The 219173-nt window shown below is 61.9% G+C and overlaps 23 protein-coding genes, 2 long non-coding RNA genes, 1 other non-coding gene and 1 pseudogene across 44 annotated transcripts; 11 read left to right on the forward strand and 16 right to left on the reverse strand.

The window, feature by feature from the left end:
- Positions 1-7513: 7513 nt before the first annotated feature.
- Positions 7514-13293, forward strand: RAD9A (RAD9 checkpoint clamp component A). Of its 3 annotated transcripts, XM_028515541.2 has the most exons (11): positions 7517-7707; positions 7798-7868; positions 8334-8462; positions 8856-8970; positions 9058-9157; positions 10623-10732; positions 10828-10937; positions 11027-11091; positions 11184-11321; positions 12091-12299; positions 12380-13293. In XM_028515541.2, the coding sequence occupies exons 1-11, from the start codon at positions 7674-7676 to the stop codon at positions 12451-12453; spliced, it is 1155 nt and encodes a 384-aa protein (XP_028371342.1). In that variant the 5' UTR covers positions 7517-7673; the 3' UTR covers positions 12454-13293. The 3 variants fall into 3 exon arrangements, with proteins under 3 accessions (XP_035885656.1, XP_035885657.1, XP_028371342.1); XM_036029763.1 differs by lacking the exon at positions 11184-11321 and having other exon boundaries at positions 7514-7707; positions 12380-13287; XM_036029764.1 differs by lacking the exon at positions 7798-7868 and having other exon boundaries at positions 7516-7707; positions 12380-13287.
- Positions 13281-16323, reverse strand: PPP1CA (protein phosphatase 1 catalytic subunit alpha). The gene is made up of 7 exons (XM_028515544.2): positions 16167-16323; positions 15497-15628; positions 15122-15352; positions 14480-14584; positions 13827-14050; positions 13610-13744; positions 13281-13537 (listed from the first exon to the last, which is right to left on the reverse strand). Exons 1-7 carry the CDS (start codon positions 16219-16221, stop codon positions 13427-13429), a joined length of 993 nt encoding a protein of 330 aa, XP_028371345.1. The 5' UTR covers positions 16222-16323; the 3' UTR covers positions 13281-13426.
- Positions 16324-17376: 1053 nt separating this feature from the next.
- TBC1D10C (TBC1 domain family member 10C) lies at positions 17377-22963 on the forward strand. 3 transcript variants are annotated; one of them, XM_036029765.1, is made up of 10 exons: positions 17377-17426; positions 17506-17845; positions 18563-18662; positions 18872-18979; positions 19062-19168; positions 19376-19490; positions 20173-20238; positions 20364-20553; positions 22145-22299; positions 22569-22963. In XM_036029765.1, the coding sequence occupies exons 2-10, from the start codon at positions 17694-17696 to the stop codon at positions 22914-22916; spliced, it is 1341 nt and encodes a 446-aa protein (XP_035885658.1). In that variant the 5' UTR covers positions 17377-17426; positions 17506-17693; the 3' UTR covers positions 22917-22963. The 3 variants fall into 3 exon arrangements, with proteins under 3 accessions (XP_035885658.1, XP_028372464.1, XP_035885659.1); XM_028516663.2 differs by having other exon boundaries at positions 17408-17426; positions 17667-17845; XM_036029766.1 differs by lacking the exon at positions 17377-17426 and having other exon boundaries at positions 17794-17845; positions 18186-18662.
- Positions 22964-29230: 6267 nt separating this feature from the next.
- CARNS1 (carnosine synthase 1) lies at positions 29231-38218 on the forward strand. 2 transcript variants are annotated; one of them, XM_028517656.2, is made up of 10 exons: positions 29231-29336; positions 29839-29859; positions 31167-31440; positions 32124-32213; positions 32474-32961; positions 33128-33302; positions 33393-33478; positions 34135-34366; positions 34479-34762; positions 35987-38218. In XM_028517656.2, the coding sequence occupies exons 2-10, from the start codon at positions 29857-29859 to the stop codon at positions 37220-37222; spliced, it is 2868 nt and encodes a 955-aa protein (XP_028373457.2). In that variant the 5' UTR covers positions 29231-29336; positions 29839-29856; the 3' UTR covers positions 37223-38218. The 2 variants fall into 2 exon arrangements, with proteins under 2 accessions (XP_028373457.2, XP_035885660.1); XM_036029767.1 differs by lacking the exons at positions 34135-34366; positions 34479-34762.
- Positions 38219-38795: 577 nt separating this feature from the next.
- RPS6KB2 (ribosomal protein S6 kinase B2) lies at positions 38796-50204 on the forward strand. Its single transcript, XM_028515591.2, has 15 exons — positions 38796-39508; positions 39862-39902; positions 39997-40117; positions 40382-40450; positions 46304-46451; positions 47502-47559; positions 47636-47736; positions 47842-47932; positions 48034-48124; positions 48264-48371; positions 48944-49006; positions 49107-49184; positions 49275-49382; positions 49500-49612; positions 49844-50204. Exons 1-15 carry the CDS (start codon positions 39428-39430, stop codon positions 50025-50027), a joined length of 1455 nt encoding a protein of 484 aa, XP_028371392.1. The 5' UTR covers positions 38796-39427; the 3' UTR covers positions 50028-50204.
- On the reverse strand, positions 42604-42739 carry LOC114501177. The gene has a single exon (XR_003684937.1). It is a non-coding gene; the product is annotated as a small nucleolar RNA SNORA21 (small nucleolar RNA).
- A 101-nt stretch (positions 50205-50305) lies between the features above and the next one.
- Positions 50306-52674, reverse strand: LOC114499160 (protein tyrosine phosphatase receptor type C associated protein). The gene is made up of 2 exons (XM_036029769.1): positions 52300-52674; positions 50306-51116 (listed from the first exon to the last, which is right to left on the reverse strand). The coding sequence occupies exons 1-2, from the start codon at positions 52300-52302 to the stop codon at positions 50520-50522; spliced, it is 600 nt and encodes a 199-aa protein (XP_035885662.1). The 5' UTR covers positions 52303-52674; the 3' UTR covers positions 50306-50519.
- A 60-nt stretch (positions 52675-52734) lies between these two features.
- Positions 52735-58119, reverse strand: CORO1B (coronin 1B). 2 transcript variants are annotated; one of them, XM_028516780.2, is made up of 11 exons: positions 57957-58084; positions 56982-57184; positions 56477-56599; positions 56246-56375; positions 55891-56072; positions 55684-55803; positions 54950-55054; positions 54724-54869; positions 54456-54513; positions 53358-53636; positions 52735-53200 (listed from the first exon to the last, which is right to left on the reverse strand). In XM_028516780.2, exons 2-11 carry the CDS (start codon positions 57180-57182, stop codon positions 53075-53077), a joined length of 1470 nt encoding a protein of 489 aa, XP_028372581.1. In that variant the 5' UTR covers positions 57183-57184; positions 57957-58084; the 3' UTR covers positions 52735-53074. The 2 variants fall into 2 exon arrangements, with proteins under 2 accessions (XP_028372581.1, XP_035885661.1); XM_036029768.1 differs by lacking the exon at positions 56982-57184 and having other exon boundaries at positions 57957-58119.
- A 3607-nt stretch (positions 58120-61726) lies between these two features.
- GPR152 (G protein-coupled receptor 152) lies at positions 61727-65740 on the reverse strand. The gene is made up of 3 exons (XM_036029770.1): positions 65681-65740; positions 65059-65193; positions 61727-64019 (listed from the first exon to the last, which is right to left on the reverse strand). Exons 1-3 carry the CDS (start codon positions 65708-65710, stop codon positions 62424-62426), a joined length of 1761 nt encoding a protein of 586 aa, XP_035885663.1. The 5' UTR covers positions 65711-65740; the 3' UTR covers positions 61727-62423.
- Positions 65192-69266, forward strand: CABP4 (calcium binding protein 4). Of its 2 annotated transcripts, none has more exons than XM_028516765.2 (6): positions 65192-66337; positions 66712-66742; positions 66839-66982; positions 68196-68305; positions 68612-68759; positions 68862-69266. In XM_028516765.2, exons 1-6 carry the CDS (start codon positions 65951-65953, stop codon positions 68888-68890), a joined length of 849 nt encoding a protein of 282 aa, XP_028372566.1. In that variant the 5' UTR covers positions 65192-65950; the 3' UTR covers positions 68891-69266. The 2 variants fall into 2 exon arrangements, with proteins under 2 accessions (XP_028372566.1, XP_035885667.1); XM_036029774.1 differs by having other exon boundaries at positions 66224-66337; positions 66633-66742.
- A 5528-nt stretch (positions 69267-74794) lies between these two features.
- On the reverse strand, positions 74795-79506 carry TMEM134 (transmembrane protein 134). 4 transcript variants are annotated; one of them, XM_028516249.2, is made up of 7 exons: positions 79247-79503; positions 78281-78345; positions 77724-77813; positions 77496-77572; positions 75499-75543; positions 75272-75325; positions 74798-75194 (listed from the first exon to the last, which is right to left on the reverse strand). In XM_028516249.2, exons 1-7 carry the CDS (start codon positions 79418-79420, stop codon positions 75112-75114), a joined length of 588 nt encoding a protein of 195 aa, XP_028372050.1. In that variant the 5' UTR covers positions 79421-79503; the 3' UTR covers positions 74798-75111. The 4 variants fall into 4 exon arrangements, with proteins under 4 accessions (XP_035885664.1, XP_035885666.1, XP_028372050.1 ...); XM_036029771.1 differs by lacking the exon at positions 77496-77572 and having other exon boundaries at positions 74795-75194; positions 79247-79505; XM_036029772.1 differs by lacking the exon at positions 77496-77572 and having other exon boundaries at positions 74980-75194; positions 78270-78345; positions 79247-79506.
- A 7382-nt stretch (positions 79507-86888) lies between these two features.
- Positions 86889-92971, forward strand: LOC114499225 (aryl hydrocarbon receptor interacting protein). 2 transcript variants are annotated; one of them, XM_028515201.2, is made up of 6 exons: positions 86889-87110; positions 89234-89413; positions 90551-90739; positions 91138-91314; positions 91414-91547; positions 91876-91948. In XM_028515201.2, the coding sequence occupies exons 1-6, from the start codon at positions 87012-87014 to the stop codon at positions 91946-91948; spliced, it is 852 nt and encodes a 283-aa protein (XP_028371002.1). In that variant the 5' UTR covers positions 86889-87011. The 2 variants fall into 2 exon arrangements, with proteins under 2 accessions (XP_028371002.1, XP_028371001.1); XM_028515200.2 differs by having other exon boundaries at positions 86896-87110; positions 91414-91555; positions 91876-92971.
- On the reverse strand, positions 92709-105810 carry PITPNM1 (phosphatidylinositol transfer protein membrane associated 1). 3 transcript variants are annotated; one of them, XM_028515198.2, is made up of 24 exons: positions 105619-105810; positions 104602-104718; positions 103018-103232; positions 102814-102935; positions 102387-102611; positions 100460-100786; positions 100276-100371; positions 100088-100195; positions 99402-99463; positions 99052-99302; positions 98550-98739; positions 98356-98463; positions 97957-98114; positions 97664-97872; positions 97051-97218; positions 96254-96415; positions 95870-96018; positions 95630-95740; positions 95290-95406; positions 94910-95058; positions 94656-94805; positions 94389-94572; positions 93961-94089; positions 92709-93223 (listed from the first exon to the last, which is right to left on the reverse strand). In XM_028515198.2, the coding sequence occupies exons 2-24, from the start codon at positions 104677-104679 to the stop codon at positions 92960-92962; spliced, it is 3732 nt and encodes a 1243-aa protein (XP_028370999.1). In that variant the 5' UTR covers positions 104680-104718; positions 105619-105810; the 3' UTR covers positions 92709-92959. The 3 variants fall into 3 exon arrangements, with proteins under 3 accessions (XP_028370999.1, XP_035885668.1, XP_035885669.1); XM_036029775.1 differs by having other exon boundaries at positions 97051-97221; XM_036029776.1 differs by having other exon boundaries at positions 97051-97221; positions 104602-104775.
- Positions 105811-106896: 1086 nt separating this feature from the next.
- On the reverse strand, positions 106897-109041 carry CDK2AP2 (cyclin dependent kinase 2 associated protein 2). 3 transcript variants are annotated; one of them, XM_028517141.2, is made up of 4 exons: positions 108371-109040; positions 107986-108086; positions 107768-107900; positions 106897-107408 (listed from the first exon to the last, which is right to left on the reverse strand). In XM_028517141.2, the coding sequence occupies exons 1-4, from the start codon at positions 108450-108452 to the stop codon at positions 107341-107343; spliced, it is 384 nt and encodes a 127-aa protein (XP_028372942.1). In that variant the 5' UTR covers positions 108453-109040; the 3' UTR covers positions 106897-107340. The 3 variants fall into 3 exon arrangements, with proteins under 3 accessions (XP_028372942.1, XP_028372943.1, XP_028372941.1); XM_028517142.2 differs by lacking the exon at positions 108371-109040 and adding an exon at positions 108250-108365; XM_028517140.2 differs by lacking the exon at positions 107986-108086 and having other exon boundaries at positions 108371-109041.
- Positions 109042-117724: 8683 nt separating this feature from the next.
- Positions 117725-121468, reverse strand: CABP2 (calcium binding protein 2). 2 transcript variants are annotated; one of them, XM_028517323.2, is made up of 7 exons: positions 121335-121468; positions 120715-120891; positions 120170-120200; positions 119237-119371; positions 118690-118799; positions 118409-118556; positions 117725-117838 (listed from the first exon to the last, which is right to left on the reverse strand). In XM_028517323.2, exons 1-7 carry the CDS (start codon positions 121389-121391, stop codon positions 117813-117815), a joined length of 684 nt encoding a protein of 227 aa, XP_028373124.2. In that variant the 5' UTR covers positions 121392-121468; the 3' UTR covers positions 117725-117812. The 2 variants fall into 2 exon arrangements, with proteins under 2 accessions (XP_028373124.2, XP_035885670.1); XM_036029777.1 differs by lacking the exon at positions 120715-120891 and having other exon boundaries at positions 117727-117838.
- On the forward strand, positions 118939-130202 carry LOC118501396. Its single transcript, XR_004904049.1, has 3 exons — positions 118939-118949; positions 120665-120672; positions 130035-130202. It is a non-coding gene; the product is annotated as an uncharacterized LOC118501396 (long non-coding RNA).
- A 2075-nt stretch (positions 130203-132277) lies between these two features.
- On the forward strand, positions 132278-134090 carry LOC114499161 (glutathione S-transferase P 1). Its single transcript, XM_036029780.1, has 7 exons — positions 132278-132358; positions 132495-132530; positions 132849-132955; positions 133063-133150; positions 133375-133478; positions 133576-133683; positions 133839-134090. Coding segments are annotated over exons 1-7 (633 nt in total). The 5' UTR covers positions 132278-132357; the 3' UTR covers positions 134028-134090.
- LOC114499463 (glutathione S-transferase P) lies at positions 132350-147448 on the forward strand. Of its 2 annotated transcripts, XM_028515664.2 has the most exons (9): positions 132481-132493; positions 142290-142292; positions 144696-144710; positions 145060-145095; positions 145391-145497; positions 145606-145693; positions 146067-146170; positions 146904-147011; positions 147175-147448. In XM_028515664.2, coding segments are annotated over exons 3-9 (633 nt in total). In that variant the 5' UTR covers positions 132481-132493; positions 142290-142292; positions 144696-144709; the 3' UTR covers positions 147364-147448. The 2 variants fall into 2 exon arrangements, with proteins under 2 accessions (XP_035885672.1, XP_028371465.1); XM_036029779.1 differs by lacking the exons at positions 132481-132493; positions 142290-142292; positions 144696-144710 and adding an exon at positions 132350-132358.
- Positions 133071-146164, reverse strand: LOC118501397. The gene is made up of 3 exons (XR_004904050.1): positions 146070-146164; positions 143803-143809; positions 133071-133146 (listed from the first exon to the last, which is right to left on the reverse strand). It is a non-coding gene; the product is annotated as an uncharacterized LOC118501397 (long non-coding RNA).
- On the forward strand, positions 140176-141235 carry LOC114499162 (annotated as a pseudogene).
- A 9842-nt stretch (positions 147449-157290) lies between the features above and the next one.
- NDUFV1 (NADH:ubiquinone oxidoreductase core subunit V1) lies at positions 157291-162739 on the forward strand. Its single transcript, XM_028516891.2, has 10 exons — positions 157291-157466; positions 158492-158574; positions 158648-158818; positions 159498-159681; positions 160726-160915; positions 161312-161524; positions 161655-161821; positions 162095-162176; positions 162311-162456; positions 162578-162739. The coding sequence occupies exons 1-10, from the start codon at positions 157395-157397 to the stop codon at positions 162662-162664; spliced, it is 1395 nt and encodes a 464-aa protein (XP_028372692.1). The 5' UTR covers positions 157291-157394; the 3' UTR covers positions 162665-162739.
- Positions 162740-163010: 271 nt separating this feature from the next.
- Positions 163011-168788, reverse strand: LOC114500392 (double C2-like domain-containing protein gamma). Its single transcript, XM_028517070.2, has 10 exons — positions 166600-168788; positions 166360-166439; positions 166215-166286; positions 165886-165995; positions 165662-165797; positions 165479-165529; positions 163945-164108; positions 163756-163837; positions 163462-163558; positions 163011-163384 (listed from the first exon to the last, which is right to left on the reverse strand). The coding sequence occupies exons 1-10, from the start codon at positions 166847-166849 to the stop codon at positions 163254-163256; spliced, it is 1173 nt and encodes a 390-aa protein (XP_028372871.1). The 5' UTR covers positions 166850-168788; the 3' UTR covers positions 163011-163253.
- Positions 168789-168906: 118 nt separating this feature from the next.
- Positions 168907-171019, reverse strand: NUDT8 (nudix hydrolase 8). The gene is made up of 4 exons (XM_028515099.2): positions 170703-171019; positions 169953-170085; positions 169310-169387; positions 168907-169220 (listed from the first exon to the last, which is right to left on the reverse strand). Exons 1-4 carry the CDS (start codon positions 170894-170896, stop codon positions 168990-168992), a joined length of 636 nt encoding a protein of 211 aa, XP_028370900.1. The 5' UTR covers positions 170897-171019; the 3' UTR covers positions 168907-168989.
- A 1149-nt stretch (positions 171020-172168) lies between these two features.
- On the reverse strand, positions 172169-178389 carry TBX10 (T-box transcription factor 10). Its single transcript, XM_036030026.1, has 8 exons — positions 178383-178389; positions 175710-175977; positions 175516-175617; positions 174915-175086; positions 173661-173816; positions 173296-173363; positions 172985-173079; positions 172169-172532 (listed from the first exon to the last, which is right to left on the reverse strand). The coding sequence occupies exons 1-8, from the start codon at positions 178387-178389 to the stop codon at positions 172255-172257; spliced, it is 1146 nt and encodes a 381-aa protein (XP_035885919.1). The 3' UTR covers positions 172169-172254.
- A 2860-nt stretch (positions 178390-181249) lies between these two features.
- Positions 181250-185560, reverse strand: ACY3 (aminoacylase 3). Its single transcript, XM_028514486.2, has 6 exons — positions 185217-185560; positions 184132-184327; positions 183785-183878; positions 183537-183644; positions 183248-183357; positions 181250-181614 (listed from the first exon to the last, which is right to left on the reverse strand). Exons 1-6 carry the CDS (start codon positions 185450-185452, stop codon positions 181405-181407), a joined length of 954 nt encoding a protein of 317 aa, XP_028370287.1. The 5' UTR covers positions 185453-185560; the 3' UTR covers positions 181250-181404.
- Positions 185561-189342: 3782 nt separating this feature from the next.
- On the reverse strand, positions 189343-196457 carry LOC114499950 (aldehyde dehydrogenase family 3 member B2-like). Its single transcript, XM_028516496.2, has 10 exons — positions 196338-196457; positions 193361-193523; positions 192828-192938; positions 192605-192725; positions 192304-192389; positions 192104-192185; positions 191485-191871; positions 190683-190849; positions 190085-190184; positions 189343-189816 (listed from the first exon to the last, which is right to left on the reverse strand). The coding sequence occupies exons 1-10, from the start codon at positions 196394-196396 to the stop codon at positions 189632-189634; spliced, it is 1461 nt and encodes a 486-aa protein (XP_028372297.2). The 5' UTR covers positions 196397-196457; the 3' UTR covers positions 189343-189631.
- Positions 196458-203123: 6666 nt separating this feature from the next.
- On the reverse strand, positions 203124-213733 carry UNC93B1 (unc-93 homolog B1, TLR signaling regulator). 2 transcript variants are annotated; one of them, XM_028517675.2, is made up of 11 exons: positions 213557-213733; positions 213235-213376; positions 212481-212634; positions 209882-210043; positions 209567-209699; positions 209125-209218; positions 208398-208522; positions 207682-207864; positions 206908-207181; positions 204615-204733; positions 203124-203920 (listed from the first exon to the last, which is right to left on the reverse strand). In XM_028517675.2, exons 1-11 carry the CDS (start codon positions 213647-213649, stop codon positions 203576-203578), a joined length of 1824 nt encoding a protein of 607 aa, XP_028373476.1. In that variant the 5' UTR covers positions 213650-213733; the 3' UTR covers positions 203124-203575. The 2 variants fall into 2 exon arrangements, with proteins under 2 accessions (XP_028373476.1, XP_035885674.1); XM_036029781.1 differs by lacking the exon at positions 213235-213376 and having other exon boundaries at positions 213557-213685.
- Positions 213734-219173: the final 5440 nt, after the last annotated feature.

Below are 219173 nucleotides of genomic sequence, written 5' to 3' on the forward strand. Positions count from 1 at the left end.
GAGAACCAGGACCGGAGCCCAGGACTGTCCGCCTTCAGCGCCATGCCCTGTCGTTACACCCGCAGGTGCGGGCTGGGAGGGGCTCCAGGGCAGGGGGACTCTGGAGAGGACAGGAGGCCGGGTGCTGAGAGCGGCTCCAGAAACAGGGGGCCTTGCCCGGCGCCCAGCTGCGCGGTCGGTCTCTAACCGGGCCCTGCCTGGTGTCCTCGGGACGCTGAGGTGTTTTGCCTGAAGCACAGACCTGGGCCCTCCTGACCAGCACCCCCACCAGTGACGCTGGGCTGCCGCCCCACATCACCCTCCTGGGTCAGCGCGAGGCACCCCCCCAGGACAGCGTTGGCCCCTCCCGCTGCAGGAACTGTAGGTTCCAGGAGCATCGAGATGAAGCTGGGAGGTAGAGGACCACCTGCCTGCAGAGCCAGGACCACAGGGCGCCCTGTGCATGTCCTGAGGGCTGCAGAGGGGCGGGGCGGGAGGCAGGGGGTCTCGGAGGCCCTGCCCCGGCTGCCAGGGCAGACAAGGCCGCCCTCCCCTCCGCACCCGTCCTGGGAAGAGCACCCCCCCGCCGCCACCATGTGCAAACACTCCCGTGTGTGTGTGCATGTGCAGGCCTGGGGGCCGCCGAGGGCGGGGGGAGGAGAGGCAGCGGGGCGTGCGTTTTCCCTCTCCCTCCAGTGGGCAGGAGCCCAGAGGGCCCTGCCTCACCCTGAGCTGGCCATGATGTCAGCGGAAGCCCCCGGGCCTCCTCCTGCCTCAGCAAGGCCCTACCCTACCCTGTGTCCCTCACCCACACCTGGACCGGCTTAGGCCTCCCGGAGGACACCGCCCCCACCTGCCTCCCCTGGACACACTGAGAGGAGCTGGGCCCTGCTGCCGGCCACTCCCTGCCCTACCTGGGCTCTAGCCTCCCATCTGTACGGATGTCTGGGGGACTGGGTGGCGGGCGTGTGAGACGGGCAGGGGCGGAAGGGGTACCCCCGGGTCCCAGCTCCTCCCTCGCCTGCCAGAAGCCTTCCCTGCTGCCACTCTCCCAGGATGTTCCATTGCCCTGGCCAACCCATGCCCGGGGCTCCGTGACTCCGTCTCCCCTGGCAGAGGAGTGGGGTTACCTCTCCCTGGGCTGGAAGATCCTTATCCTGCCCTGCTGAGTCACTACCGGCTCCTCCCGCTCCTCCGTCCCCTCCCTCCCCACCAGCCACCCTCCCTTGGGCTTCCCAGGGCTTTCTCCAGAATGCCTGGGCTTCTCGGGGGCCCTGGGGGTGCAGGACAGGGGCACCTCCCCGGGGCCACCCCTGTGGGGTAGCGATGGGAGTCCCATCGCCCCCAGGGCCCATCGTCCCAAGTGCCTGCCCTGCTGGGGAGAGTGGCGTGGGTGAGGGTGACCGCTCCGCCTCTCCTAGCTGTGTGGCCTTGGGCAGGTCACTTGGCCCGTGTACACCGAGGTTTTCCCTGCATAAGATGGGGGTGAGGACCACGTTACCCACCTCAGAATAAGGGGCGACTGAGCTAATACAAGTCAAGCCTCTGGCCCTTCTCACTCAGTAATGGGAAACATTACTATCACCTGCCCCTCGTGCCCTGTCCTCCTGCTCCTGCTGATGAGGCCCCTGCATCCCCTTGTCTGCAGGTCGGCGCCTCCTCTGTGCCTTTGACTCTGCCCTCCTGAACCCTGTGCCCATCACCCCACTCCGCCTCCCCGCACAGGGCACGGCCGCAGAGCCCTGGAGAGCGCTGCAGCTGGGCTGTCGCTCAGCTCTCCCCCCGCAAGAAGTGGCTCCTGATCGCTTGACCTGGCACCCCAGACCGCTTTGGACAGACGGAGGGCCCGGGAGAGACGAGGGGAGCCGACCAGAGCCAGCTGTGCTGGGCGCCAGCCCCGCTGGGGGCTTCCAGGCCGCCCGCCTGCGGGCCCCAAGGGCACCTCTGTGAGGTCGCCTTTTCCTAACGGGGTGCTCTGAGCCAACAGGGCAGTTTCAGCCACCGACTGCTACGACCTGTGTTCAGTGACACAGGGACTGAGCACTGTTTTGTTTTTAAGATTTTATTTATTTATTTTAGAGAGGGAAGGGAGGGAAAAAGAGAGAGAGAAACATCAATGTGCGGTTGCTGGGGGTCATGGCCTGCAACCCAGGCATGTGCCCTGACTGGGAATCGAACCTGCAACACTTTGGTTTGCAGCCCACGCTCAGTCCACTGAGCTACGCCAGCCAGGGCCTAAGACTGAAGCACTCAAGGAGGTTGGTGAGGGGCTGTGCTTCAGGGCCAGGCCAGGCCAGCGGGCGGCGGTGCCAGGGCGGCTGCAGAGGGGCTGGGAGAAGCTTGAGTGGCGAAAGGGGGAAAGCCACACCTGGCCTGCACCCATACCGGGGCTGGGGGGCGGGGGGCTGGCACACAGGCCTGCGAGGTCCAGTCGCCCCCCAAAGCTCTCAGAAGCCCCTCCTATATGCGCCCCACAGGACAGCTGGGACCTGTAGAGACCCATGCCTGCCAGCCCGAGGTTTGGGGTCCTGGGACAGAGAGCAAGATGGCCCCAGAGCCACTCGGCTCTTAACGACTGGACTCCCTTCTGCCACCCTGCCCCCAGTTCCCCGAGAAGTCTCTCCCCCACCCCCTGCCCCCACTGTGGTAAGCCCACTCGAGCCCTCCGTCCTCAGGTGCCTAGCTGGCGTCCGCTGGAGCTGGGCCCCAGGGGGGTCGGGCTTGTTCTACCTGGCAGAGTAGCCTGGCCCTGTTCTGGGAGCTGGACTGGACACGGTGTCTGTCTCCCTCTGCTGGTCCCTCAGGGGACAGCCCAGCCAGGGCTCGCTCCCCGAGAGAGCCGGTGGTGCCGAGTCTCCCCGGACAGTGGATGGCGAGTGGCGGGGGTCGAGGGAAGAGCCCAAGAACTCAGGCGGGCTCCAGCTTGCAGGAGCGCTGGAGCTGCCCCCTGGGGTCCCTGGGGCCCGCAGCCCGCGGGGCGCGCTGAGGGAGGCCAGGTCGCCACGCCGAGGCTTCCCCCACCAACCGGCAGGCCCGGAACAGCTTCCTTCCCCTCCTAAGCCATGAATGGAGCTGTCATCCCCGGATTTATCTAAACCTTTTGTGAAGCTATTTATATTCCCAGCCGAGACCGCAGTCTGGAGTAATGCGTTCCATCGGGGTCCTCCCCTGCTGGGCGAAGCACGCCGACTTTGATTTGTCCTAAACGCACGGCACTTGCGCGCTCCAAGGGGGCCCTGGAGCTCCCGCGTGCCAGGTTCCGGCGATCAAGCCCGAGCTTTCCCCGTGCCATCCCCGCTGTGTGTGGGTTTAAAAACTCCCCTCCCCTCCCGTGTCCCCCCCGCCGCCGGCCCTGCAGACTGGAGAGACCGGTCCTGTCTGTGCGCCGTGCCTGGCGGCGTGGGCACAGTCCCTGCCTCCTGCCAGCCTCCAGCGGCTTCCGAGGATGGAAGAACTCACGTTGTCCTCACAAGACCCAGGGCACCTCTGGGTGCGTGGAATTGGGGACCTGGCCAGTGGCCTTGGCCACAGCCTCCCCCACAGCTCGTCTCTGGGGCCGACTTCTGTCCCCACCGGAGGCCTGCGAGGACTTTCTGGTCCCTGGCCTTCCGGCCTTTTCTCCATAATATTTCTCCGGCGGGGGCCGGGGGAGGGGGGCTTTCCTCCCCGTCTTCTGGTGTGGATTTGCCCTGGCTTCATCCACAGCGATGACTTCTTTTGTTCTCGGTTCTGACCCTAGAACCCTGCGCGGGCACACCCATGATGGAGGCGGCAGGACACAGCAATGGTCGCCCCAGCAACCCTGACGGCGTGTGCTAAGAGCTTTGTAAACATTGACTAAGTTAATCCTGGCAACAGCCTTTCCTTCCCCAATTTACAGATGAGTAACCCGAGGCTCAGAGACTGGCGGCCACGTGACCGTGTGCGCACAGCCCGAAAGTCGTGAAGCCAGGGCTCAGGCCAAGGCAGGCCGGCGCCCAGAACCCCGTCGTCCCCCTCAGCGGACAGCCCGGCTCAGGTCCTGTGAACTCTCCGGGTCCTGTGCTCTTCAGTCACTCAGTACGTGCTCACTAAACCACTGCTGTGTGCCGAGCTTGTGCTGGTCGCTGGGAGACACGCCGGGGGATGAGGCGGGCCCCGGGTGGAGCTCGGCTCTGGGCGTGCCGGCACCTGGTGAACCGGCAGCAGTCACGGGGGGCAGGTAGTGCCCGGCCAGCTCAGCACCCCCAGAGGCTCAGCACTGCCCGGCTCTCTTGGTTACACCATCTTCTGCGTGTGCACTGCCCAGCAGACTCCATCACAGCCCCCCAGGCTGTCCTCCAGCGCAGGGGGAGCCCAGGACAGCAGGGGCCTGTGTCCCGTGCCCTCCCTCCTGGACTTAGAGAAGCGTGTCTAGTGTGTGTTGAATGAATGGATTACCGGGCTCTGGGGGTTCCTAACCAACTGGGTGAAAAGTGGTGGCTGAACCAGAGAGATTTCCCAACAGAGAGGTAGTTTTACAGCGTGAAACAGTAAGCACCTTCCTCAGTTCATACCTGCCCCCCCCACCCCCCTCCCCACACACTTCAGTGCTGGCGGGGGCCGCCTCTGCTGCGGGGTATGGCGGGGACTAAGGCACTAGCTGTTGAAAGGGTCCTGGGAGAGCCTGTCGTCCAATGCCTTCCTTTTATCCAGGGGAAACTGAGGCCCAGAGAAGGGCCCCCACCTGCTGCCGGCTGTCTGCCAGTAGGACCGGGGCTGCCCCGGGCCTCCTGACTTCTGGCCCAGATCCCAAATTGTCTTTGGGTCCCATACTCCCCCCTCCCCTCCGCCCAACACAGAGTGCTGCCGACTGCTCAGAAGCCCTTGCTCCCCACCGAGAATCCCCCCTCCCGGAGCGAGAGGCGTTACTGGCCGTGCCAACTGCAAGCCCGGAGAAGCTGCTCGCCCCCGGATTGTTGAGCTCCCTTCCAGCCCCAGAGCCTGGGGGGGAGCAAGACAGCCCAGTGCAGCTCCCCTCCAGAGCCGTGGCCCAGTGAGGGGCACCCCAGTGAGCACCTCTGGCCACCAACAGCCGCACGGACAGGGAGGGACCTGGGCAAAGTCACACAGCGAGTCCACGTCACGTCGAAGCACAGACAGACGAGAGACCCACGGCCCCGGCTCCCCGCGCTAGGCTCCGTTCTGATGCCGGAGCCCCCTTCAGAAGGGCCAGCTCCTGGCAGGCATCCCGAGGCTGGAGAAAGGCCTAAGGAGCTTGTCTTCCTCTCCCCAGGGACTTTCTCCAAAGACCTCCAAGCCACAGGACGCTACAGCCCTAGGGGTCACAGGCAGACACGACTGTGTGAACGTTCACAGCTTTTGCCCTTGGCCTTCCAGGGAGCTTCAGCTCCTGTCTCCTCTTCCAGTCGGGCTGCTCAGGGAATGGCGTGGGGCAGACGTGGGGTGGAGACTCAGGAGGCTGCTCTGACGCACACTGGGGGAAAAGGGGGGGACGGATCCAGCGAGGAGGGGGACAGGCAAGGAAGAGAACAGCTGTGCTGGGTTCTTCTGTCCTGACGGAATGTGCCGGGCAGCTCCTGTCCCCGGAAGGGCGGGGCTGTGGGCAGGGGGTATGCTAAGCGTGACTCGGAGGCAGCCCAGCTTCATGTGGGGCGCACATTTATCCACTGAACACGTGTGTGATCAGTCGTGAGAGGCACGGGGGCATAGCAACAAACAAAACGGCCAAGGTCCCTGTGCTCAAGAGCTGACATACCAGGGGGGACGACAGCCTGTAAATAAACGCGCACACGTGTGACATAATGTTGCTAAGCGCTGCGACTAACCCAGAGCAAGGGCCGGACGAGAGGAGGGTGCAGCGGAGGCCCACTGATGGGCAGCTGAAGCCGAGCCCTAGGCTCTCATTCGTGTCCCTTGCAGTTGGCAGTGGGCAGCTGAAGCTGAGCCCTAGGGACAGGAGGAGCCAGCCTGTGAGAAGGGGGAGGAGCATTCCAAAGGGAGGGGGCGGGGGGGGGACTAGCCTATGAAGACATCCCAAGATGGAAAGGGTGGGTTCAGAGAACCCACCGGCTCTGAAGGGGAGGAAAGCCAGACAGGCGAAGAGATGACCGGTGGTTCCTGCAGGTGAGGGGTAAAGCATTCAGATCTTATGGCCTGTGTAGCAGCTGGAAACCACCGGAAGTCTAAATAAGGGAGAAGTGTAACGAGACTGACACTTTAGGAAGGTCACATTGGTGCTGTATGGAGAGGGGACTGGAGGAGGAGACAGGCCGGAGGCAGGAGGCCACTCCGAGATCTCCTACAGTGGGCCGTCCAGGTGGGAGACGGTGGTGTCCTGAGCCTGGATGATGGCTCTGGAGACTCTGAGGAAGGTTGAAGTTGCCATCTGTTTGGGAGGTAGAGGAATCAGGGCTTGCTAAAGAATTGCAGCGCGTGGGGTGAGGGAGGGTGAGGTCATGGGTGACTCCCGGTTTACTGAACTAAAGGGCGGCTGCGGGGAGGCGGTACCATCCACACTGATCCCCAGTAACCTCTCCCAGTGCTCTGAGGAAGCCTGGTGAGGGGGAGGAGCTGAGGGCAAGGACAGGAAGAAAGAAGGTGGGGTTCACCATCCCAGCTTAGGAGATGGAGGGCAACGGGTCCGCATAAAAATATATCCTCTTCACTGCAGACTGTACCAGAGGGGCAAGGCCAGGCCTGCCCTAAAGTGATGCAGGATGCCCCCACCCTTCGCAGCACCGGAACCTTCCTGTTGCGGGAAACCAGCGAGTCCCGCAGGGGCCTTTCCTTCCACATTACACAGGGGGACTCAGGCCCAGGCCCGGGCCCAGGGCAGATATTCCTGGCTGGCGAAAACCTTTCTTCTCTCAGTCCGGGTCTTTTTCTAAATGGCCACACAAGTACGATTCTGCCCTTGTAAAACCTTTCCAGTGCTTCTCACTCGTGTCCTTTGCAGTTGGCAGCCTCACCCCTCTGCGAGGCTCACACACCCACTTCGCTCCCCACGGAGTAAAGCCGCACGCCCCACTGAGCCTTTCTTCTCGCCTTCCCCTGCGACGCACACCCATCCACCCCTCCATGCCCAAGAATCTTCCCCTCTTCAACGATAAATGAAGAGTCCTCGAAGCCAGAATGAACAGAATGGCTTTTGTCTCTTTTCAGCGTTGGTGGTTGCTGCGTGCATCCGAGTTCCGGGCCCGGCCGGCCCGGGCTGGGTGCGGACGGTCTTGGTTCGACCTCGTATCCCCGACAGACACCCAGGAAATCCGTACTAAACTGGTGACTCAAGCGGGCTGCTCCGCACGCAGCACCCGGGGCCGCGTCCTCTGTGCTCCTCGCGCTCGTGTGCGCCGCCACCCCGGGGCCCGCTGCGGAGGGGCGCGGAAGGGCTCGGGCGGGCCGGGCAGGCGAGAGAAAGCGGACCAGGTCTGCGCCAGGTGCTCCCAGCTCACATGACCACGCCCCCTCCGGCCTCCGTCACGTGACCGCGAACCGAAGGACGTCTTCCTCACGTGACGGAGGCCCGCCCTGTGGACCAATGAGGAGGCTGGGGCGGGGCTGTCAGGGGCGGTGCGCGCGAAGAGAACCGGGGCGGTCCACGGTTGGGAGCCCCGGAGGGAAGTCACTACGAGGCCCGTTTGGGCCCCGCCGCCGGCCAGCCGCCAGTCTCAGCTCGGTCGCCGGCCAGGCCAGGCCTCGGGGCTGGGGGCGGCATGAAGTGTTTGGTCGCGGGCGGCAACGTGAAGGGTGAGTTGGCGCTTGCCGGGGCGGGGGGCTGGGGCACGTGGGACCACCCGAGGCGCCAGCCTAACCCCCGGTTCTTCTCCGCCCTCGCAGTGCTCGGCAAGGCCGTCCACTCTCTATCCCGTATCGGTGACGAGCTCTACCTGGAGCCCCTGGAAGACGGGGTGAGGGTCTGGGGCGTGGGAGTGGGTGGGATTCCAACAGGGAGCCTGAGCTGGGCCTGAGTCTCGCCTGCACCGGTAGGAAGCCCGTGGACGAATTTGTCAGCCGGGTTTCAGTCTCCAACCCCCGGTGCTGGGGCATCGGTTTGGGCCCTGTCATCTTCCTGGGCCTGTGTGTGAATTGAGAGCAGCTGGCCTCCCTGAAGGGCCGGGTGGCGGGTGGGGACAACGGGGCAGTGTCCTGACAGCCGTGCAAGGCCCTTGGCGGTGGGAGCAGCCAAGCCCTCCCTTAACTCAGGGAGGGCTTCATGGAGAAGGTGTCCGATGCCTGGAAGGGGACAGAGGATTTCAACAGGTGATGGTGGAGATGCAGGGCTTTAGGGCAAGTGCGTGAGCAAGAGTAGGCCAGAGGGCTGGGCCTGTCGCTGCCCCTGACTGCATCCCTCTCTCCGATTTTTCCCGGCCCAGCTCTCTCTCCGGACGGTGAACTCCTCCCGCTCTGCCTATGCCTGCTTCCTCTTTTCCCCGCTCTTCTTCCAGCTGTACCAGGCGGCCACCCCTGGTCAGGACCCACCTCGCTGTAAGATCTTGATGAAGGTGAGGCCCTGCCCCCGGTGGTCACACGGCAGCCCTGCTCCAGGGCACCCCACAGATGCTAACTGGGGAGAGGGGTGTGTGCAGGGGCAGTCTGGTACTCCGTGCGGTAAGGGGCATAGTGAAGGCGTCCCCAGCAGGGAATGGCAGATGTGGAGAGGGTGATGGATCCTACCACGGACCTGGAGAGGGTGGTGACATTCAAATAGGTCTTTCAAGGCGTTCCGGACGGGGAGCAGCATGAACAAAGACCCGGGAGCGTGTAAATGTCCGACATGCTGAGGGAACTCTTCCTGATCCAACAGTGCTGAGCCCCTGGTGGGGCGGGGCCTACAGGGGACACGAGAGCTGGTGGGTGGAGGGGCAGTGCTGCCCTGATGTGTTTCCCCTACTTAGTCGTTCCTGTCCGTCTTCCGCTCGCCGGTGATGCTGGAGAAGACCGTGGAGAAATGCTGCATCTCCATAAACGAGAGGAGCAGCCGCCTGGTGGTCCAGCTGCACTGCAAATACGGTGAGTGGGCAGCGGGCCAGCCGGGGGGCCCTGGGGTGTGAGGGCGGAGGTTGGCGAGGCCCTCTGAGACCCTGTCTGCCTGTCCAGGGGTGAGGAAGACACACAACCTGTCCTTCCAGGACTGTGAGTCCCTGCAGGCTGTCTTCGATCCAGCCTCGTGCCCCCACGTGCTCCGGGCCCCGGCAAAGTAAGTACGCCCCCTGTCCGAAAGCCGAGCCCCGGGTCTCCGTCTTCTTTCTTTGGGGCCCTCAAGGGTCAGCTTAAGAAAGCACCTGTACCGTTTCCCCTGCAGGGCTTGCGTGAGCCTCCACGTTCACCAGCCCTCGCCTGGCCCTTCACGGGAAGAGGCTGAGCGGAGGAGGGGAGGGGCTCCCTGGCTGTAGGCTCCTCACTGTCTTTGGGAGCCCGTGTGCTCCACGCCATGTGTCCGGCTTGGCGTCCTGGCCAGTCAGATCCATCCCGACTTCTCTTCTAGAGAGCAGGTGTTTGGCCTGAGCAGCCGTGAAGGTCTGTCTGGAAGCTGTGTGGCTCGGGGGCTCAAAACCTCTTTGGCTTGGTTATCCTTTGGGGCATGTTCCTCATTCCAGGGTGGCCCTCTTCCTACCTACCCTGTCTCTAGCCGTGAGGAGCCCTCAGGACAAGGCAGGAGGCTGGGGGAAGAGGTCGTGGCCTGGGACGACGGCCGAAACAGGCCACTCTGGGGCTGGAACTGTTCTGGGCAATCCAACCACCCGGGGCTGTGCCTGGCCTGGGAGACGGGGACTCCAGTGCAGGCACGGGCCCCCGGCAAAGACCAGGGCAGAGGAGTGGCCCCCTTCCCGCCTGTGCTGCATGCCCTTGGCATCCAAGTAGCGCAAGGTCTGGTTCATTTCTTTGGATAGCCATAGGTTATGGTAATGTGAAGTTCCCTTTGGGTGTCTACAGACTGATTTTCTAAGTTCTCTCGATAGTGCTGCTTAGGGCTCCTTTGAGTAAAGAGGAAAGGCTGTCGTTTCTGGTCTGGATTTTGAAGCTATTTCTCTTTTAATGAGTACTCCTCTTTTTCTCGTGGATAGTGTTAAGTACCTATAAAAGCAGATCCCAGCCTGGGAACCAAAGGGTTGCTGGTTCAATTCCCAGTCAGGGCACCTGCGCGTGTTGCAGGCCAGGTTCCCAGTAGGAGGTGCACAAGAGGCAACCACACCTTGATGTTTTTCTCCCTGTCTCTGAAAATAAGTAAAATCTTTAAAAAACATAAAAGCAGATGCCAGCTCCTGTCCCAACTGTCTTGAGGCTAATTCTAGATTGTTATGTCATTTGTAACTGTCACCCATGTGTGCCTAAAAAACAAGAACGGAAGAGCTCTTCCTGAAGGTCAAGTGTATAAGGACGGCATGGATGTGGCTTCCCGTTCCCGGGTGGGCAGGTGCTGCCTGCCTGGCGCAGCCCGTCCTTCCCGCTGCCTTCTCCGGGCTTGTCTGCCTGTCCTCTGCGGTGGCCCTCACTCCCGCACCAGCCTGGGGGTTTCTGGTGGGGCGTGTCCTCCTCCCTGGGGCGCGCTGGGCCTGGCCTGTGACTGTCCCCCCGCAATGCTGGCCTTGCCTCAGGTCCTCTGAGAGCAGAGCCGCCGGGCAGGGCCGGGCCTTGGGTGTGACGCCGTGCCCTCTCCACAGGGTTCTGGGGGAGGCTGTTCTGCCCTTCCCCCCTGCACTGGCCGAAGTGACGCTGGGCATCGGCCGTGGCCGCAGGGTCATCCTGCGCAGCTACCAGGATGAGGAGGCAGGTGAGGGGGCAGGACGAGGCCTGGGGTGGGCAGCAGGGCCGGGGTGGGAGGGGCCGGAACCCACGGGCCCGGGTTCTTCCTGTTCTCGCCCCCAGACAGCACTGTCAAAGCCATGGTGACGGAGATGAGCATTGGGGAGGAGGATTTCCAGCAGCTGCAGGCCCAGGAAGGGGTGGCCATCACTTTCTGCCTCAAAGAGTTCCGGGTGAGGCTCCCCCCGTCCTTCCCACCCTGTCTGCCCAGCCCAGCCCAGCCCTGCCCAGGGCCTCAACTGCCCTGCCTCTCCCCTCCCAGGGGCTCCTGAGCTTCGCAGAGTCAGCAAACTTGTCTCTTAGCATTCACTTCGATACCCCGGGCAGGTAATTCCCAGCCTCAGGGCAGGGAGGGGAGGGCTCTGGGGTGCCAGGAGCCACGGGGCCCTGACCTTGTCCGGGGCCCATCACCTGCCCAGGCCAGCCATCTTTGCCATCAGTGACTGTCTGCTGGATGGCCACTTTGTCCTGGCCACGCTCTCGGATCCACCCCCAAACTCCCAGGACCTACTCTCCCTAGAGGCCCGCCGGCCAGCGCCTCAGCTCCAGGCTCACAGGTGAGGGTCCCCCCTCCCCGGGCCACTCCCATCCTCACCTCTGCACATCCTGGCCTGTGCCTGCTGCTCCCAGCCTCGGTGCCTCCCCCTGCGCGCGCACACACACACTTCTGTAAGGCCCCGGCCCCTGCAGCGCTCACGGCGCCCAGCCTTCCTGGTCAGCTGCACTCAGAGATCCCTCCCACCCAGGGAAGTATCCCCAAGGTCAGGCTAGCTTTCTCTGGCTGAGGCCTCCCCTCTGAGCCGCCTCCCAGGCAAGGAGGCAAAGGGGGCTGCTGGAGGGAGGCAAGGGGATGCTCGGGGTGGGAAGCAAGTGGCTGGAAGGGCAGGTGGGTCGGGGAGGATGGGCCCAGCATAGTTAAGCAGAGGAAGTTGGGTCTGGCCCCTTGCCCAGCAGGTCCCTGGGCCCTAGCGCTCTCCAGCTCCGGTGCCCTGGGGAAGGCAGGGGCTTGGGCTCCAAGTGGCCCAGCTCACCAGACTTGCTGCACCCCTCCCCCAGCTGAGCTAAACTGGCCCCCAGGATGCCTCCCTCAGGCCCCTACCCACCCTGTGACCGAATGATTCCAGGCCCGCCCCCTCCAGGACACTGCCACTTGATCCCTGTATCCTCTGTCCTCCAACCAGATCAGGAAGGAAATAATAAAACTAAGACATCACCAGTGGTCACAAGGCCCCCACAGCAACCACCCCCCCCACCCCGGGCCTCCAAGGTGGGCTCTGCCCCCTGCCTCCTTGCCCTGTGCTCCACTGACCTCATCTCCACCTGCAGCACCCCGCACCTGGATGACTTCGCCAGTGACGACATTGACTCGTACATGATCGCCATGGAAACCACCGTGGGCAGTGAGAGCTCCCGGACACTCCCCTCCACTTCCCTCTCACCTGGCCTCCAGCCCCTCTGCCACTCGGAGGAGGAGGAGGAAGATGAAGCTGAAGCTGAGCTCAGTACAGTGCCCGGGACCCCCCCCGCCCAAGAAGGTAGGTGCCCGGGGTAGAGACGGGGGCTGGGAGGCCGGAGGGAACAGTCTCCACAGCTCACTGGCGTCCTTGTCTTCCAGTTCCGCTCCCTGTTCTTTGGCTCCATCCTGGCCCCCGAACACTCCCCGCTGCACCCCAGCCCCGTGCTGGCTGAAGACAGTGAGGGCGAAGGCTGAACCGAGAACCTCTTCTGTGTCTGGGGGCCGTGGGCTACGTGAAGCCACAGCCTCCCGCGTCTCGGGGGCCAGCCGGGGCGGAGCTGGGTCTCTGCCCTGGTGGGTGGGACAGGTGGGCTGGGCTGCAGCTGAGCTGGCTGGTCCTGCTGTGTCCCCACGCTCTGAGTGGCTATTGGAAACTGGCCTAGGCCTTGTCGATGTCCTCCCAACTGCCAACCAATCATGTCTGCTTCCAGGCTTGGCCCTGAAGGGAGGTCCACCTTCCAACCTTGCGGCCCAAGCTGGACACACCTGTCTCCCCTAAGAAAAGGAATCACAGCGAGCCTGCTGGCCCGTGCCAACCCACCTTGTCTGCCAATCATGACCTGCCCCTCCCCCAACCCTGGGCTTACCTCTGGGATCTGCTATGGCCGGCAGACTGCTGTTCTTGCCTTTTTTCAAGATTCTTTGGCCCTGGCTGGGAATTCTAGGATGCCCCATGGGCCTTACCGTATGGTTGGGGTTGCCCTGGCTGGGGCCCCATGTCCAGCAAGCCTGCCCTCCCAAGTGGCTCTGGGCAGAAGGATGCCAGGCCCAGCGTTCGGGACAAGGGAGACAAGCCAGGGCAAGAATCCAGCTTTGACCTTTATTAAAGAGACCAGATGGGTTGCCCAGGATGCAGCTGCCAGCCCTGAGGCCAAGCAAGGCTGGAGACCCACAACCTGGCCCTGCTTTGCCCTGAGCTGCAGCCTCAGCCCCAGGATCCTGCTTGTAGCCACCAAGGCACAGGCAGAGGGAGCCCTGGGGGACTGGATGCTGCTATTGATTTGTTTTTTTTTTTAAAAAAAAAGCAGAATACACCAAGGCTCCATGTTCCCTGTGATGAGCAGGGCCAGGAGGCCAGCGTGACTCCCACAACTGTGTGGTTTCTGTACAAGCCACCATCCGGGGCAGAGGGCAGGCGCGAGGACGCTATTTCTTGGCTTTGGCGGAGTTACGGGGTGGGGTGATGGGCCGGCCGCCAGGGTTCAGGCCACTGAACTGCCCGTATTTCCCCTTGTTCTTGTCAGCGGGCTTGAGGATCTGAAAGAGAGCACTGGTCAGGCTCGTGGGGCCAAGCCGAGAGACCAAGCCACCCCTTCCGCGGGTCCCCACCTGGAAAGAGCACATGAGCGTCTCGTCCACGCTCATCATGGCGCCTGCGTTGTCGAACTCGCCACAGTAGTTAGGAGCTGAGAAGAGTGTCACCAGCTGTCGCTTGGCAAAGAACTCATAGCCATCTTCCACCACCTGGACGAGGGCGGGGCAGGTCACTGAGCAGGTGCTGGCTGCCCAGGCCCCAATCCCACCCGGGGCCAGAGCCCCAGCCCACCTGGTGTGCCCGGCAGATGAGGTCCAGGTCGTGCTTGTGCAGGAACTTGGCCACCACCTCGGCCCCGAAGGTGAAGGAGACGCCACGGTCGTTCTCGCCCCAGCCCTGCACGTCCTTGTCGGGGTCAGACCACAGCAGGTCACACAGCAGCCCCTGGTCAGGCACGTCTGTGGGCCGCATGATGCGGCGGATCTGCTCCATGGACTGCAGGTCTGGGGACAGGCCTGGGGCACACATGTGGCACATGACTTCCTCAAGCCTCACAAAGGGGGACTCCTCCTCTCAGAAAGCCCCGGCCAGTCAGCCTCTGTCCCCACCCCCCAGGCCCTCTGGGAGCCCAGGCAGGTGGAATTCTGCGCCTCCTGCCTCTCCCAGTCCCTGCCCCCAGGAGCGCAGAGCTCCCTAGAGAAAGAGAACAAGCAAATTCCACGCACAGTGCTGAGGCCACGGCAGCGGACAGTGCAACCCAACACTGGGGAGCAGGGGAACATCCTGCAGTAAGTGACATCCAAGCCCGGACCCCAGGCAGGCAGGGCCGTCCCAGGTGACCGAGAACAGGCCTCCAGCTGCCAGCTTCTTCCCTCGGCCTCAGGATGTGGCCCAGCCCCTCTCCCCATGAACCCCCTGAGCAGGTGCCCCAGAGCTGCCCTCACCTCCATGGCAGCAGAAGATCTTCTCGTCCACAATGGCGGCGATGGGCAGGCAGTTGAAGCAGTCGGTGAAGGTTTTCCACAATTTAATGTTGTAGCGTCTCTTGCCTGCACAGAGGAAGGGGATAGTTTGTGACGAGGCTTCTGGGGCCTCCCAGACACAGCTGGGAGGAGAGCGTGGAAGGCAAGGAGTGAATCCCCACCCCCCACTGCCTCCCAGCCTTCAGGAGGAATTCCACAGCAGTTGCATCCACGGAAGCCCCGAGTTCCGATCCAGAATGATATCAGGGCTGACATCCACCCCTACCCTATGAACAGGACCGGGCTGAGACCAGGTCCGGTATATCTCAGCTTCTGGCCACAGCGGCCCGTCCAGCTAGGCATCCTAAGTGTTTAGGTAACAGATGCACTAGAGGGAGTGTCACCAGACAGGGCCCTGCATTAGAATGTGAACAGCCCTTCAGCATAACCCTGCTGGGGGCCAGACCCCATGGCAGGCAGGCAGGACCCTGCCTCCACACTGTTCAGTCTAGCAGGTATCCATCACACACGGATGCTCCCCAACCACCGGCCACCGTGAGAGTGCCACTAAATAGCAGGCAGAGCTCTTCAGGCCTGGGGCAGCCCGGGCACGAAGCCACTCACACTCATCATAGAAGCCGTAGATGCGGTTGATGCTGGCACACTCGTGGTTCCCACGGAGCAGGAAGAAGTTCTCCGGGTACTTGATCTTATAGGCCAGGAGCAGGCAGATGGTCTCCAGCGACTGCTTGCCCCGGTCTACATAGTCCCCCAGGAAGAGGTAGTTGCTCTCCGGAGGGAAGCCCCCGTACTCGAACAGCCGCAGAAGGTCGTAGTACTGGCCATGGATATCACCTGTGACCCAGGGAACCAGGTCAGCACCGGGTGCAGGGGCTAGACTTGAACCCAGGGCCAGGGTTGGGTTCAAGGTAAGGATCCAAGGATTTGGGAGGCCACTGCCACCTTCGGGAAGCAAAGGGGCCCGGGCAGGGGTCTCACCACAGATCTTGAGGGGCGCCTCCAGCTCCAGCAGGATAGGCTGGCTCAGGAAAATCTCCCGGGATTTGAGGCACAGACCACGGATCTCGTTCTCTGTCAGCTGTACATTCTTTCCAGGCCGCGAGCCCTGCACTGGAGGCAGAATGGGCGTCAGGACCCTGGTCCCTCCAGCAGGAGGAGGGTGGGCGACACAGGTGCCCCAGGGGCACTTCTGGGAGTGCCAGGGCCTCGTGAGCCCCTCATTGCTGGGGTAGATGGTGCTGTTGAGCCTCCCAGGACAGGAGGTAACCTCCCCAACTACCCTCAAGGCGCTCTAAGGGACTTGAGGCAGGGGCTGCCACCCCGAACCCCACAGCGCTGGGCCCTTTCCCGGGGTGTGGCGGGGGGGGGGGGGGTTGGTTTCTCATGTTTCTTCCTCACTCCAAGAAACCAGGCCAACCCGTGCGACCCCAGCCCAGGAGACGGGGGCTACCCCCGTTCCCCAGCAGCCCCAGACTCCCAGGCGCGTCGCGAGTGGGGGGCGGCTGCGGCCGTGGGACCTCGCGGGCCCGTCCCCGCCCCATCTAAGCTGGCCCTGGGAGGGGCAGACGCGCCCGCGCGCCACTTCCGGGCCGGGCTGGGCCGGGGGTCAGGGCGCGGCGGGCGCCGACCTCCCCCGCCCCCAGCCAACCTTCCAGCAGGCGCCCGATGATAGAGTCCAGGTTGAGCTTCTCGCTGTCGGACATGGCGGCTCTGCCGCTCCGGCCCAGCAGCTCCGGACCCGCTCTTGCCTCCCGCCCTCCGCCGCCTCCTTCCGGCCTGGCGCTCCTTCCGCCCTCCCCGGTCCGCCCCGCCCCGTTCGCTCCCGGCCCGCTGCCCCGGCTCCATAGCGCCTCCGCTGGACCCCGGGCGCAGCGGCCGTGGCGCCCCGGGAGGCGGGGCTTCGGTGGCGGGGCGGGGCTGTGTGTGCCTGGGGCGGGGCCTGGCCGGTGGGCGTGACTTTGTGGAAGCTGGCAGAGTCCGGTTCAGCCGCTGTGGGATTACCCAGCCTCTTTCGGAAGACACGGGACCGGAAGCACTGAGGAAGTTGTTTTTCTTTTTCAGTGGCTGAGCAGCCCCTCCCACCCGGTGTGAGCACCTTGATAATCGCTTCCCCAAACGCTGGGTTCAGTCCTTCAAGTGCAGAAAAGGAGACCTAGGGTTAGCAAGGGGCTGGTCTGACATCCTCTGAGGACCTCTACCTCCTGCATCCCTCCGCCCCCCCTGGGCGCCGACCAGACCCAGACGGCAGAACCCGGGGACCGCTTTGGCTCAGGCTGCCTGTGGTGCAGTCTGAATGAATGTTTATAGCCCCACCGTTGCCTTCTGAGTTGCATAAAAATGCTGCATTTTGTTTATGTTGAAAGTATTTGTAAAGAGCAAATATTAAATACTCGCAATTCCACCCTGGCTGGTGTGGCTCAGTGGGTTGAGTGCCAGTCTGTGAACCAAAACGTCGCCGGTTCAATTCCCAGTCAGAGCACATGCCTGGGTTGTGGGCCAGGTCCTCTGTTGGGGACATGCAAAAGGCAACTGACTGATGTATCTCTCTCACATTGATGTTTCTCTCTCTCTCTTTTTCCCTCCCTTCCTCTCTCTCTCAAGATAAAATCTTTACAAAATAAATGTATCTTCCCTGAGTGTTTTACATGCCAGTATCCTCAAAACTGGAGGCAGCCTGTCCCCTCTTCCTCTGGCAGGCCCCAGCCCCATCACACCCAGTGCAGGAGCACAAGCCTCCCAGTCTTGGGGTGGGTGGGAGGAGCCCAGGGCCCAGGGGCACTGGGGTAGGCCGGAAGAGCCTCCGAGAGGAAGGGGTGACCCCCCCAAACACACCGGGGAGGGGCCCCCGGGCGGGTGGCTGAAGCTGTGGCTGAGGAGGAAGTGAGAGGAGGTGAGGTGCGGCAGGGAGGTAAGCCGGGCTAACGGGGCCGGGGGGCCGGGCCTGGGGCTGGGTCTCTGTACAGAACGTGGCCTCTTCGCCACTTCAGGGCCTAACCCCCTCCAGAAGAGGGCACAGAAGGGTCCTGGTGAAATGCCCTGAGACCTCCTCCCTCTGGGTTCTGGGGCTGGGGACTGGCACGCGGGAGCCCAGGCCCCGGGCTGGCCGGGAGCAGCTGCCTCTCACACTGGCTCTCCCCACACCTTGTAGCCCGTGGCATCGGGGGTCTGGGGCACCATGGCCCAGGCCCTGGGCGAGGACCTGGTACAGCCCGGTGAGCTGCAGGATGACTCCAGCTCTCTGGGGTCTGACTCAGAGCTGAACGGACCGGGCCCGTATCGCCAGGCCGACCGCTATGGCTTCATTGGGGGCAGCTCAGCAGAGCCAGGGTAAGTGGGGAAGGGTGCCCCGACTGGGTGCAGGGTGCTGGGACTTGCAGAGGGGCTGAAGGCTGAATTCTAGAGTGAGGCCCAACCTCCAGGGTCCTGGGAGGGCCTGGGAACTCAGCCCGTGTTACCCCTCCTCGGGCTCCAGGTAGAACCCTAAGGAGGGCAGGGCTGGGGTAAGGTGCCCAAGTGTCTTTCTTTTACCCCTAACCTCCGAGGGTTCGTTTGCACCTACCCTTGCAGCCAAACATCCTTCCCCTTTTCATCTCTGGCCCAAGAACCCCACATATAAATCATAGAACACACATTCTTTCCCCCTAACCCCCACTTTCCCGAGACGCAGGTGGTATAACAAGTCCAGAGACACAAAGGAACTTGCCTGAGGTCACGCAGCAGCTCAGTGACAGAATCAGACTCAAACTCAGCCCGGCTTCTAGCGCAGGGCTCTGTCCACCCAGCGTCCTCCAGGAGTTGTCTGCGACCCGGTCCCCGGGGACTGCCAACCAGCCCCTCCCCCAACTCACACCTACACACCCCCATCAGTCTTTCCTGCTTCTGCCCACATCAGAGCCACATCCTTTCCTGTCCCCATGACAACCACTGGCAACTCCTGGGTGACAGGTCACCCCCCCAGGGGCTACCCAGGTTGCATGAGAGTGGCAGACGTGGGCTCTAGGTCACAGCTGCCCTGCACTGCATGTCGGTGCCATGTGCTCCCAGGCCCGGGTGCCCTTCCGTGGACCTCATCCGCCAGCGGGAGATGAAGTGGGTGGAGATGACCTCGCACTGGGAGAAGACCATGTCTCGGAGGTACAAGAAGGTGAGCGGGACCCGGGCTCATCCTCCTTTGCCTTGGTCCAGGCCCAGGCCCAGGCCACATGGACCACTCCTGGGTCCCAGCACTTCCTGCCTTTTCTCCCTACCGCCCGAAGTGGCCCTTGCCTGATGAAAAGTTGGGCTTGGTGCCTGCCCAGAGGAGCAGGGGAGGCCGGCCCGGTTGGCCTAACGGGACCCCGGCCTCGCCTGCAGGTAAAGATGCAGTGCCGGAAGGGCATCCCTTCAGCCCTGCGTGCCCGGTGCTGGCCCCTGCTGTGCGGGGCCCACGTGTGTCAGAAGAACAGCCCAGGCACTTACCAGGTAAAGGAGTTGGTCCCACCTCCCCTGCCTAGAGCCCCTTGCCCCTCGGAGCCCTAACCCCTAGCTTCCTACACACCCACAGGAACTGGCTGAGGCCCCAGGAGACCCACAGTGGATGGAGACCATCGGCAGGGACCTGCACCGCCAGTTCCCTCTGCACGAGATGTTTGTGTCACCCCAGGGTCACGGGTACGAGGCCAGTGATGTCCAGGGACCCCCAGCCTTACAACCCCAGTTGTTGGTCCAGCCACCCCTCCCCACCCCGGCTTTAGGTTTTTGCATTTCAGGGGACCCAGAAAGGCTGGGGTGGGGAGCTGTGAGACCTGGGCAGAGGCTGCCAGCGGGTGGGGACGGGGTGGCCGAGGGCCTGTCCCCTAATGGGGTCTTCCGGCACAGGCAGCAGGGTCTCCTGCAGGTACTCAAGGCCTACACCCTGTATCGGCCGGAACAGGGTTACTGCCAGGCCCAGGGCCCCGTGGCTGCTGTGCTGCTCATGCACCTGCCCCCAGAGGTGAGTGCCCTCCACCCTGCTCTAGGGACCCAAGACCCTGACCCCCAACCCCCATGACCTGTGACCCCAAGCCCCAGCAACTCTGAATTCAGGTATCTGGGATCCTTGAGCCCCAACCCTAGAGATCTTGGGACCTAGTAATCCTGTGACCTGGACCCATGACCCCCTAACCCCAGGAAGTCTGACCTCAGGGACTTGGGATCCTTGATTCCCAGCTCCTGTCCTGGTGACCCAGGCCTCATTACTGCCAGCCTCAGCCACCTCCAAACCCTACAACCTTGACTCCAGGGACCTGGGACCCTTTACCTTTGCCCCTTGCCCAGTGATCTCAGAGTCTGGATGTTATCACTTGACCTCATGACTCCTGGTTCTGAACCCTGTGATCATGATCCTAGACCCGATGACCCTAAGAACCCAGAACTTGAACTTTGAACTTGAACTTTGGGATCCCCCCCAACCCTTGCCCGATGAGCCCAACCCTGTGACCCTCAAATTCAATCCCCTGAGCCTTGTGACTTCCAACCGCCTAAACCCACTGGTAGGTCCCTGTCAGGGCGTGGGGCGGCTTTGGGTCAGAGCCCTCCGGCTCCAGAGTCACTGCAGACGGTGTCCAGAGCCGCCACTTTGCCCGCCCTGCGGGCCCCTCCGTGGCGGGCGCTCACGGCCTGTGCTCTGCCCCCAGGAGGCCTTCTGGTGCCTGGTGCAGATCTGCGAGCTCTACTTGCCCGGCTACTACGGGCCCCACATGGTGAGAGGTGGGGCGGGGCGGGGGCACGGGGGCGGGGCTGGGCAGGCGGACGGGGGGCGGGGGCGGGGCCAGAGGGGGCCAGAGCCCGGGCTTTAGAAGGGCAGTGCTGACCGACCCGGCTGCAGGAGGCCGTGCGGCTGGACGCCGAGGTGTTCATGGCCCTGCTGCGGCGGCTGCTCCCTCGGGTGCACAAACACCTGCAGCAGGTGGGCGTCGGGCCCCTGCTCTACCTGCCCGAGTGGTTCCTGTGCCTCTTCGCCCGCTCCCTGCCTTTCCCCACCGTGCTGCGCGTCTGGGACGCCTTCCTCAGTGAGGGTGAGTGGGGGCCCCGGGGGGGTGGGGAGTCTTTCTTGGGTAGTCCGTGTGCTCAGGGAGCGGCCTTCCAGCCCCACCTGCCACCACCAGCCCTGGCCCCGGGTCTGGGGGCCAGGTGTGCTGAGGGCGATGGCGCCCCGCCCACTCTGGGGAAACAGCCCAGCCCCCAGGCCACGCCCCCCCCGGGGGGTAAGGAATGGCAGCCCCCGCCCCCAGCGGTGGGACCCCCACAGAGAGGGCAGCCTCTGCCCCGGGGCAGGCTGGAGCCACGGAGGCTCCCTCCAGGGAGATGGGGCAGGAGCTGGGGAGATCACGGCAGTGCGGGGGCACAGGCCCTGGCACCGCAGGGGCACGGCCAGCGGCCAAGGCCATCCTCCTGGAGCCTGAGCGCCTACTTGGGGCTCGTCCCCTGGTGCCAGGGGCTGCCCTGGACCCTGGGGCCACCTGAGCAAACAGACCGACATTCTGGGGGGCGGGGTAGAAGGCAACTGCAACAAAGTTAACAAGATATGTATAGATTATCACCAGTAGCACAAAGAAAACAAAGCAAGGACGTGAGCGAGAGTCAGGGGAATGGCAGGAAGGGGCTGCTGCTTTCAAAGATGCTTGCGGTGCCCCTCGGAAGGGGGGATGCGCAGGGGTGGGTGCATGCTGGGAGCCCGGGCAGGAGCCTGCTGCGGGGTCCAGACCACAGATGACTTGGGGGCGTGGAGAGAGGTGGGTGCCTGGGCCAGGCCAGGGCTGGGGAAGTTCCTCCGTCGGTGACCCACCTGCACTCCGTTCCCTAGTGGCTGTCCAGCAGTGGCACCTACAAAAAGTGGGAGGGGTCAATCAGTCCGGCTCTTGAGCACCTGCTGCGTGCCGAGTCGGCTGCAGGCTGGCTTAGCGCTCTGGCCATGTGGGTGTGTCCAAGTGACCATCCGTGGGTCATGGGTCACCTCCCCTCCAGCCTCCGGCCTCCAGGGCCGGGCGGGGTGGGGCCCGATGGGGCGGCTGAGCCATCCCTGCCCACTCCGCAGACACAAGCACTGCCCTGGGCTCCCTTTCAGAAAGACGATGCCAGCGGTCACTGTCATCCCTTTACAAGTAACAGTTGTTGCCAGCCCTCTGGCCCCCTGGCTGCTCTGCTCAGCAGACCTCAGGCTGCCTGGCAGGGGTGCTGAGGGTGGCCCAAGGTTGCACCCATGTGTACCCTGCTCTTGGCTTAGGGGTGCGGGGCTCGGGCCAGAAATCTCTGGAACCAGAAGGTCACAGATCCGAGCTGGAAGGGCCTTCATGGGCAGCCCCCCGCCCCCAGCCCTTCCTCACAGGGACAAGGAGCTGAGGCCCAGAGAGAGGAGGCGTGGCGTGCAGTTGCCAGTCGCCCTCGGCTCCTGGCAGGCCGCTCTGCCCGGGAGCGTCTGCGGCTGCTGAGACATGCTCGCCGGGGGGCCCCAAACGGCACCCCTCCTGTCAGGCCTTGCTGCCGGCTGGGCTGTGGCTGCAGAGCCACCGGAGGGCGGGTGGGAGGAATCCGGCAGGGAGGGCGCGTTCAGGCGCGGAGCCGGGGAAGGGCGGGGCGGGTCCCGCTGAGTGAGCGCCCACTCCACAGGTGTCAAGGTGCTGTTCCGCGTGGGGCTGACGCTGGTGCGCCTGGCGCTGGGCACCACGGAGCAGCGCCTGGCCTGCCCGGGGCTCCTGGAGACGCTCGGCGCCCTTCGAGCCGTCCCCTCTGCCCAGCTGCAGGAGGAGGTCTTCATGTCCCAGGTGGGTGCCCTGCCTACACCGCCCCCCATGGCTGCACGGTTGGGGAAACCGAGTCTCAGAGCTGGAAGTTGGGGTGAGGACCAGCGCTCAGGTCCTGTCCTCCCAGCAGCAGCGAATGTGAAAGCCCCAGGCCTCGCGGGGCTCGCTGCGCTACGGCTTCCCTTAGCCACTTCCTGGGGCTGTGCGCTGCTGCCCCCCCCGTGGAGGGGGCCTCGTGGCTTCCTGCCGTCCCGCAGCCCGGGCGAACTCGGCACCCCTGCTCCCCGCAGGTACACGGCGTGGCCCTGTCGGAGCAGGACCTGCAGCGGGAGATCAAGACCCAGCTGGCCCAGCTGCCGGAGTCCACATCCGGGCCGCCCCCACGGCCGAAGGCCCGCCTGGCCGGGGCCCAGGCCATCTTCGAGGCCCAGCAGCTGGCCGGGGCGCGGGGCAGCGCCAGGCCCGAGGTGCCCCGCATCGTGGTGCAGCCCCCAGAGGAACCCAGGCCGCCCCGGCGCAAGCCCCAGACCCGAGGCAAGACTTTCCATGGGCTCCTGACTCGGTCCAAGGGCCCCCCGATCGAGGGCCCCCCCAGGTCCCATCGAGGCTCCACCTCCTTCTTGGACACCCGGTTCTGAGGGTCCCACCACCACGGACCACGGACCCCACTCGCCTGCCCAGCTGACGCCGCGCTTGGTCGCCGGGGTTTAGTGGCCCAGCCGCCCTGTGCATCGCCTGGGGCGCACGAACCAGGAGGCGCTGGCTACAAACGTGAGGACGATTTACTCAAAATGCTTGGGGGTCTGCACACCAAGAGCCCGACCAGGCAGTGCCCGGAGAGTCCCGAAGAGGAAAGGCGGCAGAGAGTCCTGGAGTGAGGAGTCCGGCCTCGGGAGGAGTCGCCCCGCGCGTCCGGGCTCTGGGCCGGCAGCGGGCGGCCGCCGCCGCGTTCCAGATGTCGGGCGGTCCGGGCACGCGAGCATTCTTTCCTACGTTCTTCACTTTTTCCTAAGTCCCGCGCGGAGGGATTTATAAATCTCCAGGCGTTGACGCGCAAATGAAAAGTTCAAAAGTTGAACTCCTCGGGCTAAAGTAAATAGTTTCCTCGCGAACCCGCCGTGCCAGCCAGGCGACGCCGGCGCCATTCCGAGTCGGCTTAGCTAGACCGACTCCATCTTGTTTTCTTCCTTCACTCCTCACTGCAGACCAGGCCGGCCCCGGGGTGGGGGAAGGTCACAGACAGGGCTGGGTGCGGGGGCCCGGGCCCACTGGCAGCCCACAGAGCTGTCCCACTGCAAGCCCAGAGGCAGCCCGCTGGAGCAGCATGGGGGTCTGGGCAGCTGGCTGGGCTAGGGGACCCCAGAGGACGCCTGGGAGGCCGGGAATAAAGTCTGATGGAGCAGAACCCTGGCTGGAGTCGGGTCAAAGGCCCTCCCTCTCCATCCCTAACCCGAGACCAGCGGCCCCACCCTCCCCTCTCCCTGCAGCCCACCTCCCCTCATAGCCCGGCCTCTCCTTAGCCAGCCCTGGGTCCACCAGACACACCAGGGCTGCCCATTGGCTGCTGGAAGGTGTTTACCAGCAACAGGACCCAGTGGTAGGCCGTCTTGCTCAGCCTCTCAGGGGCGGGTGGCACCTGTGGGAAGAGGGATCCCCAAGTGGATGCCGGGCCCAGAAGTGGGGCTTATCCCCTGTTCTGCCTCTTCCCAAGGCCAGTTCAGGAGCTGCCCCCGGGGGACAGTGGCTCTGACCCAAGCCCACACCCCACCCGTGAGCCTGGTCCTGTTTGCACAGAGCGCTCCGCGGGCCAGGCGGGGGACAAAGGCCCAGTGTGTCCGGGACAAAGAAGAAAGGTCCCGCCGGCCCTTGTCCCCTCCCGAAGCCTTGCTGTAACCCCTCGGGGCTGCCGCCATGGAAACCCCCGCCCACACGCACTAATTGCCCCCGTGGGTGCCCGGGACACGAGCCATCGCCAGGACAACAGGCCTGGTTCCGGCACACGCTCGCTTCGCTGGGTGTCATGCCTGCCCTGGGCGCCCTCCCCGAAGGTGGAAGGTGGAGGGTGGGGGGTGGGGCATGGCAGGACTCGGGAGAGCAAGCGTCCGCAGTCCAGGTGGTTGAGGAGTTTGCCAGCCCGTCCTGGTGGCTGTGCGGGGATATCAGCATGGCCACCGGCCACCCGTCAGAATGTTCTAAGGACGGGGCCGCAGGCGACGGGAATGAGCTCCCCACACCCGGGTTTGCGTGCTACTGACTCTGTGCCTGGCAGGGCCCTGGGTCCAGAGCCGAGCATCTCCCTCCCATGGAGCCTGGCGGAGGCCTCGCAGAGGTCCAAACCCAGATCCGCGGATTCCTGGGGGTGCTGAGGCCCCAGGGGAGGGAACGTGGCCAAGGCTGCACGGCCCACGGCAGGCCCCAGGTTTACCCCGGCCCCCACACTGGCAGCCATGAACCTGCCCCCTGCCACTGGGCACCCACCTCAGTCCGCCCTTCTGGGGGTGCCCCCTCTCCTGCTCCCGCCCCTCCCGCAGTGGCCCCAGCCTGGGCCCCAGCCCCTCTGAGCGCGGAGCAGCAGCTGGGCCGCCTGAGTTACAAGAATGTGGAGAGCCCGCCCCACGAGGGGAGCTGCATGAATAACATCCCCCTCACCTGCAGGTCACAGCCCCTTTCCCCAGACCCCTCCCCACGCCCTCGCTCTGCAGGCGGGACCGACGGCTTCAGCAGACAGAGGCCGACACGGAGAGTCCGGCAGGCTGAGCACCCCGCCCAGAGCCACAGGGAGGCCAGTGCTGGCCGGAGCGCGGGGCCTGGTGCCCTCTGGCCCATGCCTCAGCCGTAGAGCCGAGTGGCTAACGGGCTCTCGGGCACGGTAGCGGGTGGGGTTGGCGGGTTTGCCTCTGGGATCCCCCCAAACTCCTGGCTTTCCATGGGCTCAGCTCTTCTTCTTAGAGTGTCGGAGACCAGGACAGGCACAGCCTCGGCCCGGCCCAGGCACCCATCAGGAGGCTGGCGGGGGCAGGGGGGGGGGGTGGTGCCCACAGTGGCAGTGGGTCCCCTGGGATAGAGACCCTAGGGGCAGGTGGTCTCCAGCAGGACCCCTCCAGGTGGGGCTGAGTCACTGCCCTTCCTACTCAGGAAGGATTTTCCGGACAGGTGCTCTCAGCAACCCGTCCGCACGGGGAGATGGAGCCAAGGCCTGAGGCCAGAAGGTCGGCTCCCTCCTCGTGAGCGCGTGCGTGTGCACTTGGAGGGACTCGGAGGGGAGAAGCGACTCATGCAGGGTCCCCCAGCCCCACCCGCATACCCCGCGCAGCTTTCCAGGGCTGGCTGCGGGGGATCTGCCCGCCCCAGGCTCTGGGCTGCTGGGATGACAGGCAGCCACCCTAGCAGGTCCTTTCTGTCGCAGCACGGGAGTGGGAGTGGGGCACGAAGCCATCAAAGAGCATGAGCTTTGACACTTAGCACGCGCTGAAAAACAGAATTCAGCTGAGTAGATCTCAAAGGTCTTTTTAAAAAGATTTTATTTATTTATTTTTAGAGAGGGAAGGGAGGGAGAGAGAGAGAGAGAGAAACATCAATGGGCCGTTGCTGGGGGCCGTGGCCTGCAACCCAGGTATGTGCCCTGACTGGGAATCGAACCTGCGACAATTTGGTTTGCAGCCCAAGCTCAGTCCACTGAGCTACGCCAGCCAGGGCAGATCTTAAAGATCTTACTGGCTCCATTCCGCGATTCGTGCATCGAGCAGCATCCAATCCCGCACAGAGGAAGGGGCTCCGAGGCGCTGTGAGTGATGAAGGACTTTATGGGTAGAGGGGCGGGAACAAGGAAGTAGCTATGCCAAAAAAAAAAAAAAAAAGGCAGCTTGCTTAGTGCAAGGTTGGTTATTGCATATCTTTTTTTTAAGATTATATTATTTTTAGACAGAAGGAAAGGGAGGGAGGGAAACATCTATGTGTGGTTACCTCTCACGCGCCCCCTACTGGGGACCTGGCCCACAACCAGGCATGTGCCCTGAGGAGGAATCGAACCCCCAACCCTCCGGTTCATAGGCCAGCACACAACCCACTGAGCCACACCAGCCAGGGCAGTTACTACACATCTTTAATGGATGGCAGGAGTCTAACGAATGCTGACCCGGTGATTCCTGTTTAATGGGTTTACGATCCCATTTCTGGAGGAGCTGCAGCTGTCAGTAAGTCGTGGTTTCTGTTGTCTTGGGGTTTTTTTTAAGATTTTATTTATTTATTTTTTGGAGAGAGAAGGGAGGGAGAAAGAGAGAGAGAGAAACATCAATGTGTGGTTGCTGGGGGCCGTGGCCTGCAACCCAGCCATGTGCCCTGACTGGGAATTGAACCTGTGATGCTTTGGTTCACACCCCGAGCTCAATCCACTGAGCTACGCCAGCCAGGCTGAGCGAGGAGTGTCAGAGGTGAGCGCTCAGTAGCAGTGACAGCAAGCGTTTTTTTAAAAATGTTTTATTATATTTTTATGCTCCCTTGAGGACATTTTACTCAAGGACATTTTTCTCCTTGCTTTTAGAGAGAGGAAGGAGAAAGAGAAATATCGATATGAGAGAGAAGCATCAGTTGGTTGCCTTGCACACACCCCTGGACCAGGGATCCTATGCACCCAGACGGGGGATCGAACTCACAACCTAGGTAAGTGCCCCGACCAGGAGTGGAACCCGTAACCCTTCAGCTACAGGATGACGCTCCAGCTGACAGAGCCACATCGTGCTGGGCAGCAAGCGGTTCTGGACCTTGTCCCAGGCGCCTCGGGGAGGGTCTTATGTGCCACGTCTCCCTTAGCCTAGAGAGGTGGGCATCACGAGTCTCTGCCTCTCACGGATGAAGACAGTGAAGCTCAGAGAGGTGGTATCACTTGCCCAAGGTCACACAGCCGGTGAGCGGCAGAGCTGGGCCCCTCCCTCTGCCACCGTGCACGCACATGTGCCTGGAGAGCAGCGTGGTTCTCAGCCCACCCCCAGACCCAGGCCACCCTGGCTAGGCGCTGGCCGCGGTGGTGTTTGCCTTACGGGTGCCATGAGGAAATCAGGGTGGAGCAACGGCAGCTCGGGCCCGAGGCTCTGGGGTTCAGGGCGAGCAGGCTGGCAGGGCAGGGTAGTCCTGCTCCGGCCTGGCCAGGCGCTCCTGCAGGGCACCGGAGGCGGGGCTGAGTCGGGTGGGGTGGGGCGAGGAGACTCACCCCATGCCTGGGCTGCCGCCCAGCTCCACTGGGCGCTCATCACAGCAATGAGGGTGAGAGCACTCTCCGGGCCGGAGTGACTTCTTATCCCATCATCTGGGGGAGGAACCGGAGGCTCAGAGAGGCTGAGAGGGCCTTTCCCACGCAGGCTTTGCAAGGAGTCCACAGCTCGTTTCTAAGTGCCTGGGACACTGTGGGGATGGGCAGAACCTCTGCGGAGGGTGGCAGATGGAGACCATGGGCCCTCCCCGGCCTCCTGTCTCCTGACCTGGGCCGACGCACACAGCTGGCTGCCATCCGAGCTTCGGTCCCCCGAGGCTGAGTGCTCCAGGGCGCACAGCTTGCCTTCTCTGAGCCCCTTCCCCGAAAGCTTTGCGGGAGCTGGGCTGCCAGGCTCACCGAGGGTGCCTGCCTGCACAGGTTGCTCGCTGCACAGAGGTACCCCGCCGAGCGGTCGCTTCCCTCTGCCCGGCAGGGCTGCACGCGCCCAGAGGAAAGGACCCCAAACTGCCCCGTCTGTCCCTACAAGTGCCATGAGCCCCTCAGCACCCCCCCACCCCCGCCCAGGAGGCTTTCTGGGACAGCCAGGGGGTCTCTAGGGAGATGGGGTCAGTTTGGGGGTGTGAGGGGATGGAACTGGAACTGGAACAGCAGCCCACCTGTGCTGGGTGCCGGCAGGCGGCAGTCCTCACAGCCCTGGGGGGGGGGGATCAGCCCCATTCCAGGCAGTGGGAAAGTGAGGTTCAAACCGGAAAGTGGGGGTTCCCTGGTCCCATGCTGGAACTAGGGGTGGAACCCACCAGTAGGACACACTCGGGCTTGAGCAGGGGGTACCCATCTCTGGGTGTGTTTCTCGGGGTGAATGAGTGGCTGTGAGTCGAATCTCCTGGGGTGAGCTTCTGCGGGTGCACTTGGGTGTGAGGGGGTGTGTCCGGGGAGACCACGGGCACCCCGCTGACCTGGGTGTTGGGGGGCAGGGCGGTGCCTGTAGACGGCCCCCTCCCGGCACTGGGGCCGGCTGGCACGCCCCCAGCCTGGCCACCCGTTCCCTCTCCGCCCCTGTAGGCCAGAGGTGTCCCCAGAGAACCGGGACCGCCCTCGTTGGGGTGTCTTACTCAGTGCTCACTACTGTGGTAGGGGCTGGGACAAGCGAGGCAAGGACCCACGGGGACACCTGGCCAAGAGGCTCTTTCCAGAGAGTGTGCCCGTGTCTGGGACACGGGCCAAGAGTGTACCCATGGCTGGGACAGACGGTGGCGGGCTGGGTGTGCTCGGGGGCTCAGGACACCAGCCAGGGTCAGAGCTCTGGACAGCGTGCCCCAGGGCTCCCCTGGCCTCCCCACCCCCAAGGGCCAGCCCTGGTACCAGCCCCTGTGGGCTCGCTCGCCCTTCCCCTCACCCCCTGGCCCTTTTCCATCTCTTCCGTCGGGGGACGTTGTCTCTCTGTCTCTGTCCTCACTCCTGTTCTGTGCCACAGCCCTGTGTCTGTGACCCTTTCTGGGCCTCGCGTCCAAGGGCACTTGGCTCTCCGTTCGACAGTCTGTGTCTCCGAGGATCTCATGTATCCCTCCGCCTCTCCCTGGCCCTCCTGGTCCGCCCTGCCTCCGCGGGGACCCCAGATTTCCCGACGTGGGTGGAGGGTTTGGGCGGGAAGGGCGGGGCGCGTCCTCTGGCAGCCCGTGTGGCCCCAGGGCCCCCGCGCCGCCCCTGCCGGGCACTGGGCATGTCCCAGGCGCTTCTATATAAAGCGGCGCTGCCTCAGCCTGGCATTGTGTCGCCTCCGTGCTGTCGCCAAGCCCCCGCCCGGTCCTTGCCACCCACTGAGCCCCGCCGAGCCTCTGTCACCCGCCAGGTACCCCGGCTCCTGCCCACGCCCCGGGAAAAGCCAGGGAGGGGAGCTACCCGGGCAGGGGCTGCGAGCACGGGGACCTTTGAGCGCCCGAGACCCCGGCGGGACCCGCGACACTACTCGCCCGCGCGTACCCATGCGGGGTCCCTCCCCTCAAACCCTCCTCTCCTTGGATGGGCTGAGTTCCTAGAGCCCCGGCGGCGGCGGCGCCGCAGGGCTGGGGCACGCTCGCGGGGGCGGGGGTAGAGGGGCGGGACCACCACGGCTGCAAGGCTCACGAGTCCGGGCGGCAGAAATCTCTCCGCCTCCTGGGGTGGGGGTGGGGGTGGGGCTGGGGCTGGGGCAGCCTCGGGCACTTCCTTGCACGGACGGCGGAGACTCGCCGCGGCGTCCACCTCCCCACCCCGAAGTCTGAGGGGCAGGCCGGGGCGGTGGGGTGGAGACCGGGCTGCCCTGACGCCCTCTTTCTGTCTCTCTCCCTCCGCCTCTGCCGCCGGGCACTCAGCCTCTCTCCACCTGTGAGATGGTGAGTTTCCTCCGGCCTCTCTCCCAAAGTGTCCAAGTCCCCACCAGAGACGGGGGGACATGCCCGGACGGCCGCCTCTGGCACGCAGAAGCCTCGCCTAACCTCGGCTGCCCTGCGTGCAGGGAGCCAGCTGCAGGCGCCCTCCCCCGGCCCCGGCTCCTCCCCGCTCTGTGTCCTGCGGAACCGGAGCGGCCGCCTGCGCTGGGAGGTGGGCCCTGTTGGTCTCCTCCGGCACTCCCTTAGTCCTCAGCATTTATGGAGCACGTACTAGGTATCTGGTACCATTCTAGGTTTGGGGACTTGGCAATGAACCCAGTCTGGGTTCTCAGGGCACTCGCTTTCTAGGGGAGGGCCTCAAGGCACCGAGTTTGGCCCGGGTGAGCTGGGATTCCCGCCCAGGTCTGGGCCCTCTGCCCTCCCGGCTGCCTGCGGTATGCCGTCCCTCCAGCACCGAGGCGATGCTTTTGGTCCAAGGTTCATCAGCACCCAAGGGTGGGACACGCAGCACCCGGCATCCACAAGGCCCACAGAAACCTCACGACCCGTCTGCCATGGCCCAGCTGGTCCCCTGCCAGAGGGAGGGGCCCGCCTGTCTTCACACTAAACCTCCGCGCAGCCCCACCCGGGCGAGGCCAGATGCAGAGCGGGTCGGGAATATGAAAGGGCACCCAAAGAAAGCATTTCCGTGACTCAGAACATCCGAAAAAGGGGGTTTCAGCTTCTCCCCTGCCAATGCCTAGCACGGAGCTGGGGGCGCAGCAGGCCTCTGGGGCCAACCTGCCGATGACGAGGAGCAGACTGGCCGACACATTCAGGCCTCGGCAGAAGCCCCTGACGGCAGATGCTCACGGAGCACAGAGAGAGGACCGGCAGTCCCAGAGTGACTGCCCGCTCATCCTGTCCGTCTCTGATCCTCTCCTCTCAGGGCACAGTCCCCCCGAGCAGCCACAGGGCGCCAGGCCCCGTTGTGGGTGCCAGGGCTGCCTTGAAGCACGAAACACACAGAAACCTCTGCCCCCGGGAACCGCGCTAGGGCAGACCCTGGCACAGGCAGGGGGCGGGGGGGTCCTGCAGCACCCCCCTCCGGGGGCACTGCACGCACACCCTGGGAAGCACCGCCACCTCCACCCACGTTCCCCGTCTCCACTCCCCAGCCCAACCTCACCCTCTCCTGGTTCCCGGGACAGGGTCCGCCCGCACACAGCCCTGGGCTAGGGGAGTGGGTACTTATTCTCTCAGGCGACCTAACGTGCCCCCTCACCACCCTGCCCAACACCTACCGCTTCCGTCCCACCCGGTCCCCCCAGCTCTCCTTGGATCCGCTGGGTCCCAAGTGGGACTGCCCCCTGGGCTCCAAGGTCCTGGAGGACGAGGAGGGCCCGTGGGGAGGAGACTCCGGCCTGCCACCTCCAGACGACTTCCCCGGCTCCTGGCGCCTCGACGTGGGCCTGGACTGCAAGGGCTCCCCGGAAGGGGCGGAGGCCCGGGCCTGGACGACCTACTACTACAGCCTCCTGCAGAGCTGTCTGCAGCAAGCCGGCCTTCCGGAGACCCAGGACCGCAGCCAGGTGCCCCGAACAGGTGCCCAGGGACTCCACGGAGGGGGGGACCCCTGGGCTGAGGGAGGTGCCCACAGCCCTTCCCCCAGACTCGGGTGAGGCCTGGAGCCAGGTGAGCCAGTCACCTGCGGGCAGGCAGGCATTGCCTGTGGCTCCAGTCAAGTCAGAGGTCAAGGCCCCCCCCCCCCCCCCCAGGAGATCCAACCCTGGAATTCGCAACCCTGGTTCTGCAGAGCCAGAGCCCCTGAAGAAGTGTTTGGGCGCTGCTGTAGAGGCAGCCAGCAGTCGGGACCCAAGACTGTCCCCCGCTTTACCTATTTTACATGCCAGGCGGCCGCCAAAGATCTAGAACATACGGGGAGGCACAGCCTCGGCTGCACTGTACAGACCAGGACGCCGGGGTGCAGAGACTGGGAGGAGGGCCCCCCACGGCACAGGGGCCGGGGTCCCACAGAGAGTCAGTGAGAGCCAGGCTGGAACCCCGGGCTCCGGTCACCAGGCCTCCAGTGCCTTCCGAACCGGCTGCAGAGAGGAGGGCAGGGCAGGGCAGGGCAGGCAGCGCCTTCCTCTTCCCTCCCCGGCTTCCCCTTTGTTCCCTCCGCCCTTCTCACCCGTGCCCAGAGGGACGACGGGGGTCGGGAAGGGCGGGCAGAAAGACAACAGGGGAGCCCCCTGGTGAGCCTGGCCACGTCTCTCTCCCCGCAGGCTGCCCCGGGGCAGAGGTGACCTTGTGCATTCTGGGCTCCCCCAGCACCTTTTGGTCTGTGCTGCTGGAGGGCGGTGTCCAGAGCCCGGGTGAGTGTGTGCCCGAGGTCCCCACCCCCTCCCACGGAGACGGCAGCCCTGCCCTGGCCCAGCCTCATCCCAAAATAACCACCGCCCCTGGCAACTGCCTGCGTTCCAGGGGACCAGCTGCCCTGCTCTAAGTGGGGGTGGGTTCTGGGAGCAGCTGCCCCCCAACCCCCGCTACCCAGGGGGCCTGAGCTGGAGGTGGTGGGGGGCACGGGGGACACAAAGCCTTTCCCGGCCAGCAACCCTCCCTGCTCTCCCCACAGGAAACATGCTTCTTTGCCTGTCCCCCGCTTGGCTGACCAAGGTGCCCGCACCGGGGCGGCCAGGAGAGGCAGCCCTGCTGGTCTCCAAGGCAGTGAGCTTCCACCCAGGGGGCCTGACATTCCTGGATGACTTTGTACCCCCGCGCCGAGCCACCTACTTCCTGGCGGGGCTGGGACCCAGGCCCGGCCTGGGCCAGGAGGCGGCGGAGCTTGCGCGTGACCTCACCTGCCCCACCGGAGCGTCAGCGGAGCTGGCCAGGCTGCTGGAGGACCGGCTGCTGACAAGACAATTACTGGCCCGGCGCGGTGGCGTGGCTGTGCCAGCTACCCTGGCTTTCACCTACAAGCCACCCGCGCTGCTTCGGGGAGGGGAGGCCAGCCCGGGGCTGCGGCTGGTGGAGCTGAGCGGCAAAGAGGGCCAAGAGACCCTGGTGAAGGAGGAAGTCGGGGCCTTCCTGCGCTCTGCGGTCCTGGGTGATGCCCTGCAGGTAACCAGCTCCTGCCCCCCCGAGGTCTGTGCCCACGGAGTACCAAGTCCTGCTGGGAAGTTAACCCCAATTTGGTGCCCATCTCTCTCGGCTCCTGTGGCATGACGTCTCATCCTGCAGTGACATGGGGTGGCGAGGAAAGCCCTTCCCCTTCCTGTGGTTGCAGGTGGCCGTCAAGCTCAGCGGCTGGCGCTGGCGAGGGCAGCAGGCCCTGCGCCTGCACCCCCGGGCAGAGGTGGGCGCAGTGGCGGACACAGTGCTGGCGTCGCTGGAGAAACTGGAGGAGGAGGAGAGCGTCTCAGTGGAGGCTGTGTGCCCACCTGCCCGGCTGCCCTTCCCAGGTGAGGGCCCCTGAGTCAGCGGGGGTGGGAGCTTGGCTTGGCCTCCCGGCTGCTCTGTGCTGGGCTCAGGCCTCCCTGGCCTCCCCCCAGGCAACGCTCCCGCTGGCCCCGCGCTGGCTGTTCGGATTTGCGCCGTGGTGTGCCGGACGCAGGGCGACAGGCCCCTGTTGAGCAAGGTGAGTGCGGACAACAGCTTTGAAGGGGGATCCCGGTTGCCTCTGGGGGTACTCCCGGGTCTGACACTTTTTCCCTCCCCTCCACCCCTCCTGGACCCCTCCTGCACCTCTCCCCACATTGGGGCTGTGCACAGCTCAGGGGTGAATGCTCTTCCCAGGGAGCTCTCGCCTGCAGAAGAGGCTGACCCAGGGTCCCTGATAAACCCCCAGTGCCTCCAGCTCTTTAGGGAGGGGCCTGCAAGCTAGGGAGCTCAGGAAGGCTTGGGGACCTTCCTGGGTGTACAGCTCTGGGCCAAGCTGAGACGGAGAGGCTCAGTCCTGTCTGCAGGGTGTCCCTGGGCCGGGGCACACCAGGGTAGCACAGGCCTGCGGGGCTGCAGGAGCTAGGAGCCAGTGTGCTGGGGCCCTCAGGGAGCAGAGACTCGGGCTGGGCCTGGAAACCTGGGAGGAATACCCCGGGGGTCTAGGGACCAGATGGGCAGTGGCAGGGGAGGCGGTGTGCAGTGTAAGTCACGTTGGAGAACAGGGCTTCGTGAATGTCCAGAGGGGTCTGGCCTGGATCTTGGCACAGGGGGCAGGTGTGTGTGCACGGGTGGGGGGTGGTTCTGGGAGGAGGGCTGCTGGGCCGTCTGTCCTCTGAGCCACACCCTGCCCAGGTGGTGTGCGCCGCGGGTCGCGGGGACCGGCCTCTGCGGCACCAGAACTCTTTGCCGCGGACGTTGGAGGTGGTGCTGGCCCAGTGCGGCTTGGGCGAGGAGGCCCAGGTGGCGGTCTTCCGGCGGCGCGTCAAGGAGGCGGCTGAGGCTGCTCTGGCTGCCGTGCTGGCCTTGGAGGCCGGTCTGAGCGCCCAGCAGCGCGGCGGGCGGCTGGCCGGCACGGACTTCCTCGGTGAGTGCGGGCGGTCCGGGCTGGAGGCTGGAGTGGGGCAGGAGGGGGGCAAGGGTGGGTGGAGCGAGGCCCAAGGTGGTCCGCGCTGAACCCACGCCCCTGCCCGGCCCAGGCGTGGACTTCGCGCTGACGGTGGCGGGTGGCGCGCTGATCCCGGTGGCCCTGGAGCTGAACAGCGGCCTGTGCCTGGAAGCGTGCGGCGCGCTGGAGGGGCTCTGGGCGGCCCCGCGCTCGAGATCCGCCACCGAGGAGGCGGCGGCCGCCGCGCCGCTCGTGGAGACCATGCTGCGGCGCTCGGCGCGCTGCCTCATGGAGGGGAAGCATCTGCTGGTGGTCGGCGCGGGCGGTGTCAGCAAGAAGTTCGTGTGGGAGGCGGCGCGCGACTACGGGCTCAAGGTGGGCGGGGCGCGGGCGGAGCCAGTTGGAATGGTGGAGGCGGGGCCTAGGCAGGGGTGGGGCCGGTTTGGGGCGGGGCCATCGCCACTAGGGGCGGGGTCTGCTGGGGGGCTTGCCACCTGGCCCGGGTTAGAAGTCAAAACTGGGCCCCTAGCGCAATTCTGTCCCGGTCAGTTTTAATCAGAGCTCAGGGTAGACAGCCTGGGGGGAGCGGGGACGGCGTTCAGGGTTAGTGCCGGAACCCGGGCTCTGAATGCCAGGCTAAGGAGCCCGGCTGGCCCTGTGCTGCAGGAAGGTCGGGCGCTTCCTTTGAGGTTGAATTCCTGAGGGCACGAGGAGTATGCTGGGGAGCAGCTTACAAACCCAGAATCCCACTCCCAGCAGTGGGCTTGTTACAGAATCCGGGGCCACGCAGGCCCACTGGGCATTCTTATCCCCATTGAACAGCTAAGAAAACAGAGGCCGAAGGCCCAGGCCTTTTCTGGCCCCACCCTACCACATGGCCTCCTCTGCCCTCCCCTACAGTACAACACCCCCCGCTACCCCCCCCCACCCGGGCAACCGTCCCCTCCAGCCATCCCTATGCTTCTTCGTCTCCTGCCTTACACTGCATTCGTCTGGACTGTCTCCTCACACCGCCAAGGGTTACAGCGCTACCCTCCCCGCCTTCCTCAAGGGCTGCCTCTGCCCTCGGTACCCGCTGTTTTGTGTCTGCTCCCCCAGTGGGCAGTGAGCTTTGGAGGTGTGGGGCCCTCCTGGATTCTTCTGTGGGCACCTCCCATTTGTCAGGGCACATTGGACTAATGATGACCAAGAGCTAGTGCCCCAGACACCAGACCAGCTGTCCCAAGCCCCCAAACTGGTGGTTTCCCTACAAGCCCTGGCCAGAGTGAGGCTGTCTGTGGGGGCGGGCCCACGTGCTCTCCTCACCCTTCTACTCTGCCTTCTTCCTCCCGCTGCCAGCTTTCCTGTGGCTGCCGCTCATTCCGCTCCCAGCTCAAGCACTGGCTCCTCCGGGGTGCCTGCTCTCCCCCCCGGGCTGGGTTAAGTGTCCCACCTCCGCACCTTCCATTTACTCAATAACCAACAAATATTTTTCTGAGCACCTGATGTTGGTGACCCCGTCTCCCCTGAGGGCCAAGAGCACCTTTGAGGCCCCAACCTGTCTCCCCAGCGCCCGGCAGAGGCTCATCTGAGCGTGTTGCCCTCCTGTGGTTTCTGCAGCTGCACCTGGTGGAGTCGGACCCCAACCACTTTGCCTCCCAGCTGGTGCAGACCTTCATCCACTTCGATGTGACGGAGCACCAGAGGGACGAGGAGAACGCACAGCTGCTGGCCGAGCTGGTGCGGGCGCGCGGGCTGCAGCTGGACGGCTGCTTCTCCTACTGGGACGACTGCCTGGTGCTCACAGCCTTGCTCTGCCAGGAGCTGGGTCTGCCCTGCAGCCCCCCAGCCGCCATGCGCCTGGCAAAGCAGAAGAGCCGCACCCAACTGCATCTCTTGCGCTGCCAAGGCCCGCCCTGGCCTGCGCCCTCCCTCTATGCTGTGCCTTGCTGCCCCCTGGAGAGTGAGGCCGACGTGGAGAGGGCTGTCCACCAGGTGCCCCTGCCAGGCGTCATGAAGCTGGAGTTTGGAGCAGGCGCGGTGGGCGTGCGGCTGGTAGAGGATGCATCACAGTGCCGCCAGCACTTTTCCAAGATTGCCCACGACCTGCAGGGTGAGGCAGACCACCCTGGCATTGGGCTGGGCTGGGGCAACTCCATGCTGCTGATGGAGTTCATTGAGGGCACGGAGCACGATGTGGACCTGGTGTTGTTCGGTGGGAGACTGCTGGCTGCCTTCGTCTCCGACAATGGCCCCACGAGGCTGCCTGGCTTCACTGAGACGGCAGCCTGCATGCCCACCGGGCTGGCTCCGGAGCAGGAGGCGCAGCTGGTGCAGGCGGCCTTCCGCTGTTGCCTGGGCTGTGGGCTGCTGGATGGCGTCTTCAACGTGGAGCTCAAGCTGACCAGGACCGGGCCTCGGCTCATCGAGATCAACCCCCGCATGGGTGGCTTCTACCTGCGAGACTGGATCCTGGAGCTCTACGGTGTGGACCTGTTGCTGGCTGCTGCTATGGTGGCCTGCGGCCTGCGGCCTGCCTTGCCCACCCACCCACGGGCCAGCGGCCACCTGGTGGGTGTCACTGGCCTGGTGTCCCAGCACCTGCAGGTACTGAGTTCCACGGCCAGCCAAGAGGCCCTGCAGGCTCTTCATGAACGGGGCCTGCTGCGTTTCAATCAGTTTGCATCTTTGGAGGAGGTCCGGGGGCCTGGCGAGTATGAGGAGCCCTACTGCAGCGTGGCCTGTGCCGCGCCCAGCCTGGCCGAGGCCCGCCTGCGCCTGCTGGGCCTCTGCCAGGGCCTGGGCATCGATGGGCCCCACTACCCCGTGGCTCATTTCCTGTCCCACTTCAAATAGCACTGGGGCCAGGGCGCAGGAGCAAATGCTGGAGGTGGCGCTGTGGTGCCGTCTGCTGCCTGACACTCTCCCTGCCTCTCTTCCCACAGCCCTTCCCCAACGCGGGCCTCAGGCCGCAGGTCCCTTCAGAGTGGCAGGGCCATTTTGACACCAGGCCTCCTGGGCTTAAGGGCCACAAAAAAAAAGTAACTGGGGGTGCCGTGGGGCCCTCTTGCCCTCCCAAAAGTTCCAGTCCAGCCCTCAGCTGCCCCAGGACTCTGGCCAAGGAGAAGTGACAACAGCTGCACACACGCCCACACGCCCACACCCTGCCCCACCTGCAGGGAGGTGGGGGTGGGCCCAAACCTAGTCTGTTCTCCCCACCCCCCAAGCGTTTCTCTCTTCCTCCCATCTGCAGGAGAGAACCTGGCAGGCCCCTGGCCTTGGACAAATCCCAAGAGAGCCTGAGACTAACCCCCCACCCTCTGATCCCTACCACCTCCTCTAACAAATTCCAGGGCAGTTCTAGAGCCTGCCGACAACTCCTGGCAGTGTCGCGCCTGCCTCACGTGACCTGAGCAGCAGAGGCAGGTGGCCCGGGGTCAGCAGTTACCGTCTCCCCTCCAGGCAGACACGATTGTCTCATTCTGCAGATGAGGAAACATGCTCAAAGCAGAAAAACCACGGCCTCAGGGTCATGTCGAAGTGGATGGAATGACGAGGGGAAAGATGCAGGGCCCAGGTTCCCGCTTTTACTAAGTCTTACGTGCTCGCTCAGTCTCTAGGCCTTGCTCGCCTCCTTGCCCTCATTCATAAGTGGCCCCGACACATGCGGACAGCCCCCTCTCGTGCACCAGGCATCTTCTGCACCGAGCTTGGATGCTTGGCCTCTGTGTACACCTAACCAGCACTGGCGGGGGTGAGTCTGCGCTCCCTTCCTAACTCAGGGGAGTCTGCTTTAAGAACTCCTGCTCCACGAGCACCCCTCCCCAAATAAAGGCTTAAGGACTACTGGAACGTCCAGAATCTGGGACAGGTTCTTGCAACTTGGACAACACCTCTCAGGCTCAGCTAGATGGGGTTGGGGAAGGGAGGAGGGAGAGGTGGCCAGGGGGTACCCGTGGCACCTGGAGCTGAGGATGACTGCCACACTGGCCAGGCCTTTGGGTTGATCGATGGGAGCCTGCTGGGGGCACCCCCCACCCCCAGGCCGAAAACCTGAGGGCCTCCTGAGGGTGGAATTACAACCAGAGGGCCACATAACAGACAACCTTCCTCCAGCCTGGAGACCCCCGAGATCTGTCCGTCTGAGTTTGTATCTACTCATCCAAGGCCTCCTCTGGCCCAGGTTCAGCCCTTCAGAGCCCCATCCAACGGGAATCCATGGCCAAGTCTTCATTCATTCTTTTAACAAAGTTTTGGGTTTTGTTTTTGAAATTTATTTTTAGAGAGAATGAAAGGAGGAAGGAAGGAAGAAATATCAATGTGTGGTTGTGGTTGCCTCTCGTGCGCCCCCATCTGGGGACCTGGCCGCAACCAGGCATGTGCCCTGACTGGGAAACAAACCCGCGACCCTTTGGTTCGCAGGGCGGCTCTCAGTCCACTGAGCCACACCAGCCAGGGCTTCTCTCACACTTGTATTAAGCACCTGTTCTGTACCAGGCAGCCAGATTACTAAATGTGCTTAAATTGGCCACGGAGCAAATTCCAACATAAACCCACATGTACAGGTGGATTAATAAGACCCAAATCCTTTCTGGCAGGAACCTAACAACAAAGCCCGGAGGTAAGCTGGGCGCGGAACAGTCATCCAGCAAACGCTCTGACCGGCAGGTGCCTCGGAGGCACGACAGGGAGAGGCTGATGCAGCCGACGGTGCCCCTTTCAAACTCTAACTCTCTCCAAGAGCCAAGAGGGTAGCTTCCTAGGCTGCCGCTGTCCGGTGCCGCTCCCTGGGAGCGGTGCTATGAGGACTTGAGAGTTTCAAAGACAGACCCATAGACTTTGGCACCCGGCCACCCTGAAACTACAACTCCCGAGAAGCCTTGCGACGGACGCCATATTTCCTCGCGAGTCTATGCGGCCGGCTCCGGGGCGGGCGATGCCTCTTGCGTAATCGGCGCGCGCCGCCGCCGTCTCAGAGTGATAACGTCGAGCCCCTGCCCCAGCTGTCAGTCACAGCGCGGCCGGGCACCCGCGGAGGGGCTCGCGGGGCCTGCGCCCTCCATGGCAGCCGTGTTTGACCTGGATCTGGAGACGGAGGAAGACAGCGAGGGCGAGGGCGAGGGCGAGCCGGAGTTCCCTGCGGTGAGTGGTCCACCCGGGCGGGGCCCGATCCCGCAGCCAATCTCCTGGCGCTGGAGATAGGATCACCTTGCAGCTTCCCCCACCCAGAGCAGACCAGCTCTTGCAGACCCCCCTTCTCCCTCAGATCCCGGCCTCTAGTAAGCTCCCACCCTCCCCTCACCCGACCCGCCGTCCAGGACCCTAGCCTTCCCCCTGATTCTCCCTTTTCTGCCCTCGTCCTCTCCCTCCCCCGTCCTGGCGCATCACCTGCCAGCTCCCATTCCTGACCCTCTCTTCCCCTGAGCCAAGCAGCCCAGCTTGTGGGGGTGGGACCCTGGTACCTCCCTTGCCTCTTACCCCTCGGTTTCTCACAGGACGTGTGTCCCCTTGCCGAGTCGAGGGCGGCTGGCCTGGAGTGAGTGCGGGTCGTGCTGGGGGAGGAGCAATGGGCTGGGGAAGGGAACTGGGGCTTACGGAGCCTTGCCCGCATCGACTTCCTGTGTCCACAGGCCCGTGGGACACTACGAGGAGGTGGAGCTGACCGAGACCAGTGTGAACCCTGGCCCTGAGCGCATCGGGCCCCACTGCTTTGAGCTGCTGCGTGTGCTGGGCAAGGGGGGCTATGGCAAGGTAGGGGCCCCGCCTCCTTCCTCTCTGGCCTCCCAGCGAAGGCTTCTCCAAACAAACAGACTTGTCAATCAGGAGAGCCCCGGACCGAACTCAGGGACAGAAGCATTAAGGAGGGAAGGGCAAGTCCTCTCAGAGTCAGACTGGGGATCATTCCTGCCCCACCCTTGGGTGGATGTCAGCCTCTGGGTCCCAAGGGTCAGGGTGGGGGCCTTCCAAAGACAGGGTGTGGGGAGGGAAGTTGATCCGGTCTTCCCTGCCCCGCAGGTGTTCCAGGTGCGAAAGGTGCAGGGCACCAACTTGAGCAAAATATATGCCATGAAAGTCCTGAGGAAGGTGAGTCATCCGTTCAGCCAGCGAATGTTCACCGAGTGGCCGCCATTCCAGAGGCACTGCGCTAGGTTTTGGGAAGACGGCAGTGGGCATGATGGAGGAGACAGCCCCGGTCCTGGGCATTTGCCCGTTTGCTGTCTATGCTGATTACAGTCACGTGCTGCTTAACGAGGGCGTACATTCTGAGCAATGCGTTGTTAGGCGGTTTTGGCGTGCATGCATGCGAACTTCGCAGAGGCACCTAACCAAACCCAGGTGGTCTAAACCCAGGTGGTCTAGCCTCAGGCACGCCGACACCGTGTGGCGGCGCCTACTGCTCCTGGAGTGTAAGCCTGGACAGCACATTGCCAACAAAACAGCGCGAAATAGAATCAAGCACAAGAGAAAGAGATACGGTCCAGATATGCTGTGAACTCGAGATGCACGAGGCTGCTGCCGCTGTAATGCGGCACTGTTTTACAGCAAACTTTTTTTTTGGGGGGGTGGATTTCTTTTTATTAATTTATTTTTAAAATATAGTTTATTGATGATACTATTACAGTTGTCCCAATTTTCCCCCCTTTGCCCCCTTGCACCCTGTAACCCCATTCCTTCCAGCAGTCACCCCCTTAGTTCATGTCCGTGGGTCACACATATAAATTCTTTGGCTTCTCCATTTTTTACACTCTTCTTAACCTCCCCTGTCTATTCTGTACCTGCCGATTTGTGGTTCTCACTCCCTGCACCACCTTTCCCCACATTCTCCCTCCCGTCTCCCAGCTGACAACCCTCCGAATGGTCTCTGTATCTGTGATTCTGTTTCTGTTCTGCTTGTTTGCTTTGTTTTTTAGATTCCGTTTGTGATAGTTGTGAATTTATCACCATTTTAATGTTCTTAGTTTTGATCTTTTTCCTATGATTCCCTTTAACATTTCATATAATAAGGGCTTGATGATGATGAACTCCTTTACCTTTACCTTGTCTGGGGAGCACTTTATCTGCCCTCCCATTCTAAATGAAAGCCTTACAGTAATCTATTGTTGGTCCTTGGTTTTTATAACTTTAAAAAAATTTTAATATATTCAATTGATTATGGTATTATAGTTGTCCTATTTCCCCCCTTCACTACCCTCCTCCCTGCACACCCCCTCCCACCCACATTCCCCCCTTTAGTTCATCTCCGTGGGTTATACATATAAGTTCTTTGGCTTCTACATTTCCTATACTATTCTTACCCTCCCCCTATCTATTTTCTACCGACCACCTATGCTACTTATTCTCTGTACCTTCCCCCCTCCCCTTCCCACTCCCCCGCTGATAACCCTCCATGTGACCTCCATTTCTGTGTTTCTGTTCCTATTCTAGTTGTTTGCTTAGTTTGCTTTTGTTTTTGTTTTAGGTGTGGTTGTTAATAACTATGAGTTTGTTGTCATTTTACTGTTCATATTTTTTATCTTCTTTCTCTTAGATAAGTCCCTTTAACATTTCATAAAATAAGGGCTTCATGATGATGAACTCCTTTAATTTGACCTTATCTGGGAAGCACTTTGTCTGCCCTTCCATTCTAAATGACGGCTTTGCTGGATAGAGCAATCTGGGATGTAGGTCCTTGCCTTTCATGACTTGGAATACTCCTTTCCAGCCCCTTCTTGCCTGCAAGGTTTCTTTCGAGAAATCAGCTGACAGTCTGATGGGAACTCCTTTGTAGGTAACTGTCTCCTTTTCTCTTGCTGCTTCTAGGATTCTCTCCTTATCTTTAATCTTGGGTGGTGTAATGATGATGTGCCTTGGTGTGTTCCTCCTTGGGTCCAACTCCTTTAGGACTCTCTGAGCTTCCTGGACTTCCTGGAAGTCTGTTTCCTTTGCCAGACTGGGGAAGTTCTCCTTCATTATTTGTTCAAATAAGTTTTCAATGTCTTGCTCTTCCTCTTCTCCTTCTAACACCCCTGTGATTCTGATTTTGGAATGTTTAAAATTGTCCTGGAGGTTCCTAGGCGTCTCCTCATTTTTTTTGAGTTCTTGTTTCTTCGTTCTGTTGTAGTTGAATGTTAATTTGTTCCTTTTGTTCCAAATCGTTGATTTGAGTCCCGATTTCCTTCCCATCACTGTTGGCTCCCTGTCTTTTTTTTTTCTGTTTTCTTTTTCTTTTTCTTTCTCTTTCTCTTTTTTTCTTTTTCCCTTGTCACACCACCGATTGAAGCGAAACAACACGACACGCTGCCACTTCACCCAAAAGCGATGTTTTTACTTGGCCCTTTCCTGACGGCGCAGTGGGTCATGAGTGAAAGGCCCAATGAGTGCTTTTCAAAGGGGTTACATTTTCTTTTATTTCACTTAACATAGCCTTCATTTTTTCATCTAATTTGGGACCACATTCAACCAATTCTGTGAATGTCCTGATTACCAATATTTTGAACCGTGCATCTGATAGGTTGGCTATCTCTTTGTCATTTAGTTGTATTTTTTCTGGAGCTTTGATCTCTTCTTTTGTTTGGGTCTTTTTTTTTTTTTTTTTTTTGGTCTCCTTGGGCCTGTCATGTAATTAGGGGCGAGCCTTAGGTGGTCACCAGGGCAGAGCAACCCATGTCTCTGCATTGTGACGCTGTATGTGGGGGAGGATCCAAGAGGGAACAGCGCCGCTTGCTCCGCTCTCTGCTGGTTTTCTATCACTTCCCCCACTACCCACAAACAAATTGGGCCCTTCTGGTGCTGACTCCTGGGTGGGAAGGTTTGTGTACGTTCTAGGATCCTGTGGGTCTCTCCAGCGAACTCCTGTGAGGCTGGGAGTTTCTCCCGCTGCTGCCGCAACCCCTACAGGTGTTTTCAATAGAGATTTGAGGCTTTATTTCCCCGCACCGGGACCCTAGGTTGCGTGGTCTGTCTCTCGCCCCAGTTGTTCCTCCTGGTTTATCTGCGCGCGAATGTGGGTCCATCCAGTCTGCCAGCTGCCGTCACCTCGCCCGCTCCACCGGCCACTGCCTTGCCGTGCATCCTCTCCGCCCAGCTGCCTGTCTCCGCCCCTCCTACCGATCTGGTTGAGTGTTTCTTCTTTAACTCCTTGGCTGTCGGACTTCCATACGGTTCGATTTTCTGTCAGTTCTGGTTGCTTTTTTGTTTTTAAATTTGTTGTTGTCCTTCTTTTGGTTGTGCGAGGAGGCACAGTGTATCTACCTATGCCTCCGTCTTTGGTTTTCATAACTTTGAATACTTGTTGGCAGTCTCTTCTAGCCTGCAAAATTTCTTTTGAGAAATCACTGACAGTCTTATGGGAACTCCTTTGTAGGTAACTCTCCGCTTTTCTCTCACTGCTTTTAAGATTCTCTTTTGCCCTGGCTGGTGTGTCTCAGTGGATTGGGTGCTGGCCTGTAAATCAAAGGGTTGCTGGTTCAATTCCCAGTTTAGGGCACATGCCTGGGTTGTGGGCCGGGTCCCCAGTAGGGGGAGTGCAAGAGGCAATCACACATTAATATTTCTCTCTCTTTCTTCCTCCCTTCCTCTCTCTTAAAAAAAAAAAGGTAAAGACTGACTTAAAAAAAGATTCTCTCTTTATCTTTAACCTTTTGCATTTTATTTTTTAAAGATTTTATTTATTTTAGAGAGAGGGCAAGGGAGGGAGAAAGAGAGGCAGAGAAATATCAATGTGCGGTTGCCTCTTGCACACCCCAGGCATGTGCCCTGAATGGGAATCGAACTGGAGACCCTTTGGTTCGCAGGCTGGTGCTCAATCCACTGAGCCACACCAGGCAGGGCAACCTTTGGCATTTTAATTATGATGTGTCTTGGTGTGGTCCTCTATTTTGGGACTCTCTGTGCTTCCTGGATTTGCATATCTATTTCCTTCACCAAATTAGGGAAGTTTTCTTTCATTATTTTTTCAAACAAGTTTTCAATTTCTTGGTCATCCTCTTCTCCTTCTGGCACCCCTGTGATTTGGATGTTGGTACGTTTGAAGATGTCCTGGAGACTCCTTAGCCTATCCTCGTTTTTTTTTTTTTTTTTTTTTTTTTTTTTATTCTTCCTGCTGTTCTGATTGAATGCTTTTTACTTCCTTTTGTTCTAAATCATTGATTTGATCCTGAGCTTCACCCCCTCCTCTGCTGGTTCCCTGTAGATTTTTCTTCATGTCACTCAACGCAACCGCCGTTCCTGCCCGGGTCTGTTCGGTGCCGCTGAGGCGCCCAGGGAGCTCCCGGAGCGTCCCGGTGCCCCCAGTGTGCCGAACTGGGCACCGGGCAGGCTGCTCATCTCCGTTTCGCTTAGTTCTGTCTTAGGAGTTTGTTCTGTTCCTTCATTCTTTCTCTGTCTCCTCACCTTGGCAGCCTCCCTGTGTTTGTTTCTGTGTGTTATTCGGTGGAGCTGCTGTGACTCCCCACCTTAGCAGTGTGGCCTGTGGTGGGAAAGGCACCTGTGAGCTGTCTGGGGCGGGGCCTCAGGTAATCGGCAGGGCCCGAGTCACCGCTCTACGGCTCTGTGTGGGAAAGGGCTCGCAGAGGGGACAATGGGACTGCCTGGCCTCTGGAGTTTTGTCCAGGAGGAAGCTGTCCCCTGGCACTCAGCCGGGTGCCAGTCACTTCACTTTCTCCCTGTAATGTCCCTGGTGCCCTTCCAGCTGCTGCCCCGGGAGCTGAATCCCAGAGGGTGTGGGTCTGTGTAAGTCCTAAGTGCATTGTTGGCCCTTTAAGAGGAGTCTCCTGTGAGTCCCACAGTTCCTTCCACCACCCCAGCCCCTGCCGGGTTTCCTAGCCAGAAGGTACGGGGACTTATCTCCCCGGTGCTGGAACCCTGAGCTGGGTGGTCTGGTCTGGGGCTGGGACCCCTGCTCCTGAGGTGTCCCTCCTGATTTTTATCCACCACACGTGGATGTGGGACCGCCCGTTCCACCTCTCCCTGCCGCTGCACGTCTGCACCCCCCCGCCCCCCCGTGCCTCTGCACTGCTCCAGGCGTCGCCACGTCTCCACTCCTCCTGCCCGCATGGACGGCTGTGCCTCTTTCAGTCCATGGTTGTCGGGCTTCCACGCAGCTCTATTTTCTGAGGGTGCTGGGGGATCATTGTTTTGTCGTCTAGTTGTAATTTTGTCTGTAGTCGTGCGAGGAGGCAAGGTGTAGGTACGTGTGCCCCCATCTGGACTGGAAGTCTCGCGGGGTGACAGCGAACTTGTGTATAAGTAGAAAGAGCGCGCTCTGCAGCAGAGAACAAAGCGTGTGTAGACACACGCACGTCAGGAACGCAGTCATTGGTCATCGTGAACAGGCACCGTCTACGCTCCGTGATCGCACGTGCTCTCCGTCTGCACGGGCAGCCCGCAGCCCGGCAGGCCCGGTTACGCCGGCGCCACCAGGACCAGGCGAGGAATGCGATGAGCTAGGACTTCTCCTCGTCACTAGGAGACAGGAATGTTTACCTCCGTTGTGATCTGTGGGACCGCTGTCGTGTGCGGGGCCCACTGTCAACCGGAATGTCATTGTGCGGCACGTGACTGCACATGATTGCACGTGGTTTTTGCAGAGATCATCAGGCACGGGCCGTGTTGCCTCCCAGGGGACACTCGGCAGTGCCCGCGTCCCTTCCGGAGTCGTGCCCAGAGAGGGTGCTAGTGGCATCCAGTGGGGTGGGGGGCCAGGGATGCTGCTGAGCATCCTGTAGCGCACAAGGCGCCTCCCACACCAAGGAGTTATCTGCCGCCCAGGACGGCAGGGGCGCCGAGGCCGGGACACACGGAGCTGGCGGAGGAGCCGGTCCCTGGGAAGGGCCGCTGATAGCAGCGGTGGTGGCGTGGAGAAATACAGTGGAGTGACAGAGAGTGGTGGAAAGAGGGCGGTGGGAGGCCCCGAGGGGCCCCAGGCGCCCACCTTCTAACCAGTTCCTGCCCCTCCAGGCCAAAATTGTGCGCAACGCCAAGGACACGGCACACACTCGGGCCGAGCGGAACATTCTGGAGTCTGTGAAGCACCCCTTCATCGTGGAGCTGGCCTATGCCTTCCAGACCGGCGGCAAACTCTACCTCATCCTTGAGTGCCTCAGCGGTATGCTCGGGGACCCGGCCGGGGGCGCGGGCGGGGTGCACACAGCCCTGGGGGCTCGGGGGGAGGCCCGAGACGTGCGGTGTGTACAGTGGCTAGGGAACCCCCACACCCATCCATCCGTCTGTCTGTCCATCCCGTCATTCATTCATTTATTCAGCAAACATCTGTCCGGCCCCTCATGTGCCCCTCACCTGTGTCCGGGGCGGATGGGAATGGGGGCGGGGGTTGGTTAGAAGTCTAAGGGTTGCTTTGTCCGTTTCCACTGCCCCTCCATGTCCTGTGCCTCCCCTGTGTGCCCTGCCTGTGCCCCTCCCCTGTGTGCCCTGCATGCGGTCAGGCCCCAGAGCCAGCTGGGTTGTTCTCCACCGTGTCCTCCATCCTCACTGCTCTCCCTCAGGCGGAGGGGGAGTCACAGTTGTGTCTGAACTCTGGCTCGCCCTCTCCCAGCATCTCCTCCACCAGTCCCCGGGGCCCGTGCCAGAGCCCAGCATTGTTCCAGACACCCCTCCTCAGAACGCACGGCTCCCCGTAACTGCCTGGCCGGGACCTTCCCTGGGGCCTCTTGCTGGCCGTGGAGCGGTCCAGGCCTGCTTCTCCCGCTGGCCTGCCTGTCCCAGCAGGGCCCCGTGACCCTGTGCCCTGGGCTCCGTCTCAGCGCCGCTCCGAGTCCCACCGCTGCCACGGACCCCCTGCCCCCTCACTGGGGTTGGTTCTGTCCCCCTCCCTCCCCCCGCACCTTGTCCGGTCTGGGAGGTGTTTCGGGTGGAGCTCCTGGGGCCGTGGCCCTGGTCTGGCGCGTCTGTCTCCTCTCAGCCTGAGCGTCCGAGGGCCATGGCAGGGTCTCTTCCTCTCCATGTCCCCAGCCTCGCCCGGCACAGGGCCCGGCACCGAGTGGGCGTCGGTAGATGTTTGCTGAATTGACCCCCACGGCAGCTCTGTGAGGCAGGTAGGGCGGGCACGCGGCCCCCCCCCTCCCCACGAAGAAACCCAGACTCGGGGAGCGCAGGGGCTCGGGCCCGGCCCGCAGCCGCTGACGCGTGTGTGTCGCAGGCGGTGAGCTCTTCACGCACTTGGAGCGAGAGGGCATCTTCCTGGAGGACACGGCCTGGTGGGTGCTGCTTCCTGCCTCTCTCCGGGGGGCGCCAGGGGCCCGCCGTGGCCTTCACCCCGCCCTGTCTCCGCAGCTTCTACCTGGGGGAGATCACACTGGCCCTGGGCCACCTGCACGCCCAGGGCATCATCTACCGGGACCTCAAGCCCGAGAACATCATGCTCAGCAGCCAGGGTGCGCACACGCAGCGGTGTCTGCCGGTCGGGGCCTGCGGGGTGGGCTGCGGCGCCCCACGGGGCGGCCCGGGTCCCTGACCGCCCCGCCCACGTTCCCCCTCAGGCCACATCAAACTGACAGACTTTGGGCTCTGCAAGGAGTCGATTCACGAGGGCGCCGTCACCCACACCTTCTGTGGCACCATTGAGTACATGTAAGGGGTAGCTGGCTGGGCCCAGGAGCCGGGGGGGGGGGGGGGGGTTGCCGGGAAGGGCCTTGCCCCACTGACGGTCCGCCCCCCCCACCGGCCCTCAGGGCCCCTGAGATTCTGGTGCGCAGCGGCCACAACCGGGCGGTGGACTGGTGGAGCCTGGGGGCCCTGATGTACGACATGCTCACTGGATCGGCAAGTCCAGCCTCCTGGGAGGGTGGGTGGGAGCGGGGTGGGGTGGGCTGGGGTGGGGTAGGTGGGGGAGCAGGCCCCAGGCAGGGGCAGGGCCCGGCGGGAGGCCCACGGGGCCCCTCTCACCCTTTGCCTCCTCCAGCCACCCTTCACTGCAGAGAACCGCAAGAAAACCATGGACAAGATCATCAAAGGGAAGCTGGCGCTGCCCCCGTACCTCACCCCGGACGCCCGGGACCTCGTCAAAAAGGTGGGTGTCTCCTTGCCCTTGGGCGAGCCCCCATCTCTTCTCCCAGGCCCTGCACGGGTTCCCGGGTGCTCCTGGGCCGCAGGGAGCCACAGCCACCCCTGCCTGCACGGCGTGCCTCTGGGGTGGAGGGCGCTGGCCTCGGGCACCCAGACCTCGAGCCTGGGCCGAGCGCCCACAGGGCAGCTGCGGACCCTGCACGAGTCCTCAGCCTGCGTGCCAGTCCTTGCAGACTCTTCCTGCTGAGCTAGCCGCTCCTCCACCGAAAGGGGGGGCGGGGCTCGGGGCGGGGGTAGGCCCGAGTGCAGAAGTGGGTCCCCACGAAAGCACCAGGGGTGTTGCCAGCAACCGTGTGCCTTTGCGATGCTTTCGTGGAGAAGCAACCATTGGACCGAACCTCGGGAGCCCCGGGGACGTCGGCAGGTGTGTCGGCAGCCACACTCCGGAGGCCTCCTCTCCCTGCTCCTCCATCCCCTCTCCCTTCTTCCCCCAACCCCAGCCAGCCCCCCCGGGAGTGTGGGGACACGCAAGCAGACCTCTGTCCGTGACCCCCACTCCCTGCCCTTGTCCTGCAGTTTCTGAAGCGGAACCCCAGCCAGCGGATTGGGGGCGGCCCAGGGGACGCTGCTGACGTGCAGGTGGGTCTAGGACCGCCCCCCCCCCCCGGGGTGGGTGGGGCCGTAGGGCAGAGGGAGTTACCGAGGAACCTTGGCATGCCTGGGGGCTCTCTGTCCACAGAGGCACCCCTTTTTCCGGCACATTAACTGGGACGACCTCCTGGCCCGCCGTGTGGACCCCCCTTTCAAGCCCTGTCTGGTGAGTGGAGGTCCTGCCGGCCCAGGGGTGGGGGGCGGGCCTCTCTCTCGGACACCCCCCTGACCTCTGCCGACCTGGGTCTGCCCGCAGCAGTCGGAGGAGGACGTGAGCCAGTTCGACCCCCGCTTCACGCGGCAGACGCCAGTGGACAGTCCGGACGACGCGGCCCTCAGCGAGAGCGCCAACCAGGCCTTCCTGGTGCGGTCTGGGGGCCCGAGGGCTCGGGGACACGGGCCGGGGGCGTGGCCGGGGTCCGGGGGCGTGGCCGGGGGGCTGTGGATGCTGAGCGCCGCCCGCCCCGCCTCTGACCCCCAGGGCTTCACGTACGTGGCGCCCTCTGTCCTGGACAGCATCCGGGAGGGCTTCTCCTTCCAGCCCAAGCTGCGCTCCCCCAGGCGCCTCAACAGCAGCCCCCGGACCCCCATCAGGTACCTCAGGGCGCCCACGACCGGGGCGGGAGGCCCGTGCCCGCTCTGGCTCTGCCGCCAACCCCGGGGCCGCCCCGGCCGAGTCCCGTAGCCGGCGTTAGCCTGTTTCCCGTCCCCTACGCGGACCCCTCGTGGCAGGGGCTGCCTGGGTGGGCACCCAGGCGGGTGGGCAGGTCGGCCCTCCTGCCCCGGAGCCGGTAGGCAGCGACTGTGCCCTGGTTTCCCCTGCAGCCCCCTGAAGTTCTCGCCCTTTGAGGGGTTTCGGCCCAGCCCCGGACCACCGGAGCCCATGGAGCCCCCTCTGCCTCCTCTGGTGCCACCACCGCCACCGCCCTCGAGCACTGTCCCCCTGCCCATCCGACCCCCCTCAGGGACTAAGAAGTCCAAGAGGGGCCGTGGGCGCCCTGGGCGCTAGGGGGCGGGGGCAGTGGGACCCTGGGGGCGTCTCGGGGCACAGGAGGGAGTGTGTGGGAGCGCGTGTCTGTGTTGGGAGTGGCCGTGCCCCCGAATCATGAGTGCAGAGGGCCAGCTGCCGGCGGGGGCCTCCCGCGGCCGAGCTGCACCCTGAGGAATTAAAGTGCCTGATCACGGCGGCCCCTGGCTCTTCCTTTGGCCGTCGAGGGCAGGTGCGGGCAGGGTCGTGCCTGAGGAGCCCCTGCTTAGGGGCAGGAGGGCCACCACAGGACCAGAGGACCGCAGGGCTGGAAGGGTTTTATTTCAGGTGGGCGGCCTTCCTGGAGGAGATGGGGGTGCACAGCCTTGGGGACAAAATCAGGGGGCGGAGTGACAGTCTGAGGCTCTCCACGTGGGGTGTGGGTGACCAGGGGGCCCAGGGCAGTCAGTGTCCAGTCATAGCAGCCGGGTAGGCAGAGGGACGGTGACAAGGGAGTGACCCCGGGGCCGGCCCCTACAGCGCGGTGACGTGGAGGGCCTGGCCCCCGGCGGCCCTGGCGCTGTCGTCCCAGGCCGCGCTGCCTGCAAAGGCGTGCAGGTCGCTCAGCAGGGCCTCCGCGCTGCCCGCGGAGCCCTCCGGGCCCCCTTCCACACTGCCGCTGGGCGCCTCCTGCGCGGGCTCCGGGCCACGCTGGGAGCCGGGCTGCTCTCCGCGCCCCTGCTCCTCTCCCCGGGGTCCGGCCTCCTCCTGGCCCCCGTCAGAGCTGCCGTCCTCCACATCCTGGTCCTGCTCGTCGTCCTCCCTCTCCGGGTCCTCATCAGTCGGCTCGAACTCGGCCCGGGCCCGGAGCCAGCGGCCTGGCGGGCTGGCCCACAGCAGGCGGCGGGTGCGGCCCCACAGCGCCGCGCCCAGGCGGGCCGGGTGGTAGTAGCCTCCGGAGTCGCGGCTGAGGCGGCGCCAGGCCAGGGCCAGGCCAGTGGCCAGCAGCAGCAGAAGCAGCAGCAGCAGGACCACGGTGACGGTGCTGGAGCCCTGGCTGTCCTGGCCACTGCCGCCCAGGACCCCAGGCAGGGCCAGCAGCGTCCAGAGCCACGGGGCGCGGGGCAGGTCCTGTGGGGAGACAGGCGGGGGCTCAGCATCCTGGCTGGGCCAGGCCGTGGGCAGGCCGGTTGGTGGGGTCCTTAGTTGCTTTTTGGGCGAAATGGGGACAGTCGAGCAGAAAAACCCTTGCTTGGGCGACAAGGCCCCGGCCCTGTGGTACCTGCCACTCCCTCCCTCCCGCCGCACCCTAAAAGCCTGCTCCTGTTGGGGGGCAGTTGGAGGTCTCTGCCTGGAACGTTCCAAACCCCCTCCCTTCCCTCCCAGCCACACGACTCCCCTGCTCACCTCGGCTCGGGGTACCTCGCGCCTCAGTGAGCCTGTTCTGAGCTGGGCCACTGCCCTCGTCCCTGCGGCCTGCCCAGCCGGCTCTCCCGCCTGCCCCCGCACCCCGTCCTAACCCCGCAGCTACGTAAAGCTGCTTGCTCACTAGGGTTACTGTCTTATCACCCCCACCAGCATCGGCTGCAGGAAGACAGGTCTTTCTGGCTCAAGCCCCTACACAATTCCTGGCACACAGTAGGTGCTCCATAACCGTTGGTTGACTCCAAACTGCCCACAGGAGCAGCAGTGGGGGTGGACCTGCAAGGCCAGTGTTGGGGTGGCCCTTCCCGAGGCCCGGGGTGCCAGGACCAGTCCCAAGGCACCTGTGCGCCGTCCACTTGGCCGGGCCTGAGGAAGGGGGCCAGAGACTCCCTTCTCGCTCCCGGGCCCCCGGGACAGCCCCACCGCCGCCCCAGCTGCAGCGCTTCCGTTCAGTCCCACCCCCTGCCCCTGGGGGCCGCGGCGGCCGGGCGGGCTGTGCAGCTGCCAGAGGAAGCCTGCGGTCGGAACAAGGCAGGTGGGGTGTGAGCGGGGGAGGAGGGGTGCAGGGCGCAAGCAGGACTCCCGCCCAGGCAGGCTCCAGGGATGCTTCCCCGGTGGAGCAGGGGGGTCTGCCCCCGGGTCTGGAAGGGGGTCTGGGCCTGGAGTGGGGCGCCGGGGCTACCACCTGAGCCCTGAGGTGGGAGGAGATGGAAAGGCCCTGTTCCTGCCCCATCCATGCCTGTCCTGGCTCCCTGGCTCTCGTGCCCCCCTCCCCCCGGACTGGCTGCTGGTGGCCCCCAGCGCCGGGAATTGTTCCTCCGGGCCCGGGGCCCCTAGCCCTGACCTCCGGTCGCCCCCACCCAAGGACGCAGCGGGCTCCAGCGCTCACCATGGGTCCGTGGGCCTCTCAGCGCCGGCGGCGTGTGGAGAAGTGAACTCTCGTGCTGTGCTCCACTGCAGCTAGGGGTTGCTTGACGCTTCCGCTTCCTGCCCACCACACCCCTCCCAACCCTCCCTGCCGTGGGCCCCTCGGGCCTCTCGGGACCACTCTGACCACCACCAGATCCTCCCAGGCCTGTCACTGGGCCGGGCTCGGGCTACGGAGCCGGGGGCCAGGCTGCCAGGAGGAGGGACTGGGCCCCCAGCTCCAAACAGGACACGGCTCTAGAGGTTTCTGGGTGTCCCGCCCTGGCAGAACTCAGGGGGGCTGAGCCGACTGGGGGGGCGCTCATCGCTCGTGGCCCCAGGCCTTTCCTGCATCTAATGCACCCTGGGGGCCTCACCTGTCCCAGCCCCACCCCCGCAGCAGAACGGTGAACCTGGCTTTTAGAAAGAGAATTTTATTTGGAATGAAAATATAGAGCCCACCCCGCCCACTCCTCCAAGGAAGGAGCAGGGGGCCGGGCGGGGGCGGGGCGATGGTCCCTCAGCGTGTAAGCTTGCCTGGGCGCAGAAACCCTCCGCGCGAACACGGACAGACGCCAGGCGGAGGCTCCAGCCTGGGCCCGCAGGACGGCTCAGGGTGCGGACTGGCCCCGAACCTGCCCCGGAGGCCCTCAGCTGGGGGCGGGGCTGGCCAGCCCGTGGCGTGGCCTGCCGGCAGAGGCTGAGTGAGAGGGGGCTGGAGGCGGCGGTGGGGGGTGGCACCCGCGGGGCCTGCGGTCCTACGCGTCCCCGTTCTCCATGCGGCCCAGCTGCTCCTCCAGGCGGCCGATCCGCTCCCCCTGCTCCTTGACCAGCGCTCTCAGCGCCCGCAGCTCCTGCATCACCTCCTCTAGCTTCCCGGCCTCCTGCAGGGACATGGAGAGTTAGGGTTAGGGGTCCCGGAGCGGGAGCCCTCCCCAGATCGACTGATAGGCAGGGACCCGGGGCTCAAGCAACAGAGGGCTCAGGCACACACAGCAGACCGGGGCTCCCCAACACCACTGCGGACCGCTGGGCACGTACCCCGGCTCCAGTGAGGCTGCTGCTGGGGGTGGCCGCGCTGGCGGGGGCCGCGGGTGTGGAGGCTCCCGAGCGAGCGGCGCCGGGGCCCACGGCGGGCCGGCTGTCGGACAGCACGTTGCGCCGGCTGACCTTCAGGTCCCGCTGCTTGCTGGGCACGTAGGCCTCCCGCAGGGAGATGAGGATGGGGCCAGCGTCCCGCCCGCTCACCCACTCCTCCGCCTCCAGGGCCGCCTCGGGGCCCGCGGTGTCAGGGTACAGATCGTCCTGGAAGAGGTCCGACTGGGCGGGGTGGGGGGGGGTCCGGATCAGCTGGGGGCCCACCGCCAGGACCCTCTCGTCTGGACCCAAGGCAGCCACCTCCGCATCGCTCTCCTGGCCTGCAGGCCTGCACCTTGCCAGCCCATCCCCCGTGGCCTGGCCCCAAGTCACCCCCTCTCTGAGCTCAAATCTGTCCCTTCACTTCCTCTCTGGACACCGCCAACAGCCCACCCCCTCCCGAAGGCCCCCCAACCTTCCCCAGCAGGGCTTGCTGGAGTCTGGGAGCCGTGCTGTGCCCCCGACGCTGTGCCCCCGGACCTCGAGTGCCTGGGGCAGCCCTGTCCGCCTCATTCGCAGCTCGGCTCCCCGGGGCGCGCCTGGCACGCCGGGCGGCGCGCTCAGCAGACACTGGCTGGAGGAGGGCGAATCGCGCCCAAGGCTCTTGGCCGGGCATCTGACGCCCAGACACATGTGGCCCGATGCCCTCACTCTCGGGGGCCTCCTCTGCAGCCAGACTTCCTGTTCCTCTCGCCATTCCCCGCCCTGACCTACCGCCCACCCCTGGAGGGCCCTGCCCAGTGTGCTGTCAGCCAGCCTGCGACGGGAAGGCCTCCAGGCTCTGTCTCCCGGGCTCCTCCAGGGGAGGGTCTCAGCTCACCCGGCTTGCCCTGGGCCCGGCACAGCCCAACCCAGCCCCCAGCACAGTGGGGGACACGCTGGCGCTCATCCAGCCCACTGACTGTACCCACTGGGCCGTGACTCCTTCCCGGGCCTCGCCCCGGTCCCCCTGGGTGGCCTGACAGACAGGAGGGAGTGGGCAGGGGAACCTGGCGGCCTCACCTTCCGTGGCACAGTCATGACAATGGGCTCGCACTTGCGCTCATGCAGTTTGTAGAACCTGGAAACGTGAGGGGAAGGAGGAGCTGTGGGTGCAGCTCCCCCCACACCAGCTCTCCTGGTTTCCTCTGCTCTCAGCTTCCTCACCCCAGCCCCTCCTAGACTGCCCCCAGCCCCTGGGGCCTCCCGAGCAGCCTCCCATCACCTGACCTCTGCCCCCTGCCCCCGGGGCGCCTCCCCCAAAGCCAGCCTCCTTGGTGGCCCCTCTTACCGGGCGATCTCACACTTGCTGACCTCCAGGCCCCTCTTGGGCATGCTGCCCATGCCCCGTTGGGGCTCTTTGCTGGTGAACGTGTTCAGGAAGTGGATGTAGGGGGGCTCGCTGGTAATCTCGAAGTACCGGATGCTGGAGTCGCCCTGCAGGGTGGCAGGGAACAGGTGTCAGCGCCGGGCACCCCTCGGCCCCGCCCCTCCAGGCCCGCCCAGCCCGGCCCCACCTTGCCACAGACGTAGACCACGTTGGTGTCGGGGTCATAGAAGGGCAGCAAGGCCCCATTGCTTGAGTCCAGCTCCTGCAGGGCCATGGGCTCTTCCAAGTTCTCCTGGCGAGGGGGCAGGGTCCCGTCAGGCCTGGCCAGGCCAGAACCTCGCCCCTCCCCTCAGCGCCCCACCCCTCCATCAGGACTTCCCGGCCCAGCCAGCGCGGGCCCCTGCCACGCCGGTGGGCTCCCTCTTACCTCTGAGCCTTTGCCTGCACAGTGTGTCCCGCCCCCCTGCCTCCCCTCCGGTCCCAGGGCCCCCGTTGCTGGCCTGCTCCAGGCCTGCAGACTAACTCTCAGGCCACCGAGCAAGCGCTGAGAGGCCCCGCCGCTCGGGAGCATCCGCTGGTCTCAGGGGCCCCCAGAGGTCAGGGCATGGAAGCAGAGCCCTGGGCGGGGGCTGGGAGGCCTCCTGCAGGAGGGGTCTCCGCCCTGGGCCTCACAGGACAGCCAGGTGGGAACAGGCCAGCCAGGAAAGAAAGACTTTGCAGTTGGCAGGAACAGTGCACACAAAGACTGGGAGGTAACTGGGGGCAGTGGGGGAGGCCGACGGGGTTTCTGGTCCCGAGAGCCTTGATTGCCAGGCCGAGAACCTGGGAACCACAGGCACCTCCAGGGTGACCCCCGCCCTTCTCGCCCGGGTTGAGCCCTAAGTCCCCAGCCTGCCACCTCAGGCCAGCCACAGCACTCACCGGGTCCCAGAGGGCCAGCTGCCGCTCGCTCATGCGGCTGAAGCCTGTGGTGAACACCTTGCCGTCCGCCAGGAAGATGGCCCGCATGGGCCGGGCCCCCTCGTGAGCCTTCTCCCGCTCCTGTCGGGGGGACGGAGCGGTCGGTGCAGTGGCCCGATGGAGCCCCTGGCCCGTCCACCGCCACCCTCGCCCTCCAGGGCCACATACCGCCACCAGGGTGCCCCGGCGGGGGTCTATGATGCGCACGCTCTTGTCCTTGCAGGCGGAGCAGAAGAGGCTGCCGTTGTGGTTCCAGCTGACGTTGTAGATGAGGTCGGGGTGCAGCGTGTCCAGGCGGTACAGCTCCTCCGCCGTGCCCACGTTCCAGATGAGCACCACGTTGTCGCAGCCTGCCGGGTCGGGGGGCATCAGCCCACCAGGCTCCCTGCGACCACCCTCCTGGGACCCGACCCGACCTCTCAACCCCCAGGGACCTGGGCTCTCCCATCTTCCACAGGGGCCTGGGAGGAGGTGCGGGAAGTTCCAGGGCTGTGCACGGAGGGGGCGGGGGCATGGTGCCGACCTGCGCTGAGCAGCACGTTGCGGGCCGTCGGGTGCCAGGTGACGATGCCCACTCGCTTGGTGTGCCCCTCCAGCACCACCACTGGCTCCGTCAGCGGGGACGCCAGCCCGTTCTCCGGGATCTGCCACACCTGAGGGAGGGGGAGGTTGCAGGTGGGGCTGTGCTCGGCCTGGCTTCTGACAGCCTCAAACCACATGTGTGACCCTGGACCCGCCACAGCGCAAACCTCACCATGACTGTGCAGTCCTCTGAGCCGCTGGCAATGACTTCATCGTTGTGGGGACACCAGTCGATGTCCAGGACGGGTCCTGTGTGTCCACACACCGTTGGGTAGGCCTTGTCAATGCGGCCCGTCTGCGGGCGTGAGGTGGGCAGTCAGTGGGGACTCAGGGCCCCCAGCCTCTGTCCCTCCCAGAGCCTCGGTCTTCCCCTCTGTGTCGCCGGGATGACGCGCCGGGCCTGGCCCGCAGGTGGCCCCCATGTGACTGCCTCTCCTGGCCCACCTCTGCCTCCAAGGCATCGCCCGGTGGGCAGGGAACGCTCGTTGCCTCTGAGCCTGACCCTGTGCAGTAAGACTTTCTCCTCCTGGGCTGACACATCTCAGGCAGTAAGAGTGGACGTGACCCCTGCCCAGCAGTGCAGGGGCAGGCAAGGTACGGGGTGTGGGGTAAGCGGGCAGGTCTGGCAGCAGTGGCCACGCCCCCTCCAGTCCTTCCCCAGCCCGCACGGGCCCCACCTTGCTCAGGGGGAGCACCAGGAAGGCGCCCCCGCCGCTGGCCTCCACAATCACCGCCAGGAACTTGGGGTTGACTGCGCAGAAGGTGCTGTCCCAGGTGACCCGGGACACTCGAATGTCCTCGTAGCACTGGTCATTCTTGACCGGCTGTCCGAACACATGCCGGAATTTGCTCTGCCGAACCACCTTTCGGAAGGACATGTCTGCAGCGTGCAGAGGCCTGTTAGCACCCGCCGACCCCAGCACCCCCCAGCCTCCCAGGGCTGCCTGGTCACTGTGACCCACCTAGCCCTCAGTTTCCCCTTACAGAATGGGGTCACCGGCACAAACCCCGGCTGCCGGCCCCCAGGGCCAAGAGGGAAACGCCCCCACGGCAGGCCTTGAGAGGCTCTGCAGGGCCCTTCCCGGGGGCCCTGGCTCGGTGCTGTGAGCGCCTGTGGGGCGGGGAGGGGCCGAAGCCAGCGCAAGCTCAGCTCTCCTGCGGGTCCCAGCCAGGTCTCACCAGACCCCTCCCGGCCCAGGATTTGAAAACTGGATGATGCCAACGGACAGAGGAGGCAGGGGCGATTTCTGCTGTCCGGGCCGCACTAGGCCCCAGTTACGCGTCCCACGGAATGTGCAATGTCCGCAGGAACGTGCAGGGAGCCCCCCCATCCCCTCCCCGCACCCCCCCCACGGCCGGCCCCAGGGGTCCTGGCAAGAATGAGCGGGCGTCGGGACGCTGCTCCCAGCCGCAGAGCATCCCAGAGCCGCCTTGCAGCGGGGTCCAAGGTGAACCAGAAGCCCCACTACCAGGGACCCCGGCCCAGGAGGGGAGAGGCTGGGTGGCCACCAGGAGTTGGGACTGAGGGCTAGGCGCCGCGGAAAGGAGGGGCTCCTGGGATTCGCGACCTCCCTCCTCCAACCCCGCGGCTCAGCCCCCGCAGCCCGGCCCGCCCCCTGCCTGCGCCCCGAGGCTCGGCCGGTCGCGCTCACCGGGGGCGCCGGGGACTGCGGCACCGGCCTCGGGCGGCTCCGGATCCCGGCCTCTGGGAAGCAGGAAGCGGGAATCAGGAAGTGACAGAGGAGAGGGGCGCGAGGGGCGGGGGCGGGGCTGGGGCTTGCGGGGGTGGGGCCGAGGTCACGCGCGGAGGGGCGGGGCGGGGCGGGAGGCTGCGAGTGGAGCCTGGAGGCCGGGAGCGCAGGGGCGCTGAGGGCGCGGGGGCGGGGCGGGGGCGGGGCCTTGAGCGCCCCGCCCCGCAGACTTTCGGGTCGCTCTGGGGCGCCGGGCTAGAGGCTGCGACAGCAGTGGGGATGAGGCCTGAGGGGCTGCAGCCGCGGTCCGCGTCCCTGTGGCAGACCTTGCTCTTCCCAGGAGTGGATGGAGCCCAGCCTTACGTGGATCCCCCACGCCAGTGCATGCTTTAGGGTCCCCCAGTCCACCCCAAAATATGTTGCCTACTGGGACGGTCGACATGTGAGCGTGCCCCCTTTTTAAGGTGCAGAAGTATATAGCTCTTGTTTAATGATGTAAATAAAACGTGTTTTAAGGGAAGAGTGGAAGGCCCAGCCAACTCATTCTTCCTGATGAATGCCCCTGGGTCTCGCTGCCTCCTTATCACAAACAGAACCAGGGCCATGCTCCCCAGGTCCCTCACACCTTCCTGCCTGTCCTCCGCCACCTCCCGTGGAGACCCGGAGGTCAGTCCGCAGACCTCCCTCCCCCGGCAGCTCCTGCGAGGAGGCGGCTGAGTCGTGCCTGTGGGTTTCGCAGGCAGAGTCTGCCGGCTCCCCCTGAGGCTTTTGTCCCTGGGGCACTGGCCGCCTCCCCTCATTCCTTCTCTGAGCCTCCACTGCCCCGGATGACCAAGGGGTGATGGTCAAGGCCCCTTTCCTGAAACAGTGGGGTGCAGGGGGAGAAGGGCAGAAGTCACAAGGAGCTCTTCTCCCGCTCCCTGAAGCCCCCTGTGTGTCCACCCCGGCCGCCTCACCGCACCCTGCCGAGGACACAGCTCAGAGAGGAGAGGCACGTGCCCCAGGTCCCTCTTCCGGGACTCAGGCCCCACGGGTTTGGCTCCGAAGCCCTTACTTTTCCCACTGCCCCGTAAATCGTGAGCAGGCCATCCCTCCAGCCCCGGACGGGGATGTGGGTGGTTGGGGACAGGGCAGGCAGCACAGAGCCCCCCCACTGCTCCCTGCATCCAGAGCCCAAACTGGATGGCAGCCACCGTTGAGGCCCACTGTGCCCAGCACCCCCCATCACCTACTACTGTCCTTTCTCTCCATGTGGCCTAGTGACGCTGACCCTCCTGTGCCTGGAACACACCACCTGCCTTCCCACCTGCGTCTGGAAGCCTGCTGCTTCCCCCGGGTCTTGAGAAGCCTCCATCCCTCTCTTCCTCCAGGCCTCTGCTCAGACGTCACCTCCTCCCAGGGCCTTCCCTGACCACCTCCGGCCCACCGCTCTCTGGCCCTCACTTGTCCCCCCTGCGTTGTGCTCGATCGCCATCTGACGTCATATTACGAACTGTTGTGTGTCTGCCTCACCCGCTGGGACATCCGCAAGCTGCGGGCAGCGCCTCGTCTCATTTCCCGCCGTACTCCAGCACCTCGAGCAGGAAGACCTAGCCCGCAGTATGTGTTCCATGAACACACGTTGAATGAATGAACGAACAGCAGCCCTGAGTGCAGAACTGAAAAGTATTCATGTTCACAGCTCTCGGAATCCGGGTCTGGCCCCCATGACGGGGAGGGTGTGTGTCTCTTATCTGGAGAAGGGATGAGTTCCCCGGGGGACAACAGGAACCCAGCGCCGCAGGGTGTGCTGGGGGAAGTGGAGGGGCTGTGGAACGTCGGAGGTGACACTGGCCCTCCTGTCCCTGAAGCACACACCTTCCCTCCTACCTCAGGGCCTTGCCACACCCTGCTGCCCGCGTCCGAAGACTCTTCGGCCAGAGCCCTCCCTCCGTCTCCCAAGGCCGCGGGTGGGCACGTGTCATCCCACGCACAGCCTGCCTCCCGGGCCACCAAGAAGATTCCTCTCTAGTCCTCAGAGCCCTTCCTGTCCCTGCTCTTCCTCCTGGAGAGCAGTCGTCCATCGTGGGTGGGGTTCCCCTCGGGGACCTTGGAGATGGGACTGGCCCAGCCTCCAGGAGGTGGGGTTCGGAGCCCGGACCAGAGCCGAAGGCAGGTGGCGGCGGGCACTGAGGTTTCGGTCTGTGATCTGCCTGCCTTGCTGAAAAGACGTCGGGACCTGCATCTGGGGGAAGGGGGAAGGGCCCTGCCGAGCGCCCCAAAGGGACACAAGCCCACTTCTTGTCCTCGGGGGGGTGTGCTGTTTGGGGAGGAGGACGGGTGTGACATTGTGGAGGAGGGGATGCAGGATGCTGCCACACGGGCTCTGGCCCGCGGGTCGGCACTGGTCCCAGGCCAGCGTGAGGCCTGGGGCTACACACAGGTATAATCACACTAATGGCTGACAGTTATTCTGCACCAGGCAAAGATCCCAGCATTCACAGGGATGAACACTCCCAGGAAATCGGAACCATGACTATGCTCCCCAATTTACAGATGAGGAAACTGAGTCCCGCAGAGACCAAGAGGCTTCCTAAAACATCACGCAGCTGCTGAGCGGCGGAGCCGGGATTCAAACAAGACCCGAGGGCCGCCAGAGGCCTTGCCCCTATGCCTCCCCGTGTGTCTCCAAAACGGAAGTCTGGCTGGCAAGGCACCTAGAAAGCGCTCAGTAACTACTTGCTAAGTGAACGAATTCGACAAGTTTGTGCCCGTCCAGAAATCTCTCTCCCCCACAGGCCTCAGTGCCCCTCGGTCCCTTCTCTAGGAGACGCTATGGCTATGCTGCTCTTGTCACCACCGCCCAGTGTGCTGCTGTCCCGGCACAGGAAACAACCATGACAGCCAACCTTGCCAGGACGACATTGTCACCCCATTTTGCAGAGGGGAGCCCTGAGCTGGAGAGAGAGCCAGGAACGGGCCCAGATCGGCTGCCTGCACAGCCTGCTGCCTTTTGGAAATGCAGGCACCCCGGGAAGGGTGGCGAGTTGAATGTCATTGTCACTTACATCTATGGGTAAGGGTATTGCCCGATGGCTGAAGGTCACAGTGCTGAGCTAATGGGAAAAGATGGGGGTGGGGGGGAAGGGAGCATGGTTTGGAAACGGAAGGGGCTGAGAGGAAGCTGGGTGGTGCGGTGGGCGCCAGAGGAGCATGAGGGAAGTGAAAGGGAAGGGGGCCAGGGTCAGCCTTCCAGCACTTCCTAGTTTTGGGTTTGTTTTGGTTTGGTTTGGGTTTTGTTTTGCAGTATCTGCAGCCTGAGAGGGAAGAGGTTGGCTGGCTGCACCCCGGAGATGTTGTGTGGCCTCTGGGGACCTCTGCCCTTTCTGGGGCCACCGGTCCCCAGAGCTCTCTGCTCAGGCCCCTGAGCTGGGTGCACGGGAGGGGCCCAGAGGGAGGCAGGCCCGGCGCGCTCCAAACCCGCAGCTCCCACGGCGTTGTGCGGCTGGAAACCAGCTGCGCCCTCAAATGGAGCGAACTTGGGAATCCCCGGAGCTGCCCGAGGCGCAGAGGCTACCTGGGTGTCCGCAGCCCAGTACTGGTCACAGGCACAGCTGATGGGCCACCCCCCCCACCCCGCCCAGCTCACAGGATCCAGGTGCTTAGGCCAGATGGTGCCTCCTCCCATCCGCCCCCAGCCCCTGCAGGGACATCTCTGGACGCCAAGAAAGGAAGGACATCTGTTCACCGAGTCCCTACTGTGTGCCGCAGGCTCTTGCTAGGCGCCTTACACACTTTCTCATTTAATGCTCACGGTGGCGGATGGAATGGGGCCTTGGAGAGGGAAACAGCTTGTCCAGAGCCCCGGGAGCGGGATGGGACCCCGGGGTTCTGCTCCTGCCATCCCGCCCCCGCCCCACAGCTGGCGGGCTCCTGCTGGCTCCGGAGGGACCCCCTCCTCCACAGGGACTTTCTCCTTTGGCACCCTCGTGCCCGGGTCACTGGGTGGTGTGGGGAGAAGGGGAGGGGGGAGAGGATGGAAGGGAGTCAGATCGAGCCCAAGGAAGTCCCCCTGCTGTCTGTTCCCGCACCAGCAAGGCTGAACCGTCACGGGGCCTGAGGGTATCGGAAGGCAGAGCCCAGCGGACACCATCCGCTGGGACCGTCCGGGGCTGTTGGGCCGCCGTGTGTGTGTGGGGGGGGGGGTGGACGGGGGCAAGCATGACAGCGATGGAGGAGCTTGGTGGGACCCGGACAGGGACACGACGCTCACGACGAACTGTCTGGGACTTCTGGCCGCTCCGTTCTCACTTCCCCCGAGTCCTCCCGCAGGCCCCAGGGCCCGGCGGGGTTTTCCGTGATGACTTCCTCCACGGCGCCCCCCTCTCTGACGGGCCGGTTCCTCCACCTCCCTCCGGCCGCCTGGCAGGCCTGGGCTCTCCCGGGCCCTCACGTGGGGTCTGCTCCAGGAGCCTCCTCCGGGGGGCCACTGCTGGGCCTTCCCCCCTCAGAGGCCGCTGGCGCGGCTGGGTTCCCGGGGGCCTCTGGGCTGGGATCCTGGGATGGGGCGGAGGAAGCTTCATCGCAGGGGCTGGGGGCCGGGCTGGCGGCAGGTCCGGGGGTCTGAGCCACCGGGCTGGCCTGGGGCTGGGCCACAGGGTCCAAAGCAGGCTGGGTCTCACAGTCTGCCCGTGGCTGGGCGGGCGAGTTCAGCTGGGGCTGGGCCACAGAATCTGACTGTGGCTGGGCCGTGGGGTTTGCCTGTGGCTGGGCCGTGGGGTTCTCCTGTGGCTGGGCTGTGGAGTTCAGCTGAGGCTGGGCCATAGAATCTAATCGTGGCCGGGCCGTGGGGTTGTCCTGTGGCTGGGCCGTGGGGTTCTCCTGTGGCTGCGTGGCGGGGTTTGCCTGGGGCTGGGCCACCGAATCCATCCGTGGCGGGGCGGTGGGGTTCGCCTGGGGCCTGGCCTCGGCACCCGGCTCTGGCACCACCGTCTGCCCAGCGGAGTCCGCCGGGGTCTGCGGCTCGGCCGGCGTGAAGCTGCCCGGCCGCTCCTCGCAGAGGGCTGCCGCGAAGGAGGACAGCACCGTGCGCAGCAGGGCCCGCAGGTCGGCGCTGGCCAGGAGGCAGAGAAAGGGGCTGAGGCAGCTGTCGAGGAGGATCAGGTAGTCGGAGTAGACCAGCGCCTCCCAGAGCAGGTAGCCGGGGTAGACGTCCCACAGGAAGGCCAGGTACAGCAGCTGCGCCAGCTGGTAGGGCAGCCGCAGGACCACGTAGGCCGACAAAATGGTCTTGGCCACCCGGGCGAAGCCGCGGCAGGCGGGGCTCGGCTGGCGGCGGCAGCAGGTCTTGCAGGAGGCGGCCTGGGTGAGCACGTGGCAGATGAGCAGCAGGAGGAACGGCAGGAAGCCCCCCAGGATCTCCAGCATGCGCAGCGGCAGCTCCTCGCTGTCCCAGAAATCCAGGCAGATGACCAGGTCGTACCACCACACGACGGCCTCGGGGAAGACCAGCCAGGGCACGCTGAAGAGCGTGGCCAGCACCCAGACCCCGGCGCAGACCCAGAGCGGCAGGCGGACCGGGCGGCGCCCGGGGTACCAGCGCGGGCACAGGGCCAGCAGGCACCGGTCCAGGCTGAGGGCCGCCAGCAGGAAAAGGCCCGAGGAGTAGGACACGCCCCACAGGAAGTAGTAGAAGCGGCAGGCCGCCGTCCCCAGCGGCCAGTGCCCTCCGTGCTGGATCTCCAGGATCTGGAAGACCGCCGCCGCCAGGAACAAGAAGTCGGAGAGAGCCAGGCTGAGCAGGAGCAGGGCCAGCCTCGTGCCCGCTCCCTGTCGGGCCTGCGAGCCCGCCAGCCACGCCATGAGAGCGTTGGCCGGCAGCCCCAGGAGCAGCAGGGCCACCAGGAAGACCATGTCCCAGCTACCCTGCGGGTAGTAGTCCTCGTCCTCCAGTTCCGTGCGGGGCCGGCGGCCAAAGACACCCAGGCGGGCTTCCATACTGTCCATCTGAGGTCCCCCGGGTGGCGCTGGACGCAGAGGGGGTGCCTGGCAAATCAACGAGGGCATGGGTGATGGGTCACGAGAAATGCTCTGTGTCTCTAGGCAAGTCACTCTCCCTCTCTGGGCATCGCCATCCCCTTTCGAGTAGGTGCCCTCTACCAGGGCCTTTAATGGACCGCCTCCCTCAGTCCTCACGCAGTCCGTTTTGTAGGGGACGAGAGGAAGAGTCGGAGGGTCAGTGACTTGGCCAAGGTCAGAGATAGGAAGGGAGACACCAGGACTTGAACTCAGACCTGACCGTTCTGCCCCTCGGAATCCCAGTGTGTGCAAGTAGGCCAAACTGGGGGCTTTCTAACATACGTTTCAGGCTGGTGAATCTTTTCTTTAAATAAGATATTACGGTTCCCATGAACTAAAAAGGAGTGGTAAGATTAAAGGAAGGGAGGGTACCGGTAGGGCCTCGGGGAACACGGTTTGCAAACCACTTGGTCAGATCTTTGCAGATGCCTTTTGTCCGGTATTCTGGGGTTTGAGTGTTTAAAGGTCCAGAAAGGGAGGACTCCGGTCTCATAGGTTCCACAGGAATCCAAGGGTGCCTGGGAATTTGGGGCCGAGGAGGCCCCTCCCCCCGCCCCTGCAGCTCCTGGCCTCGGGTAAGGTAGGCGGCTCATGGCCGCGCGGCCTGGGGCCAGGAGGGCCGGCCGGTCCCGGGAGCAGCTTGCACCTCTGCTTCCTTCTCCAGCCTCACCGCGGCCCTCTCCCCTCCTCCTGGTTCAGGCGGAGGAGGCCCGATTTGTCCCGTGGGGCTAATAAGTAGAGAAGGGGGTGCAGCAGTGTGGTGAGAAGGAGGGTAGCTGCTGCCCTCCACTCTCCTCCATGGTGGGGGACTCTCCCTCTCAGGACAGAAAGCCCCGATGGTGGCGGAGAGTCAGGGGACGCTCCAGAAAGGCCGGCTCCAGCCACTTGGCCTTCAGCCCAGGGGCCTCTCCCCAGCCCCCCACCCCCCCACCCAGGGCTCTTCCTCAGGCAGACCCCACTCCGCAAGCTCCAGCCCCTGCTGGATCACAGCCCTGGCTCGGCTTACCTGGGAGGTGAGGCTGCTGGCCGGAAGGAGCAGGGCGTGCCTGCCTGCCCCGCGGTCCCGCCGTCTGCGGGGCCTCACACCGCGGCCTGCTGCATGGCGCCGGGCGGCGCTAAGGCGGCCCGCCTGAAACCCAAGCTGAGGACATTAATCATTCATGGGGCTGCTCACCGGGAAACCCTAACCCCTGCCCAGTGGGGCCAAGTGGCCAGCCAGGCCCCACATCCTTGACAATGCCAGATGGCCGAAACCCCCTCACCCTGACCCCTCCAGCACAGCGCAAGCAACGGGCCCCCCCAGGACCCACCTCCTTTGGCCTCACCTCCGTGCCGCTAAATCCAGAGTTCAAGGCCTCTCTTCCCCAATTTCACACACCCTCTGCTCCAGCCAGGGTGGCACCCACAAGGGGGCCGCCGTGGGCAATTCATCCCATCGTTGCCCCCCTCCCAGCCTTCGCCCAGAGTCTCCCTCCTGTCTGAGAGCCCTTCTCCTGTCCTCTCTTTGCTCAGCGCTGCCCTCATCACACAGCGGGGCTGAGCCCTCCACCCTGCAGCAGTGTCGCTCCCATTTTACAGGCGAGGCAACTGAGGCTTGGAAAGGTGACTTGCTGGGTCTCCCAGCTCACCGGTGGACCGAGCTGTAGCCTGAAGCTCATTGCAGCCACCACGCCCTGGCACCCACTGTTGCTGAGAACCGTCCTCTTGGCCCATCTGCCCTGGCCACACAGGGCAGAGGGCCCCGGGTAGCGCCTGAGCTGCCTCTGTCACTTAGCCTAATCCGCCTCAGGGCCCCGTCCCAGGCCGTGCGCTCTCTGGGTGCATAAGCAGCTTTACGGGCCCAGAGAGCCAAGGGTGCTTCTCGCGCGGTGTCTCTGAGCCCCGTTGCCTGTCTTCACATGGCCACAGAGAAGGCCAGGGGGCAGCGTGGCCCAGACCTTGCTCCCAGCCCCCAGAAGCCCCCCGTGGGGGCCCAAGTTCCCAGGAGTGGTGCTGAGGGGCAACCCTTGACCAGGAGGAGCAGCAAAAGGGAGAGGGGGCCCCGAGGGTCCCAGAAAGGCACCGACGGCTCTGGGAGGCAGACCCCCGTCCAGCGCCCCGAGGCCCCCGGGAGCAGCAAGCACGCCTCTGGGACAGGCGGAGGGCCAGAGGAGGAGCCAGCCCCTGCAGCCCCTGCAGCCCCGGGGGCGGCCTCCCGGCACCAGTCCCACCGGCACCGTCCTGCCCCGCACCACGATGCAGCCCAGAAGACATACGGGCCTCTGCTCAACCGTGTCTTCGGGAAGGTCAGGAGGGGCCTGGTGGGGGTGGGGAGGGGACCTGTGCCCTCAGGCTCAGCCCACCCCGCCCCTAGAACTCAGGCCTCCTGTCTCTCCTGCTCTACGCTCTGGAGCCTGGCTGGGAGCTTGAGGAAGGGAAGGTCTTGGGTGGGCCTGGGCAGTAGGTGGGCCTAGACCTCAAACCCAGGGTTCCGTGAGAGCTCAGGCCCCAGGGGCAGGGAGAGGAGGGGTCGTCTCTTGTCCTAGGGCCCACGGGACTTCAGCTGCCTTCTCCTGCCCTTGTGAGACTGGCCCAGTCCAGGCCAGCGCGGGCAGGGGCTGGAGGAGGCCGGCCAGAGTCCTGGCTGGCCCTGCGGACACGCTGGCCTGTGCCCCCGCAGGACCGCGAGCTGGGCCCCGAGGAGCTGGACGGTGAGTGAACCTTGCTGGCAGCGGGGCCGGGGGGGGGGGGGGGGGGGGGGGGTGTCCCCGAGCTGGGCTCCTGGGCCTGACCTCCCTCCCCCGCAGAGCTTCAGGCGGCCTTCGAGGAGTTTGACACGGACCGTGACGGCTACATCGGCTACCGGGAGCTGGGCGCCTGCATGCGGACGCTGGGCTACATGCCCACGGAGATGGAGCTGCTCGAGGTCTCGCAGCACGTCAAGATGCGGAGTCAGTGCCTCGCGCCGCTGTCCGGGGGTGGGGGAGGGGCTCTGGGCGCCCCGCAGGCGTGGTGGGAGTAGGGCGAGGGGGCGGCAGTTTCCAGGGCAGTCTGGCAGTTTGGCATCGGCCCCGTCGGATGCAGGGACACCGGGGTGCGAGGAAGGCACTGGGGACCCAAGACACACCGGCCCTTGGGGCTCTGCAGGGCCGCCGGCTGCAGAAGCCCTCCTCGGCCCTCGTGACGCAGCGCCTCCTGCTGGCACCGCCCCGCGCTCGCGGTCTCTGTCTCCCACAGAGAGCCCCCTGGGGTGCGCTGAGGCCCAGCGTGACACAGTCCTGGCCCGCGCCTGTGATTAAGTGAGGGATGGGCGGGCGCCGTGTGCTTCTCATTGGCTGGTTTGTCCAACAGCAGGTTCCCTCCGTTCCGTGACACCCGCCCTCGTGTTACCTTTGCGTTCCACGGTGGGATGAGATGCACCGTGAATGTGCACATTTCGGTTCACGCTTTTCTTTTCCTTTCTTTCTCCTCCCAAAGCTGTTATTTGACCATTTACATTTATTTATTTATTTATTTATTTATTTTTAGGGAGAGGGGAAGGGAGGGAGAAACAGAGGGAGAGAAACATCAATGTGTGGTTGCCTCTTATGTGGCCCTCACTGGGGACCTGGCCTGCAACCCAGGCATGTGCCCTGACTGGGAATCGAACCAGTGACCCTTTAGTTCACAACCCACGCGCAGTCCCCTGAGCTACACCAGCCAGGGCTATCTGACCATTTTTTTTTTTATAAATGATGGCATCTCAGAACCGAGGGGAGACATGGGCGCGCTTCTCCAGGGGCGTTTATTGCTGCCCACAGGGACCCGCCCACTCAGTAGCTGTGCACCCCAGCCCGAGAGCACCGCGGGAGTGGGTTCCCCTGCTGCCAGCCTAGGGTGAGGAGGGCGGTTTACTTGGTCACCCAAATCCACGCACCACGAGGTGGCAGAGCCAGGGCTCAGGCCTAGGACCACCTGGTTCCAAAGCCCACTCTTTCCCCCACCCCCACGTGCTGCACCACGTGCACCCCCAGCCGAAAACAGGGCTCCTGCCCCCTCCCTCTCTGAGGGTAAGGATGCTGGGCGTTCTTTCCTGGATGCAGAGCCAGGAGGGACTGGCCCTGGTGATGTCCCTCCCCGGGCCCCGGCCCTCCGCCCACTGTGACGCTCTGCTCGGGTCTGCAGTGGGTGGCCATGTGGACTTCGAGGAGTTTGTGGAGCTGATGGGCCCGAAGCTGAGGGAGGAGACGGCGCACATGCTCGGGGTGCGGGAGCTGCGCATCGCCTTCCGGGAGGTGCGGGGCCTGGAGGGGTGGGCGGGGCATGCACGGTGGGACACTGCCTTACTGGTCTCCCACCCAGGCCAGGGGAGGCAGGGAGTGGTGGAGTCCTCAGCCTCTGGAGGCACAGGGCCCTGCGGAGGGTGGGGCTGGGGCCAGGGAGGGGTTTGGAGAGGGTTTGGCTCACCCCAGCCCAGGGCAGGGGCTGGTCCATCCAGGGAGACTTCCTGGGGCAGGAAGGCAAGGGGGCATCTGAGGACAGCAGATGCAAAGGTGGAGGTGGCTGTGGGCGGGCGGGGCTGAGCCCTGCTGGGACCCTAGTTCGACAGGGACAGGGATGGACGGATCACTGTGGCTGAGCTGCGGCAGGCAGCGCCGGCCCTGCTGGGGGAGCCGCTGGGGGACCCTGAGCTGGATGAGATGTTCCGAGACGTGGACCTCAACGGGGACGGCACCGTCGACTTCGATGGTGAGTTTCCTTCCTAGACAACTCCCCCCACCCCTCCAGCCCCCAGGCTGAGCCCCGCAGCTCCCGCGACCCCTGACCCACACGGCCCCCTCTCTCCCGCAGAGTTTGTGATGATGCTCTTCACCCACTGAGCTCCAGGCGGGGGACCGCCTTGTCCCTCTGGCCCCAGACCGGCAGGGTCCCTGCTGCACGCCCTCCCCGGGAGGCCCCGGGATGAAGGAGACCAGCAGCCCAAGCTCCTCCTGCCCCTGACCACACCTGGCTGGAGCGCCGGCTTGTGACGGCACCCACCCACCCTCATCCTCGCCTCCTTCCCACCTGGGGAAAGGAGGTTCCAGGACAAAAGCGACAGTCAGCTGCCTGGCATTCCCCAGCGAGAGCAAGATTTGGGTCTCTGCAGCCCCTCTGGGCGGGGGGGGGGAGCTCCCCACACTGGCAGCATTAACAAATGGGGGTTGGGGGGGTAAAGGGGATGGCTGGACAGGACCCTTCCCACTACTTAAGTGTGAAAGAATAGATATATCTTAAAGTTGCACCCGAGCCCTGACCCGTGTGGCTCAGTGGGTTGGGCATCATCCCGCAAAGCGAAAGGGCACACGACCGGTTGCGGGTTCGGTCCCTGGTTGGGGTGCATAGGAGAGGCAGCCGATCTATGTTTCTCTCTCACATCGATGTTTTTCTCCCTGTCTTTCTCTCTCCCTTCTCCTCTCTCCAAAAATAAAGAAATAAAATCTTTTTTTTTTTAAGTGGAACTTGAAAGGAAAAAAGGGATGACCTCAGGTACCAAAGGAAAGAGAGAACTCCAAGCCGGGTGGCGGGAGGGAGCGAACCCTGGGGGCGGGGCTTCAGGCCCAGAGGTCTGAGAGCCTGGGCTCTGGCACCAGGAGTGTCAGATGCAAGGCTTGCGAGGGGCAGGGGAGCCAGACACGCCCCTGAGTACCTGCCAGGGGCTCCAAGGGGTCCCCTGTTCTGGAGAAGGGAACCCAAAACATACCCCCACCTACCAGCCGGAGGGACTGGCACGGGCACAGATGTCCAGGGCCCAAGTGGAAACGTTACGCTAGGGAACCAACCCAACACTCAAGCCTGTGCGTCAGGCAGGAGCACGGTCAGGCTCCATGGCATGAAAAGCTGAAGAAATAGGAAAAAATGGCTGTCAAGGGCACTCTTTCTACCCAGGGCACACAGGACTTAAAACATACACACACCCGCACCGCCATTTCTGAAGGTGAACTCGTGACAAAATATTACAAATCACATAAGAAAACAAGCCACCTTTAGGGAGACTGGGCGGATAGAGCAACCAGGAGAATCGGTACCCCAGAGTGTAAATAATAGAACCATTTAAAAAAGGCTATAAAGTAAATGCAAAAAAAATTGAGATAAAAGAAGGAAGAGAGACCAACATGTAACAACAGGATAGGATTAAAACTGCACAGGGAGATTAAAAAATAACACAATAGGAGCCCTGGCTGGCGTAGCTCAGTGGATCGAGCTCGGGCTGCGAACCAAAGTGTCGCAGGTTCGATTCCCAGTCAGGGTATATGCCTGGGTTGCAGGCTATGACCCCCAGCAACCGCACATTGATGTAAAAAAATAAAATTAAAATAATAACACAATAGAACTTCTAAAAACAAAAGCTGTAGCCATTGGACTGAAAAGAAATCCATGGAGGAGTTCAACAGCAGATTAGAAACCATTTAAGAGAGGATTAACAAATTGGAAGCTATTACCTGAAAATCACCATAATGTAGCACTGAAGGATAAAATGATGAAAGGTCGTAAAGGATCATTAAAAGTCATTAGGAGTCTTAGAAGGGGAAAATAAAGAGAAGGGACATGAGGCAATAGTCAAAGAGATGATGGCTGAAGATTTCCCATAAAGGTTCCCACAAAGTCAAGTGCTCGGGCTGATGGGGCGCGTTGCAGCCAGAGAAGGAGAAATTAAATTAAGTGTGTGTCTAGACGAAAACTGCAGAAGACAAAGTGAAACTGAGGGGTTCCCGTCTACGTGCTCTCACTGGAAGGATGGCTTTAGTAAGAAGGACATTTATGCCCTGGCTGCTGTGGCTCAGTGGCTTGAGTGTCAGCTTGTGAACTGGAGGGTTGCTGGTTCGATTCCCCGGCAGGGCACATGTCTGAGTTGTGGACCAGGTCCCTGGTTTGGAGGCATATGAGAGGCAACCATTTGATGTTTCCCTCCCTGTCTTTCTCCTCCCTTTCCCCTCTCTCTAAAAATAAATTCTTTTTTAAAAAATGTAAAAAGGAAGGAAATTCGCCCAGGAATGAAGGCGGAGCACGTACTAGAGAATAGTCAGGAAAGAAGCCAGTAAACACGCTGGTGGATGTGAAGAAGCATTTACTATTAAAGTGAATTTGGAGGATTTTAAAAATAAGGAGAGACTGAAATAAAAGACAAAAACCAAATGGAAGGTGGGAGGGGATGCTTCAGACATGCCGAAATCTTTTTCTTGTTTTTCCTACAGGATAGATTACTTGATTGACTTTAGATGTTTTTAACCACTTACGGGTAAGCATCCATATACTATAAATACGGACAGGATGAGTCACAGAAGAGGAAAAGGGGGAAAACGAAGAGCTCTCGATTAAGTGGGTAGAAGGCCGGGAAAGTGGGGAAAGCAAAGAAAAACAAGAGTCCATAGAAAATATTAAAACAGAGGGTAGAAATAATCCTTAAAAGAACAACAGCTATAAAAGATTAAGTTTTCCAGTTAAAAGCAGGAGTCTCAGCCCCAGAAGAAAGTATCAGTTTTAGACTGGGTTCCCGGTGAGTGGCAGAGACCCAACGTAGCAACGCCGTAAACCAGAGAGAAGTGCATCTTCCCCACAGGACGCCTTAGACAAAACCCAACCACAGGGTCTTCAGGGACCTGGCTCCTGCCGGCCGCTGGCCGCTGGCCACTCCTAGGGTGGCTCACGTCTGCCTTCCAGGTGGCAGGACGGAGGCAGGAACGAAGGAGAAAGGAGGCAAAGCACGTGAACCACATAATTACACCCCATTAGGTAGAGCTCCTCGCCCGGTACACCTAGACGCAAAGGATGCTGGGAAGTGCAACCCTTGTTTGAGGTCCTGCAACCAGAAGGGCAGAGGGCAAATGCCCAAGGGCGGGTACCAGCCTCTTCCCCACAGCGGAGTGCAGGATGGAGGAGACATATTTAAAGCGCAACGACCGCCGCGAGGCTGAGAGTGAAGTCGAGGAGAAAATGAGCCGGGAGGAGGCGTGGGCTTGAGGCGGAAGGCACTAGAGAGAGTGAGTCACGGCTCACTGGGGAAATCCGGCGTTCCTAGTGCACGCGACTGGTAACGTGTATCCCGAGTAAACGTAAATTATGTTTAGAGCTTGGATACTCCTCCTTCCCTGGGGAGAGTGCTGCTGTCAATCCAACTTGGGTGACATGCAAAACCAAGCACATCGGCTCCCTTACAACTTGAAACGTTTCAATTTCGTGTTCTGTCCAAGGGCTCCTGTAGCTCCAGGGCTGGCAGACGTTTTCTCAGAAGGGCTGGACAGCAAAGATGGGGGGCTCGGAGGACCGCTCGGGTTTCGCTGCAGCCGCGCACTCCGCCCTCAGAGTTGTTTTTGCCCAGCAGCCGGAGGCAACGTGTAAGCAAATGGGTGTGGCTGGATTCGAGCTTCAATTAAAAAATAACTAACTAAATTCGACTTATTGACCCTGAAATTTGAATTGTATCAAGTTTTTAAAAAGATTTTATTTATTTATTTTTAGAGAGGGGAAGGGAGGGAGAGAGAAACATCAATGTTGCTTCTCAAGCGCCCCCTACTGGGCACCTGGCCCGCAACCCAGGCATGCGCCCTGACTGGGGATCCCACTGGCAACCCTTTGGTTTGAGGGCCAGTGCTCAATCCACTGAGCCACACCAGCCAGGGCAAGTTGTATAAAGTTTTATGTATCACAAAATTATATTTTACTATTCTTTGACTTTTTCCCAACCATTATAAAAATGTGAAAACCATTCTTAGCTTTGGGGAGCTACTGGGCCTGAGGGCTACAGCTTGCTGATTCCTGATGTAATAGTCTTATACTACGGAGAATCACCACTTCTGGGATCACTGTGTTAAGATTGTGGAAAAACAAAAAGTTATGAATGTAGTAGCAACTTTGCGTAATAATTTGCTGATTTGCAGACTTTCAATGAGTGTTTTTGGTGACTTTTCTTTTTCCCTATATTTGTTCTGATTATATTTATTGGACTGTAATTTTATGTCTGATAAGTCTGGTAACAAACTGTGGGTTTGATACTGTGTGTCTTTTTTAAATTTCACTTTTCTAGTTTTTGTTTTATCTTAATGTATTGGTCTCTGATGAAGTTAGAAATGAAAATTGGTTTTCAGTTCAGCTACTTTGAGAACCACTGATTTAGGAGTTCCTGCATCCAGGTGGTGCCCCCGAAAGCGCCTTGACTGGGGGGCTGAGGGTGGGAAGGCCGGGTGGTCCGGGAGAGCAGGGGCGAGATCGGGGGTCTGGGTGTTCATTTTTTTCATCAAAGTCACAGAAATCAAAAGGCACCGTCCTGCCTGCTGCACACACAGTGGAGGCCAGGCCAGGCCAAGTTCCCTCCTTTTTTTCTTCAATTAAAAAAAAACATTTTTAAAAAGATTTTATTTATTTATTTTTAGAGAGGGAAGGGAGGGAGATAGAGAGAGAAACATCAATGTGCAGTTGCTGGGGGCCGTGGCCTGCAACCCAGGCATGTGCCCTGACTGGGAATCAAACCTGCGACACTTTGCAGCCTGCACTCAATCCACTAAGCTACGCCAGCCAGGGCAATTGAAACATGTTTTAAAAGATTGTATTTATTTACTTTCAGTGAGAGATGAAGGGAGGAAGAGAGGGAGAGAAACATCAATGTGTGAGAGATACGTGGATCAGTTGCCTCTCGCACATCCGCAATTGGGCACCTGGTCTGCAGTCCAGCCCTGGGCCCTGACTGGGGATCGAACCGGCGACCTTTCTGTTCCGTGCTCAGTCCATTGAGCCACACCAGCCAGGGCCCAAGTCCCTTCTTAATGGCACTCACGTGTTTACTGGGGGGGTGGGGCAGACTGTAAACACGTAATTACATGAACAGGGTCTCATCAGCCCACACCTGTCCATCCAGACCCTCAGTTGCAGTTGCTCGGTTGGTGACCGCCGGCCCGGTGACCTTCCCCTCCCCGCAGGTGCATGGAAGCCCTGGGTTATGCTCCTAACCTCGTCCGCTGGTGAGTCAGTGTCTCTGGGTCTCAGTTTCCTCAACTGCGAAGTGGGGCTGAGGAGGCGAGGGTGGGAAATAGCTGGTGTTGAGTGCCCAGCACAGGCCCTGCTGCCTTCCGAGTTTGATAAATGGTAGCTATTACGATCCCCGATTTTGGGGTTTGCAGAGATTTTGTTTCCTGGATCCTAGGATTCTGAGATATTGAGATTTTTCAAAATTCTGAGATGGTCTGTTCCCAATGTTCTGTGCTCCTGAGTCTTTGATCACAGAGGTTCACTGTCACACAGGCCCTGCTTCCCATGTCCTTCCCTCTGTCTCCGATTTCTCCCAACCCCGGGCCGGGGAAGTAGGGCAGTGGGTGGAGGGGGCTGGGCCGCGCCTGCTGGTGGCCCACATTCCGACCCGGCTGTGGCAGCCCAGGGCCCCAGAGCCAGACTGGAACCAGGATAGCAGCCTCCAGGCCCCGGGCCTGCGTCATCCGAGTGCCCTGGGCCAAGGCAGGTAAAAATGCTGCCCCTACCGCTGAAAACAGGGGCAGGGCGGACAATGCTAAGAGCAGGGACGGCGGGAGGCTGGAAGACGCCGCTGCACATTGCAGGGCCGCAGAGTCCCAGGCTAAGCGCAGCCCCTCACGTGGAGCCCCGGGCAAGCCTGGAGCTTCGGGGCTGTCCTGTGTACAGTGGGGAGATGGGGGGTCAGGGCGCCCTTGGGTCCCGGGGTCAGCCCTTTTCTCAGCCTTTGCGGGAGGGGGCTGTGGCCCAGCTGATGAGCGGGTTGGAAGGAAAGAGCAATTCTCTGCTGGATGTAATTACCCCTTTTATTAGCACAAGGCACCGCCAACCCAGGAGCCTCAGAGCCCGAGAATAAGTTAAGGCACAGAGCGGGCGAGGGGCGACTTCCCCGGGCCCAGGGAAAGGGTGCGCCCCAAACTTCCTGAGGAAACTCTGGATGGGGCCGGGGCCCCAGGGGTCCTGCAGAAGGGACTTTTCCATCGAGATGAGGGAACTGGAGTAGCGCGGGCCGGCCGAGGAGCGCCCCCTGGGGACGAGAGGAGGCTGCCAGGGGCCCACGCGGATCCCTGTGGTCGGTGGTCAATCGGCGTCTGCAGGGGGCTCACTTCTCGAAGTAGGGCAGGTAGAAGAACTGGAAACCCCGGTGGCCCTTGACCGCACAGTAGATGAAGATCACGTGGTAGACTGCGGGGCGGGGCCGGTCAGTGCCGAAGCCCCGCCCCCCTGCTCCCCCTCCTCCCGCCCGCCAGCGCCCCTGGCACCTCCTGGGACCAGCAACAGGAAGCCGGGCACGAAGAAGATGGCGCTGGAGACACCTTCGGGAGGAGAGGGGGGCCGGGTCAGGGCAGGGAGGCACCGCCCGCAGTGCAAGGGGCCCTTTCTGGCAGGGAGGGTGGGGGGTAACGGGAGGGGGAGGGCTCGCCGAGAGGCCCCGTGCAGCGGAGGGGAGTGAGCGCTGCCTGCGGAGGCGGCGGGAGGGGGCGCTCACCTGGTGAGGGGGCCACCTCCAGTCCCACGCCGACCACAATCAGCACTGCACACAAACGGAGCCGCGAGGGTGAGGGCGGGAGCAGGGGCCAGGGGCGTGGACGTCCCACCGCACTCCCCCCACACGTGGCTTAGGCTTGAGGAATGCCCTTCCCACGCCTGTGCGGAAGGTTCCCCGGGCACAGGCCCTCCCAGGTAAGATGGCCAAGCTCTGTGTTTGCAGAGCTAGGCGCCTGGCAGGCCCTGGGCAATGTCGGCAAAGAGGTATTTTTACCTGCTCCTTGGTGGCACCTGTCCTCCAATCAACAAACATTTATGGAGCACCTGGTACTGGGAATGGGGGGGCAGATGAAGTCCCTGCCCTCGTGGCCCTTCCCTACTGGAACTGACAAAACCCTGCAAGCTGCTGCCCAGCGATCTGCAGGACGAGCTGGCGGCGCGGGGCCTGGAGCAGGCGCAGGGGCATCTCAGCCGAGCGGGCAGCAGTAGCAGTAACATCTAGCGACAACTTACCAGGTGCTGCCACACACTGGGCTAAGCGCATGACATGCACACCTTGTCACCTTGACAGAATGAGACCTGTATGGTCCCCATTTCACAGAGGATGAAACTGAGGCACAGAGGGGGAGAGTATTCCAGACACAGGGAGCAGCCTGGAGAGAATGAGGGGCTTTCTAGAAGCTTCCAGCTTTTGGTGAGACTGGAGAGACAAGAGCCCAGGCCTGAGGAGTCTGGCCGGGCCTCCAGGCCCTGGGAGGGATGCAGACTCCGGCTGAAGACAAGGGGTTGCTGGGGGAGCTGGGGAGGGCATGGCTGATCGAAGTTCAGACTCAGGGTCCTGGGCCCCAGGTAGAGGGAAGGGCGGGGAGCAGTGGGCTCTGCAGCCGCGAGGGCTATAGCATGGAGGCTTGAGGGGCCCCCTCGAACTGTTACGTGGTTTGCGCACCTCAAAACCAGTATAATGGGGGCTGAACTCTCCCTGCACCCTGGCACAGGACTGTGGGCTCTGCCCACTCAGAGGAGGCATCTTTTTTCTAATTCCTGCACAGGCCCTTTAGGGGCATACGGTGGCCCCCGGGCCTGGCAATGTCACCGATGTGGGTTTAAATCCCAGCTCATCTACGTAGCTGTGACCTGAGGAAGTCCCTTCACTGGCCTGAGTGTGTGTCCTTATTTCCGGACTGGGCTGGTGACTGCGCTTGCCCTGCTGGGGTCTGGGAGGGGATAAAACGAGGTGGGGCGGGGGCAGTGCGCCCAGTGCCCGCCGTGCAGGTGCTGGGGAAGTGGTGGCTCCCTCCCCCGCACCAGGTCCTGAGAGCGGAAGCAAGGACTCTGCTGCTCGGCCCTCAGGCCGGGGGCCTCGACCTTCCCGGAGGAGGGAGGGTGGCCACCACAGTGGGGGCCTCCTAGGGGCCCCTCTTGATTGCAACCCTGGACCCCTTCTGGGGACCCTGACCCCTCAGCCCCCTAGAGTGAAAAGCACGCGAGGCAGAAACCATCGGCCGGAGCTCTGCCCGCTCTGGACCTCAGGGTTCCCGTCTGGGCACCGGGGCGGGTGAGGGTCCTCGCCAGCCCTCAGGCTGCAGAGCAGGGGGTGGACGGCTCTGGCCGTGGCTCCGGGCAGCTGCCCGAGCACCTGCCCCGCACATGGGTTCTGGGTCACGGCCCTATCTCTTCCTTGCTGTGTGACCTCTGTCGGGCGGGGCAGTAAGCCTGCCCTGCACCTGGTTTGACGTAGACACAGAACAATGGATTAAACAGGCTGAGTTTAAAAACAAAAAGGGCTTGGAGCACTGCACCAGTTTGCACTTTCAACGACGTCTGATTTCCTGGCTGGGCCTGCCCCTCTCAGAGGCCTCAGTTTCCTCACCTGTAAAATCGGGGTGGGGTGATGGCAGCCAGCCGCCTCCCCAGCATGCTGGGGGGCTCAGTGGGCCAAGGCGGATGCAGAGCCTGCAAAGGAGGGGGACCCTCCCAGGGGCTCCCAGGGACACTCACCCAGCCCTAGCAGCAGCAGCAGGAAGGACGCCAGCACTACCCTGCGGTTCTTCTGGATCAAAGGGTGTTGAGTCCAGCTGGGGAGCAGGAGAGCAGGACGGGTGTGAAAGAGGCGACAGGAGGCCCACCTCTCCTGTCACCCTCCCCACCCAGGGGGCCGAGGGGAAGGGCCAGGGCGGTCTGCGCTGGGGCTGTGCCACAGGAGGCTCAAGGAAGACGGGGTCTCACCTGCAGCAGGCATTGTAGGAGCGCTGGGTGCTGCTGCTGATGGTGCTAAAGGACCACTGGGAGCTGCGAACGGATGTGCGGCCAGAATCCCTGCAGGAAAGGTGGCCCGGTGAGGGGCAAAGGGGAGGCAAGGCAAAGGGGTCCCTTGGAGACAGGAGTTGTGATGTGGGACTAGGACTGGGAGCTCCTGTAGAACGGGGGGCACTGAGTGGGGGTGGGGTGAGGAGGAATTCAAGGGCAGGAGGTTTCTGCAGGAGTGGGGTGGAAGGCTGGGGATTCAAGCTACGGATTCCTGCAGGACAAGCGACGTGAGGAGGTAGGGGCCAGACCAAGCCGGGGTTTCTGCGGGTTAAGGAGCCTGGCAGGGGTGGGTGAGGCTAGTGCCAGGGTAAGCTGACCCTGCAGGACACGGGAAGCCAGGAGAGAGGAGTGGGGGTCAGCTTAGGGGGTCTTGTGGGACAGAATATGGAGGAGCTGAGTTAGCGGAGGTGGGAGACTGAACGGGAGCCAGAGGCACAGCGACAGGGGTGCGGGCTGGGTCCCCACCTGGCCCTGACCTGGTGCCGACTCCCCCATCTGGCTCCGGAGACGCCGGGGCTCCATCCTCATCGTTCTCCAGGTTCTATTCCAGAACACGGGGCTCAGGGATGGGCTTGGGCCCTTCCTCGATCCCCTTCCAGGGAGAGGAGAGCAAGCCCACACAGCTGTTTGCCCCGCTGCTTGACAGCTGCTCACCTGGCCCCTCCCCCCTCCCCGCAGAGCAGAACGGGTTTGATGATTCACAAACCGAAACCAGGTAGTAGGCAGGAGCTGGAGGCTCTGCGGGGCAGGAGCTGCAGGGTTGGAGGGCTCCCAGCTCGGGTCCTGGGGCCAGGAGATAGCCCGGGGTTGGGCGTCAGGGCGGAGAAGTCAGTATGGTATTTCAGGGGCCCCATTTGGAGGCTCTGAATTTGGGGAGGGAACGGAAGACCCATGGTTTCCAAGTTTGGGACATAGAAATCTGGTCGAGCTCTTCAAGAAAAGGATAGAGGCGGTGGGGGTCATCTGGGAAAATGGGGATTTCCAGTTTCGTGGGAGTTCAGGTGTGGGCAAGGATTCATCGTGTGAGTGGGGGTTCCCAGCTCTGGGGAAGAGGATGGAGTGGGGACTTCCAGAACAGATTCCTGTTAGATCATCTGGCCTGGGGCTCAGGGGGCTGGCTGCTCCTGAGCATGGATAAGGACTGGTTCAGGTACAGAAGGGGTCCCCATCTGAAGAAGGAGGGGTTATCAGTGCCCATGACGGGCGAGGACTCCGGCTGGGGCGGGAGACGAGCTCCCGGGTCCAGTTTCTGGGCTCTCAAGTGGTGGCTGGGCACCGAAATCAGAGCTGAGGGTCTGGGCAGGGCTCTCCATCAGTGGCCACGTCGTGGGGCGGTCTCCCACTCCGGCTAGGGCCTCTAGACAGATTCTCCCTTGAGGTGGGGCTCTTCAGGGTCCGGCCTGGGGTCCCGCCCAACTCTTGAGGAGGGCCGGGCCGGTCACCTGGTAGCGCAGTCGGGACTGCTTGTCCTCGTCGGCCACCTCGAACCGCGCCCGGCGTTCGAAGTGCAGCGGCCCAAAGCGGGCGACCCCGCTGGACTCGGGCCCAGGGCCCGCGTCCTCCAGGGACAGCTCGAAGGCGTCATCGATGCTGAACTGGGGCCGGGTGGCGCTCATCGCCCCCGCTCGGTCAGACGCCCTGCGCCGCCGCCATCCGCGCCCGCCCGTCCCGCTCCGCTGCGGCCCCGCCCCCGCACGCAGGCCCCGCCTGGTGCCGTAGTCTGGGGAGCTCGACTGTCCGGCGTCCTGCCCGAGGCCCCGCCCCCACGTAACCGCCCCGCCCCTGCCCGCCCTCAGCAGACCAGAGCTGCGGAGCGCCGAGCTGACTAGTGGGCGGGGCATCCTCTGGTTCTGCCCGCTCTGGCCCCACTCCTGCGCCGCCCAGCGGCGGCCTGCGGTGCGACAACCCGTGCCGTGATCCGATGCAATATCCAGGTGTGTAGGGACGTGGAGGGGAGGCCTGCCACGCTCTGTCCTACCGGCTGAGGTAGGGCCTTCTGCATCCCATCCTGCTCCCGCAGGATGGGCGTATGTTCGCGATATAGTCTTTCCTGTAAGTCAGCCTTGGTCCTGCTCCGATTGTCTGATCCAAGCCTTAAGAACTGAAAGCGCAGACCCGCCTGTACCACCACCAGTCCTACAAGTGACACCGGCACTGAGAAATAACAGGGAGCCAACACAGGTGACTATGCGGCTCACTCGGATTTTATTAATGCAGATTTAATCCAAATCCATACTAACCTAATAACAATGCCAGTCACTCAGAAACAATCAGTACTAACATCACGAGAGAATAGGGGGATAAAGAACACGAGTCAGGGAGACAGCATGGTACTCAAGGAGCCATCAGCGTCTTGCAAGGGAGAATCTCTGGAGCCAGGTGGGCAGCAGGGCAGAGGAAGTCCTCAGTCCAGCTGGTGGCCGGTGCCAAGGGAGATCAGCCTGGCGTGGAGCAGCCCTCTGGTGTGTGGAGCTCGGCTGTCTCAGCGGTGGTCTGGAACCCACCTCAGTTATACCCTTGAGAGTGTGCACTCCACCCTTCTGGGCCTTTTGATAAGTGTCTTGGCACCCCTGATGGCAAGGGGGGGAGTTTCCCCAGGAGCCTGTCTGTGGGTGGTCCCACTCTGCAGACACGGCTGTTCTGATCACATGTGTAGATATCTCAGATGTGTCTCCTTGCCAGATGTGTCTGGCATGATTTAGGTAGTTTCCCTCTTGAACCAAACCGTCACAGTTGACTGACAGCCATCTTGGTTAACATGAGTGACTCCACTTTGTTTTATATACTTGATGGTATCCTGACCAGACCAATGCCATTCTGTTGGTCCTTGTCTCCATGTCCAGTGCCAAGGAGACTCCAGGGAACTGTTTCCCTACCCTTACTCACCAGGGCCTTGCATGGGAAGGGTATTCCCTCTCACCGCCTTGCAGCTGTGCTAACAGGCTCAGAGAGTTTACGTGGCTTCCACTCTCCTGCAATCCACCCTCCACTCAGCAGCCCAAGTGTTCTTTAAAAACGTAACCCATCCTGCCGTGGCTGGTGTGGCTCAGTGGATTGAGCGTCGGCCTGTGAACCAAAGAGTCACCTGTTTGATTCCCAGTTTAGGGCACAGGCCTCGGTTGCTGGCCAGGTCCCCAGTGAGGAGCGTGAGCAAGAGGCAACCACACATTGATGTTTCTGTCCCTCTCTTTCCTGCTCCTTTCCCATCTGTCTAAAAATAAAAAATAAGTAAAATCTTTAAAAAATAAAATAAAAACATATCTGATAATTTTCTGTTATTCTTAAAAGTTTATATATATATGTATATTTGTATATAAACACACACACATATATATTGCTCAGTCACTCCCATATAAACTGTTCCTTGGTTTCCCATTGTGCTTACAATAATATCCAAACTCCTGACTAAGGCCCACAGAACTCTGAATACTCTGGTCTCTGCTCACCTTTCCCGGTCTCATCAAGTGCGCCTCTGTCCCTCCTCCCCCCTCAGCCCTTCAGGCCGAGCTCGACCCCCACCAGGGTCCATGCACGTGCTTTCACCTGTGCCCGGAAAGCACGCATCCCCTCTCGGGAAGCCGTCCCTGACTATGTGATCCAAAGTCAGTTTCGCATCGCACAGCACCTTAAATTACCTTCAGTTCTATTCTCCACTGTGTCTACAGTGCCCAGAACAGTGCTTGGCATTAAGTACACGCTCAAAAAATATTTGTAGAAGAAATGAACATGTGCTTTGTTAAAACCCCAAATGCAAGCCCTGGCTGGCGTAGCTCAGTGGATTGAGTGCGGGCTGTGAAAGTGTCGCAGGTTCCATTCTCAGTCAGAGCACATGCCTGGGTTGCAGGCCATGGCCCCCAGCAACCACACATTGAGGTTTCTCTCTCTTTCTCTTTCTCCCTCCCTTCCTTCTCTAAAAATAAATAAAATAAAATAAAATCTTAAAAAATAAAATCCCAAATGCTTGCTGACAACAAACTAACAACTATCAACAACTAAACCTAAAAAAAAAAAAAAAAAAAACCCGAAAACAAGAAGCAAACAACTAGAACAGGAACAGAATCAGAGAAATGCACATCACATGGAGGGTTTTCAGTGGGGAGGGGGAGGGGAGGGGGAGGGGAGAATGGGGGAGGAGGTACAGGGAGTAAGTGTAATTGGCAGGCATAAAATAGACAGGGAGAGGTTAAGAATGGTACAGGAAACAGAAGTCAAAGAACTTATATGTACAAGCCATGGACATGAATCTTTAAGGGGGGAGGACCTGGAGGATTGGGGAGTGCAGGGCAGAGGGGGGATAAAGGGGGGAAAACTGGGAAAACTGTAATAGCATAATCAATAAAATATACTTAAAAATAAAAAATAAATATAAATAAAATCTTTTAAAAAACCCTAAATGCTTGCAAGTGGAAGAACTGGAAGGTGAACGCAGGCCTGCCCAGCTCCTGGAGCGCCCACTCTCCCCCCACCCCCGACCACCACACTTCGTGTTATGACCTCATGTGAGGAGCAGTGGCGATGTCCCTCTCCGTCTGCGACACATCATCGCTCCAAGCAACTTCCCTGCTCCCCGCCCTCCCATCAGCCCCACATCAGTGAGCTCAGCCAGCTTCCTCGAGCCCCGCCTGGCTCTCTACTACGTACGGCATTGGCTCCTTTGTGGGTGTGTTCGCAATTTACAAACGAGCAGTATAAAACTCATTCTGTTGTTTACCTTTGTACCTTTGGACACTCCATGCTAATGTTCTGCACAAGCATCTCATTTGTTGCTTCTACCGGCTGCTTGCGGCATACCACGTTGAGCATCTAGCACTTTCACTATCCACCCCCTCCTCCCCGAAGGACGCACACTCAGCTGGGCCTGCTGCCCCCATCACGTCCCATACATCACGGCTATGGACATCTTCACACTGTGCCCTGATGGGCTGGGGAGCATTCTTTTTCAAGCAGGACTTCCGGGCCATGGGGTCCGTGCACCCTTGACTTTGCAAAGCACCGCGGATGCTGTCCCGAGTGGCCGTGTGAGTTCACACATCCGCCTGGAGGGCTCTGGTTGTCTGTGCGCATGCGGTATTCAGCTGCCTCGCGGCTCGCCAGTCTGATGAGCGTCAAGTGGTGCCTCGGTTTCATGGGGGGTCTCTGACGACAGGGTTTGCACAGGTCGTGGTGTTTCCCTCTCCTGTGGATAGTCTGGTGGTCACAGCTTTTGTCCTGTGTTGTTTTTTTTTTTCTTCCTCTTGGGTTTCTGGTCTTTTTTCTGCTGATTTGAATGTCTGTTCATTTCTGAGATTTAATCCCCAGCTGGGTCCTGACGTTGCACCTGTCTGTCTGTGTAGCTTTCCTTTGTCCAAGGTGCCCTGAGTTAAAGAACCATCCTCGTTTGTACAGTCAAGCCCATCAGGTTCGTGCATTTTGAGGCTTGTTTGAAGCGTTTCCTCACCCCGAAGTGACAAAGATACCCTCCGAGATCTTTTTCTACCGGCTGTTAGTTTTACTGACTCTCTAGGAGAGTGTTGCAGCAAGACATTCACTGGCTTTGGAGCCAAACTGCCTGCTCTGGAGTCCTAGTCCTCTCCTTATGAGCTTTGGGATCTTGATGGGCCAGGACTAGGACAAGGGAAGGGAGGCATTCCCCTCGGGTGAAAAATTTAAGGGAACACCTAAAACTCAATAAGAAATATCAACACTCTTTTAGTGTATTATTTTTTAAGATTTTATTTATTTATTTTTAGAGAGAGTGGAAGGGAAGGAGAAAGGGAGGGAGAGAAACATCAATGTGTGGTTGCCTCTATTGTGCCCCCTACTGGGGACCTGGCCTGCAACCCAGGCATGTGCCCTGACTGGGAATCGAACCAGGGACCCTTTGATTTGCATCCCATGTTCAACCCACTGAGCTACACCAGCCCACAAACTGATATGCCTCTCCCTCTCTTTCTAGCTCCCTTTCCCTCTCTCTAAAAACAAACAATATCTAAAAAGAAAAAAATTCAATGATGTATTGAATTTTTCAGTGACAATTTTCAACCTTTTTTACCTCATGGCACACATAAACTAATTACTAAAATTCTGTGGCACACCAAAAACAAACTTTTTTTTCCAATCTGACAAAAAAAATAAAACAAAGCAACTGGGTATAATTTTGATTCATTCACACTGGATGGCTATTATTGTGCTGGTTGTTGTCATTTTTTAATTTGATAATCTGAGCAGGGAGGGGTGTCCAAACTTTTGGTGTCTCTGCACCACATTTTGGAAGGAGTTGTCTTAGGTCACACAATTAAGCACATTGTGACACATAACCACAAGAAAATCTCATAATGTTTTAAGTAAAATTATGATTTTGTGTTGGGCCATATTCATTCCTGGGCTGCATGTAGCCCACGGGCCACAGGCTGGACACCCCTGGAAGGGAAAAGAGGTCAGTGCCCCTGACTAAGTAGTCAGGAGTTGCATGTTTTAAAAATTCCTGAGGTACACTGCTTGAAAAGTACTGATGTACAGGCAAACTATTTTATTTTAGTTACTTATTTGTATTTATTGATTTTAGAGAGAGAGGAAGGGGGAAGAGAGAAACATCAATTTATTGTTCCACTTATTTATGCATTCATTGGTTGATTCTTTTTTTAAAGATTTTATTTATTTATTTTTAGAGAGAGGGGAAAGGAGGGAGAAAGAGAGGGAGAGAAACATCAGTGTGTGGTTGCCTCTCACGTGCCCCCATTGGGGACCTGGCCTGCAACCCAGGCATGTGCCCTGACTGGGCATCGAACTGGTGACCCTTTAGTTCACAAGCTGGCAGGCACTCAATCCACTGAGCCACACCAGCAGTGGTGTTTTCCATGTTGAGATAATCACTCTTATTTCTTTTTCTTGGTTTATTGCTCGAGCCAGGACTATGCTAAGCAGCATCCCGGACAGAGAGCATTCCTCGTCTTGTTCCTGATCTTGGAGAGAACGTGAGTACTTGTTCCATCATTTTTCCTGTGAGTTTTTATTATAAATAGTCATAGAACTCCATTACATGCTTTTTCTGCACATTTTGAGGTAGCTATGTGAGTTTGCTCCTTTTGTTCACTGATGTAATGAATGACACGAATAGATGTTTCTAATATTAATCTGTTTTTACATTCTGGGAATGAGCCCTACTTGATCTTGATGTTTTTTAAAAAAGATTTTAACTGTGGTAAAATACACATAACATAACATTTACATCTTTGACAGTTTAACACCGTTCAGCAGTGTTAACTGCACTCACATTGTCACATAGCCAGTGTCCAGGACTTTTCATCTTGCAAAACCGAAACTCTGTACCCTGCTCCTTAAACAATGACTTTTCATTTCCCCCCATCCCTGGCCAACCGCCATTCAACTTTATCTTTCTGAATTTGACCACTCTGGGCACTGCGTATAAATGGAATCATACAGTAGGTCTCTTTCTGTGAGAGGCATTCACTCAGATATTGATGCATTTTTTATATACACTAGTGGATTCAATTAGCTTAATATGTTATTAGAATGTTCATATCTATATTTACTAGTAAAATATGGCATATATATTTAAAGCTGGGAAGACAGATATGTGTATCTGTCTATGTGTATTTAATTATTTTATTTTATTTTATTTTATTTTATTTTTTAAAGAGGCAAAGAAACTACAACGTGTGGTTGCCTCTTGTGCAACCCCCACTGGGGACCTGGCCCGCAACCCAGGCATGTGTCCTGACTGGGAATTGAACTGCAACCCTTTGGTTCTGAGCCTGAGCTCAAGCCCCTGAGCCACACCAGCCAGGACTATGTGTATTTTAAATGTACACACATAGTCATAACTGCAATGAAGGAGAAATACTGGAGAGGAAGAGGGAGAGAGTGGGGGTGGCGGAAAGGAGAAACAGAGAAAAAGAAACATCAACTTGCTGTTCCATTTATCTATGCATTCATTGGCTGAGTCTTGTATGTGCCCTGACAAGGGATCCAACCAGCAGCCTCCGCGTATCAGGAGGATGCTCTAACCAACTGGGCTACCTGGCCAGGGCCTGCTTTTTGTGCCTTACGGTATATTTATCTGGTTCAGGAATCAAGATTAAAGAAGGCTTGTAAAGTATATTGGTTGGCTTTCCTCTTTTTCTATTTTCTGGAACAATCTGTACAAGATACAGACTACTTGTTGCTTCCAAATACAGTACTAGCCAGTAAAATTTCCTGCATTGGTTAAAAACAACAACGACAATAAACAAAGCATGTTTCCCTTTCATCTGAGGTCCTGCCTGTCTTGGGGAGTTCTCGTGGGAAACGAACCGGTGTAAATATCCGTAGCATTCGGCACCTGGGTCACAGAGGACCCCCAATAATCCTTCCCAGTTATGATGATGAGATGTAGACAATGCACCGGTCCCGGGACATCCTCTTATGTGGTGACCTAAATCTCTTATAGCTGTTATCCACGGCCAGCTCCCAGGGGCTGAGACAAACGCTGTTTCAGCCCTCAAGTACCTCGCTTCTATCATTCATGTATTCCCTTATATTTAAAGGGCACCCACTTTGTGCCGGACACTGGGGAGTCAACGGTGAGGACACGCCCACCACCAACCCCACATGGCGCTCTCTCAGTATCTTGGGGAGCTTACGGTTCCCACAGGGATACAGAAATCCTTTTCCTCTTACTCTCTCTTTTTTTTTTTTTTTTTTTTAATTTGTAAAGAGAAAAACAAATTCAGTATTTAAAATTCACGACTACTGTGCTTCTAAATATGGCTAAAAGAAAAAGCCAGAGGGGATACACAAAAATAGCTTTTGGGGGGCGGTGTTACGATAAGCCTCAACCCCCGGCCCCCCGCCCTCGGCCTAGTCCCCATTCTCTTCCCCTAGGTCTGAAATGCTGTTAAAACGATTTCTACAACTTTAAATGGAGTGGCACAAGGCAGTCCTAATCAATTCAAGGACGTGATTCCTAGGGACGCCCCCAGGGCGGTCCAGCCCGTACACTCTGGTCCCGCCTCTCTGGCCGCCCGTCCCGGGCCAATCACGCACGCTCAGCCGAAACGCGGAGAACCAATCACCGTCCGTTTCCATAACCACTCCCTTTTTGGCGTCTGCCATCAGCCTAAATGGCGCCACCTCGGAAGTGGCCGAAGCGCCAGAAGTTGCCGAAGCAGGTCCGGAAGCTGCCGAGCGAGTCCGGAAGTTGCCGAAACAGAGCAGCGGCTAAGGAGGATGGCGGATGTCATCGCGAGCCTCCGGGAGGACGGGATCCAAAAGCGTGTGATACAGGAGGGTCGAGGAGAGCTGCCTGACTTCAAGGATGGAACCAAGGTTAGTGTCTTAGCCCGGCCCCTTAACCCCTCCGCGGCGCGGTGCGCTGGCGAGGCGGGAGGAGGCCTTAGGCGAGAGGTTGCGCATGCCTAGAGAGCAGCAGCCCATGAATCTACCGCTCTCCTGCGGAGCTCGACGCTGATTGGTCTGAATTTAAGTAGGGGATGAATTTGGATGCGTCTGCCCCGCCCCCGGGCTTGGCCCCGTGATTGTATTGGCCCAGGAGGCCGCCAGGAGACATAAACAGGTTGGGGGGTGTTTGCCCTCAGTGCTTGCATGAACCCATCCCTGGAGAAGACCCTGAGCTGGAACCTTGGGATCCGGGAAAGGCCCCCATGGGCTGGGGGTTGGTGGCCTTGAAGAAGGTCCTGGCAAGGGAGATTCTGGATGGAACAGACACCAGGAGAGAACGTTGTAAAGAGAGTCAAGTTCTGCGAACAATGGCACTGAAAGAACAGGGACAGGCGATATTAAGTGACCGGTCACCAGCACTGATTGAGTGCTCACTATAGGAGCACCGTGCTAGATAGTTTCCGAGTTTATTCCCTTTCATCTCCACAATATGGGGTGAGTAGGACTGTTGACGCCGTTTCACTGATGTGGGAACCGAGTTCAGAGGAGCAGCGTGGCAGCTGGTGAAGGGTGTGGGCTCCTCTAACCACGGCCGGTCGAGGGATGGGTCTTCAGACGCCGTCCGTCCGCACTCACCCCCAGAGGACCTCATCCAGTCTCATCCTGTAACATGCGCCGTGCCTGGACTAGCCCACGTGTATATCTCTGCCCTTTACCTGCCCTTAAACCTGATATCTAACTCCCTACTCACCATCTCCACCTGGATGTCTGGTTGGCAGCTCAGATTTAACCTGCCCTGCCCACACCTTCCCCATTTCGGTTAAGGGCACCTCCAGCTTCCCCGTTGCTCAGGCGGAAAACCTCACAGTCTCCATGGTTCCTCCTGTTCTCTCACGCCCCATAGCAAATCCTCGAAATCCGCCCAGGGCCTCACTACTTCCTTCCACTTCTCCCATTGCCACTCTGGTGCAGGTGGCAGTGGTTTCCCCTGGGTCATCGCAATAACCTCCTACCTTGCCTTCCTGTTTCTGCCCTCGCCCTTCTACAACCTGATCTCCTTCCTCCTCCGCTTGGACCCACTGAGTTGCTCCATCTCAGAGTAAACAACAAGGCCCTCACCTGCACAGCCTACAGGCTCCGGGGCCAGGATCCACCCCTGCTGACCCTGTGACCCCACGGTGCACCCCTTCCCTGCAGTCACTCAGCCTCTGTCACGGGGGCCCCATGGCTTCCTGAAGCACCACACGCTGTCCCTCTGCGAGGCTTTTGCACTGCTGTTCTTCTGGCTTAGAAAGTTTGCACTGCCTTGCATCTGCCTGGCTTGCTGCTCCCGCTACTCCCTTTGGATCTCTGCTGAAGGTCGCATTCCCCGCCTCGTGTAACCCCCTCCGCCCCACCTGCTGCTGTTTATTTTCTGATGCACAGCGCTTGCCTCCACCTTACAGAGCACGTTGTTGTTGGAGGCCCATCTCTCTCTTTCTTAAAGATTTTACTTGTTTATTTATAGAGAGGGGAAGGGAAGAAGGAAGAGGGGGGGAGAAACATCAGTCAGTTGCCCCTCGTGCACCCCCAACTGGGGACAGGGTCAGCAACCTAGGCACGTGCCCTGGCTGGGAATCGAGCCGGTGACCTTTCGGTTCACAGGCTGGAGCTCAAGCCACTGAGCCACGCCAGGCAGGAGACCCATCTCTTTCTTCTAGATGGTCCACATGAGCTCCAGGGGGGCAGGGATTTTGTGTTTTGTTCACTGCCACGGCTAGCACAGAGCTCGGGCGCATAGCAGGTGCCCAGCGAACATTTGTTGGAAGAGTGATTGGAGCCGGCTGCTGGGCTCCCCTCCTGGGCCATCTACCCACTGGCCATGTGACTTGGGCCTCCTACGACTTCCCTCTCCTTGACTCAGTTTCCTCACTTGGATGGTGGGGTGAGGGTCAGGTGGCAGCCCCTGGGCAAGCCCTGTCCCTTCTGCTGCCTGCAGGCTGGAGCTGGCCTTGTCCTCAGGGGCCGGGGGAGGGTTTGTGTCCTTGCCTGATCCCACACGTGGCCTGCAGGCCACGTTCCACTACCGGACTCTGCGCAGCGACGAGGCGGGTGTTGTGCTGGATGACAGCCGCGTGCACGGCAAGCCCATGGAGCTCATCGTCGGCAAGAAGTTCAAGCTGCCCGTGTGGGAGACCATCGTGAGCACCATGCGTGAGGGGGAGATCGCCCAGTTCCACTGCGATGTCAAGGTACCTTGCATCCCGCACCTGCCCGTGGTGCCTGTGGTGTCCGCCCTGTCTATCCAGCCATTCCTAGTCCCCACCCCGGGCCTCCACCCTGGCTGGTTCACCACCGACTCCCGCCAGGGCTTCCTGGTGTCTTTTCTGCCTTCTCTTCTCCATCAGCCAGATTGTAGCCTGGTTCTTAAATGCAAGTGGCCTGCTCAACTCCTTGCTTCGGGCCTGTGTAGCTCCTGGTCAGCACCAGGCTAGAGCTGAAGCTATACCCCTGCAGGGTCTGGCCCCTCCCACTCATCTCTCTGCCTTTCCTTTCCATCCTCTTTTCAGCCAAGATCCTCCCTCATACCTCACAGTGAATTCTTGGGTCACCACCCCCAGGAAGTCCTCCCTGACTACTAGTCAGTGGTTAGGTTGAACCCCTCCTCTGGGCCCTCCAACCCGTCTTTTCCGGCATGGCCAGGATCTGGTCGTCTGTCCGAGTCTCAGCTGCTTTAGGGCAGGGGTTGGGTTTGTTGACCTCCAGCTTCAAATGCCCAGAGTGGGCCAGCCCAGAGCCAAGACTCGGGCGTGTCTGTTGGCTGGATGCAGGCAGCAGGGTCAGTGAGATGAGCTCGTTAGACCCAGGTACGGTAGTCTCATTCCCCCATCCCAGCAGCTGTTTCTAGTGAAAGGGGAAAGGCGGGGTCCCCCAGGCCTGAGCGTCCCCCCTGCTGTGGGTTGTGAAGCTGCCGAGCTCAGCAATGAGACAGGCCCCCTGAATGGGGTGGGCGCAGGGCAGGAGAGCCGCAGAGGCTCTGGGGACGGAATGTGGCGAGTCCTGCCTGTGAGCTGTGAGCTGTGCGCCTGTGAGGACGGGGGAGATGGGTTGACAGTGGGGGAGTGTGGTTGTCAGGGGGCAGTGTGGGGGGACGTGCTTGGCTTGGTTTGGTGGCCTGATGTGTGGAAGGAGGTGGGGGCCTTTCCGGGAGAGAGGATGCTGGGATGCCAGGGTCCTGAGGGGAGAGCCCTCCTGAGTTTCGGTGGAGCGAGGCTGGAGCAACTGTGGTCCCTCTCCGGGCCTCAGCGTTCTTTCTCAGGCAGCGATTGGGCAGGGGCTGGGCCTCTTGGACCACCCTGACAGCCCCTGGTGCCTACTCACTCCTGCAGCATGTGGTCCTGTATCCGCTTGTGGCCAAGAGTTTGCGCAACATCGCAGCCGGCAAGGACCCCCTGGAGGGCCAGCGGCACTGCTGCGGCATCGCCCAGATGCACGAGCACACGTCCCTGGGCCACGCCGACCTGGACGCCCTGCAGCAGAACCCCCAGCCTCTCATCTTTGACATTGAGATGCTCAAGGTGAGGGATTGCCAAGGCTCAGGAGCCCCGACAAACTGCCGCAACCCAGCCCCAGAGCGGGAGCCCGCCCTGCCCACCCGCCCAGGGCTCGTGGGCTCCGTGGATAGACTGTTGGGGGGTTAGGGCAGGGCAGGTACAAGAACACCGGGGCGGGACCCCTGACTGTCCCCGTGGGGCTCCCTCCTGGGGCCCCTCCTGTTCTTTCGGGTCTCTGAGAGGGCAGGGGTCTTCACCGTCCTGTTCACGGTCCTGTTCCTAGGACCTGGCGCAGGGCTGGGCCCGTGGGCGGGGCTCCGTGAACATTCGGTGACCGGGCAGTGGAGGAGCACGCGGTTGTAGTTCTGGCATCCGCTGTCTGGAGCCTGGGGTTTCCCGTAACTTGGCCCACGCCCTGGCAGGTGGAGAGCCCTGGCACGTACCAGCAGGACCCGTGGGCGATGACGGATGAGGAGAAGGCGAAGGCGGTGCCCGTCATCCACCAGGAGGGCAACCGGCTGTACCGCGAGGGCCTCGTGAAGGAGGCCGCCGCCAAGTACTACGACGCCATCGCCTGCCTCAAGAACCTGCAGATGAAGGTGCTGCCCGGGGCTGCGGCCGCGGGGTGAGGGCCCGAGGGGACGCCTGGGGCCCGGGTCTGAGCATCAGCCCTCCCCTCCCTGCCCCCCTGTCCCCAGGAACAGCCTGGGTCCCCGGACTGGATCCAGCTGGACCAGCAGATCACACCGCTGCTGCTCAACTACTGCCAGTGCAAGCTGGTGGCCCAGGAGTACTACGAAGTTCTGGACCACTGCTCTTCCATCCTCAACAAGTATGATGGTGAGCGCGGGGGGGCCCCCCCGGGCTGGGAGGGTGGGCGGGGTCAGGGGAGTGGCCTGCTCCTCCTCAGCACTGCAGGGCACTGGGGTGCCAGGCTGAGCCTCGGACATCACCCCTATTCCGAGCTCCCACAGCTTGGCCACGTGGTCCCCACCAAGCAGGGGCGTGGGCCTTGTGGTGCCGGAGGTATGAGTGGCGGCGCTGTGAGGTTGAGAGGGCTCTGCCCCAGGACGGGCCCCTTAGTGCCAGCAGGCGGCCCGGGCAGCCAGCGGGTCCCCCCTCGGGCCCTTACATGCCTGCTGCCCCCCCCCCACCCGCAGACAACGTCAAGGCCTACTTCAAGCGGGGCAAGGCACACGCCGCCGTGTGGAACACCCAGGAGGCCCAGGCTGACTTTGCCAAGGTGCTGGAGCTGGACCCCAGCCTGGCGCACACCGTGAGCCGGGAGCTCCGGGCCCTGGAGACACGGATCCGGCAGAAGGACGAGGAGGACAAGGCCCGCTTCCGGGGCATCTTCTCCCACTGACAGGTCCGGCCTACCCCGCCCAGCTCGCTGCCGCCGCCGCCAGCCTGCCCGCCCCACTACATCATGCTTCTCTGTACATAAAGGCCTTATTTATCTGTCTGTGGGCCTGCGGAGCTAATCCACTGGGGGAGCCAGCACCATCACCTCACATTTCCTGGTCCTGGGGTGGTCCCAGCCCCAGCACCCCGTTCACCGGCCCTGAGACCTCTGTGGGTCTCAGTGTCCCTGGCAGAGAAACGAGGATGACCTCCACCACAAAAGCCTTCTGGCTGGCCAGGGCCGCAGTGCCCAGGGGCCTTCAGTTTTAAGGGAGCGGCAGAGTCGAGCTTTACTGAGATGCCCTCCCTCCGCCCTCCAGCCTGATCCAGGGGCCCCTGGTCTCCGCTCCTGGGGGCAGAGGTTGCTGGGAGAAGCCGAGTCTGGGCTGGCTCCAGAAAAAGGCCTTGCTCGGGGAGCAGGGAGGGCAGAGCCCTCCACGAGGCCCAGGGGCCCCCCCTGGCCCTGCTTCTGATGTGCTGTATGGTCCCGGGCACACCCTGGCCCCCCTCCACCCATCGGTGTCCCCATGGAACTGGGACCCGCGGGCTCGGCTGCCCCACGAGACCAGGCCAGCGGGCGGTCAGGTGAGAAGCCGGTGGTGTTTATTTCCGTGGTTCACACGCTGGAGAAGCCTCTGGGTCCTTGTCCATCCCTGCCCCCTCCTTGCTGCCCCCTGGGCTGGTCCCCCCACATGAAAGGGAAGTAACGCTGAGGGGCAGACAGAGATGCAGGGTGTGGAGCTGGGGGGCCGGGGGTCTGGGCCCCCAGGTTCCTGCACATGGCCACTCGGGCCCCTGAACGTGAGAATAAATAACCGGGGTCCAGCCACAGCGCGGGCCTCACTCTCCGCAGTCCAACTTGAGGCTGATGCTTCGGGCCTTGCCCCGGGCCAGCATGGTGGGCGGCGTCCCCGGGCCCTCCCGGTCGGCCTGGCTGGGGCCCCTGGAGCGGAGCAGCTGGCTCTGCTTGCGCAGGAAGTCCACAGGGGCGGCCCCGCCGTAGCTGCCTTTGGCCAGGGTGGCTCTTGAGGGTCCCGTGGGGGCATGAGGGTGGGAGCCAGCTTCCAGCTGGCCCAGGTGGGCCACGTAGCCGTCTGACAGGAACTGTGGACAGAGGTGGGCCAGGGTGAGGGGATGGTGGTCTGAGGCTCACAGGCTGCCCCCCGCCCCATCCCCTCGGGGCTCCCCTCCGGTGCTACCTTGGCTGCACTCCTAGCCCTGCCCCTCTCTGGGCTGCTTCCTCACCTGTGACGTGGCCTGGGGGACCGGGGGGGGGGGGGGGCTGGCAGTAGCAGCCAACAAGCACTTTCCGTGCCTGTGCATGTCGATGTGCAGTGACCATATGATCGTGTGACCTTCAGGACAGCTATCAAGGTCGATGCCATTTTATTGTTTCCATCTTACAGACGGTAAGTTGGGGCTTAGACAGGTTAAGGCCCATGCCCACGCCACAACCAGCCTGAGTGACCGCTGCTGGTCTGCCCAGCAGCTCCCAGCTGTGCATGACCCCTGTCCTGGGAGGAGGAGCCCAGGTCCCCTGGGGCAGGCCGTCCACCTCGTAGCCAACCCCCTTGCTTCTTGTTTTTAGATTTTATTTATTTTTAGAGAGGTGAAAAAGAGGGAGAGAAACATCAGTGTGTGGTTGCCTCTCATGTGTCTCCTACTGGGGACCTGGCCCACGACCCAGGCCTATGGCCTGCCTGGGAATTGAGCTGGCGATCTTTCGATTCTCAGGCCAGCGCTCAATCCACGGAGCCACGCCAGCCAGGCCCCTTTTAACACAGGTGGGCCCTGTGACCTCAGACCCAGGCTCCCGGGCCTCACCCCCACTTGGCCCTCACCTGGCACTGTGCTTGCAGCTTCCGGACGGCGCGGCCCACAATGTAGGTCTGGCTGGGGGGCAGGCCCAGTGCTGCGTACACGGCCACGTCTTTGGGGGACCCGTAGCCAGCCACGATGTTCAGTTCCACCTGTGGTGGGAGAGGCCAGTGAGCCACCCCGGGACAGGGCATGAGGCTGGGGGTAGCGTCTGGGAGGCTTCCCAGGTCGGACAGCTTAGGGAGCCAGGCTGCCTGGACAACGGAGGGGCAGAGAGTCCCGCATCACCAGGCGCGGATGGGAGGCAGGACAGACTGGATCTCCCTCGCTGGCCCTAGGGAGTAGGGGCCCCTTGCAGCACGCTAGGGCCGGAGCATAGGGAGCTCCCCTGTCAGTTGAGGTCCCAGAGACAGGCCAAGGGCAGAGGCGGGCCCCTTCCCGGTCGCCGTACCTCCTGCACCAGGCTCTGCAGAAACATGGCTTTCTGGCGCAGCGGGTCGTGGGTGAGGCCATCGCAGAAGGAGACGACCCCGTGGGGGAAGTTGTGCTGCGACAGCCAGGCCACCACACGGTGCTTCTGCATGTCAGGCCGGCCGGTCACGTACACAATCAGGTAGCCTGCGTCCTGCCAGTGCCTGCGGGAGGGGGCGGCAGTCAGCGCCAGGCGCCAGGCGCTGGGGCGGGTCTCCGCAGGGAGCCTGGCAGTGGCCGCTCCTACCTGACCACATCCACGGCGCCGGCGCGCACCTTGGGGTCGCTACCCATGATGGAGACGCTGGCGGTGAAGGAGCCGTCTATGCTGAAGACCACGGCCTCGGTGCCGCGGGCCACCACGGTCAGGCAGCACTCGGCACAGGTGTGGTCGCCCCTGCGGCGTGGGTGGTCTCGGGGTGAGCGGCTTGGGGGTGGGCGGTGGGGAGGCGCAGCCACGCCCCGCCCCCCAGAGAGCCGGCCGGCCCGCCGCGCGCTCACCTAACCATCATGCGCACTGGGTAGACGCCGATGCCCAGCGCGCGCTCAGCGGGCAGCGGAAAGGTGAGGCGGCCCGAGCTGTTGGTGACCTCGGTGCCGAAGTGTATCCACTTGCCGGACAGCGGCTGTGTCATGATGTAGATGTCCACCTGGTAAGCAGAGGGGGCAAGGGTGTCCGAGGGGCGGAGACCCCTGGCACCCCCTGACTTTGAATGGAGGGCAGAGGCGGGCCTGTCATCTGGGGTAGGTGGGGCTGAGCGCTCCACCGGGCAGGCCAGGAGCTGTCCAGGGGACAGGAAGCAGGACCGGGAACTCCCGCTGGGGGGCGCGGGTGAGCAATGGGGGCGGGTCTACCCGGGCCGAGGCCACTGGGTGCTGACCTTCTCTCCGGTGAGCGTGACCACGTCCAAGGGCCCGTACATGAAGCGCCCATTCAGCACCTGGGGGCGGCCCTCGCACACCACTGTGTCGTTCGCCCGGTGGTTGGAAGTGACATTCTGGCGGGAAGAGATGGCAAGAGTGCGCAGCCAGTTAACCAGAAGTTTCGGGGAAGGGGGAGGCCGGCGACCAGTTGTTCCCAGGGGCGGGGCCGAGGTATGATTAGGTGGGGCCCGGACCACCAGGAAGGGGGGGCGGGACTTTGGGAGACCATGGAGGTGGGGGATCTGGGGAGAGGGGCGGGGCCTAGCTTCTGAGGGCTCGAAGGGGCAGTGCACCTACTCGGATCTTGACTTGCGTGCGTTTGCGCTGCCACTTCTCCCGGGGGAAGGCCGGGCTGTAGATGGACGGCTCCTCGCACTCGGCCAGCTGTGGCTGCTCTTTCTCGATCACCTAGCGGGACGGGGCTAGGTCACGCGAACAGGGTCCTGGGGCTGCCCCTCCCCCAGCCCGCAGCTCCCCATCCTGGTCCGGTTCCCACGGTTCCCGTTTCCCATCCCGTGCCCCGGTACCCCGGCCCACCTGGCGCAGGATGAAGGCCACCACGTCGGCCGACTCCCAGTAGCTGGCGTGGAAGAGGTGAGGCAGCGTGACGGTGGGGAAGGCGGTGAGCGCCTCGGGGCAGTAGAGCGAGTAGTCCATCCGCTTGGTCCCCCACCATCTCTCCAGGACTGCGCAGCCGCGGTGGGCAGTGAGTCAGGGTGGCCCTCCACCCCGTGCCCGCGGGCCCGGCCCCTGGGTGCTTGCCCTCCCTCCTCTCCCCCGAGCCTGCTTTCCTGAGTGTGGGCTGGGGGCTGGCAGAGGGGGGCTTCCAGACCAGGCGCTGGGAGCAGTGGCGTGTCCACTGGGCTCCCTGTGGACAAGGAACGAGGGTGCCCTCCCCTGGCTGGGTGTCCGCTGACTTACTCTTAACCACCTCACTGGTGCTGCTGGGGGCAGCTGGCTGGGCCTGTGGCTCCGAGCCTAACTCACTGCCCTTCCAGAAGGCACCGCTGGTGGAGGTGGGTGTTGAGGGCACCATCTCCAGCTCCTCCAGGAAGAGGCCCGAGTGCGCCTGCAGGGTGTCAGCTGGAGAGGAGGGGCAGAGCCTCAGCGGCAGGCTGGGCCGGCTGCCCTCCCGCTGGGCTTCCGGCTCCGGGGTTCCAAGACAGCTCAGCCCCCCCGCCCCGCGCCTCCACCATCCCCCCTGCCGGCCCTCCCCATCAGGTCATAGCGGAGGCAGCACCTCGCCACATCTGGGGGCAGCGACGAGTCGGGGCGTTCTCTCCTCTTAGCTCACCCGACAGCCGGCTGCATCCTCGCCGGGGTGCCTGTCCCCGCCACCCCACCACAGGCCCACGTGTCTCGTGCACGCGCACAGGCCGCACTGATGCAGGATCACGGTGCATGTGGGTCACAGGGCACCACCGCCCAGACTCCGCAGCGCCCCCTCTGCTGGTGTTGGCCCTCGTTTGGCCACACCAGCGTCACTCTGCCTCCCCCAGCCCTCACTACTGCACCCCCGGCAGAGGACACTGGAGGGTTTGGGGGGTGCACACCTCCCAGGGGACTGGGGTGGGGCTCCCTGGTCCCGGCAACGGTGACACGAAAAGTTGCCAGCAGTGCGGGAACTACCTTATGTCTCCTTGGATGAGGGGGCCCTTCCCCATAGCCCCTGCTGAGGCCCTCCCCCCTCCCCCATTTATCTTGGTTGGGGGGCTTACCCAGCAGCAGGGACGAGCCGTCTCCCAGGGGGAACTTCTGGTAGCGGGGCACAGCCAGTGGGGCAATGGCCTGGAACTTGGGGGCCAGCAGGGGCTCAAGACGGCAGGCGCAGGGGTCGGCCGCATGGAAGAGGTTGTAGATCTGCTCGCAGGCTGGGCGCATCTGAGCTACTGGTACCCAGAAGGTAAAGTGGGGAGAAGGGGGTGTGGGAAGCAGCGCCCAGACATGCTGTGTGACCCCCCCGAGCCAGCACTTCCCAAACTGCACTCCCTGGGAGGTCACCGGGGCCCCACTGAGTGACACAGGTCTCTCGGCTACGAAGAGAGCAGAGCCTGCGGTCTGCTGAGGTGGTTCGGGGTGAGTGGTTGCCGTGCTCATCGGACCCCTTCCCACACAGAGCACCTGTGGGCCCCGGTTCCTCCTGCTGCCCCTCGGGAAACCCGGCATTGGCCCGTCCCTCCTTTCTGGGCCACGGCTTCCCCTTCTCTAGCCAGGCCACTTCATTGGTACGGGGTAGGGGGGGGTCTGCAATAATGCCGGCATCTCAGCGGAGATGACTCTGGAGGAGCTGGCACAGGGGCGTGGGGCTCCCACCCCATCCCGGGGGCTCACCCTCCAAGGCAGGCATCACGGTTTTGCGCAGAGCCAGCACCAGGCCCAGCGGGGAGCCGAAGAGAAAGAAGCCAGAGACCTTGAAGTCCAGGCGGGCGGCGCTGATGGGGCCGTCGGGAGCCTCAGAGGCGGCAGTGGGTGGGCAGGAGGCTGTGCTGGCCCGCCTGGGCTCCCCGGAGGAGGGGGCAGCTGCGGCAGCCACCTGCAGGCTGCGGGGGAGGGCGGGGCTTGGTGCTGCTGCCTCGGCCGGCCAGCGCAAGCCCAGGGTGGGGGCGACGGGGCGGGCATATCACCTGTTCTGTGAGCCCTCGGGTTCGGGATTGGCCACATCGCCGGGGGTGCGCTGGGTGGGCAGGGCCGAGGGTTCCGGGCTGGCCCGGCCCAGCCCCTCTACCCCGTCTGCCAGGGGGTCCCTCACCGGGCCGATCTCTGGGGACAGCAGCTCATTGTTCTAGAAGGAAGATGGGACAGAAAATTCTTAGGGCCGGGGACGATGTAATTTCTACTTATTTGGAAGTGAGGAGCGAGGGCTGGATGTCGGGCAGGGAGTCAAAGCAAGTGGGTGGGCAGAGCCCCATGGGGGGACAGAGTGGGGCAGCAGGGGACCTATCTGCAGAGAGGTCACATCCTGGGGCAGAGCCCTAGAGAAGGAGAGACACCCCCCCAAGGAGGCAGCGTCCAGCCCCACTCACCATGCTCCCTCGGCGGCTGCTGCCCCGGCTCCCCGCGCCTGCGCTGGCACTGTGACACAGCGCGTCAAAGCCTAGGATCCCACCGACGCCGTCCCCGATCAGCACCACCTTGGGGACAGGGCAGCGCCTCAGCGGGGCTGGCAGGCAGATGGAGGGCCCTACAGCAAGCTCCAGGGGGCGCCCCAGCCCCTGACCTGCCCGCAGAAGCCAGCACCCTCGGACGAGCGCAGGAAGGCGGCGTAGGCCTGGTTGGTCCGGGCGATGACCGCGGCCACAGCGCTCTGGTACCGGGAGGACGAGGTGGCCAACAGCGGCAGGGCAGCCAGGGGAACGTGGTCCTGGGAGCGGGACAGGCTGTCGCCGTCGTGGCTGTAGGGACTCAGGCTGGAGGAAGAGGAGGGGTGGTGGGTGGGTGGGGGCCCCTCCATGGCCCCCTCCAAGTCCCCTTGTGGCCTGCTGGCAAGTCCTAGTGCCGTGGGGCCGTTGTGGGCGGCGTCAGCACCCTAGAGGCCTTTGTGGTGAAGCCACTGCCTGGAAACTGAGGTCCAGCTGTGTGGCCAGCTGGCCAAGGTGTCTGGCTTCCCAGCCTCCTCCCATTCCCCCCATGGGGTCTTCCTGGTCCCTAGAGGCCCCAGGTGGGTGTCCGCACCTTGGGGGGCCCTGTATACCTCCCACCCTTCCACCCTGGACCAGTACTTGGAGACGAGGGCATAGGCAGCCGCGCAGACGGGCGGGCAGGGCACCAGGCGCAGCGCCACGTGGCCCAGGGCCTCGGGGAAGTGGACGCGGGTGACGGCTTCGAAGGCCAGGCTCAGCGTCTGCACATCCGCCTGCTTGGAGTTGGCGTCTCCGGGGCCGGGGTCCAGGATGTTGCCGCTATGCAGGATGAGGAAGAGGGCGTGGACCGCGCATGCCTCGGCCCCCAGCTCCCCAGCTCCTTCTGGGCCCTGTGGGGCACAGTGGAGCACCGGGGGAGTCAGAGCAGTGGCCTGGAGCCACCAGGTGGGGGGGCAGGGCTGTGACCTAGGGCGGCTGGTCACACTTACCTCCGAGTCCCTGGGTGCTCGGGCCCCATCCCTCATATCTTTGGCAGCCTCAGCTCCGGGGTCTGTGGGGCAGAGAGTGAAGGGGACTGTGGGGTCTGTGGGGGTCCCTTCATCTGACACTCCAGATACTCGGCCTGGGTGGCACCCCCAAGCCCCCCCTGCCTCTGACCTTCTCTCACTGCCCCCCTCTCCCAGGTCAGCTCACTGCTCCTGGCCGGTCCTTTGCTGCCAGGGCAGCCTCTCCCCACAATGCCTGTTTGCCTGGAAAACCCCTTCTAATCCTGCCCTGCTGGCAACGGCGGCCACTGTCCACGTGTGCCCGCTTAGACTGAAATGAAGGGAAGTACCCAGCGCCCCAGTCACAGGAGCCACACTTCCAGTGCTTAACAGCCACATGCGCCTGGCGGCTAGCGCATTTCCACCATCAGAGTCCTGTGCTGGCCCGTCCCTCCCCGTCCAGCTTCGACGTCAGCTCCCGCGGGAAGTCCGCCTGGACTCCCGATGAGCTCCTCCGTTCTTTGCGTGGCGTCTGCACCTCGAATGCGCTCCAGCCGCCCTCCCCCCCTGCCCGAGCTCCACTCGCTCCGGACCCTTGTATTTAACGCGCATGCTCCCTGGGTTGCCGCTCCCCTTCCCACTCGGGCGCAGTTGCTTTCCGGTGCTGAGCCCCGACTCTGGGTCTTTACCTGGTGCCCCCTCAGCCTCCATGGGGGAGGCGAAGGCGTCGATGAAGTCATTGGAGTTCCACTTGGTCATCTCCTTGGGGAAGACCTCGTCGCTGTCCCAGAAGCCTTCTGAAGGGGCAAGGGGCTGTGTCAGGAGGGGAAGTGTCTCGGGGACACACCCACCTCCGCGGGGGGCCCGAAGTGCTGACCGTGGGCGTCAAAGAACTCCTCGTCGGAGCTGTTCTCGGAGTCCCGGGCGATGTTCTGCATGCGCCACTCGGACAAACTCTGCGGAGACACGCCCCCTGCAGGCGCGACCGGGGTCAGCCCGGGAATCCAGACAGCGGGGCGCTCCCGCCGGTCCCTGCGCCTGGGCCTGGGCCTCCGCCTCACCTCCGTGCTGGGACGAGTAGGAGGAGCGGGAGGACGAGGACCACTGTTTGCCGAAGCTGGCATCGGGTGAGGCGTCGGGGCCCAGGGGGGCCTCGGGGCCATCGGGGGTGCCGGCGTGGCTGGCCCCAGCCCGGGCCTCCGCGCACGGCTTCCCGGGGGGCTGGGCCTCGGGCCCCTCGCTGTCCGTGCTGCACTTGGCCATGCGCTGGGCCAGCATGCGCGCGGTCTCCTCCTCCAGTGCCCGGATGTCAGCCATGCTCAGGTCCGTCCACTCGTCCTGCCAGCACCAGGCCTGGCGGTGGGCTCGCAGCATCACCCGGCGAAGGCCTGCGGGTGCCCAGGCATCAAGGACAACGCCCTCCCCACCCCGAATGTCCCTGCCGCAACGTCCACGTGCCCAGCCCTCCGGGTCCAGCAATGGCCCCCCGGGGCATGCCACCCACCCAGAGCCACAAAGTAGGGCAGGGCAAGTGCTGTCCAGAGGGCCTGGGGGTGGCGCTGGGGCATCTGTCTTCCTGCCACACCGCCCTCCCTGCCCACTGCCTCTCCTAGCCCTGGGACAGGGCACTGCAGGCCCCGCCCCTCCCAAGCGGGAGCCAGCGCTCAACTCGCTCCTCCATCTGGCTTCCCGCTGACTTCCTCAGAGGAGTCAACAATTAAGGCGTTAACAGTTAATGAAATTGTCGGTGGTTAATGAAGGTGTTAATAGTTAATGGAAGTGTTGGCACAGCAATGAAGGGTGCGGCGAGAGATGATGCCCATTCTGGGACGTTTTTATCTTAAGGGAGGAAAAAAGTTCGAAATCTCAGTATCTAGGAAATACAGTGATAACAGTTGAATTGTCATCATAAACTTCTGGGAGGAAATATATCAGAATCTTAGAGCTATTATGTGGGTAATTTTTATTTTCTTATTTGTGCCTTTGGGATTTTTCTACACGTTAAGACAAGGAGCCTGTCTTCCTCTCTGAGCTAAATTTGCTCATCTGTGAAATGGGAATAATAATAGTCCTTACCTCGAGGGGTGTTGTGTGTGTTAGAGGAGATCTTGCGTGAAAAGTGACTAATTAGCAAAGGATCTGGGGGAAGAGAGGCGGGAGGGGGTGGGGGGAGGTAGGAGGGGGGACGGGGTGGGGGGAATAAATGGTGACGGATGGAGGCTTGACCTGGGTGGTGAACACACGATACACCGTACACATGATGTGTCACAGAACTGTGCAGCTGAAACCTGTATCGTTTTATTGACCAGTGTCACCCCAATAAATTCAATTTAAAAAAAAAGTCTGCATGTTGTGACCGATGTTAGCTTTTAACATCTGGCCCAAACCGCCTCATTTACAGAAGGAAAGACTAAGGCGCAGAGACGGGAAGTGGCCCACTGGGGTTCCGTGAGAGTGTGGGACAGTGGCCCCCAGGCCCCCAGAGGCCCGCATCTAGGCATTCTTCTGACCGCAGCTGGCCCAGCCTCAGGCCTGGGAGGCGGGACGGGGCTGAACCCCAGCAGCTGTGGGGCTGGGTTTAGGGTGACCCGAACCAGGCTCCTGGAATCCATGGCCAGAGGATGGGGCTCTGGGAGCTGGGGGTTGGAGGGGCCCTGAGAGCATGACGCCGTAGTCACAGCCTCACCTGCACTTCTGCGCATGTCACCAGTTAGTTAGGGCTGGTGACCCCCCGAAAATCACTAAGTCTAGCTGGATGCACAGGGTGGTGAAGAATTTAGACCTCAGGATCATGCCGCCAGCTTTTCGCCCTCCTGACTCTTACCTGTGCCTCAGGCTGGCCTCCCCTGACCCCCCTGCCTCAGGGCCCAGCACATCCAATGGAAATGGTGGCTTTATGCTTCTGCGTGCCCTGCAGCGTGAGCGCGTCCTGGCCCAAACACGGGGGCTGGCGCGTGCCGCGCAAACGGGGTGCAGCGGGGTGCTCACCGACGTCGTGGATGAACTGCTCGATCTTGGCCTGCATTCCCCAGTATCGAAACTCGACCTTGCACAGCTTATAGGCGCACATGAGGGGCCCCGTCTGAGCCGCCTTGCGTGCCCAGTCGTCAGCCAGCGGTCCTCGGCCGGTCTTAACGGAGCGGTACAGCCGGGGGTCCTCTTCTGCTTTGTACTCGCCTGGGGCCACCGCGTCCCGCACGATGTCTATGGTGTCTGGGGGGGTTCCGGCGGCTCAGCCCCCACCAGCCCCCGCCAGCCCCCGCCAGCCCGCCCCTCCCTCGGGATCGGGAGGGCAGCTGCTTGAAGACCGGAAGCCTGGGCCCCGAGAGCGCCTGGGGCTCGTCAGAGCCTGCCTATCAAGGAGTCAGGGGGCCTGAGAGGGTCTCCAGGGCCCCCCACTGGCTCCAGGCCTCACCCAGGATGCGCTGTCTCCTCTCGGCCCCGCTCAGGTTAAAGACGTTCGGCTGCTCTCCCCCATCGGGCAGGTAATAGGTCTCTATTTCAATGGAGAACTTCTCCACAAAGGGGCAGGTGTACCTGGTCGGAGGGCGGGGGCAAGGGTCACTACGGTGCCCACCAGGGCTGTTCCCGGGGCCCCGAGCCCGCCCCACCCACTCACCGCGTGCGGGTGTAGGGGTAGGCATTCCAGGACTCCTCCTCCACTTGCAGGGCGGCCTTGGGCAGCAGTGCCCGGAACCAGCCTGGGATGTGGGAGCCCACGTGGTACACCTTGTGTGTGTACTGCCCACTGCCGCCGGGCCCGTCCGTGTAAGGCCGGTTGGCCAGGATCTCCACGCCACTGCCCTCGCCACTCGACTCCTCCCGGCTCTTCTTCTGAAGTCCAGGGCAGAGCAGAACACGGCGCTCAGCCCCAGCTCCGGGGGTCCCTAGCTTTGCCTGGCCCCAGGCACAGGTCTGGGGCCCTTGTCTAGCCTTTCCAACCCCCTGACACCCTGCCCTGGCTGCCCCCGCCCCTCGCTGCTCCTAGGATCAGGATGGTAGCTGCTGTCCAGTCCCCCACTGCAATGCACAGCTCCAAATCAGTCATTCCAACACCCACCGAGGGCTTTAGCCCAGGCGCTGTTTAGGAGTGTATTAATCAGAATATGCTGATAAACAGAACAAAGCCCCCAGCCCTGGTGGAACTTACGTTCTAATGGAGGAAGATGGACACAGAAACAAGTAAATGACATGTGTTAGAAGGGGTAAGTGCTACAGGAAAAAGAAAGCACAGAACAGGGTTGGGGGACTGAGTTGGGGTTTGCAGCTTCCACAGATGGTCAGAGAAGGCCTCCAGGAGATAACGTGAACCTGACTACCAGGAGGGAAGGGAGGGTGCTGCGCGGATGGGGGGCTGGGGGAAGTATTCAAGGCTGAGGGGAGCCGGGGCACGGGCTCCAGGGACGGCAAGGGGGCCGGGGTGGGTGGGCTGGAAGAACCAAGGAAAGTGAAAAAGGCCCCCACCTCTCTGAGGACCTGACCCTGGTCCCCTCACTCCATGGGACCCCAACGACCAGCTCCTGCCCGCCCCTTCAAAGTTTGGAACACTCAGATCCCACCCCCTTAACGCTCCGGAGCCCAAACCTGGCCCACGTGGTCCCCAGGCTGGACCCTGGACCTCTTGCCCCTGAAGATGCGACCCTAAAACTCTGGGGAACTCATCTGGGGCCGGCCTCCCTGAGAGCCGCCCGGCCTGGGCCCAGACCCCCTCCCTTTATCCTCCGGGGCCCCTGGGACCCCTCTATTTCACAGTCTTGGTGCCTGACCCTCATCCCATCTCCCTGAGCTGGGCTCTCGGGGGACCCCCCTCCCAACCTTCCTTACCACCTAGGACCCCTCCTACTCCTTCTCCCTCACTCTCCCTCCTCAGGCGCTCCTTCCCCTCCGGACCAGATTACGGATTCTAAGGAGGATTAAAGGCGATCACACCTGGGCTGGGCACTTGGGGAGGGGGAGAGGAGGCACGGCCAGGCCCTTCTGCCTTTATTTCCTACAGCCCTTCCACCCTCCCCCTGCATCCGAACGGGGGAGGGGGGGGGGTTGGTGCGGGCAGACACCTCTCTCTCCTCCTCGGGCCTCTGAGCCCTTTCGAGTACCGGGGCAGGGCCCCCTGTCCCCGTGCGGCCTGCGTGCTCCTGCATGCAGTGTGATGAAGTATCATGAAGTATGGCCCCCCTGGTCTTCCGCTTCCCATCGCCCTCACCTGGATCATGTAGAGCTGGGCCACCTGGTACTCGTCCAAGCTCATGGGCAGCAGAATGTGGTACTCCTTGATGAGCATCCTGAAAGCGCTCTGCCGGCTGCGCGGCCTCCGCTCCGCCTGGCGCAGGGCACGGCGCGGCAGTCAGTGCGGGGTGGCTGCGCGCGGTCCCGAGCCCTGCGCGCAGGCCGAGGGGCTCGGGCCGCAGGACCCCATGCTTCCGCACTCCACGGGGGAGGCAGAGGCGAGCCCACCGCTGCAGCCAGCGCTGCCAGGGGCCGGGAGCCGCAGCGAGGCTGATCAGTGACCTCTTTTCGGCGCAGCCCCCGCCCCCCGCCCGCCCGTCGCCGTGACAACCGTGCGCTGACGCGGGCCCCCCAGAGCGGCGGCTTGGGGCTAGCCAGCCTTGCCTCCCCTGCTGCCTTCTAAGCCCCCCTTGAAACAGCATCCCTGGGAGACCCGCCCCCTGGAGCCCCCATGCCCCTCCTTCCGGGCCTGCCTCCCAAAGCTGGCTTCTCTGGGCTGCCCCCTGCGTCCCTTTTCTGGAGTCGGTGGGGTCCCGTGTCCCTCACTCCCTTTGTCCACTTAAAACCCCGTCCCTCGGGGTGTCTCTCCACAGAGCAGCCCGTGCGGTTCCCCTCTTAGCATCTGTGAGTGTTCCCCACACCCGCACCTGCCTCCCAGGACCAGACAGTTAGCCCCGTGGCCCCCAGACCTGCCTTCCCCACCCGGGCCGGCAGCCCAGTCCTCGGCTTGCCCCTCCCCGGCGCCCTTCCTGGACCCCATCTTCCTTCCCAGGGGCTGATTTCTCTTTGGGCTGAGGCCAGAGTGGCTCCACTTCGTATCCCACGGGTCCAGTCCTGAGAGAGCCGCCCCGCCAAACTGCGCCGCGGTTCCGGTGCAGGCACCCATCCTACCCCACCACCTCGCACCCAGCGAGGAGGCCGGGGGCCCCATCGTCCCCACTTCCCTCTGCTCCCCGGCGTCCCCCCGCCGTGCTCTTGGCCCGTCCCAGCTCACCTCTAGTTGAGAGCGGGCGCCCCTCACCGGGCACGGGCGGGGGCGTACGGGCTATGGGTCCGAGCCCCGAGTGCCCCCCGCCCCAGTCTCGGGTTCCAGCAGTGGCCGGACCCTCGGGAGTTGTAGCGCCAGACCATGGCCCCGACCTTTCTCCCTGGCGCCCCAGCCGTTCCTCCCCGCCGCCCGCCGCCGCGTCACTGCGGCCGCCCCGCCCCCTTCCTGGGCCCGGCGGGCCCTCCCCACCCCTGCGGGGTCCTGGCAGCCCCACCCGCGGCGGAGGAGGGCGGCCCCTGCCTTCCTTTCTCTAGGCTGTGGCAGGTTGGGGCGGGGGGAAGAGGTAGTTCTCTAAATACTGGTGCCTTTTTACTCCCTCTGTGCTCTTTGGAATCCCCACAGCACTCTTGGTTTCTATTTCCACCCTAGCCCAGCCCTCCCATGTACTAGGGAAATTCGGCAGGGACCCCTCCCCATTCTCCCCAGCCTGACGCCCAGGGTAGAGGAAACGCATCTCCCACCGAAGTCTGGCCAGAAGCTGGCCTCCGACTTGCCTCTACTTAGGAGGTGGGGTCCCAGCACCCCAGACCTCTAGGGCTACTCAGCTACACACCCAAGCCGAGGCCTGCACTCAGTCCTAGGACTAGCCCCTCAGTGTGGCCCCATCTCCACCTTCTGGGTCCACAGGTCTGGCCAGCCAGCCACAGGACCCTGGGCAAAGGCTGAGACGCTGGTGGGCCTCACGAGCCCTCGGGACCACACCCAGTCCACCAGGGGCGCTGGGGCCGTGGACAGCAGCACCCATGCTGGAACCCAGTCCTCTCTCCTCGGCTCTGCTTCAGAGGTGCGGGGGGAGGGGAGCAGCAGTGCCTCCTCTTCTCCCCGCGGAGTCAGAGATGGGCTACATTCAGAGCCTCTGAGGGCTGATTCATTCAGGCTGTTAGGGCAATAAGACATGAGGGCGTGGCTTAAGTGAACTGGCATTTCCACCTTGCCAGGCATCTAGGCCCAGGCCGGTGACATTGCCCTCGAGCTGCGCGGGGAGGCCAAGGCCCTGCACTGCCCCCTGGTGGCCCCACGTGAGTGAGGGCGGAGCTGGGAAAGCTGAGGGCAGACGGGGGCAGGGTCCCTCCCAAGGTCAACGGACTAGGTGGGGACAAGGGGGCGTCAGACTCAGGGGCCTCTGCCACCCAACGCACCCCTCGGGAGTCTTCTCTTTCCCTCTCTCTTCCCAGCCCACCCGGGCTCAGCGGAAGCACCAGACTCAGAAAGGCTAAAAGCTGTGAGAACAACTCCAAATTATCCTTTATTTATACAAAAAGGGCATGTTTAGCAAAAGACACACTGAGAAAAGAGAGGCTGTCGCCCAGAAGACGAGGCAGGGAGGTGGCAGGCCTTCTGAGGCCCTGCTGGGGGGGAGGGGTCCGGGGCAGAGTGGGGAGAAGTCCTGGGTAAGTGCTGAGCGGCGGGGCACAGGAAGAAGACAGCTCCAGTCGGGTCGACACTGACGGCAGGTCACGGGTGGGACGCACAGTGACCTCGCGGCTAACTATTCCAGGGGTCCCAAGTTAGTGCCGCCGACTGGAGTGAGAGCCACCCCCTGGTTCCTGGAGGGCACCCACCAAGGGACACAGGACAGGAAGCGCAACTCGGGGTGAAGGCCAGGGAGAAGCAGATGCCCCGCAGTGGCCGGGAAAGGTCCAGAGTCGGAGGTGGAGGTGCTTCCTGTTACGTGCGGGCGTTGCGCTCTGTCTCTGCCAGGCACTCTCTGACCAGGGCCCGGGCATGGATGATGCCTGGGGTGGGGGTGGGGGTGGGGAAGTAGCATACAGGGTCTCAGCATCCTCCAGTCCCATCCTCCCCCTCCAGAGAAGACCCCTCCCTCTCCTCCCCCTTTCCTTTCAGTACAGGGGACCACACTCTAATGAAGGGCTAGACAAGATTAGAGGTTTGGCTAATCCCTACATCTGCCCTGTTGAAATACAAAATCCCCAGTCCTTCCCTGGAAATTGAATAAATTTCAATTCAATTCAATTCAATACACATTATGAATTCAATACACATACAGACAGTGATCCTGAGCCTTCGCCTAAGCTTGATTCAGGGGACCTCCTGAAGCCCTTCCTTCCTGGGTCGGGGGCCTGGCCTCACTCACCTCTCTTCAGGCGCTCCATGGCGCTCTTGCTGCCAGCATAGGTGGGCCGAATCTCTTTGCCCATCTCCTCTATAACCGACAGCAAGTCCGTGTAGGTGCTCTGGGAGCCCTGGGCGCCGGGTGGCTTCATTGCCTACGTCAAAAGAGAACAGAGCGGTGAGCTCAGGCCCTGGGGGCCTCCAGTCCCCAACCGTAGGCAATCTGTCGGCCCCACTCACCTGCACATAGCCCATGGAGGGCGGTCCAAAGTCGTTAAACAGTGGTCTGAAAGGGGCAGCGGCTCCCGGCACCGAGCCCGACGGAGATGGGACACTTCCGGCTGCAACATGCGCGAGTTGAGAGGTCAGCCCGGGACAGGGACATCTCCTCCCCAGCGCTCCAAGCCCCTGACCGGACTCGTCCGATTCTTTCCAAACGGATGCTTCATTTCAGGCCGCTCAACTTCAGGGACAAACCCCTCCCCCCGCCCACCAAGCCCTGACGTGACCACGCCCACTTCACAGGCCAGCAAACTGAGGCTCAGGGAGTGTAGGCGGCAGGCCGTCTTCTTTCCCAGACCTCGACCGCCCAAGGAGACGAGCAGGGATGGAGTTGCATCCTCACCTGTAGGGACTGGGGTGCCGGGTCCGGGGGTGCTGGAGCCCGGGGTGCTGCTGGGGGCGGGGGCGATGGGTTTGTAGGACATCCCCAACTCTTGGGTGCGGCGGACGTCGGCCGGCCGCTCCTCCGGGGTTGGCTGCCTAGCCACTCAGCTGCGCTCTGATTGGTAGGCGGGCTGCACGCCCCTGGTAAATAGAGCTTGGGCCGGAAGGGCGGACGGGTACAAACGCTCTCTCACTCCCGATTGGTGCGCACAGGTATCACTCGGACCTCCTCATTGGCTGAGGGCGGCCCCAACAGGCCGCAACCGCTGTTGATTGGTCTCTGCGTTCCGGACCTCGCACCTGTCTGCTCCGGATTGGGCGGTGTCCGGAGCCCTCCGCAATTGGAGAGTTCGCGGCCCCGGACCGCGCGCTCTCAAACCGATTAGTCCCAAGACTCGAGAGGCGGGGCCTCGGAAGCCGGGACCTGGGTTTGGTCTGCCGCGAAACGCGCCGAAGGGTCTTCTTCAGGCACGGGCACCGCCCTGACGCCTCATTTGCGTTGCTTCGCACGTAGGCTCCGCGCCACCGGGTCTCGGCCCAGCTGGAGATGCTGTCGCTGCCGCCGCCACCACAGAGCGCGCCTTTCCTCCGCCCCGGACGCCGGAGGACGCAGGGCTTTGACGTTCCGAGCCCTGCGTCTCACCCCGTGCGCTTTTACGTCACCTTTCGCCGGTTCAACAACCTGTTCCCGATCTGCGCAGGCGCCCTCCTAAAGCATTCGTTTGTTCCCATGGAAACGGGTCCCTCACCGCCGCCACGCTCGTACCTTTTCCGAATTGCCTCGTTCTGGGCGTTTAGGCTAGCGTTAGGTCCAAGGGCGACCTCGGAGACCCCTCAACCCGCTTCCCCAAGACCCCCCACGCCCGTGCCGTATAATGACAATCGTAGGAACAGCTAGCCCTTGTCAAATGCTTACTGCATGCCGCGCCCTGTATCAAAAGAGCACCGACCAGGCACAATGACGGAATGTCACACTGCCCCAATAGCCATTTTCCCTTGGGCAAGTTCTTACCTCAATATGCCTCGGTTTCTCCGTCTGTAAAATAGAGGCGCTAATAATAACTATCTTATGGGGTGGTTGTGTGGATTGAATGAATATTCATAAACTGCTTTATTGTTTCATTCTCCTCTTTTCTGTTGCGCTCCAGTGCCTCAAAAATTTTCCCTTTCTCCACCCAGACCCCTCCCTTCACGTCTCCTTCCTCACTACCCTGGATCTCCCACTGGCGTCCGAACAGGAACCCTTTCTCCCAGGCCGCTTCTCCCTAAACCCTCTGGCTTTGTGTGCCCTTCGTGCCGCCAAGTCTGTAGATGTGTCTCATCCCCAGGACACTCGCTCATCCGACAAACACGTGCTGACTCCGTCCTCTAGGCCAGGCCTTGCGCTGGACACTGCTATGAGAGTGAATGACCGTGGCCTCCGCCCTCGGGGAGCTCCTGGCTCGAGGAAGACGCAGCGAGGCGAAGGCGCCCAGTGCAGGGAGGCAATGTGGAGACTAGGACAGGGAGCATTGGAACTTAGAGGAAGGGGCCGGCCTGGTGACCGCACAGAAGTCTTCTCAGGAGAGGTGGTGTGCAATAGTTGAGCAAACTGTGGTACATTCCTACAATGGACTGTTACTCAGCAATAAGAGGAAATCATCTAGCCTGAAATGACACAGGTGGGCGTGTTGCCAAATGAAAGAAGCCGGGTGAGAAAGCCTCAACTGTATGATTCCGATTCTATGACATTCTGGAAGAGGCGGACTTACACGCAAAGTACAAACGTCCCGGTTGCCAGGGGTGCCGAGGGGTAGCACTGAATAGGCGCAGCGCAGGGGACTTTTTTCTTTAGGGCAGTGAGACTATTCTGTAGGAGACTGTAACAGTGAAATCAAGACATTTACATTTCTCAAAGAGTAAACTTTAATGTGTGTACATTTTAAGAGAATCATTTAGCCCTGGCTGGGGTAGCTCAGTGGATTGATCATGGGTCTCTGGTTCGATTCCCAGTCAGGGCACATGCCTGGGTTGCAGGCCAGGTCCCAGTTGGGGGGGGGGGCACGAGAGGCAACCACACATTGATGTTTCTTTCCCTCTCCTTCCCTCCCCTCTCTCTAAAACAAACAAACAAATAAATAAAAATAAGAATTCGTTTAGGTGGCCAAGGATCCCAGGATGGGATGCAGAATATGACAAAAGAATTTAGCTGTATTGCAATGCTATGAAACGGCCTCTCTGAAGGGGTGGGGGAATGGGGTGCTAACCTGGAAATGAGGGGGTTCTGCAAGAACGCAGACAACAGGAACTGCACGGAGCGCTGCGCTCTAGCGGTGAGGTGGTTTCCCGTGGGGGTGGGGTTAGCGATGCTGAAGCCTCTGCACATGCGCACGAGAACTGAGCAGTAGGCGGTTAGAGGACAGGATTTCTCACCACCGGAATGAGAAGTTACAGCGAAGCCAGGGGAGGGTCTAAGTCTAGCCAGACTGATCCACGTGGTAGTGGATTGGAACTGGAGGCATCAAGATGAATTTATGTTTAGCTCAATACACATACATTTGGTTGCATACAGAAACATTTATAAATGTGCATATACACACGGGTTAGTGTACACACGTATGTCCTCACTCTGCATCACCTGTGAGGGCCCAGGAGCAATCCAGCACTCAGGTCTTGGTTTCCAACCCCATTCTCCAGTAAAATGAATCCGAGTTCTTTGCAGAAGTGACTGATCCTGGGACTCGGGCGGGAAATACTCAGTGTGTGCTGGAGTGTTTTGTGGTGCAGAAAGAAATAAAATGCTGAAAACAAAACCAAAGCCCCAAAGGAGACTTGCCTTGGGGTGGTGAACACACAATACGACGTACAGGTGATGTGTTATAGAACTGTACACCTGGAACCTAAATAGTTTTATTAACCAATGTCACCCCAATAAATTCATTTTAAAATAATAATAGTAATAATAATAATAATAGCCCTGACCAGTGCGGCTCAGCTGGCTGGGCGTTGTCCCACAAAGGGAAAGGTCACTGGTGTGATTCCCGGTCGGGGCCCACACAAGCAGCAACTGGTTGATGTTCCTCTCTCACATCGATGTTTCTCTCCCTCTCCTTCTCCCCTCCTTGCTTCCTCTCTAAAAGTAAAACGAATAACAATAATAGAAATAATAAAGCATTAGAGAGAAACCCCCAGAATGATGGGGCTATGTCAAAGGGAGACAGGAGCCCACACTGGAGCCATTTGAAAAACAGAATAAAATAGTGTTAGATTAAACTTAAAGTACAGAATAAACACCCACGAGCCCATGCAGGTCATTGATTGAATAAACAAACAAATACATAAATGGGGGAGAAGAGACAGATCTTTCATACAGAAGAATTCCAAGCAATTTATGTTGATGTTCTGCCCTTACACGTGCGCTGTGCATAGTAACTTCCCTCCAAAGAGTACGGGGGTAGAGGGAGGCAAAGGAGAGTGACTTCAGAGTATAGAAATCTGGTAAACGCTGTCTCCAGCCAGGTGATCGAGGCCGCACCCTTGACGTGGCGGAGGAGAACAGCGCTTCGTCTCTGCGCTCTTCTTCCCCAAATCCGTAACCCTGACTAATCATGAAGACATCAGGCAGATCCCAATTTAGAGACATTATATAAAACACCTGATCAGTCTCTCTCAACACTGTCAAATCACTTTTAGAAAATAAACAAGGAAAATCTGAGAAAGTGTCACAACCAAGAGCCTAAGGAGGCATGACACCTAATGTAAGGCGGTGTCCTGGATGGCCTTCTGGCACAGGAAAAGGACAATCAGGAAAACACTGGTGACACTGCATAAAATGTGCACTTCAGTTAATAACTGTGTATCAGTAGAAGTCATTAAATGCAACAACTGTACCACTGTAGTGCAGGTGTTAAGAATAGTGTGGTGGTTAGGGCTCAGTGTCAACCTGACAGGACCATGGGATTCCCCAACACGTGGTCAGACGTGAGTCTGGGCGTGTGTGTGTGCAGGCATTTCTGGGTGTGATTAACATCCATTGAATCAGTGGACTAAAGAAAGCAGATTGCCCTTCCCAGTGCGGTGAGCCTCATCTAATCAGTTGAAGATGTAAATAGGCCAAAAAAGGCTGAGTATGAGGGACCTTTGCCTGCCTGACCGCTGAGCTGGAACACCTGTGTTCTCCTGACTGCAGACTGGAATTGCACCATCACCTTCCCTGGTTTTCAGACCTTCCGGCTTGGACTGGAACTACACCATGGGCTCTCCGGGGCCTCCAGTTTGCTGGCTGCAGACCTTGGGACTGCCCAATCAGGTGATTGTCCCAATCACCTGAGCCAGTAACTCATAATAGATATCTTTACACATACATACACCTCTCCTATTGGTGCTATTTCTCTGGAGAACCTGGCCTAACACATGGGAAAAGTGGGGTTTGGGGTATATGGGAACTCACTGTAAACCCTCAAAAGAATTCTGTAAACCTAGAACTGTCCTAAAATAAGTGGATGCAGTATCTTGATCTGGGTGATAGTGTTGGGAACCATCCTGCCTGGTATCAGAAGCTGTAACCCCCCGCCAAGGCTAAGGCTGAGGGAATGACCTTGGACCATAAGCCACCAAGGAGACAAAAGCTTATCTCCCTGGCAGGAGTGCCACTTCTCTTCCTTTTACTTCACCCTGCCTGGTCCCCAATGCTTGGTCGGTTAGCCAGTGACGGGTAAGATTCCCCAAGGGGGAACGATCTAAGACAGGCATGATCACATGTATCCCCCAAGGAAGGACTTTGGGGGCTACAGCAAAAGGTGGTGATGGACCCTTTCCCCTCGGCTTTGACATAGCCTGAGTCCTCATTGTCTGTGAGAAAATCTCCCAATCTCGTGGCTGCCTTACTTCCCTTGCTTCACCTAAGCCTGAAACAATGACAGAGGGTGGTGCAGCCCTGTGCTGGAAAAGGCGGGTTCCCCAGGTGATCAGGCCTAAGAAAGAATAGTAAAATCCTGTGAAATCTGCTTCGTTTAGAATGCTCTCAATTAAATGATAAGGGTCCAAGGAAGAAGTAAGTTTGTTCCTTAAAGTTTTTTACAGCTCTTTAGCTATCTGGCCCTGACTCAAAATAGGCCCTCAGAGTTTCTTGTTATTTGACCCTTACTTCCTGGCAATGAGTAATGAGCTTTACCTGAATTCCTGTGTAAATGAACACAATAAAAGCCGCTGAGGAAAAGGCTCTTGGTCCTTCTCCTTCGAGAGATCGGCCACCTTTCCTCCCCAAGCAGATCATGTTTTGGTAGACTTATTCTCATCCATGGCGGACGGGGGGCTCTTTGGACAAAACTCTCCCACATGATAGTTACCTGGGTGCGCACACAGGTAAAAAACCATTGAGCTCTACTCAAGATTTACACACCTTTCTGAATGTATGTTATATTCAAACTATTTAAAATAGACTTAGTGGGACATCCGGCCAAGTTGGAGAGGTAGGCAGACACACTATGACTCCTTACACAACCAAAAGAAGCATAACAACAACTTTGAAAGCAAAAAACAACGAGAACTGACAGAAAATTGAACTGTATAGAAGTCCGAGAACCAAGGAATTAAAGAAGAAGCACTCACCCAGACCCGTAGGAAGGGTGGAGAGGACTTGAGACCAGGAGGTATCTGGTGGACTGGGCTGTCCCACATTCGTATACAGACAAACCAGGAGGAACAACTAGAGAGTGAGACAGACCATCCAACCCAGAGTCCCAGTGCAGGGAAATAAAGCCTCAAACCTCTGACTGTAAAAACCTGTTGGGGTTGTGGCAGCAGACCCCACAGGATCTGGTGGGGCTGTGGCAGAGAACCACAGGATCCTAGAGCTCTCACAACCCTCCCACCTGGGAATCAGCACCAGAAGGGCCCAGTTTGCTTGTGGGCAGTGAGGGAAGTGACTGAAAGCCGGCAGAGAGCAGAGCAAGTGGCGCTGTGCCCTCCCGGACCCTCCCCCACATACAGCGTCATAATGCAGAAACAGGGGTTGCCCTGCCCTGGTGGCCACCTAAGGCTCCGCCCCTTACTACATGACAGGCACGCCGAGATTTAAAAAAAAATGGCCCAAATGAAAGAACAGTTCAAAGCTCCAGAAAAAATACAACTAAGCAATGAAGAGACAGCCAACCTATCAGATGCACAGTTCAGAACACTGGTGATCAGGATGCTCATAGAAATGGTTGAATGTGGCCCCAAATTAGATGAAAAAATGAAGGTTATGCTAAATGAAATAAAGGAAAATGTATAGGGAACCAGCAATGACGGGAAGGAAACTGGGACTCAAATCAACAGTTTGGACCAGAAGAAAGAAATAAGCATTCAACCAGAATAGAATGAAGAAACAAGGATTCAAAAAAATGAGGAGAGGCTTAGGAACCTCCAGGAGGACTCTAAACATTCCAACATCAGAATCATAGGGGTGCCAGAAGGAGAAGAGGAAGACCAAGACATTGAAAACTTATTTGGAAAAAAAAATGGAGAACTTCCCCAATCTGGCAAAGGACATAGACTTCCAGGAAGTCCAGGAAGCTCAAAGAGTCCCAAAGAAGTTGGACCCAAGGAAGCACACACCAAGGCACATCATAATTACATTACCTAAGATGAAAGAGAAGGAAAGACTCTTAAAAGCAGCAAGAGAAAAGGAGACAGTTACCCACAAAGGAGTTCCCATAAGGCCATCAGCTGATTTCTCAAAAGAGACCTTGTAGGCAAGAAGGGGCTGGAAAGAAGTATTCCAAGTCATGAAAGGCAAGGACCTACATCCAAGATGACTACCCAGCAAAGCTCTCATTTAGAATGGAAGGGCAGATAAAGTGCTTCCCAGATAAGATCAAGTTAAAAGACTTCATCATCACCAACCCCTTATTATGTGATATATTAAAGGGGCTTATCTAAGAAACAGATGAAAAATCTGAACAGTAAAATGACAACAAACAGTTATTAACAACTGAACCCTAAAACAAAAACAAACTAAGCAAACAACTAGAACAGGAACAGAACAAAAGAAATGGAGATCACATGGAGGGCTGTCAGCAGGGAGGGGGAGGGAAATGGGGGGAAAGGTACCGGGAATATGTAGCATGAATGGCAGGTAGAAAATAGACAGGGCGAGGGTAAGAATAGTATAGTAAAGGGAGAAGCCAAAGAACTTATATGTATGACCCACGGACACGAACTAAAAAGCGGGGGAATGCAGGTGGGGGGGGTGCACAGGGCGGAGGGGAATAAAAGGGGGAAAATGGGACAACTGTAATAGCCTAATCAATAAAATATATTTAAAAATTTAAAAATGCACTAAAAAATAAAACTGTAAAAATCTAAATGTACGGTTTCTCGCAGAACATCAGAGGACCTCGCAGCCCTGGCCCCTCTTCTGGCCTCAGCGCAGGGTCTGTCTGCTGCTGCTGCTGCTGCTGCTGCCGCCGCCCGGCCCTGCTTCCAGCTCCGCTCCGGCTGTTATCCGTGGAGACCTGCTGAGCTAGCACCTTTTGGGGGTGAGAGGGCGCACGTGAGGCCTGGCGGAGCTGTGGGCACTTCTGGGGCCGGCAGACCCACTGCAGACAATGAGGTCCGTCCCAGCAACTGCCGGGCTGGGAGCCAGAGGGCGGTGGGAGGCCAGCCCTGAGCAGGGCTCTGGTCTTCCCTGGGCAGGTACCACCCCCTCCAATCCCTGCAGAGAGAGCAGATATCTCAAGCAGCAATGCCATCCGGGCCAGCTGGTGGAGAGGGGTGGGAAGGGGTGGGGCCCAGGGCTCCCAGTGAAGCTGCTGGCCTGGGGTGATGCCTCCTCCTCCCCAGGCCTGCCAGGCCGGCTGGCAGGAGAGATCACCTAATTGGGGATTAAGGATTAATTGGGATCTTCCAGGAGGGTGGTGCTGAAGCTACTGTAGCCAGCCCTGGCACCTCGGGTCCATGCTCCGGGCTGGGCAAGGCACCGGTGGGTGGGTGTCTGCCCGCTCTGTCCCAAGGCCATCCTGTTGGCAGCAGCGAAGAGAGGGCCAAGCACGGGGGCTGAAAGCTCTCACCCCTTCCCGACCTCGAGGTCAAGGCTCATCTTGCCTCCCAGGCGGGCTGCGCCCTGCAGTCCAGGCCTCCCCTGTAACCAGAAGAGGCTGAGGCCCTTGCCGGGTCCGCTCTGACCCCGAGGCATCCTCTCTTGTGGACACTGTGATTGTCGAGTCCCCAGGCCTCAGGGCAAGTCCCGCCTCCACTTCACCCTGATTGCACGTGACTGTGCTCATCCCGGGTCCTTCCAGAGAGGTGCCAGGCAAAGGGTCTGGGTCAGCCTGAGGACCACAGGGGATCATGGCCGGCCAGCTCCTGAACGGGAGTGTCACCAAGTACAAGTGACATTGTAGGAACGACAATCCCGCAGCACGTGCCCCATGGACTGGAGCGGAGAGGGTGGGGCCGGGCGACCTGCAGCCCATCACTCAGCCGGGGCCTCTGGGTTCCCTCCATCTGGAAACGGGGCTATGAAGACCAGGGCTGGGTTCGAGTGAGCAGACGAGCCACTCAGGTGACCCAGGAGGCAGACGGTGAGATGGAGTTAGGACTGCAAGGGGGACAGAGAGAGGCGAGAAAGCCCGGCGGCGACGGTGAGGGGAGCTGGAGGCAAAGACCACCCAGGGGAGGAGCTCGAGTCGGCAGAACCGCGCAGGTCCTAGCGCCCTCCATGCTGGCTCCGCGGCTGGGGCCCCCGCCCCGGGGAAAGCGAGGCCGCAGCTCCGAAGCGGAGGGAGGGGTGCGCTGAGGGGACGCACGGTCAGCGCCTGACAGCTGAGCCACTCCTCCCAGCGGAGAATTAAAGATGGGAAGAACGTAAGTTCTTTCTCCAAGGACTCTCAGCAGCTGCCCTCGGAGGGAGAGTGAGATGGATCTTGGGGAAACCCTCGCGCATCCGCTCGGCCCCCCCGGAGAGATGGCGGGTCTGGCAGGGGCCTTGCCCGGGGTGAGTGGCCAACACACACCCCTGGGAGGAGCAGCTTGGGTTCACCTGTTCAGGGACCTTTCCCGACACTTGCTGTGGACTGCGCCCAGGCTCCAGACAGGGCCCCTGTCCACCCAGAGCTCACAGTGCAGGGGCCCGTGGCTCAGGACTTTTGGGGACCAAATGGTGGGTCCTCCAGGACGAGGGAGTGAGAGGTGAAAGCCGTGTCCCGGGGTCTAAAGGTACTTTATTGTCAGAGGAATAGATGGGTGGGTGGGTGGGTGGGTGGGGCTTGGTGGAGGAGGAGGGTGGGGGGAGTGCAGGCAAGGGCATCGCACACAGGTGGGGGGCGGGGCAGGGAAGAGAGGCAGAGGGTCCCAGCGGGAGGCCGTGGGCTTCCGGGGCACACTGGAAGCCGTGGCTGTCGTCCCGAGGCCCCTCCGCCGCCTCCAGCTTCTGTGCGGACTCAGCGAGACATCATTCGCACAAACTCTGCCAAGACAAAGCCAGGGTTCCGGGTCTGCTCTCCGGATGACGCCAACGCGCTGGTCTCCAGGTGTGAGGGAGTGCGGTCCGCAGCAGGGCCCGCGAGGGGGTCTCCTGGACCTGAGCGGCAATGGGTCTCCAGGCTAAGGGGAGGGGCTTCGCCTTATGGACAGAAAACATCTTGTAACGGAACCCATTTTCCTCCTTGCTTTGGCCACTAGGAAGCTCAGGAAAAATTGGGGGGCCTACTCTGGAGAATTCCTACATCCTGATTTTCCTTGGCTCCCTATACGTGTCCAGCCCTTGCTGTCCCTCTGTGGGAGCTGGGCTCTGGTCAGGCGCCTGGACTCAGGTCCAGGCTCCAGGCACCTCCTTTCGAGGGGCACCCCCACTTCCTAAGAACGGACTCCCTTCTCCTGCTCGTGGGGGGGTGTCGATAACAGCCCCTCTCTCGTGGGCTCCGGGCCGATTTACTGGGAGGGGCTGGGGTGTGCTGACCGCAGGGCCTGGTGTGCAGCGATGACGCTGCTTTTATCTGTTAAAAACCCTTCCAGGGTGTGTGCTGTCAGCCGGTACCTTCAAAGTCGATCAGGCCGTCCCCATTGAGGTCGATGTCGTGAAGGATCTCGTCCACCTCCCGCTGGGTGAGGCGCTCCCCCAGCAGGACCTTGAGGGCGGCTCGGAGCTCCCCCAAGCTGATGCAGCCGTCGCCGTTGGTGTCGAACTGTGGCAGCGTTGGGCACCACGGCGTTGGGTCTCCAAGGACGAGTCACTCTCACCCACGCAGCCCCTCACTCACTCACTCACTCACAGCAGACGGGCCGGCCTCCACCCGCTCTCCGCCCCCGGGCCCACACCTCTCGGAAGGCGTCCCGCAGCTCCCGCACTCCAATCATGTCCGCCGTCTCGGCCAGCAGCTTGGGGCCCATCAGCTCCACAAAGTCCTCGAAGTCCACCTTCCCGCCAGCTGGGGGCCACGCTCATCAGGGACCCCGGGGAGCAACAGAGACCCCTGCCCAGCCCTCGGCCCTCCCTTCCCTCCGGGCCCCATGGGCTGGGTCATCTGTAGTTCTTTACGAATTTCCTTAATTTTCCTGAAGAGTTTGGTGGGGGTTAAGTCCTGGCTCCCAAGACCTGGCTGTGTGACCTTAGGCACGTCACTTAGCCTTTCAGATACTCAGTTTCCTCATCTCACAGCTGGGAAGAGTGGTCCTTGCCCTGCCCTCCCCGTAGGGGATGGTGAGGTTCTCTGGAGGCGGAGTCCTGGCTGGAGGACGACCCAGGTCTGGGCTCGGGGGGCCACCCAGTGCCGGCACCCCTGTGCCAGGGCTGCTCGCTCAGCTGCCCTGCCCTGGTCTCTAGAGAACTGGGGCGGGGGGAGGGAACGGGTTCCGAGGCACATACTGATTTGCTGGGAAATCTCAATGAGCTCCATCTCCGTGGGCATGTAGCCCAGCGTCCGCATGCAGGCGCCCAGCTCCCGGCAGCCGATGTAGCCGTCCTGGTCTCGGTCAAACTCTTGAAAGGCCACCTGCAGCTCTGCCAGACGGGACAGGGTCCGTTTTTCCCCCTATGTTCCCCAGTTTCAATCAACTCACCCTTCTCTTCTTGGTCCAGGCACTCCCCCCTTCTAAATATCTTTGCGGCCACAGGGCCTTTGCACATGCTATTCCTAAAGTTCATTCTCTCAGCAGATATTGGAGGAGCATCTAGTGTGTGCCAGGCTGTGCTCTAGGTAGTGGGGATGTGACCATGAAGAAAGAAGAAAGGGAGGGAGGAAAGAAGGGAGGGAGGAAGGAACTCCCTGACCTCACGGAGCTCGAGTTCTGAACACGCTCCCTCCTCCATGGTCCTTACGGGACAAGGGGACTCAGGGACACCTTCCCTCCAGATTGCGACTCCCGCAGCCCATTTGCACCACGCTGAAAGCACTGAGCACCACGGGTGCCACTGAGCACCACGGGTGCTCGCTGACTCCTTGACGCCTGTCTGCAGAGGACACAGGCCCTCTCTGTCTGGTGTGCCCTGCCCCCAGCGCCCAGCACCAGGCAAGGCACACCACGGGTGCCCAGGGAGTGTGCCCCGAGTGAGCAGACACAAGAGGGGCCGGTGACACAGCCAGCCACGAGACCAGACAGTGGCAGCTGGGGTTCTGCCAACCTGTCCCTGCTTTGTCTTGTCCCCAGTCTCCCCGCACAGGCCCCCTGCAGCCTCCTTCTCGCTCCTGGGTCCGTCCTCCCGGAGACTGCCGGCTCCCCCCGTGTGTGCACCCCCTCCCGTGTGTGCACCCCCACACCCACCCCTCCAGAAGCTCTGCTTCTTCCCCAAACCCTTTACCTTCTATCTCCTCCGGCCGCAGCTCCCGGTCCTGGGGGGGCACAGAGGGTTAGGAATTCCCTGGACCCCTTGTTTCTTGTTCTTTGGGGCTCCCCACTCAACCCCCCACAATACACATGTGCAGGCTCATGCCTGACACTGCTCAGACCCAGTTCCTCTCACCCGCTCCTGCTGGGGTCCGGGGGGTCTTGGGTTCCCCTCTTCCCTGCCGCCCGACAGGCCTCTCCCGGGGCCTCCCCACCCCCTGCCACCCTCTTCCAGTGCTCGGGGCCCCATTTGCCAGAGATGGGCAGGTCCCAGGTGTGGGGGCCTCAATGTCACTGTCCATCTGCTAGGGGCCCTGCCATCTCCCTGCCCATCCCCTGGGTGGCTGTCTCTGACATTTCTCTGGGTCTCTCTCTGCTCCCCCAGCCCCCTGGGTCCATGTGCCTCTGCTCCGGCCCCCCACTTGGTCCTCTCCCCACTACTCGGGGGGAGGCGAGGCGAGGGCTGCAGGCCGGCGGGTGGGCGGGCGGGCAGGCGGGCAGCCAGGCGGCCGTACATACGAGCTGGGTGGCTGCGATGCTGGGCCGCAGGAAGATGCAGGCAGGCCCCACCAGGCTGCTGAGCACCGAGTAGCCCTGGACGCCCGGCCTGGGGTCCCCCTGCTCCTCAGGGCTGAGGCCGGGGCCCGGGCCGTGGCGGGAGCCCCCTGGGGGGGAGCTGGGCCACTGCCAGCTGTCCTGCAGCAGAGCCAGCCGTGAGCTGGGGCAGGGCACCTGGTACAGGGGAGAGGGGGCCCTGGCCTATCAACACTCTAGGCTGGAAGGCGCCCCTCCCCCCACCGCTTACTGTTCATTTGGGCAAATTGAGGCCCAGCAAAGGCAAAGGACTTGGCCAACATCACCCCAAAAGCCTGTGGCAGAGTGAGACCTTGAGCTCAAGCCCTTTGGCCCGCAGGTCAAGGCTGAGTAGCGGAGAGCAGGGCCAGGCGGCTGGGTGGGCCTCTGGGGGCCAGCTGAGCTTGGTGGGGAGGCCCAGCGGGAAGGAACCAACCCCTTCATCCCCCAGATGTGCTCCCCTCTAAACCCCCGCCCAGCCTCACACAGGGTCCTGCTCCCCACCTGACCCCTCCAGGGTCCAGCCCCGGCTCCTGGCCTCGGCCTCTCCCCTTTAGCCCCCCTACCTTAGGCCTCCGGGGTCGGGGCCGCTTGGCACAGTTGCCCATGGGCCCCCAAACCATGCCAGGCCTGAAGCCCCGGGGACGGCCCGGGGCTGGGCCTCCGCAGATGCCGTGGGCGGCCGCCAGCCCCCAGCTGCTCCCAGCGAGTCTGGGCGCAAGGCAGGGGATTTTCCGAGGGTTTTGTGGGGAAGATCAGGGGCGGGTGGGCAGGCGGAGGGCCCTGGGCCCAGGGGCTTGGGTCCTAATCTGGGATTATCTCTGAGAATTGTTGCTGGTGAGGGGGGCCACCCGGGGCCCAAGGCCCCCTGGAAGCCCCGTCTCCCCACGTTCACCCCTGAGAGTCTTCCAGATAGCCCTTCCCCAGCACCCCTCTCCCGCAGCCCCTGCCCCTAATCTCTCCATCAGAAGAGATTCAGTTTCTTCTGCGGCAGGGCCGGGCCTGGGAGGGGAAGCCAGGTGCCTGGCGTGCCAGGGCGGTCCGCGACACCTCTCCGTCCGAGTGGCAGATGAGACCCGGCGGCACGGCCTCTGCAGAGCCTCCCCTCCCTGCCTCCCCCGGGAGAGCTGGCCACCTCTGCCCAGCCCGGGAAGCCCCTGCCCCTTTTCCTGCCGGGACCCTGGCTCTCACCTCCGAGCACCTGCCCAGACACCCTGCCCTTGGCCCCTCCGCCTGGTCCGGCCCCCAACTCTGGGGCCGTGGGCTGGCTGCGGGACTCAGCGAGGACAGGGTGGGGAGAGAAGCTGGCCACCCTCACGAGTGGCTGACTGAGTGGCTGGCCCCTCCATCCACACGGGTGTCCAAGCTTCCTCCTGCCTGGGCTCGGCCCTGGCCTGGCCTAAAGGGCCCCAGCTGGGGCGTGGGGTCCCCTCTGTTTGCTTACGGTCCCCTCAGGTGAGGGCGGTCCCACACTCCTGCCCACTTTACCTGCCCGTAGGCCGCCTGCACCTGGGCCTCGAGCTCCTGCAGGAGCAGCCGCCGCCTGGTGACTGCCGGGCTGACCGGGGTGCGGCTGGGCCCCGCAGGGCCCTCAGAGGGCTTGGGGTCCCCCGTGGGGGGGCTGTCACCTTCCGGGCCCTGGGGAAGGGCCATGGAGACGAGGGCTTGGCACCTCTTGTTGGCCGGGGTCACCGCCCCACTCCGGTCTCCTTGGTCCTGCAGGAGGGTCGCCGAGTGGGCAGCTGTGGGTGTGGTCCCCCTAGGGTCCCAGCTTCTCCTCTCCCTGTTGCTCGCCCCATGGGCCCCGGGCCCCCCAGGGTCCGTCTTTCCTGGTTCCCCATGCTGCTCACACGGCGCCTCCCCCAAACCCCAGCCTTCTCTGCCCCCTGCCCCCTGCACCCTGTCCCCTGCATGCGGGCCACACACGGCTCAGGGGCTCCACGGGGCCGGCTGTGCTGACCCCGGCCAACCCGACTCTCTGGCCCCTGGCTTCGGACTCTCCCCGCACTCCCTCCCCCTCCGCTTCTGTCCTGCTCTCCACCCCACGCGCGGTGTGTCTGTGTGTCCGTCTCACCGGCAGCCCCTCCCCAACAGGCGCCCACTCGGGCCTTCTCTGTCACTTCCCACCCGCTGCTGTGTGGGGCTCTTTCTCACATGGGCCTGTCTTTCTGTCTGTCCCTGCCCAGGATGGCTCCTGGACTGTGGACAGACAAGCCCCCAACCTTCCCCCAGACCCTCCCCCTCCCGCCAGCACCTCCAACCTCCTGCTTCTCAAGGGAAAGGACCCAGGCAGCCCCGCTGGCCTCTTGCGCCCCCTCGTTGTGCCCCCAGACCACTCACCACCCAGCTAGCTGCCTGCTCCTCACCTGCCAGAATGAGGTCAGCTGTCCCGCCCACCCCTGCTCCAGGTCCTTCATGATTTATTCACCTGCCCCTGCACCAGCTTTTGTCCGAGGGAACCGGATCCTGCCACCCGAGCCACGGGCTCTGGCCCCTCGCGGCCCTGCGGCCGGCCGTCCATTCACGGATGCCTTCTTCGGGCGTCTGAGGCCGGCTGCTGGGGCCGCACGGCAGACCTCGTCTGCCTGAGGGCCCTGCCCTCCGGCACCTGTCACTCGGAGAAGGGCCAGTGGACCGTCCCCAGGTGCTCGGGGCACTGACACAGGCATCGGGGGGTTTCATGGAGGAGAGAGGGGAAGGGGGGCCTTCTTGCCATTGCCCACCCACATTTAACCTGGGCTTGGTCCCGGGCCAGTGTGGGGGTCCCCGGTAGAGATCAGCTGTGAACGTGGGGTGTCCCAGATGCTGAAATGGACAGGAGGTGCTGGGTAGAGGGGGGCAGGGGTCAGTAGCCCCTGGGGAGGGCATGGGAGGTGAGAGGCTGGAAGAATTTCAGAGGGGCTGAATCTTGAGCAAACAAACATTCATGGAGCACCTGCTGTGTGCCCTCTGGGGTGCTGGAGCCAGTCCCTGCCGCCTGGAACCTTCCACCTGGTGGGAGGTGCGTGTCCAGCGAACACAGAATGGCCGTGGTGGGGCTACGTGCAGGGAGGGCCCAGGGGCTGTCTAGAGGGCAGAAAGCAGGAACTCTGCTGCGACCGTGAGCCTGTGGGAGCCATGGAAGTGACCTGTGAGCCAAGGCCAGAGGGGCGGTGGGCATGACCGAGTGAAGGGAGCCGTGGCCACACAGCCCGAGCAGGTCTGAGGACATGAGAAAAGGCCAGAGTTCACAGGAGAGTGGACTCTGACCAGATGGTCAAGGGTGTCAAGGGCTCATTATGACCATTCCTGCTGACCATTCATTTGCAGGCTCCGCCTGGGCACCCTTCAGCACTCGGCACCCCGGGGCACATCTCCACCCACAAGCTGGGGGTGCACTGCAAACACCCCTCAGAGGGGGGGCTCCCCCATTTTCTGCAAGGTCATAGAAGGCGGCCCCAGGCCTGGGTCCCCCCCAGGCAAGGTATTTCACTTCTCAGAGCCTCAGTTTCCTTGTCCAGAAAATGGAGTTGACCTACTTGCCTCATGGTACCTTGGTGAAAGTTAAATGGTAAAGGATCTTGCAGGTTCCTGGCATAAGGGTAAGGCTCAAAAAAATGGTGGATGTCCCTGGCTGGCGTAGCTCAGTGGATTGAGCGCGGGCTGTGAACCAAAAGTGTCGCAGGTTCGATTCCCAGTCAGGGTACATGCCTGGGTTGCAGGCTATGACCCCCAGTAACCACACATTGATGTTTCTCTCTCTCTCTCTCCCTCTCTGTCTCTCTGTCTCTCTCTGTCTCTCTTTCTCCCTCCCTTCCCTCTCTAAAAATAAATAAATAAAATCTTAAAAAAAAATGGTGGATGCGATAAATGACTTCATGTCCAAACAGCCACCTCAGACAGTGAGAAGTCGTGAGAAACGGGTGTCCCAGAGTATAGGCCAGAGTAGTGGAGGCCCTAACTGGGCAGGGTATAGCGGGTGGAAACATTTTCAACCAAGAAGCAAAGCCTTTGCGTCTAGATGAAGAAAAGCGTGCTTGGAAGTCCCTCCTGGCTCGTGTTCAATGAACGGCACCTCAGGACATCCGTTTTGGTGCCTGTGATTTGCCCGTTTTGACTGAGCTGAACTGAGGTCCCGGCTCTGGTGTCCGGGGTGTCCAGCAGGATCAGTGGTTGACATGCTGGTGGGTGGATGGATGTTCGGATGGATGGGTGGGTGGACAGACGGATGACTCGTCAGACTGGGGTTTGAATGGGTGGTAGTTGGAAAGATGGATGATTGAGTAGGTGGATGGAAGGGTGGACAGGGGGTTGGATGGACGGACAGGCGAATGGATAGGTGGGTGGGTGGATGGGGAGATGGATGGGTGAATGGGTGGACAGATGAGCAGGTAGGCGGCTGAGTACATGGCGGGATTGTTAGACAGGCTAGTGATTAAACGTTTGGAAGATGGATGGATGTGTGATTGCACAGACAGCTGGGTGGGTGAGTGGACAGGTGGATAGGTGAGTGGGTAAAAAGATGAGTGGATTATGGATTTATTGAGCGGGCAACTGCGTGAATGGGTGGATAAATGGGTAGGCGGGTGTTCTGATGGTCAGATGTTTGGTTGTTGGATGGATGGGTGTTTGGACAGATGTATAGATGGACATACAGACAGATGGACTGCGAGTGGAGGTCTTATGTTCTTTGCTAAGAGAGTCCATTGGGATGCAGGGATTCGTGCCTCAATAGGCTCCAGCCTCTGGCTCGCTGGGACCCAGCTCAGTGCCACACTCAGGTCCTGGCCTGCTTCCCCTCTGTCGCCCCAGGGGAGCGTGTGGGGGCCTGAGCGAAGTGTCTCAGGGATGGAGCTTCCCCTGCACGACCGTCTGGAGTGACCTGGCCGCGCTCCCCAGGCCTCAAGAGAGACAGCTGCTGCAGGATGATGGTGACTCCGGAACCCGCAAGTAGAAATCCCAAGGAGGATGGAGACCTGTTTGCCTGGCCAGCTTAAGCTTCAAAGGACAGATAAGCAATAACCAGGAACTTCTGGGTGTGGCTTTGGTTTGTAAGCTTTGGGGAAGCAAGGGGGTTCTATGTCTTGTAACAGAAAAGGGTTCAGAGTAGGAATGCTCCAAGCTCCCTCGAACTAGGAACCCTGTTAATAAAAACCTATTTCCTGCCCTGGCTGGCGTAGCTCAGTGGATTGAGCACGGGCTGCGAACCAAAGTGTCGCAGGTTCGATTCCCAGTCAGGGCACATGCCTGGGTTGCAGGCCACAGCCCCCAGCAACTGCACATTGATATTTCTCTTTCTCTTTCTCTCTCTCTCTCTCTCTCTCTCTCTCTCTCTCTCTCCCCCTCCCTTCCCTCTCTTAAAATAAATAAAATCTTAAAAAAAATAAAAGAAAACCTATTCCCTTACACACACACACACACACACACACACAGTCCCTTAGGGTGGAGATAGGTAAGAAGATCTCGCCTATTCCAGTGTCTGCCATGATGTCTGGCCCACGCATTGCCTGGTACATAGCAGTCAATGCGGAACGAAGACTTGGGTCTCTGCCTACCCACCCCCCGAGCTGCGATCCCTCCGAGGGCAGTGATAACGGCTCCTCCTCCTCCCTGTGCCCCACAAGCCACCCCCAGGCTTGGCACCTGGTAAGCACACACACAGAGCCGTGTTGAGATACCACTTCACACTGCCCGGGACAACTAGAGTAAAAAAGACGGACAATAACGCTCGTTGGTGAGGACGTGAGGCCGGAACCTCCGCACGCTGCTCTTGAGTTTATAACATAGCGCCGCTCCTTTGGAACAGTCCGGCGGCTCCCCCAAAGGAGTTCCCATGTGACCCAGAGATTCCACCCTCAGGTGCATACCCGAGGGAGCTGAAACGTGCGTTCACACAATGTGTGTACGCTGATGTACACACAGCGTGATTCATAAGAGCTAAAAGGTGAGACAACCCAAACGTCCATCAGCGCAGGAGCGGGTCAGGGAAACGTGCGTTGCCGCACGGCGGAATGTGGTTCGGCCACAGAAAGGAACGAAGCGCAGGCGCGCGCCACCATGCGGATGAGTCTGGAAACCATTACGCTAAGTGAAAGCAGCAGGCGCAGGAGACCACACGGCGTGTGATGCCATGTACATGAAATGTCCAGAATAAACAAATCCATAACAAGTCCTGGTCGCCCGGGGATGGGGGAGGGGGAGTGAGGGATGACCGCTGACGGGCAGGGGGTTTCCTTTTGGGGCCGGATGGTGGTGATGGTTGCACACCACTAAATGTAATAAAAACTACAGAACGTACACTTTGTAAAGGGGCACTTTATGTAGCAATAAAGCTACTTATTTCTGTATATTTAAAATCCCCCCGAAGACAGGTGCTGACGTACACAAGAACTAGGAGGGGGGGATGGGACACTGGGAGGTGCCAGGCCAGTCGGGCTGGGAACCTTGTGCACCTGGGCCCCAGAGCAGGGGGCCCCAGGGTGGCCCCAGAGCTAGACCACAGGCTGGGCCCATGGAGCCAGGGGACTGCAGGCAAACGAAGCCACTGCAGCACAGGACCTAGACAGCCTGGGTGGCAGCCCTTCCAGGGGACCTGAACATGGTGGTGGGAGAGGTCGAGCTCCGGGAGGGCAGCGCAGCAGACGGCAGGGGGCCTCGCATCCTCTCGGGTCCCAGATGCCTGAGCACAGAGGGAGGGAGGGCGTGCTCCAGGCCAGAGCAGGTGAATGACCCTCTCTGAGCCTTGGGGTCCTCCTCTGTAGAGTGGGGCAGAGACTCCATCCCTCCCTCCCTCCCAGGGTGCTGGGGAAATGGAATGAGACCATTTATACAAAAGCTCTGCATAAGCTGCTAAGTGCTGGGCAGATGTTCCTTCAACTGTGGATCCGGGAGAGAAGTCAGCCCCGGCACCCCCCGCTCACACGGCCTCCCAGCCCCAGGCAGCCTTGAGCTCCCTTGAGGCTAAGAGATGCTGGGGATCGGGCCTGGTGGCTTGGTTTCCAGTGCTTTGGGTGGGTCCTAATGCCCCTAGGACGGATGCCTTTTCCTCCTTGTGGCTCTGACAGGCAAACCGGGCTGAGAGGGAGCTCTGTCAGGCCCCAGTTCCCAAGGAAGACCTCCCCACCCACTGAGAACCTTACCCACACCCCGCCTCAGGCAGGGGCAGCTGGGAGAACACGGCCCTGGGCGCCAGAGGGGCGTGCAGGGCTGCAGGCACTGGGCTCTGCCTGGGAGGACGCAGCCCCCAGGTCCAGGGGTGTTACTGGCATTGGGGTTCTTGGGTTCCCCGAGGTAGAAATGGAGAGCAAACCCCAGGGGAACTTCCAGACAGACTTTATTTAAGCTCGTGCTCGAGCACAGGGAGGGAGCCCAGGGGATAGGAAGGTCCTCTGTACCGACTCGGGGCTGACTCTGCTTGACTGCTTTTGCAAGCTGGAGACAATGCGGACTTATGGGAAAAGGCAGGCTTTTTGATACATTTTCATTTCAGAGTCTCGGGACTTCTTTTTGCGGCCGCGTTGCCTGGTAACGGCGGTCGCACCTTCGGTGTGGGGGCAAGATGGCGGCGCCCTGCGCTAGCGCCACATGGGGAAGGTCAGATAGATGTCAGACCTTGACCAGCTGCTCAGGAGGGTCGGTAGTTTCGACAAGTGCGAGGAACCAAGCAGTTAGAAGGGAGATCAGATCAGCCACCCCTGCGTTTTTAAGCAGAGAACGGAGAGGTGGTGACATTTTTGCAGCCGGCTTACCCAGTGTTCCTTCTGGCCACCGGATCTTCACCTGGTGGTTTCCCCAAGTGCCTGTGCTGCTTCGGGGAGTCCTGTTCATTGTGTTACCCGGCAGGCGCCTGGCCCTGCGCAGGCTGCCCAGGGCCAGCTGCAGTGCGTGGGCAATGGACTTCATGCAGGGAAGATTTCACAACACGACTTCAGGCCACTATGAGGGTACCTTTATTAAAGCTGGGGACAGTGAAACGAGGAAGGGCTTAGCATAGAGGAGGCAACGGGAGAGCCCGGGCTGGGCTGCCTGAGCCCACAGGGACATCAGAGGAAAGGGGGCTTTGGGGACAGGTTCGGGGGATCAGCCTGGAACAAGCTGCCAGCTGCCCGTTGCCTTACAGTTTAGGAGGAGAAAGAAGGGGGGCCTGGGGGGAGGGCAGGAAAGGAAACGGTGCTGGCTGCCCCGCAGAGGGAGAGCACGCACACACACACTGGGTCCTCTGTCTGGAGTTTGTATCTCTCTCTCTTGCAGGAGGAGATCTCAGGGCGGGTCTCAGGGGAGGGTCTCAGCAGAACATTCCTCAGCACTCCAGGTGCGCCCTTGCAGGGTCCTGGTCTCCCCTGATTGGTCAGGGGAGGGCTAGCTAGCCCAGACTAGTGCCAGGGCAGGGCTCGCTAGTCCTCACAGTTGGTTCCGGCATCGCCCACCTGGTCTTGCTGCGTTTCTGGGCCTGGAGCTGAAACACCCCTGAGGCCTGGATGTCATCTTCAGGGAGGAAAGGCCGGGGGAGGAGAGGTTACCCTCGGGGCAAGATCCTGCCCCCAGTTTTCCCAGTTTTGCCCCCGGCCAGGCCTTCTGCCCTGGTGCCCATCTGCGCCTGGCTGTCAATTGCTCGGCCAGCTTGTTCAGCTCTCCATCTGTTTTCCTAGTCCGCTGGCCAGGGAATTTTCTTAGCATCTTACTATCCTGTCTCAGTTCCAGCCTTTCTGTCTTTCCAGCCGCCCACATCCCCAAGGCCAGCCTGTGCTTGAGGAACGCAGGGTGCCCTTCAGACATTGGCCTGGAAGTGACAGACCTTGCAGAAGAAAGAGAGTTAAAAGCGAGGCCCCTGAAGCCAGACCTCGGTTCAAATCCTGTTTGCTAGTTGCGTGACCTTGGGAAAGCCACTTGACTTTCTGTTTCAGTTTCATCCTCTGTCACACAGAAATCAGAACCGTACCAAGCTCAGGGCTGTCATACTTGGGAATTTCTCAACACAGTCCGCAGTCCCTGAGAGTTCGCCATCACTATTACCGTGGACAGAGGAGGTGTGAATATGTGACGTCGGGGTGGCCGGTGCCATGGGCTGTGAAGGAATGCACGAAGAGAAGAAACTCGGAGAGCCAAGTTCTCACTTTCCAAGAAAAGAAAAGGGCCCACGTGGCGGCTGGCGGAATGGGCGGTCCCACATTCCCGTGCGGTGATCCAGGAAGAACAAGTGGGGAGGCAGATGGACCATGAAACCCAGGGCCCCAGTGGGGAAATAAAGCCTTAAAACCTCCGACTGAAAACACCTGTGGGGGTGACAGCAGCGGAAGAAACTCCCGGCCTCACAAGAGGGTGCGTTGGAGAGGCCCACAGGGTCCTAGAACGTACACAAAACCACTCACCCAGGAATCAGCACCGGAAGGGCCCGACTTGCTTGTGGGCAGCGGGGGAAGTGACTGAAAGCCGGCAGAGAGCTGAACAAGGGCACTGTTCCCTGCCGGACCCTCCCCCACATACAGCGTCACAGCACAGCCACGTGGGCTGCCCTGCCTTGGTGAATACCTAAGGCTCTGCCCCTTGCTACCTAACAGGTGCGCTGAGACCAAAAAAAAAAAATAGGCCCAAATGAAAGAACAGTTCAAAGCTCCAGAAAAAAAATACAACTAAGCAATGAAGAGATAGCCAACTGATCAGATGCACAGTTCAGAACACTGGTCATCAGGATGCTAACCAGAAATGGTTGAGTATGGTTGCAAAGTAGAGGAAAAGGTGGAGGCTATGAAAAGTGAAATAAAGGAAAATGTATAGGGAACCAACAATGACGGAAAGGAAACTGGGACTAAAATCAACGGTTTGGAGCAGAAGGAAGACATAAACATTCAACTAGAACAGAAGGAAGAAACAAGAATTTGAAAAAAGTGAGGAGAGGCCTAGGAACCGTCAGAACAACTCTAAACGTTCCAACATCAGAATCATAGGGGTGCCAGAAGGAGGAGAGGAAGACCAAGACATTGAAAACTTATTTGGAAAAAAAAAAATGGAGAACTTCTCTAATCTGGCAAAGGAGATAGACTTCCAGGAAGTCTGGGAAGCTCAGAGAGTCCCAAAGAAGTTGGACTCAAGGAAACACACACCACCATAATCACATTATCTAAGATTAAAGATAAGGAGAGAATCTTAAAAGCAGCAAGAGAAAAGGAGACAGTTACTACAAAGGAGTTCCCATAAGGCCTTCAGCTGATTTCTCAAAAGAAACCCTGCAGGCAAGAAGGGGCTGGAAAGGAACATTCCAAGTCATGAAAGGCAAGGACCTACATCCAAGATGACTCTATCCAGCAAAGCTGTCACTTAGAATGGGAGGGCTGATGAAGTGCTTCCCAGATAAGGTCAAGTTAAAGGAGTTCATCATCACCAAGCCCTTATTACATGAAATGTTAAAGGGATTTATCTAAAAAAAAAGAAGGTAAAAAAATATGAATAGCAAAATGACAACAAGCTCACAACTTTCAACAATCAAACCTAAAAAAAAAAAAGAAGAAGAAGCAAACACCTAGAACAGGAACAGAACCACAGAAATGGAGACACGTGGGGGGTCATCAGCGGGGGAGGAAAATGGAGGAAAAGGTACTGGGAATAAGAAACATAATTGGTGGGTACAGAATAGACAGGGGGAGGTAAGAATAGTGTAGGAAACGGAGAAGCCGAAGAACTTACACGTATGACCCACGGACATGAACTGAGGTGGCGGGGGAGGGGGGAGTTCAGGTGGCAGGGGGTGTGCAGGGCAGAGGGGAATAAAGGGGGGAAATGGGACAACTGTAATAGCACAATCAATAACATATATTTAAAAATAATAGTAAAAAATAAAGGTTTCTGGGCTTCCCAAAAAGAGAGAGAGAAAGGAAAGAAAGGGACCTGGGTGCCCAGAGCACCCCTGCCGGCGCGGCTGGGGCGGGAGCTTCCATCGGCCTCAGCGGGCGGGCGCGGGGTGGCGGTGGGCAGGGAGGGCCAGCACGGGCGGGCGCTCTGGTCCGTGTTGCCGGGGCTCCAGTTTGCTTTGATGGCATCCTGAGGTGCAGGGTCCGGTCCTTGCGGCCTCACCCGTCCTATTTGGCAATTTTCGGCACGCTGGTGCCTCCAGGATACTTTCAGCAATTTTCCAGCCCTGATCATCTCTATTAATCTCAGAGAACAGCAGCTGATTGTGGCTGGCAGGGCCAAGAAAAGGAGAGCTGGCTCTGGCAAAGAGGGCCTGACGGGGGCTTTTTGTCTTTTTAGGTAAGTCTATTGAAACTGCATTTGTTGAGCACCTACTGTGTGCTGGTGCTGGGAACCCAGCAGTGTGCAGGGTGCTCAGTCCCAGCCCTCTGCGGGCCCTGAGGAGTCACGTAGGCTTGGGTGTGCACGGAGATACCCTTCGCTCAGTCACCGGCCTGCGGGCAGGGAACATCCCTGCAGACCGGCAGGTAGGCCTGCCCGGCCCTGCCCCCACCACACCCAGCGTTTTGCCTGGGAAGGAGCTGAGTGACTTAGCGCATTCCAGGGGTGAGGCAGGGAGGCCTGGAGGGGTGGAGCAGAACCATAAATACGAGCCCTCTGGGCTCCTCTCCACTTCCTGCGTGTGCCTGCCCTTCACCGCCAGCCAGTAAGTAGGGTCTGGACCGCGGCGGCGGCGGGGGTGGGCCCCGGCCGAGCCACCCTCCCACCAGGAAGTCTGACTCCCAGGCCGCAGCCCCAGGGGCAGGCCTTCATCGCGCGGTCTGTCTGTCTGTCTCCGCTAGTGCCACCCTACACCATCGTCTACTTCCCCGTCCGAGGTGCCGCACCTGTTCCTTCTGGAGGACGAACGGCTCAGGCCGGGCGCAGGCCAGACGCTGAGGCTGAGCCCTGGACCGGGGCCAGGGCCCGCGGCGGGATGGAGGGGGCGGGGCCAGCACGGGGCTGCTGCCACTCTTCCTCTGTCTCCCCGGGGGCGCTTGGGGCTGGGTGTTGCCTCTCAGAGACACGGTCGGGGCCCGGCCTCCATTCTTCCCCTGAGGTCCATCCTCTCCCAGAGGGCTGCCAGGTCAGGGTTTCTGTCCTGTTCCTCTGTCCCCTTGGCACACTCCTGTCCCCCTGCCCCCTGTCCCCCCCAGGGCGCTGCGAGGCCATGCGCATGCTGCTGGCCGACCAGGGCCAGAGCTGGAAGGAGGAGGTGGTCACCAAGGACTCCTGGATGCAGGGCACGCTCAAGGCCTCCTGTGTGAGTGCCCGTGCCCGTCGGGGGTCGGGGCTGGTCCCTGGGGGTGCAAACTAAGGAGGGAGACAGCTGAGCTCAGGGTCCCTCACAGAGCCATGCCCTCCCCCCAGCTGTACGGGCAGCTCCCCAAGTTCCAGGACGGAGACCTGACCCTGTACCAGTCCAACGCCATCCTGCGCCACCTGGGCCGCTCCCTCGGTGAGTCCAGAGGTCTGGGAAGTACCCGACAGGTCCCGGCAGGATATTCCGGGGCCTGAGCTGCTGCACGTGCAGCCACCGGAGTCCTGCCCTGCTGAAGGGCTGGCTAGGTGCCCTTGGGGGAGGGGGCAGGGCCAGAGCTGGGAGGGCTCTGGGTGAGGGGGTGGGGGTGGCCAGTCCACCACCTGGGCAGGGGCAACGCAGCTCGGGCCACCCCCAACCAGGGCTCTACGGCAAAGACCGGCGGGAGGCGGCGCTGGTGGACATGGTGAACGACGGGGTGGAGGACCTGCGCAGGCTCTGCAGCCACCTCATCCACCACAGCTACGTGAGTGTGGGCTGGGCCGCGGCAGGCGCTCAGGGCGGGGGGCGGTCACCCGGCCAGGCCCGCGGCATGCTGTCCCTGGGATACCCCCTGGTTGCAGGAGGAGAGCAAGGCCCAGTACATCGAGGAGCTGCCGGGGCGCCTGCAGCCTTTTGAGACCCTGCTCTCCCAGAACCGGGGCGGCCAGGCCTTCATCGTGGGTGACCAGGTGAGCGCCCATTGCGGGTCCATTTCCCAGGCGGGCAAACGGAGGCCCAGAGCGGGGCTGTCTGTGACTGGTTCCCTAAAGCAGGTGGGTGCAGCTCTGGCCCCAGCACCCGTCTCCTCTGACTCCGCTCAAAACCCCGGACCCCCGCCCCACAGATCTCCTTCGCCGACTACAACCTGCTGGACTTGCTGCTGAATCACCAGGTCCTGGCGCCCGGCTGCCTGGACTCCCTGCCCCTGCTCTCAGCCTACGTGGCTCGCCTCAGCGCCCGGCCCAAGCTCAGGGCCTTCCTGGACTCCCCCGAGCACGTGAATCGCCCCGTCTTTGGAACCCGAAAGACATGAGCCTGCGTGGCACCCTGGGGAGAGGGGCTGCCCTTGGAAACCAATAAATGCCATGAGGGGGAAGCTGTGCTGTGGTCAGTGAGGGTCCAGGTGGGCACAGGGGACCCCTCTGCTCCTTCCCAGGTTGCGTTGGGGGAGGGGAGGGCAGGGCGGCTGGGCCGCTGGGCAGCTGGGCCTTGAACAGCATTGGGCCCTAGGCTATGAGGAGACACAGGAGTTCTGAGTCCAGAGGGGAAGATGAGACACCACACTTCAAGGATGCACCCGGGGGACTTCCTGCAGGAGGGAGTTGCTGACGGTTACAGCAACGTGGGGCACCGTGAACAGAACAGACAGCCCCCGCCCTCGTGTGATGGGTTCCATCCTCTGGGAGCACGCACAGATGCTGCACACGCATGCACACTAGGGAGCGAGTGACACACACACTTGGGTGTTTCACATGCACATCTCGTGTGTCACCACGGTCATCCCAGGCCGTGTGGCAGGTGGCAGGCAGGAACAAGGGTGTGGCTGAAGGCAGATTGGGAGCCCGGGTGAGCCTTGCACGTGGAGGGTCAAGGGTCTCCCTCCGCTTCAGGGAGCCGCTGTTAGCCCCGGCGGGAGTGCCCTGCCGACGGCCCACTCCCAGCCCACCTCGCTGTCCTAAAAGGCTGCGGGTGCTTCCCCCAACTCCCAACCCCGAGGCTCCGGTGCGAGCTGCCGGAGGGCCCTCTTCCCGGCCCTGGTCCCGGACCCTGGGACTGGAGAGCAGGACCCCTGTCTGTCCTCCCCGAGCTGTGCAGCCTCAGACAAGTGGCTGGCCCTCTCTGAGCCCGTTCCCGCGCCCGACATCCCAGACAGTCACAAAGTGCCACGCTGTTTACCAGGCAGCTCCCGCGCACCAGACACTGGGCAGCTCTTCAGACCACATTCCACAGATGGAGGAACTGCGGTCAGCGCTGGAATGCCCACCTTGACGACCACACCTGGTTTCTTTCCCAAATAGCCCCAGAAAAATGCTCTCAAACACGCTCTGGGCAAGCGAAGTAGTCCGCGAAGTGGTTATTTAAAACGTTAGTGATATGCTAAATATCCCGACTGAAGGTAGCTCGAAGCCACCGGGAGCGTCAGAAGCAAAAAAAAAAAAAAAACAGCACAGGTCTCGCCCCACCCCTACCCCGCTCTCCCCGGCTCTGCAAATGTTGGGGACACGGTGAGGGGGATCAGGTCCCACTGAGGCTGCTTTTGCTGGACCTGGGAGACGGTTTCCCCCAAGAACCGCCGAGTGCCCGTCTGGGAGGGGTCCTTGGCAGTGAATGCACGCCTGGGCTCCAGACCACCGGTCGGAAGACCTGGGACCGGGTGCGGGGCAGCCTGTGTGTCTCCGGATGGGACAAGCTCAAGATAAGGGCCAAGGGTCCTGCGGGTGAGAGTTTCGTTTGCAGCCCCTGCAATGTATTTTCATGAGCCTCGTCCCTAAGAACGGCACCCCGGGGAGAAGACAAAGCGAGGACCTGCTGGGGGGGGCACCCCCTGCAGTGTGCTGCGTCCAGGACGGGGCTCTGGCTCTGAAGCCTGCCAACCAGGACAAGGGGTGCCCAGGGCTTCGTGCACTGAAGTCTCCGGATGGATCTGTGGGTTAGGCCACGCCTGCGGAAAGGGACCGTTTTGAGAGTTTGAAGTGGTTGTTTTTTCCTGTTATTCCAAAAATAAGGCCGCTGCAATGTTAGCTCATGAATCCCGCCCAGGCAGGGTTGCAGCCTGGGGTGGCCACTCGGCTCCCACCCGGCCACCAGCCCCCATCCTCCAGACACACGGGACTGAGCGCAGCCAGGCACCGCCGATGCATGGGGGCCCCTGCCCCAGGCGTGGCGCTTGGCCCAAGGGGTGTGCCCGCCAGTGTGGCTGGCGCAGCAAGTCCTGCCCGGCCCGGCCCAGGCGGCAGCAGCAGGCTCGGTGCCAGGAGCGCCCTGGAGATCGCAGCTCCCGTTTCTGCTAGAAGCTGGGAGGACGTGCACTCAGACGGGCCGTGGGGGTGGCCGTGGCTGAGAGGGTGGGGCCCGAGAACAGGGGCACGTGCATTTAGGGCCACGACCTTCGGCCCTGAGAAGCCGGCTTCACTCCGCCCTTCCCCTGGCTCGTGCCTGCAAGCCCAGAAATGAAGCCTTTTCAGAGCTGAGTTTCCGTAACTTCAGCAGAAAGAGGCTGCGATAGTTTCAAAACACGTTCCCAAGCCCTTTGACAACTTCTACCTCCACATTTGGAGCCTAATCCCCTACCCGTTGAGTGCGGCCGGATGTAGTGACTGGCCGCCGACTCATCGGTGCGGTGGAGAGGACGGGGCACGGCGTCCGAGACCAGGTCCTAAAAGGGCCTGCGGCTGGCTCCTCGCTCCCTCTCCTGGGTCACATACTTGGGGAAAACCAGCTGCCACACCTCAGGGATGCAGGAGCCGCCCTGTGCCGAGGTGCAGATAGCGAGGGACGGAGGCCTCCTGCCAGCTTCCAGCATGAAGTCACCGGCTGGCAAGCAAACTCGAGAGGGAATCCTCATCCCTGAGGAGCCGGTGACGGGTGCAGCCCCAGCCACCGTCCTGCCTGCAGCCTCACGGGAGACTGTATCGACCACGTCTGTTATTTTTCTGTGTGCAGATGCTTTAGCACACGGGACTCTGCAGACTGTGGACGGGCGGCCCCTCCTGGGGTTAGCTAGTTCCTGAGATGACAGACAGCTTGCCTTTCCGGCACAAGCTGACAGATTCAGAGCCCACGCCCCCAATTACCTACATTAGTGGGCTCCCGCCCCTTGGGCCACTATCCCCTTCCCTGGCTCCACCCCCCCCCCCCCCCTCCGCCCAAGGCCAGGGGCAGTCCCTGGGCCCCAGAGCCCGCTGAAGTAGTCTGAACTCAGCATTCCTCAGCCTGCTTGCCCTGCCCCGCCCACGCCTCCCCTTCCCCACAGTCACGGCTCCTGCCTGTAGCTCCCCCCCCCACCCTCCAGCCCCTGCTGCTCCCCGGAGTGGACCCTGTGGCGTGGGGTGCCTCTTCTCTTGGGATCTGTGAGCAATAGTCTATCTTTTCAACTGCAGTTGCCTCCTGATCTGTTGGCCTGTTACACCTAATGATACATAAAACCTAGCCCTGGCTGGTGTGGCTCAGTGGATTGAGCACTGGCCTGAGAACCAAAGGGTCACAGGTTCGATTCCCAGTCTAGGGCACATGCCTGGGTTGCAGGCCAAGTTCCCAGTAGGGGCGTGTGAGAGGCAACCACACATTGATGTTTCTCTCCCTCTCTTTCTCCCTCCCTTCCCCTTCTCTAAAAATAAACAAACAAAATCTTTAAAACAACAACTATATTTAAAGTGGAGACCCCAGGCAGTGACCACCCAGCCAAGTGCCTCTCAGACTTGACTCAGAAATGGAGACAATAATGTTGTTTTAAGCGGCTACATCCGAGGGAACTTGGGAGGCGGCGATAGACAGAGTCCGCGCCGGCAGAGCCCGGCGGCTGCAGGGTGGACAGAGCGGATTTCCAGGCGGGCGCTCTGCGGCTTCCAGAACCGTCTCCCAGAGGTTTCCTGGTTCCTTCGGCTGAGGTCTGAGGTCCCTGGGGCACTCAGGCTCAGGGGGGTGGTTGGTGTTGGGGACTCAGGCGCACTCTTCAAACAGGAGTCTTTCCATTAGTGACCCCAGTTCCCGAGTGTGCGCCCAGTGGGGCCAAGTGGGCACACCCCCCACGTTCCAATAACTAGCGTTTCTGCCCACCTGGTTCACGTGGACGAAGTGCGAGGACACTGGGGTTACGAGAGCAGGCGGCGAACTTGACTTCAGGTCCCGACTCTGCCGGGTACGTGCTGCGTGACCTTGAGCTAGATGCCCGAACGAGGGAACGCCCACAACGCTGAGCACAGGGCCTGGCACGCGGCGCGTGTCTGCCAAGTGGCTGGAAACAAGTTCCGTAAGGACCGACCCGGCTGGGCGGATACTGCCACTGTCGGTGTCGGCGCTGCTTCAGCGCCTTGAGAAAGCCGTGTGTCATGTTCACGGTGTTTCGTACCAACAGGCAGAAGAGCAAGAGAAACGGGCAGGTTGAGAGTTGAGCTCCAGCAGGACTTGAAGCCTGACGTTTCCCGCCACGTGGTCACTTGGGCGCGTGGGGGTAGAACTTGAGGGTAGAAATACTAATACATCGTGACTCCCTCTTCCAGTACAGTTTTTAAAACCAAGAGTTTTATTATTCAACTTGTAAAAATCAATACCTTGTTATTACTTTTAATCCTCACCTGAAGATATGTTTATTGATTCAAGAGAGAGAAAGGGAGGGAGGGAAGAAACATCAATCCATTGCCTCCCCTAAGTGCCCTGACTGGGGATCGAACCTGCAGCTCTTTTGGTATACCGGATGGTGCTCCAACCAAAGGAGCCACTGTGCCAGGGCAATACATTATTTATTTAAAAAAAATTTTTTAAAGATTTTATTTATTTATTTTTAGAGGGAAGGGAGGGAGAGAGAGAGAGAAACATCAATGTGTGGTTGCTGGGGGTCATGGCCTGCAACCCAGGCATGTGCCCTGACTGGGAATCGAACCTGCGACACTTTGGTTCACAGCCCGAGCTCAATCCACTGAGCTACGCCAGCCAGGGCTAAAATGTTTTTTAATTACAGTTGACATTCAATTTAAATTAGTTTCTAGTGTACAGCATAGTGGTCAGACACTTGTATAACTTACTAAGTGATTCCCCAGTAAGTCTGCTACCCACCGGCACCGTACGCGGTGATTACAGTGTTACTGACTACAGTCCTTGTGCTGTACTTGACCTTCCGTGACTGTTCTGTCACTACCAACTTATACGTCTTTGTCCCCTCGCCTTCACCCCGTCCTCCACACCGCCCCCATCCGGCGACTGCCTGCTTGCCCTCGGTATCTGCATCGGTGAGTCTATTTCTGCTTTGTCTGCTCATTTAGTTTGGTTTTTAGATTCCACAAATACGGGACATCGCATGGCGTTCGTCTTTCTCTGTCTGACTTGTCTCACTTAGCCTGATACTCTCCAGGCCCACCTGTGCTGTTGCAAATGGTAAGATTCCATTCTTTTTCGTGACTGAGTAGTATTCCATTGCAGACATGTGCCACATCTTCACTGTCCAGGCACCTATTGGTAATCATTCAGGGGGCTTTCATAGTTTGGCTCTTGTCAATAATGCTGCAGTGAACGTAGGGATGCATCTATCTTTCCACATTCGTTCAGCGCGTTGGGGATGAAAACCAAGTTGACTGCTCTAATCACAGCAGGTTAAAAAGCTGCCTCCTGCTCTGGCTGGCATAGCTCAGTGGATTGAGCACAGGCTGCAAACCAAAGTGTCGCAGGTTCGATTCCCAGTCAGGGCACATGCCTGGGTTGCAGGCCATGACCCCCAGCAACCTCACATTGATGTTTCTCTCTCTCTCTCTTTCTCCCTCCCTTCCCTCTCTAAAAGTAAATAAATAAAATCTTAAAAAAAAAAAGAGCTGCCTCCTCACTCTCAGGTCTGACAGGTGATCCTCCTGCTGCAATGGTGCACGTCAGTGTTCCGCAGGGAGAGAAAGCCAAGAGGATGTCTGTCTGTCTGTCTGTCTGTCCCTCATCGAGCAAGCCTTGGTGCACAAGTGCATGTAGGTCCTTGCCTGTATCACAGTTGCTAACACCACATTGGCCAAAGCAAGCCACGTGGCCACACCCTGACCTCAGGAGGCAGAAAGATCCTCTACCTCTTGACTGGAGGAGCGGCAAACTCCCCCTGCGGAGAGGCTCCCGCAGGAGAATGGGGAGAACTTCTGGTCAGTTCGCAACAGGCCACCGTGTTCTTCAGGCAGAAGGCGGATGAAGGCAGATGGAAGAACAGAGGGGCAAGAAAGTCGGAGGGCTAAGTGGGGGGGAGGAGTGAGTAATTTGGGGGGCAGCCCCGAGACGAACAGAAACCGAGTGTATGGCGTGTAGACCAGTAGCAGGAGAAATGAAATGATACGCTCAACCCACCCAAGAGCAGGCACGGAGGAGGCAGGCCAGGCAGAGCGAGCAGCACGAAGGGCCGGCTGAGCGGCGCGGACCTCAGCGGAGGGGGTCGCGGCAGCGGGAAGAGGCTGCCCTGGGGCGTGCATCGCGATCGATGAGGGATCGCTTCTCAGGCTCAAGTCAGAAGCGAGAATTCAGGTACATGAGGCCGCCACTGCTGCTTTGAATGCCTCAGAAGGGGCAATGGGTTTATCAGGAGTGACAGAGAAGAGCTTGCTAGGAGTCAAAGAAAATAATAAAAAGCGCAGCACTGGGGCTCCTGCTCCTGCCAGACGCAAAGACCGCTCTGATGAGAAGTCCAAGGATCGCACGGAAGATAAAGAGGTCCCTGAGGAGTCAAGCGAGAAGGGTCGTGGCAGAGACAAAACTCGCGAGAGGCGCAGGGGGCGCAGCGCCTCCAGTGGCGGCGGCAGCAGCACCACGTCTCGGTCTAGCCCCACTTCCAGCTCCGGCTCTGGCTCCAGCACCCGCACATGCTCCAGCACCACACTGGCTCGAGCCCGGGCTCTAGCTCCTCGTCTGCATCGAGCCGTTTGGGAAGTTCAAGCACGTCCCACAGCCCCACCGGCTCTCCAAGTCGTCCTGGCACAGGTGTGACCACAGGCGGGGTTCCCGCTGCAAATCCAAACCACCCAAAAGAGATGAAAAGGAAAGGAAAAGGCGGAGCCCTTCCCCGAAACCCCAAGCACACGCTGGGAGGCTCCCCGGGAAGGTGGCCGAGGCCCACAGCGGGGAGGTGTTCCCCACCTGTGGGAAGATTCGAGTGACTGGCACACCTGTGAGAAGGACGCACCCCACCCAGGCAGGGCCCTGCAGACGCGGAGTCTGAGGACCGGATGAAGCCGAGAAGGTGCTGGAGCACACAGATGGGGGCAAACTGATGGCCAGGAAGTCACAGCCATGGTTGTGCCGGCCCCCGGGCTCAGGCCACTGCCCAGGCCAGTCGGCCCTCCCAGGAGAATGCCACCATCACTTCCCGTGTGCTGCCTGTCACCCCCACAGACGAGGAGAAGGCCACGCCCCCCACGGCGCAGGCCCCCAGTGCGCAGGCGATGCCATTCCCCCCTGCGGCCACCACGGGAGCTGCTCCAGCTCCAATTCTTCCCCATAACCAGGCCGCCGAAGCTCTGCCCCGTGACTTAGCACCCACCCAGCTCAGTCCTGTCACTGTTCTAGCCTTCGGCGTCGTTAGGAAACAAACACATCCTCGCTCGGGGGCAGGCTTCGAAGGCAGCACTGAGACGGTTCCTCTGAAGGCCAAGGGCAGCCGCGGAACGGATGTCCGCTTGGGGTTGTGCCCATGAGGATGCCCTCCAGTTACCTGGCTGGAAAGTTCCCAGGTTTCCAGTCCTGGAGTCAGCGCAGTGGCAAGGCCCGCGGGGACGAGTAGGGTTCCAGCTGGCGGTGTCACCCCACCCTGGGGGCACAGTTTTCTATGTCGCGACGACCCAGGACCAGTCTAGCAGCCTGAGGATCCCTTGGGAAAGGGCGTGCTTTTGTGCGGCCGCCCGTCCTGTCGGCCTGGCCCTGCGCCCCCTGCTGGAGGCCCCGCCCTTGGGGTGGAGCCTCCCGTGAGGTGCTGTGAACGGTTCTGTGTTCACATGGACTCGCGCACGCGCACCCACACCCCACACCTCCTCTCTCTGGAACTGGCGAGCCAGCTCTGCAGGGCCGTCGGAGCCCGCCGCCACCCTCTTCACGGTGGTCTCGGGGTTCCTTTGGGAACACGCACGTTGCTTTGGGGCTTTTAGGACGCAGTCAGTACTACCAATGTTCTGTTTTGAGTTTTCCTGTACCTTTGCAGCATATCGTTGTGCAGAGTAAAAGGATGGTGTTGAATAAACCTAGGAGCAGAATGCAGAGAGAGAGAGAGATTGAAGCGCAGACACATGTTAGCAGTTAAGCTAAATGGAGAGAGACGGCCCACACAAACACGCCCCAGTGAGTTTTACCACGACGCATGTTTCTGAATTTTATGCAAACTGGGTGAGGCGGGCGCTACGGACTCTTCAGTGCGGCTCCCTCCACTCACACAACGGCCCTGGGACTGGCCCTTGTCTGCGCAGCGCTGCGCTGTAGGCCACAGCATGATGGACTTTCTACCCTCCTGTTGGTCGGCATTTGGGTTGCTACCCGTGTGTGGCGGTTGTGAATGAAGAACTGGCCTGCGTGCTTGTGGAGGCCTGGGGAGTCCGAAATCTGCCTGGCAGGCTGGAGGGCCGGGGAAGAGTTGGTACAGCAGCCCGAGTCTAAAGGGAAGTTTGCTGGCAGAGTTCCCTCTTTCTTAGGAGAAGTCACTCTTTTTTTTTTCCCCCGTAAACCCTTCCACTGATTAGGCGAGGCCCACCCATACTGCATTCATGCACACCAATGGCAGAGTAGCAATAATAATGTGCTAGGAGCACATGCTTGCGTGTGCGTGCGGGCACACACACACACACCACGCTCCTGTGGTACGGCACGCAGGGAGAGCTGAGGACCACTCCACAACCCCACTGTGGGAGGAGAGAGAAACCAGATGAGTTAAAACGAACTCCGGAGCTCTCTATGACCCACAAAGCGCAGGGATGGAGGTGGGGTAAGCCAATGCTTCCCCACACCCCAGGGCAAGCAGGGAGGTTGAGTTGGGCTCGGAGAGGGGCAGAGGACGGAGACCTGGGGCTGGGGGCAGTAGCAGGGGGTGTGGGAGGGAGAAGCATCAGCCTCAGCCACCTCCCACCCAACCCCAATCCCCATTTCAACAGCCCAGACTGAGGCCCCCACCCACACGGGTCCCTGCTACACAGGCAGACCCTGACATCTGGCGGTCCCTGTCAGGCCCTGGAGAGCCCAGAGCAGCCACCTCTGTGTGGCCCAAGAGAGTCCAGTCCCTGTGTGCATGCTTGCTCTCCAGAGAGAATGTAGCAGAAAGGGACATACGCATTGTTTCAGATATAAGATTGCAACTGTTTCTTTGTTGTCGTTTTTGTTTTTTGTAGCCCATTGAATTACCCTCTGTGCCTAAGGGGGATTGGGGAAGGCAAGTTTCAGGTTGCCTTTAGCATAAATAAAATGATCAAATCAGGCTCTTCTGGGCAAAAGGGAAGGGAAGAGTTTTGCTTTGTTCAGGGATAAAGCAGGCGTTGGCAGGAGCTGAGGGAAGGTCGCCAGGGAGGAGCAGAGCCCCTGAGCCCAGGCCCCGGGTCTGGAACCTGGAGCTTGCTGTAGGGCGCGGGGGACACGGTGCTGATTGTTGGTGACTGGCCCCGCCCTCGGCGGGCCAGAACTCTGCCAGAGAACAGCCCCTATCCTTGCCCGCACCGCCTCCGGCCGGGCCAGTCCCGGAGGGCGCCACCCTGCCTTCTACCTGAGCAAGCACTTCGAGGAAACGATCGTTTTATTATGCGTGTATAAAGTTTCCTTATGTATTGACGGTGTTTTCGAGCTCTCCGCTCCTGAAGAATTGCCGTTCTGGGCAGGAGGGGGCCTCAAGGACGGAGAGAGGGCAACAGCCCCAGGGCGGGCACCCATTTTCCTGCCTCACCCCAACCTCTCTAATGAGCTCCCACCTCCTGGGGACGCCCTGTCCCCCAATTCCACATCGTCCCAATTCCACATCGTCCAGGGAGCGCAAAGGGGCCCCCCGGTGGCTGCCTCTCCGGGGTCTCCAACTCAGGGCAGGAAGGGTCTCCCTGGAAGGCTGCCTCCCCAGCACAGTCACCAAGTCTGGAAGCTTCCATCTCAATGCGCTGGCCAGCCCCCACCTCGGGCCTCGGCTGCAGCCTCAGCGCCCCTGCTTGGTAGCCTCACCGCTCGTCCTGGAATCCCGATGACCACGGGGGAGGGGGGGGCGCCCGGTATGGGGCTAGAAACACCTAAACTCGCTAACGGTACTCTGAAAAGAGAGTTCTGTGTCCCGTTGTCCAGGCAGATTTTAAAAACCCTATTTATTGTTCTTGCATTTTCACAGTGACCTCTAGTTTTAGTCAGTAGCGAGAGTTTCCACTGAGGAGTGAAACCGGCTCCACGTTAAGCAGGCGTATTTCAGCGAGGTGGTTTAGAGAAAAGCGGTAGGCAGACGGCATCCGTCGCTAACAGACATGACGGGAGCCGTGAAGGTGGCATCTGAATGGCTGACAGGAATGGAAGCCCGGCTTGGAGGGCGGCTTGCGCGATTGCTCGCGAGCCGTGCGCGCAGGTAACCTGGGCCTTCCCCGTCTCTGTGCAGCGTCTACCTGTCCTTTGTCGGTGGGCACTAATGCAAGGCTCGGTGTCTCTGGCATCTGCGACCCAAGCAGAGGAAGGGGCCAGACCCCGCGAAGCCCAAAGCTTCTAGAAGATTCTGCAACCCGTACCCAGCCGTCAACATGCGTCCGCCAGCTCCAGGCAGATGTTGGGCAAAATCTCTGCTAGCGCAGCGGGCCGGGCGGAGTTCAGCCGCTGCACGGAGCGGGTGGGGTAGGGGCGTGCTGGGGTGGGGGGCGGGCCAGGGTCCAAGCCGGGCAGCAGAGGGCGGGGCCAGCGCGTGACTAAGCACTGGGGGGCGGAGCCAGGCATAACGGGGCGGGACCACCCTCCTGAGGCCCAGGCCGCTGGGCCCGAGAGAGCTTTCCCTGTGCCGCTGCTGGAGTCGCCGCTGGAGTCGTCGCCGCTGGAGTCTGCGCCGCCGCCAGTGAGTCTTTGCTGTGGCTTCGGGCGAGGGCGGGCGCGGGGGGCGGGGGGCGGCTTGGAATGCACGAGACTCCCAGGGGCTCACAGCGTGCCCAGCACGCAGCTGGGACCCCGGCTTCAGGCCATGGCTCCTACTAGGCCCTGCCCCCTTAAGGCCGCGATGGGGATCCAGGGCACCAGCGTGGGTTTGGGGCTCAGGGGCCCATCCCCCACCCCCGCCCCCTGCGCAGAGACCAGCCCCTAGGGGCCCCGGAACGAGGGACCGGACTGCAGGGAGGACGGGGGTGGGGGGCACTGTCCCTCATAGGGCCCTTCTAGAGGACTCTGACGAACTCTTTTGTCCCCTCTAGTGCCGCCCTACACCATCGTCTACTTTCCTGTTCGAGGTAGGGCCCGCGATGAGGGAGGGGCGGGGCGGTGAGGCAGAGGTTGGAGGCTGCAGCCCGTGGCCTCTCACCCACCTGGGGAAGACTCCAAACCCCCCTTGTCCTTCCTCACGTGGCTGCTAGCCCGGGCCTTCTTTTCCGTGTCCCTGAGCTCCCTGGGTTGGAGGGTCCCGCCTCCTTTGGTCTGTCCCCTCCACAGAGTTCTCTGAGGTCACTGGAGGGGGCCCCTCCTCAGGGCACGGTGGGGGGGATGTCTCTGCACCCCCTACCCTGTCCCCCTCCCCCACTCCCCCAGGGCGCTGCGAGGCCATGCGCATGCTGCTGGCCGACCAGGGCCAGAGCTGGAAGGAGGAGGTGGTCACCAAGGACTCCTGGATGCAGGGCTCGCTCAAGGCCTCCTGTGTGAGTACCTGTGCCCGTTGGGGGCCGGGGCTGGGCCCTGGGGGGACAAACTAAGGAGGGGGACAGCTGAGCTCAGGGTCCCTCACAGAGCCATGCCCTCCCCCGCAGCTGTACGGGCAGCTCCCCAAGTTCCAGGACGGAGACCTGACCCTGTACCAGTCCAACGCCATCCTGCGCCACCTAGGCCGCTCCCTCGGTGAGTCCAGAGGGTGCAGGCGACCCGGGGCGCGGGGGGGGGGGCGGCATCTGCTATCGCTCCTGCGCGGGGCCAGCCTCTTCCGTTTACATCGAGCTGCCCAGCACCCTCGTGGAGGAAATTCAAGTCCATGGAAGTGATACGGGCTTGCCCAAGGTCAAGCCCAGGTGTGCCGGCAGCCCTTGCCCTATGCCAGGCTGCCTCACCCACGGGGTTCTGAGCTCGGGACTAGCCCTTGCTTCGGTCCACACCCTCCGCCCTCCTCCCCGGCCGTGGCCCGCAGGCAGCCGCATGGCAGATCAGCCGGCAGTTGTGTGTCAGGCGACCAGTCACGCTGCCCGCTCTCCCGACCCCCCCCCCCCCCCCCCCGCAGGACTGTACGGGAAGGACCAGCGGGAGGCGGCCCTGGCGGACGTGGTGAATGACGGCGTGGAGGACCTCCGCTGCAAATACGCCACCCTCATCTACACCAACTACGTGAGTGTGGGCACCGGGGTGGGCACGGGGACCGGCAGAGGGGGGCCGTCCTGAGCTCTCCCCCGGCACCTCACCCCTCTCGTGGCTCCGGCCGAGCCCTCCCTCGGTCGGGGGCCTGTGCCGGGTCGGGCTCTGTGCGGGGGCCGGTCGCCAGCAAGAGCAGAACAGTACCAGGAGGCAGACAGCGAGCCGGGGGTGGCTCCTGATTGCTGGGCCGGGGTGGCCCGGAGGCTCCCTGCAGCAGGTGGAGGAGGCAGAGGAGGGTCTAGAGCCAACTTCTGGGGTGGGGGGGGCGGTGCTGCCCTGCCAGGTGCACAGAGTATGCAGACATGAAGTGCTTCTGGGGACCTGGCACCAGTGTAGTGGCGGGAGGACACCTGTGTGGTTGCGTGAGAGCGAGAGGGGGAGTGGTGGGAGGGGCAGCAGGCCCAGGGCCCGGAGGCCGGAACCCCTGAACCCCTGGCTCAGACCCCTCCCTGCGGGCAGCGGGCCGCCATTGAGGAGCCTGGGCAGGGCAGCATCCAAACGGGAGGCCTAGAACGGTCCTCCGAGGCCCTCGCACGAGTTCACCAAGAGGCCGCTGAGCAGAGGAGAACCGGCTGCTCCAGCGGAGCGCAAGTGGCCGCAGCCTGGGGGTGGGGAGTGATTCTCGGAGATTGGCGGGAAAGCAGGGGGCGTGTCTGGGCCGGACGCAGGTCGGGGAGCCTGACGCCTGGGGGTGTCTTTCCGGCAGGAGGCGGGCAAGGATGACTACGTGAAAGAGCTGCCGGGGCGCCTGAAGCCTTTCGAGACCCTGCTCTCCCAGAACCGGGGCGGCCAGGCCTTCATCGTGGGTGACCAGGTGAGCGCTGGGTCCCCGTCCTGCCCCCACCACGCCCCCCGCTCTCATGGCTGGGACACAGGAGCAGAGGGAGCACGTGGGGCAGACCTCGGGGTTGAGCGCTCATGCTCTTCGTCCCCCTCCCCCGCCCCCACCTGCTGAGCTCTCCGCCCCGCCCCCACAGGTCTCCTTCGCCGACTACAACCTGCTGGACTTGATGCTGATCCACCAGGTCCTGGCCCCCGGCTGCCTGGACTCCCTGCCCCTGCTCTCGGCCTACGTGGCTCGCCTCAGCGCCCGGCCCAAGCTCAAGGCCTTCCTGGACTCCGCCGAGCACGTGAACCGCCCCATCAACGGCAACGGGAAGCAGTGAGGGCCTGGGCCGCCCTGAGCAGGAGGCGTGGGCTGCCTGCCTCCCCCCCTGCCCCAGAACCAATAAAATCTCCCGGAGAAAAGTGGTGCTGTGAGCATCCAGTCTCCTGGGGAGGGGGCCGTGGGACCCTCACTTGTCAGACCCCGGGGGAGGTGGCAGCCCGCTGGGCTGCTTGAAATCCTGAAACCCAATCTGAGTGTCTGCTGGGTGGTGTACTCAAGCCAGTCTATGCTTGTCGGACCCCGGGAAGAAAAGGAAAAAAAGGAACAGGAAGAGAAATAACTGGTCCCCACCCCGGAGGTTCTCACGGCCTCCAAAGAAAAGGAGGCCTGTATTCTCATCCCCGAGGGCCGCCTGCCAGAGGGCTGGCCCCGGGGAGCGGGAGCTGAGGGCCCCTGCCTGTTGGGAGTGGGCGGAGCGGCCCAGGCGGGTGGCTGGGAGGGGCAGTCACTCTTCTCTTCAGAAGGGGGGCTCTCATGGCTTCCCTGGGCTTCGGGACACGAGGGCCACACTGGATGATCCAGGTGGCCCTCCCAGAGCCACCTCTCACCACCCGGGTTGCTAAAGCACGGAGCCGGGGTGAGCTGCTGGGGGCGTGTCCGCACTGGGGAGAGCCCCGGGCGAAGTGGAGGCACTGGGGTGTGAGCAGGCCAGGGGCCCCGGGGCTTCCGGACACGGCTGGAGCCGAGAGACCATGGGCGCCCCCTCTTCCCCCGCATTCCGCCATCGCCGCACCCCATCGTGCAGTCTGGGGGAGCAGGTGCTTCTCTGGGGGAGAGCCTTGCCCAAACTTGGAGTCACCCGCCACCAACCCAAAAGGGGGACCCTCCCTCACGTAGGGGAGCCCCTCAGGCAGTCAGCCTCTGAATCCTGGGAGACCTCAGTAGGTTTGAGACCTCCTAGGAAATGTCACTCAAGGGCCGGGAGGGCCATCTGCCCGAATGCTGCAGGGGCGGGTCAGCAAAGGGGCGCCCGCACGGCCCCCCACTCCGAGGCCCCACGTGTCTCCGCCGGTTGTTGCACTGGTGGAATGCTTCACCCCACCCCCCTGTCCCCGCTGACCCCGGAGCCCTGGGTGTGCCAGAGTCGAGGGACCGGGTTAGAGGCGGGACAGACGCTGCCAGTGGGGGGACTTTGGATTCAGGAAGCGTGAGTGCAAACGGCAAAGGCCTGGTTCCCTCAGCCGCCCGCAGCTGTGCTGGCAACCAGCGACAGCTGCTGACACCACACGCCCGGCCCACAGCAGGCCGTGGTATGCTGCCCTCCTGAATCCTCACCACCCAGACACTCTCATCCCCACTTATGGGTGAAGAAACTGAGTCACAGCAAGTCGGAGTAACTTGCCGATGTGGACTGAGGCACAAACACGCTGGTCGTCACGCCCCCGCGATCACACGGACTGAAACGGCGGAGGAGCCCGGCCAGAGACCGGCCGAGAACCTGAGGGTTTGCTGCCGTGAAGGGCGAGGGGCCGGGACCAGGCTCTTCGGAGCAGGGGGCGCTGGGGCGCCTGAGTGCACCCTCTGCAAGAGAAGTTTTCCTACCCTCCACCTGTGACACGGGAAAAGGAGACCCCCCTGTTCCCCTAGCTGCTGTGGACCGAGAGGGCAAATGACTTCCAGGAAGCAGCACGTAATTGCCTGTGCGAGAAACCCCGGCACTGTCCTCCCCGGCCACCAGGACCTGGGTGGATGGTGGGGGTTCCAGTGGCCCGGTCTGAGAGTGAGGACCACGTGGAGCAGAGCCCTGCTACCATGTGACGGACACGTGGGTGCCTGAGCAGCATCTTTGTGGTTTTGCACTCGTGGGAATCCCGAGTGGTGTGTTACCGCAGCACAACCTGACCCATCCTGTCTGACCCTCCCCTGTGTTCAGTTCGGGCTCAGGGAGCCCGGTCACTCCCCACAGCTGCCCCGCCTCCACAGGTGATCAGGGAAGGGGAGAGGGGGAGAGGGCTGTGGCTTTGGGGTATCCTCCCCACTCCCAAACTAGGACCCTCTGCCTCCCCTAGACCCTGACTGCTGACCGTGAGGGGGAGCTGAGAAAGAGTCCTCCATCGGGCTGGAGGAAGACACCAAGCTGAAGGCAGGGAGCAGAGAGAGATGGGAGTCCTGGCCCTCCCAGCGGCAGGGACATTCGGCTGCAGGGCTGGGGAAAGCGGGACAGGTGCATGGGGTCCTGGCCAGGTGGTGGGGTGCCCTGTGGAAGGACGGCAGGCACACCTGGTGTCGCTGTGAAGACCCTGGCCGAGCAGCCGGCCGCCGGGGGGAGTGCGGGGTATGCAGGAACTTGGTGTGTAACAGCCGTGGTGTCCTGAGTTTGCAAGGAGAGTTCTTTAGTATTAGCAGAACTGACTCACCATATTGGGAAGATTACTGGATCCGCACCTCATGCCTTACACGACAATAAACTCCAGATAGATCAGTAGTTCTCAGCTGGGGGTGATTTTACCCCCCCCCCAGATCATGCTTGACAAAGCCTGGAGACATTTTTGCTGTCACAGCTTGTGGGGTGCTACTGGCACTTCGGGGTCCCACCTAACGTCCTACAAGGCGCACGACAGCTGCCCACCGCAGAGAATGACACAGCCTCACATGTCCACGGTGCGAGACTGAGGACACCTGTGTGTGTGACAGGGGTCCCTGACGTGTGAAAGAGAAAAATAAAATACTATCGGAAAAAAAATGTCAGAGGTTTGTTTATGGCCTTGGTCTGCTGTGCACTCCGGCCTGCGGGGTCCGAGTGTTGTGGCTGCGACGAACAAATTCTCCCAGACTGCAGAGTCCTGGGGAGAAAACACTCTCTGAGTGAGAACGGCCCCGACCCCCCCAGATGGGCTTTTGTTGCTTTTCTGGGCACGTGACATCGAGGCTGGTCCTCATTTACTATGCACAGGTTTGCTTTAGGTGGCTACATTCTACAGATAACAAAGGAAAGAATGTCGGTAATGACTTCAAAGAGAAGGATGTTGCAGATCAAGGGGAAAGGTGGTTGAACTAGTTATGCTACATACTTGGGAGGTTTGGCACAGACTTTAAGAAGTCACTTTAAAGATACGCAGTAGACATTTGCTGCCTCCATCCAGGGTGAGGGAGCTTTAGCACAAGCAAGCCTCGTAGCAGCCCAGGTCCAATGCAGGCCTGGCTCCCCACGGAAGAACCAATCCTCTGTGGGTTTGGCTCCCATGTGCCACTTGCGCCTGCCGGTTTTCCGATAGGGCTGGGCTACCTTCGCCATGCCTCCCAGACAGGTTCCCTACATGGGTCTGGGGATAAATTTCTTCAACAAGGTCCCCAAATGAATAAATGTGACTGCACACCCATACTACGGATCTCTCTCATACAGTGGTGTTTGTTGCTTTGCAGACGATCAGACAGATGGTCAATGCAAAGGAAATCTTTGCAGCCGCCTGCGGTTTATGATGTCAGAGCCGGCATGCCCACTGGTCTTTCAGAACCCTCCCGAAGCCACAGACACCACAGGACCTGAGACACACAGCCCACATCTCGCGATCGTAGGAGATACCTGCAGCGGCTGCGGTCACGGGCTTCCATGCACCACCAGACAGCCCTGTGTTTGTAAAGCCAGAGCTAATGGGCAGACAAGGGTTTGGGCAGCTGGAGATGAAACAAGAGAAAGCGCCGTCCTTTCAATTGCTCTTGGGACATTTCCTATAATAACCATCTATTATGCTTCAGAGAAAGTCTTAGAACATTCCAGAGAGAGGGAGAAATAGTCCAGATAACAATCTCTCATTATAAGAATCTAATAGCCCTGGCTGATGTAGCTCAGTGGATTGAGTGCCGGCCTGTGAACCAAAGAGCCACTGGTTCGATTCCCAGTCAGGGCACATGCCTGGGTTGTAGGCCAGGTCCCCAGTGGTGGGTGCGAGAGAGGCAACCACGCATTGATGTTTCTCTTCCCCTCTTTCTCTCTTTCTTCCCCACTCTCTAAAAAGAAATAAATAAAATCTAAAAAAAATCTAAAACAACAAAAAATAAAACCAGGAAACAAAAAGACACTAATGTCTATAAAGTTTTAATACAGGTATATTTATACATCTCTCTTAAAAGGACTCACGTCTGGGAAGTAATCAAAACCAAAACTGCAGAACTTCTAACAAAGTAAAGTAAAGCAGCACCAGCTCTAACTGGCGTGGTTCAGTTGGCTGGGTGTCCACCCCCTGCAAAGCGAAAAGTTGTGGGTTTGATTCCCAGTCAGGGCACAGGCCTGGGCTTGTGGGTTTGGTCCCTGGTTGGGGCACGTACGAGAGACAGGCAATTGATGTTTCTCTTTCACATGGGTGTTTTGTGCTCTCTCCCTCCCTTCCCCCTCTCTAAAAATAAATTACAAAATAAATAAAAATAGTAAAGAAGCGCCACGCATCGGAAGCCATGGTCTGCCATTCTTGAGTACTCCAGCGTGATGACGGCTCCTGTCATCTGACAGGACAGACTCCCTCCCCCACTGGTTCTCCGAAACCTTCTTGGCCGTTCTTGGCCCTTTGTTTTTCTAGCTGTATTTCTGTGTTCATTTTCCCAGTTTCATGAAAAGCCTTGATGGGGTTTGGATCGGAATTTGTAGTGAGTTTACAGATTAACTTGGAGAGATTCGACCCCGTTGTGATATGAAGTAGCCCCGCCTGGTGAAGCCGGCTGAGCAGCTGCACCGCCAGCTGGAGGTGGGGTGGCGGCTCGTGGAGGAGGGAGGAAGCCACAGATTCCGGCTGCGACTCACGCCCCCTCCTCGAGTGCTGGCGGCTCTGAGTCTCGTACATGGGGAGAAAGCTGTCTCTCTCAGGTCCGAAGTGGTCACGGGAGGAGGGGCCTGTGACCGGTGACAAGCAGCTCCACCTGTTTCTAATAATAACACTCAACGGGTTCTTCTCTTTCCTTTTTGCTGATTTTCTTTTTGCAGAAACGCCAAGCGAGGGCCTGGCATTCCTAAAGGCCGACCTCTGGGGGAATGGAGAAGGTGGGTCTCACGTGTCCAGTCTGGGGGGGGGGCGGTGAGCCCGTGCTGGGTCTGCTGCCCCGCATAGCCATCGAGAGCTGCACTGAAGGACAGGCTGAAGTGTGGGTGGAGGTGGCAGAGGGTGTAAGGGGGATAAATGGTAATGGGGAAAAAATACAGTAAAACAGACTATTAAAAAAGAAAAAAGAGCCCTGGCTGGCGTAGCTCAGTGGATTGAGCGCGGGCTGGGAACCAAAGTGTCACAGATTCGATTCCCAGCCAGGGTACATGCCTGGGTTGCAGGCCATGACCCCCAGCAACCGCACATTGATGTCTCTCTCTCTCTCTCTCTCTCTCCCCCTTCCCTCTCTAAAGAGAAATAAATAAAATCTTTTTAAAAATGTTAAAAAAAAGATCTTATACACACCTCTGCGAGGTCACACTCCATATAAAGGCACGCACCACTGCCGCCGCTATTCAGCCATAACCCGAAGCTCTCGGCGCCATACGGGAGGAGGAAGAAATGAGATGCCGGATGTTAGACAGGGAGACACTGACTCCCGTTACTTCTCAACAGTGTGAGTGTCAGCGTGGACGTAGAGAAGCTTCAATGGACACACTGTTGTACCGGGGAGCCCAATTCAGTGGGGGCAAACTGATAGCTCTCTATTCACAATCAACAGCCGATCAGAAAATGCTATCAGAAGAGATCACAGGCCCTGGCTGGCATAGCTCAGTGGATGGAGCACAGGCTGCGAACCGAAGTGTCGCAGGTTCGACTCCCAGTCAGGGCACATGCCCGGGTTGCAGGCCATGACCCCCAGCAACCGCTCATTGATGTTTCTCTCTCTCTCTCTCTCTTTCTCCCTCTCTTCCCTCCCTAAAAACAAATAAATAAAATCTAAAAAAAGAGAGAAGAGATCACAAAACATAGAAATACTAAACATCACACTAAGTTCTTATATTAAAAAATGTGCAGCTCTGGCTAATATAGCTCAGTGGATTGAGCTTGGGCTGCAAAACAAAGGGTCGCTGGTTCGATTCCCAGTCAGGACACATGCCTGGGTTGTGGGCCAGATCCCCAGTAAGAGATGCATGAGAGGCAAATACATATTGATGTTTCTCTTTCTCTTTCCCTTCCCCTTTCCCTAAAAATAATTTTTTAAAAAATGTGCAGATTGCCCTGGCTGGTGGAGCTCAGTTGATTGAGCACAGGCTGCAAACCAGGGGGTTGCTGGTTTGATTCTCAGTCAGGACACATGCCTGGGTTTCAGGCCAGGTCCCCATTAGGGGGCACGTGAGAGGCAATCACACATTGATGTTTCTCTCCCTCTCTTTGTCCTTCCGTTTCCCTCTCCCTAAAAATAAATAATAAATGAAATCTTTTTAAAAAGTGTGCAGATTTTCTTTGAAAAAGAAAAGGCCTAAAAGATCTGAAAAACTGAGTGGTGCCCCCTTCCTGGGTGGGGGGACTCAACCCTGTGCAGGGTGGATCGTCTCCAGGTTAGTGGACAGGCCGGCGCAGAGCTCAGCACCCACGCATTGGCTGTGTCAGGCACTGCCCACGTAGGGTCCAGCCCTACCAGATGCCCCTCTGGGCTCTGTGACCTTCATTTCCCATTAGAGGGAATGAAGGGCGCGGGCCACCGTACCACACAGGCAGGGAGCGGTAGAAGCAGGGTTTTGAGTCCAGGCCCTTAACCTTGAAGCTCTGGTGTTACCTGCAGGTAATCTGTTTGTATCACATGGACTAATCTCAAAAACAGCATTGAATTAAAAAAAAAAAAGCAAGGTGAAGAATTGTGTTATAGCAAGACACCGTCGCCACAAACAGAAAGCACCAAACACACATAGTTTCCTGTGGGTGAGTAAGCATGCGTACAAGACAAGGTGTTTCTGAGAGATGATTGAACACTGATCTCAAGTTCAACAGCATTTGGCCCTGGGGCAGAGGGACTGCTGTTTTTTCCAGGGGTGGCGGGGGTGGGGGAGGAGGTGTTGGTTAAGGTCTAAATGTTTACGGATCAGTCCTGTGCTCCTGTGAAACGGTGTGAACCCCCTGGAAGATGGAGGGCAAACGAATCAGCGACAGTGATCACAAGGAGGGAGCCGGGGTGGCGAAAACACGTCACTGCTTTGTTCTATCTTTTCTGTATTTCCTAAATTGTCCACAAAGGGAAAATGTCGACGTTTTTTATTTTCCAAATATAGAATTAGGTTGTGATACTGAGTTAGCACCAGCCTTGAGAAGCTCCCGGCTGGGTGTCAGAGGGGAGGAGATGGGTGGTGCTGTGGCCACCCCGGACCTGGGGCAGTAGTTGCTCGGGACTGTTGTGTGGAGGGAAGCCTGCTGGGAATGGCTCCTCAGGAGGAGGAGGAGGAGGAGGAGGAAGGGGCGAAGGTGGATCCTCTCTGCCTCCTGGCTTGTGTGGGCAGAGACATCCAAACTGGAGCCGGGGACGTGGACACAGGACCTTGAATGCCAGGCCAAGGTCCTGGCTAGGGCTTTGTCCTGAGGACGCTCAGGAACCAGGAAGTGTCTTAGGGCAGAGACAAAATGGATCTGAGGTTTACAAGAGTGTGAGCATGCAAAAGAAAGGATTGGAGGGGTCAAGCTAGGAGGCTGGGTGATATCAAGGAGGCTTTGCAAAATCCCAGGGGAAATCTGAGGGGCCGTGGCCATGGCGCAGAGCCTGGAGGCGCGGGAACAGGGAGTGCTCAGAAGGCAGAGCCGGCAAGGTGTAATGGATCTGCGGACCCCCTGATCCCGGCCTGGAGGCTGGTGGGGAAGGCAGCTGGGGCAGTGGTGTGGGATGGGGCAGGTGCAGAGGGAGTGGTAAGCGCCAGGGCCTGCAGCACCTCGGAGAAGGGCATTCTGGGAGGTGTCACTTAGTGGAGTCTGGCGGGGCGAGCAGGTGCTCCAGGTGGGTGGGGATGGAGTCGGGGAGGTGGGGTCAGGAGACCTCAAGCCAAGTTCTGGCAGCTGTGTTGTCCTGAATAGGCCACTCAATGTTGCTGATGCTCTATCCTCTTTTGAAAACACAGGCTCATCGTCCCTACACCCCAGGCTGCAGGAGGATTAAGGAGATAACACACGGCAAGTGCTTGGAACAGAGCCTGGCATCGGGCGAACAGATGCTGCCCCTCACTCTCCGTTTCCTATCACCCCGTGTCCAGCCATCTCCCGTCCCCACGGCCTTGTGCTCCCTTGACCCAGTTACAGAGGGATGAGGAAGGACTCCATCCTGACCCCTTCTCCCGCCCCAGAGGGACGGTTCCACGGACTCCCTGGCTTAGCTGTGTAATCCCCAGATCTGTCTGCGCGATCTCTCTCCCCAGCCAGGAGAGGGGGCCGAGGCTGGGAGCCAGGACCGCCGGTCTGAGGGCCTGGTACTGCCCCATCTATCTGCAAGAACTCAGACAAGGTGCCCGTGTTTGGGGTGCCTCTTTTGGAAATACCACTGACATCTCACAGTAACTGTCACATGTGTGTCAATCGTTTTGTGGTTTCATGGTGTGGGGGGCACTCTGGGAAGGGAGACAGGCCTGGCTTTAAGTCCGGCCCTTATACTGGGCCGCTCTAAGTGGGTGCCCACAGACAGGGCTGAAGACTCCACCGGCCTCAATTCTTTTCCTGTATAACATGGAATGAACACCATCCAGGGCTGCTGTGGGGAGCATATGAAAAAATAAGGGCATTTTTTTTAATAACTAGTTTTTTTTTAAGATTTTACTTATTTATTTTTAGAGAGGGAAGGGAGGGAGAAAGAGAGAGAGAGAAACACCAATGTGCGGTTGCTGGGGGCTATGTGGCCTGCAACCCAGGCATGTGCCCTGACTGGGAATCAAACCTGCGATGCTTTGGTTCCCAGCCCGTGCTCAATCCACTGAGCTACGCCAGCCGGGGCATTAGGAGCAAATTTTGTTCGGAGCACATTTCCTGAGAGATGAGAAAGGATGATTGATCACAGGAGTGGAGAACGGAGAAGCTGGGAAGGGACCAGAAAGGACACACTTAAGTTGGGACCAGGGTGGGTCTCAGAGCCGAAGGGCTCCAGGGGACTAAAGAAGACAAAGTTAATCAGGCTTCCAAGACTTCACCGGAAGGCAGGGGGCAGAGGACCCCCTCGGGTCAGGGCAGTACCGTGTGGCAGTCACACAAAGGCCCTAAAGCCCCAAGAGGAAGAGGTCCTGGGAGGAGGGGCCTGACGTTACCTGGGCCGCAGGACTCTGCAGGGAGGGGCGGAGTCCTTAACTGTCAGGCCAGGGCCCCACTGGGAAGGTAGCAGGAGCTGCAAGTGCCCGAGTCCCCGGACGCAGGTTGGGGGACCTTATCAGAGCCGGCAGGAGGATGTGCCATCTACTGCCCATCTCCATCCTCACTCCACCTAGGACTCGAGACACCCCTCTCGGAGGACTTCCGCCGTCCACCCCTGCCCACCTCTGGAGCTGCCCTGGCTCTGTTGCTAATGAGCCCATTCTTTCCTGAGCACGGGGGGGGGCTGGGAGGGGAGAATCACAGTCTAGGAGGGCTTGGACTGGGACAGAATAATGACAATGTAGTCACGAGGCGGGCTGTAGCCGGCCAGATTTCTCCTCCTCCCCGCGTACACTTGTGCATACAGCAGGTGCACACTAAATCTTGAATCTGTAGAAAGTGGAAGACACCAGAACCCAGCAGGAGGCGACGCGCGAGGTTTGTCACTTTAAGTGGGAAAGGCTGGGTCTGGGAGCGAACGCGAGGAAGCCAGGCGGGCGAGAAAGGGAGTAGGCAAGAGACCGTCGCAAGGAGCAAGCGCTCACCAGCCAGGTAGCGGAAGGAAGGCGGGTTTCAGGCCAATGGGACTACATCTCCCAGCAGCCCCAGCGCCAGAGAGGCCACTTCCGGCCTCTCCGCCCTCCCCTGAGGAGGCGGGGCTGAGGGCAGGGTGGGAGAGGCGCAGAGATGTTTGGGTGCGCTCCCGGCGCTGGGGCGCGTGACGTGCTTCCTGTGCGCCGCCTAGCGTCCTAGTCGCGCCGGTCCTCGGCCTCCAGAACCGTGAAGGTGACAGCGGGAGGTGACTGAGCTGGCCCCCGCGATGCTGGCGGCACGGCGGCTGCTGGGCGGGTCGCTCCCCGCGCGGGTGTCCGTGCGTTTCAGCGGCGGCACGGTGAGGCCCCGCCTGGCTCCGGCCGGGGATGCTCGCGGGCGGGTCTCGCTGTCGTGTCCGCGCGCGCTGTCCCTTGGGGCTGTAGTGCCTCCTGGAGAATCCTCATCTCCCCATCCCGGCAGGAAGGTTGCCCCTCCGGCATGGGCGTAGAAGAGGAATGGGTCCCAACAGAAGGCTGAGTGCCCCCTACCCGCGCTTCTGGCTTACCGTAGAGGGGAGTTTTGCAGGTGGTGAAGCTTCCGTGTCTCGTTCCTTCCTTGCCACAGCCCTGTAGGGAGTGAATGTGTCATTGCTCCATTTTGCAGATGCAGAAAGTTTTGGAGAGGGATGTGCACCGCCCGGTTCCCCGTCCAGCGCGCTGCCCCTGCAGCGGTGTTTAGGGAGGGTGGAAGCCGGTTGCCCTTAGCCCGCAGCTGGGGTGCGCACCTCTGGGTTCCGTACGATTCCAGACCCCACCTCTCCTCATCAGGAGATCCTCATCATCTATCCCAAGTGGGTCTCCCTCCATCATCCAACCCTAATGAGGGACTTCTTTTCCATCAGTAAACGCATTTTGCCTCCAGCAGAGTTAGCGATACAACCAAGTTTGGGCCCGGTAGGCCAGCCAGAGAAGGAAGGACATGGTCGCACCAGCACGCTGGGCTCAGTGAGGTAGTGTGGTGCTGTGGTCCAGGTGTGGGCTTTGGCCGCAGATAGACCTGAGCTCAAGTTCCAATTGCTGCTTTCAGCTGTGTGCCCTTACATAAGTTCATTTTGCTCTGAGCCTGTCAAATCATTCCCATCCCAGGGTTATGAGGACGAACTGGGGTTTTGGACTTAAAATGCTCAGCCTACTGTCTGCTGAACAGGAAGTGCTTACTAAGTGGTGGTGGTAGCTGTGAAGTTACGAAGGGTTCTAAGGCTTAGGCCCCTACCCTCTCCCCAGCCCAGCCCCCTCTAATCAGGGGGACCCAAGAATCTGTTGCTTCCGGCGCTCCTCGTGACCCCAGAGCTTGGCTGGACCTTCCGACCCTCTTTGTCCGCAGGCGGCTCCCAAGAAAACCTCATTTGGCTCGCTGAAGGATGAAGACCGGATCTTCACCAACCTGTACGGCCGCCACGACTGGAGGTGAGACGGTGCCCTTAGCCTGGTGGGTCGAGGGGCGGGGCCTCCCCTTCACTGTCATCCCTGCTCTGTGCAGGCTGAAAGGCGCCCAGAGCCGAGGTGACTGGTACAAGACGAAGGAGATCCTGCTGAAGGGGCCTGACTGGATCCTGGGCGAGATCAAGACATCAGGCCTTCGGGGCCGTGGAGGAGCCGGCTTCCCCACTGGCCTTAAGTGGAGCTTCATGAATAAGCCCTCGGATGGCAGGTGCATTTGGGGAGGCAGGTTTGGGGTCGCAGGCGAAGCCTTTTGGGTGGCTGCGGCTTACCCGGGGCTTTGGGCAGGTTCCTGGAGGGAACCCAGTGGGAAAGTGTTGCTAGAGCTTATGTAAGCGGAACGCAGTTCTGTCCAGTGCTCCTTAGAGGGGACTCGGGGGGTAAGGGAGCCAGCACAGCTTCAGACCCAGGCAGACGCCACTGGCCGGTTCCTGGCCCTGCCTTCCAGTACTTGCCTTTGGGCCATCTCTCGGCCTTTCTGGACCCCAGCGTTCTTCTCTGTAAGCGGGTGTCTGCTGTGTAGGGATTGAAGAGATACCATTTGTATGGATGTTGGCCTGCTCATTAGTCCACACATAGCGAGCAAATGATAGCTGTCCGGAAGGCCCTCTGTGGCCAGGAGCACAATGTGGGCTCTTGGGAAAGCACAAGGAGAGACATTTGCACTGAGTGGGACAAAGACCTTTCCGGTGGCCCTCGCCCCCCAAAGGTGGACTAGACAGTGAGCTCCCTGTCACCGGTGGTGAGCGGACAGAGCCCCTGGGGACATGGTGGGCGGGCAGGGAGGGAAGGCTGACCGAGGGGTCATTGCTGAGGCTTCCCTGGGTAGTGTGGGGGTGGGAGACCACCCCGGGGCCCCCGCAGCCTGACTGGCCCGTTGGCCCCCACAGGCCCAAGTATCTGGTGGTGAACGCGGACGAGGGGGAGCCGGGCACCTGCAAGGACCGGGAGATCATGCGCCACGACCCCCACAAGCTCGTGGAAGGCTGCCTCGTGGGGGGCCGGGCCATGGGCGCCCGCGCGGCCTACATCTACATCCGCGGGGAGTTCTACAACGAGGCCTCCAACCTGCAGGTGGGCCGCGGGCCGGGCCTCCAACCTGCAGGGGGGCCGCGGGCCGGGCCTCCAACCTGCAGGGGGGCCGCGGGCCGGGCCTCCAACCTGCAGGGGGGCCGCGGGCCGGGCCTCCAACCTGCAGGGGGGCCGCGGGCCGGGCCTCCAACCTGCAGGGGGGCCGCGGGCCGGGCCTCCAACCTGCAGGGGGGCCGTGGGCCGCGGGCCGGGCCTCCAACCTGCAGGGGGGCCGCGGGCCGGGCGGCCGCGCAGGAGGGCTCACTCCGTGTGCGCTCACACCCGCTTACCTGGCGCAGCTGTTCTCAGGTTTAGCCCTGATGTGTGTGTCAGGCCGGGAGAGTGGCGGTCACCCCTGCGTGCGTCGTGAATGGGACATGGCCCCCACAGCCTCCCCCTCTGGGCCCTTCCAGGATGCCCCAGAGCCTCCATCTGGGAGGCCTTCCGGGCTCCATGACTCCCGGGGTGCGTGCGGGTGGGCTGGGGAACGCCTATGAGGCCATGTTTCCTGCAGAAGGGTCACGGGGTCATTTCAGTCCATCTTAGCTCGGTGATGCCTGTGGTGACTGGTCCGGGGCCTAGTCACACCTTTCTGTTCGGCTCCTACACCATGACCAGGGACACGGGAATGGCGCCTGGAGCGGTGCCTGGCACGCACTGGCATCACGTACGAAAGTTACTACGTATTTTTAAATGCACCTCCAGGGTCTTCCCCTTTGCTGCAGACTTCTCCTGATGAAGAAGATAGGAAACCACACCCACAAAATAGGAAAACCTCCCACAGATCCACTACCTAGAGAAACTGCGTACTAAATTTTCATTACCCTAAAATCTGTCTTTAAAAATCGATAGTTGGAGAATTTGGAAGTGTCACCGTTACGACAGCACGCACACAGCGGGCGTCCGCGCCCCTCCCAGAGCATCCTCCACTCGTGTCCAGAGGGGGCGTTTGCCCTGGATTTGGTGGTGGGCTCCCAGGGCTTATCCCCCCCCAACACACAGCATTGCCTGGCTCTTGGGGACAGCGCCCTCGCACCCGTCCCACAGGTGGCCATCCGAGAGGCCTACGAGGCCGGGCTGATCGGCAAGAACGCTTGCGGCTCCGGCTACGATTTCGACGTGTTCGTGGTGCGCGGGGCCGGGGCCTACATCTGCGGGGAGGAGACGGCGCTCATCGAGTCCATCGAGGGCAAGCAGGGCAAGCCCCGCCTGAAGCCGCCCTTCCCCGCAGACGTGGGTGAGACCCGGCCCAGCCCTGGGCCTCGTCCTGGGCCCTGTGCAGTCTGGAGCCTGGCTTCAAGTCCCTGCTGGTCTTTCTTAGGGGATTTTGGAGTTCCCTCTGCCCCCGGGGCCAGACCCAGCGAGTAGGGCGGTAACAGTATGGAGGCTCCGCCGGTGCCACCTGCCTCATCCCCCATGCGACAGACCCAAGTCCCCTCCAGCCCTCCAGGAGCAGAGGGCTGGCGGTGCAGGACCTGGCGGAGCGGGGCTCCCGTGGGAAGGACAGCGATGGAGGGGTGGGGGGCGCTCCGCCTCGGGAGCAGGACCCTGGGACTGACCCACTGCTGGGAATCCTGTCCCGATTTGTCCTCACCCCTGGCAGCCAGCGGTCCCCTGTCCCCTTTCCCCACAGGAGTGTTTGGCTGCCCCACGACGGTGGCCAATGTGGAGACAGTGGCCGTGTCCCCCACCATCTGCCGCCGTGGGGGTGCCTGGTTTGCCGGCTTCGGCCGAGAGCGCAACTCGGGCACCAAACTGTTCAACATCTCTGGCCACGTCAACCACCCGTGCACGGTGGAGGAGGAGATGTCAGTGCCGCTGAAGGAGCTGATCGAGAAGCACGCGGGTGAGGCCTGGGGCCGGTCGGGGCGGCGGGGCTGGGGGGAGGGGTGGATGGGTCCTGCGCTCGGGACTAGGCAGCTGTGCCGGCCTAGGACCTGACCGTCCATCCTTTTGGGAACTGACTGTGACCCTAGGGGGTGTCACGGGTGGCTGGGACAACCTCCTTGCTGTCATCCCCGGCGGCTCGTCCACCCCACTGATCCCCAAGTCCGTGTGTGAGACGGTGCTGATGGACTTCGACGCGCTGGTGCAGGCGCAGACCGGCCTGGGCACGGCCGCAGTGATCGTCATGGACCGCTCGGTAGGGATGGCCCGCACTCCCCACCCGGGCCCCACCCTTGCCAGCCTGCTCGGCACCCTCCTGGGCTTCTCTGAGGACTCGTGCCGGCTCCTGGGTCCCGGACCCCACAGCCTGAGCCACAGGCTGGAGAGGAGGGGAGCGGGGCTGCTCTGGGGCAGGAAGCCCCGGGGAGGGCGGGGGAGCCGCCAGAATGCTTTTGGAACCAGAAGGGGCTGCTTCTAGGGGCTGGGGCTCAGGCCTCGGATGCCTGGTCACTGTCCCTTGTCGCTCCAGACAGACATTGTGAAAGCCATCGCCCGCCTCATCGAGTTCTACAAGCACGAGAGCTGCGGCCAGTGCACCCCCTGCCGCGAGGGTGAGCGCCTGGGCGGGGCGGGGGCCTCCTCTGTGGCTCGGCCTGCCCCGGGGTGGGCTCTGGACCCCGAATAAACAGACCCCGCCCCGCAGCCTGCCGGGGCCTCTCTTAGTTCCTCGCTGCTGTGGCTGCAGGTGTGGACTGGATGAACAAGGTGATGGCCCGCTTTGTGCGGGGGGACGCCCGGCCGGCCGAAATCGACTCCCTGTGGGAGATCAGCAAGCAGATAGAGGGCCACACCATCTGCGCCCTGGGCGACGGGGCCGCCTGGCCCGTGCAGGTGCTCACTGCCCCGCTGTGGCTCGGGGGCCGGGGGGGCGGGGGGGGGGCCGTTGCGGGAAACCCAGGGCGGCGGAGGGTTTCTAGACCCCAGTTCACATAGTGCCCTCACCCGCTTCCAGGGCCTAATCCGCCACTTCCGGCCGGAGCTCGAGGACCGGATGCAGCGGTTCGCCCAGCAGCACCAAGCCCGGCAAGCCGCCTCCTGAGCCTGCTGCCCTGGGCTGGCCTCTCTGCCCGGAAGACGTTTGGACAATAAAGCCAGTGCTGCCCACTGTCCCGTTGTGGCTCCTCTGTGGCCTCGCTCTCCACCCTGCCACCTGAGGCCCGTTACGCACGGAGCCTTGTTTCCTGGGTGGGGGAGGCGGGAGAGGATAGATCGGCGCAAGGTCATGTCATGAACCCAGACCCTGGCCTCCCGTGGGCCTGTGACTCTGCCCGAGACCACCCTGAACTCCCAGCCCTCGGTGCATGAAGCAGGGTGGGGAGGAGGGGAAGGTGTGGCTTGGGGTCAGAACCTGGGGGTGCTGGGGGTGCTGGCGAGGAGAACAGGGTCGCGGTGCGCCCTGTGAGGCGCCGGGCGGGGAAAGAACAGGCATCGCCGAGGCCGGTGCGGAGGAGAGGTTTATTCGCGCTGCCGTGTCTGGGGGGACGAAGGTGAACGGGGAGAGGACGGGAAACAACGTGACCGGTGCTGGGCGTGGCGAGTGAGGCTGCCCCAGGTCCGCCCAACTCCGAGGAGACTTCCGGTCAGTTGGGGGGTGGGGGCGGTGAGCAGGACCAGGCCAGGGGCCCCCGCTAGTCGCTAAGCTGGAGGGGCGCCCCGTCCAGCGGGTGCCACAGCTCCAGCCGGCGGTCACTGCGGCCCAGACACTCCCTCCAGTGCCGCTGGCACTCCCCGCTGGCCCGGCCGCTCAGCTGCACCCCACCTGGGTGGGCAGCGGGGGTCAGGAGCTGTGTGGGCGCCCACTGGACGGCCCCCCGGTGCCCCTGCCGCCCCACTCACCAATGAAGTCGTCGGCCGTGCCCAGGTCGTAGTCCCACACGGACACCAGCAGTGTCTTCTGGGCCAGCTCCTGCCTCGGGCCTTCGTAGAGAAACTCCTGCGGGGGGCGGGACAGGGACAGGAGGGGAGGCGGGGCCTCGGGCCCTTCGCAGCTTCAGAAACCGGCTCTCGCTGGTGAGGGACTTGGGTCGGCTGGGCCCTGCGTTTTCTGACCCAGGCGGGGTGCTGCCCCCCGCCCCCACCCCCACCCCCACCCCGAGCAGCCAGAAGTGCCTGGGCCGAGCCCTGGCCTACCTCATTGAACTCGGGGTTCAGGGTCTTCTTCCGCACACTGGTCTTATACTTCGATTTCTTTCCCACGTTAGGATACAGGAAACTAATTGGGGAGGGTGGGGTCGGGTTAGGTGCGGCTCTGGAGAGGTGAGCCCCAGAGGGGCTCCAGGAGACCCCCGCGCCCACCTGTCCACCCCGTCTCACACTCACAGGCGGACGAAGGGGTCCGAGTAGCCATTGGCGTCCATGGGGGCGAGGTGGGCGCAGCGCAGCACCCCCACCAGCAGGCCGCCCCTCTGGGAGCTGTAGCACAGCGACAGCAGGACGCGCCCGCGCTCCTCCCCGGCCGCCGCTGCCGCGGCCTCCGCCGCCTCCTGCAGGTGGCCGGGGTCAGCCCCGTGGGGCCCAGAGCCCACCCGCCCACCAGCGTCAGCCAAGACCGGAGAACTCGGACTGGCTGCAGAGGAATCGGGGGCCAGCGGCCTAACCCCATGGCCAGTCTCCAGAAACTGCCACTGACCAGCGGCGGCCCAGCAGGGAACCTCACCTGGCGGCCGAGAGGGCCTGAGAGGGGAGGGGCTCGCTCAGACCACGTGACCCGCCAGTTCTGCGCATTCATCGTGGGCCGTGCCAGGAGCTTCCCCCGTGGCCTCCCGCTCAGCGCCCACCGCCACCCTCCGGCAGGGTGAGCCCCATGTCAGGGAGCCGCCCTGAGAGGACGTACAGTTCTTTCCAGCCACAAAACCCGCCCTCGCCCCGAACCGGGGTGGTTCGCTGGGTTCAGCATCCTCCTGCAAGCCGAGAGGTTGCCGGTTCGATTCCCAGCCAGGCCCCCAGTAGGGGGCGTGTGAGAGGCAACCACAGGTTGATGTTGCCCTCCCTTCCCCTCTCTCTAAAAACAAATCTAAAACAAGTAAATAAAACCCCCGCCCTCTTCACCTCCAACCATGCTGGGGACCAGACGCTGGCGGGCCCCGGGCGAGCCCAGAGGCGCTCAGGGAGGCTGGGACCGAGAACAGGTTTCTCCCACACTTCACGTAGGGGGCAGAGAGCCAAACCACAGTACTAACACTCCGTTCTCAGTGTGGGAGTGTTCCCGTGAGCACCGCCGTGCACCCCAGCACCGCAGAGTGTGGGATCTGGGACAGGATGCGGGTGGCACTGGGTGCCGCCCCACCGCCGTGGGACTTCCCTGGCCTTGCAGAGTCGGCAGCTGCAGTAACTTGTGGCTCCACTAGGTGGCAGGTCAGCGGCACCCGGCTCTTCAACCTGAGGGGGAGGGGACTGGCCTGCCTCAACCTTGCAGTACCCCCGCCCCCGCCCTGCGGAAGAGGTTCTGGCCTGTCTTTGGCCTCTGGCGGGCCCCTGCACTCGCCGTCACTGCCTCCTGACGAGGGCCCACGGGCCCCAGGAGTGGTACCCGCACTGTGCCAGGGGGCAACCTGGCAGTCGGTGAACCCCACCCTGTCCGTTTTCTCCCTCCCTGCCAGCTCCTCTGGCCACAGGCAGATCCCACCGATTTCAGCCGCTGTGCGCCCCCCGCCCTCTGCCGTCCCCCAGTGCCCCAGGCCTCCTCTGGTCCTCTGGCCTGCCTGCTCCTGCTCCCAGGGCTCCCAGCATCGCAACGTGAGAGACACGGCTTCAGTCTCCCCAAGCCCACCTCCGCCCCTGCCCGGCGCACTCTAGCCTGGCTCCCCCAGGCCTGTCCCCGCCACACCCCCGCTCTGTCCACTGTCCCACGTACCTCATACAGGGACATGCCACGGCACGTGTCCAGGCTCTTGGGCCTCTTGGTCTGAAAGAGCAGAGAGCCTGGTCCCTGTGGCTGGACGCTGTCCCGGTCCCCTCCCTGGCCCTCCGCTCTCCGGCTCCACCGTCACCAGGTTACCGGCCCCGGAAGCCCCCCTCGGGTGCCTCCCCCACTCACCAGCCTGCGCTTCTCCAGACACACGTCGAAGCTCCTGGCTCGGTTGGGCAGCAGCCTCCGCAGGGGCACCCGCAGCTCCCCCAGGGGAGGGGCTCGCCGGCGGCGCCGCAGCCACGGGTCCTCACACACACACAGCCTGGGGGCCCCCCCGGGTCAGACCCGGACGGGCGAGCCCCTCCCCCACCCCCGCACTCCGCTCCCTCGTGGCCCGGTCCGGTCCTCACCGCAGGGTCTTGCGCTCCGCGTCCTGGCGGGTGAAGCCGTGATAGGTGAGCGTCTCTTCCCAGACAGGCCCCCTGGTGCCCCGGACTGTGCGCGTCCGCAGCTGGCTGGCCTGGGGGGCCAGGCAGGGTGGGTCGGGGTCTCCTCAGGGTGCAGGCCCCCCCCCCCCCACCTCCCCGATAGACTCCTCAGCTGTGCACCCAGCAATGAGGAGCTCCGGGCCTGAAGCCCAGGCCTTGCGGGGAAGGATCAGGGTGGATGGGGGTGGGGGCAGGGCTGCCGCCTGGGCGTGTGGGCGGGGGTGCAGTAGGGGTCTGGGGCTCGCTCTCACCTTGCTGGCGCCTGGCAGCAGATTGGCTTTGACATAGGTGTCCACGGACCCTGAGGCTGGTGGCCTGAGGCCCTGGGAAGAGACGATGGATGTGGGGCAGGCCTGTGGCCCAGGCCCAGGTCCAGGGACCCCACCCCACCCTTACCTTGGCGCGGTGAGCCGTGCAGTGCAGGGCGCTGTTGTCCGCATCAAAGAGAAGTGTGAACTCCAGGGTGCCCAGGGCAGCTGGGGGCAGGCAGTGCGCAAGGTCAGCGCCTACCTGAACGCCCTCTCCTTGGCCCCACGCCTCCTGCCCTGCCCTGGACGGGTCAGACAGGCTGGGATGCCTCAGCCCCCGCCCTGGCTGGGCCGGGCCCAGGGTGCCCCGCATCCCTGCCCCACTCACTGCTGTCGTCCGAGTCTCCCTCTGGCTCTGGGCTGGGCTGCAGCTGGGGTGCAGCGCGGAGGGCAGGGGCCACTGCAGGGGGCGGGTCTGGGGTGCGCAGGGCGGGCTCAGCAAAGGGGCAGAAGTGCGGGAAGTAGTCCGAGATGAGGCGGATGGGCCGGATGGGTCCCGGGTTCACGTCGATGGCCATGTGCTCCTGCATGCTCACCCGCTGTGGCCGCCTCCCGCTCACTGCCGCAGCGCCCGCCATGGGGGCTCAGACATGGGGCGGGGGCTCAGACGAGCCCCCTTGGGTTGCACAGGAGGGACCCACACTGGGCCAACCAGACACGGTGAAGAGGCATCACTGAGGGTGCTGAGGGGGGTCCTGGGTGGCAGCCGGGACCTGAGGACAGAAGGCAGGGTTGGGCAGGTGGAACAGAAGTGGGGGGCTCCAGCCTGGTGGGGCACCCTGCGTGCTGGCGGTACCAGCTGGGCTACTCACCTCTCTGAGGACTCCACGTAGCCTGGTTCACTGCTGGTGCTGGGCGTGTACCTGACCGAGGTAAGTCATCTCTGTGGCCCGGGGGGCCCCCCAGTACCCCCATGGGGGAGGGGGAGTGGTGGAGCACAGCACCCACCTTCAGGGATCGAGAGAGGGCACCTCCCTGCTCTCAACACCAAGGGTCCCTTGCTCAGTGTGGGAGCAGGCGCCTCAGCCTCCCTCTGTCCCCCCCGCCCCCGGTCTCATGCCGCTGGTTATTTTTACCACCATCATGGGACCCGTTCCGAGGTGAGGAGGCGGGGTGCCCAGCGGTGACACGAGGGGTGTGAGGGGCAGCGGAGGGGTGTGTGGGGACGAAGAGGCAGCCGAGAGGGGAGGTGTGGGGGAGTCGGGAGGGTGGGGAGCACTCGGGGGTGTGTGGAGGGGGGCTGCCAGGGCAGGAGAGGCCCCCCCAGGAAGAGGGCATCTGTGGTCTGGTCCCCTTGCAGTTCAAGCCTTCAGAACGTGCATCAGGCCCCGTCAACACCTCTCGCCCCGTTTCCAGACTTGGACTAAAACCCCAGCCTGTCCCCGATGCATGTGGCCTCAGCCACTCGCAGGGCCCCCTCGTCTCCGCATCGCTCTTCGTGGCTCCCTCCAACACCCGAGCTTTGTGCACGTCCTGCTCCTCCTGCCCTGCCCTTTGACCTGGCTTCCTCCTGCTCACCTGAGGTCTCAAAGTCACCCTCTGCAGGGGACCTTAGCTGGCTCTTCCCCGCTCAGCCTGCCCTCTTCCCAGTGGTCCTCTGGAGGCCACCCCTTTCCCTATCCTCTGTCCGGGAGGTTCGCCCTCCTCCCCAGGCTCTTGCACCACACCCTGCCGACCCATGGCTTCCAAATCCAGCAGGCCACATGACAGGCTCAGGGGAGGGCCGTGGGCCGAGGCGGGCCAGTGCAGAGCAGTTCTGGGCTAGGCTGGCCAGGACAGAGCTCTGCTTCCCGTTGATGGCACGGCGGTGCCCTCCCAGAGCTGTGGCCCCCGCCTCTTCTCTCCTCCCTGTGGAGTGCAGGCTGCTCCTGGGAGTGAGGCCGACACAGTGGAAAGCACGGCCAGAGAAAGGGAGACCCTGGATCCAGCCATGCCTGAAGCTAGTATATCTCTGGAGTTCATGATCACCTTTCGTCTTTGGGCAAAGTCAGCTAGTGGGTGGAGTTTTCTATTGCTTATCCTGGCTGGTGCAGCCTAGTCCACACATCAAGGTCCAATGATCCACCTCCGCAACTCTTTCACAGCACCCTGGTCTATATAGTTATTGCATGATTCCACTAATACTTATATGTGACTGATTAATGTGCAACCACACGATTATCTGTGTGACCTGGTCTAAGGTCTCCGACAGACTGAATCCCCAACGTCCCAGGGGCCAGGACGGCAACTGCCTGCACAGCAGCTGGCGCGCGGCGGGCGCTCAGGAGCAGTGTGCAGGGCTCCCCCGTGCATTCCTGCATCCCGGCACGTGGAGGAGGGAACGGTGCAGTCGCTCAGAGCCTGGGCTCTAGTCAGAGAGGGCCTGGTTCGAATCCCAGCGTGGGGCGGCCTCGGGCAAGGTGTCTACCCTCTCAGAGCCCCAGTCTCACCTGCCAGGGACAGTGCTGGCCCCCGCTCACAGGGCGGCGGCCAGGGCGCAGCGAGACAAATGATGCCCGGTACCTGGCGCCCAGTACGCGCCAACTGCTGTGGGTGACAGTGTGCTTGGGCAGAGGCGCCCCAGCCAGGACACCAGCTGTCCCGTGGGGTCCACCCAAGGTCAGGCAGGGTGCTCGTGCAGCAGACGCTGTTGCCACAGAGTTGGTAAAGCTCTTTATTGAGTCCTGGAGTGGAGCTGGCCCCGCAGGGGGGCGGCGGGGGCTGCTCAGGGCCCCGTCTTCAGTCCTTGAGCTGGGCTCCGGGGAAATATAGGCGGGGCTGGTAGGCACCAGGTGCCAGCAGCTGCAAGGCGAACTCGGTGATGACTGCCGTTATCCCCCAGACGCGGTGTGGCCCGTGGAGGAAGACGGGCATTGTGTAGCCGAAGTGGCCACCCCGGCAGAAGTGGGTATAGCCTTGGTTCTGCACCTGCAGCAGGTGGGCCAGGGGCAGTGCAAACACCTCGTCCACCTATGAGCACGAGGCAGCGAGAGGGTGAGCAGAGCACTGGCTGCTGCCCCGGGACAACCCGGTCCCCCAGGATCCCTGCCCCGACTCACCTCGTCGGGGTTGGGCTTCAGGCTCTGGAGATCCACAGGGCCCACGCCGGCAAGCACAGGCACCACGGTGTTCTTTGCCTGGGGCAGCAAGGTGGGCGGTCAAGGAGGCATGGTCTTGGCAGGGCTGCGGGACTGGGGAGGAGAGGCTGAGAGGAAGGCCCCATCCTTGCCATCCAAGGCCCGGTCCACGTGCACCCTGCCCTGAGGCGCCCTCCAGCCATGCTGACTCCGGTTCTCCACTCCGGCCTCCGGGCCTTTGCAGACGCTCCCTCCACTCGGAACCACCTTGCCTTACTTTTCCTACCCGGAAATCTGCCACTTGTCATTCAGTTCCTTCCCACCTGTGAGGCCGCCCCTCGTCCGCCCAACTGAGCAGATCCGGCTCACTCCAGAGCCACCCCCAGCCCAGGGCCTGAGTCTCAGTATCCCCCCTGAAAAGAGGATAGAAATACCACCGGCCCCTCCCAGACAGGTTGTGTAGGGACAGAAGATGACCACCAGGTCGGTGCTCTGCTGCATTCTACACCTGCTAACATCTGAGACCATGCTCTTTGCCCCTGGGGTCCCAGCTCCTAGTGCAGGGCGGGCAGAGCGGGTGAATGCGGTCCAGGCTGGCTGTGGCCTCAGGGCCTGGTGGACTCACCTGGTCATACACGGGGTGCAGGATGCCCCACACATGGTCCTCGGGCACAGCCAGGCCCACCTCCTCGTGGGTCTCCCTCAGGGCCGTGTGCACCACATCCTGGTCGGTGGGGTCACACTTGCCGCCTGGGAAACTAAACGGGCATAGGCGTCCTGGTCCGTGGGCTGCTGGGACCATGGAAGGGTGGGGTGGCAGCTGTGGCAGAGGGCCAGCGCCCATCTAAGCTGCTGCCCCTAGTCTGAGTGAGTCCTCTGGCAAGCCGCAAGGCCTCTCCAGGCTCTCAGTCTACCTCCCTGAGCAAGCTGGTAAGGGAGAAAGGCTCTGGAACTCAGGGACGCAAATTCTGTCTATGGTGGTCCCAGTGGCACTGACATTGACCCCAGGGTGTCCCCAATTCCTACTGAGGGCGGGGCCAGAGCGGGAGGCCAGGAAGCCTCACCCAGAGCGTGTCCAAGGCTCTGGGACCCGAATCTCCCCATAGTGGCTGAGAGGGCTCCGGGTCATGCCTTTTTAGAGAGGGGGGGACAGCTCAGAGAGAGGCGTCGCCGGCCCGAGGATGCACTTACAGGGAGCCCTCCCAGGCTCCGGGAAGAGGAACGCAGGTCGCTGCTCCCGCCTCGGCCTGCAGACCCATTCTACGGAGGCGGAAACCGAGGCTCTGAGAGGCTAAGTGCCTTGCCCACGGTCCCAGCGGTCTCCGGGGTTCGGCGGCCTCCTTCTACAAGGAAGAGGACTTTCCCGGCGGTGTACCTGACTTCCCCCTTGTGCCTCCCGGCCAAGCGGCTGGACCGCAACGTGTAGAGCAGCGCCGGGACCCCGCGCACGGAGCACAGCGGCACGAGCACTGCGGCCGCGGCGGGCCGCGCGCGGAGCCGGGCCGTGGCTTTGGTCAGCAGCTGCCGACAGCGCTGCTCGCCCTCCGCGGACAAGTAGTCAGGCAGCATGTCTGGCCGGGCACTGCCGCGACCTAAGGGCGTCCGGCGGACGAGGGAATGGGGCGGGGAAGCGCTCAAGGGGCCTGGAACCTTGTGCGGGCCGGGGGAGGAGTCAGCCCAAACGCCCCGCCCCGCCCCGCCCCGCCCCGCCCCATCCCTGGGGCTCGGAAGCCGCCCCAGCTGCGCCCTAGGGGGAGGGGCCTGCACAAGGGGGCGGGATCGCGGTGAAGGGGCGGGGGCCCACGTCGGGAAAGCGGTGGGCGGGACCTAGGGGCGTGGCCTCGCAGCGAGCTACAGGAGAGACCGGAAGGGGCGTGGAAAGATGCCCAAGGCAGCCCGCGAAGGGCGGGCCTGAGCCAAGGCGGAAGCTAAGGCCGTTAGTGTGTCCTCCACCCTTCCTAGAGCAGCTCGGATCGGGGTGTCTCGCTGTTGAGGCCCCGCCGGGCTCCCGCCCTGGCGCCGTTGTGTGTCCGTTCTTCTCCAGGGACCTCCCAGGAAGCGCTCCAACGTGGGCGGGCTCGGCGTTTAGGGGGTTCATAGGGCGCCCCTAGGCGGCCGAGCACGTCAGGGGCAGCTGGGGTGTGTCCTCCTGGTTCCGCAAGGTGGCGCGCGCTGCCCTCTCCCGCTCCAGTCCGGCTTCTGCCCGAAACTGTCTCGCCGCCTCCGATGGCCTCTCCCCTGCCCTTTCTGCTCCTTTAGGTCTTGGTTTAAATGCCACTCTCTAAAGGTTGTCTTGTCTCGAGTCTTGATCAGATTCTCAAGTTTCTCCCCTCAACAAACCGTGGCCCGTCTGGTCACTTCCTATCGTGGTTTTGTAACCCTCTGCCACACCCTGGCCCCTCGAGGACCACACGACTCCCACCCCACGCACAGCACCTAATCGTGGAATGGCAGGTGGCACCATACTTTGCGCTTCCAGCAAGCACCTCCCTGAGCTGCAGTGTGGGTCATCTGGGCACACCCCCCCCAGCCTCCCACCCAGGCCTCTGCCACTCGACTGGTGTCGCACCCTTGCCGTCACTCTGCCCCCAGGGATGCCAATGGCACTGGAAGAGCTTTGGGATGTCTGCAGCCCAGACTCTGGGGTCGGGGCGTTCCTGAGGCCCTCCACCCTGATCCCCAAAGACGGAAGTGCTCTAGCCACCCATGCCAAACAGTTTAATGTCGGGGGTAAGGAAAGCAGGGTTTGGAGGAGTCACCCCCAAGGCAGAAGGGGATAGGCTGGGGTGTAGGAGGTCTGGTTCCAAGCCTGGCACTGTCCCAGCCTTGCTGTGATTCTCCTCAGGACGGGACGGTGTCTCTGCAGAGGTGAGGCTGGAGGCAGTGCGGTCCAGGGTAAGAGGACTCTGTCCCCTGGGCACCGACCATCACTGAGGGTCCTGGCGAGATCCCAGGCATACAGCCGTGGGGGACGGGAGGCCCAGCCCAGCTTGGAGGGGCAGGCCACCCTGATCCCTGTCAGCCTGGATATTGGGGAGGGGGTATGGTGTTGGTCGGGCCCTTGGGATTCCAAGGGGACTTGAGGCTCCAGGGTACAGGTCCTGACAGGTGAGGGCCCGATAGGTGGCGGGGGCCAGCAGCGCCTCGGGGGTGGCCAGCAGCTGATGGTGGAGCCGGGCAGGCGCCCTGGAGGTGGAAGCTGGAGCTTCGTTGGGGTCAGAGGGAGGAAGTAGTCCGAGTGTGAGCCCCAGAGCTCCCTTCACACCCACGCCTGCTCTGCCCCCTTCTCTGCTCCTCCCATCCCATCCCGAGTTGCCTGTCTCTCAGACTTTGTTCTTGCTCTTCCCTTTGCCTGAAAGTTCTTTCCCACTTTCCCCCTCTATCCAAACCCTTCCCAGTCCTCCAAGGCCCAGCTGGGGAACCACCTCCTCCAGGAGGCCCACCTGACACTTTCCACCCCTGCTCTCAGCACCTCGGTTCCCGCCCTGTTCTCTCCGGCCTGGGCCTCCGATTGTCTCAGAAACCTCTGCTTCCCCCTCTCTGTCCACACAGGTGCCCAGTGGGCTTGCTGAGCGTGTCAGAGCCCTGTGGCCCTGTCCCCTTGCTGCTCACCCACCATGTAGGCTCCGGTCCCACCGCGTGGGTCTGGGGATGAACCTTTCTCCTGCTCTGTGGCACCTTTCAGCAGACAGGAGCTGAGGCTACCGCGACTCCGGGCTGCGGCTCCGAGCAAGGGCCGTGGAGGTGCTGTCCTGAAGGTGGGGTGGGCAGGCGTGGGGGCAGGGAGTCAAGGTGAAGAACCCAGGCCAAAGGTCTGGTTCAGACTCAGCCAGTGAGACCCCAGGACCAGGCAATGGGCGTGGCCCTCAAACAAGGGTCGGGAGCCAAGGCCTTAGGAGATTCCTGGGGACGGGGGTGAGGGGCTGGGTAGGGGCGGCGGGGCACGACCGGCAGGGGTCAGACAGTACCAGGAGTCTGGGTCACTCTCCCGAAAGCCCTTGGCAAAAGGGTTGCTGGCGATTTTCAGCTGGGTGATCTGCAGGGGGCAAGTGAAGTTGCGCATCAGCCCTGATCTGGGTGGAGCGTGTGGGGCCCCAGACTCAGCCATCCCCATCTCCCTGGACACCACCCCCCTCCCCGTCAGGAGGTGCTGGGACCGAGCCACTGTGGGTGGGAAGGGAAGGGAAGGGAATGGCTGGGCACGTGCTCACTGTGTCCCAGGCAAGGAGGGAAGGGCCGGGGTCCGCGTGCACAGGGGAGCCAAGAGCCTCGAGCCTCAGCCTCCAGCCCTGTGAGATGGGCCGGCGCGCCCACAAGCTGCGGCCCGACCCACCCGGTGGTTCTGATACGCCGTCACGGCCGTGAACTGGGTCTCCGTGAAGACGAAGGATTTGAAGTTCTCCTGGGCGTAGCGCTCGCTGTCCTCGCGCGGGTCCACGAAGACCACGTGGAAGCGGGGCTGGTAGCGGTGCATGGAGTTGAGAATGATCTGCGGGGGGGGGGGGGGGGGGGGGTGCTGTGCCCGGGCAGTGGACGGCGGCAAGCCCTCACCGAGGCTGACGCCCTCCCCCCACTGGGGCCGAGCGGGTGCCCTGGCCTGCTGCCCCCCTTTCTTGGGCCGGCGGAGGGGTCTCTGCATCAAGACCCCTTGGGGCTGAGCATTCCTCGCTGCTTCGGCTGTCCTCACACCCGTGTCCCGGCTGCTCGCTTTGACTGCAGACTCCCCCATATCCCGCCGCCGCCGCTCCCCCCGCGCTGGCCTCCATCGCCTTTCACCTGGGCTTCCCCAGCCGCCTCCTGGCTGCTCTCCCTGCCGCCGCTGGCCCCTCTGTCCCTTCTCCACACCACAGCACCCCCAGTGAGCCCCGGCATGTCACCCCTTCCTCAACACCATCCTGGGGCTCCCCACCCCACACAGAGTAAAAGCCAGAACCTCTCTGCCGGTGAGCCCGGCTGCCCCAGAACCTCTCCCCGCCCCCCTCCCCGTTCTTGCTCCAATGCAGCTACACGGGAGCCCCTTGCAGCGCCCCCGCCCCAGCATTTCCCTAGCCTCAGGGCCTTTGCACGGGCGCTTCCCCGCCTGCAACAGCTCCCCTTCTGGGTGCGCAGGCTCCCTCCACCGCCCCTACTGTCTCCTCTGCAGCTGCCCGGGCCCCTGGCCGCCACAGCCGCCTCCGTCCCAGGCCCCTCCCCTCCAGCTCCTTTTTCTCCTGGCACTTATCACCGCCTGAGACGCTGCGTCCTGTGCCTTTGGAGTTTTCTCGGTCCCGTGGTCTGGCACCTAAACTGGGCCTGCTTCGTGGAGGGTGGTCCCATAGACACTGTCCATGAGGATGACAGTGTTTGCTGGAACCCACTCTCCCAACCCACTCCCCCACCTGCCTGGGCAGTCAGTCCCCTCTGCTGTCCAGCCCTGGGCCGGGTGAGCTTGGCTCCCCAGCTTTGACCCCCAGCAGTGGGCGGGCAGGCTGGGCGGCAAGGCCGTTGGCACCAAAGGCCCGGCCTGCCCCGGCTCCCGGCTCCGTCACAACCAGGCCCCAGCGTCCCCTGACGGGGCCCAGCCCCTCCCCCTGCGCCCAGGCCTCACGTGGCCGTTGTCGTCCAGCAGGTTGTTGGTCAGCTTGAGCTTGTCGAAGGACACGATCTGGCGCATCCACTGCGCCCCCTTGGCCGGCGAGTCGGGGTGGAAGTGCACACGGCCCGGTGTGGCCGGGTCCGCCTTGCCTGCCACCAGCCAGGCCGAGCTGTGGAAGGCGTACCTGGGGGCAGAATGGTGGCGAGGGTCCCTGTCTGCGGCCCCTGTGGCCCCCCTGCCTGGGGCCGAGACTGGCGGGCGAAGGGGCTGTTCCTGTCTCCACCACCCCCCACACACCACCCCACCTCGCACACGGGGAACCCCGGGCTCCGAGACTGCTGCCCGGCCCTGAGTCCCCTGTGGCTCCTCCTGCTGCCCTGGCCAGCCCCTCTGCCTGACCAGGCTGCCCGCTGCCCACTTCAGGCTGTCGGCTGCCCCGGGCAGGGCTCCCTCTGCCACCAGGCTCCCCACTGTTGCCCTGGGATAGATCCCCACCCCGGGGGCGGCCCGGACTGGCCCCTGCCTCCCCGGAGTGCCGCTAGGGGTCAGCCTCCCCGTCTCAGCACCTGAGGTCGGAGCTCCTTCCCCGGGGGGGGGGGGGGGGGGGGCAGACCTGTATCTCTTGTCGTCCAGGGGCACGAAGTCCATGAGCAGGGCGTAGTCCGCCAGCGAGTCCATGCCCAGGATCTTCACCTGGAAGGTGGGGAACATCCTCCTGCAGGAGGGAGGCGCCAGCGGCCTGAATTCGGCTCCCGCCGAGACCCCGCCCCCGCCATGCACACACTCGCCCCCACCCGCTGCGCACACCTGCCTGCCTTGGTGACGATCATCTCCGTGCCCAGCTGGTTGAACTCCTCCCACAGAGCCTTCATCTCCAGCTGCACCATCACGCCGGACACGTGCGGGTTCTTGGGGCCCTGCCCGGCCGGCTTGCCCACGGCCGGGGCCCCTGCGGAGCCGGGGGTGCGGCCCGATGGGAACGGAGACGCCAGCCGGGGCTCCCAGCTGGAGCTGGTCACGGGCAGGGCGCAAGCCTCCGAGGGCACCAGTACCCCAAGACCGGCAGAGAGGAAGGCTGGGGAGAGAGGACAGAACCGGGGGCCCCTGCTCGCCTCCCCGCCCCCACTCCGCCCTGCCAGCCCCCGTCCTTCAGGCCGCACCTGGGAGTCTCCTTCTCCGGAAGGCGTCACCTCCTGCAGCAAATGCTCACTCAGAGCACCTGGGGGCTGGAGACCAGGCCTGCCTGGCTCCCCAGGGATCCGTGAGCCCTGCACCCACAACCCCCGGCAGCCCTGAGGCCTTGCACCTCCCCGAGCCTGCGCTCCCACGGATCCCCACATCCACGACGAGGGCTGGTGGGAGGAATCGTGAGGACCCACTCAGGTCCTGGCGCACAGTGGGCCTTGCATAAATGACCCGTATTATAGACACAGACACGTGGGAATGTGGTGGTTGAGCGGGGGGCTTTCTCAGCTCCGTGAAGACCCCACTGCCTGGTCCTGCTTAAGGAGAGCTGAGCTGAGAGGAGACCCCCCAGATTTCCATGAATTTTTGCTCTTGTCCTTCTGCGACCTTGAACACCGGCCCAAGTCCTGCCTCCTGGAGCCAGCTTCCCGCTCTGGCAGCCTCAGTTTCCCTCAGGACCCCGCCTTTCCATCTGCAATCCTGAAACTGGCCTAGGCCGAGAGCTTTGCTCCCCTCCCCACTTCCGGTTAAAAAAAAAGGGGGAAAGTCCCTCCCAGACCAGCATGGCTCTGTTGGTTGGGCATCGCCCCGCAAAGTGAAGGGTCTCAGGTTTGGTCCCCCGCCCCCCACCAGGGCACGTCTGAGAGGCAACTGATTGCTGCTTCTCTCTCACGTCCATGTTTCTCTCCCTCCCTTCCCCCCTCTCTAAAAATAAAAAAGTGGAATCCCTTTTTAACATTAAACTTAGAATTATCATATGACCCAACAACTTTACTTCTAAGCAGAGACCCCAAAGAATTGGGGGGCGGCAGCCTGAAGGACACCTGCCCGTCCACCCGCGGTTGCAGCGGCCGCAGGCAGGGGGCAGTAGCAGCCCACGCGGCCGTCCCTGGACGAGCCGCCCACCTGGACACATTATTCGTTCCCGTTCAGCCTTAAAACGAACATTCTGACACCCGCTACGACAGGGATGGGCCTTGGGGCCAGTGCGCGGTGCTGGGGGGGCGGGGGGCGGATAAGCCAGTCACGAAAGGACGAGTGCTGTGATTCCCCCTCTGGGAGGCGCCTGCAGGAGCCAGAGTCTCAGAGGCCGAGCTCAGAGGCGGAGCTGGGGCCGGGGGCCGGGGGCCCGGGCAGGCAGGTGCTGAGTGGGAGCAGAGCTTCAGGGTTGGGGGAACACACTGGGGGGTGGGGGGTGGCGTGGTGGCGCCAGCACAACCGTGTGGATGTGCTTCATGCCGCTGAGCCGGGCACTTAAAAAAGGTTACAGCGGTCATTCTTATGTTATGTATATGTCACACAATTAAAGTTTTTTTGATCGGAAAAAAAAATCTGGAAAAACAGGTGATGCGTTTCAGGCAGCCCCGGGAGGAGCCGAAGGCCTGGGCGGAGGTGGGACGTCTGAGTCAGACGGACGGACAGATGGACAGACGGACAGGCGGGCGGGTGGGGGGAGCGTCTGAAGATCCGGGCCAGAGCCCGCACTGAGTAGGCGCCCGGGGAGAGGCTGGGGCCCGGGGACGTGCTGCAGGACGGCACCTCGCTGACGCCCCTGGCGCTTCTGGGCTCTGCGGGTGGGCGGGAAGGGACCCTCTGGGAGAGATGGGGTGCCTCAGGTCTGTACCCCCCATGGGGCAAGAAGGGTGGGTAGGCAGGTGTCCCCCACCACCGGGGACCGGGCCATCAGACGGACAGCCGCAGCGTCCAGCCCCCACTGTCCACGGTGGTGGGTCCCAAGGGGAGAAGCTCAGGGCATCGCTGGGCACGGGGGCTTCGCCGGCTGGTCATGGGCTCCCAAGTCTCCGACAAGCCCCCAGCCTGTCCCAGTCGACGCCCAGCCCCTCGGCGCCCACAGGGACTCCGGAGAGGGGCCTGTCCTCTGCCCAGTTCCTCTAAAAGCCAGCGCCCCTCGGGGCTGGGGGAGGACAGTCTTCCATGAGCGTGGAGTCGGGTCTGGGGGGAACATGAGGGGCTTCTCACCCACCCCTCACCCTGATCCTCGAGGGGTGAGGCCCAGAGAGTGGAGGGGACAGGCCCAAGGCCACCCACGTCTGGTAAGGCTGTCGCCTCCCAGAAAAGGCGCTGTCCCCTGCCTGTCAGCACCCCTTCATTGCGCCCGGGGGGCTGCGAGCCCACCAGCCCTGCCCTGACAGCCCGGGGCGCCCCTGCTCGCCCTGTTGCCCAGGGCCTGGGTGCAGCGGGGGCTTCCTGGGTCCCCACACCCAGTTCCTGCTCTGCCCCACTCCCCCCGGAGCCCCAGCCCACCGGGGGCTGCCCTGGCTGCCAGCACCGTACCTGACATGGGGACAGCCGGGTGTCCAGCTCCTGGAGCAGCCCTGCTCAGCCTGGGCCCTGCCCGCCACGGGAAGGGGCACAGGGCACGGGTGGCGGTCAGCCACGCCTGGTCTCCCGGTGAGTTCAGCAGCGCAGCTCCACTCCCGGGGGCTCACTCTACCCCAGTCTCTTGGCAGGACTGTCCTTCCCGCCCCGACAGCTCAGGTCTTGGTTGTCCTCCTGGGCTGTGCAGGAGGGACCCTGGCTCTGGGCTGCACAGGGTCCCCTCTCCAAGCCACCCTCACGCCGCGCTGTCTGAGGCCACTGCGGGCTCGTCCTGCCCTGGGGATGCTGTGCGGGAGGAGGGCAGGGGGGAAGGCCATGACGTGGCAGAGCCTCCCTCTGCCCCTCCCGGTCCCCCTCCTCTCCCTCCCTTCCCCAGCTAGCAGCCCCCCAGCCATTCCTGATCAATGGGTCCAGACAAAGGGGGGGGCCAGGCTGGGTGGTCCGCAGGGGCCCAGGCCTGGTGACCGGAGGGGCTGGGGGCCAGTGGGGCCTCAGGGAGGCTGGGGAGGCCGCAGCAGTGGCAGCGGCATGGAGGGCTGCAGGGCAGAGGCGGTGTGCGCTTGCCAGGACCCAGCCCCTGGCCTGGGGCTGCGGGTGCAGACCCCACAGGGGCGGCGGTGGCACAGCGGGCGGAGACAGAGCCCCCAGACTGGGTGGGAGGAAGTCTGCCCTGATGGCTTGGCCCAAGGAGCTGTGCGACGCTGGCGGGTCCCTGACAGTCCCTGTGCCCCGGTTTCCCCAACCGAACAAAGTGCATAGTCTCTTCTGCCTAGCATGGGCTGGCCCAGCCCGGGGGTCAGTAAGCCGGCACCAGTCTGGTCAAGAAGGCTGCCACGGCCCCCCCAGGGGGAGGTTGGAGGCCTCTGGGGTGGGTGTCCGCTCTGGCCCACAGCCTGCCTGTTCTCTCCAGCCAGACCAGGCATCGTCTCCAGGCTGCCGCCTGCTGGCTCTGTGCTGGGCATTCAGGGCACACGCAGATCCCTGCTCAGGGAGGCAGAGGGCGTGGGACGCCCAAAGCTGGTTGCTCCCAGTTGAGAGTGCTGTCTGGCCATGGGATCCCTTCCACGTGGCCTGGAGAGGGTCAGCTGCCTGGACCTAGGTTGGCCCCCTCCAGCAGGAAGCCTCCCAGGCTGGCCCCCAGGCCAGAACAGGAGGCCAGGGCACCGCAGACTGGGCTGGGCGTGCATGACCCGGGTCCCCCAGGCCAGCTCAACCCCAGCGCCTCCCCCCACCTCCACCAGTGTCTGGCACTGGGTACGTGGGGTTGGCAGAGGGGCCAACCTCAGAGGGGCCCAGGGGGGCCAACAGTGGGAGTGGCTTCCCCTCCCAGAGCCTCGAGCTTCCCTTAGGCTCAGGCACACCTGAGGTGCTGGGGCTGCGGCTTCTCCAGGAGAAGGCGGGCCAGCCCCAGCACACACTGTGACCACACACCATGTGGGGAAGGCTGCCCCGGCCCTGGGGTTTGCTGCTGGGCAAGGCGGGGCGGGGGGGTAGTTCTCTGTGCTTGTGATGGAGGGTCCCGGAGGCACCCCGGGGCCACCCAGTGAGGTGTGGCCAGGCCACCCTGCCCCAGGATCTGTAGTGGGGCAAGTGGGGGGTGGGAGAGATGATGGGGGGGACTGGTAGCCCCCTCTCAGCCCAGACCAGACGGGCCAGCCTGGGGTTCTGTTGGCTCCTGTGTGTGTGTGTGTGTGTGTGTGTGAGTGTGAGTGTGTGTGATGGAACACCCCCCACACGTGCACACGACCCTACTGACATGCCACCACTCGTGTTTGCACGTGCACAAGTTCCGTGTGCACAGAGACACACACTCACACGCACCCCACGCACGCAGCAGGCACACAGGCAGGCCTCCCTGCACGGCCCCTCCCTGCCAGCCGGCCGGCCCTTCCTGCCGGAGGCACCTGCTGGCCCCCTGCCCCCTCATCCATCTTGCCTGCCAGCCTGTCCCTGGCGTCCCCGCATCTTTCACACCTTTTCATCTCGCTGCTCAATAGCGGCAGGCGGCCTGGCAGCTGTGGCCCCAGGGAGATGGATGACGGGCCGGGCGGGCTTCGCAGGTGGTGGCCAGCAGCCAGGGACTCCGCCCTGCCGGGTTCAGGCGGCGTGGGGCTGCCCTCCGGGCCCCGCCCAGCCTGCCCGCTTCCGCCCTGCTGTGGGCACCTTGCACAGGCTGCCTACGTCGGGGCCGAGGGACCCCAGAAGTAGACCCTGGGCCCACTCCTTCCCCAGCCACCACGTGGGAGGAGCCTCTGCCTCCCTGGCAGGAGCTCCCTCACCCCAAGCCAAGGCGCCTCCCCGCTGTGTCCCTGCGCCCGGATCTGCGGTCCTGGGTGGGGGAGCTCTGTCAAGCTGCACCCCTTCCCTACTGCTGACTCCCCCAGAGCTCCCATGGGCACTGGGCCCATCGCGCACCCGGAGATGCACCTCCATCCGGCCCGTGTGCCCAGCCACGTACAGACCCCCCCCCCCAGACGGTGCCAAGGTTCTCAGAAACGTGTGCGTGCACACACACAGCACCTGGGACAGGCACACGCTCGGACACCCACACACGTGTGCACACACCTGGGCACACACTTCTGCTCTCCCCGGCCTACTCACAGGCCCCAGGAGTGTGGGAGTTAGGGGACCCCTCTCTGGTCATCGTCCTGGTCATCTCCCCACAGCACAGGGTCTTCCCCGGACGAGCCTGGGCACAGAGACAGCCACCCCGGCCCCAGGACTCGGAATGTCCAAGGCCAGACTTGCCCCAGAGGCCGTGTCCAAGCTACAGAGAGGCCACACCAGACAGAGGACACGAGCCGTAGCCCTCTGGGCATCTTCTACTTTATAGACTGGGAAACCAAGGCGTGGAGGTGGGGGCTGGGCCCGGGTCAGGGCACGTAGCCGGTGGCGAAGGGGGCCCCTGAGCTGGGGGTCGGGCCTCAGGACTCCCTGTTCCGAGGGGAGGGCCGAGGCTGGGCAGGCGTGGCCCGGGTTAGGGGGCCGGGCCGGGGGCCAGCGCAGGCAGGGCGGGCACGGAGACCGTGAACTTCTCGGTCTGGAAGAAGGCGATGCCCTTCTCATAGTAGGCGGCCTCGTTGATGAACACGGGGTACACGATGGACTCCCCCTCATAGAGCGCGTCCTCGCCGCTGAACAGCTGGAAGATGGGGGCGCCGGGCCGCAGAGGCTCGAAGTCTCGGTCCTGGGAGGGGAGCCAAGGCTGAGGCCGACCTCTGCCCCCGCCCCAGAGGGGGACCCCGGCAGGGGCCTGCCCAGGCGGTGCCCCTCACGTATGGCCTCGCCCAGTCACTCCTTCACGTCTTCGGTCGATGCGGCAGGGCGTGTGCTGAGACGCCACCTGGCCCTGGGTCTGGAAACCGAGGCTCCGGCCCCCTCAGAACGACCTTCATCGTTGGGAAGCTCAGCCTGGGGGTGACCAGCGCGGACGGCGAGGGAAGGCTGGGCTCAACCAGAGAGGTCGCTCAACCTCTCCGTGCCTCAGCTTCCCCGTCTGTGCCATGGGGGTCATACTCTCTCCCCCTATCATCCTGAGGTTGAAATCAAATGGCTAATGGTGCTTCAAACAACACCTGGCAGTTAGCAAATACAATATGAAAGTTTACTAAAGAAGTGTTTAAATTGTGAAAGAAATCGCTCAAAATGACCGCCAGGCAGATGGGCGGGAGTGTAAGGCCCTCTGGCCCAAACCCGCAGGGGATGGAGCGCCCCCCCCACCCCCATGCTGCTACGAGAGAAGACCTCAGAGTCGAAGACAGCGCTGCAAGCAGCCCGACCGAGTTCTCGTTTTTCCTGCAGTTGCTACTTCGGCTCTTTAGAGTAGTTTTGAAATATCACACGTTCCCACCATTTCTCCCCCTTTCTTGACCGTGCCCGCTGCGCCCTCCATGCGAGCCAAGCCCGTCGGCCCGGGGGAGGTGAAGGCCCCCCGGGACCCACACCTGTCCTCGCAGAGGTTCCGAATGACCCGGTCGCCTCTGACACCGGAGGGTGGCCCGCGAAGACTCATCGTGGAAGGGGGTGCCCCTGGCTGGTCACTGGGCTCAGCCACCGAGCTCCGAGATGGAGTGAGGAGGGCCTGGGCTGACAAAGCAGGGTGCCCCCTCTGAAGCTCCTCCCACCTCTGAGGGCCGGGGGAGGCGCTTGGGGGAACAGTTACTAATGAGGCTGAGGCCCCCAGCTTGGGGGTGGGGTGGGGTGGGGAGGGGTGGGGGGCTTGTTCCACAGCGGCCCCAAGTGGCAGCACGTGGAATGACAGCTGATTGGCGGCCCATTCTTTCCTACCTTCTTCCTGCCACATTCAAGAGCAAGATTACCCAGCTTCTGGAACATTCAGGAAGGGGAGGCCTGAAGAGGGAGGTGCCGGACTCCCCGCTAGCGTGCATAAGGGTGCTCGAGAGTTGCTCGGAGCAGAGAGGGCTCTGGTTTTGCACCTCCAAGCAGGGTTGTGCCTGTCCCACCCTCCCGCCCCCCTCTTCACCCCCCCACCCCCCCCACCCCCCCACCCCCCCCCACCCCCGTCTCCTGCAGCCAGGAGGGGTGTGTCCGGGCTGTCGAGGCGCCCCCAGGTGCCCTCCACAGGTGCTGTGAGCATCACGGCGGCCCAGAGTTCCAGGCCGCTGTGCAGGGTCCCTACAGAGACAGTATGGGTGGGCACAGGCACCCAGGCTGCTGCACCCCTGCTCCCGATTCTGAGGTGCTGGTGGAACTCTATGGGAGGCACCGTGGTCCCTGCCTCTGTGCCTCAGTTTCCCAACGCTCCCCAAGGCTGTGACCTCGGAGACCACAACCCATCACACACACACACACACACACACCTGCAGCTGAGGATGCACGGTGCCGGCCAGGTCCCCGGCCTCGGTGCGTGGGAAGTCCACACTGCCCACTTTTCTGTACACCTCCATCTCAAAGGCAGGGAAGGCTGTGCCTGTGCAGGAGGTGGAGCGTGAGCCCATCCCTCCCTCCAGGCCCAGGGTGGGGTGGGCCGTGGGGGCCACTCGGGGCTGGTTCCCCGCCGGCCGGCCCCAGAGCCTGGCTCCTTGGTCCCCGGGGTGGGCTCTTTCCTCTTTGGGCCTTAGCTTCCAGGCAAATCCTTGGGGGCCTCACCCTGGTTGAAGAGCTGGATGAAGTCCAGAGCTGCGGCCACCAGAGCCCTCATCCTGGTGAAAAGGTCAGCCCGTAGCACTCCCTGGGGCTGGGGGCCAAGCTCCAGGCCTGGGGACCAGGAGGGAAGGGGTCAGGCAGGTACTCCAGAGAGGAGGGGCTCCAGACCCCAGGCTCCCGACACTGGCACCATCCGGTCCTGCCCTTCCTGGCCCCTGGTAACTTCTCCCGAAGCTGAGGTCTGGGCCTACCCATTCCGTTCTTGGCCGCAGAGTGGACGCTGTAACTCTCTTCTCCGGGCAACTGGTACAGGAAGACCCGGCAGGGCAGCTCCGGGCTCTGCAGCTGCGAGCAGAGGGCTGGGTCAGGGCCCGAGGCCTGCCTTTGGCGGGAGGGCAGGGGGCAGGGGCGGGAGCATGGAGGAAGCACAGCACACCACGTGGGGAGGGGTGGGGGGTCCAGAGGGCCCGGAGCACCTGCAGGTGGCAGGTCCCCGGGACTGGAGCCCAGGATGCACTCCCCCCCAACACACACACACACCAGTCCCCAGCGGAGGCACCAGCCCCACCCTCCCTCGCCTGCACGGGCGCAGGGCCACCTGCAGGTGGCGGCACAGGTGCAAGGCAAAGACGTTGCTGGCGGCTTCCAGCACGAGGCAGGTGCCCACGTTGGCCGTGGTGTTGTGCAGGTCGAGGACGAAGTCGAAGGCCTGGCCCGAGGCCTTGGGCCCCAGCAACTGATTCAGCTCTCGGGCCCTCGTCACCTCGTACGGGTCATCCGGGTGGGGCCTGGCACTGCAGGGGCCAGGGCGGGGGTATCAGCCACCCGAGGCATCAGTCCATCGTCAGAGGTTTACTGGGGGGAGGGGCGGGGGCCTCATGGGCTGACAGGGTGAAGCCCCCGAGACCCTGCAGGAGAGACAGAGCAGCCCAAGGGCCCGCCCTTCACGCCTCTGCAGCGCGCCTGCCTCATTCAGGTCTCCCCACTGCCCCCCGAAAGTTCAAACCCTTGGCCTGGCCCTGCCTGCCTGCCTCCTCAGCTCTCACTCCGGCCACACTCCCAAGCACCGCGCTGGTCTCACTTCCAGAGCTGTGCACCTGCCCCTCCTTGGAAACTCCTCTTCTCCTCCCTTTACCTGGCTAACGTCTACTCACCCTTTGGGGCTTGGCTGAGATACCACCTCCTCCAGGAAGCCTTCCCTGACTACCCTTGGTCAGGTTTGTGTAGCTCCCACTCTGCATTTAGCATTGTGGTCACTGGGTTCTTCCTCTGTCTCCCCCAGGAAGCTGAGAACAGCGCCTCAGGCCAGTTTCCCCTTCTCTTACCTGCGCTGGCCAGAGCCTGGCTCAGCGGTGGGGATCCAAGAATGCCCACCAAAGGAAGGTGTGAAGCAGTGGTTGGGGCACCAGACAAGTGAATGCAGCTTGGGGGGGGTGATCTAAAGCAAGGTGTGGGGAATCCAGAGGAGGCCCTGACCCGGCCTGAGATCAGGAAGGGCTTCCTGGAGGAGGTGACATCCGTGTGGATTTCTTTAAGTTGAAAAAGGAAGGATGGGCAGTGAAAGCAGAGGGATATGCCCCTTGCTAGTGGCTGGAGGGCTGTCTGAGGTGAGGACCTCAGTGCCAGTCCAAGGGGCTGGGCCAGCCTGGCGGGCAGGGGCCCCACAGCGACAAGGACACTCACGTGAGGAAGGCGCTGGTGAAGGTGCGGTTGAGGTCCCGGTCCACGTAGCGGCGGCAGGCGGCCGCGGCTGCAGGGTTGGCCAGCACCGGCGTGGCGGAGAAGCTGGGCCTCTGCAGCTCCCCCGGAGCCTGCAGCCACTGCCGGGCCAGGTAGACGCCCGACATCTCATTGCCGTGGGTGCCCCCGGCCACGGCCACGCGGCGCAGGGGCTCCCGAGGCACAGGCAGCGAGCACATCCCTGGCTGGGGCGGCGGGCCCGGGTGGCGCCCACGCGGGGCGCAGGGCTCTGGGCCGGGGCGGTGGCGGTGAGCTCCTTAAGGCCTCCCGGGCCCGAGCTGGCGGGTTGGCTGCCTGTCAGAAGGCGTGGCTGGGTGGTCGCTCAGCAGGCCAGCTCCAGGTTTGTCCCTCCGGGTGCCCGCAGCCCCGCCTTGCCCCGCCCCAACACCCCTCCTGGGGCGGGGAGCGCCGCCCACCGGCCTGCCCCACTTCCTCTGAGGCCGTGTTTCCGCTCCCTTGGCGAGGAGTTGCCTTCCCCCGAGTGGAGAAGAGGGGCCCAGACGTTCAGGGTGGCGGGTTCCCCAGGGCATGCTCCCGCCTGCAGGAGGCTCACGCTCCCTTGTCATAGACAAGGGGAAACCGGGGTGCTGCGGGGGGCAAGGAGCGTCACCCGCATCGGCTGTGGAGTGTCAGGGTGCCACGAGACTCCGGCTCCTTCTGCCCCCCCCCCCCCCACATGCTCCTCTGAGCCCGTGCAGGCTGCGGGAAGCACGCGCTTACCTGCTGGTGGGCTCCCCGGCTCCCTGGGCCTCCGGGGCTGGGGTGTGCGCCGCCTAGACCGGCAGGTCTGTATGCACCTGGGGAGCCCCGGGGTGGGAAGTGTTTGCAAGTGGCTGGTGCAGAGCAGGGGTGGGCGGTGCAGACCAAGGTCCATCCAGAGGTCAGGAGCACGGGGTGTCCCCACACCGCTGCACACCACGTTGCGCTGGTCACTGCCACGGCCCACTGGTCAGGTCCTGCAGCCCTGCGTCCTCGGGGGCAGCCCCGCCCCCCAGAGCCAGGGTGGGGTCCCAGCTGCGAGCTGTACAAAGTCTTGGAAAATTACCTGCAGGGGGTCTTTGAGGCCTCAGATGAAGTGAACCCCACCCCGCCCGCCGAGAGAGCCCCGGAGCGCTGCCAAGTGAGGCCTGTTTACTTCACCAGTGTCCAGTCCAGGGTGGGCGGGCCTGGACTGCTGCCCTCGCTGGAGCCGCTGGCGGAGCCCAGGGCCACCGCCGGACCAGACCACTGCGAGTTACTCATTGAGCTTGTGCCTTGGCGGCCACTCAAAGGATGCCCAGTTCCCTTCGCCCCCTCAGCCCCCTGCTGCTGCCCTTGCAGCCCCCAGAGCGGCAGGTGTAACTCACTCTGTCGCTGTGAGGGCTCAATGAGAGCATGCGTGTCTGGCCCGGGTCCCCACGCAGGGTGGATTCCAGGCTCTTCTGTAAGCCGAGCCAGCGTCCAGCACGGGGGCCCTGGCTGCAGGGGGGTGGGGGGCTGGAGACTACACACCTCCCAGAGCCCCCCGGGGCCCCGTCGCAGCCTCGAGGATGGGCCACGGGTCACTGAGGAGCGAGGCAGAGCTGGGCAGTGGACCGTCCAGCCCGGTCACGTGGTGCCTACTCTGAGCCAGGCATCCCAGACCTTCCTCACCTCTGGACTCAGTCCTCCCAGGCTGCCCAGCCGTGGCACCAGCTGGGGGCTCCAGTGGCCGGGGCCCCAGGAGTGGGGACCCGGGTCAGACACACGGGCTCTGGTTGAGCACTCGCAGTGACTCCAAGAGGCGGGTGGGAACCCCGTTCTGGGAGCTCAGAAAACAGAGGCTCAGAGAAGTAACGGGCCTGGCCCAAAGCCGCCCAGCCCCCGGGGTGGCCGTGCAGCACTCTGCACCCAAGCTGTCCTGGTGGTGGCGCTGCGGCGAGGAGGCGGAGGGCGCTAGGTGAGCCAGGGCCAGGGAGACCAGTCTGGGATGCGGGCTGGATTCCTGGGAGGGGGGTGCTGGCCGTGGGAAGAGGTGGGAGTGAGGGCGAACTGGGGGGAGAGGGCAGCTCAGCAAAAGCCGGGGGGGGGGGGGCTCGAGGCTCTTGGAACCCCTGTGTGCCGGGGCGTGAACAGCAGGACAGGCTTCGTATCGTGTCTGGACCACACCGCCTCCAGGGCTGAGCTGGTCAGCCAGGGCCGAGACACAAAAGGGCTGGACCTGGCAAGGGGGCAGTGAGGAGGTGACATGTGTCATGCTTGCGGCCTCTCTTGAACAGTCTCCTCTGCAGCCGGGACACAGCCACAAGGCCCTGCTCTGCCAGTCGGGGGCCACTGAGAGTCCGGCACTCGGGGACTGCCCCCCCACCCCACCCCACCCCACCTCCAGGGGCCGCTCCCAGAGTGCAGTTCCCTTGCAGACTGTGCGCCCTCTGCACCACAGTGGCCGATGGCCGAGACAGCAAAGGGAACGAGATCAGGTGTGGTGAGGGCAGCGGAAATTCCAGAGTCTTCCGTGAGCAGTATCTTCTATTCTTTGCTCGCTGGACCCACTGCTCAGACTGTGGCCCTGACACCCTGATTCTTCTCAGCCCCTCTGGCTCTTCCCAGGCCAGGGGTCACTTTGAGGAAGAACTTCCAGGGGCAGCATGGGGTCGCTTAGACCCAGGCCCAGTGATCATGTAGCTTCACTTAGCTGGTCACCTGCCCAGCCATGAGTTCATTCGTCCACCTAACCCGCTATCCATCATCTCACTCACCCACTCACTCGTCCTTCTGTCCACCCATTGTCTCATCCTCCATCCATCCACCATCCATCCATCCATCCACCCATCCATCCTTCCTTCCATCCATCCACCCATCCATCCATCCATCCATCCATCCATCCATCATCCTACATCCATCCATCCATCCTTCCTTCCATCCATCCACCCATCCACCCATCCATCCATCCACCCATCCATCCACCCATCCATCCTTCCATCCACTCACCCATCCATCCATCATCCTACATCCATCCATCCACCCATCCATCCATCCATCCAACTACCCATCCATCCATCCACCCATCCATCCTTCCTACCATCCATCCATCCATCCTTCCTTCCTTCCACCCATCCTTCCATCCATCCACCTACCCATCCATCCTTCCATCCATCCATCCACCCATCCACCTACCCATCCATCCACCCACCCATCCATCCACCCATCCATCCATCCTTCCATCCATCCATCCACCCATCCACCCACCCATTCACCCACCCACCCATCCTTCCTTCCATCCATCCATCCTTCCTTCCTTCCATCCACCCACCCACCCATCCATCCTTCCATCCACCCATCCATCCACCATCCATCCATCCTTCCTTCCATCCATCCACCCATCCATCCACCCATCCAGCCAGTTAGCCATCCTCCCATACATCCACCTTCTCCCTTCCCTAATCATTCTCCTCTTCACTCATCAACAAGCTCATTAGTCACCTCTTTTGAGCCCACCTGTACCCTTGTGGAGACCACTACCCCCACCAACTCCTCGAGGGAGCGGGAGGATCATATTCCCCCTTACTCCCCCCATCTCAGGCCACTAGCCCAGGCTCTGAGGGGTGAGGAGCCCACCCACCAAAGCAAGACCAGGGGGACTGGGCTCCCAGGTTGAGGACTGGGGACAGAAACGGAGGCTGCCACAGCTGACCAGGTAGCTTCTGTTTATTGATCCCATCCCACACTTCCCAAGAAAGCCCACCCTCCCTCAGCTCTGCCCTGCCTTCCTCAGGTCAGCCCCATCTTGTCTCTAGCCCCGGGTTTTCCACATGTCAGACAAAGGGGCCAGATTTAGACTCTGCCCTCTCTGATACACTGGGAGTCGAGAGCAGGGGTGACAGCTGTGACCCCCATGTGCACTACCCCTTCCCGTGCCTGTTGCAGACATCACTAATCAACTGCTGCACTCCTTCCCGTCGATTCCACACACAGCAGCAGACACAGTACTTGGCAATTACATGCTTCAGGCAGTTGACCAGGTCTGGGCTCAAGCTCACATCACTTCAGGTTGGACAAGCCCAGCTCCCCAAACCGGAGTGAGCGAAGCCGTTAGAAGTAGCTCCGTATCTGGGGAGCCTAATTACGCATCTGACGCAAGGGAGTCCCTTCTAACCGCAGGACCCAGCCTCGGGAGTGGGGTGGGTCGTCCGTCCCTCCTGCAGAGGGGACTCTGGCCCTGAGAGCCGGGGCCCAGCAGCCCCGAGGTCTGCCCAGCAGGGGCACCCTGTTCAGAAAAACCCCTGAGCGGGAACTTTGCCTTCCTAGACAGGACCAGGGCCTCCAAGGGGCCACTAAGCGCATGGGCAGCAGTCAGACAGAGGGTTTGGGGGGCAGGGCACTGGAGGTGGGCAGAGCCCTCACAGAAGGGTGCAGCTCCCGGCACTCAAGGCCCATATGATCAGCTTCTTGTGCCAGCCGGCGTAGGGTGGGTATATGATCTGCTTGACCTGGTCCAGGCCTGCGTGAGAGAGCAGGCAGGAGCGGTGGTGGGAGAAGGTGTCGAAGGAGAACTTGCCGTGGTATCTGCCCATCCCGCTGTTGCCTGCGTGAGCACGGGAGCACGGGTGTGAGGCCGGGCAGCCCCCAGCCTCAGCAGCAGCCCGCTGCCCACCACCGACAGGGGGCGCGGGGAAAGCCAGGCCGTTCTAACAGCTCTTTTTGCAGATGGGGAAACTGAGGCCTTGAGAAGCCCGAGGTCTGGACCAGGGTTGAACGGTGAGCGAAGGCAAGAATGGATCTTCCTGGGTCTGGGGGACCAGTGCGGGCTTCTCAGGGGTGGGGGCTGGAGGGTGGAGGAGGGTAGGACTCACCGACGCCCCCCAGAGGCAAGGACGACAGAGTCAGGTAGATGAAGCCCTCATTGCCCCCGAAGTTGCCGCTGCTGGTCCGGTCCAGCACCTGGTTCACCACCTGGGGGCAGGTGGGGAGGCGGGGTGGTGGGCTTGGCGTCAGGAACGGGGGCTTGGGCCCCCTCCCCCCGCAGGGGCAGCAGAGGCACCGCCCCGTCTCCATCCTGTGCTGAGCAGACAGCCTCTCAGGCACTTGCCACGCCGAGGGGCTGTGACCGGAAGCCGAGGCTGAAAGGGTAGCGAATGCCAGCCTGCCCGCCTGTCAGAGCCCAGCTTCGCTCTGCCCCGCTCCCGGGGGGCCCTGCCCCCCTTTAAAGAACCTCTGCGCGGCGTAGGGGAAGGGGGTACTCAGGGCAGGCAGGGGCTCTTGGTCCGGGTGGAGGCTGCCGCGGCCAGGGCAGGAAGCCGGCCAGCCACGCACCAGGCCAGTGTTGATGCAGAGCCGTCTCCCGCCAGGTGCCCCTGTGCAGGTGACCTGAGTTAGGACAGGCCACCAGGGGGAAGTCACCCGATTCTCCCCTGTCAGCTCCTCTGCTGCGCGGCCTGCCCGAGCCCCCACCTGGCGGCTGTTGGAGAAGGCGTACAGGGCCAGGGGCTTCTCCCGGCGGTTCATGAAGTCGATGGCCTCGTCCAGGCTCCTCACGTTCACGATGGGCAGGATGGGCCCGAAGATCTCCTCCTGCATCACCGGCTCCGTCTCCTGCACGTCCACCAGCACCGTGGGGGCTGCAGGCACAGGGCACGGCTCGGCCCCGGGCGCAGGGCCTCCTGGGCAGGGCCCAGGGACCCGGGGCTCCAGGCTCGGGGAGGTTCTAGGGAAGAGTCTCCCCACGGCCCCCGAGGAGGGACCAGGAACCAGGGCCCAGAGGCCCCCCAGCCTTGGTCTTACAGTCTCGGGGTGACGGGACCTCAGACCCCCGGAGCCCAAGGTCCCAGGTCCCAGCCTGTCGGAGCGGCAGCGTCACCACCGAGACGTGTGGCCCAGAGGCTGGGAGCTGCTTTGTAACCACAGCCTGGCGGGTGCTCGGGATGGGAACTGTGGGCCCACGGGACCCGGGTCACGGCCGTGGAGCAGTGGACAGCGGGAGGGAAGCCGGGAATCTGAGCACTCGGGCATCCTGGGACGCCGGGGGCCCGGCTCAGAGAAGCCCGGCCTTGGAGTCATGGGGTCACAGGCTCGGGCCACGGTGGCCTGCAGTGTTAGTGCCGGGGAGTCGTGGCACCAGAGCTGTGGGCCCGGCCGGGCTCCAGCAGAGGGGCCGTGGGAACCTCAGGGCCCCTCGGGGCCCAGCTGTGGCCCCCAGCGCGGAAGGGCCTCAGCCGGCGGGGGGGTGTCCCGGGGCCGGGAGAGGGGGGCTCACCGATGTAGCGGTCACTCCTGTCACTCTGGCCCCCGACGGCCACACGGCCACAGCCCAGCAGGCCCTGGAGCCGCTGGAAATGCTTGTCGCTGATGATGCGGCCCAGGTCCGGGGAGCCCCGGGGGTCCTCGCCGTAGAAGCGGGTGATGGCGCCCTGCAGGGCGGGCACCAGCCGCTCCTGCATTTCGGGGCTGCAGAGCACGTAGTCGGGGGCCACGCAGGTCTGGCCGGCGTTGAAGCAGCGGAAGAAGGCCACACGGTTGGCCACGGTCTGGGGGTCGCAGTCGTCGTCCACGTAGCAGGGGTTCTTGCCCCCAAGCTCCAGCGTGACGGGCGTCAGGTGCTTGGCGGCCGCGGCCATGACGATCTTGCCCACCCGGGGGCTCCCTGGGGACGCGGGGTCGACCCCTCTTCTCAGCTGGCCTTGGCCGCACGGTTCAGGCACCACCTCGGATCTCCCCCTCACTGTGCTGCCCCCAGGACCCCGCCCCTCCGAGGCCCAGAGGCCTGGCCGATCACCACTCCCCACTGCAGCGCGACAGCCGCCTGCCCACTCAGTGTTTGCAACCACGCGCTCAGACTCCCCAGCTCCCCCGGCACTGGCCGGGGCCGCCCTCACCCGTGAAGAAGATGTAGTCGAACTTGTGCTCCAGCAGCTGCCCCGCCTCCTCAGGCCCGCCCAGCACCACGGCAAAGCAGCTCTGCCGGAGGCACAGGGTGCTCAGGGGACACTGCGGGCTCCAGGGACGGCCAAACCTCCCCGGCTGGCAAGGGCAGGGATGTGGGACACTGGGGCTGATGGGGCAGGGCCACCCTTACCTGGTCCAGGTACTGGGGCAGGACCTCAGCCAGGACCTTCTCCGTGCTCTGGCTGATTTCCGACGGCTTCAGCACCACGCAGTTCCCTGCAGTGTCAAGTAGGGAACTCTAGGGGGAGCTGGTGCCCCCACACCCACCCAGTGGCAGGCAGCAGACCGGAACGCAGAGAGAGGCAGGGAGGGAGGGTGTGCCAGGCTAGGCGCAGGACATGATGGAATTTTGAGACATTCCCCTGCCCCATTTGGGAAGGGCTTTGGGGGCCAGGAAGGGTGAGGGGTGAGGCTCAGGACCCTCTGCTCACCTGCGGCGAGGGCGCCCACCAGGGGCACCAGGACCAGGTTCAGGGGGTAGTTCCAGGGGGAGATGATGAGCACCAGGCCGAAGGGCTCCTTGCGGATGAAGACAGAGTCCAGCTGCGTTAACTGGGACACAGGGTGCACGGTGAGGCCCAGCCGAGGGCCCCCTGCAAGTCCCCTACTTTGGGGGCCCCTGCAGGTGCCGCCCGCACCCAGCCAGCAGCGCACCAGGTTCTTGGCCACCGGCTCGTCCTTCATCCAGGCGTTCAGGCTGCTGAGGGCCAGACGGACCTCGTTCTGGCACAGGATGATCTCCGACAGATCCGACTCAAAGGCTGACTGGGGTGGGGGTGGAATCTGAGGGTCAGGTGCGGGGCGGGGCAGGGCAGGGATCCGGTGTGGGGGCCCCCCCGGAAGGTCCCTGCTGGGGCGGGCTCTGGAGACAGTCTCCGGGGACAGCACAGCTCGTCTCCTGGGCACGGCGCGGTCCGCCGGGAGTGGCTCAGACCCCGGGCCAGGAAGCCTGGGCTCCGGCTCCAGCTCGGACACTCCCTCGCCGTGGGACCTTGGGCAAGTCATCCAACGCCCTCAGCGCCCCCGTTGATATAACACGGGGACAACAATGGAACCTGCCTCACAGGTTTGTGGAGTCAATGTGGGGAGTGCCCGTGCCCACGGCGTGCCAGGGAAGGGCCGTTAAATGGACAAGAATGAGCTGGGAACGCAGCCCGCCCCCGCCGCCCGCCGCCCGCCGCCCCCACCTTGCACAGGTCCCGCGCCAGCGCCTCCTGCAGCAGCTGCTTGTTCTCCTGCAGGAAGCGGCCCAGGCCCTTGAGCTGGGCCGCCCGGAACTCCGCCGGCCGCGTCCGCCCCGTGCGGAAGGATTCCCGCAGCCGCCGCAGCGTGTCCTCGAAGGGGTCCGTCCTGCGGGGGGGGGAGGGGGCAGTGTGGGCTGGGGTTCCCACCTTCTCGGGCACACGCCCCGCCTCTGCCTGCAGCACCTGGGCTCACAGACACCTTCCCTGGGACGCGCGTGTAACCCCAAGGGCCGGGCCTGGCGCCGCACCCCAACACAGGCACCTTGCCCCGGTCCATGCCTGCCCCTCCACCCACAGCGCCAGGCCAGGAGCACAAGCAGGATCCTTGGGACGGTGGTCCGGGCCGCCCCGGGCCTAGCCCGGCACTCTGAGGGTTCCTTGCCTCAGAGGCCGCAGAGCGTTTGCTGTGGTAGATGGGGAAACTGAGGCCAGGATGTACCATAGGCACCACAAACATGAGGAGGGTTCCGTATCTGATCCGGGGAGGTGGTCCCAGGTCGAAGTCTCAAAGCTAGGTACGCGGGTGGGGGGCGGGGAGCATGTGGTAGGCGAGGCACCGCGGGGGGCGGGGGTGGGTGCCGGCTGGGCCGGGACTGAGCGTCTGTGTGCCCCTGTCTCTCCATGCCTTTGTGTGTCTGTGTGTCTGTCCGTGTCCATGTCTCTACACTTGTCTGTGTGTGCAGGCAAGGGCTGTCTTCAGCCTTCCGCAGCATCTCACAGCCCGAGCCCGGGCCCCAAGTCTTGGCCACGGAGTGAGATGGCTCAGGCCCCAGCTGGGCGCCTGGGCACCGCTCCTGGGGCCTCGGGCAGGCTGCGCCTCCTCTCTGAGCCTCAGGCTCCTCATCTGGAAAGCAGGGACATTGAGGGCTGGCCATCTAACGCCAGCGGACACCCTAGGCTACCCTAGGCTTCCTGGGAACACGAAGCAGCTGGTGCCAGCTCAGCGGGCTCTCCCGGCTGAGGAATGCGGGAGGCAGGCCCGAGGCTGAGCAGTCCGCAAGCAGGCACGCCCTTCCTGGCACTGTCTGACACCCCCCCCCCACACACTGCTGTGGGGACAGAGGCTCCCCGGCAGCCCACGGTGCATGCTCAGTGAGGACTGTCCAGTCTTGTCATGGACTAGGAGAGGACCCAGGTCATGCACCCCCACAGCCAGGCCTGAGAGTAGGGGCAGGGGTCCCACCTAGACAGCTGCCCCAGAGAGCAGAGGGACGGTGTGCCGTCTGTCCTAGGTCCCATTTCCCCTGGAGTGCTTCCTGGAGGAGCTAGGCCGGAGCGTGGCCGCCCACCCTCAGCCCTGAAGCTGGCCCCCGGCAGTGCCAGGCCTTGGGGCTCCAGGGCTTCCCCGGAGCTCTGCCTGGCCTGCCATCACCCCCAGCCTCCCCCAGCCTCCCCCAGCTTTCCCTGCCAGGGGCTCGAGCAGCCCCTGGTTCCACCAGCTCCACTCCGACTTCACCGGTGGCTCCCTAGGGCCTCTCTGGGACCCAGCGCCGCAGCCCCGATCAAGGCCCAGAGCGGAGGAGCCTGGGTGTCCTGCTGTCCATCCTAGGACCCTGGCCCCAGCTCAGCTGGCACTTCCCAGGCGAGGCAGGCCGGGCAGGGGTTCCCCGCCTTCCCTGACTGCCTGCCTCTGGGTCTGCACTGTGCACACGGGGGAGGCCTGGGGCCAGCTGCAGGCTTAGCTTGTCCGTGGCCAAATCCCCAGGCCCTGACCCACCGCTGCCCGATACAATGAGGAAGCAGACAGACCACGGGGTGGGAGCCGAGGTCAGCAGCCTCCCCAGGGGAGCTGAGTTGGACAGCTGGCGCCTGCTTCTCATGCACGGGGTTGCTTGCCTCGGCCACCCACTGCCGGGGAGCAGGGACCCAGGGCTTGCTGAGGCCAGGCTGACCGGGGACCCCCGGCTGCCTCCCAGCCCAGGACACAGGTTATTGCAACACAGCTGGCCGGCCCTCAGGAGGAACTCACAGTCTAGGCTGGACCAAGGACGGCACCAAGGATAACAGACCCGAGTGGCCAAGCCGTGGGCCCGGTTGGGGGCCGGCCAGGAACCCCCGGGGGAAGCAGGTGCTCTGGGCAGAGGGCCCAGCACATGCAAGGGCCCCGGGAGGGCAGGTCTTGAGAAGCAAGATGCAGCTGGGCAGGCCAAGGCCTGACGGGGCCTCACTAGGGAGTCGGGGTGTATTGCGTAGGCAGTAGATACGGCACGGGTCCCGTGGAGGAGCCGCGCCGGCGTCTGGAGCTGAGCAATGGCGGGTATCCTCTTACCTGGGGCTCGAGGTCCTATTATCGCCCACTGGGAGGATAAGGAAGCCAAGACTCCGAGAGGTGACCTGAGCTGCCCTGCGGACGGCTGGGACACCTGGGCCCCGTCCCTCCCCACAGCCCATCCCCCGCCAGCATGGGGACCCCGCGCCGGCCTGTGCCTGAGCTTCCGGTCCACTCCGCAGCATCTTTCTGCAGAGCCTGGACTCTCTGCAGTGAGAACGCGACGCTTCCGGAGCCGGAGACCAGCAGGGTTTACCACCTGAAAGGGGACTCGGTTCTGGCCTCTCCCTCCCACCCCCAGAAGCTCCCCGTTCCTCTCCCCCACTCCCTGGCACAGTCCTGCTGACACCAGTCCACCCCTGCCTCTTCCCCCAGGCCCAGGAGCCCTCTGTCCCTGCCCTGGGGCCCGGCCAGCACTGGGCCAGGACGCAGGGCTCCTCTGCGGCTGCGCCCAGGCACTACCGTGGGGGAGAGCGAGGCTCGGACGGTAGAACTGACCTGAGGCCACACCCCGGGAAGCACAGCGCCCACCCCGCTACACGGAGCCAGGCCCCAGCCCGAGGCCCCTGCCTTGTGGCTCCCATCCTGTTCCCCCCATGCCGCTGCCCGCCCCCAGTGTTTGCTACCCTCTGGCCCCTCTGCCCCACGTACACCAGTGTGGGCTGTGACCTTGAATCCTTCACTGCGCCTTTGCCCTCTTTGCCTGACATCCTGCCTCCAAATGAGCCAGCTGTCGGTGCCCAGGTCTCCTGCGTGCCTCTGCCACCTGCCAGTCCTCCTAGGTAACACTGGCCACCGCCAGACTCCTTCTCCCCACACCTATAAGTGGAGGGGTACCAGCCCTTAACCAGTTCACACACCTACACTTCTCCCACGTTGGCCGCCTCCCTCCCGACTCTGGCTCCCGGAACAGGTCTGGCAACCCCAGGCTACTGGGAAATCGCATCATAAACAGAAAAATCCAGGCTGTGGGGAAATTACAGGCTGTGAGGAAATTACAGGATGACCCTAGCAGCAAATGCTGCTTCCTCCAGGAAGCCTTCCGCCAACAAAGCTCTATAGCCCACCCAGGCCCCTGTGCCCCCTCCCCGCACCACAGGCTCCTTCATCTGCACTCTCCTCGGGCGCCTGCCTAGCACCCTCGGAGGAGAGGGAGAGGCCCCAGCTGCTGCAGAGAGAGAGCCCGGCCCAGCCAGGGCCCGGGTGGCTGTGCCAGGACACATCGTCCCTTTGTTCCTTTATTCTCCTGTTCACTGTGTGACCCTGGGCAAGTTACTGAACCTCTCTGAGTCTCTCTGAGGTACCAACAGTGCTTAATTGTCATGGTTCTTTTTTTTTAAGATTTCATTTATTTATTTGTAGAGAGAGGGGAAGGAAGGGAGAGAAACATCAACGTGCAGTTGACTCTCGTATGTCCCAACAGGGCACCTGGCTCACAACCCAGGCATGTGCCCTGACTGGGAATCGAACCAGTCATCCTTTGGTTTTCAGGCCAGCGCTCAGTCCACTGAGCCATACCAGCCAGGGCAGATTGATGAACCTCTTAATGGCCTCGACCTTGGGCACACATTGGGCACAGTAGGTGCAGCAAATAGGCTGCTTGTGGCCACACCTTCTTTTCGGACAACCACTGTTCCTGTTTTCCTTGCTCATCTTGGAAGCGAGGACCCGAGAGCTGGAAAACTTGATCGTTGTTACTATGGCAAGACTCCCCAAAGCCATCTACGATGCAATGCAATTCCTGTCAAAACTCCAACGTCGTGAAGAAATGGAAAAGCTGGCCTTCATGTGTAATCGCAAGGGGCCCTAAATATCCAAAACGATGTTTGAAAGGAAAACAAAGTCGGAGGACGCACATAGCATGACTTCTAAACTTATTGCAAAGCTGCAGTAAGCAAAAACAGCGTGCTTCCGGCTTACGTGCAGACGTGTGCACCGATGGGACGGAATCGGGATTCCCGAGATGAGCCCAACGTCTGTGGCCAATTGCTCTCCAGGAAGGGTGCCGAGATCTCCCAGGAGGGAAAAGGATGGTCTCTCCAGCAAAGGGTGTGCAGGCAGTTGGATAACCACGCGCAAAAGTTGAATGTCTCCCTCACTCCAGATACCAGCATTAACTCAGGATGGATCGACAGCCTGATGTAGGAGCTGGAACAATGGAACTCTTAAGAGAAAACATGGGGTGAATCCTCATGACCTTGGATTTGGCAGTGGCTTCTTCGATGTGACACCACAGCATGAACAAACAAAGTAGATAAAGCAGGCTTCAACAAAACTTAAAAAGTTTGTGCATCAAAGGACATTATTTTTTTTTCTTTATCTTCATTGTTGACTCTGTTACGGATGACCCCATCTCTGCCCCCCAGCTGCCCCCCCCAGCCCCCAGATCCCCCCTCCCCGGCCTTCCCCATGCTCACGTCTGTGCCTGTGACTTGTGCAGACGTGAATCGAAGAACATTGTTAGGAAAGTGAAGAGACAGCCTTCGGAATGGGAGGAGACGCTAGGAAACTGCATCTGGTAAAGGCTACGTCTCTAAACTATATAGAGAATACAACTCAGCGAAAAAAGGCAAACAACTCAATTTAACTGTGGACGAAGGACCTGCACAGACGTCTCTGCAAAGAGGACACACAGCCGGCCGGAACGCACAGGAGAAGGCGCTGGCCTCACTCATCACCGAGGACCCACAGGCCACAGCCGCGGGAGGACACCGCTTCGCAGCCCCGCGGACGGCTTCAACGAGACAACCAGGTGGCACAGAGTGGAAACCGCGGGCCAGGACGCTCACTGGCCAGGATGTGGAGAAACCGGGGTCTCCGAAGGCTGCTGGTGGGGGTGCAAAACGGCGCATCAGCTTCGGTCGAGAGTCCGGCCGCTTCTCGAAACGTGTCACACAGAGTTGACGTGCGACCGAGCCCGGGTACAGAACCCCCACTTCCAAATTCAAACCACGTGTTCAGATAAGTACGTGTTCGCCGATGTTCGTAGTAGCCTTGTTCGCAACAGCCGAAACGCGCAAACAACCCAAGTGTCTGTCGATGGACGACGAAGGAAGAAAATACAGCATCGTACCCACGCGAGGGGCCATTAGTTGGCCATAAAAGGATTCCAATTCTGCTGTGAACCTAAAACCTCTCCCACAAACAATGTCTGAAAAAAAAAAAGAGGTGCCCACACTGACACACGGCACGGCATGGACCGGCCTTGGAGGCCTCCTGCTCGGTGGGAGAAACCAGACACAAAGGGTCAAACTGACCGTCTGGGTCCGTTTATGGGACACGTGAGAGTGGGCGAATCCGTAGAGACACCGAACGGTGGGGGCGGGGCGGGGCGGGGCGGGGCCAGAGGGAGGGACTGCCCCCTGGGGGTGGGGCGTGTTGGGGTGGGGTGATGGAAAAGTTTGGAAACTAGGAAGAGGTGGTGGTCGCACGACATCCCGGAGGGAGAAAACGGCCCTGAATTGTAACTTTAAAACGGTGAGTTGCATGTCATTGGAACTTTGCCTGCACAGAAATAAAAAACGATGATTCCATGTTCTCCTGCTTTTGCCGGTTCTGCTCGCTTGTGCGCTCGGCTGCAGCCAGCTGCCGCGTGGGGACACGTCCTGGGTCAAGGCCCAGGGCGTGGCTGGGCCCTCTGCTCAGGGCCCCACCAGGCCGTGTCCTCGCCTGGACCTCGAATCCCCCACGCTCACTCGGGGTGTTGACAGAATTCACTTCCTCGTGGTTGTAGGGCCGAGGTCCCTGTTTCCTTTTATTTGTTTAAATCCTCACCCAAGGATAGGTTTACTGATTTGAGAGAGAGAGAGAAACATGGATGTGAGAGAGAAACACCAATCGGTTGCCTCCCATACGTACCCCGACAGGGGACTGAACCCATAACAGGTATGTGCCCTCCCTGGGAATTGAACTCACAACTTTTTGATGTACCGGATGGCACTCCAAACAACTGAGCCACCCAGCCAGGGCTGCAGTCCCCATTTTCTTTCTTTCCTTTTTTTTAAAGATTTTATTTATTTATTTTTAGAGAGGGAAGGGAGGGAGAAAGAGAGAGAGAGAGAACCATTCAATGTGTGGTTGCTGGGGGCTATGGCCTGCAACCCAGGCATGTGCCCTGACTGGGAATCGAACCTGCAACACTTTGGTTCGCAGCCCACACTCAATCCACTGAGCCATGCCAGCCAGGGCCCCATTTTCTTTTTTCCTTCCTTTCTTTCTCTGTTCCTAATTTTTCTTTCTTTCTTTCTTTCTTTCTTTCTTTCTTTCTTTCTTTCTTTCTTTCTCTTTCTTTCTCTCCTTCCTTCCTTCCTTCTTTCTTTCTCTCTCTCTTTCCTTCCTTCCTTCCTTCCTTCCTTTCAGGCAGCTGGAAGAGAGGGAGAAATAGAGAATGTCCCCCTATGGCCACCAAAATGTTAGGGTGCTTGGTGACACAGGCCGTGAAAGAATTCACAACGAGAAGAAAGTATAGAATAAAGATTTTATTCACACCCCAAACAAGGAGAGGGCGTGGTATGGAGAGATACGCCAGCCCCCCGTTTTCCTGCTGGTGGTCAGCTGGGGGTTCCTCCAGACCGACAGGGGACACGTGGCCTTCTTCTTTTTTTTTTTTTTTTTAAGATTTTCTTTATTTATTTTTAGAGAGGGAAAGGGGGGGGAAGAGAGGGAGAGAAACATCGATGTGTGGTTGCCTCTCACACACTACGGAAAAGTTAAAGAGCGTGACAATTTCAGCCCGTGGAGTCTCAGAACCAGTTTTACACTCTCCCTGGGGCAGACGGGCAGAATCACGGGGGCAGAGGCCATGGCACGGAGTCCGAGCTTTCCCTCGGCAGCCCAGGCCTGCACCCAGTCACCTCCTCCGGAGGTGGCAGTCAGCAGAGGTGACAGCAACATCGCTGTTACGCCAGACTGCAGGCCGCCCAGGGCCCCGGGCGCTCGCATCCGACAGCCCAACACGCCTGTCCCCGCCAGCCAGCCTGCTGGGACTTGGCAGCCATGACCAGTCACGCCGGCTGTCCCGGGCGTGCGTGTCTGGTGCCTCTCCCGTGTCGGCACGTGGGTCTCGCCCACGTGCTGGGCGCAGCAAGAGGGCACGGAAGGTCTCCTGGCGGGGAGCCCACCCTGGCGCAAGGAAGCGCGGCTGGAAGCCCGCTCTGTGCGCCTGAGCTGCCTCTGCGTCTGCCTGACACCAGCCTTGGCCCGGCATCGAGACGGACGTTGGAAGTGGTGTGGGCTGTGGAACGCTGCAGGCCGGTCCCCACGCCTGCCCACGTGCCCGGGGACCCACCCGCTGCCAAAGGTCCACCTGCTCCACACTCAGAGGGTGTGGCTGCTGTGTCTGGCTGCCCACCCTCATCGGGCGAGGCTGCCGACCTGCCAGGGGGGTGTTGCCACATCTGCTATCAGACAACCGTCCCTTCCAGTCCAGAAGCTGGCTGCCACCTGGAGGGACAGAGGGCTGGCCCCTCCCCTGGCCTACGGGTCACCCTGTGTGACCCTCTCTGGACTTGCTTGTCTTTGACGGTCTGTGTGTGAAGCACACAGCTTCCAGCCCTTGGCCTGCCTGAGTGTGCGACCACCTGGTGGGGTGGCCTGGGGCCCTCCCTGCAGCCGGAGCTCTCACTGTCCCCGTGACCGCAGGCCCCCCAGATCTGCCCACCGGGGCGTCCTTCGCAGGCCTCACAGACTGCAGGCCTCACCTCATCACCTTCCGTAGAAGGGCCCTGGAAAGGACGCAGCCGGCCGTCTGGGTCGCGGAGGACGCCACCAGCCGAGTTTCGCAGAGAGCTCACTCTGAGCGCCTGGACGGTCTCAGTTCCTGGCGCCCTTCGCGTCTCAGTCATTTCTCCTGGCGCTCCTAGGGCCAAAAGAAATCTCCAGTAGCTCTATCTACAAATTAATTTAGGTCTAAATAACTTACAAGCATGTATGTGTGAATAATGTAGTAGCCGTTGAGAAAATAGAATTCGGGTCAGCAGAAAGACACGATGGTGCTTCTGTCTCGTTCATAACACTCCTACTCGCTGATTGGCTGCGCGCCCCCCGCCGGTTTCTCAAACCTTGAAATCGGACGGGTCACCCCGCAGCCTCATGCCCAGCTCCGCCGTGATCCGCGAGTTTTATCCTCAGAACGACAGGAGATCCAGCTTCTCCGAGTTGTGCTGGGAAAGGAGTGCGGAGGGATCTAACCCCAGCAAACTGGGAGCCTCTCGGAGCTCTCACCGTGCTCAGAAATGGACGCTATCACCACTTCCCTCTAAAATGTACAAAGTGTAGCCCGGGCCGGTGTGGCTCGGTGGGTCGAGCACAGGCCTGCGAACCCAGAAGTCACTGGTGTGATTGGCAGTTGCGGCAAGTGGCTGAGTTGTTGCCCAGGTCCCCAGCTGGGGGCGCGTGTTGTTTCTCTCCCTCTCTGTCTCTCTCCCTCCCCGTCTCTCTAAAAATAAACAAATAACGTCTTTAAATATTTTTTTAAATGTATGAGATTTAAAACTGCGCCCTGTGAGATTCCCCCAGGATCCAGGTCCCGCGGAGCAACCGTGTGGAGGAGGGTCCCCCCATGCCTGCTTTTTACTGAGATACACTTCCCTGAGAAGGACCTGGGCTCAGACATGGAGACCCCCCCCCCCCGCGCCCCCGCCCCGCCTGAAGTCTCAAGCCTGGCTCCAGCGCCCCCTAGAGGCTGCGGTAACAAAACTGAAGTGAGGGCAGTGGGGGCCCCAGAGGAGGCAGCACAGTTCTTGGGTGGGAGAATCTCGGAGACCGGAAGCTCGAGTGGGTGTGCACAAGGGTCTGGCCCCAGCAGAGGGAGTTTGGGAGTGCAGCTGGGGGCTCCATGACCCTCCTTGCTAGTCCTCACCCACGCGTTCAAAACCTTCACAGTGGGTTCAGTCCCCTCTCCCGTGAGGGGCGGAGTAGAGAAAGGGGACCCCCAGGCGGCAGGGCGGCTGAGTCTCTCGTGGCCATGAGGCTGAAGCCGGTAGGGCAGTGGCCAGATTACCTGGGCTCAGCACGGGGTGACCCTGACATGGCTTAGAAGTGGACCCTGTCCCCCAGGGAATCTCTCGGGGAGCGATGGGCAGAAGTACCCCAATAGACAAAGGGTGGGGGCTGGGCAGGGAGGCTGGGGGTGCGGGCGAAGACTACAGGAGGGGCAGCTGGACCTGGGTCTCTGGAATCTGCCCCATCCTCTAGACCCTGTCAGTCTCTGCGGAGGCCCCTGCAGGACACCCCTAGGTGGTTGGGGTGGGACTGGGGAAGCCTGGCAGGTTTTGGGAGGGGCGGGGCTTCCAGGAGGGAGGCCTGCCTGGTGGGCGGGGTTTGGGGGCCGGTGGCAGCCACTTGGAGGTCGAGGCCTCTGACGACAGTGCCCTAGAAGCTGGGTCAGCCACACACAGTCCGGGAGCTCTAGGTCCCCTCACGACTTGAGACTTCCCAGTCAGAACAATACAAAACTCTCTTTATTGTTCCCTTTCTATAAAAAGTCGTGCCTCTGGGCGGGCTACAGGGATAGGGCGTGCAAAGCGCAAGGCAAGCTCCACCCAAGCCTGCAGCTGAGAGCTGGGGCCGGACAGCGGGGAGGGGTGCGGCAGAAGGACCCCGTCCCCGTCCGGGGCCGGGGCGCGTGCTGGGAGGCGGCAGCCCCTCCGGGGGTGTGGTTCGGCTGTGCTTTCTCAAACCCTAGGCGCTGCCGAGGGGTCTCAAGGCCCCACCCCACCGAGGAGGAGGCTGAGGAGCGGATCCCCAGCTCCAGGTGGCCCCGGGTTCTGGGAGGGGCATCCCCAAACATGGGGGTGGGCGGCAGAAGGTCCTTCCTGACGATGGCGCAAGAATCAGGGCGCCCCAGCCCTGAGATGCGGTCAACAAGGCCTGCGAGAGGGCTGGGCCCCTCACTGCTCCTCAGGCCCGTCGCCTTCTTGCGCCTGTTCGTAGGGGCAGGGCCGGCGGCCGAAGCCTGCTGGCTCGGGGCCGGGTCGGGGCCCCGAGAGCAGCGCCTCGTCCTCCCCGCCGTCGCCCCGACCGCCGCCGCCGCCGCCGCCTCCGCCGTAGCGCTCGCCCTCCGCGTCGCTCTCATCAGAATTGTCCTCCTCCAGGTAGCGGTAGCCCCGCACCTTGTGCTGCGGCCGCGGGATGCGTGGCTGGCGCGGGACCACGCCCCGCCGCAGCTTCTGCTCCATCACCAGGTACGAGATCATGGCCACCACCAGCGTCAGCAACAGCACCGCCAGCTTAGCCTGGGCGCACAGGGAGGGATGCTGGGGACCCGTGGGGCGACGCCCCCTCCCCCGCCCCGCCCCGCCCCTCACCCGGACAGGCCCACTCCCACCCGCTGCCTGACCACCCTCCTGCCCGCAGGACTCAGCCCCAGCTCGGCCCTTTCCAGACACAGGTGAAGACGTTGACAAGTGCGGACCCATGCCTGGCCCCTGTCACTAGGGCTTAGGTTACTGTCCCTTACAGGTGGTGGGGCGGGGAGGGGCGCAAGAAATGCTTCCTAGGCGTTTTTGACGGTGACCCACAGCCAGAAAATTCTACATCATAACTCAGTACCTACACCCATAATCGCATGCATATTCCTTGCTGTTTTCTATTCTATTTCGTTTTTTAAAACATGGGTCAGAAAGGGCCTGCTAAACGGGCCCATCAGCTGGGTGGAGGTGGAGCATGCGGGCCCTGCTCCTCCACGGTCACCAAGGGACACGGACGCTCAGCATCCAGCGAACGGGTCACCCAGCCAGACGCAAGGTGGCTGGCATGCGCCACAGGTGAAGGGCAAACTGGGGACCCTTTCGGAGAGTGGTAAACTGAGGCCCTCAGGAGGTGAGGCAGTGAGTGAAGGCTGGGTCTGGGGCCACGCAGTGGAGAGTTGGGGGGTATGGGGGGGTGCCTCACACCCCAGAGGCCCTCCCGCACCCCGCTCAGCCTCACCTTCATGGGCAAGCTGGAGCCCAGGTACACAACGAAGATGGCCACCGCCTGCCACCAGTGGTAGATGGTGAAGATGAAGTCTTGCCTCTCTTTGTCCTCGTACAGGATCCCCAGCAGTGCTGCAGGCAGGCAGGACAGGGCGGGAAGGGAAGAATGTCACCCCAGGGTTCAGGGTGCCTGACCAACCGCCAGTGACAGGCCTAGGTTGTGCGGGGTCCCAGCCCTTGGCCCCGGATGGCCCAGAAAGCTGTTGCAGGCTGGGGCTGGCCTGCCCCCTAGTGGAGACCCTGGTTACCACGCGGCCCGGGGAGCTGAGCTGATTACAGAGCAGGTGAGTTGGGACGCAGGTGGGTCTCGCCCTGGGGCACGCGGGGCCTGAAAAGTGGAAAGCTTCGTGGGCAGTCACATCCTGTCCCCTTCTGGACCCCCAGCCCTTCCGTGCCAGGCCTGCAACGCCTGTTTCTCCTCCTCGCCCCGGCTCAGGGAAGGCAGCCCGCTTGCAAAAACGGGCTTTCCACAAATTGACCTGAAGCTGGGGGACTTGGCCGTCTTTCCCAAAGAATCCTCCCTGGGGTGGGCCGAGGGGCACTGCACCGGGAGGCAGGGGCCTCGGAGTCCGCTCTCAGGCCAGTGAGGTGGAGGGAGCAGGCACAGAGACCTGGGTTCCAATGTGGGCTCCGTGGGGGACTTGGAGTGAGTTACCGTAATCTGCCACGTAGCATGTGCTCCCGTGTATAATGCGCACCCACGTTTCTGGCCCAAACTTTGAGGGGAAAAAATCTTTCGTTTTAATTTTTAATTCGATTTTTTTATGTATATACGTTTAGAAACAACCCGATGATCATATTCCAGGGTATTGTTTTGCATACAGAGATCATTACTGCTTTCTAGAGTTATACTTTTAATGCATAAGCATAAATAAAAAAATTTAAAACATTTCTACAGATACAGAATGAACACTACCCAGGTATAATGGGCATCCTTGTTTTTCCCTCAAAAATGTGGGCAAAAAAGTGCATATTATACACAGCACAAGACGGTCACTCCCCAGGCCTCTTTTCCCGCCTGTAAATGCAATCAGGCATGTATGTTACATGGTAAAGTTTGAATGTGGCAAACTCAGACATGAACACCTCTGTCCTAAGGCCCTATAGTGTGACTGTGCCCCATGGGGCTGCTGGGAAGGGACACGGGGTCCCAGGGCCCACGAAGAGCGAACAGAAGATCCTGGCAGAAGGGGATATGGGGACCAGGCCCAAGTCCAGACATTTCATGGGTCCAAGGTACCCAGACTGCATGCTGCCCAGAGCTGGCCGCCCCTGAGCAGAAGAGCCAAGGGAGTGTGGTCCAGAGTGTGGGGCTCCATCCCGACAGATAAGGTGCCTGACTCTCTCTGCTGGTGAGCGCCGGGGTCACCTGAGCCAGCAGCCCTGCCCTGCCTGCAGTGCACATGACCTCCACCGCGCCACACCCCCAGCGACAATGTGCAGAGCCGTCGACAGCACCATCCATCAGAACAGAGGCTGATGTGGGGGACCCAAGTGGCTGCCCCTCTGTGTACTCGCTGCACGGCACTGGCCTATCTCTGGTTCACCCCCTCCTTTCTGCAGACAGGGCCCCGCTCCCCAGTGTCCCCACTCCAGCCCACTCTGAGTCCTGCCTGGACTTGGACTGAGACATGGGGCCGGGGCTCTGCTGGTCTGCAGACTGGTGTCGGGGCTGCAACCTGCTCCTAGCTCCTCTCTGCAATGGCCATGGCTGCACCTGCGCCCTGGGCTGTGGGCGGGGCCCCCTGCCGCTTCCCGCGCTCCACAGGGCGCGGACCTGGAGCCTGCTCCCAGTGTTGGGAAAACCGTGTCCGACAGGCCCTGCTCCCTGGTTGAAGGCAGGGGTGGCCAGTGTGTTTTTCACCCTAACCTTCAGAGGTTCCGACAGAGCCCCACACCTACGCCATGTAAGGGCACAATCGCACGCTGACCCCTCAGTGTCCACAGGGCCCCATGCCCAGCCCTGAGTGTCCACAGGGTGTCCATGGCATATGATTCCCATACCTGCCCCAAGGGTGGCCACAGTCCTCCCCTTTGTCCCTACAGTGTCCACGGGACTCTCACCCCTGTAGTGTCCACAGGGACCTCCTCCTACCTCTACCACGTCCACAGGACCCCGTGACAGACCTCCTGTGTGTCCATGGGACCCCACATCTGTCCCTGGAATGTCCGTGCTGCCCGCAACCACCCCAAGGTGACCACAGGGTCCTCTGCCCAGCCACCCCAGGGCCCACGGCCATACTCACTGGAGAGCCCGGTCTTGTTGAGGGCACTGCCCACACCCCAGAGGACAGCTGCCACGTAGAGGATCCACATGTGCTGCAAGACCTTCGGTGTCGGGGCCCAGAAAAAGAGGCCAACAGTGAGCAGCAGGTGCAGGCCGGACCCGGACACCAGGGGCACGTGGCGCGGCAGCCACAGCCCCAGCAGGCACAGCAGTGAGGAGGCCGAGGCGCCCAGGCTGTAAGCCACGAGGAGGTAGGCCAGGCGCTCCAGCCCGATGGAGCACACGCCGTAGCCCTGGGGGGACGAGAGTGAGTGTGTGAGGTGCGCTGGCCCAGGCTCTGGCTCTGCCCACAGGCTGTCTGACTTCGGGCCACACCCTGCACTCCCTGGCCCCCCTGGGTGCTGACGCCCTCCGTCCGGGGCTTTTGGGAAGCTTCAGGGGTCAGGTCAGGACAGAAAATGAGAAAATGCTCGGGCACTGTCCCCATGCACCAAGGCTGCACCCCACACGGAGTCAAATGCTTGATGGGCGTTATCCCACTTCAACCAGGCCACACCTCTGGGAGTGACCGTCTTCACTAGGTCCGCTTCACAGAGGAGGGAACTAAGGCTCGGAGAGGTTGAAATGGTTTGTCCAAGGTAGAGGGGGAGTAAGAGAAGAGGAAGGGGGATATGTGGGACGCGCTTGTCCATACTTATACCTGTATCCAAGACTTAGTCGCGGTTTATCTGAAATTCAACTTGAACCATGCAAACGGCATTTCCCCTGGCGACCTTATGCGGGCTGTACGTACCAGGGCGAGACCAGTGCAAGCAAAGAGCACCTCGAAGCCGCTGTAGATGAAGAAGGGCGTGAGGTGGCGCAAGCGGAAGTCGCGCACGTGCTTGAAGGGTAACTGAAAGATGTTGCCCCAGCCCACGCTGCGTAGGTCGATCTCCTCTGTGGGCCGGTACGCCGCACCGCACAGGCCCAGCACCTGCGAGCAAACCCACACCATGAGGAGGCGGACAGAGGGCGCCCCGCGCCGCCCCGCCCCTAGACACAAGCCCCACCTCTTTATCCTGGCCCCGCCCTAGCCACGCCCACAGACCTCGGCCTTGCCTCCCAGCTCCGCCTCCAGGCCAAGCCCTCACCCTAGCCACGCCCCCAACGCCTTAGTCCTGCCTCCGGCACCGCCCCCGGGACGGAGGCACCCCTTCCAACTCTTGGCCCTGGGTTCCACCTCCAGCCCAGGTTACTGCCAGTCCTCTCGGACCCCGTCTCCAGCATCTCGACCCCAGACCTGCCCTGGTTCCTCTCCAACTCCAGTCTCAGTCCACAGACATCTGCGTGCCCCACTGCCCCGCGGCTCAGGGGTGCTCCCCACGGGACTCAGCCCTGGCTCCTGCCTCAGCCCACGTCTCCAGGCCTCAGCCCTGCCCGGGCCGCCAGCCGCGCGCCCAGACTGCAGCCCTGGCTCCCCGCCTCATTCCCAGGCCTCATGGATTCCACCCCACCCCGGGGCCGCACCAGCAGCATGGCCACGAAGGCCACGGCCATGAGCACGCTCTCCACCACAATGAGGTTTCGGCTCCGCGGCAGCGTCCGGAGAACCGTCTTGTTGAAGCCGCTGAGGATGCCCTGGCTGTTGGTGCCTGAGAGGGAGCGGAGAGCGCATCGTGAGGCCGCGAGTAGGGCGCCCTCTCGACTCAGTCGCAAAGAAGTGCCGCATGGCTAGTGGGCGGGAGGGGAGGGTTAGGGTGGCTGGGAGCCGGCAGTGCCCGCAAAGGCAGGCTTCCTTGCGGAGTGGTTTGGAGGTGAGGTCCGGGAGGGCTGAATGTATCCAAGAAAAGAAATACTTTCCCCCATCCCCTTTCCTGCCTTATTGCACCGGGCTGGGGGTGGGGGGTGGGGGGTGCGGGCGCCGGTCCCTCTCCCGCCTCCATACATTTACTGTGCACTGACTGAGCGCTCAGGGTATGGCTAAGAGATTTCACAGGCAGCTTCATCGCAGATGGCACCTCCTCCAGGCAGCCTTCCCTGACACGCCCCTTCCCTCTTGCTGGGTCAGATTAACTACCTACTCCCACAGGGCCCTGCGCCTCGCCCACCAGAGCCCTGAGACATCGGACTCTCCGCCTTGAGACCCCTGTGAGGGAGAGCAGCCCCTCTGCCTTCAAGGGCCCAGTGTCTGCAGGACAACTCAGTGGGGGGGAGGGTGAGCGGGACTTGGGGACCCCGCCCCTCGAGGACTAACCGCAGCTGTGCACGTTGTACAGCGTGTGGTTCAGGTCGTACAGGTAGTTGTTCAGGAAGTAGACCATGGGCAGCTGGGCGCAGGCGAAGCTCAGCTGTGGGCAGGAAAGCAGCTTGGGTCGGGCTTGGGGCATGGGACCGAGCAGGGGGCACAGGCATGATCTGGAAGGGTCTGGGCACAGCCATGGGGGGACAGGAGCCTTCCCACCCCTGGGGCAGCTGCTGGTGTGTGGGGGGGCGCAGGGCTCAATGCAGGAGGACTTTCTCCTGGTCACCACTATGGACAGAGAGGGAATGACGTCTCAGTCACTTGGGGCAAGCAAGCAGGGGCTGGCCCAAGGAAGGGCTATGGGACTAGAAAGCTGAAAAGACTGGAATGGGCTCCAATGTGTGGGTCCTCAGGCTGTATATGGGGACCCCGGGGCCCCATACGTAGCACTCACGTGGAAAAAGCTATAGAAGATGGCTTGGAAGACCAGGAGGTAGGGCGCGTGGGAACCCCGTGGCGGGCGCTGCTGGGGGTCCTGCCCATCCCGCTCCTTGTAGTGGGAGTACTCATAGTACTTCTGGGCCATCCTGGACCACAAAGGAGAGAAGGCTCTCCGAGTCCAGCCTCTGCCAGACACCTCTGCTTCCCGCACCCAGCGCTATGGGCTGGCCAGCCCCTGCATCTCATAGACGGGGAAACTGAGGCCCCAAGGGCAGAAGGGGCCAATCCCAGGCCTCCAGCCTCCCACGCTGCTGCCCCCCGGACTCACCTGGTGATGTAGTTGCCCATGGAGGCCCAGAGAGGCACGATGGCCATGCCCAGGGCCACGGCGGAGGGCACGAGCGTGTAGTAGCGTTCCCAGTAGTTGGTGGAGACAAAGAGGGCATAGATGCCCACCCCCAGGAACATCATCCACTTGGTGCCAAAGAACCTGCGGGCAGCGAGAGGGACGCTGGTACCACATCTTGCCGGGACTGCTGGGGCTGCCGGGGACGACACCAGAGCAGCCACAACTCTCAGTTCCTGAGTCTGTGTAAGGCGGGGAGAGACCCCCTGGCCGTGACATCCAGGACCCTACGACAGAGTCTCAGAGACAGGGTGTTGCCGAGTGGCCTCAGGCAAGCCAGGCGTCCACACCCCTGCCTTCCCGGCTGTCTTGTGGGTGCAGAGCCCACACCACGAGTGTCCCCGAGCCACGGCAGGGGTGGAGGGAGATCAAGCAGGGAGAGGCCTGTGTCCTCATCAGCCCTCATGTGTGTCCGGGCTGACTCACCCGTCCTCTTCCCCACCCACCCACACACACGTGCGGGGACTGCGGGGCCCAGGCACGTGTCCGGGGGACTCGACCCACGCTGGCTCAAGCAGACTCCAGAGCACAAAGAGGAAGAGGCTGCCATGCTGGCCCCGGCAAGGCCGGCACCCTGGGGCCCTTCCTGCCGGCCCACCGCTCTTGCAGCGCATGTGGCGAGTCAGGAAGGTTTCAGCTCAGTGGCTCTGAGGAAATGTCACACCGGACTCAAAGGGGGCTGACGAGTGGCAAGATAAGGCACTGACAAGTGACAGCCAGGGCATGGAGGCTGGTCAAGCTGAAAGCCACCGCCAAGGTCTTTGGTTTGTTTTTTTAAAGTGTTTGTGCTCCTTAGTGCCCTTGGGCTCCCAGGAAGCTCAAAGTGGAGTGAGCCTGGTTTTCTGACGCTAGTGCTTTTTCTTCTGTCGCAGGGCCCTGGTTCTTTTATTGTGCTCATGTTGCCGCATCGTGAACAGACGGGCAGCCCCCTCCGCCCTAGCTGAGGGAGGGCAGGCCACACAACGTGCACGGGACGTCGTAAGGGAGTAAAACGGGAAAAAAGGGAAAACGCTAGCCGTCGTTGCTAGCAAGGCTCCATGACACACGCACTCCCTGGCCGGTGCGGTTCACACAGTGAGGCACCGTACCACAACGCCAAAGCTCGCCGGTTCGATTCCCAGTCAGGGCACAGGCCTGAGTTCCGGGTTTGGCCCCCAGTTGCCGGAGGCAACAAATCCATGTTTCTCTCGCGGATCAGTGTCTCTCTCCCTCTCTTTCATCCCCTTCCCCTCTCTCTAAAAATAAATGGATAGATAGATAGGTAAATAAATAAATAAAATCTTCTTTAACAAATGACACACACAGCCAGTGGTCATGCAGACTGGCAGAGCCCGTGGGAAAACCAGCCTGGTGGTTTGGGCAAGGGGCAAGGGCGGGGGCTGGGAGCCGCTCTGCCCCGGCTCACACCTGCAGTCTGCCACGTGCTGCCCGTGCGACTCGGGCAAGCCGCTCAAGCTCTTGGTGTCTCCTTGTCTGAGCTCCCAGCACCTCCCTCGGGTTGCCAGGAATAAGCTAACGCTTAGCAAAGTGCCCAGCGCACGGGAGATGCCACGAGCTGGCGGTCGCTAGTAATGGTGGTGGGTTTCAAGAGCCAGTAAGCCTTTCGCATGCCTCGGACCTAGTAAGGGAGGGCCCTGCTGGGAATTTGTCCTGGGAATTCTGGTTTTGTTTTTCTTTTCAAAGAAGAAAACAGCCACAAGGCACAAAGCGAACACGCAAAGAAGCAGAGGGTGCCGCAGCCGGCTGCTCTGAGCCACGGTGGGGTGCCCGCCACTCTGCGAGGGTGCTCCCCCACGGGACCCCCGCTGGGAAGCGGGGGACAGGCCGAGGGGTGTGGGGGACAAAGACAGCAGAAGTGGCCGTGACACACACATGCTCCGGTGACGAGGCCGTAAATGGCATCCTCCGTGACCGTGGGACAAGGGAGGTAGCTGGTGTGCTGGAGGGCTTGGGGGGGACTTGCTTTTTCCTGATTCCCACTAGGATCCTAATGCTGTCTGTGCAACTGTGACAAAGGACTTTTTTGTTAAGACAGGGGAGCAAAAACCCGAGTGATCTGTCCACTGGTCTCCGGGTCCCGCCCGGCAGGGAGGGTGCTTGCGGCCAGTTTTCAAGAGGTCGGGACGCTTTCAGGCCGGAGCAGGAGCAGCCCCCTGGGGCCCCTGCCCGCCCACGGCCTTTCCAAGAAACGTCCCTCCACACCAGCCGCAGCTGCCCGGGCCAGGGCTGGGTGCCAGGGTCTTGCTGACCAGACTGTGGCTCCAGGCCACAGAGGAGGGCACGGGGACAGTGCCGCACGGGTCACAGGAAAGCTGAGGGGAGGGGGCCTGGGGGAACTTCTGCTGCTTGAAACCCAGTGTGCCCTGGGCAAAGCTGTGTCTCCTTCCCCAAACCCGGCCTCGTCCCTGGGAGGCAAGGACTCTCCCAACTGCCCCCTCCCGAGACCACCAGGACGGCCCCTGAGCCCCTTCAGCATGGGGGTGACAGCCCAGCCCGGGGCGGGGGGGGCAGCGGTGCCCACCGGATGAGCACGGGCGTGTAGAGGAGGGCCGCGATCGGCGTCACGTTGATGCCGATGAGCATCTTGCTGTCGATGTCCGGCAGCCCCATGTTGCCGTACTTCACCTCCCGGTAGGTCTCGTCGTAGTGCAGGATCAGCTGCATCTGCAGGAGGCCTGGGGACGGGGTGGGGGGCGAGCGTGGAGGGGCGGCCTGGCTGCGGAGCAACCCGCGGAGCGCGCGGAGGCTGGGGCGCTGTCACCGAAGGGCGCCCTATTCCGACGCCCAAGAGGACAGAGCGGGAAGCCGGGCTGGGCCCAGCGCCCCGCCAGCTGCAGCGGCAGCGGCAGCAGCATCCGCGACTTGAATCCACCGCCCCCAGCGCCCCCCAGCGCGCTCCCCTCCCGAGGCCACCTGCCTCGCTCCGCAGGCCTCCTGGACCCCAGCCCCCTGTCCCCGGCCCCGGCCCACGCATTCACGAAGGCTCTGCTCGGGGCCGCGGGGACAACGCGGTCTCCCCCCTCCCCACGCGGTGGGGGCGGCTGCGAGGGCGGCTGCAGCTGCGACGGCCGCAGACTGGGAACTGAAACAGGAAGGGAGACCAAGTGGCGCCTACGGTTTCTCTTTCCCAGGCGGGATCTGGGGAGGGACGGCGGAGGGGGAGGGTGGGGGGAGGGTCGGGGAGCCCGGGGGTCCAGCGCCTGAGCCCGCGGGGGGCCGGCACTGCCCCCGCGCCTGGCGCCACGCGGGGCGCGCCGCGCGCGCGCGGTACCCACCGAGGTAGACGCCGTAGGTGAGCGTGCCGCCGGCGCTGGCCGCCAGCACGTTCTTGAGCACGCCGAGGCGCTTGCGGCGGTAGTAGCGGCGCTCCTCCTCCTCCTCGTTGTAGTTGGGGTACGCGCCCACCAGCTCGTCCAGCTGCGGGGCACGCACAGCGCTTGCACCCGCACCCCCGCCGCGGCCCGCCCTGAGCTCGCCGCCCGGCCCCACGCACCCCTGCTACGGCCTGCCCCGGGGGCCGCGTCTCACCCCCGGCTGGGAGACCCCCCGGCCCACCGGGTCCCCGAGCCCTCCCCCACGGTCCCGGTTCCCGCTCACCGGCGCGTCGGCCCCGTCGGGAAGCCCGAGCCGGTCCTCATCGCCCTGCGGCCCCGCGGCCCCTGCCACCGGGTAGAGCGGCGGCTCCGCCATAGCCCGACCCCGCCGGACGACTCCAGGCGGCGGCCCCCAGAGTCTCAAAAGCGGGGCCGGACTGACACTTCCTCCTGGAGGCCGGGACGGCCCCGGCCCGCCCCGCCCCGTTCTGCCCGAGGGCCCTCTCCCGCGGGAGGGGCGGCCCCAGCACCCGAGGGGCGTGTCCTGCGCGCCTGTGCCGGCCCCTGCCTGCGCGCGTGGGTGCCTGTGCGGCCGGACCCGGCCTCGGCCTCGCAGATGAGAGAAGCTATTCGAGTCCACGCTCGGCCACTTCCTGGCGCTGGGCCTTCGGGAGTTAATTCCGCTTCTCTGCGTCTCGGTTTCCTCGCCTGTAAAACGCAGCCACTGGGCACTAGTGCCTAGGGCCGTTGCTAGATAACTGAGTAATGCAAAACCTTAGCAACGCGCCGGTTGGTACTAAGCTCCTCTCAGTGTTACTACTGACTCCCAGTGCTGCCCCCCTCAGGCCTCACTGAGTGTGTCTGCAGTTCAGCAAAGAGCCCCTAGAGCAGCCCCCCAGAGAGCTGCTACCGCAGGGCTCGGCAGTCCGCGCCGGCCTCCCAGGCACCCTCCAGCGTCGCTTGTGGCATCTGCTGGTCAGTGAGAGCTCCAGCGGGGCCAGTGGGAGGCCAAGACTGTGATGGCTGCTGGACTGCGGTGGGGAGACCCCATCGCCTCCCTGCAGGGGGCGTTCAGAGCCTGCTGCACCCACCCGGCTGGGCGCAGGTTCCAGGGCTGCAGGGGGACCCCAGGAAGTCCCAGCCTGGCCCGAGCTGACGCCCCGTAGCACTGCCCGTTGCCCTGGTTAGAAACAAGACTTGGGAAGATTTTTAAACTGTGCAGTTCCCAGCGTAGCCTCCTCAACAAACTGTGTTGGAAAAGCTGGTCAGGGCTCTGCCAGAGGCAACCGATCAATGTTTCTGTCTCATGTGTATGTCTCTCTCTCTCTCTCTCTCTGCCTCTCTGGCTCCTTTCCTCTCTAAAATAAATCAAATAATTTTTTGAAATGGGCAGAGGAACTAACTAGACATGTTCTTCCAAAGCAAACATCCAAATGGCCAACAGGCCCATAAAAAGGTGCTCAACATCACTAATCATTGGGGAAAGGCAAATCAAACCCTGTGACAGAGTGGCTGTCCCCAAGACGGCAAGGGTCAGGTGCCGGCCTGGATGTGGAGAGAAAGGAGCCACCGTGCACCGTCGGCGGAGGCATGAGCTGGTGCAGCCGTCGTGGAGAACGGTGTGAACTGTTTCTCCTCTCCTGTTTAACTGTCCATCCCCCCAGGTGACCACTCCCCATGCGCCCCTCCCGCAGAGGCTTGTGCCAGGCACTTAGTAGGTGCTCAGTAGGCACGGGTCCATGGAGGGATGAGTGAATGGGTGGCAAATAGCTACCTATACTAGCAGGGCTGCCGGGAAGGCGGAGGGCTGGGGGCACGCAGGGCATGAATCTGCAGGGGCTTCTGGCTTCGAGGTGGTGAAGCTCCCTGCAGACCACACCCATGTGCGCAGACAGGTAGCAAACACAGGTGGGGGGTGTGCCCATGGTGTCTGGAGGTGAGAGAGAGGGAAGGAGCAGGAGCGAGGGCAGGGCCTGAGGTCCAGGGGCAAGAGGAGTTGGGAGACCAGGGATGCAGTGGATGCTGGGAGGCCAAGGTCAGAGAGTGGATGCCGGTGATGACCAAGTCCAGGGTGTGGCCACGGCTCAGGGTGGGGAGGGGGTGAAGAGGGCCAGGAGGTCGTGGAGCTGTGGTGGGGACAGTGGACCTTGGTGCCCCAGAAGGATGTGGCCTTGTAGCACTGCACAGGCGGGCCGGCGACGCGGACTGGAGGAGGAAAGGAGGCTGCTCCAGGCGGGTGGGGCATCCTCAGGGAGCAGGCTCAGTGCAGCTCAGGGTGGGGGTCTGGGGGCCCATCTCTCTGGGGGACAGTGAGGAGGACGCCCAGAATGACCGCTTGCTCCCCTCAGGACTGCCCGGCTCTGAAACCATATTGGAAGCAGGGCCACTGAGCCCGAGATCAGCCCAGCACCTGTGGTCTGTAAACGACCCTTCCTTGTCTGCCCCCTTCTCGGGGTGAGGCCACTCAGGAAAGAAATAACTCAGCCAAGAGCGTTGGATTGGCAGCCGCCTCTCCTTCAGCTCCTCCCACAGAGAACCCGGGACCAGCCACCCACGGGGTGGGGCGTGCTCCCAGCCAGGTGCCTCGTCTTCTCTGGGCTTTAGTGTGGGGAGCCCCCCACCTCCACTGTTGGGCACACACCCCAGTATGTCCTCACCTGCCAAATAAGAATAAGCCAAAAGCCCTGGCTGGCGTAGCTCAGTGGATTGAGTGCAGGCTGAGCACCAAAGTGTCGCAGGTTCGATTCCCAGTCAGGGCACATGCCTGGGTTGCAGGCCACGGCCCCCAGCAACCGCACATTGATGTTTCTCTCTCTCCCTCCCTTCCCTCTCTAAAAATAAATAAATAAAATCTTAAAAAAAAGAATAAGCCGAAAAGCACGTCTGTGGACTGCAGACAGAAGAGAGGGGACAGGCTGGCCGGCGGGAGGCAGAGATGCATCTTTGAGGCGGAGCAGACCTTGAGGGAAGGCTCTTGCGGAGGGAGACAGGGCAGGGGAGATTTTAGTGGTCACCACGTGGGAAAAGGGGGCAGGCACAGAGGAGTCCTGTAGAGGGAGCCAGGGAACGGGGAGCCTGGGAAGGAGGAGCCAGGAGGCTTTGGGATGCTGCATCTTGAAGCGGCAGCTGAGAGCCGGCAACACGGCAGGGGCGGGCGGCACCACTGGGCGAGGCAGGAGGAGACATTCACGCGGGTGCATTTCAAGCTGGCCGGGTGTGTGGTCCCCGGGGGTTGCGTGGGTCATCCAAGGGAGGGTCTCTGCCCTTCCCGGGAGGGCTGTCTGCTGGGGGCGGGGTGGGGGAAGGGGCAAGACTTGCTGAGCTCACTGGTTTTGTGTCTCCCACCGGAAGGGACCACCAAGGTGAAACGAGTCAGAGTATTTGAAGAAACAGCCAGAAAGCCAAGAGAAGGTAGAAGGGAAGCGGTGGTCAGGCCCCCTAAAAGGCCCCGCCAGGGCCACCGTGTCCCAAGTGTCCCCCACGCAGACCCCGCCAGCCAGACGTTACGGGCAGCGGGAGAGTGGCGACTTCTCAGGGGCTGCCGGGCTGTCACGTCACTGGAGCTCTCTCTCCAGGCCGCTCCCTGCCTCAAGGACGGGCCGCTCTGCGGTCGGGGGGCCCAGAATTACCGAAAGTCCCTGCCACACGTCGGCCCCGGTGGCCCGCGGGCCGTGTGAAATGGCTTCATCAACACCGACTCACCTCGGATCCTTTTCCCGGCAGCTTGTTTCCGCCCCCACGCCGTGGCGCACCGTGGGACGTGACCGCACCCCGACCTCGCCTGTGTCCCCGTGCCAGGAGCGACACGTTTGTTGTTTCTGTTTAAACGCCGACACGTGGACGGCCCGGGGAATACGGAGAAGTTTCGGTCTTCTCAGCTCACCGCCCTGTCGCACAGGTGAGTCTGAAAGGCCGCCCCCTTCAACCCCAAACCTCCAAAATCTGCTGATACTCAGTCCCTCGGTCAGTCGCTGAGCGAGAAGAACCATCACCAGATCAGCCCGGGCGTGGGGTTTGGATGTGACTGGCCAACCAACAGCCCCCTGGCACACAGCTTTCAAATACTTGAGCCACAGGCTCCCTGATTGGATGCGGCCATGGGAGGCACAGGTGGGAGAGTGGGTGGGAGAAGGGGAGGAGTGGGGGGGACGGCGGGGGGGGGGGGGCTTCTCCCTGGGAGGCAGGTGGGCGTGGCATGGCTCCTCCAGGGTCCCAGCACCCACAGACGGGGCCCCTGGATGACCCTGGCCCTCTGGGGGCTGATGACACCACACTGTGCTCTCTTCGGCCCTCCAGCGCTGGGACCGCACCTGAGCTGGCTTTGGGGGACCAGATAAACGCAGCCGTGTGGCCTGCAGGACAGAAACTGACCGAGGCCAGCAGGTCCCTCCCACAGCCATCCAGGCCGCAAACACTCCGAGTCACACCCCTGGGCACGGGCAGCCACGTCTTCCTCACTGCTCTTGAAGGGCTTTCTCTATACCAGGGGGTGTTGTTTGTTCTCATTGTGAAATGAGCGGCCTCCCAGAAGAGCAAACAGGAGGGAGAAATGTCGCGCCCCATTCGAACACCCTGAAATAAACAGCTCCTGGGGTGCGGAGAAGCCCCGGCGTGTCACCCTGGCACTGCGTCCCAAACAGGAGCGTGCTGGGCCAGCTGCGCACCCGCCTGACACCGTGTCCCTGAACTCAGGCCAATCTTTACCATTTCTTTAAAACTAAAAGCCATAGGCCCTGCCTGGTGTGGCTCAGTGGGTTGAGCACCAGCCTGTGAACCAAAAAGGGTTGCCGGTTCAATTCCCACTCAGGGTACATGCCTGGGTTGCGGGTCAGGCCCCCAGTTTGGGGGTGTGCTAGAGGCACCTGATCAATGTTTCTCTCACACATTGGTGTTTCTCTCTCTCCCTCTCTCCCACCCTTCCCCTCTCTCTAAAAATAAATAACATCATTATATTTTTTAGGATTTGCCTCTTGCGCCCCCCCTACTGGGCACCTGGCCCACAACCCAGTCATGTACCCTGACTGGGAATTGAACCAATGACCTTTTGGTTCACAGGTCAGTGCTCAATCCACTGAGCCGCACCAGCAGGGCAAATAAATAAAATCTTTTTTAAAAAGAAAAACTAAAAGCCATAGGATGATGACCCTCACAGGCTGCTGGAAGCCCCCCAGCTGAGATGTGCCCAGGACCCTGCCCAGTGCCTGGCACAGCGGACGTCCAGGAGCGGTGGCTGCTGCTCTCGGCCGACGCCGGAGGCTCCCTGGAGCAGGAGTGACCCCCCGCCACGCTCCTAAACAAGGGCAGGGAGTCAGGTCCAGCTGGGACAGAACCCCGCCAGCCCCTCTCACCGTGGGGCCCTGGCTCGGTCACTGCACCTCTCTGAGCCTGCTATCCCCTCTGTAACAGAGGCATCTGACCCGGCTCCTCCTCCTCCCCCAGAAGCAGGGACCCTCAGACTGTCCGGCCAGGTTAGGACCCCCATGCCAGGAGGTCAGGCCTCTGTGGGGGCCTTCTGGGATTTCCTGAGTTTACGACAAGTTCAGGAATCGCCCCTGCAGGGGAAATCCCTGGCCAGGGAGGGGCCCCTGGAGATCCTGCGACACCCCCTCCGCTTGCCAGCACCTCCCCAGGAGGACCCCTGATTGGCTGTGTGGCCTTTGACCAGTGGCTGGCCCTCTCTGGGCCTGATTCCTGGTTGAGGGCGTCCAGGCCCAGCCCCAGCCCCAGCCCAGCCCCACCTGGGGCCAGCTCTGCCTCTTCCTGGCTCCACTCCAGACAGCACGGCAGGGCTGTCACATGCTGAGCCACGTGACAGGCAGCGGCTGGGGGCTCCATCTCACGCAGAGGACAGGGGCCTCCGGAGCCCCTGACCCCTGTCCCAAGCGGCTGAGGCCTCCAGG

Source organism: Phyllostomus discolor, chromosome 6 (assembly GCF_004126475.2).
Source record: "Phyllostomus discolor isolate MPI-MPIP mPhyDis1 chromosome 6, mPhyDis1.pri.v3, whole genome shotgun sequence".
NCBI classification, from domain to species: domain Eukaryota; kingdom Metazoa; phylum Chordata; class Mammalia; order Chiroptera; family Phyllostomidae; genus Phyllostomus; species Phyllostomus discolor.

Bases quoted from the DNA above. Each gene is read 5' to 3' on its own strand.
- RAD9A (XM_028515541.2), top strand. From the start codon at position 7,674: ATGAAGTGTTTGGTCGCGGGCGGCAACGTGAAGG. The intron at 8,971-9,057 runs GTGAGTGGGCAG...CTGCCTGTCCAG, and splicing joins CCAGCTGCACTGCAAATACG to GGGTGAGGAAGACACACAAC. The intron at 9,158-10,622 runs GTAAGTACGCCC...CCCTCTCCACAG, and splicing joins GTGCTCCGGGCCCCGGCAAA to GGTTCTGGGGGAGGCTGTTC.
- PPP1CA (XM_028515544.2), bottom strand. From the start codon at position 16,221: ATGTCCGACAGCGAGAAGCTCAACCTGGACTCTATCATCGGGCGCCTG. The intron at 15,629-16,166 runs GTTGGCTGGGGG...TTCTGCCTCCAG, and splicing joins CATCGGGCGCCTGCTGGAAG to TGCAGGGCTCGCGGCCTGGA. The intron at 13,745-13,826 runs GTGGGCTGGGGC...GCCCTCGTCCAG, and splicing joins TCATCTGCCGGGCACACCAG to GTGGTGGAAGATGGCTATGA.
- TBC1D10C (XM_036029765.1), top strand. From the start codon at position 17,694: ATGGCCCAGGCCCTGGGCGAGGACCTGGTACAGCCCGGTGAGCTGCAG. The intron at 18,663-18,871 runs GTGAGCGGGACC...CCTCGCCTGCAG, and splicing joins TGTCTCGGAGGTACAAGAAG to GTAAAGATGCAGTGCCGGAA. The intron at 19,491-20,172 runs GTGAGTGCCCTC...CTCTGCCCCCAG, and splicing joins TCATGCACCTGCCCCCAGAG to GAGGCCTTCTGGTGCCTGGT.
- CARNS1 (XM_028517656.2), top strand. The intron at 32,214-32,473 runs GTGAGTGTGTGC...CTCTCCCCACAG, and splicing joins GGGCGGTGTCCAGAGCCCGG to GAAACATGCTTCTTTGCCTG. The intron at 33,303-33,392 runs GTGAGGGCCCCT...GCCTCCCCCCAG, and splicing joins TGCCCGGCTGCCCTTCCCAG to GCAACGCTCCCGCTGGCCCC.
- RPS6KB2 (XM_028515591.2), top strand. From the start codon at position 39,428: ATGGCAGCCGTGTTTGACCTGGATCTGGAGACGGAGGAAGACAGCGAG. The intron at 39,903-39,996 runs GTGAGTGCGGGT...CTGTGTCCACAG, and splicing joins TCGAGGGCGGCTGGCCTGGA to GCCCGTGGGACACTACGAGG. The intron at 48,125-48,263 runs GCAAGTCCAGCC...TGCCTCCTCCAG, and splicing joins ACGACATGCTCACTGGATCG to CCACCCTTCACTGCAGAGAA.
- CORO1B (XM_028516780.2), bottom strand. From the start codon at position 57,182: ATGTCCTTCCGAAAGGTGGTTCGGCAGAGCAAATTCCGGCATGTGTTC. The intron at 56,073-56,245 runs GTCGGCACCATG...CCGACCCGGCAG, and splicing joins CAACGTGCTGCTCAGCGCAG to GCTGCGACAACGTGGTGCTC. The intron at 53,637-54,455 runs GTGAGGCCGCCA...CACCCCGCCCAG, and splicing joins TCATGACTGTGCCACGGAAG to TCGGACCTCTTCCAGGACGA.
- GPR152 (XM_036029770.1), bottom strand. From the start codon at position 65,710: ATGAGCTTCAGGCTACAGCTCGGTCCACCG. The intron at 65,194-65,680 runs GTGAGCTGGGAG...TAATGTCCTCAG, and splicing joins GGCTACAGCTCGGTCCACCG to CTTGGGTTTCAGGCGGGCCG. The intron at 64,020-65,058 runs GTAAGCCGAGCC...TTGATTTGCCAG, and splicing joins CCAGCAGCCTCACCTCCCAG to GCACCCCCTCTGCGTCCAGC.
- CABP4 (XM_028516765.2), top strand. From the start codon at position 65,951: ATGGCCACAGAGAAGGCCAGGGGGCAGCGTGGCCCAGACCTTGCTCCC. The intron at 66,338-66,711 runs GTCAGGAGGGGC...GTGCCCCCGCAG, and splicing joins TCAACCGTGTCTTCGGGAAG to GACCGCGAGCTGGGCCCCGA. The intron at 66,983-68,195 runs GTCAGTGCCTCG...TCGGGTCTGCAG, and splicing joins GCAGCACGTCAAGATGCGGA to TGGGTGGCCATGTGGACTTC.
- TMEM134 (XM_036029771.1), bottom strand. From the start codon at position 79,420: ATGAGCGCCACCCGGCCCCAGTTCAGCATCGATGACGCCTTCGAGCTG. The intron at 77,814-78,280 runs GTCAGGGCCAGG...CCTTTCCTGCAG, and splicing joins GATGGGGGAGTCGGCACCAG to GGATTCTGGCCGCACATCCG. The intron at 75,195-75,271 runs GTGCCAGGGGCG...CCCGCCCCGCAG, and splicing joins CCTGTTGCTGGTCCCAGGAG to TCTACCACGTGATCTTCATC.
- LOC114499225 (XM_028515200.2), top strand. From the start codon at position 87,012: ATGGCGGATGTCATCGCGAGCCTCCGGGAGGACGGGATCCAAAAGCGT. The intron at 90,740-91,137 runs GTGAGGGATTGC...ACGCCCTGGCAG, and splicing joins TTGACATTGAGATGCTCAAG to GTGGAGAGCCCTGGCACGTA. The intron at 91,556-91,875 runs GTGAGCGCGGGG...CCCCACCCGCAG, and splicing joins CATCCTCAACAAGTATGATG to ACAACGTCAAGGCCTACTTC.
- PITPNM1 (XM_036029775.1), bottom strand. From the start codon at position 104,679: ATGCTCATCAAGGAGTACCACATTCTGCTGCCCATGAGCTTGGACGAG. The intron at 94,806-94,909 runs GTGAGCGCGCGG...CCCACGCCGCAG, and splicing joins CCAGTGCGCATGATGGTTAG to GGGCGACCACACCTGTGCCG. The intron at 94,090-94,388 runs GTACGGCGACCG...CTCCCACCACAG, and splicing joins TGCAGAGCCTGGTGCAGGAG to GTGGAACTGAACATCGTGGC.
- CDK2AP2 (XM_028517140.2), bottom strand. From the start codon at position 108,452: ATGTCCTACAAACCCATCGCCCCCGCCCCCAGCAGCACCCCGGGCTCC. The intron at 107,901-108,370 runs GTGAGGATGCAA...CTTTTGACGTAG, and splicing joins CGGCACCCCAGTCCCTACAG to GCAATGAAGCCACCCGGCGC. The intron at 107,409-107,767 runs GTGAGTGAGGCC...CCCCCACCCCAG, and splicing joins CATGGAGCGCCTGAAGAGAG to GCATCATCCATGCCCGGGCC.
- CABP2 (XM_028517323.2), bottom strand. From the start codon at position 121,391: ATGGTTTGGGGGCCCATGGGCAACTGTGCCAAGCGGCCCCGACCCCGG. The intron at 120,201-120,714 runs GTATGTACGGCC...GTGCCCCCCCAG, and splicing joins GCATCGCAGCCACCCAGCTC to GACCGGGAGCTGCGGCCGGA. The intron at 118,800-119,236 runs GTATGTGCCTCG...CGTGGCCCCCAG, and splicing joins TGAGATTTCCCAGCAAATCA to CTGGCGGGAAGGTGGACTTC.
- LOC114499161 (XM_036029780.1), top strand. The intron at 133,151-133,374 runs GTGAGTCCAGAG...ACCCCCAACCAG, and splicing joins CCACCTGGGCCGCTCCCTCG to GGCTCTACGGCAAAGACCGG. The intron at 133,684-133,838 runs GTGAGCGCCCAT...CCCGCCCCACAG, and splicing joins CCTTCATCGTGGGTGACCAG to ATCTCCTTCGCCGACTACAA.
- LOC114499463 (XM_036029779.1), top strand. The intron at 145,096-145,390 runs GTAGGGCCCGCG...CCACTCCCCCAG, and splicing joins CGTCTACTTTCCTGTTCGAG to GGCGCTGCGAGGCCATGCGC. The intron at 146,171-146,903 runs GTGAGTGTGGGC...TCTTTCCGGCAG, and splicing joins CCCTCATCTACACCAACTAC to GAGGCGGGCAAGGATGACTA.
- NDUFV1 (XM_028516891.2), top strand. From the start codon at position 157,395: ATGCTGGCGGCACGGCGGCTGCTGGGCGGGTCGCTCCCCGCGCGGGTG. The intron at 158,575-158,647 runs GTGAGACGGTGC...TGCTCTGTGCAG, and splicing joins TACGGCCGCCACGACTGGAG to GCTGAAAGGCGCCCAGAGCC. The intron at 158,819-159,497 runs GTGCATTTGGGG...TGGCCCCCACAG, and splicing joins AATAAGCCCTCGGATGGCAG to GCCCAAGTATCTGGTGGTGA.
- LOC114500392 (XM_028517070.2), bottom strand. From the start codon at position 166,849: ATGGCGGGCGCTGCGGCAGTGAGCGGGAGGCGGCCACAGCGGGTGAGC. The intron at 165,530-165,661 runs GTGAGTGGGGGA...CTGCTCTTTCAG, and splicing joins GTCTGGAGAAGCGCAGGCTG to ACCAAGAGGCCCAAGAGCCT. The intron at 163,838-163,944 runs GTGAGTGTGAGA...CTCCCCAATTAG, and splicing joins TCGGACCCCTTCGTCCGCCT to TTTCCTGTATCCTAACGTGG.
- NUDT8 (XM_028515099.2), bottom strand. From the start codon at position 170,896: ATGCTGCCTGACTACTTGTCCGCGGAGGGCGAGCAGCGCTGTCGGCAG. The intron at 170,086-170,702 runs GTACACCGCCGG...ATGCCCGTTTAG, and splicing joins AGGCACAAGGGGGAAGTCAG to TTTCCCAGGCGGCAAGTGTG. The intron at 169,221-169,309 runs GTGAGTCGGGGC...TCGTGCTCATAG, and splicing joins TGAAGCCCAACCCCGACGAG to GTGGACGAGGTGTTTGCACT.
- TBX10 (XM_036030026.1), bottom strand. The intron at 173,817-174,914 runs GTGAGGCCTGGG...CCCCCCCCGCAG, and splicing joins TGCTGGACGACAACGGCCAC to ATCATTCTCAACTCCATGCA. The intron at 173,080-173,295 runs GTACTGTCTGAC...CCCCACCTTCAG, and splicing joins GAGAGTGACCCAGACTCCTG to GACAGCACCTCCACGGCCCT.
- ACY3 (XM_028514486.2), bottom strand. From the start codon at position 185,452: ATGTGCTCGCTGCCTGTGCCTCGGGAGCCCCTGCGCCGCGTGGCCGTG. The intron at 183,645-183,784 runs GTAGGCCCAGAC...CCTGGTCCCCAG, and splicing joins TGCGGCCAAGAACGGAATGG to GCCTGGAGCTTGGCCCCCAG. The intron at 183,358-183,536 runs GTGAGGCCCCCA...CCTCCTGCACAG, and splicing joins CATCCAGCTCTTCAACCAGG to GCACAGCCTTCCCTGCCTTT.
- LOC114499950 (XM_028516496.2), bottom strand. From the start codon at position 196,396: ATGTCAGGCAAAGAGGGCAAAGGCGCAGTGAAGGATTCAAGGTCACAG. The intron at 192,726-192,827 runs GTGCGCTGCTGG...CCTGTGTCCCAG, and splicing joins AGCCGGTGGCCAAGAACCTG to TTAACGCAGCTGGACTCTGT. The intron at 190,185-190,682 runs GTGGGGGCTCGG...ACCTGCCCCCAG, and splicing joins CCTTCTCCAACAGCCGCCAG to GTGGTGAACCAGGTGCTGGA.
- UNC93B1 (XM_028517675.2), bottom strand. From the start codon at position 213,649: ATGGCGGAGCCGCCGCTCTACCCGGTGGCAGGGGCCGCGGGGCCGCAG. The intron at 213,377-213,556 runs GTGAGCGGGAAC...CGTGCCCCGCAG, and splicing joins CCGACGGGGCCGACGCGCCG to CTGGACGAGCTGGTGGGCGC. The intron at 209,700-209,881 runs GTGAGTCCGGGG...TTTGTGGTCCAG, and splicing joins ATGGGCAACTACATCACCAG to GATGGCCCAGAAGTACTATG.